The 243,793-nt window shown below is 46.8% G+C and overlaps 2 protein-coding genes, 2 long non-coding RNA genes, 2 other non-coding genes and 1 pseudogene across 9 annotated transcripts; 3 read left to right on the forward strand and 4 right to left on the reverse strand.

Moving 5' to 3' along the window:
* The first annotated feature begins 8,493 nt into the window (after positions 1–8,493).
* LOC141570837 (U6 spliceosomal RNA) lies at positions 8,494–8,597 on the forward strand. The gene has a single exon (XR_012495288.1). It is a non-coding gene; the product is annotated as a U6 spliceosomal RNA (small nuclear RNA).
* Positions 8,598–17,512: 8,915 nt separating this feature from the next.
* On the reverse strand, positions 17,513–18,586 carry LOC109444331 (replication factor C subunit 3; annotated as a pseudogene).
* Positions 18,587–29,559: 10,973 nt separating this feature from the next.
* On the reverse strand, positions 29,560–34,528 carry LOC109444332 (uncharacterized). Its single transcript, XR_002136839.2, has 4 exons — positions 34,188–34,528; positions 33,859–34,095; positions 30,941–31,417; positions 29,560–30,633 (listed from the first exon to the last, which is right to left on the reverse strand). It is a non-coding gene; the product is annotated as an uncharacterized LOC109444332 (long non-coding RNA).
* Positions 33,972–69,433, forward strand: ANP32A (acidic nuclear phosphoprotein 32 family member A). The gene is made up of 8 exons (XM_019725634.2): positions 33,972–34,056; positions 34,709–34,827; positions 61,127–61,276; positions 61,508–61,630; positions 63,958–64,156; positions 65,612–65,709; positions 67,884–67,947; positions 68,209–69,433. Exons 1-8 carry the CDS (start codon positions 33,972–33,974, stop codon positions 68,268–68,270), a joined length of 900 nt encoding a protein of 299 aa, XP_019581193.1. The 3' UTR covers positions 68,271–69,433.
* On the forward strand, positions 34,834–36,742 carry LOC141570564 (uncharacterized). Its single transcript, XR_012494688.1, has 2 exons — positions 34,834–35,473; positions 36,332–36,742. It is a non-coding gene; the product is annotated as an uncharacterized LOC141570564 (long non-coding RNA).
* Positions 69,434–80,899: 11,466 nt separating the features above from the next.
* LOC141570942 (small nucleolar RNA U13) lies at positions 80,900–81,003 on the reverse strand. The gene has a single exon (XR_012495382.1). It is a non-coding gene; the product is annotated as a small nucleolar RNA U13 (small nucleolar RNA).
* A 26,456-nt stretch (positions 81,004–107,459) lies between these two features.
* On the reverse strand, positions 107,460–241,651 carry CORO2B (coronin 2B). Of its 4 annotated transcripts, XM_019725631.2 has the most exons (12): positions 240,709–241,645; positions 177,120–177,320; positions 134,626–134,742; positions 121,107–121,256; positions 120,352–120,516; positions 117,787–117,903; positions 117,557–117,661; positions 116,901–116,997; positions 113,818–113,930; positions 113,369–113,459; positions 113,022–113,161; positions 107,460–109,462 (listed from the first exon to the last, which is right to left on the reverse strand). In XM_019725631.2, exons 1-12 carry the CDS (start codon positions 240,721–240,723, stop codon positions 109,331–109,333), a joined length of 1,443 nt encoding a protein of 480 aa, XP_019581190.1. In that variant the 5' UTR covers positions 240,724–241,645; the 3' UTR covers positions 107,460–109,330. The 4 variants fall into 4 exon arrangements, with proteins under 4 accessions (XP_019581190.1, XP_074183609.1, XP_074183610.1 ...); XM_074327508.1 differs by lacking the exon at positions 134,626–134,742 and having other exon boundaries at positions 240,709–241,651; XM_074327509.1 differs by lacking the exon at positions 177,120–177,320.
* Between the last annotated feature and the right edge of the window lie 2,142 nt (positions 241,652–243,793).

Genomic DNA, 243,793 nt, shown 5'->3' on the forward strand with positions numbered 1-243,793 from the left:
GGACGATAATCACAATAGTTCATTAAGAACTTACTAAGATTCAGGCCCTGCGCTAGAGATTTTATACGCATTAACTCATTTAATACTCCCGACAACTCTAAAACTAAGTCCTCCACTTATTCCCATTTTATAGAGAGGTAGCACCACTTGCCTGAGGTTACACAGTCAACGGACAAAGTGAGACTTGAACACAAGTCTGTGTAACATCAAATTCATACTCATAGTTACTCATCACCATAATGCATATTCCGCAAACATCAAAACAATATGTTCAAAAAATAAATATATAAAAAGTGCCCATACTTTAATATTAAGATTTTAAAAGTAAGATAGAAAACTCAATGTATAGTATCCTAAGAGGTTTTTTTAAAAATTGAATATGTATCTATTGATCTCTTATGTGATACTGGGTATGTCAAAACAAGCTATTTCTAGGAGGTGGAATGACGGATCATTTTAAATTTCTTCCATATGCACCTATTTTTCCCCATTTTTAAAAAATTAATTTTTTCATTTTTTATGAATTTTTCCCATTTTAAAAAAATGGACATGTGATCATGTACCAGTGAGAATTAGGCACAACACCTCCAAGACTTCAGGCTCATGCTCTGTTGTGGCTCCATCAGCCTTGGTGTGCCACCTCAGGGCCTTCCCTTTCTCATACCAGCAGCAGGAAAGAGGAAAGGAGCTCCCTTTCCTTTGAAAGAGACTTCCTGGAAATGCCATACTTTTGTTCCCATAGCATTGACCTTCTGGTTAGTCAGAGGGTCTCCCAGGCTACAAGGGAGGCAGTAAATGTTGCCATTTCTATACATATTCAATCGAGTGCCCATGTGGATCTGTTAGTAGAGAATGGATATGCAGGCAATTGGCATTCTCTTCTCCAGGACATTATAATCAGTATAAAACAAAAACAAATTATTTTGCTTTAATGTCTCTATTCTACTGCTTAGTATCTAACTAACTGGGTTCCATTTATATCCAAATAGAGATCTTTGATCTTTTGGCCTTTACAGAGAGTATATATAGGGGAATGACTTTTTAAAAAATAAACTTTTAATTTTTGAATAATTTTAAATTTCCAGAAAAGTTGCAAATATAATACAGACAACTCCTTGTTTACCCAGTTTGTTTCCCCAAATAGTATCTTCTTAAATTACCATGTTGTATTTGTTAGTAGTAAAAAGGCAACATTAATATGTTATCAATAACTAAACTCCAGCCTTTATCAGATCTCACCAGTTTTTCCATTAATGTCCTTTTTCTGTTCTAGAATCCAATCCAGGATCCACATTACATTTAGTTATCATGTCTTCTAAGTCTTCTCTGGTCTGTGACAGTTTCTCAAGTGTTTCCTTGTTTTGTGATGTTTTGCTAATGACCTTGACAGTTTCGAGGAGTATAGATCAGGTACTTGTAGAATGTCCCTCAATCTGGGTTTGTCAGATGTTTTCTCATGGTTAAACTGGGGTTACAGGTTTTGGGGAAGAATAATAAGAGAGCATGAAGAGTGAAAGGGGGTGGCAAAAGGAAAAAATACAAGGGTCCCTCCTACTGTGTTCTCCCCAAACACACACTCTTATCAGGAGACCCAGGGCAGGCAAAGGCACACACCTCCATTTCAGTGCGAGTCAAAACCACATTTACTGGCAGGAAGGAATTATGGATGCATGGAAATCAGTCTGCTCCCAATCTCGGAGCAAATAAGCTAACGTAGGATTTTTGAATAACTTCAAGTCTGTGCTGATGGATGATGTTGAGCATGACTTCTTTCTATTTCCTGAACTCTTATGGTAAGATCTCCATGCAAGATGAAAACCAAAGAAAGACGTCTTTTTCTTGACTTTGAAATGCTCAGGTATACATTATTTTCTGATTATGTGTTATATCTGTTCAACATAGAAATAAATAAAATTAAGAAACAAGTAGTAAAAATTACTTATAATCCCACCCCACAAAATAACTACAACTAAAAGCTTTATATATGAATACATACAAATATCTATCATAATATAATATATTTACACTGTGGAAAATTTAGAAATGATAGATAATTATATCTAACAAAGTCACCTATAGCCTCCTGGAGATTTCTTTATACTTCTGCTTGCATATCTTATTTTTTAACCAAAAAAATGGAATCATGCATATATTGTTTATGTTGTTCTATAACTCTCCTTAAAAAAATATGCTATCATTTATTGTCATTATTACCATCATGAGCATTATTATTTATTGAAATAGATACTGTTAGGGAGGTATTATTATCCCCATTGGACAGATAAAGAAATTGAGGATTACAGATGTTAAGTAATTTGTGATCTGGAGCAATTTTAACCAGTTCTGTAAACTCCAAACCTATGTACTTAATCTATGTCAATGAATACTCACTTAGAATATTGGTTTAAAATTAATTGTTCAATTTATTAATACAAAAACCTGGTTCAATTTATATTAATTATTTCCTTATTTTCCTTATAAATGCAGAAAATTTTAATAATCATTAATAAGGAGCCTTATTAATTTTGGTCCCCTTTGCAAATTTAATTAAATGTTTTAATCACTTCAAATTATATTTTTGAAATTTAATATAGTCAATTTCCTTTTTAAGTATTTCAATATCTGATTTACTGAAAGACCTCTCCAAGGTATTTCAGTAATATTTGTAAATTCAATAAGTTTAATATAAATATGATGAGTCTAAAATACCTTTAATTGTTCACATGCTGTTTATAAAATAAGTAATATTTAAACATTAAGTGACAAGTTTAAACCAATTATTCCATTACACATTATAAGTTAAAATCTCAAATTTAGCATGCTAAATTCTATTAAACATTACAAATACCTAAAGTATCAAACAGAAACAAATTAATTAAGACATAAATATTAAAAATGCTTGTTTGATTTACTTCATCTTTCTAGTGAATTCTAACTTTTTTTTTTTCACTCCTGTCCAATTCTTTGTTACCATAATTCTAAACATACATATCCAGTTCCAGTTTATGTAATGGAAGAATAGCCTGTATTAGATTAACTCTCTTGCCAATAACAATTATAAATCCTGGACAAAATATAAAAAATAACTGTATGAAGGCACTGGAGAACAACCCAAAGTAGGTAGAAATGGAAAGGATATTATCCTTGAAGAAGGGAAGCTCACTGGGTGAGGTCCACATTTAATCAGCTTTTCCCCTTAGGGCACTTCTTGGTTTACTTCAGTGCCTGGGAAATAGAGCTGAAGCAGAGAGCAGCAGTTTTACTAGGTTGATGAGACACAAGTTAGAGTTTTAGAAGTGATCCAGGCACTGAAAATCAAGAGGGGAAAATCCCAGAAAGGAAAAAGCCACAAAATAAGGAGATCCAAAATTTTCATATAAATTTCCCTTAATTCCTTGACTGACTCCTAAATTGTGTATGTACGGGACAGGACTCCAAAAGAGCTAAGGAACTAAGTTGAGATTTTAGCAGCTGCCTAGGACTCAGGAGTTTCAGTTTGGTGTTTAAGGCAACCAAAATAGAGGAGTTTGGTAAATAGCCTGGACTTTCTACTGATATTCCAGAAGGGCCTTGCCTTAGGAGTTAACACCACATCTGACAAACAACGGCAAAACTGAATATACCTAACAAAGGCTAAAATTAAACCCCTAAGGGTCAAGGTAATCTGACAGTAATTTAACTTCTGCCATAACAAAATGCAATACTCTTTAGAGGAAGACAACTTAACCCAGAGTTTCTACAACATAGTATTCATAATGACTAATATACAATAAAAAAAATTATTAGACATGCAAAGAAGCAAAACACATAACCTGTAATTAAAAGGTCAGTAGAAGCAGACCCACAAATGACTCATATGTTAGAATTAGCTGAAAATGACTTTAAAACAGGTATAATAAATTTGATAGAGAACCTATAGAAAAATATGGGCAAAGAGGGTCAACAGACAAGGAATCTTAATGGAGAGATGGGAAAGTTCTTTTTAAAGAGCAAGATAGAAATTCTAGAATTCTAGAAATTCTAGATGTATAACCTAAATCTAATCATGAGAAATTATTAGACAAACTCAAACTGACTGACATTCTATAAAATGCTTTCCCTGTAATCTTTAACAATGTCAAAGCCATGAAAGTCAAAGAAATATGAAAAACTGTTTTGTAATGCTCAGAATACAGATCCTGTATATTTTTGTTAGATTAATACTCATCATAGTCATTCATCACCATAATGGATATTGTACCGCAATCAAAACTATGTTTAAAAAAATGTAGAAAAGTGTTCGTGATATAATATTAATTTTTAAAAAGTAAGATGAAAAATCAATGTATAGGATTCTAAGAGTTTTATTTTTAATCGGACAGTTATCTGTCTCATAAATATACTAGATATGATGATGAAGAAAGCCTTTCTTCACACAAAAATGCCAGCTAACAAATGATTAAAAGTAATGATTGAAATTATCATTTTACTACAACAGAAAAAAATAATTAATTCAGGCAGGCTCATCAATGAATGACAAAGCCTTTGAGTGAAAGATTGGTGGGGAACAAGCTACTCACATGGTTCATGAGTCTCACACCACAGGTGTGATAATTACAAGAGGGAAAATGTTTACACTGGAGGAATCAGGTTGTCAACACATTGATTAATCTTATCCTTCATGGCAAGACATCATATGCTTCCTGATATGATGTATTATATCATATATATGATGTATTATATCATATAGAGCAAGATAGAAATTCTAGAATTCTTGCCCAAAAATGTTTAATCTGAGTTTAACTGATTATTTAGATCTAATTTTCATTTTGTGAGAAATCTGGGGATAGAGGAACAGGTTAAAGTGGCACCATGAGGAATCTACCAAACAAATCCAGAAGGTAGAACATACTACAGGATAGCTGCCCTAGTCTCCTGAATAAAACATGTCATGGTGAAAAAATGGAGGCTTCTGACTGTCCTAGATTTTAAAAGACTGAAAGACATGTAACCATGTTACATTGGTCCTTGGTTGGATTCTGATTTGAATAAAGTAAATTTTAAATATAGCTTTGAGATATTTGGAAAATTTTAAGTAGAGGCTGGGTAATAGATGATATTAAGGGATTATTGTTTGTTTTGTTATCAATGGGTTGTGATTAAGTAGGAAAATGTCCTTGTTTTTTGGATGTGCTTTAGTAATGCATTATTGTTCTCAATTATTTGAGCCTTCTTTCCTGGAGAAGAATTATACATCCTCCTCTCCCCTCACGTCTTGCCCTGCAATGTGCAGGAATTCCTTTGGAAGAAGTGTATTTCCCTATGCCATTGACATCATGCTGGTCTTTGGTCAGTGAAATGTGAGCAGAAGTGACATGGCTCTCTCACAAACTTTTTTCAAGTTCAAGCATTATGCATGTCTTTACACTTTCTAAATATCTCTAGACTGTGGCGAAGCCTTGGGAAGGCCGTTCTGCGAGTATCTACAAGTGCCTATTGTGGGCTCAGCCCTGTGTGGAACTCTGTGACCTGGCGCTGCTGGCTCACATGCAAGGTAAGATGCACATGGGGACGATCAGGAGACAGAGACAGGTGACTCAGCATGGGCAGAAGGAGGTGACAGTAGCCTGCTAACAGTGGGTACAGCAAAGCTTCCTTGAAAAAAATGAAATTTACACCAGGCAGGGGATAGGATTTAACTAGACAGACAGAGAGAGGGGAGAATGTCTTAGCTGAGGGAAATGACATAATAGGGGTGAGTCTGGGTTACTGAGGGAAGGTGGGTGGCATTCAAGGTGAAAGACAGCGTTAGGCCAGATAACAGAAACCTTCCCTGCAGGATGGCTGGGATGCAGTGAGGGGGAGGAGCTGCACCTACAGGAGGATCTGTGCAGCAGGGACGTGAAAAGGGAGGATGGATCTGGCGACACCTGTGAAGCGGGGCTAGGACAACTTCCTGAGCAGAGAAAACAGAGAGAAGCCTTCTCTACCAGCCCAGGTGCCTAGAAAAGAACTTGGGTTATGGTCTGGGCAGTGGGAACCTAAAAGAAAATATGCTAAGGCAGGTTTGAAGGCAGAATCGGCAGGATTTGTCCCTTGTGTTCAGACATTCATGGTAAGCAAACTGTAGTATAAGCTACTTCAGCATTTAATGATTTTGAATGCATATGTGTAAAACTGGAGGTTCTTTTCCTCCACCAACTGTTATCTCCACTCTTTTATTCTAAATACAAAAATGTTAGTCACTTGATAGGTAAACAGAATTTTTTAGCTTAGTTTTTCATCCCTGAAAAAAATCCTAGTACAAAAGCAAATCGAAAGTAAGTTCACTTTTGAAAATTTTGTATTTGCTACTGCTCATCTATGGCACTTAAAACCAATTTTATTTAGACTCAGTAGTTCAGTATTTATATTCTAGACCTGCACTGTCCAACATATAAGCCACTATTGAATATATGAAATGTCGCCAGTCCAAATTGAAATGTTCTGAGAGTGTAAATTATATACCAGATTTAAAAGACATAAAATAAAAGAATGTAAAATATGTCTTTAATAATTTTTATATTGATGATTTATTGAAATGTTGATCTTTTAACATATTTGGTTAAATAAAATACATTATTAAAATTATTTTTACCTATTTATTTTTACTTTTTAACATGACTATTAGAAAACATAAAATTACATATGGGCTCACATTTGTGGCTTGCATTATATTTTTGTGGGACATTTTGAAAACTTTATTTTGTCTAGAAATATTGTGTTATGAAGTGGCCCATACTTCAGTTAATTATAGTAACAGGTTTTTGCATGCCCAATGAAATGAAAAATTGTTCCATACATTTCTATTTTCTTCTGGGCTGAATCTGTGATTTAGTGATAATCATACAAATATCTTGAAGCACATGCTCTATTATCTGCTTTCAAGGACAGCCGTTAATATGATTATGATTTCTTTTCCCATAGAGGAGGTCATACGAAAGATATTCCAAGAAAAATTTCCATTCATTAAAAAGTGTTAACAATAAATATTTTAGATTATCACTGAAGCATGATAATGTGCCCGAATCATTTTAGCATCAATTTACAAAATCTTTATGCAGCCAGCAGGAGGCACTTACTGAACAGGTGTAATGTTTTGTTGTTGTTACTCTGTAATTAGGTCTCTCAAGTGTCTTTTAATCTACAGCAGTCCCTTTGCAGCCGCTGCTTCTTTTTTTGCATGGTACTGACTTTTTGAAGATTTTAGGTCAGTTGCCTTATAGAATACCCTACATGGTGTCCTTCAGCTTGTCAAACTATCCACTAAATTCCTGGGAAATGAAGTTCAGGTGTAGAGGAGCTTAATTACATTCAGGCCACATATTTTAGTACGAGTACTTAATTGATGTTTTCTGCATAATATTGCATCATATTAGGAAGCACATATATCAAGTTTTTCTATGATTGGTGATGTTGAATTTGATCCCTTGTTTAAAGTAGTGATTGCCAGGTCTTTCCATTGCAAAGGTTTATGTTTTCATTTGCAATTAATAAGTGATCTGGGGGATTGTGGGGACAGAGCTCCAGAGAGCAGTTTCCAGGCTCTCGGCCTCACATAGAAAGGTGCTGGCTCAGGTAGTAAATGGCCATCAACTGTGATGACATGGCCTTCAGCTGTAACCAGTGAGCCATTGGCCACTAATATAACTGCTGTGGCTACGCTAGCAGAAAATAGGGGCTAGCAAGAAGATGGTGCTGGGCCTGCAAGCGGCGGCGCAGTGAGGGTTGCGAACAGTGTGGCTCCTGCTTCCTGTGTCTCCAACCCAGCCGCCAGCAAGAATATAATAGTACGACTCCCCTACCTATGGCTCCGTGGGTGTTCCTTTTTGGCCTCACCATGTCCTGCGTTCTTATGTGGGGAGCAGGAGCAGAGATCCCACATGACACCCTGCATGACAAATGGTGCAGCAAGCAGGGTTCTCCACATGACAGGGATGATACCTTGTGAATATTTGGTTTCCTAATAATGGGTCACTTAATGGCTGTAGCATCTATTATCAATCCTTGTTTGAACCAATTACTTCATTAGGAGTTGCAAAATGGTGGTTTTTAAATTCTATCGTTCTTTTTATATCTATTCGCTAGCACTCATCTATAAAGAATTATTTTTCTCTCTCTTTTTGATTACCATGAATCCATGGGCTGTTATTTATGTAATATATTACAATCAATTAGAGTCATTATTCATTTTGATGCTCAAATTGTCCCCAATTTGGCAGTGTCCTTTAAACGTGCCCCATTATTGAGCACTTCCTTGCTTTCTGGCACAATGAAATGTCCCCAGGCTCACCTTGTATTTTCTCTGCCCCAGACTGGGTCTCCTTTAGTGAAGAAAAATCTGGACATTAAGTACACTCAGCGCTACCAGGGTCTCTCAATGAACAGTTTTTAAATTGAGATACAATTCACATTGTATAAAATTCACCCTTTAAAAGTAAACAATTCAAAATGCAAATCAAAACCACAATGAGTGCTTGTTTTGGCACACACAGACTAAAATTGGAATGATACAGAGAAAATTAGCATGACCTCTATGCAAGGATGACATGTAAATTTGTGAAGCAAAACAAACAAAAAACCCCCATCACAATGAGATACCATTTCATACCCATTAGGATGGCTACCATAAAAAAATAATAATTTTTTTAAGCAGAAAATAACAAGTGTTTGTGAGGATGTAGAGAAACTGGAACCCATGTGTATTGCTTGTGGGAATGTAAAATGGTGCAGCTACTATGGGAAACAACATGGCAGTTCTTCAAAAAATGAAAAATATGGAGTGGCCTGTTAGCTTAGTTGGTTAAAATGTGGTGCTAATAACACCACGGTTGTTGGTTCCATCCCCCATGGGCCACTGTGAGCTGCGTCCTCCTTAAAAAAAAAAAAAAAAGAAAGAAAGAAAGAAAAATAGAATGTCCATATTGCCCAGCAATTCCTAGGTATTATACCCAAAAGTATTGAAAGAAAGGTCTTGAAAAGATATTTGGACACATATATTCATAGCAACATTACTCACAATAGCCAAAAGGTGGAAGCAACCTGTGTCCAACAGATGAATGAATAAACCAAATGTGGTGTATACATACAATGGAGTATTACTTTGCCTTAAAAAGGAAGGAAATTCTGACACGTACTCCAGTATGGATGAAACTTGAGGACATTACGCTCAGTGAAGTAAGCCAGTCACAAAAAGACAAAGTATGATTCCACTTGCACGAGGTACCGGGAGTAGTGGAATTCATAGAAAGTAGAATGGTGGTTGCCAAGGGCTGGGGAGAGGAAGGAACAGGGAGTTATTGTTTAATGGGATTTTGAATTTTAGTTTTGCAAGACAAAAAGAGTCCTGGGGATGGATGGTGGCGATGACTGCATAACAATGTAAATTAAAGTACTTAATTTCACTGAGCCATACACTTAAAAATTGTTAAAATGATAAATTTTATGTATATTTTACTATTTTTTAAAAGTGCACAATTCAGTGATTTTTTTAGTGTGCTCACAGAGTTGTACAACCATCATCACTATCTAATTTTAGAACAGTTTTATCATCCCCAAAAGAAACAGGCGATAAGAACTGCCAGACTGTTTCCCACAGCGGCTGCACAGTTTTACATTCCTACGAGTGCATGAGGGTTTCAAGTGAATAGGTTTTAAATGTTGCCATTTTCTAAACTTTCTACAAAAGGTTCTATAACTTAGTTTAGCTCATATAGCTTTCTCTTTTGTTTTGCTTTGCAAATTTGTAATAAAATAAGCTGGGAATGCCACACATGTGAAAAATGAATTATTTTTCAAAAATCTATAATACAACCTCTGTTATCTATAATCCAAATTATTTTTATATTCAACCCTAATACCTGTGACCTCCTGACCACTTGCCTGACTCTGACAGTTAAGTACCGTATGGGTTAATTCTCAGTTCTGACACGTGGAGAGACTGTTTTAAGCGCTCAGCATCACTCCCACCCCTCCTCCGCAATGCAGCGCCGCGGGGAACTACATTTCCCAGAATTCCCCCCATTCCAGGTTGGAATTTGCTTGAAAGGAATTTGGGGGAAATTTGGAAGGCAGAAGGAAAAGGGAACCTATTATTCTCCAGAGGTGGTGACAGCCAGATGCTTCACAGATGTGAGAGTCACCGAGGCTGCCCAGCAAGCCCTCGGGAACACCCCGCTTCAGGTTGAGACCTCCAGCGTCCACTTCTACCTTCGCAGCTGCTGCTCTGAGCTCCGCTCCTTCCGCTCTTCCAACAATCATGTAAGCCCCTAATGCTGTGTTGAACCCTTTGTACCCACAAGATGCAGAGTGGCTTGAGTTTTCCTGAACAAAGCCTGAATAATACACATGTGTATGGGGCAGAGGTACCATTTAACATTTAATATGTTTGAAATACAATGAAGGGGGGATGGAAATGTGGTGTGTCTAGAGACTGTTTTTTCATCAACGGGGGAATTTGTTTGAGAGCCAAACTGGAGTCCAGCCTTACTATCCTTAATTTATTGTGAACATTTTAAAAAACATTTTTTTAAAAGACGTGTCGTTAAAAACTCATTGTAAACACCATTTAATGATAGAATAATCAAACAGCTATCCCAATGATTTAATTAGTCCCATCCTCTTGGCATTTAGGTTATTTTTATTATCTTGTCTATTATGAATAATCCTGAAAAGAGCGACTTTTCAAATTTCCTTTAGACAGATTCCAGAAAGTGATATTTCTGGTTCAAAGATTGTAGACATATTAAAGAGTATTATTGATACACATTGCTAGATTCGTTTTCAGAAATGTAGCAAATTTTACACTCCTACACATAGTAGTGGCCAAGAATTCGTCTTGCCACCCTATGACTGCCATTAAGTACTTGAACAAAGTTTGCTAATTTGATAGGTAAAACTTCATGTTTACTTTTTATTCACTTGTTGATTAGTCATTTTTGTCCCCTCCCTCCCTTTCATCCTTCCTAACTTTCCTCCATTCCCTTCCCTTTCCCTCCTCCCTTCCCTCTCCTTTCTCTCCTTTTTCCTCCCTTCTTGTTTTCCTCTCTCTCCCTTCTTCCTTCTCTCCATTCCTCCATTCTTTCTAGAATTCACATAATTAGCCTATACATCTGTCAATATTATGTTTTTATAAATTCCAACTTCCTGTTGCATTTAATTTTTATATTGTATTATGTATCTTAATATTTTTCTACAACAAAAATCTGTTCTTTTAGAGTCCTAACATTGTTTTTAGTATTAAAAAGTTTATTTGCTGTTCAGAAATCAGATAAATATTAACTTAGATTTTCTATTAGGTTGGTGCAAAAGTTATTGCGGTTTTTGCAATTATTTTCAACCTTTTAAACCGCAATTACTTTTGCACCAACCTATTATTATTTATGACGTGATTCAAAATTATGACTTGATTTTATATTTTATCTGTTACTCTTTGATATACCTGAAATATATATACATATATTTTTATATTATGAATGTTAAAAGGAGGAGACCTAACTTAATTTTCCCCTGAAATAACCAGCTGCTTGAGCACCCTTTGGAAAAATCCTATCTTTATATAATTATATTTTTAGATCTTAAATGTGGCTGTTTTTAATAATTAAGACATGCTTGTTGCAAAAAGTTCAAGCACCTCAGAAATACATTCATAATGTAGAAAATTAAAGAATCTACCGCCTAGAGAGAACCACTGCTGATGATTTAGTGAACTTTAAACATTTTAAAGCTTTTTAAATTGAGGTATAGTTTACAAGATAATATGCATAGATCTTAAGTGGATAGTTTGATGAGTTTTAACAAATATACTCACTCATATAACCATCACCTAATCAAGATATAAAATATTTCTGCACCCAGAAAGTTCCCTCTGGCCTCTTTCAAATCTCCATCCCCCCAAAGCAACAACTATTCTAATTTCTATAGTGTAGTTTTGATTGTCGTTGAACTTCATATAAATGGAATCATGAGCATAAACTCATCTGTGTCTGGCTTCTTTCACTCAACATATTTCTTTTGAGATGCATCCATGTTGTTCTGTGTCTTAGCAGTTTGTTCCTGTTTATTGCTGAATAGTATTCTATTGTATGGATAAACAATAATTTGTTTATCCATTCACTTATTGATGGATATTTGGGTTCTTTCTAGTTTGGGGGCTATGTCAAATGTGTATGCTAAGAACATTCCAGTAATAGCATTTTGTGAACATTTCTAGGAGTAGAATTACTGAGTCATAGGGTAGGTGTAACTAATTCTAGAAGAAATGGACACACATTTTTCCAAAGCAGTTTATCATTTAACCCCCACCAACAGTGTGGAACAGCTGCTCCACAGCCTCACAAGCACTTGGTATTATCTTTTGTGTGTGTTTGTGTGATTATAATTTAATAGTTTTTAAAAAAATTTTTTTTTGACAGAATCACAAAGTTGCAAGTACATTTTTTTCTGTCACCATTTTAGATTAAGTTGCCAACCTCATGTCCCATAATTCTTTAGTGTGTATTTCATACAAACAATAACACTCTCCTACATAACCATCAAAAATTAGGAAGTTAATATTGGTGCATTAAATCATTTTTAACCCTCAGACACTAGTCAAGCTTTAACAGTTGTCCCAATAATGTTCTTTCTAGTAAAAGAATCCAGTTCAAACAATATGTTACAGTTAGTTGTTAAATTTCTTTAGTCTCCATCAAACTGGAACTGTTCACAGGTTTCCTTTTTTTTTTTTCTTTTTTAAGTTTTGAAGTTTCTGAGCCAATTATATTGTAGAATGGCTCCAAGTTGGGGTTTGTCTAATATTTTTTCATAATTACATTCAGGTTATGCATCTTTGGCAAGATTATCATAAAGCACATGAATTTAATTTGTCCCCTTACTACTGGTATTCACTTTGATCATTTGAATAAGATGGTGTCTGCAAGTCTTCTTCACTGTAAAGTTAATCTTTTCCTTTTGTAATTAATACTTTTGTGGGGAGGTATTCTGAGATTAGGTAACTATCCCATTGCTTCCCAAACTTTTAATTTGTTTATATATTAATTGCTATCTGTGTGACCTCATGATTTCCCATGTTCTTCAGTAGGCAATGATCTACAAGCTAGCTTTTGGGTCCTTTTAACATGTCCCTAACATTCTTGGAACAATTATTTGCTTTCTGGCACCAAGATACCCAGGATCACCTTGTACTCTTCCTGCCCAGCCCAGGAATCAGCCATTTCTCCAAGGAGGCTGAGTTTCTTTTAATGAAGAATGGTGTTTAGAAACCCAGATGCAGGCATGTGGTGTGCACATTTTTATGAGCATATCACTGCTCCCAGTGCCTCTCTCAGGAGAGACCTAGGGAAGGTATGGATGGATACACACACACACCAAACACATACATTTACATCTATGTTTATTCTATACCTCTCTCCATGAATCTACACCAATACTTCAGATTCGAATCCAACTCACAGTGTTCACTTTAGTTTTTCCCCTTTCCAAATTTGTAGCTCCTTTCTCTGACATGTGTTATCCTTATTATATTTCCTTATTTGATCAACTGCTGAATGTATTCAATCTCCCGTGTCCACTGCCACCCCCTGCCCAATGTGCTCACCCTCTCGCTGTGCTTACTCTCTCGACACGCCACTTTAGATCACTCTCCTACCAACCAGGACACCCTCCTTTCCATGCTCACATTCTGAAATCTTGTTTTACGCCCCCCGTCCAAGTGGAAGCCCTCCTCAGTGCACTGAGGCTCTCTTTGCTGGGACACCTCACAGGGACACCCTTCTCACTCAGCTCAGGCCCTAACTCCCTATGGTGGGCTATCTCCCACATGGACTCTGTGCTCTTCCTGTCCAGGCTCACACATTTAACACTGGGCTCTCCTCACCCTGCACATGCTTAATATGCCATGTTGGACTGTCCCTGAACGTGGGTGCCCCCCCTCACTCTGCTAGAGCTCTGATAAGCTGTTCTAACCCAAATTTGCATCATGTGGAACCTACCTTGCTCTGCTCCACATAATGGCTCTAGGACTGAATCATTTGGGAAAGGAATAGAAGGGGAAAAGAAAGGAATGAGGAAAGGGTGTCAAACTATGGCCATTCCTTTACATTTTAGTTATTCTAAAGGGTATGACATGAGATCTCATTATATTTTTCATTTAGATATCTCTGATGACTAATGGTATAGAGCTTCTTTCACGTGCTGATTGGCCGTTTATACCTCTTGTCAAGTGTCTGTTTGAGGTTTTTGCCTATTTATAAAGTTGTTTTTCTTTCCCTTATTGATTTGTATTCTTTATATATTCGGGACCCAAGTCCTTTGTAAATGTATGCATTGAGAAATATATTCAATCCCTCTGTGGCTTGCCTTTTTATTTTCTTAGTGGTGTTCATGGTCAGAAATTTTTACTTTTTATGAAGTTCAAATTATGAGTTTTTAATTTTATGGCTAGTGTTTTTTATGTTCCATCTGAAATATTTGCCTACCCCAAATTCATGAAGATATTCTCCTGTGTTTTCTTTTAAAAGCTTTAAAGGTTTAGATTTTGTGTTTAGGTGCCTGATCCATTTCAAATTAACTTTTGTGTATGCTGTGCGACAAAGACCAAAGTTATTTTTTCCATACAGATATCCAGTTGTGCTAATACTTTTTGTTGAAAAAAGATCTTCATTCCTGATGACCTTGGTTTGTGTGTGTGTGTGTGTGAAAAAGCAATTGTGTATATTTGTGCATTTATTTCTGTACTTTCTGTTCTGTTCCATTGATCTGTAGTCTACCAATACAGTCTACCCTACTGTACTTGATTACTGTAGCATTATCATCAGATGGTGTAAATCCTCCACTTTTGTTCTTTTTCAAGATTGTTTTGCTAGATATTTGGATTTCTATATAAATTTTAAAATCAGCTTGTTGATTAGCTACAGAAATTGCTGCTTGGGATTTTGATTAGGATTGTGTTGAATCTGTAGGTCAAATTGGAGAAATAGCCACCTTAATAATATCAAGTTTTCTATTTTATGAACATTATGTATATCCATTCATTTGCTAAATTTTCTCATGATTTATAGTTGGCAGTATACATGTCTAACATATTTATCAAATTTATTCCCAAATATTTTGCTTTTGAATACCGTTGTAAATGTATTTTTTAAATTTCATTTTTTTCAATTGTTCTTTGGCAACATATACAAATACAGTTGATTTTTGTATATTGAACTTGTATCATGCAATGTTCTTAAATTCACTTTTCAGTCAGTATTTTTTTCATAGATTTAAAAATGTTTTTTCAATATAAACAATCATGTTGTCTGCAGTAAAGACAGTTTTACTTCAATCTTTTTCAATCGGTATACTTATTTCTTTCTCTTGTCTTATCACACTGGCTACAACTTCTAATACAATGTCACATAGAAGTGGCGATAGTGAAGATCTTTGCCTTTCCCTGATTTTAGGGCAATATTTTTCCTTATTTCACTGTAATCATGTAATGTTAGCTGTGGGATGTTCTTAGATGCCCTTTATCAGTTTGAGGAAGTTCCCTGCCATCCCAGCTTGAGATGTTTTAATTTTGATGTTCACTTTTATCAAATGCTTTTTCTGAAACTATTGAGAGGATGATATGGGCTTTCACCTTTACTTCATTATTGTAGCAAATTTCATCAATTGATTTTCTAAACTTAAATTACCCTTGCTACCCTGGAATATATCTCGTTTACTAAATTTTGTTTAGGATTACCTATGTTTATGAAAGATATTGGTCTGTAATATCCTTGTCAAGTTTTATATCCGGGGTATGCTGACATCAAAATGCATTAGGATATATTCTCTTATTTTCCATTTACTGAAATAATTTGTGTAAAATTAGTATCTTTTCTTCATTAAATATGCGATAGAATTCACCAGTGAAGCCATCTGTGCTTGGAGTTTACTTTGTGGAAAGGTTTGTTATAAGGGTTTCACTTTCTTTTATAGCTATATGACTATTCAGATTTTCTATTTCTTCTTTATTTTGGTAAATTGTGTTGTTCAAGGAATTGGTCCATTCATCTAAATATTCATATTTGTTGGCATAAAGTTATTCATAATATTTCATTATTGATATTGGTGTTTTATGTTTTCTTATTCAGTTTTGCTAGTTTTTTTTTTCCAATTTTATTAATTTCAAAAAATTTTTGGCTATTTGGATATACTCTATTATATGTGTGTATTCCATTTTATTGATTTCAGCTCTTATTATTATTTCCTTCCTTCTACTCCCTTTGGATTTTCTTTGAGGTTCTTTTGCTAATTTCTTGCTTTGGAAGCTTAGATCATTGATTTACAACCATTCTTCTGTTTTAATGTATACATTTAGATCTATAAATTTATTTCCAAATACTGCTTTAGCTGCATCTCACAAATTTTAGGCTGCATGTTCATTAGACTCAGCTCAGAATATTTTATAATCTCCATTGTAATTCCTTCTTTGACCAATGGATTATTTTTGAAGTTTGTTCCTTCATTTCTAAATACTTTGAGATTTCTAAGTTATAGTCCTGGTAGTGAGCACTAATTTAATTCCATGGCAGTCAGAAAGAATACATTGTGTGATTTTTTACTTTTAATATTTGTTGAAACTTGCTTTATGGACTGAAGCATGTTTTATTTGATAAGTGTTACTTGTGTACTTGAAAAGAATGTATATTCTATACTCTTTGGCTGTAGTAATCCATAAATACTAATTAGATAAAATTGGCTGATAGTATTGTTTAGATATTTTATATTTTAATTTTCTGATTGTTGTATAAGTTACTGGGAAAGATGTGCTGAATGCTCCAAACATGATTGTAGATTTGTCTATTCTTTTATTCTGTCAATGGCTGCTTTATGCATTTTAGAGCTATGTTCTTAGGTGCATATTAATTTACCATTGTTGTTGCTTTCTGTTGAACTAATTCTTTCATGAACATGGAATTTCCCCCTTTACTTCAAGTAGTAGCTTCTTCCCTTAAAGTTTACTTTCTGATATTAATATAATAATATTCGCTTTCTTTGGTTAGCTGTTTAAATGACATATTTGACCTATCATTTCACACGAAACTTACTTGTATTTTCATGTTTTGGTGTATTTTGGTGTATCTCTTGTAAGCAGCATATAATTGGGTCTTTTAAACAATCTTCTAACAATCTATGTTTTTTAATTGGGAGTTTTGTTCCTTTATGTTCACTGTACTTATGAAATAAATAAGTTGCAGTTAAGGCTACTATCTTGCTAATTGTTTTCTATTTTTTTCTGTCTGTTGTTTTCTTCCTTCATGCCATGTTTTTATTAATCAAATATTTCAATATTCCATTTTATCTTTTTGTTTTCCATTTACTATCAGTGTTTTAGCAATTAGTCCAAGAATTCACAAAATGTATTTTTTATTAAGTAAAATTAGTTTATTTTACCTGCAGCTCTTCCAGTATAAGCTAAATGTAAATGCTGATACTGAGAAATATTAGGAAGAATTACTGATAGACATCAAAACATTATGCCTTCCAATCTATCCTCCATGAACTTCTTATAAAGTGCCATAAATTTGGCCAGAAATGCTTCCAAATAATAAACCACTTTGCTACCCAGCTGTAGATGGTGTTTATAGTAAGCTGCCATCTGGGCCACTTCTCCTTGCAGTTGTCCATCACTATTATGTGAAAGTTCTGAGAGAACTTTTGATTATTATTATTTCAGGAGAAATATAATGAGTTAAAATTTCATAGAGTCTTCCATGAACTTCAAGGAGCCTTTGTGGAGTCTGCTGACTGACAATAGCATTTGCAGTCTCCCTAAGATACACCTCCCAATCTATTCAGGGACTTCTTGATCTGCAGTAAAAGGATATTGTTGCACTCTGCAGGCTTCACACATAAGAACGGCTTTTCTGAGATTTCTGCAGGACTTCTCTGCATGTCTATGAGCCAGTTGTGAAGGAAGATTCAGACCTTCCTTCTTGCACACAGCAGATAACACATGGCAAATATCTTCAATGCTGGGAGAAGGCACATGAACTGCCAGGCACCTGCTACAAATAGGTGATATCACTTTAAGTGTATGTAGAATTGCAACACAAAATCAATCTGCAGGTGGACACATACTTTCCCTTGGTTCTGCGCAAGGCATGTTGAGCATCTTTAGTGAGTTTGCCAACTTCTGTCAATAAAACCCCTTTAAAATCTCTTTGAGTGTTTGTTTCAAGTTGCTGTGATTGTGTCACTGTTTTCAACATCTCTTAAATTACTACCCAGTCACTATTTCTAGCATCACTGAGATTAACTTTAAGGTGGTAATTGCTTGCAATAGTGCTAACTTCAATTTTATTTTTAGATGGAGTTGTGATAGTCTGATGTTCAATTCTCAATTTTCCCACTCCAACACCATAAAGTTCATGTAGAATACACATAATTCTGTCTTTTTACCAGCACCTGATGGTCCATACACTAACAGATGAGTAAAGTTACCACATTGCACCAGGTTGCACAGCTGGGCCACTTGATCCTTGTAATAATCCAGCTGTCCCAAGGAGCAGGGCTGGCATTTGTCCACCCAGAGGCTCATGTCAGTCAAGTTCCTGGGGTTTGATGCTTGAAAGTCCTGCACACGCTCACGCATGTCCCAAAATGTATTCTTAACTTAATTACAGTGTACTTGTCATTGTCAAAAATAATGCAAGCATCTTACAACAGTTTACCTCCATTTACCCCCGCACACATATTTTTATTGATTTTATATATTTTATTCCCGATGTTATAAACCTTACATATATTTGTTATGATTGCTGTTTTAATATTAATAGCCAATAGTGTCTCATTTATTCAGTGTGATAATGTGAGATCATTTACCTTCAACCTGAATAAATTCCTTTAGGATTTATTAACATGTTAGCCTGTTAGAGATGCAATTTTACAGCTCTTATTTGACTGAGAACTTTTTTCTTTTCTTTTTCTTTTTTGTACGGAAATCTAGGCTGGCAAGTTTTTTATTTTTTTCTTTCAGCTATTTGAAGGTGTTATCCCATTGCCTTCCAGCTTCCATTAATTTTTGTATAAGATATCAACTATTATCTTTATTGTCATTTTCCCAGGAGATATTGTGTCTTTTCTTTTTTTCTGGCTGCTTTAAATATTTCCTTTTTATCTTAAGTTTTCAGAAGTTTGACTATGGTGTCCTTAGTCACCACTTTCATTATCCTGCTTGGTGTTTGTGAAGATTTTTGAATCTGTGAACTTCATCATTCATTAGAGTAGGAAAATTCTCAGCCATCATTCGTTAAATATTGCTGATGCCTGTCTATTTTTTCTCTCCTTCTGTGACTCAAATTGACTGTACATTAGACCTTTTGCCTATGCCCCACAAATCTCTCACACTTTGTTCTTTTGCATTAAGGGTCTTGTTTTCTTATCCATTCAGCCACCATATCTTTTGATTGGAGCACTTAATCCATTTACATTTAAAGTAATTGTTCATAAATCTGTAGTTGCCATTTTTTTATTCATATTTTTATCTTTTTTTCCTTCTTCTTCTTAAAGAAGTCCCTTTAATATTTCTTGTAATACTGGTTTGGTGGTGATGAATTCCTTTAGCTTTTTCTTGTCTAGAAAGCTCTTTATCTCTCCTTGGATTCTAAGTGATAGCCTTGCTGGGTAGAGTAATCATGGCTGTAGGTCCTCGCTTTTCATCACTTTGAATATTTCATGCCAGTCCCTTCTGGCCTGCAAAGTTTTGGTTGATAAATCAATTGACAGTCTTATGGGAATTCCCTTGTAAATAACTAACTGCTTTTCTCTTGCTGCTTTCAGGATTCTCTCTTTTTCTTTAACCTGTGCCATTTTAATTATGATGGTCTTGGTGTGGGCCTCTTCGGGTTCATCTTGTTTGTTACTGTCTGTGCTTCTTGGTCTTGTATATCTATTTCCTTCACCAGGTTAAGGAAGTTTTGTGTCATTATTTCTTCAAGTATGTTTTCAATTCTGTGTTCTCTCTCTTCTCCTTCTGGTACCGCTATGATACGAATGTTGGTACACTTGATGTTGTCCCAGAGGTCCCTTAAACTATCTTCATTTTTTGGCTTCTTTTTTCTTTTTGCTCTTCTGATAGAGTGTTTTCTGCTACTTTATATCTTCCAAATCCCTGATTTGATCCTCTGCTTCATCTAATCTAGTGTGTTTTTTTAATCTAATCTGTTGAGTCCCTGTATATATTCTTCATTTCTGTTATTGCAGTCTTCATTTCTGACTGGTTCTTTTTCATGTTTCCTATCTCCATTTTTATGTTTCCTGTTTCTTCGTTGAAGTTCCCATTGAGATCATTGAGCATCCCTATAACTAGTATTTTGAACTCTGCATCTGGTAGATTGCATGTCTTGATTTTGTTTAGTTATTTTTCTGGAGCTTTATTCTGTTCTTTCATTTGGGACACGTTTCTTTGTCTCCCCATTTTGGCTGCCTCCCTGTGTTTGTTTCTATGTATTAGGTAGGGCTGCTATGTCTCCCAGTCTTAGTAGAGTGGTCTTATGTAGTGGGTATCCTGTGGGACCCAGTGGCTCAGTCTCCCTGGTCACCAGAGTCAGGTGCTTCAGGTGTGTCCCTTGTGTGGATTGTGTGTGCCCTTCTGTTGGAGTTGAGCCTTGGTTACTGTTTGCACATCAATGGGAGGGATTGACTCTCAGGTTGATTGGTTATGGCACTAGCTGTGGCTACAGTGGAGGAGCTGTTGTGCAGGGGCTGACCCTACAGAGCAGGATTTGCTTTAGCAGGGCTCTGGTGCCTGCCCAGTCTGCCCTTTGGGTGTGTCTTTGTAGAGATGGTGCCCTGGTGGAGTCTGAAGCTAGCCACCAGGTATGTTAATTCTGGGGCTTCCTGGGAAGAACTCTGCTGCAGGTCAAAGTCAGCCACTGCCTGTGCCTTGCCCAGGGCCATTTGGTATCAGCTACAAAGTGATCCTCAGATGATTACCACTTGCACTGGGTTTGCAAGTGCCTGCGAGAGGCTAAACTATGAACTGAGGCCAGCTACCACTAGTACCAATTTTGGGGCTTTAAGCAAGATGTACGGGGTATGCCAAGGCCAGAGGCTGCTTGTTTGGGATTTGCAGACCTTTGAGAGATTTTAGGAAAGTCTGCAGCATGATCCAAGACAGCCCATTTGTATGGAAAAACCACTAGAAGTGGCTTAGGTGTGCCTACAAGTTGGATGGGGCAGTACCTTAGAGAATCACCAAGGTGGGGCCAAAGGTGTTAGCCAAGTTGATGGAGACTCAGATATGGCAGCTGCCTGCATCTGCCTGTTGGGTGAGGGGAGGGTTAGACAAAAGAACAATGGCTTGTGCCAACACTTCTGTCCGGAGAAAGCTTCCCCTACAGCCCTCGTCCTGAAGCCAGACAATTCAGTTCCTCTCCGTATGTCCCTGGCACCTTTAGCGCTGCTTCCCCAGCACAGGAGCTCAGAGTAAGTGAGTCTATAAGCAAATAAGTCTATGTGCATGGGCCCTTTAAGAGGAGTGCCTGGGACTCCAGCCACCCTCTGTCTCACTCAGCCACAATCTCCTCTGGTTTTCACAACCAGAAGTTGTGGGGACTTCTCTTCTCAGCACTGGATTCCTGGGCTGAGGAGCCTTGTTCAGGACCAGCACCACTCGCTCCTCAAGGGTACCTCTGCAGCCAAGATATCCCTCCTGATTTTTACTTGCCACATGTGAGTATGGTACCACATCTTTGCCCCCCACCCCCCCACCAGTCTTAATGTGGTTTCTTCTGTATACCCTTATAGGACTTTGTTCAGCTAGATTTCAGGCAATTCTCAATGATGGTTGTTTTGTAGTTTCATTGTAATTTTGATTTGTTCATGAGAGGGAGGTGAGCACAGTGTTTACCTACTCTGCCATCTTGACCAGAACCACAAATAGTTCTTAAATTTAGATATTTCAATTTGCATTTCTAGAATGTCCGTTTGATTCCTAGTCACATACTCAAATTCTCTGCGGAAGTACTGTCTTTTCATCCATTTTGTCCACATTTCTTCCAATTTCTTTAACACACTATAGTTATTTTGACATTTAAAAAAAATAAATTTCATTGGGGAATACTGGAGGACAGTGTGTTTCTCCAGGGTCCATCAGCTCCAAGTCATTGTCCTTCAATCTAGTTGTGGAGGGCGCAGCTCAGCTCCAAGTCCAGTCTCCATTTTCAATCTTTAGTTGTAGGGGGCGAAGCCCACCATCCCATGCGGGAATTGAACCTGCAACCTTGTTGTTGAGAGCTCGTGCTCTAACCAACTGAGTCATCTGGCCCCTCCGGAAGCTCAGCGGCAGCTTGTTCTCTTCAATCTAGTTGTGGAGGGCGCAGCTCACTGGCCCATGTGGGAATTGAATCAGCAACCTTGTTGTTCAGAGCTCATGCTCTAACCAACTGAGCCATCCAGCCGCCCCTATTTTGACATTTTTATCAGGTAATTCTAACATATGAATCATCTCTGGGTCTTCTTTTACTATTTTATTTCATGGTGATTTGGTTGTTTTTTTCTTTCCATAGCAAGTGGAGTTTTTGTTTTTTCTTTTGTTTTGTTTGTCTGCTAGTTATTATAGTGGTTAACACAGTGAAGAGACTCTAGATTATATTGCCTTCCTCTGAGTATTGAATCTAGTTCGGGCAGCAAGTGTCTAAGTGTAGCCCTTACTCCTATTGCATAACACTGCTGGTTCATAGACCTTAATCCTAGGTTGTGGCCTTTCTGGTCTCCATTAAGTGCCTAGGTATTCATGAAAGTTTATACGTTCTACATTAGGCTAGGCCTAACCTCTCATGTCTTACCATTAATGGACAACCTCTGAAATCTCTGTTCAGCTCTCAGCCTCCCAGGCACTATTCTCTGCTAGGTCTCCTGGAGTCTTGTCCTGCTCGTACATTTCTTAACAGTGGGGCCAAGTATCTGAGGAAAATTTTTATGCAATTTTGGAGGGCTCCTTCTCTGTAGCTTCCTCCTCTAAGGGACCTGCCCTCCAAACCCAGCTGTGTTAGTAGGCCTGAACTCTGATCTCCATTTCCTCTGCCCACAGACACTGTTGTTCTCTGCTTGGGCTCTATATCCCTTTGCTGGGACAAATGTAAGGCTGACCTCATGTACTTCCCTTTTCTGAAGGGTAATAATACAGTCTTGGTTGCTGTCCCATGCCTGCAATTGTTGTTTTACACCGTTGTCTAGATTTTATTGTTGTTTACCACAGGAAGGTGAGTCCAGTGTCAGGTTTCAATCACAAATATAGCTGAAAGTCAAGAGATTCATATTTTAAAAGGGATGAATTTAAGGAACTATTATGTTTTTCTCATTTCAAGCTGTCGTGCCAGGTTGAACATAAAGAGCCTCTTACCACATGCACCCACTCAAATTCAAATTCCAAATCTAAAGTCCAATGTTTTTATAGGGTTCTGTCTTTTATTTTCATGCCTTTGTAAAAGTTAATAGCTTAATAAAATATATTCATCCTAATCTTTGCTAAATTTTCTATTCATACAGTTGGAGTAAAACTAAAACATTTACATATTGATTTTCATATGTCATAGACCTTTCAGAGAAAAATATTAGCTTTCTTTGGTCAGAGATAGAAAATGGAAGTACTAGTGTTCAGATTTCCTTCAATTGTTAAATAAGAGTAAAATAGATGAGCTTTGTCATCTCATTCCTTCAAATTAAAAAAAATCTTTACAGCTTTCTTGAGATATAATTTACATATAACACTGTATTAGTTTTAGGTGCACAACATAATGATTTCATATATGTATACATTGCAAAAGGATTATGATAACTTTAGTTAATCTCCATTACCTCACATCGTTACAAATTCTTTATTCTTGTGAGGAGAAATTATTTGGCCACCTTCACCCATTTCGCCCACCCCCTGCCTCTGACAACCACCAATCAGTTCTCTATGAGTTTGGTTTTTTTTTAGATTTCACATATGAGAGGGTTTATACAATATTTTTATTTCTCTGTCTGACTTATTTCATTTACATAATGCCATCAGTGTCCATCCATGCTGTCACATAGGGCAGGATTTCCTCCTTTTTTTTATTGCTGAGATAAAGATACAGATATCTTATATTTTCCTTATCCATTCATCCATCAGTGGACATTTAGGTTATTTTCATCTCTTGGCTACTGTAAATAAGGCTGCAGTGAACATGGGGGTGCATGTATATTTTCAAGATAGTGATTTCATTTCCTTCAGATATATGCCCCAAAGTGGAGTTTCTGGATTATATGGTAGTTCTATTTTTAATTTTTTGAGGAATCACCATACTGTTTTCCACAGTGGCTGTACCAATTTCTATTCCAATCAACAGTGCACAAGGTTCCCTTTTCTTCACATCCTTGCCAGCACTTATTATTTCTTGTCTTTTTGATAATAACCACTCTAACATGTAGGCAGTGATATCTCATCGTGGTTTTGATTTGCATTTCCCTGATGATTAGTGATGTTGAGCCCCTTTTCATGTATATGTTGGCCGTTTGTATGTCTTCTTTGAAAAAAAATTTCTATCCAGTTTCTCTCATTTTTAAATTGATTTTTTTTTTTGCTATTGAATTGTATGAGTTCTTTATATATATTGGATATTAACCCCTCATCTGATTTGCAAATACATAATTTGCAAATATTTTCTCCCATACGTTGCCTTTTCATTTTGTTGATGGTTTCCTTTGCTGTACAGCAGCTTTTTAGTTTGATTTGGCCCCACTCATTTATTTTTGCTTTTGTTGCCCTTGTTTTTGGTGTCAAATCCAAAAAAAATATCATCAAGACCAATGTCAAGGAGTTTACCCCCTGTGTTTTCTTCTAGAAGTTTTATGGTATTGGGTCTTTGAGTTTTGTCATCTCATTCCTTCCTGCTTTTTGATGAATGTAAAACCCAAAGGAATAACTATTATGTACCTTCACTAAAATTGGTGTAGACACAAAATTAGTTAGGAAGCTCTATACTTCCCATATCTCCCACAAATTGCCTTTTAAGACAATTGCCTTCTAATCTCTGGGTAGGAGCCTAAACTAAAAATTTTGTAGTAGAAAAGCTCTGTGTCATGATCATAGAAGAATTTATTTTGTGTCCCTCATGTTGGAAAGAATAAAGAAGTTACTTAGCAATACGTTTCCCAATATCCTATTGCTGTTTACTTGACATTAAAGATTAAAGTTATTAAATACTTCAAGGGGACTTTTTAAAATAGGGTGCCCATTAGGTTCAAAGCATTTATTTAATCATTAAAAAATATATTGAATATTTAATGCAGGAGTGGGTAACAAAAATATGTCAGACATTATTCTTATCTTCAAGGATTTATTGTGGGAAGGGTAAATAAACAGTACATGGAAGTAAGTGGCCCTATTGCTACCCTTTATAGTGTTATGAAAATTTAAGGATAGGAAAGATCTTTGGGTGGATCAAAAAAGGGTTCATGAAGGCAGTGGTATCAAATTTAGTCTTAAATTTTGTAGGATTTTGACTGGTGGGGGAAAAGGTGTATAAGCTGGGAGAATCACATAGTCAAAGATAGTAAAAAGGGAATAGCAGAAGGTCCAATTTGTCTGGAAATTAGAAGTAACAGTGGGAAGGTAGTGTGGGGTCTCCTTGTTAGGAGTGTAAACACCAGGTTGGGGGAGGGTGGGTAGGCCACTGGGAACCAGAGAAGCTGTTGTTGATGTAAAGAGCATTGTGACTGGAGAATTCTTTTGGCCCTGGAAGGGTATCAGGCCCTCAGGGCTAGTGCTGGTCCACAGAAGTTTCCAAGTACCTGAGTAGAAAATCTTAGATAATATAGTGAGTTTGTATAAAATTAATTTAATGTAAAGGACTCTCCTATATTCTGATGTTGAGTCCTCCCTACATTACTTTTAAAAATAGTCAATAGAAAAATAAATGATAAATGCCCATGTTCATTACAGCATTATTCACAATAGCCAAGACATGGAAAGAATCTAAGTGTCCATTAATGGATAAATGGATAATGTGTACGCGCGCGCACACACACACACACACACACACACACACACACAGGAATATTACCCAGCCAGAAAGAATAAGTTTTTTAAAGAATAATTTTTTGTCTTGCAAAATTAAAAGTTGGCAATCCTGTTAGTCCTTACAACTTTTTTTTTTTGAAATGTTATTGGTGAGAAAACCAGAAGCCTGGAAACTACTGGCATATTGTGGTCAATATAGACATGAGGGAAACTGGAGCTGGTTTGAGCACTCTTGGATATAGTGGAGAAAGTGGACTTAAAATTGGACTTAAAAGCAGAAAGATATTTGGGAAATAAAACTTAAAAGATGAGGCAACCATTTGGCAATGTGAGTCAACAGTGGAAAATTCCGAGGGTACCCCCCAAATCGGGTATGCCTATATTTTCCACTAAAAATAACTTATTGCAAAAAGTATTTATCAACTGAAAAACTTAGAAAATACAGACAAAACAAAAAACACTGTTAACTCCATCACCCATAGAGAACCTTCATAAAAACAAATAAACAACGACAAAAACTTAAAACATTTTATGGTGCATATTCTCCCAGACTTTTTTCCTGGGCATGTGAATATATTCTCTCCTTTCACTTTTCTAAAAAGTGCTACCACATTGTGATCAACATGCTTATTATTTGCCTGCTATTCTGCCTCATCCTATAGCATCGCTTCTCCACATGAACTTGAACAGGCATAAGGAGTTGGTCCAGCCTAGTGAAAAGTATTTGTCACACTTATTCGAGTTGAGTTTGAATAAGTGTACGAGTACACAGAAGTGATAAAATTCTCATACACAGAAGGCATATAAAATGATTTCAGGCAAATTCTGGGGACAAAAAACCAATCCAGCAGAGTCAAGCATGTGTTCCTCTGCTGGATAACTCTCCAAACACCTCATGTGACTATCTCATTTGGTCAATCAAGTGCAAATTAATGAATAATTTTTATATTCAAGTTGCTAGGATTTAGAATTTCCAGAGAAAGTTTAGGGTATACGTATACTATCCTGAGGACCTACTATTTCAACTAGAGATACATTTAAAATTTTCTAATTTCTCAGAATGCATTAAATTGATCAAGAAGAGTTGTAGAATTATATTTGAAAATACACAATTACTTCTAGGTAAAAATAAGGACTATTTCAAAGTAGATAATGTAAGAATAATTTTACCACGTATGTTTAAAATTACAATACTATTTGCAAATGATAAATATATTAGAAGTTCTTAGAAAGTCTGTTCTCTCATTTCTTAATAAACTTTAGTATACTCTTCTTCATAGAGGTAAACCTCAACCCCAGGTGGACTACAACAAATTAGTGGATTCTAAATTAATTGCATTTCTATTTTTTCAACCTAGATTGCCTTTAGCAAGTCTTGTTACAGGGCTCCTCATTCCATTATTTGCCTTTAAGTCGTCTATTTTTTTCTTTTATAGCCATATTTTAATAGTAAAAATAAGAGCTTATGGGTGTGGTTTTCTTCCTGGTGAAAGGTAAACCTCGAAATTTTCTTTAGTAAATATATTTAAGAAATGGATTCACAGAATTTCCAGTGATTTCCAAACAACTATGCAGGTGATAGCTATTTTTTTCCAAAATACTTTTTTTTTTCACTTTTCAAAATAAACCATCTTTAAGCTACTTTTGAGATTTTTACTATTAATTTTTAAATCACATGATTATTTTCACCTAACAATGCTTTTTCTCTATGACCAGCCCATTGATAAGGTAGTTTCAATAATTTAAAATAAAACTATTGAATGCCTTATTAACCAAATGACAAGAATAGTTAACTTTTTAGCTCCTGGGCCTCAACATTCCTTTGCTATTCAAATAAAAATGCAGCAGTAGTCTCACATTTCTTACCATGGATCTCAAAAGAAGAATCTACATTTCTAAAACCTATTTAGATAGGACAAAAGGAACATAATTAAGCTGAGTCTTTCCATATCATTGTCTTCAGGATCCAGGCAGCAGAACCGTGATGTAGGTGAGAATGTAGTATATCCAGGTCCCAGTGTACGTGATTCATGTGGAAGAACAAAAAGTTGAACTGTGACTACATTAGCTCGACTCAGGAAACAGATGCTAACCAGAGTGTCTCCATCTTCAGAGACCAAACAAGGGCAAATGAGCTAAAATGGCAGTTTATAAAACAGTAGTTTCCAATGGGTATCAAGAGGCTAAGTATATGCACTGCTCATACCTCCTAGAGAACAAGATAGGCTGCTCATTGCTTCAAATGGTTCTTAATGGAAAATAATTCTGGAAGGCAGGAAGATATCTTTCCATACTTGAAGTCCATCTTTCTCCCTAAGGGCTCAAACCTTTGAATTATATCTCATTTATTCTTCTCAGTGTGAATCAAATCCAGCTCCAGAGGTTACAGACTCTTCCCATCTTTCATAACCTGACTCCCATTGCAGAATCACACAACAGTTAGAAACTCATCCTGTTCCCACTCCACATCAAAAGTCAGCCACGTTTCCTTGTTCCTTGACAGGGAGCTTCTTTATCTTCTGATATGCAGAGCCATTCAGAGCACTGATTTACTATTACATGCATGGAAATGTAATTTAAGAAACAACTCTGTAAAATAAGGAATATGAGGGGTTTTATTGTTTGTTTGGTCAAGTAGTGTGGAGTAGATGGCTGAGCTTTAGCCGAGCTAGGTTCCTATTTCCTTTTTATAATTAAAAAAAAACATAATTAAAATTTTCTTAAAAGTAAACTACAAATAAATCTCTGTAAAAATGAGAGGAAATCTCCTCTTTCAAAGTATGCTGCAAAGATGGGACATTAAGTATTCAATTGGTTATATCCAGTTTTTGGATATTTCAATCTTTGTAATGATTGACATCTGGCAAAGACTTCTTTCAATTTTCTAACACCAATACAAAAGCTGTTAGAAAAACTAATAAAGGTGCTTCTAAAACAACTGTTAAATATTTTGATTTAGTGATCAAGCCATAACTTTTTTAATCCTAATTTTACCTGTCCACTCTCTAATGGGAGTTTGGGCTTCCAAGTGATCCCCTTCAGTTTTGTACGGTAAGTGAGCTATTTGCTTCTGTTTAGCAGAATGGGATGAGGAACATCCCTGCATATGACTGGTTGGTTTTTAAGGGATTACTCCTCTGGAAAGGCATTGTCCCCTATTACGTTGCTAGAGATGTGGACTTAATTGAGGCTAAATATTTAAATTGAAAATGAGCATTTACCAGCAGAGATCATAAACTTCAGGACTCCTGTTACATAGCTTCTACACATCATATTGACTTAACGTGCTTATGATGTGCTGTTTTGAAACAACCTTAAAATACCATACCCAGAAATAACAATTGACTGGGGCAGAGAGATAATTTGGGGTCCTTGTGTGTTTATAACGAAGCCAATACAACTTTAAAAATAATAAATTCCAATTACACAAATTGACTTCAATAAGATTAACAAAACTGAGGAAGACAAATATGTCAGCTAAGTCAACAAGTCAAATAAACTATACTATTTATACCCATATGAAATAAAACAATGACTTCCCATTTTTATTATCCATTTCCCAGCTACTCAAAGAATAAACATCATCACTTCCCAAATTCCACTTATTTTATCTGAATTTACTGGGTAAAATGATTAGTTGCAGGATTTTATGTTTGCAATTCATCCGGTTACAATACTTAAGTTCCTACAGTTTCTTCCTCAGTGTAAGCATTCTGTATGTGTGTTTTATTTACATTCTGTCACTTTTTCTCTTCTAAATTTTATATGTTCAAGAAACTGTATTGGTGTTATGTAACATTTCAAATTTGCAACATACATATTGGTTTTTCTGTCTCTTGAACCCACTTCCCTGAAAAATAAATACATTTATCCAAAAGCAAAAACCACCTTAGAGTGTATGGCGTGTAGATGTGTAGAAGTAAAATCACTAAAAAAACAGTTGTATAGAAAGGTAAAGATGTATCTATCCTTAACAACAATCCCCATGATTTATTAACAGCCACAGGCAGCCAACTTAGTACCCGACAAAGTCCTAGGCCTTCCCACAGAAGTTGGTAACCCAGTGGGAATTAAGGCTTTAAGGTCTCTTTACAACTGTGATTCGAAAAACCCAAAGTAAGCAAACCGAAAAACCTGGAGAAAGTACTGAAAATAGTCTCTTTGGCAATCCAAATCGAAACATATGACTCAGAAGGACGATTAGAATAAACTCTGCGCCGTTTTCTTTTCACTAGGTCTATGAAGCCCATAAATTACGTTTGGTCCAGAAAACCAGGAGTTATTAGCACCTTCCTTTTCACACTTTTTAATTAATATTCAATACATTTAGCAACATATCTTAATTCATGGTCTTCATTCATTTATTGACTAAACAAGTTCCCCGGGTGCCTCTTGGTGATCTCTCCTTCCAAGCTGACCTCATGTGACAGCAAACTGAAATGCCTCTCCGTGGAGAGGGTAGAGCCCGCGAGGTAAGTCATCCAAAGGTGGACGCATCTTGCTTTTATTTACTTATTTATTAGAGGGGCGGCGATGGTCGCGGCTGGACTAGGACAAGGCGGGAGGCGAAGGGGCGCGCGGGTTGTGAGCCGCAGCTGGGGGTGGGAGCAAAAGGAAGAGGTGGGGGGCATCAGCCACAAACCACCAGCTCGGCCCGCCGGACCCAGAAAAATGACCCGCCCCTCCCCCCACTGCACCCCTGACCCCTCCCCCCCTTCCCAGGCCTTTCATCCGCCTGCCGCCGGGCCGCCCGCGGCCCCCCCAGACCTCGCATCGCCCGCCTCCTTCCGCAACCCCGTTGGGCAGTGCACACAGGCCTAGGGCGGCCCAACACAACCCTCTGACCCGCCAGGACCCCGACCCGACCCCTCCGGCCGCACCCCTCCCCCATGTATAACGCACCTGCGGCCCCGCCCCCGGCCAAACGCTGAGGCCGCGGCGGGCTGGCAAGGCCGGGCGGCTCGGCCCTCGAGGCACAGTCACCTTCCCTTCCCCCGCCATTCCTCCCACCCCCCTCGCTCAGCCAAGGAGCAGCCACCGCGCTCCTCAGCCGCCCCGAAATCTAAAGGGGTCCGTCTCCGGCACCACAACCAAATGGCTGAGCCTCCCTGACCGGCTGCGCAGCCCGCCCATTGGTCCCTTCCCCCTCCGCCGCCGCCGCCACTGGCTGTTGCCCGGAGACCCTCTGTGGTGATTGGCTTAAGCTGCTGCCACTCATCTGCGGGGCCGCAGATCCCGCCTCCAGGCTGATCAGGTTTGTGTGCGCCGCGGGTGCTGGGGGCTCGAGAACCGAGCGGAGCTGGTTGATCCTTCAAAGTCCTAAAACGCGCGGCCGTGGGTTCGGGGTTTATTGATTGAATTCCGCCGGCGCGGGAGCCTCTGCAGAGAGAGAGCGCGAGAGATGGACATGGACAAACGGATTCATTTAGAGCTGCGGAACAGGACGCCCTCTGATGTGAGCATTTGCCAAAAATATCTCTATCGGTCCATTCTCCTACTTTGTGTGTGTGTGTGCGTTGGGGGGAGGCACTTTTTTTTGAGGGGGGAGCCGGGGAGGTGTGGGTTTGGGGGTCGGACTGCAATTGAATTGCAAGGTTGGGGGGTTGCAATGCCATCCGAGCATGTTCCGGCTGCTGCTGCCGCCGCTGCCCTTGGTGTGTGACTACCTGTGCGTGTGCTCCCGCGTGTGCGATTGTGGGTGCGAGAGTGTGCGTGCGAGTGTGCACCCATCGGAGGCCAGCGGGCGCACGCGTTTGGGTCGGAGAGAATGAGGCAAAAAATCACCATCTGAGCTCGCAGCTCCCATGACTCCGACTGGGGGAAAGATTAACGAGGGAGGAGGAGGAGAGGGGCTGCCTCCCGGATTTAACAACAAAAAAAAGGGGCTTATATTTTATAAATGAATCCCCCCTTCCGCCCCCCTCCCGCGCCTTTCCCCTCCCGTTCTCTCTCGCTCGCGCACACACAATAAGTTTTGGGCTTCGCGAGTCCGGTTTAGTTTCTGATAAATGTGGGCCGAGGCCCCCGGGGAGAGCGCGTGGGGAGGGGGCTGCAGTGGAGTTGGGAATGGCTCGAGTTTAAAGTGCGTCTTCATTTCTTTGCAGTGATGAGGCGAGAGACGGGGGAGCCATATTTGTAACTTTGTAGTGTTCGTGAACGCGCCCTTTCTCTCCCTCCCTCCCTTTCTCTGCCTCCCTTCCTCTCCTCTTTCTCCCTCACTCTTTCCACCCCACCTTCGGGCCAGATGCTGATGTTTCTTCCTTTCCTTCCGAAGGGAGGATAAATTGGAAGGAGGGGGGAGGGATTTTCGAACGTGCAAAGGCTCAGATAATCCCCGCGCCTCCCCACCTCGAGCGATCGCTATTGCAAGTTACCCAAAGGCAACGTCCCGGTCCCCCCTCGCCCCTGTTCCTTCCGGCCTCCCCAAGATGCCATCCTTCGAGCTCTGGAGCCGCCCCCGGCCGGTCTTTCTCTAGGGTGGGCTCCTCGGTAGCCATTCGGCGCCTGGCTAATAAATGGGCACGGGAAACTTTGTCAGGACGCGAGATGCCCGGAGCTGGTGCCCGTGGTGGGTATTGGCTGGGTCCAGATTGATGCGGGCATAGCGAACACGCAGCTCCGGGATGGGAGTTTGCCTTCCTGTCGCCGTTATTGATTGGGCAGCGGCGGGAGTAGGGCCGGAGGAAACTTACACGGCTGGGAACTGGGAGGCTGGGCGAAAGCCCACCCCCGAGGAGGGGGTTAGGCCAGGGTGGGTTACTTGAACGCTAGTTTTTATTTCTGGCACCCTGTCGCTTTCAAACTGTTTTATGCGAGTTGGCGGCTCAGCGGAGCAGACCCCGGGTCTGGGGCGGAGACGCTGGCTGACTCCCCTAGTGGCCCCTTGGAGGACCAGGAGAGCGCGGGCGCGAGGGCCGCCGCTCCAGCCTCTGTGGCCAGGGTTCCAGAGTTGGGAGTTGGGGGAGCACTGTGCGCTGACCTGTCGCCCCTCCAGCGGGTGAAAACCCGAATCCTTGGCGAAGACAGGCCTTGCTTCCTCTTTTCTCTAGTTCCTCCCCCAAACCTGAGTGATACTTTTGAAAACAAGATCCTTTTTGTGTCTCCCCCCATCATAACGCAGCTGTGGACTGTAGACGTGCAGTGCCTGATGGCGCGCAGGGCGGGGAGGGGGTGGTGGAGGGTGGGGAGGGGTGCCCGACGCGGAGCAGGCAGGAGTTGCCGCGAACAATTTGCCGGCGGCTTGCTTTTCTCTGGTCGGTTTCATCCCGGCTCCGACGCGGAGCGGGAGGATTTGGGGGCTGGGTGTGGTGATGGGGGAGGGGGCCCGATCCGCGGTCTTCCCGCGTACTTTCCGGAAGCCCCCTGTGCGGAGGGGGAAGGGCGCCAAGCTGGGGGCCGGGGTCGCGATGGGTGGGTGGGTGGGTGTGGAGACGAGGATCGCGGGGCCAACCCTATCCACACTGCTGGCCAACTGGGAGCGAGCTCAAAAGCGGGTCGAACCGGCTCTTTAAACTTCCCCGAGTGTGTGCTGGGGGAGGGGAGCGCGCCGCGCCGTGCTGGGAGCGATTTCTCACGCTTCGCCCCCTCGCCGCCCAGGCTCCCTGCCCACACGCCTGCCCCCGGCCTCGAGGCGGGGTGCGGCGCAGGGAGTGGAGGGGGCACTTTCTGCACGTTTGGGGAGAAAGCTAGCTAATGAGGGACAAAAGGGGTGGGGGAGGAGGAACTATTTTTTTTTAACGTTTTTAAGACAAATAGCTCCCGCAGAGTGTCCCCTACGATCCTGCCCGCCGCGCTGGCCCCCTGGGTCCCCACACACCCACCTTCCAAGCCTCTCCCAACTCAGATCCCAGGGCTGGTGGCCACAGCGCGACGCTGAAACAGGACGAGCAGCCATGTTTCTCGGGTCTCGCGCGGCCCGCCCCGCCCCTCCCCCATGGCGCGGCCGGCGCCGGGCGCGGGTCCCCGAATGCGGGCTCAGGGCTTCATGCGGGGAGCCGGCGCCGGGGAGGCCAAGCCTGGTGCGTGCGGGCCGGGGTGCGGGCGTGCTAGGATGGCCCCTGGGCGGACCTTTGGGCGTCTCGAGCTGGTTTAGAGCTGAAGGTGTTTTATTTATTATTTTTTTAACGGTCGGGCCCTCCTGAGGCCGAGCCCGAGAGGTGCCGAGGCATTATTGGCCGAGCCCGAAGGGGCGGCCGCCGGGCCCTGCTCGCCTGTGGCACGACTGCCTGCCGGGTGCCGGGCTGCCATTTTGTCACCGCGGCTGTTGTCGCTGTGGGGGGTGGGGGGAGCAGAGTCTTGCGCCATCACCCAGACGGCCCCGGACGTGGAGGCAGCAGGGAGAGCCGGCTCCGGATACCTGCAGTCGTGCTCTAGGCCCCGATGGGGGTTCCCTCCCGGTGCCAACGGCCTGAGGCTTTGCTGGAGCGTACAGGCAGCCGTTGCACTGGGAGGCCGATGATCCTCCGTGCGAGTGCTCCCCCCAACCCCCATCGCGCTCCCTCCCTCCCTCCCCCGCCCCTCTTCTCTCCAGTATTTTGCCCTTCTTCCTGCAGGCATTTTAGTTAAATGTGGCCCTGAGGACGAACCGATCGCCCCGTTGTTTATTCTTTTGGCAGAACTGATAGGACGGTGGGGGGGGGGGAATTGAACGGAAGGTTTCTTTTTTGGGAGGGGGCGAGCACGCGACTCTAGCGGCCCTGACTGAAGCCAAGGACAGCAGCAGCTTACCCGGGAGGGACGAGTTGTCGAGGTGTTGGGGAAACGCCCTCGGGGCTGGGCTCTCCGGGCAGGTAGGTTTGGCTCCGTGTTTCAGGTGGGTGTTGCAGTGCCCTGCTGGCTGCTAGGGGAGCCCACCTCGCGCTTCTCTACCCCTTTTCCTTTTTAATTTTTTTTACCAAGGGAAGGCAGCTACAGTAGTAAATGTAACCCTAAACCGAAAAGAAAAAGGAATAAGGTTTGCTTTTTAAAAAGTAAGTGATGCCTTTCCCTGGTTATTGACTGCAGATGCAGGCAAGGCGTCACCTCGCTGCCATCTCTGGGACTTTTTGAAGCGCTACGGTGCTGGTTGGGCACCTCCTCACGGTTAAACTGATGTCTCCTTGGAGACTAGCTTTCATGGCAGTGCCCGGCAAAGGCTGCCCAGGAAGCCAGGTTTAACTTTGACCTTTGGAATACATCGCATGATGTTTTCCAGTCTGACTTACTGCCTAATTGGGTTCAAGTAGCCTGATATTAACTCCGGTTTATGCAAGCCAACCAGGAATCCACAGGCAGAAAATTGAGCGTGAGCTCTGGATAGTCACGGTCAGTTATGTGTTGTTGCTGGATTGCTGCTGCTGGTGGTAGTTTTGAGTTTGGGGGTTGGGTCCACAGTGAATCTGGGTTCTGGAACCACACAGATCTGAGTTTGAATCCCCCCTGCCACAAAGAAGTAAGGTAAGTTGATCTGCCCCTGTGATTTCAGGCAGATTAACCTAACCTACCTTTTTGAACGTTGGTTTCCTTACCTGGAAAATGGGAATAAGCATCCCATTGAATGAGTAAGTGACAACTGGCTTGGTCTGACCCTCAGGTTCTCAATCTACGATAGTGTTATTCCCTGAGACAGACATGCAATTTTAAGCCTCTCTTCGTTTTAAAATAATAACGATAACTAATGCTTACATCGCACCCATGCTGTGCCTGGCACAGTTCTAAGTGGAATATACATATCAATTTAGTCCCCACAACAGCACTGTGAGGTAGGTACAGTTATTCTATGCTCCACATAAATTGAAGACAGGTTATTACGGTCAGTCTATACTTAACCTCTATTCACTACTCCTCCCCTGAAGTACCCTTTTTTGTAAGATAACCTTGGGGAAGAGCTTTGTATTTCTCTGGCATTGAAATGGGACCACCTTATGCGAGTTAGTTTCCTGGGGGTGCTCAGGACCAGAAGCTCTGTGGATTGTCATTTTAAGGGAGAAGACAAATACTTTCGGAGTTTGGTTTAGCCTGTCACCTCTTGTTAGGCTGAAACAACTCGGGCCTTTTAGGTTTTGGGAGATGTGTTTTGGGTAATGAGAAGACAAACAGGAGACACCGTCAGACAGTGATTTGTATGGGATCTTGCATGTAATGCATTTTCCAATTTTATTAGTCTCCATCTGTAGCCAAAAATACTGAACAGAATTGGCATGTCACTGGTATCTAGGGGTTCAAGTAGCCTGTTAGTACACCAGTGTATACGAATAATACCTTGAATAATACCTCATGTGTCATCTCACTTAATCCTCCCAACAACTCCTTCAGGGTAGGCCAAGCCATGTGACATCCTCCCTGTTGTGAGAGTGAATCATTGAGGATGGGAGAAGGTTGAGCAACTGAACAGCCAGCATGCAGCAGAAATGGGTTCTCTTCCGACTGTAAAACCAGAAGTCCTTCAGTTGGACTGTGAGGACTTTGAAAATTGTATAATCCATTGGGTCCCATATGTGGCCCATCACCAGAATAACTTGGGGAGCCTCTTGTACAGCCCATGAGCTAAGAATAATTTGTACATATAAACATTGCAATCAATTTGATGATATGGAAGACAACTTTGAATCGCAATTAAGTGAAATGTTACTCAAAAAAAAAAAAAATTCCACTTGTCTTGTTAGACCTGTGTAACCTCCCCAAAATTATTGTATATTTTTATCAATAAAAGAATCATGGAAATTTGTTTTCTCTCATTATAAAAGTTCCTGTGTAAGTACTGTCAATTTACTCTCTGGCGATTTACAGAAAAAGTTTGGTAATCCCTGGTTTAATAGATTACAGGGAGGGACCCTGGGACCTGGGTTTTTTAATTTTCAAAAATTTTTATTAAGCATGTAGCAAGCCATTCATTTGGGTGGTGCTTTAGGGGTATTTCTAAGACCCTCTGTGTGTGCCCTTTAACTAGCTGATACCTAGTACAAATTGGCCTCAATCCAAGAACCTGCATCAGAAGAGAAATTGTCTTTATTTCCAGTTTAAAGTTGAACATCCTTTCCATCCAGAGGCTCTTTGTAACCAACTGAAATTCTTTATCTTGCGAAGGTTTTTGCATATCATGCAGTTAAATAGTTACTCTTAAATTTTACATGGCTTCTCAGAGCTAGAGGGAAGAAGCTTTGAACTGCAACAGTTTGAGCTTTGAGGTCTGTGGAAGGTGCAGCAGCTGTGTGCCCAGTGGCCGACAGCAGACCCTCAGAGCTCAGATCATTGAAAACCGCAGATAATCCTGGAATCTCACTCAGGCCTGCTGCTCTTCCACCATGCATGTTTCCTGGGGAACAAACTAGCAGCAGAGTGGCTTTAAGTTTCAGAGCCCTTCTTTCTACCTCTAGCCCCTTGTTCCTGAGCGAATGAGTGTAAGGAATGGATATAAAGTTGGCCGGGGGGGGAGGGGGGGGGGAGAAATCAAAGGGGACGAATCCCAGTCCGAATAACTAGTCTGCTTTAAGGACAGCAAACCACAGTTCCCAGTTCCCTGTCTTGGTCCCAGTCTTTCAAGGTGACTTACTCCAGACTTTACACAATCCTTGTTTGTAACACAGGCACCTAATTGAGCTTTGAGGGCTGGTCATCCCAGAGCTTCAGTCCAAATTAATCATACCACATTGGAATAGAAAACTTGGGTCTGTTGGTTTTGATCCTTTTTGGAGAGTGTATGGGCTTCTCATCAGATGTCTTCTTACGGCTGTTCCTGCCCTCTCTGCCTTGGTGTATGTAGTCACTTAGGAAAGGAACAGGCTTGATGCTGAGTGGTAATGAGGCCTGGTTGAATGAACTTATTATTAGCCCAGTTGTTTGGCCTGAATTCTTACTTGGTAAAGAGGAGGAGGCTCATTACTGTAGTGTCTGAGGGGGCACTCCCTTACAGATGTTTGCTGCCATGCCCTCCCATGCCTGACCCCCCTGCCCCCACACACATACACACCATTTTGACCCACCCACCTCCTGTTCTAGTTAATTCTCTGGTCTAGAAAGTACCCTCCACTAGTCCCCCATCACCACTGCCTTCCTCCCACAAACAAGTAGAAAAACATGGACCTGACTGTGGATCTTATTATACAACAAATGATAAATACCCAACAATGATGTTTTCATTAAAGAAATGGAGTCTGGCAGGGATGGAGAATTGTGAAGGCATCTGTTGTTCAGAACTTCTCATTTAATAAAATTTGTTGAAATGAGATGAGCAAAGCATCCATGGCCCTGGGCCACCTGCCCAGACATGGAGGCAACCTCCTTGTATAGAACCAGTTGTCCTGATGATATTAATACAAAGTCTGTACACAAGATAAAATGTCTTTGTTCTACCACACCAGGCCCTGTCCTGTGCCTACTGGGCCACACCCTGTAACCCCCATGTTATTTTGTTTTAGCCCCACGGCCAACCTGGTATACTCACCTGTTGTCTCCTTTCCCAGACTTGCTCCAGGCAGCAGATGTAAAAGATCAGCTTACTCCACTGTCACTAATGTAGATTCAAGTCAGGACTGTCTTTCCCAGAGGTATTTGCATTTGGAGATTCCGGTTTGGTGAGGAAATTACCAGAGAACTATTAGAGACTTGAGTGCTGTTCTCAGCTTTGCTATTAACTAACTTGGGCATGTTCAGCTGCTTTGAGCCTCCGCTCTAAAAAGGGGGTGTTGAATTAGATCAGTGGCATTCAAACTTTTGATCCTAACAGTAAGAACTGTCTTTTGCACTATTACCCAATATGTGTGTGTGTGTGTGTGTGTGTGTACATATACATATACATGTGTTGCATGAAAAACTGACAGTGAGCTCCCTGACTACATGTAAAACACTTTTCATTAAAAAGGTGCTGGCTTTGACCCATACATTGATTTCATTACTTGTTAGTGTTTCAAAGATATTTAAAACATGAATATTAAGGTTCCTTCACACACAAATATTTTGTGGTTTGACTTGGGGGAATGAGGAGGAATGCCTTTTGTAGCTTTGTGAAATCTGTCCCCTGGGGGTCAATAGTGATTTCTCCTGCTTTTTAAGCCAGCTTATCTCTGGGTCCCATGTTCTCAAGCTCCTAGCTCTTTCCCAACCCAAACTTCCTCATGGCATTAGGGAATCATTATGCTAAATTCCAGCCCGCTATGGATGCCTTCCAGGGTTCCTAGTTGTGCCAGTGGCCTTCATCCAAGCATATTCTGCCCCCCCCCACCTTCTCTGTGCCCTCAACAGCCATTGCCCTCCATCCTTCAGTGTGCTGCGTCCTATGCAGGTTCCCTGGGGGCTCCCACATTTACCAGCGTGGAGGAGAGATGGTTGCAGAGACAGGTGTGTGCAGTGTACCTGGCTGCTGCTCCCACCCAGACTGCCTGGGTGTTCATCCCGTTGTCATCACCCACCGCCCGCCCGCCCACAGCTGTGGCACTTGGGGGCAGGTTCACCTCGCCACTGCCTTCCTTTCTTAGCTTTAAAATGACCACGTGATAGTACCTATCAATAGGCTGGCACACAGCGCTGACAGACTTACATGTTATTGTTGTTATGGTCTGAACACCACAGTTTGTAGTGGTGTAGTGGTATGTAGTTAAATCAACAGACACATTATATAAAAAAGAAACATTTGTTTCAATGGGAAAAGAGGTTAGAAGCTAGAGATTCAAACTTGCCAGAAGTTATTTTTTCTCCATAAGCACTTCAACAGTAAATGTGTTGCTTCTAGGTGTGAGTGTAGCTATAGCATCTAAACATCCCTGGAGCGGCCCCTGCAGTGCTTTGCCAAGTTTCTGCTAAGGATAAACAACTCCTTTTGTTATTGCCCTCAGCAACTATTTCAGGCTGGTCTTAAATTGCCCACCCACCCTTCTAAACCCTTTCCCTCCTAGCCTACAACACCCCCTGGTAGAGAAAATTGAAATCTGGTTTCCTAAGAAATTCCTAAACCAAACCCCTGCCCAGCTCAGCTGTCCTTTGGGTCTCATCCCTGCCAGCCCTCTGGTCCCCTTCTTCCCAGGCACCTAGCCACTCTTGTTTAGACGCTTCTCCAGCTTGGGGTGTTTTTTCCCTCTTAAAGCAAATAGAAAACCTTCCTTGATTCTTCTATCTCATTGTAGCTATTGCCCATCTCGTCTCTTTTACATGCAGCTTGGTAAATTGTCTGTAACCACCTCCATCCCCTCACTGCTCTCACACCTCAACCTCTTCAGTCTGGTTTTTGCTTCCTGAACAGTTCCAAAAATCCCAACAGCCTTCACCGTCTTCTCTTCAGTGATTCCTCAGCTGCAGTATTTACACCCTGACCTTCCTGAGATATGTTCCCCTTGCCCCTCCCTTTCTCTGGTCTTCCTCCTACAGCTCTGGTTGCTCCTCCTTTTCTGGTGGCTGTTTGCCCCCCTTGATGCAGCCGTGAAGTATTGGCCTGGGTCAGGCTGGGGCCTTGGGCCCCGGTGTGTATTCCCTCCCCACGAAGTCCTGTCCTCCCTCACCTACAGCTGTGAACACTGTGCTGTCTGGCATCCTGTGTTTGCATTTCCAGCCCTGACCCCTTGGCTAAGCTCAGGACCTATCCAATGTCTACACCTGAGTGTCCCCAAAATACCCTACATTCAACATGTTCAAAGGGAACCCATGACTTATGTAACGTCCTGCATCCCGCTAACATGAACACATAGGGTCTTTCTATCCATCAGAAGTTTTTTCAACTCAGTATCCTCTGCTGCTTTCCAGTTAATCTCCCTGCATCACAGTCCCCTTGAAACCATGCTTCAGACATCAGCCAGAATGCTGTTAGCAAAACACAGGTGAAATCGTGTCACCCCATACTTAAAGTACACCATTGTTCTTAGGGTAAAGTCCAGACTCCTTTGTAAGACCAACAGGGTCCTGCATGAACTGGCTGCTGCTGGCCTCTCAGCTTTTCCCCTGCCCCCATCCCACTGCACTGGCCTTAGTCGCCACCACCTTTTATTCACTCAAGTCTGCTCCACTGCTGTAACTGTCCCCGTCACCTACTTAGCATCTAATCATCTTCACTGTTGCCTTCATTCTCCGCTCCTCAGCTCTAGGTCTGGTGCTTTTGTCATAAAACTCCTATAGAAATTTCCTTCAAAGTGCTTCAGTTTGTAATTACACATTCCTGAATGTGAGTGCTTTAATTAGCGACTCCCTTCCTGCTCAGCTGGTAAGCTGCTTGATTTAAAGGACCTGTTTCTGCTCATCACTGCGCGTCCTTGGGGCTCAGCACTGCACTTGGCGCTTGGTGGGCATTCTGCGAGTGTGGGTTGGATGAAGGAACTGTGGTACTTGTCATTTTCATCACCCTCTCTGCCTGGTAAGTTAAGCACAAAGCCACTGAAATAGCATCAGAAACGACTAGCGGTTTGGTGCCCTCAGCTTTCCCCTGGTGGGTGTGAGCTTTTGTCTCTGGGTGGGTGATTCACACTTTCTCAGTCCAGCGCTCTGAATTCAGCCTTTTCTGGTTTTTATATCCCATATCAGTAAAAAATTTGAACCTGAGCGCCAGTATGTTTACCTTTTAGTTATGGATTATTCACATACACTACATATAAATATATGTATATTATAAAACATAACACTAAAAATTAAGAAGGTTAAGGTAAAAGGTATCGTAAATCCTAACATTTTTCTTCCTGCTTCGCAGTGTGGCAATCCATTTAGAAGACCACTGCTCTAGTGAGTTGCTTCCTTTTAATTCAGTTATGAAAGTTGATGCTATACAAGAAATGCTGTGCCTTACCAAGCCCTCCTTACGTACTAAGATCTTCCCAGCCCTGGTGTGTTATGGGTAGGAGTGGAGAGCATTCTTAACCCTTCTTTGATAAACGAGGAAAATCCAGTGGTCTGCCTGAGGTCCCCAGCAAATCAAGTGTCTGTTTCTGCGTGTCATCTTGGTGCTGTCTGGTGACCCACTAAAACTCCCTCAGGTCATCCCTTTGGATCCAGGAAAGGCCAACCCCTGGTCTGTTCCTGCAGCTGTCTGGAGAGGCCCAGAAGTGTCTGAGGTAAGAGGATTCCATCAGTAGACCTAGGCCAGTCAATGGAGCGAGGCGGCCTTCTGCTTGTTATCCTCAGGCTGGACATAAGTTAAAGGCAGGATGAGCGGCAGCTGGAAGAGCAGGGATGGAGGGGCAGGGTAAAGCTGGAGGAGAGAGAGGCCTGTGGTGTTTCTGTGTGAGGCACTTAAGCAAAGTTGTGCTGGGACCTGTCAGTCACGTGTGTCTAGAAGGTCTGGATCACCGGATTCCCCTGCCTCCTGCAGAAGTCATGAAAGAGAGAGAGAGAGATCCTGTAATGGTAAATTTAAAGGGATTACTTTCAAGGGCATGCATCTTGGGGAGGGACCACAGTATGGAACCACCTTTTTTTCACCTTAGCCACTGGTTTCACCAGCAGGCCCAGATGATGTGACCGGAGGGAGGGCTGAAGGGCACCTGCTTTGACTGACGTGGCCTGTGTGTCCAGGGTCCAGAGTGATGTGGGGAGTTATGTGCATGCTACTTGAGTATCTGTGTAGCAGATTGAATTTGTTGAATCCAGTTCCTGTGTCCTGGGCTGTGGGGAGTGGGTCACAGAAAGGTGGTGGTGTGGGTTTCTTGGGGGGAGGGGGGTGCAGAGCACAGTACACAGGAGGAAAAAACAGGTGTGTGGTTAGGGAGGCAGATTGCAACCCCAGCTGTGTGTCAGAACCACCAGGGGAGCATTTTAAGAAATTCCCAGGCTCTCCCCTCCTAAGGAATCCTCTCCGAGGGTGGTGCCCAGTCTGTGTATTTTTAGAAGGCTCTGAAAGGGGCTCTGAAGCACAGTTGGGAGCTGCCTCCCTGAGGCAGGTGCAGAACTTCACAGCAGGTAGGAAGAAGTAAACTAAGTGGAGGTAAAAAGAGAGGAAAATGGAGCAAGGAAAACAGGAAATAGGAAAGAAGGGTGTGAGACTTAACCTGCTGGGGGGCAGGGATGCAGGCTTTGGCCTGGCTCTCACACCCCCACGGCCACACAATTCGCACACACCCACATTCCTGCTCGTCACTTTGTGATTTTTCGTTTACCTGTATCAAGAGGCTGCTGAGGGAGTGTTGGATGGACTGATTGAGCAAGGCTGGGCCTGGCCTGGCCTCGATCTCCAGAGGACCGAGAGGAAGGCTGGCGGGCGTTTTGTAAGAAGGAGGGACCTCAAAGTGAAGGGGTCAGGTGTAGTGGCCAGTGCCCAGGACTAGGAGCTCTACTCCTTGAAGATACCTGGCAGGTGCCCTCTTTGAGCCTCAGTTGCCTCATCTGTAAAATGGTGATGAACAAACCTGCTTCTCCCCGGTTGTTGTCAGGACTAGAAGAAATAAGGTTTGTGCCAGGAGTGTATTGTGGACAGCCCCTGACAGTTAGTAGGTTCTAACCAGCCTGGGCTTGAACAAGCTGTTTGAATGGGAGGTGGGGAGCCAGCCTGTCTGAAGGAGGCCCCTTGCTTGGTGTCTGAGCTTGAGTATGGTGGGGCAGTTCTTGGGAGAGCTGTCTTTGCCTGCCCCAGAAAGAAGCCTTACTCAGCCTCTAGAGTAGGTAGAAAAAGTCAGGAGGGGCCCCAAGCCGGGTACATAGCCCCCATATTTTGTTGATGTGGGGCTGGAGCAATATCAGCCGCGCCGTGACTTCCCTGCCCCAGGGCCTGCCTTTCCCCTGTGTGGTAGGGTTAGGATCGGTGGGCCTGGGAGCCTGTTCTGGAGCCTGCTCTGTGCCAGTAGCCCCTCCTGCCTCTCAGCTCACCTCCCGGCTGCAGAACTCAGTCTGCCCCTCCCAGGCCTTTATCTCGCATTCCAACAGCTCCTGCAAAGTCTTCTCCAGAAAATCTTTCTCTACTCACTGGAAGACAGGGAGCAAAATCGTGCCCTTCCCGGGTGATGTAGAGATGTAGAAGTCACCAGAACTTCTAGGTTATGCCACAATGTTCTGTCAGCCAATTCTGGTGGCCCCTCACGGGAGTGCATTGTGGCTCTCCTCCCCATTGGGTTGGTCAGTGTCTCTTTATTCCCCCCTCCAGAGGGCAGCCGGGAGGGCTTGCAGAACCCATCATAACTCCCCTGCAGCTGGGTGTATCAGGAAGGCTTTGTGATGACATCATGTGGTCTCCAGCCTCCCCTCTGGCTGCCTGTGAGAAGGATCTGTCTGTTCTGGCACAGAGGCCTGTTCCACATGGAGGACCAGGAACTGGCCATCACAGTCACCCAGGACGTTCCTTCCACTTCTGCATGTCTCCCCTTCCCCCGTGGAGATTTGGGTGTACTACCCTGGGTGTGGCCTGAGAAGAGTGGGCAAGCATGTACTTTAGCGGAGCTCCCCAGCTGTCTCTGGTAGGCCTGAAGAGGCCTGTCTGCAGAGGATGGCCTGCTGCCATAATGAGTGGTTCTCCTTTTAGCCCCCATCCAGTTTGCCGCTCTGCTGCAGACTTGCCTTTGTGTGTCTTGGTTAAGAGAGCTGGTGTGTCTGCTTGTGTAGGTGTGGTCTGTGAGTCTGGGGAGGCTTGTAGAGGAGGGCCCTCCAGGCAGAGGGAGGGGAACCGGCCTGGGAGCTGAAGTGGAATGCCGTTCTCTTAAAAGCGAAGGGTTTCAGGGCAGGCAGCCGCCCTCTGTACTCTGGAGCCTTCCAGTGGCCAGTGAAGTCATTGTCGGGAGCTGTCGCAGGGGAGGGTCAGATATGGAAGTGAAAACATACCTCTGAGTTTGGCCAGTGGTCATGAGTCCACAAGGTCTGGCTCTGGTCTGAAAGGCGTGCACTGCGCAGGAAACCAGACTTGTGTGGGCAAATGCCGTGCCAGCCCCAGGAGGCTTTTTATGGCCACAGGTGATGATGAGCAGCATGGCTGGCTAGTGTCTGATGTTAACGGGAGTTAGGAGGGTGATTTCTGCAAATAAAAAATACCCTGGAGGGGCCATTCATTTTTATATAAGGCATACCTCACTTGATTGCGCTTTGCAGATACTGCGCTTCTTACAAATTGAAGGTTTGTGGCAACCCTACGTAGAACAATTTTATCGGTGCCATTTTTCCAACAGGCTCAGATGAAGGTTAGTATTTTTTAGCAATAGGGGATGGTTAGCATTTTTTAGCAAGAGTATATTTTAATTAAGGTATGTACATTTTTCTGAGACATAATGGTATTGCACACTTAATAGACTACCGTATAGTGTAAACATAACTTTTATACACACTGGGAAACCAAAAGATTCGTGTGACTCACTTGATTGCATTATCTGCTTTATTGTGGTGGTGTGGAATCAAACCCATGATATCTCCGAGATATGCCTGTATTGATTGAATGCCTGCTGTGTGCCGGGTTCTGTTCTCTGCACTCTGCACATAGCATTCCACTAGATGAGCACGTCATCTGTACTGCCCACATCAGGCTACCATTTCATTGAGGGAGATGGTCAGTAAGCCAAGCAGAGACGTGACTACTGGTGTGATAGGCCCCATGAAGACAAATAAAGCTGTGTTAAAAGGGGTGGGTAATCCAGGAAGGCCTCTCTGAGGAGGTGGCATTTGAGCAGAAACTCAAGTAACGTACACTGGACTTCTGGCCCCCATAAGCCCGAACCTTAGATAGCTGTCTGGAAGTACCTAGGAATCATCTGCTGATGAACAAGCAGAGGCCCAGCAAGATTAAGATGCAAATTCATGAGGGAATTAGTAGGAAAGATGAAATGATAGAAAGGAGGGACAAAATATAATTGGCCATTGCTCCGCTCACAACCTTAGGCATTTCCCCTGGCCAGATGATCCTCTGCCTTTTCATCCCGGAATGTCTTTTATTATCCTCTTGAGACTCATGCTTTGAAAAATTTATACTTCCAGATTGCATTTATTAATAATAGATTTATTTTTCTCGTTTATGGCTAGGTGTGTTGGGGGTAGGGGGCAGAAATGTTAAACACATCTGTAACTGCCAGTCAGCCCTCCGGGCAAGAGCTAACCACCTAGAGTCGGTCTTCTTCCTGCCTAGGCAGAGATATGGCCCAATTTTGGTAACCACAGCTCTTCTTGCCGTCTGTCACAGTGGGATTTCCATTGGTCTTTCTGAAATGGCAGTTTCTTGGAGGGCCCCCAGTACAGCTTTGGTTTCCATCTGGACCTTTCAGGGCCTCCCACCTAGTTTGAGGGTCCAGGGGCCTTGATGTGGGCTAGGGAGCCCTACTGATGCCTGTGACCAAAGATGGTGAATCAGGATCAGAGGGCCCCCAGGGCTTACTTGAAGGGGAGAAGCCCACAGTTAAGTCAGGTAGAATCCAATCCTGACATAACTCTCCAAGGACAAGAATGAGACGTAATTGGCTGATAGTTTTCATCTAGAAGCAAACATCCTGCATGAATTTGAAAGGAGATTCTGGTGAAGTAAGAGTTTATTAATTAGCCTGTTAGGGAACTGGCTTTTCAGTATTACGGGGGCTGGATAATTTGATGCCTACTCTTCTACTTTGAGCTTCTGAAGGGAAGGCACTAGATTTTCATCAAATATTGAGAAAAAGTATCTTTTCTATGTTTTGTTTATTTTTAACGGTTGAGTGTCTATGTGCCCGACACCCTATTCTTATTCAGTCCATACAGAAATACTACAAAATGAATGGGGTTATTCCCACTTTAACAGATAGGGGAACTGAGGCTCAGAAAGCTAGTTAAGTAATTAGCTCAAGGTCACATATTACTGAGAAGCTGTGCGTGGGTGCAAAGCCGTGTCATTGACTTCAGAGCTACCCTGTTTCCCCGAAAATAAGACCTAACCGGACCATCAGCTCTAATGCGTCTTTTGGAGCAAACATTAACATAAGACCCAGTATTACATTATATTACATTATATTATATATTATATATTATGTAAGACCGGGTCTTATAGTAAAATAAGACCGGGTCTTATATTAATGTTTGCTCCAAAAGACGCATTAGAGCTGATGGTCCGGCTAGGTCTTATTTTCAGGGAAACACGGTATGCACAGAACCTCGAATCTTTGACCTTCTGCCTCCTTCCAGCCACTTTGGGACTGCTGATAATATGGAAATACTCTAGACTCCTGACTTTCATTTCTTTTCTCTATCATAAAATCTGCTGCGCTTGTTTCCCTAGGAAAGTGATACAGATGATGCCAAAATTTCTGATTTTTTAAAAATGTTTTATTGTAAAGTAGAAAACATTAAAGTAAACAAAATAGTGAGGTTCATTGATTTTTCTCCTTTAGATTTTTTTTTTTTTCCTTTAAATGATCATTTTACACTGTCAGAAATCCCAGTGAAATCAACTTTCCTGTGCCTGCCCTTGCCTTTCTGTGCCAGAGTCTTAATGAATGTGTCTGGGTTTCCTTTTCGGCTCTGACACGCTTCGTACACAAAGGCTTGTGCACGCAGACGAGCATGCCCACGGTGACTCAGGGACACTAAAGAGGGTCTGGGGGTGGGAGAAGGCCACATTGTTTTCCCATAAAAGTAAGCTAAGACATATTTAGGGGTTTGGGTGCTGCCGCAAAACCAGCAGCAGTGTATTCTAACCTTGTGTGAGAAAAGACTAGTGGCTGTTGAGGAGCAGACAGGGCGATGCTGTGTGTTTTCCCTGGAACGCCTCGCTGCCCTTGCCACCAGCAAGACCCCTTATGGGACAGGAGTCAGACTTACCCCTTAGTGACCATCTGCTATGAGCCTTGCATCAAGCTAGGTGCTTGGCAAACATTACTATTTGATCTTTGAGAACTCCCTAAGGTGCAGGTATGGTCGGTCACCCATTTCCAGACAGGGAGTCAGATGATATTCGAGGCAAACTGAACTGCCCCCTGTGTGTTGTCGTGGTCCCTTCTGCTTGTCCCTCCCAGACTGTACACTGGGGGCAGGAGGCAAGGATACTTTTTTCACTGGGTCCCCAGCACCTGGTGCCCTGGGTGGGTTCGGAGTAGCATTTATTGAATGAATGGAGGTGAAGTAACTTGCCCAAATGGGTAGAGTAGTGAGCCCATTAGATTGTAGGACTCCAAGGCTCTATGACTGCTGCCCTTACAGATCAGAAGTGGGATCTGATTCTAGCTCTTTGGTTAGTACGCTGAGTGAATGCAAAGAGACATAAGCACTAGCTTATCTATATTGCAGAATTATTACAGGAAAATATTGGAAGCAACCCAACTAACCCATAAGGAACTGGTTGAGAAACATGATGGCACATCCACACAATGGAACCCAATTCAAATGAGAAACAAGTTAGTTTTTGTGTACTATATTACACGGACTCCCGGAAAAAGAGGCAAGGCAAACATCAGTATATAATATGTTAGTTTGGATAAAAAGGAGAAAAATAAGATTCTGAATTTGTTTTTATACGTGTGAACAAACCCTAGTGGAATGGTTAACAAGACAGGATGGGAAGGGGAATTAACTGTTTATCTTATACTTTCTAGTTTTGAAACCATGAGAATAAATGTGTTAACTTTTTAAAACATTTTTTTTTTTTCTAAATAACAGAAGTGGCTTTGGCCCAGCTGTTGTACTTATCTGAGCTTCATTCTCCCTGCCTGTGCATTGAGGCAACTGTTTTATTCACGGCCCTTCACCTGAAGTGGGAAGTTGTACATATTGTGTATCTCTGGCTTTTGTAGGCTTTTCCAGGAGACCCTGACCTGTACTAGGATGGTCTGTAGTCCCTTCCATTGGTGACCTGGGCCTGGGTCAGCTCAGGCTGCTGGAGAAAGGCTGGGGTGGCACAGGAGCAGGGGGCCCTCTGCAGAGGTGTCGGGCCTTGTTCCTGTCCTCATTCCTGGGAGTTTATCCTCTGAACACCCTGCCCTGACGTGACTCAGTTGGTTCTTCCCCCACAGTGAAGGATTACAATGAAGAGAGTCTGTTCTGGAGCATTCTGACAAAGTGCTGCAATTTCATAGGAGGAAAAAAAAATGGCAGATTGTTTTCCCGGGTTATTTTTAATGCTTTTCAGTTCAGCAAACATTTATTGAGAGCTATGTGCAAGTTAGTGTGAGGGAGTCAGAGCTGCCATAACGCCTCGTCTCTGTTCTCTGGGGTACAAAGTCTTGGGTAAGAAACTTGCTTGTAAAATTAATCCCTCATCTCCTCTAGGACAGCACTTTACCTCCTCTGGTCCCATGGAGACTGGGCTCGATAGGGATTCTTCTCCCCATTTTGCGGACGAGGAAGCTGAGTCTCAGTGAAGCCTTAACCAAGGCCATACATACAGTTCCTAAGTGGTAAAGCCCAGAACAAAACCAGATTTTCTGATTACTTCTCATGCACCCAAAGTCTCATAATCAACATATTCTGCCATAGAATAGCATGTTTCTACCTGGAAACATTGGGTGAGCACAGTCCTGAATAAATCTCTTCTCTTTTTCCTTTAAGGAAGGGCAAGGGAAATCTCAGGCTTATGGGCAGGTCTTGGATCTTACCCCCTTTGCTGTGGTCCAAACAATGCTGATTCCACTGCCTGTGCAACCCATCACCATACCAGCAGTTAGGCTTGACAGACAGCTGCCTTCTCCCCACCGAATTCTCATGCTACCACTTCTTTTCTTCCCTTCTTCCACAAACTGTTGCCACCACCTGTCGCCCTGGCTAGTCCCCAAAAGGGCTAAGTACACTCCCTACTCAGGGTCTTTGCCCTGGTCGTTCCCTCTGCCTGGAAGATTCTTCCTTCGGTCTTCACTTGGCTTCAAGTACCCACTGAAAGCTCAGGTTGGATAGGCCTTCCCTGGCCACCCTTTCTAAAATAGTGTCCTTTGTTGAGATTGCCATTTGTTCTCCCTCCTCCTTTTTCTGTGTAGTATTTATATGTATTATATGCATGTATATACACTTATTGGTTTGTTATCTCACCCCCCCACTAGAATGTAAACCCGTGAGGCCAGGCACCCAGTGTTTACTGCTGTATGTTTAATGCCTAGCATGGGTGTCCAGCATCTAACAGATACTCTAAATATTGTTGAATGATAGATCAAGCCTGTGGCCTAAGTAAATAACGCTCCTTTAAAGAGGAAAGAATCAAACCATGGCACGGTAAGAGAAAAAAAGACTCAAGGTTCGTTCATCTCTTTGCTGAAGTATTATTCATTTAATAATCGTCCAGCAGTGTTTGTGTGTAAAGTTCTTTGCAAATAGTCACTTAGCAGCCTCCAATTTGTGTGCTTACAGGGACAGGGAGGGAGCTCACTGGTTTGTTTTTTGGGGGGGTGTTTTTTTCCAGAGCAACCTGTTCTTTTGTGAGATAGCCATAATGATTTAAACACCCTCTTATGTTTTATATTGGGCCGAAAACTGCCTCTGTAATTCCTGCACACTGATCTTACTTCTTGAACCACCAGAGAACACAGAATAAATGTACTTCTATTTGCACCTGGCACTCCTTCAGATAGTTGGAGAAAGGTAGCTGTCATGAGTCTCCCCACTCTCCGGCCCAAACATCTCTAGTCCTTCAGTTGTTGTTCTAGCGTCACAGTTTTCAGAAGCCTTCCCATCCTGGTTGCCTTTCTCAAGTTTGTTCTGCTTCGAGGCTTGGAATTTGAGGTTTGGTCCTTTGGAACAGAGTGTTTTGGGAGGCTGACCAAGGAACCTTGGTCCATCCCACTTGTTTTCTGTCCACACAGCCCAGCGTGGGCTTGTCTGCTGCCCCCCTTGGCAGGGAGCTCCTTCACAAGCTTTTGTGAAGACTGACATCATTAGGTTCTTTCTCAGGTCCTCTGGTTGTCTAGCCCCTCCCTGACTCGGCAAGAATTAGAGACGTTGTAGGGTTTTTGTTTTTTAGCATGTTGAGATTAAAGCAGCTGCAGATCTGTGGACGACAATGAACTTAACCTCTATTTAAAAACACAAAACAAAACAGAAAATATACATAGGTAAAGTTCTCTCACCAAAATACAGGTGAAGAGGGTGGAATTCTGGAAGTAAAGCAAAACGTACGCGTATAAACCCTGTAAGTTCCTCCTTTCTCCTCTCTTTTTGACTTCCTGTGTCTTTTTCTCAGGTCTGCCTGTCTCTCCCTCTGCCTTCAGTATTCCATCCTTCTCTCCTCCCTTCCAGCAGCCCCTTGGTTCCCCATTCCTTCCTTTCTCTCATTGCTCCCTGTTTTTCCCCCTTACACGTAGCAGACTTATGGAACTAACATTTACTTAGCATTTCATGTACTCCCATCGCCAGTACTTTTACCATAAGCATTTAATTTACAGACTTAGGCAAGTTGTATGTGTTGAATTTCTCTGAGGGAGAAAGAACATGTTAAGTTGCTTCTTATGTGTGACCCTTGGCTGCTTTGTGTAGTGGCCTTGGGTAGAAGAAACTTTTAGCCCCCAGCATTAGGTTCTTCTGTATGATTGGTTCCTATTTCTGCCCAAATTGGTTTCTGATTGGTGGTTGGACAGACACTAGGGCTTCAGTGCAGTGGTGTTTACTCTGCTTCTGTCACTGCCAATGCTGCTGTCATTTTGGGTAGAGATGGCAGAGAAGGAGGCCAAGGTTGAGAGTTTTGTCCCCGAGACCACTTAGCCTTTCCTGCCACTTGTGCACTCTAGCCCTCCTGGCTGGTGTGAGTGCGGAGGCAGGGAGGGAGGGAGATGGGCCAGGTTCAGGCCAGGGGCTCTTTTCCTAACAGCTGTTTTCTTTTTCCTCCTCTCCTTCCTCTGGCTTCAAGAAGTTCCTTAGAGAGGACTGTGACTTTGGGATGTGGGCCCTAAGTTAGGCGAATTGAGACTAGCCAAAGGTTTGATTCCATGATGGGCTAATAACTATGTGACCTTGGGTGAGTCACTGGGTTGGTTCAGTTGCCCAAGAAGCTGGATTGGATCCACTGGTTCCCCGGAGGTGGCAATGATGGGGTAATTCTCCAAAGCATTTTTAAAAAGCCAACTGGAGGTTTGGTAGTGGCCCGTCCTAGGGCCGTAGAAAGTTTCTCGGCTTCTTAGTATGAATTGTGTAGTCTTAGATGGGCTTTGCTGGTGGGTTGGGCAGAGGCTTTGAATTGCTAGTTCATGGATCTCTGAGTAGTAAAACTGAGGAAGGGAATTAACTTTCTGTTTTGCAGGGTGTTCTACTCAGGGACCAACAGAGAGTGGGTAGCTGTCAAGGTCCACATCACACCCACAGCAGAGACCCTGGGCTGTGTCCCCTTTTCAGACCCTGCTGACCCAAGGACTCTGGTGGGGTTTCCACAGCAGACAGCCCCAGCTGTCCAAAAGTGGTCCCAGCCCACCCAGGATTAAATCCTTGAATCTGATTTTAGGAGCCAATATCGACTGTGTCAGTCACCTGGGACGAGAGCCCAGGAAGCCATTTTTGTATATTTTTGTTGATCTGCCCAAGAGTGGAGTTAGTGGGGCACTTTATTTCAGAAAATGAATAAATAAGGGGTTAGCCTTTTAGAATGTAGATGATACTGCAGAGCTTGAGTGACCCGTGTTTATGGAAAGCCAGCCCCTCTGGGCAGAGCACCGGGGGGACACTGAGACCTCAGACCAGACCTTAGCAAGGCTGTTTGGAGGAGAGACAGCAGAAGGAAAGACTGCAGATGTCCTGTGGCCGCGCCGCAGCTCTCACAGGGCCCTGGTAGACAGGGATAGATTCCCTGGGAGGGATAGAATGGATAGAATTCCAGCTGTCTGCAGGCGGAGTCAGTTGAGGTGTAGGTATGGCCTGGGGAAGCGCTTTGTAAACTGTAACATGGGGAAGAAATGCCAGGTGTTTCCTGCAGACCAGGGAGGCTGGCAGAGGGGTGAGGTGGGGACAGGCTGCCTTGGGAGGAGTCACAGGGTTTGGTCAGGGAGCACTGATGCTTGGGGGCTGGAAATCCTTCTCTGGATTTGTACTTGATCCTCGTGGCCATTAAAGGCTTTGGGACAGGGAGCGATGGGACATGACGTGATATGATCAAAGGAGCATTTTAGAAAGATTGACCAGGATTTACCCACCCCCACCCCCCCCCCCCCGCTCTCTAGGCCTTCCTCTTCAGTTTCCTCATGACTTTTCTGTTGCGTGGGGCCAGTGCTGTGCCTCTTTAATGAGATCATGGTGGATGGTGCGAGTTTTTGAGGAATTGCAGGGTTGTTGAGCAGGGAATAGGACCCTGTGAGTTGAGGTGCCGGCCCCCATGCCACCCTGTGAGAAGGCAGGCATCACGTGGGACAATACCAGACTCCCACATTCGGAACCCAACACCCCAGACCTCTGGGGGCTGTTTTCATGATCCTGCTTTATTTTAAGAGACTACATGATTGATTTTCACATTTAGTAATTATTGGGATAATTGCCTGGTACTCTGGATTTCCTTTCTGGGATCCCTCATTGATGAATCCTGGAATTCTTTGGCCCATGAACTCTCCGACGTACTTTGGGGAACAGTGACTGAGTTTGGGTGGAATTAACAGTGTGTGGACCACAGAATTTTGGAACTAGAAGGAATCGCATCTCTGTGCCCAGGCTACATTGTCCAGTGTATGGATCAGGGGGCTGACAGACGCCCAGGAGAGTGGACATGACTTCCCTCAGGACACACAGCAAGTTAGTGGCGGAGTGGTTACTAGTGTCCAGGTCATCAGACTTCCTGACAAGCATCCTTTGCTCTGCACCTCTGCTTCTCCCCCTTTCCTTCTCCTGGTCACTATTCACACACCACCTACTGGGACCAGTGTCTTCACTGGACTCTGCTCCAACTCCTGTGTCTTCAGACCTCCCAGCATCTACTGAGGGTAGAAAAGGACAACCATTTAGAAGTTGCAGCCTGCTAGATTTTTCACTTGATCGTGTCAACCACCAGTTCCAAAAGCCTCATCTCTTCCTCTCTGAACTGTTCCCCATTTCCTGACTCCCAGACAGCCCTCTGAGCCTATTATCTGCTACTCAGAGAATACTTTTCCTTCACATGCTCTTAAACTAGGCAAGGCTGTGCAGTCGGGGAAGGCTTCCTGTAGGAGGTGGAATTGACAAGTCCTTGAAGTGAAATAGACTGGCTGGAAGGAAGGAATGAAGTTTAAGGGGAGTAAAGCAAAGGCATAACAGCAGGGAGGGGCCCCAGCCTTGCTAGGGTTCACTATCAAAACAGGCCATTGGACAATCCCAAAGCCCAGGTCCTACACCCAGAATGGAGGAAGCATCTGCAGTGGAATCAGCTCCCCTGTCTTAGGCAAAAAGCAAGTTCTCCCCGCTCCGGCGGAAGGAGGTGGGAAGCTGGTTACAGGCAGCGCAGGAACCAGTCACAGCGTTTATGTTAATGTGGGCCCTCCCCCAGCGGGCGCGTAGCCTATTACCCAGGCCTGCCGACAGCTTAATTACCGCTGCTGCAGCCCGCCGCGTTCCATGATTCCCTAAAATAATAAGGATGGCGTCACCGACTTCCCGTGGCCATGTGCTCGCACCCGAGCCTCCAGAGCTCTATTGTAGGAAATAAACAAAATCCAGACACTCAGATGCTTTTTTCTTGGAGGGATTTTTTTTTTTTTTAAGTAATGTGGGACTCTGACCCTTAGTTAAGATTTTAAAAGATCTTTGAAAGGTCTGGAGACCTGAGTCGTAGCTACTACCATTGAGTCTGCAGAATAGCCTCCTGTTAGCAGAAACTGAAAGCTACATGGATGACTCCACGTCTTCCACTGGGGACTGATTTTGGATCAGAGCAGCAGTGTGGAGTAAACAGTGTGGCAGAAGAATCCCCCCGGCTCCCGGTTCCTGGGCTCTAGGCCAACTCTGGACCTTGGGTCTTCCTCTGGAAAAAGGGCTAAATTAGACTAGCATTTTGCAAACTGTAGATCATGTTTAAAAATTTTTTTCTACTGTAATAGAAAATAATTGTGACAGGGTAAATTTTGTTGCAGTGTATATGCCTATACGTACACAAAAACCTGTGTGCCCTGATGTAGGGTGTAAATGTATTTTCTGCTGTGGGTTGTGGTCAGGCAGCCACTGACCTACATGATCCTGAAGGTCTTCCTAGCTTTCGAAATGTCCGGCTTTTCTCCCAGAGCCTGACTTTTCCCCATGGAACTTCACTGATTTTTGCAGGTTTTGCCACACTGTTAAGCAAAACTAGATTTTATGGTTAAAATGACAAAATCACAAGCATTTATCACTCTAATTGAACACCTTTAGGAAGAAGTCCATTTCCCCCCTGCCTTGGTGTCTCAAACAGTCTGGCCTTCTAGCTAGAAATCTGCAACAGGGGATGGCCCATTTAAAAGCTGACCTATTTAAAATCCATGAGCACCAAAAAAAAACAACACGGGGTCAATTTGATTTGAGTCTTTTCTGTGCAAGGCTAGAACCTGAAAACTGAATTGATCAGGGACTGACAAGGTTAAAACCAAAACTACAAATATTTGTTGAATTCTTGCTTAGTGAGAAAAAGAAAATCAAGGCTCAAGGTTAGCGTTTTATCCAAAACAAGGTATGGATGTAAAATCAAGAGGACTGTATTTCGAGCACACCATCTGAGTTCTCCAAAATGTGGCGAAGCCTCGTATGTTCCACGAGGAAGCCTTGCACACAGCTCAGGTGACTCAGATTGATGTCCTGCCTTTGTTCCCACTGTGCCGTGACAGTGGACACAGCAGTAAAGCTGACTATGGATCAAGGAGAAGGCAAGTGGCTTTCCAAGCTGGGAACATTCTTTCATTTAATCCAACACTAGGTAATGGGCACTGTTGTTATTGGAGGAAACAGAAGCTCAAGAGACGTGAGATGAACCAGCAAGTGGAGAACATGGACTTGAGCCAGGTCTGTCTGACTCCAGAGCCTGCCTTCTGTCCGCCTCTCCACGTTGCCTCAGGAAGTGCTGGAAAAATGACGAGCAGTTCTCACTCAGGCTTCCTTTTCTCTGGTTCTGGCCTTCGGAGGGCTCTGTTTGAGGCCCAACTGTCCATTGAAATTAGGACCAGCTTCACAGGCGTGTGACCTGTGCCCCGTGGTTAGAAGGGCTCTGCTCTTGGATTTAATGTGCTCCTGTCACTGTCTTAGAATTCTTAATAATGTCTGAACAAGGGTATATCACATTTTCATTTTGTACTGCGCTCTACAAATTATACGGCTAGTTGTAGCTTTGATATAGTGTGTCCCCTTTCTTGGTCTTTCTGGGTCCCTCTTGCCTGCCTTTAGTATGCCCATCTTCTTTGGAGTGGAGGCATTTGAAAAATGTACTCTGTCCCAAACTCAGGCCTACTGTCTGGCACACTGGACTGTAGTTGTTTACCAGCCGTCTATCTCCTAGCCGGCCACCACACCTCCTGCTCGCCATCCCCTCCGTGTCCCCTCAGCGTTTGCCTCGGTGAGCAATGTCACAAGAGCTCCCTGTGGGGAGAGAGGGTTTTCTTCCGGACAGACCACTAGGTCAGGGCAAGAGGAGTGTGCACGGTTGGCCTGACTCCTTGGTGCTCATGCTCGTCTCTGGGACACAAGACACACTGAAAAACGTTGCTGTTATTGTTTGTAAAATATAGGGTTCATTCAACTTGTATCGGACCCGTTACACTGTAATTTTGACTCACTCTGTATGCCCGGCACCTAGTGTTATGCCTGGCACGATAAACAGGACATTTGTTAAGCAGTTGCTCTGGTGTCTGCTCCCTGCTAGGCTGATTATGGCGAAGGACAGTCCCTGACCTCTAGGAGGATCGGATGCTTATTACACGATTAAATGATTCATGCAGCAGCTGCCCTTGGTGCCCTGGGATGTCAGAGCTGGGTGTGCGGAAGGCCTCCTGGGGAGGGGGGCTTGAACTGGATTTGTAGTGCAAGGCTGAGAGGTAGGGAGCGATGAGATTGAAGAGAATGGAGGCCCCTTCAGTTCACTTTAGGAACTTGAATTCTCCCTCCCCCTGCCCCCCCTTGCAGGAAGCCAGGAATGTTTTCTAGGCTGCAGGTTGCACTTTATAGGTTAAACAGATATCATCATCCCCTTTCTGCAGAGGCAGAGCTAAGACCTCGGGGAGAGAGTCAGGGTCATTTAGCCAGCAGCTCGAGGCCTATTCCCAGTGGTCCACAGTCCCACTGTCACAGAGATCCCCGTGGGAGTCAGAAGCAGGTTTAGAGTGACTTCATCCTGTGACCAGGACTGCCATGTTGGGGATAGAGAGGAATAGTCAAATTGGAGCGATCTGTAAGGACACGATTTCACAATTTTGAAACAAGCAACGGGTTGTTCCTTAGAGTAATGTGTTTGTGTGTATCTTAGACATTTCAGCTCCCATTCGTGAGAAATGACTGCTACAACTTTGCTTTGGGGACAAGTTTTTAAGGAAATGCCAGAGCAGGGCAGTCTGATTTCTAGGGAACTTCTCAGTGCTGCCCCACACACTTTTCTTTGGGGCCAAGTATGAATATTCAGGCTTCTCTGGGTATCGACACTCGACACATGAAGTGCACGATCCTGTTGGGGTGTTTGAAGAGCTCCTCATACAAGAGTGTCGTCCCAATTGTTGTTGGACTAGAGGGAAACCACATTCGGATATTTTTAAATAGCCAGTGGGATTGGGAGAGAGTCTAAACCCAAAGTACAAATTTTCAGTTTAATTTTAACTTTACGCTTAGCTCACACCCAGGATTTGGCTTTGGGAAATGGGCCTTAAATTTCTTTTTCTTTTTTTTTAAGTAGAACACACCAGGAATGCCAAAGGGATGTTCTCTTCACATGGAAGGATTTAGAGTATGGCCACTGAGTAGAGGTGCGAAGAAGTGGGTTGGAATTGCTGCAGTTCAGAAGTGATTTAAGGAACACTGGGGCATGGTAGAGGTTTTGAAACACCGGAGCCTGTCCTGGAGCTTGCAGAAAGTATGGCCCTTGGTGGAGGCAGGCGGGGGGGCAGAAGGAGTTCTGCAGGTTGGCTGTTGGGCTGATGTTTTTATTTTTTCCTGTTTGGTGTGTTTCAGACACTTCACAAGCAGCCTACCTGCCATCCCCAAAGTGCCACATCACCCCACAAAGAAGCAGTAGGTTTCCCCCATTGTGGTTTTGGCTTTTTAGTGACATCAGCAAACTTGGGAGCTAAGCCTGGGCCTCTCCAATCCTCTTTGATCTCACCCCAGACTGTGCTGAAACCCCCACCAGGAGGGAAATGCAGAAACACTGGAGGTCCCCCAGACCGGCCCTATAACCCACCATCGCCCTCCAGATACCACAGGCTTCCCTTTCCAGTGATTTGGAAGCAGCCTCTTGCTCCGTGGGGAGAGCGGGGTCCCAGGCCCCCAGCCCCTCTCCAGATCTGTGTTCCCTGAGTGTGAGCTGGGTTGGCTTTTGTGTTTTGGTGAGCGAGGAAGTATAACCAGGGTGGTCCCTGCACTACTGGGGGAGCAGTTAGAAGGGGGCTAAAAGGGAACGGGAGCCATCAGGGCAGCTTGTTGGATTGAGCTGGGGGTCTGGAGAGCCTGTGCCCTACATTGGGGAACATCAGAGAACCATCGGGAGCCAACATGGGCCCAGTAGACACCCCCATGACCGTCCGGCACTTTCGGATGGGTGGGTGTTTCTGCTGTGGCTGTAAGATGGGACGATGCCCCACGGAGCGACTTGGAGGGTTGCACGAGCCAGTGCTGGTGACGCACGTGTACCTGCTGAGGGCTCAGGAAAGATCCCACGACTGTTCATGAAAACAGTAGTGACAGTGACTGGCACAGTGCCCCCGAGAGGAATGGCCACCAGCCTGGTGTGCTGCTGGGACTGGAATCCGTAGGGTTCCTGGGCAGCACTGCGCCTCTCCGGGAAAGAGGCCGAGGAATTCCCTTGACTCCCCAGCACTGCCTCCCCCCATCTGTGGGGCCTTCTCCTTGGCTAATGGCATAGGAGGAGAAGCCCTTGACCCAGCTAGAAAAACCGCATGTCTGAATTTATTGAGGGTGGATTGGAATCCCTTATATTTATCTTTCTTTGGTGGAGCTTAAAGAATTCCCAGGACCTTCCAAGGAAATGAGTAACTAAAGAAGACTGTGGGCCTTGTGACTCTTGGCGTTTACTGCGACAAAGGAGGTGGTCCCCTCTCCCCCAGTACAGCTGATCTCCCTCGGTCTGCTCTGCTCCCCTGAGGCCTGGCTTCCTGGCTCTACACTGATTTCCTGCCCGAGGGCAGGAGGCCTCTCAGGATTTATTCCCAGGCACTCTTGCCACTGACCTTGAGAAGGTGACTTGACCTGGACATCTGGCCTCTCCTGGGGACTGAGAGAGTAGGAAAGGCCCAAGGAAAGGTGGGCCTTGGCGCCAGTGCCCAGGCCCAGAACTTCCTAGCCCTGAGAGAGAGCTGCTCCGCCTGGCTTTGCCCCTCCTTGCAAATTGCCAGTGTCCTGGTCTGAGCTGTGTGCCTCTCTCCACTAGGAAGGAAGAAAGCAGGGCAGCTACGCGATGCAGATGCTGCGTCCCAGATGTGCTCCAGACTCCCTGGTCTGTCCACTGGTAAGGGTGGACTGAAGGGCACAGCAGGCCTGCTGTGGGTTCTGTTCCACCAGGCTGGCATTTGGCCCAGAGATGCCCAAGCAGGAGGGGCACCTGGAGGACTGTGGCAAGCTGCTCACCCTGGGCCCTGCAGGAAGAAGTGAGGCAAATTGGCGGAGGGGCTGGACTGGGACTGGTTAGAAGGCCCATCTGCTTATCCCTGAGAAGAAAAGGCTATGAGGGGCGGGAATGACCCTTCGGGCAATGTGGGACTGCAGCGGAGAAGGACAAGCCTGTACCATGTGACCCACGGATGAGACATCAGAACCTGTGGGTGGAAGTCCCAGGGATCAGCATATCCAGGCAACAGTAGTACGTGTTTCCTGGAGGCTGCAGGGAGCAGGCAGGGGATGCTGTGTCAGGCACCTGGTGCAGCCAGGAGGGATCACCTTGTAGGTGCCTGCCAGCCCTGGGAGGCCAGGAAGCAGCCAGACCGTGTGGGGACAGTAACTGTGGGCATCTGTCTGGAGGAGCACGCACCGTGGCCTCCCTGGCTGACTTTCTGGGACATTGCAGGCCCGAGATGTGATGACTCTCTGTCTCCCTACTATCTGTACTGGAAGCCTGGCATCTCACCTTCTAACAACCTAACGAGAGGGTAGCTTTTTATCACTTTTTTCTACTTCATTAGAAATAAAGGATTTGGGCCCCAAATTTGGGTAAAAAGAAGAGAATCTAAGGACTCTTAACAGGATGAAACTGCCTCTATGTAGTTGGGCGAGGGACAGACAGGCCCACAGAGGTGTCTCCAAAGACCAACTTTTGGACTTTGCTGAGCTCAGTATTTCATTATGGCTGGATCCTGGGTTGTGGCTTTCCATTCTCTCCTTCCGCATCTACTCAAGACCCTGAAGGGCAAAGTCTGGAGCCGTGAGATATGTGATACGGTAGCTCACGTGTGTGTCTCTTTACACTTATATTAAGACTAAATAGAACTTAAAACTCAGTCGTCTGCCCCCCCCCCCCCTTGGACAGTGCAGAGGTTCTCATCGTTGCAGGAAGCTCTGTGGGACAGTGCTGGTCTAGCGAATAGAGTTGGAGGAGCCCCTGGTTGGCTGTCCCTACCGTGTGGCTGGCCGAGCAGTGACCATGGTGACAAATTCCAGGCCCAGTGGGCAGGCTCTGACTGTGGTGCCAAGGGCAAGAGCGGGTGAGAGCAAGCAGGAAGAGAGAGGGTCACAGATCGTGGAGGTGAAGGGAGCTCGGGACTGAGCATGGGAAGTAGGGAGCTAGCCTTCGTTGGGGGGGTCAGGCTGGGGCGATAATGAGCATGGGATGAGGCTCAGAGGTCCCCTAACAATGTTAGAGTTGGGAGCTGGGGTGTTTTAGTTTTTAATGGAGTTTGGAAAAATGGCAGCAGGGTTGGAATGAGACCACCAATCTTGCCAACGGCAGTGGGACTTATTAAATTTGTCTTCTCCAGTTCAGCCACGGCTCCTATCCAGAGTGGCCCCTGGTTCTGCAGCTCTGCTCCCCCCACCCCCTCACACACACAGGAGGACCAGGGTGGGCGTGTGCAGTACGACGCCCCAGAAGTGCTGGAATAAGTGCTTTTTTTAGTGTATGATGGACAGCTCCCTGGGTCCGTCGCCCTGTCCTCCAAGGAAGCCTGACAGCCTTCCCCTGCCTCCGCCCCGTTCTTTGCCTCCATTTATGCAGCCCTTCCTTTCCAGGTGAAAGAGCTCGTCCTGGACAACTGCCGGTCAAATGAAGGCAAAATCGAAGGCCTCACAGATGAATTTGAAGAACTGGAGTTCTTAAGTACAATCAACGTAGGCCTCACCTCAGTCGCAGACTTACCAAAGTTAAACAAACTTAAGAAGGTAAACAGAGTGTAGGAGCGTGTGGGGAGGCGGGGATGGGGGCGGGGAAGGGTCCTTACTTTGTGTTTAGGGAGCGTAACTGAAGGGGAAGCCAGACACCTGTACCAACACGCCCAAAGATTCCAAGATGACTTTCTCTTCCCCACCTGTCTGTGGAGAGCCAGGCGGCGCTGAGCCCAGAGACTTCATTTTAAGAGCTATTTCTACTTTTTCTCTTCCTGCCTTGTTTAGCTTGAACTAAGCGATAACAGAATCTCAGGGGGCCTGGAAGTATTGGCAGAAAAGTGTCCGAACCTCACACATCTAAATTTAAGTGGCAACAAAATTAAAGACCTCAGCACAATGGAGCCACTGGTGAGTCATTTGGGTCCTCCTCTCTTTCCACAGGGTGGGAGGGGGGAGGGATTGATATCAGGGAATACTACTTTTGCATTTGTATAACGTCCTTTTTTTCCCCACTGATCTTACTTTTTCGACTTTATTTAATTCTCATTATGTGCTATGAGATAGAGTCTGAGCAACTATTTCTGCTTTGTCCATAGAGAAACTGAGGCCTAGAGAAGTTAAGTAACTTGGCCAAGGTCACACAGCCAGACTGGGCAGTTGGGAGAGGGGTGGGGGTTGGACCCTGGTCTCAGTTTCTGCTCTAGTGCTTTTCCTCATGCAGTTTCTGTTCCACTTTGGAAACCAGAGCTGTCATTTCTTCAGGCTTACGTCCTGGCTCCTTGTCCCTCTTTGGGCAGGGAGGAGCCATGCAGGAATTAAGCTGACTCTGGAGGAAGCCACCATGTTTTCTGCTTGGGTCCCTCTCCTGAGTTGGTGCTCACAAGGGTGGGAGATGGGTTGGCTCTGACACGGGACCCCTGGGATGGCAGAGAGCTGTGTGGTTCAGGAACCTCGGGCAGGCCTTCCTCTGCTTTCCTCCTGGAGCTGAACACAACCCCAGACTTCATAGATTTCCTAGCCAGAAAGGGGCAAGTCATGGTCAGACTAACAATTTCTACATACTCGTAAGCAGGATCTGAATGACTGTATTGTCTTGATTTTTAAGGAGATAAACTGTAAGTTGTGTCATTGATTCAGTAACAGCTTTTTTGAAATATAGAAATACTAGCACACAAAATAAACACACTTACTATAAATATACATATAGGAATCACTTCATAAGCCATGCATCTTAGAATCAGGGAAAGGCCCTGAGGATATTTTGCCAAGTTTGTCACGTTTCCCTTTTCTGGGTCTATAGGGTGGAGGTTGGGGCATCATCCCTCAGTTTGTGTTTGTAGGGTTCTTGTGTAAAAATCACTCTTTGCCTTCCATGGACGCTTGAGGAGGGCCTGGTTGATGGGCCAGTGTAACAGAAGAGGAAGCTGGTGTTTGTTTCTCAAGCTCGAACTTTACTAAAATATGCTTCCCAGGAACTTCTTTTCAAGTCTTTCACTTATCTTCTAAGGGGAAAACAAAAACTGTTTTGATATACCTAAAAGTCTTGATTTCATAATTTCATTGCAAAAGGAAAAATCTTTGATGTGTGTGTTTTGGGAGGCAAGGTATGGGGACTGAGTATATAAAACATGGTGATTCAGTCACCATTAGAGATCAGATATAGACACACACGCACCCTGCTCCTCACACGACACACGGTTTTTTAGCTTCCTCTTCCCTTATTATCAGAGTGATTGATGCGTTACACTTGCCCACCCAGACCCCTCCTCTGCCCCTAACCCTCTGCAGAGAATGACCAGGTCTCCATCACAAGCTCTTGCGAGAGAACCTAATTCCTGACGCTGACCTTGAGGGACAGTGGCAGTAGTCACCAGTTAGGCCGGCCCCATTGGAACGGGCCCGGCCTGGGACAGGGTGGTCTTGTGCCTGCGCCTTGAAGACATGTCAGGTGGGAAATCCAGGTGCAGCTGTGTTTCTTGCTAGCTTTCCTCAGCCACCAACCACCATACGGGCATAACATAGCTAGAACCTGTCTGGGATAAAGCTTTGGCAAAGCAGATGTGTTAAGGACCATGGACAAAGTCTGGGTCCTCCGTTAGTTTGTTTTCTCTTGTCCTTTTTGACAGGCAGCTTTGCAGAGTAAGCGCACAGTTCTGAATTTGGGCTGCCTGATCAAACCCCAATTCTCTGTCCTCTACTTCCTCGTCTGTAATTATTATTCCTACCTTATCGGGGTTCTTAGGACAAACTGAGTTAATACACAAAGTGCTATGTTAACTCCCATTATCATCATCATCATTATCATCATCATCATCATCATCATTATAATACACAGGACTTAGTTTGTTGGCTCTTGGTGCCATTTTAGTTCCCCACTGGCCCCCATTCACAGGGCCAGGCAGCAAAGCTTTGCTTTCGTGCACCAAGAGAGCTCCAGCTTAATTTCAAGCTGGTCACTGTTGAGACAAAAGCTGTAATTGCACAATAGAAGTGTTGGCATTCGATGAGGCTTTAGTGATGAGACCATTTTCCAGATGAAGAAACTGAGCCCCCCCTCCCAGCCAGGGGTGATAGATTTGGGTGGACATGGTGGCTGAGCAGAGCCAAATCGGAGTTTCTTTACCACCTGTGGCCTTGAGCTCTTCGCGCTGTCTCACTTCATCCCCACCTGTTTCCTGGGTTGTTTCCCACCTCCGGCAAATCGCTCACTGTTGGCTTCATTTTTCTGCTTGCAGAAAAAGTTAGAAAACCTCAAGAGCTTAGACCTTTTCAATTGTGAGGTAACCAACCTGAATGACTACCGAGAAAACGTGTTCAAGCTCCTCCCGCAACTCACATATCTTGATGGCTACGACCGGGATGACAAGGAGGCCCCTGACTCGGACGCCGAGGGCTATGTAGAGGGCCTGGACGAGGACGAGGAGGACGAGGATGGTGGGTGGCGGAGGGCGGGCCAGCGCAGGGCCGGGTCCTCACTGTTATGTGGGGGGGATGAGGTCGAGGATGGTGGGTGGCGGAGGGTGGGCCAGCGCAGGGCCGACTCCTCCCTGTTCTGAGGGGGGGGTGGGGAGGACGAGGACGAGGAGGAGGAGGACGAGGATGGTGGGTGGCGGAGGGCGAGGCCAGCGCAGGGCCGAGTCCTCCCCGCTCTATGGGGGTGGGCCTGGGTGTCGGGAGGCTTCCCCCAGCCGCTGCGGGCTAGCGGGCTAGCTGGCTATCAGCCGCGCTCCAAAGTTATGGAGGAGAGGGGGGCTGTCTGCTCTGTTTACCGTTGTCCCTAATCTGTCTCATTGGTTGACTGCCCTGAAAGAAAAGTGTGTGAGCCCAAGAGAAACATCCTGACTCTCCAACTACATAGTAACTCCTTAGAAACCATCTAGCTGAATCCTCACTTCAGTTGTTTTCCATTTCCAAAGTCCCCCCGGAATGAGATTCTACAGTGTCTCTCTGGTGTGACCCTAGACTCAGACACTCTCCCAGGAAGGGGATGAGCGGATAGAGGAAAGTGGGGTATAGCCTGAAGGGCCCTCTTTCCCCATTTAGGTGTTCAGTCAGGGAGCTGGAGAGGTTGTGGGGCCCCCTGGTGGTTGTAGCCCATGGACCACAGGCCAGGACTTGGGGGGATGTGGACTCAGGAGCTCCATTGGGCTCCCTGGCAGTGCGGTGTGCAGGTGAGCAGCCTGGGCTGCAGGAAGGGAAGAGGAAAAACAAAGGGGCACCGTCTCCTATCCCCTTCCCACCTTCCCACACCGCCAGCACAGTATGGCTTTTCTGCCAGTGTTCATGGCCAGAGTAAAGTTGGGAATGGAGACACTTGGTCAATTAATTTGGACATAAGATTTTGTGTTTCCTTGTTAGATGGAAGTATTTTGCAAGATAGTCAGATACCTTGTTTGCCTTACCTTGTCACATCTTATGATGCGACACAGGGCCTAGGCCTAGAGTATGAGACAAGGTTTCTAGGCCCAGACTAATTTGATGTGTGACCTTGAACAAGTCACTTCTCCACTTCGTGCCTCAGATTTCTCCCCTTTAAAGTGAGGAATTTGACTAGATGCTCTTTCTAAATAAATTGACTTCAGCTTTCCTGGGCCCTGTAACTTGTTCCTTTGATCCAACAATTTCTCTGTGGTCTCAGCCTTCACAAAAGAGCTTTCATTTTTGTAAAACTTGGGGAGAAGGGTTTGTCTTTCAGACCACTTCGGGGAGCTTATGTTTTAGGTCACTTTAGGATGTCTTCAGTCACATTAGAGCATCCAGGTTGGGGGCTTGAGCGGGGGTGGGAGACTCATGGGCTCCACACTGTGGACCACAGCGTGGGCCTGTGCTCTGTGAGGGAGGAGTCAGCTCACCAGCAGCTCCATTCTTGTCCCCATTTTCACTGCGCAGAGGAAGAGTATGATGAGGATGCTCAGATAGTGGAAGATGAAGAGGACGAGGAAGAGGAGGAGGAAGGTGAAGAAGAGGATGTGAGCGGAGAGGAAGAGGTAAGCAGCTGGGCTGGGGGAGGGTACCATCTCCCTGTGTCCTCCTTACCAGCTGCTCTGAGCCAGTCCCGCTAAATGTCGCAGTGACTAGCCTTTGGCAGCCCGGGAGCCCTGGTTATGGAAATGAGTCCATTTCAGGGCCTATTATTGGGCTGCTTTTGGAGAAGCCAGACTTCCAGTGAGCCCTGGGAGGTTGTATTAGGAATGAGTAAGAGGGGATTCTGGCAGCAGGTAAGGAGGGGGCTCGCCTTCTGGGGTAAGCCTGGCCTTCATTTCTGGGTGAAAATTAGTTCTTACTGCAGCCACATCCCCATTTTCTGCCTTTTTGCATTCATATGTTAATTCAGATACTCACTGAGCACTTACAGTATAGTAGGGGAAAATCAAAGACTGTTTTAAACTGAGGGTAGTAGAAGACACTGCTGGATCTCAAGTCAGAGTGACAAGGGTCTCCTGCACACAGTGGGGTAGTGCCATTTTCCTATCACCTTGGCTGGTTCCTGGCTTTTTTAGCAAGCTCTGTATAATATATAGCACAAAGATTTAGCTGTGTGTCCCTGGACAAAGTCCTTGGCCTTCCTGATCCTATTTCTTTGTCTGTGAAATAAGCATATTTTACAACTGGGTTATAAATAGGGATCAACTCACTGGATTGTGAACAGGATAAACTAGTTTGTAAGTAAAATGCTTCAGGACAGTATCTGACAAAGGGTGTTTGACGATTTACTATTTCAGGCTTTCATGCCCTTCTCCAAGGTGCTCGGTCAGTGTGCTGGGTTTTGTATTTGGGTGTTCTGAGTCTCTCTTCAGCAGTCATTTTCCATGGTTTGTTCAGAATTCTAAATCCACTCTCGATAATTGCAAAAGTTAGACCTGGAGAGGTTTCAAATGACAATAGCATGGACAAAGCACCTGCCTTCTCCCCATTTCCTGTCTCTTGATCATGAGGGTAGATTCCTGCCAGCCTCGCAGACCCGCTTGGGCAGAATCTCCCAGCCAGGCCAGCCCAGGCTTGGGAGAGACAGGTCCAGTTGAGGAGAAGAAGCTGGTGAGACCAGGTTCCTGCCTGGTCTGCAGTAGTTTCTCTTCTCCATAGGTGTAGGCTGCTAGGCTCACCTCAAGAATATTGTAAGTACTTTCAAAGTAAAGACTTAGGAAAACAGATCCCCCTAGGACAGAGCAGTAAGTTGTGTGAGCTAGGATTTTTTTTGTCTTGTTTTTCCTGTCGTAGGAGCTGCAGTGTGCAGGATTGGGTTTTTTGTGCAGGGTTGGGGGTGTTTTTGTTTTTGTATTTGCTTTTTTTTTTTTTTTTTTGATAATCCCATTGACCATCTACAGATTTCCAGCTTCCAGTAAAGGCAAGCTTACACACACACACCAGGATCTCAGCAAACGGACTGATTAAGGAACTATTTGGTGACATTTTAAAAGTGTATTTCCCTTGAAAAATAGAAGTCTGCCACCAAGTTCTTTTTAAGCAATGGGCTTGCCCGATGCTTTAGGAATAGTGTTCAAAATACAGAGATTTAACTAGCCTGTGACTTCAGGAGCAGCGTAAAGCAAAGGTCCTGTGTTGAGAGTGAAGTCACATGCCTTGCTGGATCTCAAGGAACTGGGACGATGTCCGTACAGGGCCTTGAATGTATCCACCCTTCCCCTCCCCTCCAAGCGATCCAAGTTTGAAGGTGGTGAAGGGTTGGGTAGGGTGAGGTTGGACTTGACTGCAGAATCTGGATTTACCGAAACTGGGGTCTTCTCTTGAAGCCAAAACTAGGTTGAGGGCAGATGAAAGGATGGCCTACTTTACCTGACAGAGTTGGCTTAGAAACTTGTTCTCCTAAGAGAACAGCAGATTGGAAAGCTGCCTGAGTTATAGAGACTTCAGATCAGGAGTCCTTAACCTGGGGGTAGAACGCATAACCCTCCTGACATTGTTTGCATATATTATCTGTGATGGGGGTATTTTCTAGGGAAGGGGATCAAAGCTTTCTGCAGATTCTTAAATCTAAACCTCTGCTTTAGATTTATCCTGAGATAGTAGGTACTTGTGTAGGGCTCTGAGAGGCTGGGGACAACCCCTACCTTTTTGAGGTCAATGTCAGGGAAAGTGGCTTCCTCAGCAGGTCCCTAGCCTGGGGGCATTCCTAATGTCTGTTGTGCATCTTCTCTCCTAGGAGGATGAAGAAGGTTATAATGATGGGGAAGTAGACGAGGAAGAAGATGAAGAAGATCTTGGAGGTATGGCGGCCTTTTTTATTCTCAGCTGCTGGCAGGCTGGCCCCTGCAGTTGACAGGTTTTGTAGGCCCTGAGGACCTGGCAGTGGGCAGACCACGCCCATCTGATGCCTCAGGTGCCTCCCGGGCTTTGCAGATCTCCTGCCTCAGTTTGTCAGGATGGCAAAGCTCCCTAGATATATGGTCCCCTGGTTTTCCAGTGGGTGGGCTGAGTTAGAGGTGGGATCAATGTTTAATCTAAAGGCCTTATCTTTACTCTTTCAGAAGAAGAAAGGGGTCAGAAGCGAAAACGAGAACCTGAAGATGAGGGAGAAGACGATGACTAAGTGGAATAACCTATTTTGAAAAATTCCTATTGTGATTTGACTGTTTTTACCCATACCCCCCCAAATCCCGCCCCCCGAAACTTATTTTTTTCTGATTGTAACGTTGCCGTGGGAACGAGAAGGGAAAAGTGTACTGGGGGTTGTGGGGGAGGAAGGGTGGGAGGGGGTGGAATAAAATACTATTTTTACTGCCACTCTTTATTTTTTTTCCCCTACTTTTTTTTTTGTGTCTGTTTTTGTCCCTGTAAATGCAATAGCTGAGTACACACCAAGTGAGCATTTGTTCCTCACTCTCAAAGAGGATGCTTTAGAGGTCTCTTACATTTCCTGGTATTTCCCGAGTGTCTTGAGTTGGTTGGAAGGCCGTGGCTGGGCTCAGTTTGGATTCCCAAAGCCCAGGAGGGGCTGGGAACCAGCCACATCTTACCTCTTGTTCTGGTTCACGTGAGTCCTGCATTTCTTGGGCCTGCTCGAGGTTTTAAACGCCCTGGTTTTAAATAGCAACCTCAAGGCGTATTTTGGCACTGGTTGGGGGACAGTCCCCGTCTCTCATTCCCTTCCCCTCTTCACAGATAATGGTGGGCTTCCCTCTACAGAGAAGACTCTGATGTCACTCTTACAAGCTATGACCCAGAGAACTGAAAATAGCAGGCTTACAAGTTACGAGTAAAACAGATTTGGTGATTGTAATTAAAAGAGAAGAAGCAAACACTTAAACGTCAACCTCTTTAAAAGATTTTTTAAAAACTGCCCTATCTTGTTCTGTAAGATATTAGAACGCTTTGTTTTACAAAATGACAAGAGAATTCTTCCACGTGTACTTCTGTGCTTAGACCATTTTTACAAACCTAAGCACAGGACACATTGCTGCATGTCGGCTGGGTTTTTTTTTCATACACCCGAGCACGGAAAAACTAACACAAAATGTATTTTCTTACCTAGTGGAAATCTGAAATGACTGCAAATTCCTAGTGAATGTACAGGTTTGCTTTCATGTCCCTCTTCTGGATTGCTTTAGAAGTGCCGTGTTGTTTCCTAACCCGTGTTTCATCTGTACAAAAGACCATGTGCACCGGTTTTTCTCCTCCCCCTCAGAAGAGCCAAACTTTCAGTTTTATGTCTGTTTGTCATTGATAAATTTCAATAAATCTTTTTATACAATTTTTTGGGGGATGGCTTCTTTGAATCCAATAGACCATCGATCTTTCTAAGATGCATTCCAGATAACCTGGTAGCTGACATGGGCTTACCTGATAAAATAGCTTTTTCCTTGTCAGAGATTTAACTTGATAGTATGTTTGGATACTGCAGGTCTCAAGCAAGACTCACTGGTGTGCTATCTTCATTAAAAGCTTCATTTTGGAGGGCGGGAAACCCAAAAGATGTAAAGAGATAAAGATACAAAGTTATTTAAAAACCAACAGTCACTAAAACATTACGCCAACCTTGGGACCTTATTCTGAATATATTGCTTTGTTCAGACTAAAAAGAATACTCGCACATGCCTGAAAACCTCAGGAATGTGTAAAACAAGTTCCTTCTTTATTTACTATTACTATGATAATTTCTCTCTACCTCTAAAGGGTTTTCAAAAACATGTATCTTGGGCCGGCCCGGTGGCTCAGGCAGTTAGAACTCCATGCTCCTAACTCCGAAGGCTGCCGGTTCGATTCCCACATGGGCCAGTGGGCTCTCAACCACAAGGTTGCCGGTTCGATTCCTTGACTCCCGCAAGGGATGGTGGGCTCGGCCCCCTGCAACTAAGATTGAACACGGCACCTTGAGCTGAGCTGCCGATGATTTCCCGGATGGCTCAGTTGGTTGGAGTGCATCCTCTCAACCACAAGTTGCCGGTTTGATTCCTTGACTCCCACAAGGGATGGTGGGCTGTGCCCCCTGCAACTAGTAACAGCAACTGGACCTGGAGCTGAGCTGAGCTGCGCCCTCCACAACTAAGACTGAAAGGACAATTTGAAGTTGAATGGCACCCTCCACAACTAAGATTGAAAGGACAACAACTTGACTTGGAAAAAAGTCCTGGAAGTACACACTGTTCCCCAATAAAGTCCTGTTCCCCTTCCCCAATAAAATCTAAAAAAAAAAAAAAAAAAGTATCTTAAATGGCTATGTAGTAGTCCATTAACTATTCTGATGCTTAATCCTAACCAAGTGATTAGACGTCTGAGTTTATTTCCAACTTACCAAAACAGTGGACTTTCTGTTACACTTTTTGTGGGTTTCTTAGTACAGATGCTTAAAAGTATCATTGTTGGACCAGAAGGCTCATGTGCAAAGTTCCATATTTTCCAGAAGGGTTATGCCAATGTACTGTGGTAGTTTATACATACGCACATCTAGTCTCGGCCTGGTAGTCTTGAGCCCCACAGTAAAGTAAGCCCTAGTTCTTGTGCAATTCCAGCAGACGAGGTGCTTCTCAGGAGAGACGGACCACCCACCCTCCGGCTGGTGCCCTGGCACTCACTGCTCTTTGGTCGTCTGCTGACTCCATGTGTAGCATGGAGACGTGGTCTCCCGAGGCCAGTGGCTGCGTTAAGCACGGGAGTGAGCAGGAACTAGACAAGTGTGCTTCCCAGAGCCGGTGAAACCATAAAAGTCGGGGGAAATCAAGAGCTACTCGGGCCTGGCCTCCGGTTTTCTGATCCTGACTCCCTTTATGGAGGCTTTAAGGATCAGTTGCCTTACATAGATATGAAAATAAATGCTATAAAATATAAGGTAAAATGGATACTGATGAGACTAGGAGAAAACCCTGTCTATCAATCATACCAAACATTCACATCAATCCTCGAGGAAAGACCTTACTTGTACCCATTTTAGAGGTGAGGAAAACAGGTCTAGTGACTGGGAGGAAAGGAGGTGGAGCCAGGGTGAAACCCAGGTCTGTTTGGACTATTCATTTCATTGAACCGAGTCGTGAATGGCAAGGAGGAAGCAGAAGCTCAGCCAGAGGGGGAGAGGCAGTAAGAACTGACCTTTATTGAGCTCTTGCTATGTGCCAGGTACTGCGCTTTACATGCATCATCTCATTCATAGTGAATCTTCACAGCTGCTATAGGCAGGTGCCGTTCATTATCCTCTGTACAGGTGGCCCAGGGGTGTGTGGTTCCAGAGCCAGCCCTCTTACCTTACACTACCAAGCTCCCAGCCTCTCGCTAGCCTCCTGCTCGCCTGAGTTGCAGCCACCTGTTTGAGCCAGCTGTGTTGAAGTAGTTGTTCACCCTTGCTCATCACACCTCCGGTGATCAAGGTTTCCCCACTGAGTGCTAGCAAATGCCACAGGACAGACCCTTGAGAGGGAAAGGCCCTGAGAAATCACCCACTCATCAATCAACCCTCATCTGATGAAAGGAAACCAAAACCCAGGGAGGGTGAGTGATGTGCCCACAGTCACACTGCAAGGCGGTGGCGGAGCCCAGCCTGGACCCTAGGACTCCCATTCCTGGGCTTTATAGGGCATCTCACGTGGCTCACTGTGTAGTCGCAGGGAGGCCAGCTGTTGTGAGAAGCACAAGATACACAATCTAGTCTTCCCAGAAGAACAGCCAAGTCTTAGGTGGACAGGATGTAGCAAGCGCCATGGCGCATGGGTGTGTTTTACGTGGCTTTGGAGCACATCCTGTATTTAAATATTCACAATGGGTTTGGCTTTTCAGTCGTGTCAGGTTGCTCATCCCTGAAAAAGGTGTCCGTTTCTTGATGCAGACCAGTGCCTGGAGAAGTTATGCTGATGATTCTATGTTAGAATGAGCTTATGAGCTCCTATTGTCATAATTTATATCCATTGCCTCTGTTAATCCTCACACAGATTTCATAGACGAAACTGAGACTAGATAGACAAGACAACTAGCCCAGCTAGTGAGTGGCAGTTATGCCTCACTCAACCTGTATCTTGCTGACACTGGAGACCTTGTTCTTATTCTCTATGTTAAAACAGCCAGGCAGGCAAGGGAAGGGAATGAGCAATTCAGTTTGTCTCATTTGCTGACTTGCAAAGGCTGTTTTTATCCTGGTTCGGAAACTCATTGTTCGTGGTTGGAAGAATTCCCACAGTGAGTCCCTAATAAGCAGCTTTGGACAATGGCAAGCCTGAGTCCCTGGACCAGCCCTTGGACAGGCCCTGGTGGCAGGCTGGACCCAGGGGTGAGCAGGGGCAAGGAGAGGGCTGGAGATGGTTGGACAGATGAGGGCAGGTCTGAGGCTGAATCAGCCTGACTGAGGCCTCAGGGCGGGTCCCCAAATGTGCCAGCAGGGGAGAGACTGGAGAAAGATTCAAACCTGATGGGGCATCCCCAGCCTGCTAACTGACTTAGGGAGCTGATGCAGGGGGCATTTGTGGAGTTGCCTGTCAAGCATCAGTTCCTCTTGTTCGGACAACAACACAACAGGAAACCACTGCAAGGACTCACATGAATATGGTCCACCCCATTCTTAAAGTTCAGATCGGGCTGACCCTCACCTCTCTGGTTCCGGGGTGAGCAAGTGACCCAGTCCTTCTCAATCAGCATATTCCAAACTTTGACCATAGTGACTGGTACAAGGAAGGGCCTGGAACACAAATTGGTTAAATGAGACTTGGCCCCGGGAATTTGGAAATGAGAAACTTCCTGTTTGGAGGCACTTGGCTGGAAGGATGGAATTCCCGAGTTGTGGAGTCCCGTCCTTTGGAGACAGCCTCTGGATGATCCCATTTCAGCCTTAAAGAGTCCTGACTGATACAATGAAGTGAAGACACAAACATAGATTTAGAACTTACTGTTTGCTGGTCGTTGCACATTACTTTGCTTGGTTATCATAATAACCTTAACTGGCAGTCATTATTATCCCCATTTCAAAGATTGAACACACGTAGGTGTTCGATAAATATTCGCTGCTTAGTGCCAGACATACAATAAATGCTTTATAGAAATCAACCTAGTTAGTGTTTCCCAGATTTTCCTGATACGAATCATTGGGGTTTGTCAGATTGCTAGACCTCACCCCTAGGAATTCTGATTCTGTAGCTCTGTATTGGGGCTCGGGAATCTGTGTTTTAACAAGTACATAGAGATGTGCTCGCTTCGGCAGCACATATACTAAAAACAAGTACCTAGAGGATTCTCACCATCAGGGACATTTGGGAAATGCTGCATTAAAAACAATATCTACAACAGTCCAGTGAGGAAAGTATTATGGCCATGCTCACTTAAAGATGAGGAAAGTGAGGCTCAGAGAGGTTAAGTAACCTGACCAAGCTAACACAGGTGGTGAGCAACAGCTGGGATTTGAACCTGGGTCTACATGATTTTCACACTTCTTATAGAAAGGGAATGATATTAACTACCTGTATGTCTCACAAGTTGTGAGACTATGGAAAATATGGGAGAGAACATTGCAAAGTGGAAACAAAAACTGCTTATTTAGGGAAAGAGAGAGAGAGAGAGAGACCAGTTTTATGAAAAGAAGCCTAAGCAACCCAAATATTTTCTGTAAGGAGGAGAAAACAGAGTCCTAAAAAACACCTGGTAATTAAGATAATCTACATGAAAGTTTTTTTTTCAACCCTTTTAAAATTTACATATAATAAAATTTACTCTGCGTATCAACCATCATGATACATTGGCGCTAAATCTTGCTGATGGCCTTCTGAGGTGTTAAAAGTCTTGGCCAAGGCTCAGGAATCAGGAGACCTGGATTCTCATCGTGGCTCTGAGACTAACTACTAGCTGGGTGATTGCAGACAACTCACCTTTATGTCCTCATGCAGACTAAATGACTTCTGACAGCCTTAGTTGATAGTTTGTTGTTACAGTTTTTCCTTCATTGCCCCCGAGGACTCCAGTTATGTCTATATTGAACATGAAGTTTAGTAAGGTGTTCCTTGCCAAAAGTCCATGGTGGCAGTAGGAAGGGTCAATGTGGAAGAAATAGCCTTTTTGCAGAGGCTAGAGCACTCTGAAGAGAAACCGTGTTTCCCTGAAAATAAGACCTAGCTGGACAATCAGCTCTAATGCATCTTTTGGAGCAAAAATTAATATAAGACCCGGTATTATATTATATTATGTTATATTATATTATATTATATTTATTATATATTATATATTTATAATATATATTATATTATATTATATTATATTATAATATTATATTACATTATATTATATTAAAGACCCAGTCTTACAGTAAAATATGACTGGGTCTTAAATTAATTTTTGCTCCAAAAGATGCTTTAGAGCTGATTGTCCAGCTAGGTCTTATTTTCGGGGAAACACGGAATTAGCAAAATGACTTTTTGAGGTCTCAACGTGTAGACAGCCTGGTTCTTATATTCCCACAACTGCCTGGGGAATCCAGCTGGGCCAATAAGGAAGCTGAGAGAAAACTAATCTGTATTGAGTGCTCACAGTATGCCCAGAGCTCGACGTGTGTGATCTCATTTTATTCTCACAGCAAAATTCTCTTTGAGGTAGTTATTAGGCTCCCCACTTTCAGGTGAAGAAACTGAGGTTCAGAGACATGTAACTGGCTGAAGATCAGACAGCTGAGAAGGCTATCAGCACCCATAGCTTCCTGGCCTGAAATATGGCGGTGTTTCCTCAGTTCTCAAGTCCTGTGCAGCCTACAGCTAACTGCAGCAAGATTCTCCTCCAAATCTTGGTTTGACTAATTTCACACCTTTCCTCAAGAATCTAGCTCTCTGGCCCAGCACACTCCTCCCACTCATCTCTGCAGTTCTCCAGACTGTGACAAAACCAGTCTCCCCATAGTCCCTGGGAACAGATGTCTTGCAACAGAAATGACTTAAACCTCAGGAACAAGAACTTATTTCTACCTCTGGAGAGAGGGACATTAGATTTGCTGAAGGATCAACAGCAGTTTCTTCCAATGCTTGAAATATAGGAAAAGGCAGCGCAGATGGTGGTATCATCCTAGGCTAGAGCCAGAAAAACTCTGTGACCTGGGACAAGCCACCACCCTGTAGTGTCTGCCTCACAGAAATGTCAGGAGATAGAGACTATGTTTGTGTGCTGATAGAAACGATCCAGTCAAGATAGAAGCATTGATGGTGTAGAAGGGATGGAAAGAAACTTGGAGAAAATCAGCAGCCTGGGATCCTGTCACTAAATAGAAGTTAAGCCTTTGGTAGAAGTAAAAGGACACTTCATCCTTTGTAATAGGAGAGAAGTGAGAGAAAGGCTGTAGATCCAGGCAAGTAGGTAGATTTGGTGAAGGGAGGGTGACAGAGTTCCTATCTGCTTTTGAAGGAAATAAAAGGTAAGGCCATCAGGAGGGGGTGGGGGCAGAGAGGAGCAGAATGGGAGCAGGGGTTTGAAGAGAGATGAGAAGGAGGCACCTGAGACAGTTCTGGAGGGTGGGAAAACAACCACCCCCAGGAAGCCTGGGAGGGGCAAATCCCCATTTATTAAAGTCCTTGGTGACAAGGACTTTAAAGAGGGACCAGTGAGCATGCCTTGGCTGCTTGTATGCAGGCATAGCAGAGGTGATAGACACTTGGGTTTAACCAGCCAGACTATTATAATGCATAAAGTGGGGGGAATGGAAGATGGGGTGTTTAGAAGATTGTAAAGATGGACATGAATTCTAAGTTGGCTAAGAGAGGAGCAAGTCATGATGGACAGTGAGAAAGGGGGAGAAGGTCATTAGAGTGGAGAACTGCTGGAGTTGATAGATTGTTGGGGTGGGAGCACCAAGGTAGGTGAGCTGCAAGGAGAGGAGGGAGCAGTCAGAGAGTGGAGTTGTCTAAGGTGATGCATTAACTGGCGAGAAGGTCAAGGATATGACCATGGGGCGGGTGTCTGAGGTGGGAAAGAGGAGCAGATCTTCACTGGAGGGGAGGAATTTGCCGAACTGAGAGGCCAAGGTATTGGATGGTTCCTACTCAAGGTCATTGAAATTGCTGAGAATAACAGGAATAAAAATAAGAAAAATGACAATAATCCTCACTAATAAGGAGGCAGATAACAGCAACCCAGAGGCAGTCATGCCTCTTTAAAGGAGGAGGGAGGAGAAATGGAAGCAGTGATGAGAGGCAAGAACACTTCTCCAGTTCCAGGCTTTGAGACACAAGAAAGGAGGGGGACAGCCTCCCTGTGCCCTCCTCTTGAGTAGACTACAGGGAAAGTGGGGCCATCAGGTTAGGACCAGGTTTGAGTTAGCACAAGACAGGAGGTCCATCAGCAGCTTACCTATGGACTATACACGGTTCCAAAAGGTCTGAGATGAAAAGGGTGGAAAATAGCCTTTCTTCTTTCTAATACAGCTTCCAGGTATTTTCAGGATGGTGGTGGGGCAGGGGTGGAGAAGGTGAAAGGGCCAAGTTTTTTCCAGTCTGGTGCCTGTGGATGTCCGCGGAGGAGCTGTTTCTCTTGTGTTCTGTTTGTCGTCTCAGGTCTTTGGCGCTTGCTGGCTTCTCCTCTTGGGCTGCTGACTCCCTGCAACCCCACAGCCCTGGCTTCTCTGTCCTAGCCAGGCAGAGGTGGTAGTGTGCGTGCTGGCTCAGGGCCACCCACCCTGAGAACGGCTCTGGCAAGAAGTTCACTGATTGAGCATCCATTTATCCGTCTGGCCAACTATCTAAGCCAGCTGTCCTCTCTCACTCTCACACCTTCGGCCAGTGCTCCAGACTTCATCGCTGGGATTCAGAGCCCAGGGCGGAAAGCTGTAAATGCCCCCACAGCCTAGCCCCTCTGGGTCCCAGGCCCTCACAGACTGTACAACAGAGATTTTGGAGAATTGCAGCAAAGGCTCCTTTGCCCTCAGATATAATGGCAGCTCTAGGACCTCAGCCATTCAGTGGACTCTGCTGCTCTCTGCGCGTCCCACCTTCCCTTCCCCAGGCAAACATGAGGTGACTGAGCTGGTTAGTCACCAGCAATAGGGAGCCCCTGTCGGTCAGGTTCTGGCTTGGACACCAATACCTGCTTCAGTCATCTGGCCGCCAACTCCAACTTGAACTTATGAGCTCTATTAACTGTGCAGAGGAGCTGCCTCGGCACCCTTTCCCAGAAGAGGCTGTGGGCATGCTAAGCACTTGAAGCATCAGGATTTTCTGCAGAATCCGAGTTTCCAAACTTTGGTGCCCACACTTCGTGCACTCTAGATCCCTTGAGTGTTCTTGCCTGTCTTGATTGGCCTCCGGAAGTCTCTTTGACCTCCATAATTTAGGTTCCTGACACAATCCTTCCCCTCCTCACCAGCTCCAAGCTGTTGCCATTCAATTCCTAAGAAGGCAAAGGGGAGCAGAAATATAAAGACCTCACAGTGAGGAGACTTCAATGGGAGTACAAACTGATAGTTCCATTGACACTATGGAGTCAAATTCTCCCCAAAAGATCAATGTTTAGTGAAATGTACCACGCTACAGAAAATATTAAACAAGCAGTTATTGACTACTATGCCGGCCACAGTAGGCGGGTTTGGGTCGGACTACAAAGTTTAAGGAAATTTATCTTCTACTTTATTTCAAGATGGCAGACAGAAGCACAATTTGGACTTGCGGTGTCCCTTGAGATTTTATAGTAACAAATTAAATTTTGCCAAATTTCATCAGTGGCCTCCCAAACTGCTAATTCTTAAAACTGTATCAGAATGGAAAAAGGCTTATTTATGACACTTTAAAATGGACCAAGTTTCCAGGAGGAAAAAAAAAGGGGGAAATATTATGATACGGTATTTATTGAAAAGAACAGAAAACAAATTAATATGCATTCAAATAAGAACAACATGTAGTTTATTGTCGTATGAAAAGATAAAATGCTCGACAATTCAATAAGAACAAAAACTCCAATGAAAAAATGAACAAAATATACGTATTTACAGACCACGTCACAGAGGAAGACATAAATGGCCAATAAGCACGTGAAAAAGTGCTCCACATTGTTAGCCATCACGGAAATGCCAGTTAAACCCTCAGTGAGTTATCACACCCACGAGAATGGCTAAAATTAAAAAGGCTGACAACACCAAAGGCAGGTTGAGGATGTGGAGCGACCAGAACTCTCATGCATGTTTGGTGGGTGCACAAAATGGTACAACCACTTTGGAAAAAGTGCTTGCAGTTTCTTTTAATTTTATCATTGTTTACGTACTGTCACGTGGGGTCTCTGGTCCCGCTCCCTGCATAAGAACGCAGAATATGGTGAGGCCAAAAAGGAACACCCATGGAGCCATAGGTGGGGGAGTCATACCACTATAGTCTCACTGGTGGCTGGGTTGGAGACACAGGAGGCAGGAGCCACACTATCCGCAACCACTTCTGTCTGCCAACCAACCTCACTTGCTAGCTGCAATCCACCATCCTAACTGCAATCTGCTCTTGCTAGCTCAGCCACCATCTTCTTGCTAGCCCCCATTTTCTGCTAGTGTAGCCACAGCAGTTATATTAGTGGCCAATGACTCACTGGTTACAGCTGATGGCCAACTATCCACAGCTGATGGCCATCCAATCACAGTTGATGGCCATTTACTACCCGAGCCAGCACCTTTCCACATGAGGCTGAGAACCTGGAAACTGCACTCCTGGCTCTGTCCCCACACCTACCTTCTGACCCAAAAATTCCACGCCTAGATATTTACCCAACGGAAATGAAACATACTCACAAAAAGATTTGTGTGAGAATGTTTACAGCCTCTTTGTAATAGCCAAAAATCGGAAACAATTCAAATGTCCAAGAAACAAACTGCAGTATATCTGTATAATGGAATACTCCCCACCAATAAAAATAAATGAATTACTGATAAAAACAATATGTGGGGACAGAGCCAGGAGAGCAGTTTCCAGGCTCTCGACCTCACGTGGAAAGGTGCTGGCTCAGGTAGTAGATGGCCATCAGCATCAGCTGTGACTAGTTGGCCATCGGCTGTTACCAGTTAGCCATTAGCCACTAATATAACTGCCATGGCTACAGCGGGTTGGTTGGTTGGTTGGCAGAGAAGCGGACTGCAGATTGCAGATCGTGTGGATCCTACTTCCTGTGTCTCCCCAGACCACCAGCGAGACTGGGTGCAGGAAGACCCCTCCTTGGGGTACTGGCGGATGTTTGCTTCCTGTGTCTCCAACTCAGCCGCCAGCGAGAATATAGTGGTATGACTCCTCTATCTATGGCTCCGTGGGTGTTCCTTTTTGGCCTCACCATATCCTGTGCTCTTGTGCACGGAGTGGGAGCTGAGACCCTGCATGAGACAATAATAACTTGGAAGAATATGAAAACCATTATGCTGAGCAAAACCATGCCAGACACAAAAGAGTACATACTGTATGATTCCACTTCCATAAAATTTAGTAACAAGCAAAACTAATCTGTAAGTGATAGAAGTCAAACATACTAGTTTACCTCTGGGGGTGTGGGGTTGGGAATTGATTGGAAAGGGGCATGAGGGAACTCTCTGGGGTGATGAAATTATTCTGTATCTTGATTAGGGTGTGGGTTACACATGTGTATACGTTTGCCAAAATTAATCAAACATAAGATTGGTGCATTTCACTGTGTATAAAATTTAACTAAAAATTAAGAACCATAAACAAATATTAAATTTTAGCTAATGATATACATGCTGAAGTATTTAGAGGTGAAGGGCACTGATTTCTGGAACTTATTTTTAAATGGACAAAAAACTAAGATAGATTGATGGATATGTGATAAAGCAAATATAACAAAATGTTAATTATAGAAGCTGTGTGGTAAATATATGAGTGTTTAATGTACTTTTTAAAAATTTTCTGTAGGTATGAAAAATTTCAGGATGAAATAATGATAACATGCAAAACAAAGATATAGTATAGAATTAAGATTATGGATGATTTTTTAAAATTGCCTAAAACATTAACTTTGTATTTCATATTTAACTAAAATACTTTAACATCATCCTGGTAATATCAAGCTAAAAAAATAAAGCCTATTATAGAAATTTTGGAATATTCAGAGAAGTAGAAAAAAACGATTTTAATCTGTAATTTCATGACTCACAGAAAATCACTTAATGACATATTAGTATTTTTTCACTTATATCTTGATGACTTCCTTGTCATTAAATATTCTTAAAGACATGATTTATTTTTATTTATTTGTTTGTTTGTTTGTTTTTTATTGTGGAACAGTGTGTTTTTCCAGGACCCAACAGCTCCAAGTCAAGTAGTTGTTTCAATCTAGTTGTGGAGGGCGCAGCTCACTGGCCCATGTGGGAATTGAACCTGTGACCTTGGTGTTATGAGCACTGCGCTCCAACCAACTGAGCCAACTGGCCACCCAAAGACATGATTTTTAGATAGTAGTATATTCCATTGTCTACATGTACTATATATAAATTGTTAATCACTCCCTATTGTTAAATATTGGCTTCTTTCCCAGCTTTTCTATTGCAAACAAAGCTGGTGTAAACATTACTATGCATATATCTTTGACTACATTTTGATTTTTCCTTCAGATGGATTCCTTGAAGTTGGGTTACTAGGTCAAAAGTTAAAAACATTTTTTACATTTAATACTAGCAAATTGCTTTCCAGAATAGTCATACCAATTTATACACCTCAAGTAGTGTACAAGAGTGCTTTTTCTATGCAACTTAGTCTCCTTTGGATCTGTTTTTTGTTTTGTTTTGTTTTGTTTTTCTCATGTCAGACAGGTAATGTGCCGATGTCGTAACAAGTTTTGTGGGAGGCACATCTCACGCAGGAGCGTGAACACCCAATCATCACACTTATGAACTACAAAAGGATCAGATCTGTTTTTTTTTAATTTGGGTTTTTTTTTACAATTTCATAGGAGGAAGATTGTATCTTATTATAGTTTAAATTTGTATTCCTTTGAATATTATTAAAATTAAACATTTATTTTTCCAAATTCTTATTAGTGGTTTGTATTTCTTCTCTGGGTTATCTGTCCACATTCTTTTCCTGATCTTTCTTGGGGGACGTTTACTATTTTTAGATTGATTTATTCAAGCTTTAAAAATATTGATTAAAGCTTTTTGTAAAATGAGTTTATTAATCCCATACCTTATGTGTTTTCTATAGATCTTTCCCAGTTTATTGCTTACTTTTTAATTGAACTTTATATTTTGAGATAATTGTAGATTAACACCAAGTTGTAACAAATAATGCAGAAAAACATTGCACACCCTTCACCCAGTTTCCCCCAATAGTAAGATCTTGCAAAATTATAGTACAATGCCATAAGCAAGATATTAACATTGATACAGTCAATATACAGAACATTTACATCACAAAGTTCCCTTGTGTTGCCTTTTTTAATAGTCATACCCTCTTCCCTCCTGCCCCTTGTAACCACTATCTTCTTCTCTGCTTCTATAATTTTGTCATTTGAGAAATGTTATATAAGTGGAATCATATTATATGTAACTTACATTTTGGGATTATCTGTTTTCAGTGTAATCCATTGGCAATTCACCTCAGCTGTTGCATGGATCAATAGCTTGCTCCCTTTTTTTGGTGAGTAGTAGTCCATGGTATGGATGTACCATCGTTTAACCATTCAACCCATTCTAGGTCATCTGGATTGTTTCCAGTTTGGCACTATTACGAATAAAGCTGCTATAAACATTCATGTACAGGTTTCTATGTAAACATAAATCTTAATTTATCTGGGATAAATGCCCAGGAATGCAATAATTGGAAGGATGGTAGTAGTTGCATGTTTAGTTTTCAAAGAAACTGCTGAACTCTTTTCCAGAGAGGCCATACCATTTTATGTTCTTACCAGGAAGGTATAAATGATTCAGTTTCTCCTTATTCCTGCCAGCATTTGGTGTTGTCACTATTTTTTATTTTAGAAATTCTGATAAGTGTGTAGTGACAGCTTATGGTGGATTAATTTACATTTCTCTAATGATTGATGATGTTACACATCTTTTCCTGTGCTTATTTGTCATCACTATATCCTCTGGTGAAATGTCTCTTCATTTTTTGCCTATTTTTAAATTGGATTGCTTCTTTCTTCTTTTTAACTGTTGAATTTTGAGAGTTCTTTATGTATACTAATTACTAATTTTTTGTTGAATATGCGGTTTGCAACTGAGCCATCCGGGAGGCAGCTCAGCTCAAGGTGCAGCGTCCAATCCCAGCCTCAGGGGGTGGAGCCCACTCCCCCACCCCCCACCCCCCACTGCTATCATTTTTCTTTTTATTGGGGAATATTGGAGAACAGTGTGTTCTTCCAGGGCCCATCAGCTCCAAGTCGTCGTCCTTCAATCTAGTTGTGGAGGGCGCAGCCCAGCTCCAAGTGCAGTTGCTGTTTTCAATCTTTAGTTGCTCTAACCAACTGAGCCATCCGGCCACCCCACATTGCTATCTTTTTGTTATTGATATCTAGTCTGATTCCATTGTGTTCAAAGAACAAACTCTGTATGATTTTTTATCTGATATTAATTTAGACACTCCTGCTTTCTTTTGATTGATATTTGCATGGGACCTATATTTTCTAAAATGCTTCTTTAAAATGGAAAACTGATACTGAGAATTCTAGTTAAGTACTTTTAAAAATATAGAAAACTCTTAATTATCCATAAGGAAAAAAACATAAAAGTTCAAAGACCTAGTAGCATTGCTGAATTCACTTATTTGTTCCTTGCGTGCCTTCTTGTAGGTGAACAAATTAATAAAATAATAGCAATGACTCCCAGTAACTTTGATATGCCTGACTCCAAGCTGGCTTATATCAATCCTTGCAGAAATTTATGCCAAAGAGCAAAACTACAGTTAGAAGTCTTCTCCTAATTTCTATTTTGTAAGAACAATTCTCCCCAGACTCTAGAATTTTGCTAGATTGTCCCAGGCCTCACATTCACAGAACATCTTAAATATAAAATTTTTATCTTATTTCCAAATGAAATTATACATATAACCAAAGAGACATGCCAACTGAAAGATGTTTATCTGGGAACTTTAAACTTGTGGCCCGTTACTGGACCACACTGCTGATTATACGCTGTGCATTAATATTTTTATGAATTCCTTAATTATCTTCTGATTAGCACAAATATAGTAAATTTTGTTATTTCTGTTTTTTGTGGGGTTTTCTTTGGGGGGGGGTTGTGGGGTTTTTTTGTATTAAAAGGGCCAATTTAAAAAAATGTAGATATTTAAAATATGTTGTAATTTTTGTGTTCCAACTGGGACATTTTTTCATTTTTTAATTTACCAGGAATCCAAAAAAAATGGTATTACCTAGGTCTTTTTTGATGGCTCAGGGACTCTTCAGTGAGCCCTGAGTCCTTTGAGTACACTCTTCCCTGAACTAGGATGACTGGATTTCTATTAGCTGATTATTTGAGCCTTTATCTAGAAAGAAACAGAACCCAGATACTTTCTCCTGGTGCTGAAACAGCACCTTGGCAGAAGGAACTCTAGAAGGACGGTTGCTTTCTACCCACCCCCTGAAGCGTCAGGCTGGGATGCTCATTTGCCAACTCAAATATGCCTTTTAACAAAACCAAAATGTATCACATCATGTCCTTCATGTAAGTAATAACAAGGGAGCTTCCCAAATTAAATACAAATAAAAAATAGACATTTTAGCATCTCTTCTGGAAAGCCAAAAGCTTACTCAAAACTCCCTTGAAAGCTGAAGCCACAACTGTCATGTAAATGCAGGTGAGCCAAGTCCTGGCCTTTCAAGACAGGATTTTTAGGAAAAGTCTAGATATTCAAGAGATTTAGATCCCTCAAATTGTGATGGAGGAAAATGTCGAGCGAGTCAATGGCCTTACTAAATCGAACAATATAGTGAGTTAAAAGACCTAAAAAATCAATATACAGCACAACTGATGTTCATGCTAGTCTGCAGTTCACTCACTGGAGGCAGCGGCCTGAGACAGCACAGTGAGCAAAGAAAAGGGCGGAATTACGCATGGGTTGTATGTTACCCGCCTACTGGCATGGTCGGACAGATTTGTATATAAGGTGTTATGGTGGGATTCAAGCCTTGAAATCATGGTATTTGTGATCAGGATTAATAGAAGGCTTTCATCTGTTATCCATTGCTACTTTAAAAACAATAAAACAAAATCTTTCTGAGGCTTAAAAGAAATACTAAAACAGCAAATGGGTACAGAAATCTCATTAACCGTATACTTGGGACCACTTCTCTCATACCACTGGTATGTTAATTGAAAGCAAAGTTAAAATTGTTGTTTTGTTTTAGTTCAAATAGGTAATACACTCACTAGGTCAAAAATCAAATACCATAAAAAGGTGTACAATAAAGTTTCATTCCCACCTCATCTCCCAGTTACTCAGTACCTACCCGCTACTTACTGATGCACTTACATTGCTGTTGGTTTTTCTTTTTTTGGCATTGCTTTATTTATTCCAAAATTGCATTTTTAAAAGATGACTATATTATTATAACTCCATCCTCTTCTTTTTTTACACAAAGGTGACTAACATTCAGAGCATTAAGAGCATGGTCTCTGAAGCCAGACTGCCAATGTTCTAACCCCAGTTCTTCCACTAATTAGCTGTATGTCTTTAAACAATTTTCATAACCTTGTAGTACCTCAGTTAGCTCATGTGTATAGTGAGGGTAATAATAGCCTCTGTCTCATATGGTTATTTGAGGATTAGATGCACTCACATATGTATGAAGTACTTTAGGACAGGACCTGGCACACAGTGAGCCCTCCACAGGTGATATGTGGGGTTGTTATCCCAGGTGGGGTGTCGAGAGTGTGAGAGCATGGGCCCTGCAGCAGGAATACCCAAGGTCAAATCTCATTTCTTTACCTGTAAAATGTACAAAATAATAGTACTTACTCTTACAGTTGTTGTGAGATTGAAATGGACAGTGCCTCGCTCTTGGTAAGCACTGTTGTATTTCATCAAATCCAAGATGCCATGGATTGTAAAACACATCATTATTTTGTAGACTAAGAAAGAAAAACCATTCCAATTAAATTATGACATGCCTTCGACTGTGACACATCCTCATTTCAAAAATGTTACAAAGTGAAAAAACGCAAATCTTAGAATTGAAGAAATATGGGATAAAAATGTTAGCTAGTACATTCTTATTTTCACTTAAAAATACATCTTGGATATTGTTCTGTATTGGCACACAGAGAGCTTCTCCTTTTCTTTTTTAAAAAATGGCTATATAGTAATCCATTGTGTGGAAGAGCCATAAATTATTTAACGATTCTCCTATTAGTTTCCAGTCTATTGCTATTACAACTAATACCACAATGAATAACCTTGTAGACATGTCATTTTCTACAAGTCTGCTACAAGTCATTTATACAAGTCTGCTAGTGTATCTGTAGCATAAATTGCCAGAATTGGAATCGCTAGCTCAAAGAGTATACTTTTTTGAAAATTTGGCAGGTATTCTAAGCCCAAGTGTAAGTTGCCAGGCTACTTCAAACTAAGGAAATCATGAATCAAGACTGTTTGAAAAGTATTGACCTAATAAAGAGGAGAACAGAATTAGAAAAATCCCACCACAAAGGGGTGGGAGAAAGAACATTCTCATGGCCATATAAATTGGTGATACTTTTTCAAAGGTACTTTGGCATATTTCTTATACTCTGCTTCTTTCTAGAAAGCTATTTGACAGAAATATCACAAGTTACAAAGATGTGTGTAATAAGAATGACAAGCACTGGAGGTGTGGCAGGCACAGTGCAAAGTGCTTTACAGACATAAACTCATCTAGTTGTCACAATGCTACGAAGCAGGGACCACTATCCCTGTTTCACAGATATGGATGCTAGAAACTCAGGGAGAGTAAAGCTAATCAGCTGCAGAGATAGAGCTGGACCCAAGCAGCCTGGTACAAGCCTGGGCTCTTAAACATGATACAAATATGCAATTTTGAAAGAATAAAAAAAAATTTGAGAAGGCTTAATGTCCCCAAGTGAGTTAGTTAATATTATTATGAACCCACACTGTGGAAAACAATGCAACCATCATAGGATGAAGTAAATCTTTATATACCAATCTCAATGTACCCATAAGTCCGTAATATATTGTTTTTGTTAAAAAAATTAAAGGGAGGCTGCCGGGCAGTTTGCACAGCATGCGGAGTACATTTCAGTATATCTGAGTGTGTGATGTATCAATCAGATAGATAGATTGATGATAGATAGATAGATATTAAAAGGTCTAGAAGGATAATAAACAATTAAGGATATTCACTCCAAATACTTTTGGATGCGAGAAAGTGGTAGGGAAGAGGGATGTCATTTTGTATACTTCCAAATTATTTGAATCTTTTTAATGATGAACGTGTTCTTGTATGAGCTTGTTATTGTTAAGAGGGCATTTAATTACAGACTACTAAAATTGTATTTCATCCCTGCACCAACACCATCAGAAACACCAAAAGGGCACTATGGACCATATGAGTTAAGAAACAAAAAAAGAAGAAACAACTCCTGTATTCAGAGATAATAGCATTGACCTGTACTACTGAATTACTTGGAAAATGATTCAGCATTTCCCATTACTTGGCAAATGATTGTCTACTAAAGTCTCTTGTCAAATACTAATACTCTTGACATGGTTAAAAGATAATTTAGTTTTCTGTAGTGCTTTTAGTTTGTTTCTTCCATTTCTAAGTTCTTTTCACTCCCTAGAATCTTCCCTAGCTGACTTGAATCTCTCTCTAATCTAAAATGTAAGATATTTTACACCATGATGAGCAAGGGGTCTATGAATGATCCTAAAAGGAATCCATTTGTTTTGAAAATACAGTCTAGGCTGAGGTGGCAGACTAGGCCTGGGCACGCTGGTGAGAGGAAAGTCACTGGTGATTTCAGGAGCACAAGGAGCCACTGCCTGAAGAGGGGGACACTTCGGCACCAAGACAGGGAAGGAATCCGGTCCAGCCCATCTGCACCTCATTAACAGCAGTGCTCTCTAGGAAGGAAGAGAATCACTAAAAAATGATGGTTTGATCTTTGGAGAAAGTCATTTGAAATTATACAAAGGGAATTTTTAAAGAATCAGTTTGAACTCTACCAGGCGAGCTGAGAAGACAAGGACTAAAGTTTCTTCTCATAAAGAACTTCTGTGCTACTAAGGTTCTTAGCAGGTAGCATCTATTTCAGTCCGCCTGACCCGCTAAGGATAAAGTTGTTGCACTCAGCTTCAGGTTCTGGATAAGGTTTCCAACAGGCGTTCCTAATTTTTCAAGCCTCTTCTCCCTTTTATTACCCATTTCATACTTCTTGAGGGAGTCAGACTACCTTCCTCCTTCACCTTAGTAAATTTTTTGGCTCCCATTCTTCTACTGAGAGTTTTCTAGAGTGTGGGGCATTTGGAAACCTTTTTTTTTTGGAGAAAGTTTCTTGGTTCTGCCTTCTTCTTTCCTGTTTATCTTAAAATGCGGTGTTTGCTGTATCTTGGGGACCCTGTTGAACTGTGCTGTGACTCATCTTTCCATTTATTATTCTTTCCTGGTATCTTGGAGGTGACTGGAAGTTTCTTGAACTGATATGGTTCCTGAACTTGTAAAACCCTCTTTGTGTCCAGAAGCCAGAGGAATCTGCAGTCTCTGGCCCTGGTCAGTGGAGTCCCTAAGCTGGAAGTCAGATCCAGGGCTTTATGGCAAAAAGGGACTGAATTTGCCATCTTCTTTGAGATCTTTCTCATCACTGCTTATCCTCACTGATGGATATTTGCTCCTGGTGCTTTGGTTGTTTGTGCTTTGTTTCTTTTTCCTTCCCCTTTTCTTTATTTTCCTCATTTAACTAAAACACTGCCTTGATTTTCCTCTGCTTCGTGGAAGTATTCAAAACATCTATTCTTTTTAGCTTTTTTTCCCTCACAATGAAAGGGGGCAAATATGAAACCTGGAAGAAACCTGCTTCCTGTTCCCGTGTCATCTCAAGAACATCTTGTTGATGGAGGGCCCTTCCTCAGGGCTCCCCACCTGTCCGTGCGGTGTTGCATCCAGCCCTGCCTTTCTTCTTTCTCCACAGCCCTCACATCTCCTGCAGAGCTCTGCATGCTACCCCAAGCCCTTTGCTTTGGAAGTTCCCTGTGATGTCTGCCTCCCGCGTTTTCAACAGAACGAAAGCGCTGCTTCCTGGATTGCGTCTTTATGTGAAATATATAACTTCCTGGATTATGTTACTTCCTGGAGTCCAGCATCTCACTGGGCCCCAGGAACCAACTTCCCTATTCAATTTTGTGCTTGTCACTAACAGGTTACTTGGAAATCACCTTCTGACTTTCGTCCCTGATTATGGTATTGTTCATTTCAAAATTTAAGAGGGTGTTAAGTGTTTTTATTACAAACAGAGAAACAGAAAAAAGGGACATGAGGAAACTGGGAGGTGATGGATATGTTCATTAACTTGTTTGTAGCGAAGGTATCATGAATGTGTGTATATGTCCAAACTCATAAAACTGTACACATTAAATATGTGTAATTCTTTATATATCAATTATGCCTCAATAGAGTTATTTTAAAATAAATAAACCCAATTTTTTATAATGTTCTGCAAACAAATATGCCTAACCATTGCTTTAAAGGGACAAATATAAATGACATTTTTTCTCCCTAGGATATTATTCTTTCTAGGTTTTCTTTTATTTTTTTGATTTCTCATTCTTTTTGAATATTGCATGTACACACACACACTCAAGTGGGCAAAATAACTTATCCCCATATCAGTGCATTCTTTTTTAATCACTTAGAACTTTAAAAATTTTGCCCTGTCTCATAGTTCAACATTCTTTCCTCCATATTGTAGTTTCTCCTAGGTTGGAGGAAGGAGCCATGGTTTGTTTGTCACTGATATATTGGGTGACTGTGGAAGTTTTCCCATTTGTCATTCTTCTTTTCTGACCATCTCAATCTATATTGATCTTTCTTTTTTTCTTCTGAATTTTTACAACATCCATCCATTCATTCTGAACTCAATATACTTATTAAATGTCTCCAACACAGTAGGCACTACACCAGGTGGTGGATATGATGGGGAACAAGACAGACACGGTCCATCCATCACTGAGCTTAGAGTTACCTCTGTTCTTGGAGAAGACAGTTATATAAGGAACAGTGAAGTGTGATGAGTGTCAGGATGGTGAAGTCAAAGATGCTATGGAAGTGGCAGCGTGTAGATTCTAACTTATTCTAGTGATGGGAAGCACCTCTCTTGGGAGGCGGCATTGAAGTGAAGCCCTGAAGGATAAGATGAAATTAGCGAAACCAGGAGACTGGGCAGGAGGAGTAATGCAAGCAGAAGGCACAAAGTGTATAAAGGCCAGGAGGAAGGAGAGTACCTGGAAAGAGCTCAGGAAATCAGAAAAACAAAGCAAAACAAACAGTATCTATCTGGGATATTTTCTGACACCAATCAGTTCTCCGAGTAGTGTTTAACAATTCAACTCTGAAACTAACTGTGCAGAGTCAGTGCAGACCCCAAAGCTTAAGGGCTCAGTCCCACAAGACTGTCCCCACTTCAGATGCCAATTGCAAGTCTCAGGCCACCATACTGCTGACTGGCTATAAGTTGGGGGTTCCCATTGCTCCCTCCTTGGGTTTGGTAATTTGTTAGATCAGCTCACAGAACTCAGGAAGGCACTTTATTTACATCTATTAGTTTATTTTAAAGAATACAAATCAATAACCAGGTACATAGGGAGAGGTCAGGAATGGTCCTGAGCACAGGAATTCTATCTCCATAAAGCTGGGGTGCATCACCCTCCCAGCACATGGATGTAGTCACTAGCTGCAAAGCTCTCAGGATCTTGTTGTTCAAGGGTTTTTATAGACCTTAACCTCCAGCCTTCCCTCCCCAACTTCCAGGAGGTCAGTGGGTGGAACTGGAAGTCCCCACCCTCTAATCACTTGGTCTTCCTGGTGACTTCCCCATCCTGAAGCTATCTAGCACCCCCCACCCCCATCCCCCTACACCCCCCCATCACCTCATTAGCATAAACTCGGGTGTGATAGAAAGAGACAGACTCCTTACGAATAACAAAAGACACTCCTACCACTCAGAAAATCCCAAGGTTTTTAGGAGTTCTGTTCCAGGATAAGAAACAAAGACTAAATATTTATTTTGTTATACAGCTGTCTACAAGGAATAGAGAGTTTCAGGTAACAAATGGCAAGAAAGGAGGCCTGAGAGATAAGAAACAAAAAAGACTTGTAGATTCAGTTAAAGAATTTCTACCTTAGATTAGGGCAGTGGGGAGCCACTAAGGGTGTAAGTAAGGGAGTGACTGGGATGAGATTTGCATGTTATAAAGATCACTCTATTCAAAGAACTGATTGGAGGGTGAAGTCTGGAGTCAGAGGGACTGGTAAGGAAGCTACTGTGGTCATCCTGGTGGAGACAATGATGGCCCTGGGAGATCTTGAAGAGGGGAAAGAAGTGGGTGGAGGCATGAGGTTGAGCTGGTTCAGGCTTTAATTTGGGATGCATTGTGATCTGTCATTCTTCTAGCAATTAATTGTGCTCTTCCTTAAAACGTTTATTTTTATATTTATTCCTACTTATTTTTTTTAACTTTTATTTATTTAAGTGGGTTCTTCCAGGACCCATCATCTCCAAATCAAGTAGTTGTTTCAATCTAGTTGTGGAAGGTACAACTCACAGTGGCCCATGTGGGGATCGAACCAGCAACCTTGTTGTTAAGAGCACCGTGCTCTAACCAACTGAGCTAACCGGCCACCCTTATTCCTACTTCTTTAATGTTGTTATTTGACTTTTATATCTTATTTCTCCAACATTCCTTCATATCTGAGATTATCTCTCATATTCAATCCAAATTTAATTTTTTGATTCTTTAGGCCTTAGTTTCGTCTTTGTTAATGTGGAGTTGATAATCCATGGTGTCCCTGCTTCACAGGGTTTTTTTTGAAGATCCAGTGTTTGATGAGATAAGCTGGTGAAGAAGCTTTTAAATATCATGCAAATTCAATAGATAATTATCATAAAGGAATTACCGTGTTTCCCCGAAAATAAGACCTAGCCAGACCATCAGCTCTAATGCGTCTTTTGGAGCAAAAATTAATATAAGACCCGGTTTTTATTATATAGCATTATATTATATTATATTATATTATATTATATTATATTATATTATATTATACCCGGTCTTATATTAAAATAAGACCGGGTCTTATTTTATACTAATTTTTGCTCCAAAAGATGCATTAGAGTTGATGGTCTGGCTAGGTCTTATTTTCAGTGAAACATGGTACCTAACAGCATTAGATTAATACTGCCCAAAGCGTATGTTGGTCAGGATAATCAGAAAAGAGAAGAAAAAAGGTGGTGTACTCTCTCTTATGTGGTTGATTCTTAAATTGTGACTGAAGTTCAATCAATAGCCAAATAATATTGACTTCAGCCAAAGAGAAGCCTGAAAAAATGTTTATCATGATAAAAGACAAGAATTAGATAGCTAATGGTTTCAGATATCTACTGGGGTAATCTAACACCTCAACTATATATGTGATTGGTATTGTTAAAAAAACAAAATTCAATAGAGTAAATTTGAAGATCTAATTGTCTTTATTGAGCTATTCACGAGTCAGGTGGCATCCCATCTAGCGACTAGAGGGGAGCTCTGAGAGGTTGTACAAAATGGAAGGTTTTTATAGGAAGAAGGGTGGGGCAAGGGAGCTATTCACAAAAGAAAAGAAAGGATTATTCTTGGGCCAAGACATCTTGTCTTTGGAGGGAGAGTTTTTGTCATGCAGGTTGCCTCTTCTTTCTATAGAGGATGGAGATGGCCCACTTAACACCATGGGACAGAATACCTTACTAGTGCTTTACCAGAAAATTCCAGACTGGCTGATTAAGACAATGTTTCTGGGTGCCGGCCTAGTGGTTCAGGTGGTTGGGGCTCAATGCTCCCAACGCCGAAGGCTGCCGGGCAAGTGGACTCTCAACCACAAGGTTGCCAGTTCGACTCCCACAAGGGATGGTGGGCTCTGCCCCCTGCAACTAAGATTGAACACGGCACCTTGAGCTGAGCTGCCACTGAGCTCCTGGATGGCTCAGTTGGTTGGAGCGCATCCTCTCAACCACAAGGTTGCCAGTTCGACTCCCGCAGGGATGGTGGGCTGTGCCCCCTGCAACTAGCAATGGCAACTAGCAACTGAGCTGCGCCCTCCACAACTAAGACTAAAAGGACAACAACTTGAAGCTGAACGGCACCCTCCACAACTAGGATTGAAAGGACAACAACTTGACTTGGAAAAAAGTCCTGGAAGTACACATTGTTCCCCAGTAAAGTCCTGTTCCCCTTCCACAATAAAATCTTTAAAAAAAAAAAAAAAAAAAGATTATGTTTCTGGGAGGCATAGAAATTACAATTAGATTTGGTGTTAAATTGAGATTTGGTATCATGGACTTGTAGCACAAGTGACACCATTTTGGGCCTGTGGTTTTCTCTTTAACAGTTTGAAACCCATCTTGATGTAGGGATATTTTTCTGTGAGTCCCCAAATGATGTAGGGGAATTTTGAGTGAGTGTCAGGATCCTGTCTCATGAGACCGAAGAATGGACCCAGGAGAGGTAAAGAGTTTTAAAAAGAGGATAGTTTATTGAAAGCGAAGTGTCAGAGCTCCCGAGTGGGAAGGGGTCCTGAATGGGGGTACCCCATGACTGAGGCAAATGCTCTTACTTTTATACCTTCCCTTGCCTGTTTGGGGAAGGGGAGCTAGCACCTAATGAAATTCATCTACCAGGTTTGTTCTGTTTGCCCATCCTGAAGGAATTAGCAAAGTAACCCACTCTTATCTATCAGATCTGTTCCGTTTGTCAGGCCAAAAGGAATTTTATGATTAACTTCAAGGCACTGTTACATTTTGTCCTGGAGTGAAGGAGTGATTTCAAAACCTGGAGTTTTAGGATATGGCTGTCTTTGTTTATTCCACCAGGGACCTCCCTGTCTACCTGTCTAAACTGTCTCAATCCCCCCTCTGAAGATGAAACCCTAACTGCTGTTAGGGGGTAGGGAAGATGATCTTTCTGGATACTTCAGGCTGAGGAGGGGTGTAGTAGTGAGAGACCGGCAGCTAGGGCTTGTCCAGAGGTCTATCTAAGGGTCCCCGGTGGATGAACAAATCCAGGTGAGGATGTTGTTGCCTTGTAGGCCATCACAGTCAACCAATGGGGTAGTCTGTAAACTGAGACGCATTGTAGGCAACAACATGAGGTAATACCTATAATAATGAATAAAAGAGAAATGAGAAAAGTTTCTTTAAGTCCTGCTAAACTGGGAAGCTAGGAAGTAAGGAAGAAAAAAATCTAGGCTGAAGAATCTTGTTTTTAGTTTAATATTGGAAACTGTATTATGAATTTGTTGAACTTTCTCTTTAATTAACTGTGAATTATCAGAGCATAACTCTTTAATATTCTCACATCCTTGATTGTGTTTGAGAGGGAGATAATCTATGGCACCTCTGTTCTCCAGAACTGCTTCTCAGAACTGTCCTAACTCTTGTCCCATGGCATGGAGTGCCTGTGAGGTGGCAGTTAGAGCTTTTGTCATTGAGCAAGCTATTTGACAAATCTTTACATTTAAAATAATGCTTATACAGTACTACAAAGAGATAAGGATACATACTCAGCGGGGCTGAATAAATGTATATCGCTGTTATAGCTGGAGTCCAAAGGAAGTTTATTGTGATATTTAACCTGATGAGGCTTTTGGGGTAAAAGGGCAGTTAATTTCCCGAGAGAGTAGGGTCCCCCAGTTTTGTACGTTGGGACTATAAGAATAGGCAATCTCTCCACAAAGGAGAAACCATCTATCCTGTAATTTGACATGTGTATTAGCATAACTCATAGAAGTGGTTAGAGCTACAGTTTAAATTGTTACCGCCTGAAAGATTAAAGCATTGGTTGGAGCAGCCAGTGAAACTAACACATTCATTAGCTGGAGTTATGGCTTTTTTTTCTTTACTCAGTTTTAGTATTTGGGTGAGAGCTATTAGCTCAGCCAGTTGTGTGTTGACCTTAGAGGGAAGGCTTGTATTTTCTAAGATATTACATAGAGTAACTACAGCATATCTAGACTTTTGTATGTTATTTTCTATAAAAGAGCTCTCATCAGTGAAGAGCGTCCAATCTGGGTTGTCTAGGGGTGTTTCTTGTAAATCTGTTCTAATAGCATAGGTTTGTATTAAAACTTGTTGGCACTCATGGGTTAATTTTTATTCCGTCTCAGAGAGGAAGGTGGCAGGATTAAGGGTGGAGCAGGTCTGTATTTGGGTTTCAGGACCTTTAAACTAGAGGGCCTGATGCCAAGCCACAGGAGGTGGCCATCAGTGAGCCAGTGACTCTTATTAGCATTTAAAAGCCCTTGAAAGTGGTGTGGGGTGAAAACAGTTCAGTCTTGCCCCACCGTGAGCTTGGTGGCTTTGAGAACTAGGAGGGCAGCTGTAGCTATAGCCTGGAGGCAAGCTGGCCAGCCAGTGCTACGAGGTCTAGTTCCTCACTTAAAGAGTTCTAGAGTCCTTTTTAAGTTTAATTTGTTTATTTTACATTTTCTTTAAGGTATAGATAAGAAACAGGCTGAGTAAAATGAACCCAAATCTGGGGGCTGTCTTTATCTTTATAACCAAGCAGTTTTCAGAGGAAAAAGGTCCAGAGTGAGCAGTTGAGACAGAATAAATGGCTTCTATATCAATTAGGAAATTAATAGGCTTACCTGCCACGTGAAGGTCACCCGTAGTTTTACCCCCTGTGAGAGAATAGCTTGGGAGCTGCTGGGAACTTCAGGCCCAACCATGACGAAAGCCATTTTTGGGGAGGGAGTTAGTCCTTGTGAGACAGGTTAGTTAGCATGTTGCTACGCAAGACTGGGGGGGCCTGGTGGAATAAACAAAAAAGCAGCCCTATCCTGAAACTCCAGGTTCTAGAATGTCTCCTTCACTCCAGGACAGACACATGAGAATACGCCTTGAGGTTAATAAATAATCTCAAATCCCTTCTGGCAGGACAAAGGAGATCTGACAGATAGGAATGGGGTTCGTTAATCCCTTCAGGATGAGCAAACAGGAAAAACCTAATAGATAATTCAATTAGGAGTCTCCAGCCCCCTTCCCCAAGTAGGCACGGGAAGGTATAAAAGTAAGAACTTTTGCCTTAGTCACTGGGCACCCCCATTCGGGACCCCCTCCCACTCGGGAGCTCTGACTCTTTGCTTTCAATAACTATCTTCCTTTACAACTTTTTGCCTCTCCCAGGTCCGTGTGTCCATTCTTCGGCTTCATGAGAGATGACCCCGGCCTACACCCAGAAACTGTAGAGAGATCAGTGACATCATTTGGGGACTCACAGAAAAATATTCTTACTTCACCTACTCCCTTCAGAGCAAGGGGTACTGCCTCCTGTGGTGCCCTTTATTCTGTACAGGGGGCACGGCTCTTTTGGAGGATGAGGACTCCAGTGATCTGGTCTTGCACATCCAGAGTAGGTGCCTTTTATCTGGCGTTTCCTCTTCTGGGGTTTTTGGGGTGCCTTGAGGTGGCTTCAGCCCTGGGTTGTCTATAACTGTGGCCAAAAGTCTGGCACGTCTCTGGTCTCCTCCTCTGGTCTCACTGTTCCTTTATTCCTTGTTTTTTCTGCCTTGGTTGTTAGAGACATTTGAACAAATTCCTGGCCTTCTCTAGGATCTGAGCCTCTTAATCAGGGATGTAGCAGTGGGTCAGAACCAGTAGAATTCCCTGCCAGTTAGGGGAAAACATCAGGCTAAGCTTCCTTATGTTGGCCTATAGCTGATACCGAGGAGGGCACATGAACTCGAGCAGTTCTAGAATATGAAAGTTTACTTAACTGTTAGCAAAACTCAGTTATAGATTTAATTTTTGAGTAACCAAGGACCTGATTGAGAACATATAAAACATAGACAATTATTTTGGTGACACATGCAACCTTTATTTTTTTAGGCAGAAAACTTTTTCATAATGTCAGTAGCAGACCAATAGCATAACAAACTTTATCTTCTAAGCTATTTTCTTGACAAATTTAACAGAGATAATAAGACTTTAAAAGTAGGCTTATTTAGAATATTAGTATTCTGGGACTCCACTCTAAAGGCGATTTCCCTTATAATGAATCCCACTGCGAGTGGTCCCTGCAGGACTTAGAATTAGAGCAGCGAGTAAGGGGTGGGGGGCAGGTCTGGCTTGAGAATTAGCTGTTTGGTTTTTAAAGTGCCACCTTTTCCTTCAGTCACCCCAGCCTGAGGCATTCCTGTTTATAGGTGGATTAGGAGATGGGTGTTTGTTGAAGGGTCCTCCTCAGGAGAGGAGGATCCCGCTGGAGCTTCCTTTGGAGGAATCCCCTTAGGAGGAGTTCCCTTAGAAGGGGTCTCCTTAGGAGGAAGGAGGCAAGAGATCATGGCCAAAAGAGCCGGGTCAACACTACATTTCTTACAGAGATCTGGGTTGTCCCTCAGGGTGAAAAAAACCTGAACATATGGAACTTCTGACCATTTGCCCTCCTGTCTGCAAAACAGGTCTAGCTGCATGACAGTATTGCAATTAATACTTCCCTCAGAAGGCCAAGTCTCCCCATCTTCCAACGTGTATTTAGGCCAAACCTCGGAACAAAAAAAAACCACGTACCACTTCTTTAAAGTCTGAGGGTCAAATTTGTCCCTATGTTTCAGGATGCAATTCAGGGGGGTGAAGGTGTCTGAGGGCTGATTGCCCATCTGAAAGGGAGGAAGAACAGAAAGGCGTCCCTTTGCAATTCATCTCCCACAACTTGGTTTAGGATGTATCCTAGAAACGTGGGCCACTGCGCGACTGATTCTGAGGCGAGTGGGGAGACACGGCGCGCCAGGATTTATTCGCACTTACCTGGGCAGCCGGGCCTGTGCTTCCAGTGGGCGCCTAACCCAAATCTGTGTGTGTGTGTCCCCACCTGTTGTCTGGTGCTGGCCCACAGGCTGATAAAGGCTGTGGCCAATAATGAGGTGCTTTAAGGTAGCGGGGTGTATGCCCCGACTCTGGGCATCACAAAAAATTGATGGCACGATTAATATAATAGTGGCCTTCTAAATAAAGATGGTTAAGGAGGGAGTACATACTTAAAGGTTGTAGGGAAGACATATGGCCTAGGCAAGAGGGCGTGGAAGGAGACCCTGAAGCCCAATATGTGAGAGGGGACAAAAAAAAATATCTGAAGCCCCAAAAGGCTTTGGACCAGGCTGTTTCCTTAAGGAAAAGCGAGTCTGGAATATGTCGGTCCTCCTTAAAAACTTTGCCTGGCGGTGGCTGAGGTGGCTGGGCTGGCGGTAGGCTCTTGCGGGGCCCCTCTCACTCCCGGCTGTTGCAGCAGCCACTGAGCTGGGAGTGGAGCCAGGCAGCAGAGAAGCTGTGCAGGGTCCCCAGAGCAGTACAGTGAGATCGCGGAAGAACAGAGGGAATGATGAGCGGGAATGTTCAACGCCAGTAAATCTTATCCTGAGTGACAAGAGATGTCCTATAGAGGCAGAGGTTCATGTTCTTACTGTAAGACGTCTTGAGGTCATCAGGGAGTGTTATGGAGGTCTTGCAGGGAAGAGAACCCAGACCAGCATCTCAAAAGCTGAGGAGAGACAGTGACAGGATGAAAGAACAGCAGAGACAAAGGAGTCATCCTGCTGGCAACCTTATGGAGCAGTTGGGCTGGGAAGGGACCAGAGGGACCTTTGGGACCTACTATAGAGTAGCCATGACCAGGATCCCACAGTTGTCTGCAAAGGCCCACAGTCCTGGCCACGCGCCAGTGTTCAGTCTCCTCGTGGAGAATAAGAGAAAGTAATAGGGAGGGGGAGGGAGCCTCCTCCTCACAAGAGAAAGATGGTTGGACCAGGGACAACATTCTCCCAGCTCAACCCTGGAGGGGATGGATCCCAGCTTTTCCGCAAAGACTTACCTCTGAGGGTTAAGAGTGGCTGCCAGCGCTATTCGCATTTAAGTGGCCTAGGAGGCCCACTATTTGTGTAACAGGAGAAAGAAACAAAAATTATGAAGGCCCATAGGGTGGGCAAGTAGAAAATCACAGGTAATATTTACCTCTCCTTCAATCCCGGATGAGCCCCCAAATGATGGAGGAATATTTTTCTGTGAGGCCCCAAATGATGCAGGGGAATTTTGAGTGAGTGAGTGCCAGTATCATGTCTCGTGAGACTGAAGAATGGAAACACGGACCCAGGAGAGGCAAAGAGTTTTAAAAAGAGGATAGTTTATTGAAAGCAAAGTGTCAGAGCTCCCGAGTGGAAGGGGGTCCCGAATGGGGGTACCCCATGACTGAGGCAAACGCTCTTACTTTTATACCTTCCCTTGCCTATTTGGGGAAGGGGAGCTGGTGCCTTCTAATGAAATTCATCTACCAGGTTTGTTCTGTTTGCCCATCCTGAAAGAATTAGCAAAATAACCCACTCTTGTCTATCAGATCTGTTCGGTTTGTCAGGCCAAAATAAATTTTATAATTAATCTCAAGGCCTTGTTACATTATGTCCTGGAGCGAAGGAGTGATTTCAAAACCTGGAGTTTTAGGATATGGCTGTCTTTGTTTATTCCACTAGGGACCTCCCTATCTACCTAGCAACATACTAACTAACCTGTCTCAATCTCACAATGTAGGGAAAACCCAGGCCTTTTCCAAGATTTCTGTGAATTCCCTTGGACTTATATTTCTGTGTCACTTCTGACTCTAAATTTCTTTCTTTGCTGTCTTGATCTTTATCTCTACCCCAGAATTACCCTCAAAGTTGAACACAGCCCTTCTTTTGATGCCCACTAACCCTGCTCCCACAAGGTAGCTTTGTGTAATAGCGGTTTACTGGAGATTTTGGGGGAATGAATTGCATTGCAAAGAAGGCTGGATTGCAGAATTGCAGTCCAGAGATCTCTCTGTTATTAAAAAGCTTCCCCAATTTTCCACCCACTAGGGCTTTTAGTCTTTGGCCAAATGGCTTAGTTTTCCTTTTCCTCTCTCCTTTGTTCTTCCTCTCCCTAAATTCTTGTTCACTTCTTAGGTGGAGCAATTTAGCTATCTTTGTTTTTTCCTCCCAACTGAAGTCCTCAGAGCCTCACCTTCTACCCCCAAGGGGCCTATCAAGGTATTTTCCTAAACAATGAGACTTCCTTTCCTAAAAGGAACTCTGGTGCCAGCTGATAAAACAATAACTTCTCTTATCTGCTTATAACAATGACAAGGTGGCCAAATCACATTTATTCTTTGGGAGCTCCGACTGTAGTTGGGCCTTCTGGCCAATGGGAAAAGTAATCAATCCCAATTCCTGGTAATTTAGATTTGTGTCCATTATGTCATTTGATTTGATGCTCAAGTCTGGGAGAAAAGCTGGGTAGTTCTGATTAGCCTGTTTTATGAGGGACAAAAGTGGGATTTAGAAATGCTCAGTGACTATATACATGAACTTCTGAGCTAGAACTTGAACCCAGATCTCTCAGCTCATTCAATTCTCTTTCCCTTGAGACTTTTCGTGAAAACAAAAAAATGTCCCTTGTTTGTTAGTTAAGTGAGCTGTTTTGAGAATGAACTTGGTGCCTCTGTCTAGAAGGTCAAAAGAGACATGGGTTATTTGGCAGACAGGTTTTACATAAGTGCTGGAGGAAAAGATAAGCTGTCAGCAGATGCTTTTCTGTGTTGAGACTGAAATGTTATCCCCCCAAGATAACCATCTTGAGGCTGTTAGGAATGACTAAGGCGAAGGAGGAATCCGGCAGGACTGCTGACCCACCTCTCAAGGCCTTGTCTCTGCCAGGGATGTCTTTCCCTGTCCTCTCCCATCCATACCCTATCCTCCTTCAGGGCCCACTTTCCAGTCCTGAACATCCTCTGGAAAACCATCCCTGACAGCCACACACAGATTGTACTATCTCTCTCTCCTGGGAATCCCATTGGCAATTATTACTCTTTGCACTATTAGTACATTCTAGATCAGTGACTTTCAAAACTGGTTGATTGCGACCCACAGTGAAAAACATACTTTACCTTCTATCTCAGTACACCACCCTTTCCCTCTCCCCCCTTCAGATGCACAGAGCAATACATACATGTATACTACTGAACAAAGTTTCATGCACAGATATTTACCCTTATTTTCTGTGATACACACTAATATATATTTTTTCTATTCTACTTTATCTTATTAAAAACTGCTGGTTGCGACACACTAAATTGATTTCATGACGAACTGAGAATAATTATTCCTTTAAACTCTTTGCAACTCAGTGTGTGGTATTTTATTATATACTGCAACCCACCTCCCTTATCTCCCTCCCTATTGCTCCTGATTTTTGAGTTCAGTTCCCTTCATATCTTACTGGATACTCCCAGAAGCTTCTCATCAGCCTCCTTGCCCTTAGTCTTTCTCTCTTTTCTATCCTCCCCATTGATTTTTCTCAAATGCAAATTTCATCTGGTCATTCTGATACTTAAAAACCTCCTGAGGTTTTCCATTGCTTAAAAGTGCATTTCAAGTAAATAGTCTGAGCATCAGATCCTTTGCAGACTGCCCACTCACCACCTTCTCCTTGGTTTCAGCAACTCAAGGCCTTTGTAATTTCCTCCCCCTCCCCACCATCACAATACCAGCTGTCCTTCAGTCCTTCAGTGCAAAGTGTCCTTCACTTTGCACATGCTGTTCCCTACTGGAATGTCTCTCTCTCTCTCTCTTCTCTGGTGGAAAATTGCTTTCACTTCAGGAACCCAGATTACTAGAAAAAGGGAATCCTGCCTTCGCTCCATGGATGGAGTTTTATGCTTAGTGACATAAGCCAGACACAGACGAATATTGTATGATAACACTTCTATGTGGAATCTAAAAAAGCCAAACTTGTAGAAACAATGAATAGAATCGTGGTTACCAGATGCTGGCAGGTAGGAGAATTGGGGAGTTGTTGGTCAAAGGGTACACACTTGCAATAAATAAGTTCTAAAGATCTAATGCACAGCATAATTAATATAGTCAAAAACACTGTATTATATATTTTAAAGTTGCTAAGACTAGATCTTAAATGTTCTCACTGCAAAAAGGAAATAATTATGTGACGTGATAGAGGTGTTAGCTAATACTATGATAGTCATATCACAATATATAAATGTATCAAATCAACATGTTATACACCTTAAACTTACAGTGTTATATGTTAATTATGTCTCAATAAATGAAAACTAGAACTCAGATAACCTATCACCAGACAGAGGTCTTCCTCTCTCTTCTGGTTGTGCCCATATATGGCTCTGATATAATACTTATTACACTGAATTCTAATTACTCATTTGTATACCTGCATCCCACAGTAAACCCAGGGCCTGACTTATGTATCTCAATCTGTTTTATATCACTGGCACCTAATGTAATGTCATTGTCTAACAGATGTTAATTGAAAATTAGCAAAAAACATTGTACTTCAGTTCCATATCATTAATTAAATTTCTCCCATTCTATATGATCTTCATGTCTCTGGCCATTTTAATGATCCAGTGATGTGTGTGTGTACGCACGTGTGCATGCATGCATGTTGAGGGGAGTGGAGAGGATGGATTTTGGAAATAAGTTGTCCATCTGTAGTCCCTGATGTAACTTCTCCCCTCCCCAGCCAGAGGTATTTATTGCCTGAGGGGTGATCAGGATTCTGATAGCAGGAATTTTTAAAAAGTCATGGCAAAGAGAGTGGTCTTGAAAACCAAGAGTTTTGATTTGAAGAGGAAAAATGGCTCAATGTCAGAGAAAGCTGGTCAGTGGGTTTATGCCACAAACAGTAGATTGGGACGAGGATGGGTGAAGAAACAGTACACCCTGCTCCTCCTTAGGGAAGATTAGGAATTGGGGCCACTTGGGATGGAGAGGGAGGCCAGTGGGTGGGACTGCTGTGGGAGTTTTGGTTTTTCTTGCCAGACACAGTGACGAATCAAAGGTCAACAAGCTGATTAGTATGCAAGCTGGGCTTATTAGTGATACGTTCTTACGGAAGAGGACAGGGCCTTATGAGATGGGAGAGAGAGGCATAGGCTCCGGGTCCCTTTGTCCAGAGGACTCAGTTTGCTGGGTGGGGTGAGGGAGTTACATATTGATTTGGCGGGAAAAGGTGGTACATGCTTTTCCAGGGGAGGGTGTGACCTCCTAAGATGGGTGGAGGTCTGTTGACTCAGATCCTTATCTTGCTCCAGACCACCTCTTGTCAACTGTTGTTGTAAAAACAGATGTGTGGTTGTAGGCAGTTAATCAAAGCTATTTATGAGCTTTTTCTGTAGGCACCATGGACCTCCTCCTATCCCTCCTCCTTCTACATTTTCTAACATACCTAACAGGACCAGACCTAGAGGGACCAGGGAAGGCCAAGTCAGCATCAGGTGGATCCAGGGAAGGCTGAGCCAAGGCCCAGTGAAAATCTGTTGCCACCTTTGCTTGTGCAGAGATTCATGTGAGCTGTGCATCTCAGTGGTGGGGAGCTGGAGTCCTCCTGTCAGGACCTGGCCTGTCAAGTGTCCATCAGAAGTGACACCTGGCCAGAATCTGCTCACCCCATCCAACTAACCCCATGGGTGATCTCCTCTTCTGGTCCATAGGGGCTATTGGTGATGTGGGAGGAAAAGCCCAGTATCCTGGTGAACTGAACAGAGCAAGCCTGAGGTTCTATCCCAAGGGGAACAGTTGGTGGCAAATCCTAAGCTTGTACATGCGTTTAAAATGTCTTTAAAACTAAAAATACCTTCCTTTCTTATTGAAAAATATTGTTTATTATAGAAAAATGCAGATATTCAAAAAGAATAGAATTAATGTTATCCCTTCCCACCCCCCACTCCGAGATAATCACTGTTAATCATCTCAGTCCTTTCAGACATTTTTCTCTGCACTGAATACAATTTTAATTATAGAGTGGAAACTCATTGAGAGCAAGAAACGCGTCTTGTTCATTTCCTTAGTCCCAGCACCTAGGACAATACTTGATGCAGAAAAGGCACTTGATAAAATAGTTTTGAATGAAAACTGTCTCAAATCTCCCAGTAGGCAAAGAGAGAAAAGAAAAATAACCTATTTTCATATCATTACAAATGACTGAGCCGAAGGATAAAAAATTGTGTGAATTTCAGGCATCCTAGGAGGCTGATGGAGGACAGGTTAGAATGGGAGACCTTAGGCTTGATGGAAAACCTTCACATGACAGTGCCAAGCAGCCCCCAAAAGGGCAGCCAGTTCTTTCAGTGATAAAAGAACCCCAATAAGTTTTCTAGGAACGCCCTTCCTCTGTTAGCTAGTCCGAAGGACACTAGCTAAGAAGGGTGCAGCCAGCACTGTCCGAGGTCCCCTGTTGGGGTGGTGCTGGTTTAAGAGAGGTATAAAGCTCTGTGCCTACCTCTGCGGAGGGCCCCATCTGTTGGCAGAAGGTGGCTCATCTCCCACCTCTGGTTCCATTTCTGGGAGGTCACCCTCTCCCTCTTATCCCCTACTTCTTTCTTCCTTCCCCTCCTCCTGCCCCCACACCTCTGACCAAAGACGTCCATTCTGAAGTCGCCCCAGCCATTGCTCCGCTCCCCCCCCCCCATCTCCCCCGGACCACTGCCCCAACAGCCCGGACCCGGCTCCCAGCCTCAGTGCTGCACTCAAATCCGTTCCCCTCGCAGCAGCCAGAGGGAGGTAGCCATTCCTGCTTCAAGCCCTTCTTTGGTTTCTCGTCGCAGCGAGTAGAGTCCAGTCTCCCCGGGCTACGACTCAGGGCTCTCGCGGCCTGACCGCGGGCGACCCCTCTTCCTCTGGGCCCGGGCTCTATCCGTGCCTGGACGCCGCTCCGGTTTCTCTCATCAGGAACTTCTGGAGACTGAACCGGCTGGAGCTGCTGAACCCCAGCTCCTCCCTCCCCAACTTTTCTTCCCTCTCCTTCAAGTTCCCACTCTTCCTTCTGCCACCTCCCCACGCCTCAACGAATTGCACACTCTCCAGGACCCTCCCTGTCATTGTCTCGGGGAAGGTGGGGCCACTCAAGGTCAAAGAGCAGGTCAGTGTCTGGGTTGGGATAGGAACCCAGAACCAGCCTCTTTCCAAGTATTCAGGCGCTGCAGCCTCGGAGGAAGACGGTGAGGTGAGCGCCCTCCTCTGGCCTCTCCTAGGAGACAGCTGACCTGGGGTAGCGGGAAGGTCGACTGACGCCTTTTGAGCCTTCCTTCTCCGATACGTGGGACTTTCAGATCCCGGCTATCCTGTGTGCCTGCTTTGCCACGAGGCCCTGGTGTGTTGGGTCGTTAGTTCTGGGCTGGGCTGGCCAGTAACCGAAGGGACCCAGTTTAGGAAAAATGGGTTTAGTGGGAAGGCCATAATCTGCCACCTGCTGGCTGGATTCAAGCTCCTGGTAAACTCTTTCTGGTCTTTGAATCTTGCCTTAATCACTGTGACCTTGAAATCCAAGGTCTCTGTCCTCAGCATCCTCACCTCCCTCCTCCTATTTGGGCTTGTCCTTTTTCATTGTCCCTGTGTGTCCTTCATGAGCACCCCAATCCCGAGGTATCTGAGTATGAAGAAGGCTTTGGCAAGTGCAATGCTTAATCCAAAGGGACTCTGCGTTAATGGGGGGATTCCAGCGTGACAGGCCAGGTGTAAGGGAGAAACTGTGGAACAGGAGCTTCCTAAAACTCCTCAGACCTGATCTTGTAGATGTTCACCTTGTCTCTCTAAGAAAGGCTGACCAAGTGTGTTTGTCACCAAATTAAAATTCCAAGGAAAGTCAAGCTGCAGGTTGTTCCCAAATAGAAGCACACATGCACAGACTACAAGGAGCTTCTGCTAACATCCCAGACAGGGCCCTCTTCCCACAAGCCCTCAGTTCCCAGATTGGCCAACGCAAGGAGAAGAGAGAGGGATGTGGTAATGCTTCCTGTGGTCAAGGTAAGTATCTGTTCCTGCTCCATGCAGCAAGGCTGAAGGGTGGAGGCCTAGTGTGTAGGGAGGGGTTTTCAATATGAAGTCATTTCCCACAGTGAAGAAGCAACCACGTTCTGCATGGTCCATTGTCAGTCTGAGATATTTTCCCCGCACCCGGAAGGAGTTTAATAATGCCCAAGTCCATCTTGGGATCTCAAGATGCTAGCTGGAAGAGAACCCAGGAGTTAGCAAATCTCACAAGTGCCTACTCCGTGCTCAACCCAGCAGAGGGTGAAGCTCATTCCCACCTCCAGGGACTCCACATCCCACTGGGTGACATGGTGCCCATGGAATGACCACTGCCCTCAAGGGCAGGCCTGATTCTTTTTTGTCACTGGGTTCCCAGTAGCCAGTACTGAGTAGGATCCAGCTTCTCAGTGTGTGTTAGACTGAGTTGAAAATCCAAGTAGATGTCAGGGGACAGATCAAGGAGTTCTAGGCATGCCCAGGAGGGACCTCTCCATAGAGGAGAAGGGTCTGGAGTTTAGCCTAAGATGTCCCCACTGGAGAAAAGAAGGGAACAAGCACTTATAGGGAACCTGGCAGTGGGAATGGGTTCAAAGAGCTGGGGGTCAGGGTGGCAGGTGGGGCTTGCTCTCTCCCGTTGTTACACTAATCAAAGCAATGTGGTGGGCCGGGTCATCCATAACTGGCAGCAGGATCAGCGTAACAGACTAGGCATAGAATATATTCTCGTGTACGAAGAACTAAAGGACACACAGACAGCCAATGATGAATTGATAGGTTACTTAACAAATGCAGTTGGGAAAATGGGCTATCTGGGGAGAAATCACATTTGACCCTGAACTTGCACAATTTGACATAATTAGTAATGATTATAGAGCTTCCTGGGTACGCTCAGAACTTGTGGGACAGAGCACACCTGAAACAAATCACCTGCTCCATTCACCTACTCTCTGGGCCCAGGCAGGAGGAAGCCTCAGTAAAGGAACCAGCTCCATCTTCAGCATCCCCGGGAGAAGAAGCTTATGAAAAGGCCAGACTCTCAATGACTGTAGCAATTTTTTTTCAAGTGTAGGTCTTTGTGAACTGATCTAGAGCAGAAACCCCAGGGGTGTCTTTGTTCAAATATAAGTTTAGCAGAAGTATTTTTCTGCACCTGTAGGAAGCCATCTTGCTGCTTCCTTTCTCCTGATATACTTCTCCTTTGCACCACTCCTGCTAGACAGTGGGTGGTCTTGGGGATTTGTCTCATTCTCCCAACTGCTGGTATAATAGAAACTTAAGTGTTAGACCAGGAAGGGACACTAAAATTATCTTATCCCATCGTTTTAGAGATGGAGAAAGTGAGGCTCAGAGAGGAGAAGTGAATTATTCAATGTCACACCCACTCAGAGGCAGAGCTGGGCCTGGAGCAACCCCTCCCAGTTTCCGGTGTCCCTTCCACTGCTACTCTGCACCCCTTTGGGCACTTCTTCTCCAGCCGTCTTTGCTAAAACTTTCATTGCTTTCCTCTGGCTCTTCTGAGTTTCCTGTGCTGTCCACACTGCTCCATGCAGCCTGACAACTCTGTTCCATGTCAACCCTGGCTTGGTGAGAGATGAGGGTGTCCCAGTGGCTGGCAGCCCCTGCCCAACATCCCGTGTCCATGATGGGCCCAGCCTTCCTCCCAGGACAGACTTGGCCTAATGCTGAGACTGACTAGGGATTGGGAGCATGTGCCTTCTCTGGCTCTGGGCTCATGAGATCCACGTCCCTACACCAGCTGAGCAACCTTGAGCATGTCACCGCTCTGGACCTGGCTGCTTTTCTTCAAAATGGGAATAACGTTAGAACATATTACCTAGAGCTTCTGTGAATGAAGATCAAGAGTCAAGTGTATATAATAGTGCTTTGTAAACTGCTAAGTATCATTCCAGTATAAAATGTTGGGTGTCCCCCAGACCCCAGCACAGAACTGGATACAGAGCAGATTGCCATCGAATGACTGTAGAACAACTGGGAGCTATTTTGACACTCCAAGGAATATTGCGTGATATCTGGAGACATTTTTGTTTATCACAACTGTGTGGGAGTTGCTATGGCATCTGATCGGTGGAGGCCAGAGATGCTGCTAAACATCATACAGCACACAGGACAACCCTCACAGCAAAGAATTATCTAGCCCCAAATATCAGTAGTGCTAAGCCTTGCTGAGGTGAATGAAAGTGTGAAATTATACCTGTAGATACAGGTGTGTTTTGTTGTTCCAGAAAGGCAAAGGAGCTACGGCTGGGGAACTGACAATCACGATACCATGGTAACCAAAAGCAGGAACCACCTAAATGAGATGGCCTTGCCCAGGTTTGATAAGTTGAAAACATTTTATTTCAGTTCTATCCTTGGGAGGCAGCATAAATAATCAGAGAAGATCACAAAGGTCAATGGGGAAGAAAAAAAAAGCTCAAGAAGTGTGGGGAGGGGGAGATGAGAGCTGACACTGTCTAGCTGCAGGAGGTGGGGGGTAAGGAGACCCTGCTATAGCTGGCCAAGAGGGTGGAAGGTTCTTGGAGGAAAAGCCCAAGGGACCAGGGGGTTTTCCCTGCCCTGGTCACCTGGAGGGCCTTAGGGAGCCCTGGCCTCTGGGGATGTCCTGCAGGGTGGCCATGGGAAAAGCAGGTGTGAAGCATAGTGTGTCTAGTAGATCCTAGTGAACGCGAGAGAAGGGTGGACACCCATTTCTTAATTCCCAGGCCATAGCTCATCCCCAAATTGTGACGATTCTGAGAACAGCGTCTATGGACACTGTGGGTAGTGGGATATGAAGGGAGAAAAGAAGGAGAAACAAAAGAAAACATGTAGAATGAAATGTGGCGTCTCAGAGAGTCCTGTGACCTCAGGCCACTTCTCAGCTTCCTCATCTGCAAAATGGAGAGAACGCTCCCTACCTCCTGGAGCAGACATGAGACTCAAATGAGATCCTATGTGTAAAGAACTGTGTAAACTTTAAAGTGCTATACCGACGTGAGGGGCTGTGGTCATTCTACAAGTGTAAGGCTGAAAGTGGCTGAGATCATAGTGGCGGGAGACACACACAGCGCTTCATCCACCCCTCGAAGCCATCAGACCTCTGCTCTGCCTTCCCCAGGGCTGGACTCCACCCTCCTCAGACTCAGCTTCCAGGAAGAAGAGGCCTCATCTCAGAGGGAGTCCCCTTGGGGGAGAGAGCAGAGGTGGAGGCCAGCGGGAGGAAGGGGCACTGAGTGTGAGGGGCCTCAGCTGGGCAGTGTGACACATTGGCACTACTGGTGTTGGGCAGACGGTAGAAGTGGCTTCCAGTTCTCATTCTCCACAGATACGTGGGCACTAGTGACGCTCCCACAGGATTGGCATTTTGATGCAGTGGGAAGGGCTCTGGCTGGCCTGGGGTCTGGACACTATCCGTCCTGGTCCTGGGTCCACTGTTGACCTGCTGGGTGACTTAGTAAGTCACTTCCCCAGTGCAACCCTTAGTTCTGTCATTTGTAAAATGGGGACACTATTCCCTACCCTGCCTACCTCACAAATTAAATGGGAAAAGGGTATTGCAAGAGCTTTGAAGAGAATCATGGGAAGGCAAGGGGTCATTATGGCCTTGGCGAGCAATCCTCTTCATTCCCTGAAGACAAGCGAGAAGGGGGAAGAGACAGGAAGGAGCCGGGCTGCTTGCAACCCTTGTCAGGTAAACCTGGCTTCCAGGGCTGTCGAGGGTGGTGGGGGGAGAGGAGGGAGAACAGGTGATGCCTGCCATCCAGCCCTTACAGTGTGGTCCATCATTGATGCTAAGAGCCCCAGCAGGGGTTGCTGAGATGTCCTGGCAGCAGGCCCCTTTGTAGGGGAAAAGTTCCAGTTCTAATCTACTGAGGCTCTCGTCTCCTCCTCTGCTCCCTGGTCCATTGAGGGCACCCCTGAGGGAGTCCGAGGTCTTTGCCCAGCAGAGGGGAAGCCGAGGTTCCTGCGGTGCCAGGGAAAGGGGCTGCCAGCAGTGGGTCTCCAGGAAAGGCTGGGACTTTTATTAGCATGAGGTCAAGAGGTCAAAGGTCAGCTTCCAGTTCTTGAGGTGGTAGGTGGGGTCCTCAGGCTGTCCCCCAGCTCCCGTCGTCCTGGCTCTGTCTCTGGGGTCACGGGACAAGGGAAAGTTAAGGGACAAGTAGAAACGACGGAGAGATTGGCTTAGAACGCAGCCCCACCAGGGAGCTAACAGTTCTTCGGGCTGTTGCGCAAGTTCTTCAGTTCTAGCTGTAGCTGCCGAATCCTGATGTCCTTCTGGGCCAGCTCCTCTTTCAACCTCCGAATCTCATCCTGCTGCCGAAAGAACATTCGGAGGAGCTGGGTGGAGGAAGAGAGGGGGCCACGGAGGGCCGGGCCAGGAGAGAGCAGGTGAGAAGGTGATTTTCTGAGTGGATACTCCAACCCCCGCTCTCCCCATAGTAGCCTGTGGCCTCCTCCCCCAGACTTCCCACTGCTCCCCTCACTTCAGTGTCCCAGGTGACTGAGGTCACCACAGCTCTCCCTTCTCCAGACACCGCTCATGGTTCCTACTTTCCCCTATGAGAGGAAAAAGAGACAGATTTGTCCCAGGTCTGATTCAGGGTCACTGACGAAGGGGAGAATCCACACAGGCCAGTTTTCCAAACATTCTAAGCGTACCCCTGTAGAGGTCCAAACCTAATACTTTTGGTTACCATTCTGGATGGAAACCTTTCTAAAATGTTTTGTATCCTCTTTTTAAGGAGGCTCAGGATACAGAATGGAATCCAGCTTTTTGTTTGGACCTGGGCAGCGATTCATATGCTGGTGTGGCCACAGGCAAAGCACAGGTATCTGACGGACCCTCACTTAGCTGACCCCCTGGATTAACCAGTCTCTCCATTGCTTCTGTAAAACACAAATACCCACAGAACGCTGAGCCCTGGAAGGCAGTGGCTCCTGGAGGACCAACCGCACACACCTGAGTTGAATGTTACCAACAAGCAGTTGGGTTTGACCTCCAACTTCCTGGTGAGTTGCATTTGCTCTTATAATTGCATAATTTAATTAAATATGATATAAACTGATGAAATACGAGTACAAAAGATCAGTTGTTTCTATAAAAACTAAGTTGAATGCTTTAGAAAAAGCTTGATAAAGGTGATGCTATCGATGTTGCTGCTGACTGATACGGGGGTGATAGAACCACACAAGATTGGGGAATATTCTACATCTTGATTGTGTGATAGTGGTTACATGACTATGAAAACGTTTACACATTTGTCAAAACTTACAGAGCTGTACACCACAAAAAAACCCAAAAAACAAAAAAAACTGGGGAAAACTCTGAAAAAAACCAGGGTTTTGTTTTTAGTTGATGTCAAGTTCTTGTTCCATGTAAAAGAAACTGGAAATTGGAGTTAAAGTGTGATTTATTTGGGAAAGACATAGCAGATCGCAACCAGGGAGTTCCTCAAAGAAATGGTCTTGATCTTACATCAAAATATTTTGAATGAATGTATATGTTTTAAGTGAAAATTATAAATGGTTTAAAGAATGTATATATCATTTTTATGATTCCCTGCTTTAAATGACATTAAAAAAAATTATCCAGCAAACCAGTCCTGGTTTTTTCTGAGGAAGATATGCTATTTGTTCTTACATACGCATATGATTTCCAAATTATCAAAATTTTTTTGCATAATTTTTTTGTCAGCTTTGTTTTAAAAAAGGCGTTATTGAAGTGGAATTCACATACCATAAATTTCACTCATTTTAAGTGTACAGTTCAGTAATTTTTGGCAAAGTTACAGAGTTGTGCAGCCATATGTCTCTTTTCCTGTGTCAAGTTACCGGTCGCCTCTCCACACGTAGACCAATGTGTCTACTATTTACATCCCCGTTTTCTAATTGGCTGCTTCCAAGCTGCTGTGAAGATTAAAATTGTGGGTACAACCAGCGTTAGCAGGCTCTGAGTGAATATATTCCCAATGAGGATAGTGCACAAGCTTTAGTGTAGGGAGATTGTGACATTTGTTTTGTCTCCTTAGAGAACCTTTAAAAATTTCCTCCAGGTCTTCAGTTCTGATTCATATAGACAAGTCTGTAGCTAAATGTTATGTGACTTAACTACTATTTAACTCTGCCTTCTCCATACCTGGTACTAGCACCGAGTTCAGGATCTTGTTATGGCCTATCTGGGTTAGCACAGAAACTCAGGTACCTTTACTTTCTCAGGGTATGCAAACCAATTTTTTTTATGGAAAACGCCAAATGTATACAAAAGTAGAAAGAAAAGCACCATGAACCTCCAGATATTTATCAACCAGCTTCAACAAATAACATGGGTCACTGCTTCTCTTTGATATCTATTCTTGGTGTCTACTCCTGCCCACTTCTCCTGCACCACCTTCCTCAAGGATTATTTTGAAGCAAATTCCATTTATCACATGATTTCATTCAGTCCTAAAAATTTGACATTCCTCTATAATGGCACATAAATATATTTTGTCACAGTTATCAGTTTACCTGTTAATTTCCCCTTTAAGACTGTATTTACAGTCTTAATTTTATGAATAATAGTGGTAATTGTAAGTTGATGAGACAAGAAGCCTCTGAGATTGCCCTTATGTTATCCCCTCCCTTCAAGAGTGGACTGGACCTAGTAATTTGCTTCAAATGACTAGAACATGGCAGAAGTGATGGAATGTGATTTCAAAGGTTAGGTTACAAAAAGACTGTGGCATCCATCCTGGACACCCTCTCTTCCCCACTCACTCTGAGGGAAGCCAGTTGCCATGTTGTAAGTTGCCCTCTGGAGAGGTCCATATGGCAAGGACCTAAAGGGGTGGGGGGCCTCTGGCCTATAGTCCATGAGGAACTGAGACTCTCACTCCAGCAACCTGTGAGGAAATGAGTTCTGCCAGCAACCACGTGTGTGAACTTGGAAGTAGATAAGCCTTCAGATGTGACTGCAATCCTGGCTGACTGTTTACACCTTCATGCGAGGCCTTGAGTCATAGGTACCCACAGAAACTATGAGATAATAAATGTCTGTGGGTTTAAGTCACTAAGTTTTGGAGTATGTTGTTACATGGCAATGGATAGTTAATACAGTTAGCCTCTTCGAGCACTTTCTGTGAGCCAGGAAGAGTGCTAGACACTTCAGGATTATCTCTTTAATGCTCACAGCATTTCACATCCCCATTTTTGCCATGAGGAAATGGACTTCAAAAGGTCAGGAAACTTGTTCAGGCACAGCCAGGAAGTAGGAGAGCCAGGATTCAAATGCAGGTGTGTCCACGCAGCCATCTCTACTTCAGCTGTGTCAAGCCAAGTGCCTGGCACACGGTAGGCTTTCTGTGAGTCCCAGCTGAGCTGAACTGTATGGGCACCAGATACTGAGGGTGTGATTGGAAGGAGAAGCCTTCGGGGGCATGGACAAAGCCCAGCCATGGTGGCCCCTGAATGAGCTGCACCCATTCCAAATGGTACAAAGAGTATTTCCATAAAGACTCAACCTCTTCCACAGAAACAGGAAATTGTCAGACCCTGTCACTGCAACGCCAGGGAGGAAGGCAGTGCTGTATTGCACGAGGCTGGCTTTTCCCTGTGAGTCAGGAGTTTATAGCTCCTGTAGCACCAAATGACAGCGACATTCTGGAATGGATTCATGAGGCATGTAACTGTGTGTGTTAGTCAATTTGAGGGTTGGGGGAGGGGCATCAATATCCCTATGATATCCCAGCCTCTATTAGAATCAGAAGCAACAGAAGCCAACAGCAGGCTACTTATGGTATTTGTCATAGAAAGAAAAAGGCCTCAGAATGGAGCTGGCTTAAAGGCCTGAAGCCCATCATTGAAATGTAAAGGTCTCGCTCTTCCAGGGCCTGTCAAGGTAGTAACTTATATTCCTTACCTCATTCTCTGTCCTGGGTGGAACATTTTCTAATAAATCTATTCCATTGACCACAACACTCTTCTTTTCTTTGATGGGAGCCTTAAATACCATTTTCGATGACTTCTTATAGCCTTCTTTCAAAGACATCAGCACAGGATCTAAGAAAGGCAAGGGACATGGTCTCATGGACAATCAATGGACTGTCAAGTGATGGTCTTTCATTTACACCATGCTTGACAGTTGGCTGAGTGTGAGGGGAAGTTCCAACAGGAGGATATGCAAGAGAAAAGGGGTGGGCCAGATGGAAGGCAAAGCTTGCAGACTTACAGCCTCTTTCTGTGAGGCCCACCCCTTCCTCTACCTACCTCGATTGATGCCTCCCAGCCATTCATCAGGGGTCAGAGCTGGCTCCGTGCCTGGTGTCATTGGGTAAATGTCTTCCTGGTAGGAATCTGACTGCAGTGGGGGGAGCAGAAGAGGGGACAGATGGTGTGGGGGGGTGGGGGCTGCTGAGAAAAACCCCTGCTCTCCAGTCAGACTTTTCGCCTTGCCGACCTCCATCCATGCTACCTGCTTTCCTGCCTCCACGCCTTTGCACTCACAGTGTCTCCCACTTGGAATTCCCACCCTGACTTCTTTAGCAAGCTAAACTGTCCCATCTTGGAATATCCCCCCCACCCCAAATGGAGCCTGAAGGCCCCAGTCCACAGGAAAAGGGCTCCTTCTTCTGAGTTCCTCCAGGCTTACAGTCAGTGGCAAGCAAGCTAGGATTCAAGGCAGGGGGCCCTTGGGAGCCCCGCCCAGCCCCACTCACCCTCCGGGGCACGATCATGGAGATGGGCTCGATCAGGCCCTTGAGAGTCACCAGCTTGTAGAAGCGGAACACCTCGCAGGCCGACACGTCCAGCCCATGCTTGGGCATGACCCCTGTGGACAGGCACATGCGGCTCCGTGGGGTCCCGGGGGTCCCCTCCTCAGTGTCCCTCCTCCCTGATGTCCTCGGCCAGGGGAAAGGCCCAGGTGAGGGGCACTAGGTTTGGAGGCAATGACTGATGCAGAGGGCAGCGGGAAGGCGGGGGCTTCTTGAGTCAGTTCTGTGTCTGGGGGGTGAGTTCTCAAATAAGCCCCATGGGCCAGACGTGCCTCACCATGTCTCATGCTTTAGAACTAGCGCCTTTTAGAACTGGAAGGGGCTGCAGAAATATTGGGATCTAATCCATTCTTTGTATAGATGAGACTCCTTGGGGTCAGAAGAGAAGGGGCTTGCCCAAGGTCACAGAGTATTGTCACAGTATAAACCACAGAGCCCATCACCTTCTGAAATGAACTGGCTTCCCAAAGCTTCTGTATCCCTGGTCCTCAGAGAGAAAGAAGGAGGAAGAAACCTTTCCCCATGCACCCCCAAAGTTTAAATGCAGCCTGAATGCTGTTCTGTAGTAAATCTTCCGGGACCGAGAGCCTGTGTATTGTATCGTGTGTGTGCACTAGCCACTGAGTCCCTAACGGCTACATCTACTGAACACCTACTGATCGAGCAGTGCAATGTGGTGTTTGGGGTCCAACAGACCCAGGACACAAGTTTTGGGGTCCAACAGACCTGGGTTTGAATCCTGGCTTTGCCCCTGTTTCTGGCTGGGAGTCCTTAGGCAATTCACTACCTGTCTGATCTTCAGGTTCCTTGGTTGGTTAGAGGAGGACAGTAGCGGCCCCTCATGAGATGGTCAGGGGATTGAAGGCAAAGATGCTCATTAACTGCCCAGCACGGTGATGAGCACAAATATTAGGTGGGTGCAAAAGTAATTGCGGTTTAAAAGGTTAAAAATAATTGCAAAAGCCGCAATTACTTTTGCACCAACCTAATAACATTAGTTTCTTTATGATGTGACTATGAGTTAAGTTTCTACTTCTCTTCAACTGGAATGAAAGGCCACTCTTCCAGATAAGGGAATTCCAGGAGCTGGAGGGAAGTGGTGTAATGACACTCAAGTGGGATTGGGAGCCAGCACACTTAGGTTTGAGTTCCAGCTCTGCCACTTAGCTGCTGCGTGATCTGCCTGGGGCGAGTTACTTGGCCACTCTGAAACTTTGAAAGTGCTCAGCTCCTGGTAAATGCTCAGTAGTGGCCACAGGTGAGGAGGACGAGGAGAAAGGTTACCCTTGGTTCCTCCCTCTGCCTCCCCTCCTCCCCAAGTCCTGCTGACCCTGCTTACTACACATCTCCTGGATTCACCCTCTTCTCCCCATCACCTTGCCATCCCCTAGTTACCATCCTCTCTTGCCTAGAGGTCCACAATGGCTTCCTAACTGGTCTTTCTGCCTCCCTCCTGCCCTTTCAAAATCCATTTTCCCCAAATCTGCTCTCCCTACAGAAGCCTGGCATGTTCCTAAAACATGCCAGGCTCATTCTTACCACAGGGCCTTTGCACTAACTGTTCTTCCCACTGGCATTACTCTTCCCTTTTCCTGCTTTTCAGATCTTAGCTTAAAATGTCACCTCCACAGAGAGGCTTGTCCTAACCACCTGATCTAAAATTGCCCCCAGTCACTGCCTGTTCTAGCACTCTGTTTGATTCTCTGCTTAGAACTTACTACTATCTGATATCTTCTTAGTTATTAGTTTATTGTCTGTCTTCCCCTCAGTGGAATGTGAGTGAAGCCATGTTGTGTTTTATTTATCACTGTACCCTGGACCTAGTCCGAGGTCTGACACACAGCTGGTGCCCAATAAATGTTTGTTGGACAACAACATGAAGGAGCAGGACGAACCAGGTGCTCTGACAGATGCTTTATACTCTTGGTCTCTAAGCTTCACAATAGCCCTGCAAGGTAGCTTTGATTATCCCCATTTTACAGATGAAGAAACTGAGATCAGAGGAGTTAAGTACACAGTTGAATCGGAATACAACCTAGGTTGGACTCCAAAGTCCAGGATGCTTTTTATAATGTCTGATGAAGTGATGAGAGTGAGCGAGGTGGGGGTGGCAGAGAGTTGGAGAAGGTGAAGTCAATGAAATGATCGTTAGGACCTCAGGCACAGCTCTGGGCCTCCATTTTGCTGTTGTTCACTGAGATGGGCTCTTGGGCCCTCTAATCCTGATGTCTCTGAGGCTGGCCTGCAGGTCCTGGCCATGATACCTGATCCTCAGAGAGAATAAGCCAGACTCAAATTCTAAGGAGAGGTGGGAATGGAGCCCCTGAAGAGACTCCTTCCACTGGGTGATTCAGACCCCAAAGGGGGGAACTGCTAAATTGTATGCACTGCCAGTGTTAGTTAATAGGAATGAAAATTTTTTGTAAGACGTTAGCGGTAGGAGGGTGTGGGGGGTGAAGAACTTCTCACCCCCACTCTGACTCACTGCACTCCGTCAATGCTGGAATTCTCTCTTGGATTTGCCTGAGAAACTAGGAGCCTTGGGATGCAGTGATGGGGCACCTTGGAACTTCCTCCTGTCCTCTCAGGCAAGGATAGAGCTGCTGCTGAAGACTGGGGGTCTTGGCTTCTCAGAGGCTTCAGGAAGGGGCCTGGGTCTACATCCTGCTCTGACATTTAGTTACTAAACCACCTCCCACTGATGTCAGAATATTGGGCTTCAGCCTACCCATCTGCAAACAGGAATTAAGACACCGTGTATATCCTCGTGGGCTGCTGATGACCAGAGATGGCGGAGGATGCAAACACCATGGAATGATGAGCCGCTCAAGTGCGCTGTGACAGGAGGCTGAAGACCGGCAGGCTGACCTTCACAGGAGCAGCCCCTGGAGGCTCTATTCTGACTTGTCCATGAGCTGTGACCTTCTGAGTCTGAGTTTTCATTTGGGGGCGCGGTGACCCATGAGCCAAATGTCCAGTCTCTCGTTCTACAGCCTAACTGTCACAGCAGCCTCTGGACCCCTTACCTAGGCCTTTCTGCGGGGCTGGGGATCGGAACTCCATGAGGTAACTCAAGTAGGGCTTCTCAGTGCTGATCTCATAGTACCGGATGTTTCCATCTCCCTGGGGGCAAGGAGAGAGAGAAGTGAGGAAGGTAGAGGGAGAAGGGAGGGCTGAGCAAGCCCTGGTCCAGGGATTTGCTGAAGACAGCCTCTGCTGTGCCTCGGCAGCTGTCAAAGACCAAGGAGACCTGGCCCCTAGCTCCCCCGGCGTGCCTGCCACAGGGGATTGCTGTGGGTGGTAGTGGTGGTGGTGGTGGTGGTGGTGGTGTGTGTGTGTAGACAGCTTTTCTGATAAACAAGGCCATATTTGTCAGAGATCTGGCAGGTGCCTCAAATTTCATTATTAATCACTGTCCTCTGCACTTCCAGCTTTGATCCCTATTCCATTGTAAAACCCTCCAATCCTCCTCTGAAGGAATTCTCAGTCATTGACACTTCAGTAAGAATAAGCGTCAGGTTGAGGGTTGGTTTCAAGGGAGGAAGGTGAGGCCCAGGTTGGGTCAGGTGGAGGCCCTAGAGGTTAGGCCAGCTCTTCTTAGCAGGGAAGGGCAGGAGCAGGGGCCCCATGGGGACAGGGGTCTCCCACAGGCTTCCCCAGTCCCTCCTCCACCCTCTGCTACCTTTCCAGCCAGGTAGAGCATGTGGGTGTCAGCGTCGTAGAAGGGGAACAGGAGGCCGGAGAGCCCATCAATTTCCTCCTCGATCAGAGGCATGGATAGGTCCTCCTGCAGGGAAGGGGCCAGTATCAGCCTATGTCCAGGCAGGACGGCACCTCACTGTCCCAAATCCTAGCAAAGCCCCCCAGAGCTACCACCCACTTATGTAACCCCTCAGCCTCCCTGCAGCTGACCTGGTCCCAGAGGGCGATCTGTCTCGTGTTCCACCTGGATACCCCTGTTGTGAGAAGCCTCTTCATGTTCCCCAGGAACACCACCCGGTTCACTCTGTGGTTTTTGCAGCTTGCCTCCTGGTGAGGACAGAGACAGCTGGTGAGCCAGGGCCCCGGACACCAGGGCCTATAGTGGGCTGAATGGTGGCCCCCGGAAGATACATCTGTGTCTTAATCCCTGGAACCTGTGAATGGTTTTTTTCCCCCCTTTCTTCTACCTTCCCCCCCACCCCGCCACTCTGGTTCAAGCCATTGTTTCCCAGTCTAGTTGTGTAGGACACAGCTCCCTGGCCCATGCTGGTATTATGAGCCTTGCACTCCCCCGGGCTGAGGCAGTCAGTCGCCGGTCGGTCAGCTGCTCACAGCAGCTCACGGCAGCTCTCGCCAGCTGCCGGCCACTCACGCTGGTTGCCGGCCACTTATGCTGGCCACCAGCCACTCATGGTGGCATACGGTAGCCCACGGCAGCACACAGCAGCCCACGGCAGCTCACGCCAACCTCTGGCTGCTCACAGCAGCCCAGCTCCAGAGAGAGCTGTTGTTCACAATCTTAGCTGTAGAGGGCACAGCTCACTGGCCCATGTGGGAATCAAACCGGCGACCTAGGTGTTAGGAGCACTGCGCTCCAACCACCTGAGCCACCAGGTCAGCCCTGAATGTTTTTTTAATTTGGAAAAATGGACTTTGCAGCTGTAATTTTAAGTTAAGGGCCTTGAGATAGGGGGATCCCCTGGATATACAAGTGCGCCCTAAATGCCATCACTAGAGTACTTATGAGAGACAGGCAGAGGGGTATTCCACAGACACAGAGAGGAGAAGGTGATGTGACTGTGGGGGCCGAGACTGGAGTGATGTGCCCAGAAGCTCAGGAAGCCAGCAGCCACCAGCAGCCAGAGGAGGCAAGGAAGGATCCTCCCCTAGAGCCTCTGGAGGGAGCGCGGCCCTGCCGGCACCTTGACGTCAGGCTTCTGGCTTCCAGAACTGGGAGAGAAGACATTTCTCTTGTTGAACCAGCCATGTGTGGTAATGTGTTATAGCACTCCGCAGGAAAGGATACAGGTGCTGAGGAGCAGTGGAGCCGTGGGCCCAGAAACCAGGCCTCTCTGCCATGTCCCGGAGTGGGTGGGGGACAGGGTAGGGGAGATAATGTCGACCAGGCCCGGGCAGGGCCTGCACTGTGCCGGTGCTCTCAGCAGGGCATGTCGTTTAACCCGCACAACAATACCTGCTGGCAGGAATCACTGAGGGTCAGGAGGACAGGGGACTCATGCTGGGTTACTGATGACGCACTTCACCAGGGGCTCCTACCAACGGGGCTGTCCTCTGCCTCCTCTCCTGAGTTCTGGCTTGTGACACTTCATTTTCCTCCTGACACACAAGGGCCTTCTGCCAGGATGAGTCAGCATCAGGTAGAAACCAGAGGCTGCTGGAGCAGCGCAAAGACCCAGGCTGGTATTACTTGCTCTAGATTTTAGTTCCAAGTTTTGCAAAAAAGTGTAACCTGAGAAGAACCCATCACCCTCACTGGGCTCGTGTCCACAGCTGTGAGGTGGAGGCTGGGTTCTCTGCTCTCTAACACTTTTTCTGCTCAGCATGGGCTCTGGGGGTCCATCTGGCTGGGTTTGAGTTCTAGTTCTATGACTAGGAGATTCAAGTCTCTGACCCACTCCATGGCTCAGTCTTCCCATGTGTGAAATGGGAAGAGTAACGGTACCAACCTCAGAGAACTGTCAAGGATTAAATGAGGTAACGATGTGGAGCCCATGGCCTAGTGCATGCCACCCAATGAGCTCTAAGTAAATGTCGGTTAATACTAATGGTGCTAATAACTAGGGTAAGTATTATTATTTGTAGTAGCAGTAGTAGATGACTTTCTGGCCTCACAATATTGGACTCTGCCTAGATAAACACTACAAGGTCACCACCAATCCTTTCTTATGTAGGAAGTAAATCTCAAATTTCATCCAAAATTTCCATTCCCATCTAGTGACTGGCACGCAGTAGGTGCTCAAAAAATGTTAACTTTTTTTTTACTCTCAAATGACATCTAATTCCTTTTTCACAGTCAAGACCCAGGAGACTCAAAGACAAAACTGGAGCTAAGCTCGCCATCAGCCTCCCCACATGGAGCTGTCCCTGAGGCTGGTACCCTGAGCCATTTCTGCCAGTCTTGTCTCATGCAGGGGGCTGGGCAGTGAGTCCAAATCCCTTCCTTCTGTGCCCAGTCAACTCTCAGGGGTTCATGTGCTGAAGGATGTCACCAGCTCTGTCCCCAGCGCAGGCCAGAAGAATCCCATCTGGGGAAGAGGCGCAGTAGATGAGAAAGGGTGCGAAAGCCCCTCTCCACCAAGAACAAGGCAGGGTTCCTATGAGCTGAGAAGGGCCCAGAACAGGTGGGCTGCTCAACAGAAGTGCAGGCCAGATGCATGAGAGAGGGGAGTTGGCACAGGCTTTCCACAGGCCTGGCTGAAAGCTGAGTCCCAAGCCCCTATACCTCCCCTCCCCCTCAGAAAAGTGGAGCTTCACCTGCAGAACGCGGCCAGAGCGGGGCTCGATCACACGCAGCTTCTTGTCCTTGCACGTGGTGGTAAGCAGGCTGCCGTCAGTGTTGAAGGACATGCAGAGGATCACGTCCGAGTGGCAGTCGATCATCTTTACGGGCTCACCCACGTCCAGGTTCCAGATGAGGATCTGAGAGGACAGACATGCAGGAGGTGGGGTCAGCCCTACTGCTGCTGTCATGGGGCATCTGTCCCCGGTCCACACCTGCTGGTCCTGGGAGAGATGTCCGGGGCAGGTTTGGGATGTACTGGGATGTAGGATGGTTTTGTTGAGTTCTATATCAACAGCTGATGTGTCCCTGTCACACAAATCCACTACTGTCCTTGGGCAGACCCCAGTCCCAGCCTGGGTTCAGTTTCTGCTACTAATAAGAAAGATACGTGTTCTTTGCCAGGTTCCAGTGGCTGGCACACCTCTTTTTAGGTCATGCCTTGGGGAGGGGTTGGGACTCTTCCTCCAGCAGCTTTGGTTGCTCCTTTTTCTGTGTGGGCACAGAGTGGGCATTCACCTCCAGTCCATCAGTGCCAGAAAAAGTAGTACAGATGCCTCTAGCCTCTGTGGACCTCAGGAATGATGGGGTACGAAGAAGATGCTCAGTTGTATGGAATGAATGAATGAATGAGATGATATTGGTTAACATGCTCAGGAAATTAACAGTGTTTTCCCAAAGATACCCTTCTCTCTCCCTCTCTGCTTCCACTGCCCACCGGGCTACCCACCTTGTAGTCATAGCCGGCACTGAACAGGATGTTGTTGGTGGTGGGGTGCCACTCGACCAGCCCTACGCGCCGGCTGTGCCCATGCAGCTCCAGGAGCGCCTCCATCATGTTCCGCTTCAGCCCACCCTCAGGGATCTCCCAGATCCGCACCTGCAGAGGGGATGGGGGCCTCGGCTGGGTGTGCAGGGCCGGGAGAAGGCTCTGATGGCCTCTTCCTCAGACACCAGGCTTTCTGAGACTTGCTTGGTGAGGAGCCTCCTGGCTAGGCAGGTGGGCAGAGCCCGACTGAGGTCGAGGGGAGGTTCCAGGGTTTTTAGAGAGGAAAGTGGCCGTCTCCTCTCTGCCTTTGGCACGGTTTTCTCTAAGAAGTCTCTGCAAACTTTGGCAACTATTATACTATTACTGGCATGCTCATATTGTTACGGTCTAGTCAGACCCAGAGGTCCACTCATTGATCTGCTTTGAGACAGTGTTGTATTAAAAAGCCTATCTCTGCTTACCGTCCCACACCCTTCTAAGACATCTGCCTTCAGCCTCAGCTCCTCTGTTTGTATCATATGGCCTTGTCCTCAACTCTGTCTCCCACCCAGGATGGAAACCCATGTGGGAGGCTGGGAGGCCCAGTCTCTCCTGAGAGATGATGAACTAAGGGGCAGAGACTGATTAAATGTTGGAGTCTGAGCTGAAAGGATGGGCAGAGCCTGGATGCAGCTGCCATTTCCTGGATGCTGACAGAGAAGCAGACAAAAAGGATCCGCAGAGAGGAGGATGGGACTCCCAGAGAAGCAGAGAAGAGACCATGTGGCCCCAGAGAGAGAGAGCAACTGGGCAATTTTTCTGAAATTTTTGAATAATCCCCTTGATTATTTACATCAGCCCTGGTGCACTTGTTTCTCAAGACAACAGTCTCTGCAGAGTTTGAACTGTTTCATCTGTAGATGGGGAAAAAAATCTTTGCCTGGACTTGCCTACTGGCAGAATAAAAGGAGATACGGCTTGTAAAAGTTGGTAAACTGTAAAGGGCTCTAAAAACCTAAGGAATTCTAATTCTTGTCTAATTTGTTGTTATTATCATCATTAATGCTATTTATTATGATCCAACTGGTAGAGAGGAAAGAGCACATGTGACTATAACTTGGGACACCTTTAAACAAACTTTTTGAAAATCTGAATTCCACCCTTGCTAGTAAGGAGACAAACAGGAAAAACAGCTTTGGGATACCATTTATAATCTTCTAAAGTAGCCAACTGGAAAAAAAAAAAGCCAATGCTGGCAAGGTTATACTGGAACTTGTAGGTTCAATTGGTGTTGGTAGTATTATAAATCAGAGTCATTCTTTTGGAGCAATTTGGCCACCTTTAGTAGAAACCATAAAGACATTTATATTCTATTCTTTGCCTCAGTAATTTCACCTTAAAATTCAATACAAACAAAAATCTCTATGCATGAAGATGATCATGATAACATCATCTATACAGAAAATTTAGAAACATTCTAAATGACCAGCACAAGGGGAACAATTTAATATACCGTATCAGTGTGGAATATTGGCCATTCCATTATAATTCTGAAGGTTATGAATAAACACAGAAAGCATGTTAAAGAAAGCCAATTACAGGCAGTCTCAAGGAGAGGGGAGCAAAGCTTGGAGTTGGGGTTGCTCCAAAGGGAATTCCCTTGGCAGGTTTCTCTTCTTGGTGACTTAGAATGAGTATTTCCCATACATGTGTTCCCCAGCAGACACAGCTCGGCACATACAGACACAGGGACTTCCTGGTGAGAAGGGCAGGTTCAATCAAGGATTAGGTCACCCTTATGTACAACATTCTCAGTTTCAAAAACACATTCGAGAAAAAGTTTATAATTAGGGGGCAGTTGAATGTTGTCCCCCCCCCGCCTTCTTCCGCCTCCCACCCCCACTCCAGTTCAAGCCGTTGTTTCTCAGTCTAGTTGTGTAGGACACAGCTCTCCGGCTGTGGGGACAGAGTCCCAGGAGAGCAGTTTCCAGGCTCTCTGCCTCACATGGAAAGGTGCTGGCTCGGGTAATAGTTGGCCATCAGCTGTAAACAGTTATCCAATTAGCCACTGATATAACTGCCATGGCTGCGTTGGTTGGTTGGTTGGTTGGTTGGCAGGCAAAGAAGTAGACGGCAGATTGCGGATCGTGTGGATCCTACTTCGTGTGTCTCGCCAGGCCACCAGAGAGAACATAGTGGCATGACTCCCCTATCTATGGCTCCATGGGTGTTCTTTTTTGGCCTCACCATATCCTACATTCTTATATGGGGAGCAGGACCAGAGACCCCGCATGACACCCTGCGTGACACTGGCCCATGCTGGTATTATGAGCCTTGCGCTGCCCCTGGCTGAGGCAGTCGGTTGCCAGTTGTAGGTTGGTTGCTCACAGTAGCTCACAGCGGCTCTCACTGGCTCCTGGTCACTCACACTGGCCACTAGCCACTCATGGCAGCACATGGTAGCCCACAGCAGCCCACGGCAGCTCACAGCAACTCACACCAACCTCCAGCTGCTCACGGCAGCCCAGCTCCAGGGAGAGCTGTTGTTCACGATCTTAGCTGTAGTGGACGCAGCTCACTGGTCCATGTGGGAATCAAACTGGCAACCTCGGCATTAGGAGCACGGCGCTCCAACCACCTGAGCCACCGGGCTGGCCCTGAATGTTTGTTTTTTGTTTTTTAACTTTTTTATTGGGGAATACTGGGGAACAGTGTGCCTCTCCAGGGCCCATCAGCTCCAAGTCGTTGTCCTTCAATCTAGCTGTGGAGGGCACAGCTCAGCTCCAACTCCAATCGCAGTTTTCAATCCCTAGTTGCAGGGGGCGCAGCCCACCATCCTATGCGGGAATTGAACCGGCAACCTTGTTGTTGAGAGCTTGCACTCCAACCAACTGAGCTATCCGGCTGTGCCTCCGGAAGCTCAACAGCAGCTTGTTGTCTTCAATCTAGTTGTGGAGGGCGCAGCTCACTGGCCCATGCGGGAATCGAACCGGCAACCCTGCTATTCAGCACTCTCACTCTAACCAACTGAGCCATCTGGCCGCCCCTGAATGCTTTTTTATCCTCATTATCATCTCCTTTGTTTGCTGCAGCTCTCCAGCAAAGCCTCGTACTCCTACATAGCTCTGCACGGTGGTGGGCCTGGCAGAGGGAGGTGACATAAATGGCGCCCAGCAGGCCCTATGGTCCTTTCTCCACAGGCCCTGTGAGAAGGCCTTCTGGGATGAGGTCTGATCTGGAGATGGTGGGAGGGTACAGTGTGGACCTGTAGGTAGATGACTCAGTAGTCATGAATAGGTACAATTCCTCTTGTCCCCAAATGTACGACAGGAAGGTGACCCTTGATGAGAGGAGACTGACGCTTGGGTTACACACACACATCACCACACCACGCACACACACCATACTCCCCTACACCACCACCCCCAACACCACCAACCCTCACCCCCCACTCTTCACACACACACGTTTCCTGCTTTTTCACTCAGAGGGATGCTATTACACACGTACTTCTACAACTTGCTTTTCCCATGTAACAACTGATAGTGGCCATCTTTCCACACCTACATATGGGTTACCTTTTCTTTTTAAGTGGCTAGAGAGACATCTGCTGTATGACTGTGCCATGATGGATTTAATCAACTTTTATTAATGGCCATCTGGGCTCTGCCCGTTTTTTTTTCCTATAACAATCCATTCTCCTATAATACAAGTTTGTGCATGGGCGTGAGTATTCCTGTAGGACACATGCCTAGAAGTGTTTCATTTTAGTTACGGTAAAGTTATCCACCAAAGCTGTTTCGGTTTTCACCAATAGTCTGCGTCTTCACCTATGTCTCTAAAACTATACCTTCAAAAATGGAGTTTTGCTCATCGGATCAAAAAATGCCATCTCGTTGTTTAGATTGGCATTTCTTTGATTCTTGGAAATACTGGGCATCTTTTTCTGTGATTGTTGGCCACCTTTGTTTGCCTTTGGGTAGGAAGCTTAAGAAGCTTTCAGACTCGAAGGGATGAGACTGTAAGGGGCAGAATGATGGGCCAGTGCAGAGGCATTTGGGAGCAGAGGATCCCGTCTATAGATAACTCAGACTGTCTCTTGAGAACTGTGGACAAGCATGTACACACATGAATACCAAGTCATTCAGCACCTAAGTGTCACCTGAGGCAGGACAGTGGCCTCTGACCTTTGAGGACAATCTTTGAAACAGAGAGTTGAGTGTCATTCCTGCCATATACACCTCTTGTGAGCCAGACCCTTGCTGGCCAACGGGACGGCACAGAGCTCACCTCATGCCTGCCCTTCACCAGCACAGGGGGCCCACAGAGCAGAGCACCCATTGGAGCACAGAGCTGGGGAGCTTCAAATCCAGTCTTGGGGGTGATGGGGTGAGAGGGCCTGGGAGAAGCAGGGTTAAAAGAGGGGATGTTAACCCATGTTTGAAAAGATAGGGTGGGGATGTGGGGAGACAGAAAAGTGACCAGCATCTGTGGTTCTGGACACAGTGGGTAGGGAAATTGCAGGTGGGTCAGCCTGGCTGGTGTGGAGCAGGCTGGCAGGTGGCAGAGGAGGCCAGAGGCTGTGTGGGTCACTGAGGTCCAAAAAGCACTGCTTGGGTAGAATCTCAGAAAAAACTCTTTCCCAGAACAGCTTAACTACTGAGCAGCCAGCTAACTGAGGCATCCCTGGGTTGCATGACACGAGGGTAGCGAGATGGGGGAAGCTGTGAAGTGAGGGTCCACCCAGGCTCTAATCCCACTGACTAGTAGGAAGACCTTGGACAAGCCAGTTAACGTCTCTGAGGCTCACGCCTCTCGTCCAAATGATGAATTGAGATGTGTCTACCTTTCAGAGGTGTGTGGGTTAAACTAAACTGGGCTTCAGAGCTGTTGTGAATCTGAGGCTTTCTAGCCACATGAGTTGATTTGTTGGGGTGACAGTTCTGCCTAGTAACTTAGGGGCTAAGCTAAGGGGGTGGGGAGGGCAGGTCATGTCTGTGCTCAGGCTCAGCCTCTGGACTGGATCTGCGTCCTGTGGGGTGAAGGGCTGCAAGGGAGAAGCTAAGAGCTTTTTCACCAATAACTGCTGGAGCAGGGTCCCAGGCAAGGCTTGGGGGACCTGGATGAAAAATGTCCCACAGAGAGGGAGAGAGGCTTTCTGCCTTATCCCCATTTGGTGCCAGCCACTTCCCTCCCTGGGCCCTGGATTTCTCACATGCACATCACACCGAGACAGCACAAGTTAATCTTCCAAACTTCTCTGCTGTTGACATCATTGAACGTATCCCTGGAGGAAGACACTAACTCTGTTTGATCCACCGCTACAGCTAACAGTTGGCACCATATGCTGCAGGAGCTCAGAGGAGGAGCTGGAGTTCACAGTGGGCCCAAGTTACTGGAATAGGAATTCCAATCCCTTTGTATTCAAAGGCTTTGTTAGAGGCAAAGAGTGGATGGGCGTGGGAGGAGCACTGTGGCTCTGCCCAGAGGTTGCTCTAGGAGGTTACTTCAATTCAACAGGAAACTCAATAGGGTCTGCCAAACCGGATTTCTGGAAGGAAGGGGAGGGGAAAGTGGCAAAAGCACTCTCTCCAGCAAGCCCCCTGTGCCTAGGACTGTCTCCTACATAGGTCCCTGGGTCAGACCTCTGTTTATCTCAGCTACATTCATCCAACAAAATATGCTCAGCCCCACCCTGTGTCACAGACGTTAAACACTGGGGGATGGTCCTTGGTTTCAAGTAGCTCAGTCCTGTGGGGGAAACAGTAGACATGTGCAGACAAGGCTAAGGCAAGGCAGCTGATAAAGACGGTTAATGAAGTTACAAAACCAGTGTCTCTATGCATGGGGGAGGGAGCAGCTGGACAACAAAGGGAGAGCTTTAGTGGTCTGACAGGCTCCATTCAAATCCAGGCTCTGAACTTAACTGGCTGTGAGACTTCGGCCAAGTTACTTAACCTCTCTGAGTCTTAGTCTTTTCATCTGTAAGAATAATGGCACCTAGAATTATAATTGCTATAAAGATTAAATAAAGATAAAATATAGGTCCTACCAAACAGATTACTAAGCACTTAATATAAACAATGCTTGCTTATTATTAAGGATTATATACAAGTTTTATATAGGTCAAATTTAAGACGTGATTTATATTTTTTATGTGTACTTTGTTACTCTTGTGTAGGTGGTATAAAGTTTGTCTCCATTTTGTAGAATGCAGTATACATTTCCTGTGTAAAATTATTATGTGGTTATGAAGGTATCTGGTTGAGTTTCTGCTTTTGACACATTGAGAGTATGGCTGCTGGTGAGTTAGGGCCGGGGCCTAGTGAGGACAGACTCAGCTCCTCTCACAACGCTGTTCCTAAGAGAAAGAATGCTCCATTTAGGGAATCTGCTTGTTAAACAGCTACAGCAAATGGACAGTACTTATTATCTATATCTGGGGTATAGAAGCTCAGAGGAAGAGCTGGAGTTCACAGTGGTCCTAAGTAGCTGGGAGAAGATACAGATTCCAAGTACTTAGTGTTTACTTAAAAAACAACTCTGTTTGGAGTAGTGTCAGGAGGAAAAGTCAAGTACAAGATATGGTTTCAGCCTTCAGGAAGCATCCAATTTAGCTGAGCGACAACACAGGCCTTGGTGCCAGGATTTCCATCCAACCACTCACAGTGCCTGAGCCCAGGTCACAACAACTCGCAAGTCTTCTGCAGTGAAAAAAGAGAAGCAGTGAGGGTCTTGCTCAGAGCCAGGGGGCTCCTGGAACTCCCCCCACCCGAATCCCCGTTTCTTACCAATTATTTTGTTTACTACTACTTGAAACTGGGTTTACTGTCATTCATCTAAACAAGAGGTAGAATCTCAAAGTCTACCTGAATGTCGATATCTTCTGACCCCCTAACTGTTTCCCAATGTGAGGAACAAATCACTTCAAACCCAGGGAGGTGAGGGAGGCCATCTGAGGGGGCAGAAGGAAGCATGCTTGAGCATCTACCGCTGAGAGTCCTGTGAAGTGGTTGCTAGAGGATTAAATAAAATGGTAAATGTGGAGCTGGACACACGGAAGGATATATGCTAATTATTATTATTATTATTAATGACTCTTCTTTAAAAAATAAGGAAATGAGGCACAGAGAAGTTAGGAAACTTGCCCAGGTTGCACAGCTAGGAAGGGAAAAACTGGGATTCAAACTCAGGCTTGGAACCAGGCAACCTAAGCTCCCTGTTCCTCTCTTCTGCACGCCTGCCCCTGCCCAATCCCTTCCTTTTCCCCTGGCTGGAATCTGACAGCCTGGACAGGACATGGTCTGTCCTTCTGCTCATCTATTCCAGGAAACTAATACAGCCCTCTGGCCCCACGTATCTAGAAATCACCCTTCTCTGGGCACAGACACCCTGCCAGGCCTCCCACTGGATGGTCAGCTCCTCCATATAGGGGTGGTCTTTTGGTGAGAAACAGTGCCTGGCACATCATAGGCATCTGAGACATATTTGTTGAATGAGTGAATCACTGGAAGAACCTGAGAAGCCCAGAGCCTTCCTGCCAGCAGCAGGTTCAGCAGTGAATCACCCCTGAGCTGAGGTGAGTGGGCTCACCCTTACTCTGGCTGGTGGTGAGCTGGATAGATGGGAAAGCGTCCCTTTTGTCCTGATTTGGAAGGGGGACCTGGTGGAGGATTTCTTTCCTGACTGTTGATGCTTAGCATTCAGCTTAGTCCTTTTTGGAAACCAGTGATACAAGGCCTATTTTGGGGTGCTCAACGAGCAAAGAATGAGATGTAATAGAAAGAGTGCACGTTGGGGGACTGACTCCCAGCCCTCTAGCCACCCTGCACGAGAGCAAGGTATTTAAACTCTTTGGTCCCCACTTAAGGCTAAGATAGTAGCAGTTAATGTTTACGGAGTTCTTAGTAGCCAAGAAACACTTTTACATTCATTTAGTTCTCATGGTGAACCCAGTATGGTCTCCATTTTACAGCAGGGCAACCGGTACCCAGAGAGGTAAAGAAACAGGTCCAAGGTCACACATCTGGGAAGTGACAGAGTCAGGATTTGAACCTAGGCCTATGGCCTCCTGAGCCTGGCTGCTTAACAAGTGAATCACACTGTCAATTTGACCACAGCTACCAGGTATGTTGGTGAGGCCTCTTGGGGCTACTGTACTTCCATCTCTAAAATGAGTGTGTTGTTTCCTTCCAACTTCAAGATGTAATGGCTCTCGAGTGTGTAGGAGGGCAGGGTGGTGGGTGGCTTCTGGCTGCTTCCAGCAAGGCTGACATCCTGCCCCATCCCACCTCTAGATCCTCCGGGCAGGTCATCATCTCTGAGGAGGGTGGGGTGGATGAGGGCAGCCACTGGATAGAAGAACAAAAGACTAGAAGGCAAAGGAAAGATGCTGTGCTCGGCCCAGCATGGAGAGGGGCCTGCCTCCCTCTCCCTTCTCCCTCTCTCTCCTGGGATCACTCTCTCCTCTCCTTGAGATATCACAAACCTCTCTCTCTATGGCTGCTGGAGAAGGGCTGAGAGCAGGAGGAAACTCATAGCGCCCTTCCCTGCCGCCTGCCAGCCGCCCTCCCTAGCTGCCGCAGAAGCTATAAAAAGCACAGCCCTTCAACAATAGGTGACATCACCCAGTGGCAGAAAGAACCGGATTCTGCCAGATGCCAGGAGAGTTACAGCCCCCACCCCTTCCTCAGCACTGGAGCCCTTGGGAAAGGGCTTTGGGTATGTTCTGTTGGATCCCTGGAGGGATGGGTTAGACTTCTGGGGACCTCCTCACACTCTGGGGGACATGGGGGATGGATATCACTGGAGACTTTTCAAGGGCTGAGGGATATGGGAAAGGACCTGGGAGTGGGGGTGGAGTCTCGCTAGATCCTTTCAGTGTTGTCTGAATGTTCTGAGACTAGAAGAGGGGTGGGAGTGGATGCACAGGCACTTCCAGGAGATGGGCCAGATCCATTGCGAGCAGCTTCTCTGGGCTCCATCGGGTTGGTTCCCTCCCCAGGCCCAGTGTGTAGCACAGTGCCTGGCACACAGTAGGTTTGCTGACCTCCTAACCTTGGTTCTGGATGTTGTGTGTGATGCACAGTAAGTTGACCATTTGGCCCTGAGTGGATCGAGGGAGGGTGTCTCAGTGGCCTGCCCTCAAGGTGCTTTGATGGAAGCAGGAGGGTGGGTCAGAACAACCTGGCAGGCTGACAGGCCGCCTCACCCACCTCGGGAGCTACAGGCTCCACTGCCTGTACATCCCACCCTCCCAGGACCTGCTTCAGGTGCCACCTGGGCTTTGCACAGAGAGGACACTGAGATGTAATATTAAGTGTTTGATCTGAGCCATTCATGGCTCTGAGCTTCAGTGTCCTCACCTGTAAAGCTACAGCTGTCGGTATGTCGCTCAGAGCACTGGCTGGGAGTCAGGAGACCTGGCTTTCCACCCTGCCTGTGACTTGGACTCCCTGTGTGACCTGGGCAAGGCGCTGCCCTTCGGGCCTCAGTGTGCCTTTCTCCAGGAGGGACTAGGCCCTGGATGGCTCCCTGGCCAGATCGTTGGCCCTGAGGCTGGGGAGGAGTGGAGACCTGCGGGGCAAAGTAGGGCTCTGAGCTGTTGCTTCTGAGGCGGCTGGACTGGCAGCCAGAGCAAGAGCGTAGGTCCTCACTGGTCTGGAGACTTAATCTCCTTCTCTCTGGATCAGCAGCCTGAGCTGGCCCCTCCTTCCCTGTGCCCCCAAGCCTGGCGCCCTTTCTCTTCACACCCCTCCCCTGGGTGCTCCCCTTCTCTCTGAGGAACCACATTCCAGCACTTATCCAGCTGGCTGGGGCCCCGCCTCCTCCACAAAGCTGGCTCTGACCCTTTGGCCTCACTGATTCCCCTCCCTCGCTCCCCCGGGGCATGTGGCATCTCACACAGTGTGCCTGGTGTCTCAGCGTATGTTCAGATGGCTTGAAAAGCACAGGCCTCAGTTCAAAGTGCAGCTGCTCACCCTGGCATCTCAAGCTTTCTCTCTCTGCTCCCAACCTCCCTCCGCAGGCCCTCTCCTGCCACCTCCCCTCCCTGACCACAAACCCAGGCTCCAGCCACATCAGACATCTCCACTTTCCAAGCACAACATATGAACTGTGCTATGGCCTTAATGTTCGTGTTGCCCCAAAATTCCTATGTTGAAACCCTAACCCCCACAGGTGATGGTATTAGGAGGTGGGCCTTTGGGAGGTGATTAGGTCGTGAGGGTGGGGTACTTATGATGGGATTGGTGCTTTATGCCAGGGACTCTAGAGAGACCCTCACCCCTTCCACTGCGTGAGGACACAGTGAGACACCCAGCTGTGCGGGTACCCGGATCTGACTTTCCCTGATCTCAGCAATACATCTCTGTTGTTTCTAAGCCACCCGGCCTGTGGTATGTTGTTACAGTGGCCCGAGCTGAGACAGACGCCGTCCACACCTGTGCCTTTACCCTCATCCTGGACCCCTGCTCTTCTGTCAAAGTCCTGCTTCTCCGGGGTCCAGCTGTCTCTAACCCCCTCTGCCCCGCGTGCACCTTGGTCAAAATTAATCCTGCTTTCTTCCCTGGGCACACAGCCCTGTTTGACCTTCTGTGGTTGCAGTGACTTCACTCTGCATTGCATTTTGGTGGGTGGGGCGTGATGGCCGCCCCGCCCCTGTACTGGTGGTGTTTCCAGGGAAGGGCTGAGAGTAGCAGGCATCCTGCTGGGCACAGACCTCCTTTCATCCTCGTAGCAACTGCCAAAGGGATGGGTCATCATTATTATTGTTATAAAGCTGAGCAAAACTGAGGCTCCGAGAGGGTGAGTAACACGTGCTTGGTCACCCAGTCGGTCCATGGTGAAGCTGAGATCAGCTCCAGGTTACCCAGATTCCGCCGTGGAGCTCACTTCGAAGCGCCGCACCCAGGAGCGTGGCGGGCACCTGTCGGCTGTTAGCCCGCGCGGGCGAAACTCAAAGGCGCGCTGGCTTGTGTGGCCAGGGCTGGGGCCTTGTGCTTTTCTTGCACACACAGCATGGATGTCTGGTTTATTAGTTGGGGTCCTGGAGCATGTGGCCCCTGACTCCGAGGTGAAATAAGGTGCTGAGCTAGAACTGGGCGGGGCTATCAGGGCCAGTGACCCCGCCCACCCTCGTCCTGACTCAGGCAGAAGTGTCCGCCTGAGGTGGAGCGGGGACAGCCTGTGACCCCGAGAGCCCTGGCCTACCCTGTCCCTCTCCGCAGCAAGCTGGACACTGCTCTTCTCTTTCCCAGATGGCTCCCCAGGCCCGAGGCACCGGGAGGGACCTGAGGCTGCCCACAGGACTCTGTGGATTCGTGTCATGATGAGACTTCATAAAGCAGGAAGAGTGTGGACCTGGGGCCGTAGCCCTTCTCGACTTCCTAGTTGTGTGACCTGCCCCCAACCATCAGTTTGGGGGTGGCAGTGCCTGGCACACAGGGTAGCCGTGAGGGCTAACTGTGTGTAAAGTGTCCAGCCCTGACTGGCTGGAGGAGTTCCGTGTAAGGCAGCCCCGAGTTTCAGGGGTGTTCGCTCCCTGATGGCTGGTGACAGTTACTCAACCCCTTACCAGGCAGCGACGGGGCCAGCTGTGGTCTCTGGCACTCCTTCTTGGGCTCCCTGCACCCAGTAGACAAGGATGGGCAGTGCCTCCACCTGTTCTCTCTCCCACTGAGCCCAGGCATTACCCACACTGAGGTCTCTAGCCTCCACCGGCTCCAGCTGCCTCCTTCCAAGGCTAGGAAGCAACCAGTGACCTTGTTCTTCCTGAGCTTCCACACCTGTCCTGGGCTCCATCATCTCATGCCCATCCTCTGGTCCTGCCTGTGCTCTGACCCCTGGCCACTGTCCTCATTTTGCTAAAGAAATTAACCAAACATGATGGCCTATGTCACTACCAATTCTTGATCTGTCTGCTCACATGGGCCCTGCCCTTGCTGCTGCTCTCAGGAATCCTCTTGGGTTGACCTAGGACTTTGATCTTCAGGAGCTGGTCAAGCCCATTCCATTCTTTCAGCCCCTTCCTCGCTACTCGCATTTACTAGGTACTGTGCCAGCTGACCTCCCCCAACCCCAACTTTATTAACCAGTGGAAACTATTTACTGTGACTCTCTCTTTCTTTGGATAATTGATTAGTTGGGCTATATTCATTCACTCATGCATTCATCTTTCCATTTATCCACCTATCCATTCACTTGTATCCAGTCATGCTTCCATCCTTCCATTCATCTATCTGTCCATTACCCATCCATTCAGTCATCTTTCTGTCCATCAAAGTAGTCATCCATCCAACAATCTCTTCATCTATCCACCTATTTATCCATCTTCTATCCAACCCTCCATCTGTCATCCATCCGTCCATCCATCAATCCATCCATCCATGCAACCATCCATCCTATCCAATTGCTACTAAGCATTTACTAGGTAGAAGGTTCTGTGCTGGATGCTTGGGATTAAGAAACAAATAGGCCAAGGCCTCAGCTCTCAGGAGTTCACAGTCCAGTCTGGAAAGACAGGAGACATGAGTTTTGAAGTTCCTTCTAGTTCCAATATTCTGGGAGCCTAGGACCTGTACCAAGGCGATGCCAGTGAGTGCTAGGTGGATGCTTGCGGCCTGAATGAAAGGCTGGTCTTCCTTCACCTGGGAACACCAGGGACTCGGGCAGCCCCTCCTCACAGCTCAGCTGAGGCTCTAAAACCCCCTCTTGCTTCCAAGCCGGTGCTCTGACGTTGTTCAAGGGCAGTGTGGGGAAAGACATGGGGTCCCTCTCTAGAGACACTGAGGCTACTGCTAACACCTGACCCTCACTCCACCTGTGGAAATCACCAGAGGCCAGGGAAAGACTGGCTAGACAGCAACTTCAAATTTTACTCTCCCTAGATTCTTTATTTCTCCTCTCCAAGTTCTCTCTATCCCCTTTCTTCCTTCCTTCTCCACCTCTCCTATCTGTTCTCTCTTTCTCTCCCCTCTATCTCCTCCCAGCTCCCTCCTCCTCATTTCTCTTATTTCTTCTCTCTTCCCATCAAGTGGTGGGACACACGGAGTTCAAATTCTGGGCCACCACTGTAGGTCCTTGGACAAATCACAACAATTCTCAGCCCAGAGTCCTTCCCTAAAACCATGGCTCACGTGCAACAATAGAGGGTGCATTTGCCATGCCCAGTCTGCAGGAACAGGGGCTCTTTTCTTCGTGGCTCATCCATTCCCTTCCTTGTTCCCTTTCTCCTTGTCCATATTTCCCCTCCTACCCTTCTTTTGAGACCACATTTGAGTTCTGATCATACACTTAGTATTTTTGTTCTAATTCTCACCTATAAAATCAACACTTCCAAATGAAATCATGCTAAAGGCACAAGATCTGCTGAACACTCCAGGGATTTGCTCACTCAGTCCTTTTCCTAACTCCCCATCCTGGGCAAAGAAGGGAGAAGGAGGGGAGTTTAATAAGGGAGGCCTCCATGAGGAAGCAGGGAGGGGACACCCCTCTGGCTCACCGATGTGTCCTCCGAGCATGAGGCAATGATGTTGTCAATGAAGGGGTTCCACTTGATGTCCAGCACATTCCCCTGGTGACCACAGACCTTGGGGTAGTTAGGTTCAATCCTGCCCGTCTGCCGAGGGGAGAGAGAGAGAGAAGGGGATTAGTTTGATGGCCCTGGGGTGGCCCTGAAAGGAGAGCCTTTATTCTGGGCTTCTAAACTGGACTGGAAGGTCCTTGAGGACCCACCAATGTCTTATTTGTCTTTTGGTCCCTGCATCAGCGTGGGCTGAATTGCTCTGTGGCTGCATCCTTCCCAACACTGAATGGTGATGGGGGGGCAGGGTATGCATTCTTCCCAGTGCCCGTAGTCCCCACTGCCCCCAGCAGAAGTGCCACAGCCAGCTGTGGATCAGGAGGAGGCTCTTTAATGATGCTCCAGCAGTCAATGGAGAGGTCTGAGGCTGTGTCCACATAAACACTGCCATATAAATAAGTTAGTCTGCCTATGATGTGAACAGTGCTGCCCCCAGAGGTGGCAGGCTTGTTCAGTGTGCATCTTAAACACCTGTACACAGATTCCTGCGGTTCAAAGCATAGTCTTTGAAGTCACAGAGGACTGTGTTTGAATCTACCACCTTTTAGCTATGTGGCCTTGGGAAAGTCAATGAATTTCTCTGAGCCTTGGTTTCTTCATTTCTGAAATGAGGATAGCAACACCTACCTCTTGGCATTGCTGTGAAATTGAATGACCTAATGTACGTAGCGAAGTGTTTAGTGTGGAGAATATCATCATAAAGACTGTTCAGTATATGATAGGAGTTATTATTGTCATACAGGTTAGATGACACCTCCTCCAGGAAGTCTTCCCTGATCTCTCAATGGGTTAAGAACTCTTCTTCTGTGCACTCAGAGCATCCTGGGCTTCCCTCTAATATAGCATTGTCATGTGGAGTTGTAATCTGTTTTTATTTGTGAGCAACTGAGGATACAGTCTGTGTCTTCCTTGTCTGAATCTGCAGTCCTAACAAGCCTGGCACATAGGAGACACTTAGTACATGACCTAAAAGACATCCTGTGAGGGAGATGGAGTCCACAAAAGATGGAACATGCATGTGGGCGTCGGGGGTAGGGAAGGGTAGGTCCATGCTTACTGGCTGTAAAGGTGGCAGGGAAGGGAAGGAAAACTGTAGGCAGAAGCTGTGTCTCCATCTTTTTAATAAGAGTTTTTTGGGGGCTTGGAGGAAATAGGGAGGGTGTTTTTTAATACTGATTTTTTGGGGGTTTGGAGGAAAGAGGGAGAGTTTTTCCAGTCACTGCCCACCTACTAATAGTGGTTAGGTGGTCAGAGGGACCTCAGGCAGGTCATAGCCTACCCTCCTTCAAGTTCCTTGACCGAAAGATGAGGAAGACAACCAATTTCTGCCAAGCCCCTGCTACACGTGCCTCATACTTCACTAGTGTGATGAGATGAGGAGAGTGGTTTCAGGGTGTCGTCCTGCCATGACCTCTCCCCACCCACTTCCTGCCAGAATCTCTATCAGCTCATTTCCAGGTCCTTTGATTTTTTTGTGTGTGTGTGTGTGTGTGACACAGCAATGGTGGTATGGTTTGAGAAAAAACAGACCTAAGAGAAAATGGCAGTGGGACGGAGGGTGAGGAATGAGGCAGAGAAAGAGAGAGAGGAAAAAAGCCTCAGAGGTTGTGCTCCAGAGAACTTTACCGAGACACTGCATATCATGGGAGAATTAGAGAATGGAGGAAAAGGATTTGGGGAGCAGTGCTATCAGTTAGGAATGGGATCCCCTTTGACATTCCACGAGGGATATATTTTGGATTGGAATATGTTTTTCAATTACTTTCAGGAGGTAGCACTATGTTTCTTCAAATGAGACTTTGAGCAGAGACGGAGCCACATATGGCCCTGGGATTTACTAGGGTTACACATCACCTTCTTTATCTCTCGCGACAACCCTGTGGATTCTGCATGAGGAAGTGAAGGCTCAGCAAGGTTTAGCAACAAGCCCAAGGTTACGCAGCTGAACGTGAAACTAGGATTCCCACACAGGGGTGACCCTTCAGGCTGAGCTTTTTGAACTCCACGGCCTGTTGTTGGCCAGCTCCTTTCCTCCAGCTCTGACTTCCACGGGCAGACAGGCCCTGCATTGTCTGCTTCCACAGCTCACTTACTCTCCGACAGAGCCATTCCTTAAATCGGATCTCAGAGGCTGCACTGGAATGATCCCTGAGCAAAGCCGTTTGCACCAAGCTTTTGGCACCCAGCCCAGCCCAGGCAAACCTGAGGGGCGCTGAATAAGTCATAGGTGGCCATCAGCTAACAGCAGCTCTGGCCAGCAGCTTGTGGGTGATACCCTAGAGGGACCGTGAAGCAACATCACTGGAACCTGTTTAGAATGGGGAGTGGTCAGAGCCCTGCCTTGGGGAAGGAATACGTCTTTTTAAAGCAGAGAATGATCCTGAGGTAATGGATACATCCAAGTGGACCTCCCTTTACAGAATGGATGCGAAGCCCAGTGAGCTGGGTAATTATAATTATCATGACTGGATCACATTGTTGTTTATTTGAATGGTGACCCAAGAGTCGTGCAGTACACAACCTGCTTGGCTATGTGTGGCAGCCCTAAAGGGAAGGCTTTCAACCTGGCAGCTCAGGATTTCCTGTATCCTATAGGAGGGTTCCACATAAAATTTTGTTTGAAAGACAAGTTCCATTGCTAAGAAGAAAAGTTTGAATACCACTGCTTTATAGAGAAATCCAGCAAATTAAAACTACAATTATTAACTCCAGGAAAATAAATTGTATTAGAAAACTAATGCAATCATAATGCATAATGACTGATATATAATATTTACATAGTTATAGTTGTAATAATGTGAATCCAAAATATTTATTTAAATAAGAGTTTTGCTATACTATGCTGGGACAACAGAGGTAGGGAAACTGTGTGTGTGTGTGTGTGTGTGTGTGTGTGTGTGCACGCGCAGTAAGAGGGGAGATACAGCTGGAAGAAAGCCAAATCCCCATCTTCCATAATAGGAAGTCAATAGACAATGCTTAGGATTTAAAAAATCAAGATGTGGCAGTAAAAACATGTAATTAAGAACTATGGGGATAAGTGCAAAAAGAAACGGCTAAAAGCAGTGAAAATAGCCACCTTTAGGGGGTGGGAAATGAGGGGAGCAGCAAAGTGGGACAGGGATGGAGGGTAAAGGCCATGTTGTGCAGGGGAAAAAGGCCCTGGTTTGTAGCATTTGCCCATTTGAGTGGTGTAAATATTCCCACCATGGCTAATTTCAAGTTGCGGGATGGTATCACCCAAAGGCAGAGTGAGAAGAGATTCACAGTAGCACATATTATGTAACATTTCTACCATATAGACAGAGTCATCCCTCAATATATGGGGGGAATTGGGTCCAGGACCCCTGAGTTTACCAAATTTGCAGATGCTCAAGTCCCTCATGTAAAGTGGCCTGGTATTTGCACATAACCTACGCACATCCTCCCGTATATTTTTAATCATCTCTGGATTACTTATAATCCCTAATACAATGTAAATACTATGTAAATGGTTGCTATGCTTTATTGTTGAGGGAATTATGACAAGAAAGTCTATACATGTTCAGTACAGACACAACCTTTGTCAGCCTAACTACATAATACATGTCAGCAACAATGTGACTTTTTTTCAAATATTTTCAATCCGTGGTTGGGTGAACCCTGAGTATGGGAGGCCAACTGTATAATAGACATAAATAACTTCAAGAATGCAGATTCTGGTGAAATAATTAGGAAGCATAAATTTTTAATATTTAATACCTCTGTTTTTAAAATAAATAAATTGAATGTTTGCATAATTTAATTTTAAATAATGGCCTTGCAAAACTCCTAACAGTTTGACAGACTCTCACAAAACTGACTCCATCACATAACTGTGGGGCTATAGGCCTCGTCGTACTGTTAGGCTTTATGAACTCTACAATTATTACTTTGCTAGATAGAAATATTAAAGAGTGAACAAATAAAATGTATGTACCAGATGTTCTAAAGGAAGCTTGTTCTGAATTTTTTTAAAAAATGGGAATAATCCTCTCCCCAGACCCCCAAAACGCCTTTGTTTTCTGTTCCAATTTCTTTATGGGTTGTGAGTAGAGACCAAATCTGGACCTGGTTCCTCACTGCCACACGGTGCTACCTTCTCATACGCGTACACATGCTAATACTCATACCAACACTAGTAGCTCTTATTAATATGCCATATTAATGTAATAAAATGTAATCCTCATAATCCCATCTTACAGTGAGAAAACAGGTTTAACGAGCTCCTAAGGAGTGGAATCAAGGTTTTACAGTGTTTCGTAACTTGGAATCACTGTGTAGAGGGTCCGCTCACAGCTCTGTTCCAGTGGTAGGGTTCTCAGGGGTCCTGGGTCTCACCTACCACCTGATCCTTGAACCTCAAAGAGAGCGTCAGGCTCACCAGAGCTGGGACAGAGACCTTGCTGCACGGGGTAGGGTGGGGAAGCCTGTGACTTGGTGTCTCTCCCAAGTAACAGGCTGTTGGTGGGTCATGTCCTTTGCCTCAAAGGACAAATGCAGCCCCCACTGGCTGGGACAGACCTTCATCAAATGTTGGATAGCAACTGTGGCATACCTGAGCCTTCTCAAGAAGGAGCCTCGTGCTAGGGGTAAGGCTGTATCTCAAATACACCCTATCTGCCAAAGACAGAGCTGAAAGGGGCTGAACACAGGCCTTCTACAGGGCGGGAGGAAGTGTGAAATAGGGAGACTTTCTTGCAGGTCCATTTGATAGGGTCTCAAAGACTTTTAAAAGATTCATAGCCTTTGACCAATAATTCCACTTTGGGAATTTATCCCAGGGAAATTAACGGAGAAGCACCCTAAGATGTTCACTGCTGTGTTATTTATAATAGGGAACCATATAATAAATGCCCAACAATGGGGCATTGCCAAAATGAATTATAGTACAGCAGTATAATGGAATATTATGAGCTCATTTAAAATCTTATTGTTAAAGAATATGTAATGACACGGAAATTACTCAAGATCTAATGTTTAGTGAAACAGTCAGAATCAAATTATATACATAAAATGATCCCTACCTATCAAAAAACTACACAGTCTATAAGAAAATACATCAGAATTTTAATAGTAGCAATCTCTGGATATTAGTGATTTCCAATTTTTCCACAACACTTAAAACTTATTAAAAAGATAGATGTTATTTAACACACACACACCCTATAGCTTTGATTGAGACATATTCCTCTCTGGTTTTGGTCAAACAAGTTTTAAAGAAATGAGATGCAGGCTGGAGTATATCAGATTTACATGGTCAGAAGCTTTTGTGGGACATAAGTATGTTTGGTCATACAGGCTTCTCTATTCCTTTGTTACCACAAGAATGGTTTGGGAGAAAAGATCCTTGAAATTGAAGAAAATTACATAACTAATTGAAAGTGGGTTTCACTGTGTGTGTGTGTCTGTGTGTGTGTGTCTGTGTGTGTGGTGTTTGTGTGTCTGTGTGTGTGTGTGTGTGTATGTGTGTGTGTGTGTGGTGTGCATGGGGGCAGCTGAGGCCAGGTCCTCCCTTGGAAAGGCTGGCAGGTGAGGCTCACCCAGCAGGCCTCCCAGGGAAGTGGCAGGTGCCGTGGGCCTCAGTCCAGGCTTTATCTGAACCCAGTGAACTGACTGAAGATGAGATATTTTCAAAACAACCTGCATTGCAGCTTCAGCTTCCTAGAATCTCGCGTCGTTGCAAAGCTGAATTTTGTACACAGAAGCAAAATGTTTTCTTACCTAGGGAATCAGCTTAGCGAGGCAGAAAGAACAGACTCTGAGCAGGAGGTAGGGTTTCCAGGCCCAGTTCCAGCACCCACCCCGCCAGCTGAGTGACCTTGAACATGGATGACCCTGGCCTCTCTGGGCTTTCCAGATTCCTAGACCCTGGGCTAATGCGCTTTCTGCTTCTTCATGGCTGCTCTTCTTATTGTACAAAGCAAGGCACACCGGCAACCAGAGGGCTTGCTTCTGGTGTACCAGGGCAGAATGGAGAGATCCACATCAAATGTGCTGTCAGAAAGACGCAGGATGGCAATACTAATGATAACAATGAAAAAGAATCATGGTAATAAGAGACCATTTGACAAGTGCTTATAAAGAGCTAGGCCTTTGTGTTAAGCAATGTATATACATTATTTTAATTAATTCTTGTAAAACCCTATACAGTTTTATGAAATCCTTATAACCCTCCTGTAACAATCCATTTTATGGATGAGAAAACTGAGTCCTAAGACGTGACTTGCCAAAGGTGACAGCTGGGAATCAAGGAGCTGCAATTTGCAGTCGGTGCGGTCTGGCTCAGAGCCACCTCAGCTATGCTGCCTCCTTTATCGGAATATACGTGAGACATTTGATAAATGAGGAGGGAAAGTGGTCAGAAATCTGAAATAGGACCCCTCTAGTGGGGGTTCTAAGAAATGGCTGGCTGGCAACTCGGTGTGCCCCCGTCATGTAGGGTGTCAGGCGGGGTCTCTGGTCCCGCTCCCCACATAAGAATGCTGAACACGGTGAGGCCAAAAAGGAACACCCACGGAGCCATAGATAGGGGAGTCACACCATTATAGTCTCGCTGGTGGCTGGGTTGGAGACACAGGAAGCAGGAGCCACACGATCTGCAATCCACACTCCGCCCCTTGCTAGCTCAGCCACCATCTTCTTGCCAGCCCCCATTTTCTGCTAGCGTAGCCAGAGTTATTATATTAGTGGCCAATGGCTCACTGGTTACAGCTGATGGCCATCCAATCACAGTTGATGGCCATTTACTACCTGAGCCAGCACCTTTGCACATGAGGCCGAGAGCCTGGAAACTGCACTCCTGGCTCTGTCCCCACAGCCCCTTAACCTTCTCTTGGGAAACTGTTCCTTCCTTCCTCCTTTCTCACTCAGGCTCACCCCTCTCCCTAGTGGTTCCCAGACTTTGTTACACTTTAGAATCACCTGGGAAGTTTTAAAAATCCCCGTGCCCAGGTGTGGGGGCAGAGCCCCAGAAAGTAGTTTCCAGGCTCTCGGCCTCACATAGACAGGTGCTGGCTCAGGTAGTAAATGGCCAACTGTGATTGCATGGCCATCAGCTGTGGCTAGTTGGCCGTCAGCTGTAACCAGTGAGCCATTGGCCACAATATAACTGCTGTGGCTACGCTAGGAGGAGAGTGGAGGAGAGTGAAAGAGAGTCGTCGGTGGGTTGCAGACAAAACGGACAGCAGGTCGCACGTCCAGTGAACCCAGCCTCCAGTGAGACTGTAGTGGTATGACTCCCCTACCTATGACTCCGTGGGTGTTCCTTTTTGGCCTCACCATATCCTGCGTTCTTGTATGGGGAGCGGGAGCAGAGACCCCGCAGGCCTCCCCGCTGGACGCCTTGCACGACAAATGGCGCAGCGAGCAGGGTATGGTGTCGGCTGAAACTCTCCGGAATGTACTGGAGCAGTTTACACGTATAAAAGCTCAGCTTCGCGAGCAGGGTATGGTGCCGGCCAAAGCTCCCCGAAGGGCGGTGGAGCAGTTTGTGCATATGAACACTCAGTGTCAGGAAGACCAGGAGGAGCAGCTGCCGGAGAGCTGGACCCCCGTGGAGGGGTGGGAGGATGTGGACGGTTCTCCCACCAGCACAGGAAAAGCCATGCAGCTGCTGCAGAGATGGAGCCCCGTGGAGAGGTGGAAAGATGTGGACGGTTCCCCAACCAGCACAGGCCGGAGAAAGCGAAGGTCGTTGCAGCCCTGTGGGCCGGGGAAGTTCCTGCTCAGGCAGCCCGGATGCAGGACTTATAGTCCCAGGAGGTAACGCTTGCTGAGTCCTCCGTGGGAGATGAGGGTGAGGTCAAGGTCATCCCTCACCCCCAGGACAGCCCTGGTGAATGACTATGGACTATGGGGAATTGCCTTCCATCCCTAATTTAATGGACCGCTTGACTGTTTGTTAGTGGAACTGGGGGATATTTGCTTTTGTGTCTTGACTGGCCACCATTGAGAATATGTGAGCACCTTGATTGTGAGTCGCTGTTGTTCCAGCAGGGTACCCTGAGAGGCCCAGAGAGAGGGGCAGTGCCCTGAGAGCCCTGGCTGAGTCCAGGAAGTCTGGCTGAGCCCTGAAGATGCCCTGGCTGTACCCAGGAAGTCGGGCTGTTCCCAGAGAGAGTGGCAGTGCCCTGAGAAATCCTAGCTGTGCCCGGGGAAACTAGTGGTACCCTAAGAAGTCCAGGAAGTCTGGCCGTGCCCAGAAGCACTGGTGGTGCCCTGAGAAACCCTGGCTGTGCCCAGAGAGCCTGGCTGTGTCCAGGATATTGCATTCACCTTCAGGCTCCTCGCACAGGGCCCCTCGCGGAAGATGCTTGTCGCGTAGATTGTGAGGCGAGAGCCTGTAGGGGTGGAGTGTGGGGGCAGAGCCCCAGAAAGTAGTTTCCAGGCTCTCGGCCTCACATAGACAGGTGCTGGCTCAGGTAGTAAATGGCCAACTGTGATTGCATGGCCATCAGCTGTGGCTAGTTGGCCGTCAGCTGTAACCAGTGAGCCATTGGCCACAATATAACTGCTGTGGCTACGCTAGGAGAGAGAGGGAGAGAGAGAGAATGGGGGCTAGCAAGAAGATGGCGGCTGGGCTGGCAAGCGTGGATGGCGGTTTGCGGACAGTGCGGATCCAGCCTCCAGTGAGAGTATAGTGCCGCCAGAGAGAATATAGTGGTATGACTCCCCTACCTATGGCTCCGTGGGAGTTCCTTTTTGGCCTCACCATATCCTGCGTTCTTGTATGGGGAGCGGGAGCAGAGACCCCGCAGGCCGTCCCGCATGACAAATGGCGCTGTGAGCAGGGTCTCCCGCATGACACCAGGTTATACTTCATATCAATTGAATCACAGCGTCTGGGAGCAGGGAGCCAGGCACTGGTATTTTTTAACATTCCTCCAGTGATTCCAATGGGCAGCAAAGTTTGGGAACCACTACCTTAGAGGCTCCCTGTTCTGCTGAGGCCCAGGGAAGCCCCTGCAACACTTGTGCATTTTAAGACAGGCTCAGAGGCTGCCTGCCTGTCAGTGTTACCAACGTGGGTGTGGAGGGTGGGGTGAGAAATCAAAGAACATTATTGCTCGTTTAATAGAGGCTCATTTACAGAAACCACAGATAAAGCAAATAGCAAGATAACAGCCACATCAGGAAGACCCAGGGTGAGGGATATTGCTGAACCCAGGCGATGGGGGATCTAATGATGGAACTCGAAGCTTCCACGAGGGAGACAGTTTTGGACAGGCCACTCCAGTCATCACATTCCCTCCTCTGTGTGCCACCCCATGCAGCCCAGATCATTTGATTAGGCTGCTCGCAGTCTTCCTTACACGCTCTCCTCTGGATGGAAGTTGATATTAAAGGAGAGACAGCCATTATAAAACGGGCAACGTAATCCTTCTCCCCAAAGCCCTGGGCATAGGTCAGGCCCCTTGTGTGTCAGCCTCCTGGGGCTGAAGAAGGCCTTGACACTTCAAAAAGCACACACACATACATGATCTTAATTTATATTGCCCAGGGAAGGTGTGACTCGATAAACAAGGAAATTTGCCCTTGGTCACCCCACCTGGAAGTGACAGCCAGAATTTATGCAGGTCCAGAGCTCTGGGTACCACCGTGGCCTTCTCAGCAGGGATAAGAGGGGTGTCTGTGTTCCTAAATTTTGTGTGCCCTTCATTCAAAGTGTGGGTGCTCCCATTCCAGGGTGTACCCAATTTGCCAGTCACTGTCCCCAGTCACACACACACACACACACACACACACACACACACACGCCCATATAAGCTCCTCTCCACAGCCATTTCCACCCAGGCCTCTGACTCTGCTCTTTTCCTCCCTCCATCCCAATCAGAATGTGCTGGTCTCATGTTCCATACTTCAGGGCCCTGTTCTCTTTGGCCAGCTAATCCAATACACAAAAGCTTTCTGAGGGGACCCTGGGGGATAACGGGTCAGTCCATTTCTTCTTGCAGGTTGTCTATGAGCACACTGACAGAGCCTTTTAGAGAAAGCCATTTGGCCAGAGGTGGAGTCTGCTGGGCTCTGCCTCTCAGGCAGTGTGCTAAGAGATCTGTTTTGGGTGGAGAGCTGTATTCATGCTAGAGCTCGAAGGATTGTCCTGGGGATTTCTGAAATGGGTCCACTGCTTTGTCTCCCTGCCTCTAGTGTCTGCCCTCTTCCATTCTCTCTCTAGTGCATCTTACTTACTGTTGTCTAATTTTCTTAGAGTACAGCTCTGCTGCAGTAACTCTTCTGCTCCAAAACTTCCAATGGCTCCCAATTACTAGACTTTAAAAGCCAAACACCTTACCCAGACATCAGAGCTATTGTGGTCCCAGCTTGATCCTGCTTTGACACAGTCTGTCACCTGGGCCATACACATGCCGTATACACACACCTCCACATCCTGCCTCCAATGCCCCACCACCTGGCTGATGCCACCTTTGGTTCTTAGTTCATCCCTGTCCTCAGGGGTGCACACCATGAGGACAGCGTGCTTGACAACATGTCGCCAGGGCCACATTCAGTGCCTAGCTCAAAGCAAGGGCTCAAGCTGGGTGAATGAATGTCATCCCGTTTCCCACGTCTGCATCTTAGCTCCTGCTGTTCCCTCAGCCTTGACTCCCCTTCCCTTCTCTGTGCATGCCCACCCTTGGCACCCAGAAAATATCACCTAGGGAACAGACAAATGCTCCCCCTTCCCCATGCTGGGAGATAATTCCGGATCCTACTCACGATCTTGAGAAAGTCTCAATCTGGGGCTGAGTTTGGGGGGAAATTCAGAGTCAAAGGCACAGTGTATGATAAAGGTCGTGAAAGCTATAAAGTTAGTCACCCGTTAGACAGAAATTCACAGTGATACTTCAAAGAGCCTCCTGATTTCATGACTTCCTGTTTTGATTTTTCCTCTCATTCTTTTATCTCTGTGTTTTTAGAAATGAAAGGGTTTGCTGATTTCTCCAGTTAAAATCCTGGTGTGTGTGTGTGTGTGTGTGTGTGTGTGTGCGTGCGTGTGCTGGCAGATGGGGTGGGAAAGGGCCCCTTGGGGGGACGGGTGGGTTTATTTGGAGAAGACCAGTAAAGAATTGTGTTTCTCCTGATATTTCTGCTCTTGGAGACACAATTGGTTCTCCAAGGGTCCAGGAGATGATGGGGGGCCCCCTTTGTCCTGGTCTTCGGAAGTATCCTTTTTTCAGATTCCCGGAGAAGAGCTAAAAGGCCCCCTGAACTTGGGATAGGAAGATGTTGAGTAATAGTCAACGGGTGAGTGTGTGTGTTAGGGAGGGGCAGCCTGGGACCTCAGAGCTCATGCTGTCCCTGTGGTTTCCTGACTACTGCCCTCTTTTATAGAACCCTGGGCTAAAACACGTGAAGAAGATACGAAAATTCTACTGCGCCTGACAAATCTCCATGGGGTGGTTTCGATAGGGTGTCCTGGGCTGTGGGTTTCTGCCTCCAGTTGCTCACAGTCTATTGAGGAGATAGAGAGCTGGACAGTTGCAGGTTGGGCTGGGCTTTGGTGGGGAAATGGTGGGTCCCCATTGGGAGCACGGACAAGGGGCAAGAATGGGAGACTTTGAAATCTGGAAATCTTCCTAGAGGCGGTGCCATACACCCAAAGAATTGATAGCACATAGGTAGGGATGGCATGGGTAATGCTTAAGAGACAGAAGGACCAGCACCGGCAGAGGCCCTGGGTGTATTTCGGAAAGCCAAATAAGTGGAGAGAGGCCACAGAGGACGGTGCAGACCAGACAGTTCAGGAACTCGCTGGCCTCGTGAAGGAGTCTGAACTTTACTCCATAGGCACTGAAGAGCCACTGATGGTTTAATGCAGGAGAATGGACTGCAGGGGGCCCAGATGTGCAATTACTGCAGAGTGCTATGCTATGCCTGGGGAGCCCAGAGACCTCAGATAGGGCATGCGGGGGCCCTAGGCCAGGGAGCATGTATCCTGGCATTCAAGGTCTTAACTGTGATGGGGCAGGGGACTGCGCAGAGAAGGAGAGTCTCCCAACGTCCCAGTCCCCAGATCATGTCCCTGTGTCCCAGAGTGGGGAAGGTGGGGGATGGGCAAAAATCTATGACTTGGAAATGTGAAACAGTTGGCAAAAAATACATGACATGTTTTGCAAATTGTGGGGAAAGCCTTAGTTTTGGTTTATAATGAGCAGAATAGCAAATTTCTGGTTCAGGCAGAAACTCCAAGGAAAAAGAGAGCACCCATGCTATCTTAAGGCTGTCAACACTAGCACTGGCCTTCTCTCCCTGCCACGAAGCCGAGTTCTTCTAGAAGGTGGGGAGCACTAGGAACACGGGGGCTGGACCGCTGTGGGGTTCAGCTACAGGCTCTTCAATGTCTCCCCATTCTTGGCCCCAAATAGGCCTCATCCTTCATGCTCCTCCCAGAGGCCCTGGCACGGACAGCACCCTAGTGGACACCCACCCCAAACTGGGAGGTACGGAAGCACGGATGGCCCTGAGATAGAAGCCAGTCAAGGTCAGGAGCAGTTCCCAGGTCAGCCCTCTGCTTTTTGGCCCAGAGTCCTGGATGTCTGCTGTACCAGAGGCCATCTCAGTAGAGGCCCCAGCAGACCTTGTGTTTTTCAGAGGCTGCCAAGAGTATAAAAATCCCCTCTTCCATCTGCCGTCTGGCCCAGGAAAGATGGGAAAGGGGGACCCTCTCACCTGAAGCCTCTTCTGCAACCTCTCCGCATACATCTCCTGCATTGTGAAGGAAACTCATTCAGGGTTATTCTTTTTGCCCAGCCCACCTGGGGTTTGGGGAACATCACTAAATGGATGTTTCCCCTTCAGGAGTTAGGGCACTGGGGCTCATCTCAGCCCTGCTGCTCACTGGCTGTGTGGCCAGGGACAAGTGTCTGCCTCTCTGGGTCTCAGTCTCTCCCTCTGAAAAGTGGAGACATTCTGGAGGGGCAGAGATGACAAATACATGGTCCATGTGTCACCCCAGGCTCCCGTCTCTACAGCAGGCATTGCTAATGGCTCACGGGGGCCTGCCTGAACCCTGCAATCCTTCTCGGGGATCAGACTGGGCAAACGAGACGAAGTCTGCGTGTCTGCCTGGGGCCATGTGACCCCCTAGAGCTCTGACAGCTGTTCACATGTGAGCGCCTCACTAAGCCTCTGTGACTTGGGGACCTCTCTGCCTTCAGAGAGGATTCCCAGGGGCCTCTGGTAAGTTAATCCCCATAAATGCCTTCATATCTGCCCCTTCCATTCCAGCCCACCCTACCCACAGCCTCCTCGAGGTGCCCCAGCTGTCTTCCAGCTGGTCTCCTTGGTGCTTTTTCTTCTCAAACCCCGGTGTGAGATTGGCATTTTCTATCTCTTGCATCCTGTAACTCCTCCAGAATTTTCCTTGGTTGTAATCATTTGTAGGAACTTTGGCAGTTGGGCATCCAAGCCCCCTTCCTAATTTGGGGGACTCTCCCACTGTGTGATGTACCGATGGGATGCAGTGCCTCATCTTCCACCATGAGAGCTTAAGTGGGGCTCCTCTTACCCAGGGTCCTCTGCTAGCCACTGAGGGGACACATGACCAGGATGGCCAATCACATCCTCCTACCCAGGACGGCCAAGGACTGGTTTAAGTCTCTGCTCTGGGCCCTCAGGAGCTGCTTGGTGCTCACCTGTGTTCCAAGTCTGGTTCTCCACTGCCCTCAGCCCCTTGAATTTGTGAATGCCCCAAATCCGTGTCTGCTTAATAGGGATAGGGTGACTTCCGTTGCTAGCAACCAGGAATCCTGACTGAGTCAGCTCCCTTGTCTCTACCTCATCAGATCCAGCGCATTTGCTTGGCCTCTGAGGGGCCCACACACTTTATTTCCACTCCACCCTCCCCCAACCTCACCAGTCAGTTTGCTCACTCCTAATGGGGCACATGTCTCAGACTGTCAAGAGACAGACCCAATTTTAAATATTAGGTCTTAGGTACCAATAAAATACTGAAATCTCTTTAAATTCTGATATTTTGAGGACCACACCTTTTTTCAGACTGTTTCTCACATCTGGAAGAAACGTCTTTGCCAGATCACGTGTGTCCTAATCCCTGGTTTGGAAAACACGGTCCCCAAATCAGGTGCTCACTACAGCCTCATTCTCCCCTCCCCCACTTTTCTCAGGGGCCCATCTTCAGAAGGACCTGCTCCTCTGGGCCTCTGCAGTTCTTAACCATTCACTCCTGCTCCTGCTAAGACGAGACGTCTCCGCTGACTCCTCCACATCTGTGATCTCCCTTATCCCTTGATTTCCCCAAACCTTTCTCCCCATAACCCACTATTTGTGATAATACTGGCTATCATTTACTGAGTGCCTTCCATGTGTCAGACCTGAAACCAACTGGTATTTCAATTATTTACCACAGTCACTTTATGAAGTACATCTCATTGTGCCCATTTTACAGATGAAGAAACTGAAGCTTAGTGAGATTAATTGATATAAAGCCAGGACTCAAGCCTCAGTCTGTCTGACTTCTGAACTAGAGTGTCAGCTACATGAGAGGTAGAGCTTGATTTTGTTCTCTGCTGTAACCCCAGTGTCTGGAATGGTGCCTAACAGATGGTAGGCTCTCAATAAGTTTGTGTCGAATTAATAATGCCATAAACTGTGGATCTAATCAGGATCTGCTGTACAGTTAAAAGGGTTGTGCACTGCACAACTCAAAGTGGTACCAGTCACCTGGTATACAGCCTTATTTGGTGCTCTGGGCCTAAGCATGATGCTGCCCTGTTTCTCGATTTTGCACTGCTTTGTATTGTTTGCTTTATTTCATGAATGTTGGTTGCCTTTCCCAAAAGGTTATTATCACTTTCATCTTAAATAAGATAATCACGGAGGGTTCCCAGCAGAGTGTGGGATACAAGTGAAACCTAAGAAGCATAAGACATGCTTCTTCTGCCTGCTGGTCCCAAACACATTGTCAGTCTATATTCAGAATCAAATGATCCCGCAGCCACATGCTGCCAGTTGCACAGATGCTGCTTTTGTTGGCAGTGGGAGTGGATCACGGAGTGCCATCCACACTCCCCTGAGATGAGCCACGCCTCTGCCTTGTCTCTTTGGGATTATCCACTGAGAAAACCCACCATCTACCAGGAGCATGCAGACCCAGCATGGGCCCAATGCCTGTCATCTTCCATGCAGAGACACCACCAAGACTGAGCCCTGGGCCATCACTGCCCACAGAGGAGCTGTGGGATCTGTTGGCGGAGCAGGGGACCTCTGGCTCAGACCCCCAGCCTTGCTCTATCAGGGGCACCTAAGAGGCCACAGAAGGGGCTGCACCACCTCTAAGGCAATGACCCTGGGACCTCACTGGCCTTGAAAATGTCCTTTAAATGGAAAGTGAGCTTCCCAAATTTTAGGTGCCCCACCCCATCCCAAGCCGTCTCCTTGCTGCGTCTGCTGAGGTTGGGTGATCCTAAGGGGCTGAGTGGTGGGAGAAGGGACAGACTGCCCTCCTAGCTCCTAGGAACCGGGTCTAGTTTCACTGCTCACACTAATGAGTGATGAGCAAGTTCCTTCCTCCTGGAGCTGCAGTTTCTCCTGGGACAATAAACACAAGCTCACCCAGCACAGTGCTTGGCACAAAACAAGCACTCAATAAATACTAGATATCAGTATCATCTGCAAGATGAGGGTTTGTGTCGCCCCTCTGCCCTTGTTCTCTGCACCGCCCCCCCCCACGACCTCCCCTCCCCTGTACTGTGCTCAGTGTCTCATGGCTCTGTCTCTCTGTGAGGTCTCTGAGGGTGGGGGTGTGTCTCACCCGTCCTTGTACCCCCAGACCTAGCGTAGCCCCTGCCACACACAGGCTCAGAAGTGTCTGCTGAAACATCGGCCCTTTCAGCACTGACAGTCTACGGCTAGAAACTGAGCCTCCACTCATCTGCTCATCAAACATAGACAAGGACCCTCCCTGGGTTTGGCACTGGCCACCTAGAGTTGAATCCTCTTGAATGCCAGCTCCATGACAATCTGTGTTTTGGTCACTGCTGTATCTCAAAAATGTAACCGAGTCCCTGGCTACTAGTAAAATCTCAATAAATATTTATTGAATGCATATGCGAGTGAGAAGCAGGTGACATTTCCAGAAAGGCCCATACTCTCCGTCGCTAGCCCAGAGAGCCAAGGCAGGGACCGGCTCCTATTGTCAAACAGAGCTGGGCTGCCAGAGGAGCCAGGAGGGGAACACATCCCTTTTACGCCTGCCACCTGGCCTGTAGCCAGATCCATTATCTTTTCCAGTCACTTGAGGCTACTCTAATTCTCAAATGATAAAGGGGACAGAGGCCTGTCCTGTGTTCGGCGCTGGGGGATGAAGCCACAAAGGGTGGGGGTTGGGTGCGCAGCGCCTGCATATCCAGGGGCCCCCCATGGGAGAAGGTGCGGCAGCTCCTTTGAGTTTGGCCCAGGCTGTCCCACCTGCCAATCCCTGGGACATTCTCAGTGGCTGCTGCCTTTTTCATTATTGCCCAATGGCCTTGTGGCTCCCTTCTGGGAGCTCTGTGTGAGGAGGGCAGAGAGGGCTCCCATCTGCACAGAAATTGAGGCTTCCTATTTCCCCAGAGCCCGCAGTCTGCCATGGAGCCCCGGGCCATTCTGTCTGAGGCCCCCCTGGGGCCATCTCTGGCTCAGTGGTCTCCCCAGACTGGGTGGGGAGGGCTCTAACCCACCCAGGGTAGCAGGGAGAGCTAGTAGCCAGCAGTATGGGTGCTGAGTAACTCTCCTGGGGATGTCAAGTGCATGTCAGGCCTTAGGAAGGGACAGTGACACTTGGATTGCAAAGGGGGCGCTTGTCAATTAGAGAAGGGCAGGGTAGCTTCCTGGGCCAAAGTGATGGGCCGCAGTAGGTCCCAGGAGGCAGGAGATTTTCACTGAAGCCTGCTCGCTGCTTGGGAAGGGGAGAAAGCCCCAGCCTCACCAGCCTCATGTCTTTCTGCTGTTGTAGAGAACCTGTGGCCTGTTGAGCTAGGGAATCAGGACCTGTTCCTGACATGGCAGTGGAGGGGACCCAGTCACCCAGCTATGGGTGCAGGAAATAGGCAAGGCAGAGGGAAAGAGGAGGTATCAGTAGAGAGGAGGAGGAGACACACAGAAGGGGGATGGGCAGTGGGAGAGTAGCCCCTCTGACCTAGCAGGGCTGTTTCACTAGCAAGGGGGAAAGGGTGGCCCAGGGCGGCCAGTCTCCCAACACATAGTCACCAAGGCCTGTGGCAAGAACTGTTATTTCCTTTCTGCTTACAGAGGCCTTGTGTTCATCTGCCAAATAACCTCTGCCTCTCCAAGCAAATCCTTGAAACCCTCCCCCTCCACCCCCACTCTGTCGCAGCTCCGTCATCCCTCCTTGCCTGGCATTTCCCAGAAAAGCCACTTCCTGGTTGCCCAAGGAAATTCATTAGAAAGGGGCCCTTGCTCCTCAGCCATGCCTGGTAAAGGGAGGGTCTCAGTGCCACCAACTGCTGTGTGGCCTTGAATTGCTCTGTCCCTGTCTAGGCCTCACTTATATCACCTGTACCATGGGGCTTTGTGCTGGGTGATCTCTGAGGTTCTGGAATTTTCTGCTTTGTGGAATCTGCTCAGGCTCAATGGGGTGAGCATCGAGAAGCATTCAACTGGAAGTGAGGAGAGATGCGAAGGAAGGGCTGAGGAGCAAGCAGGGGACAGATGGTCCAGAAGAGCTGGAGGGTGGACACGCAGGGCTCCAGGCCTTGCGGGGATTATAATCCCCGAGGTGCCATTAAAATCACAGATCTTGGGCTGCGTCCAGATTCACTGAATGAGTTCCTGAAGAATAAGCATTTTCAACACGCTCCCCAAGTGGTTCCAATGTGCCCAGACCAGCACAGAGGTAGCAGCAGACCCCTGGGACCCACTGCTGCAGCAGCCCCAGCACCAGCTTAGAGTCTCATGGACCTGGGTTCAAATCTTCCTCTGTGGCTTTCTGGGAATCATAGCCCCACCACACAGGGGAATAGAGACAGTGTGTGGATGTGGCTGGCACTAGGTGGGTTTAGTCAGTGGAGGCTGTTCTTGCTATTCAAACAGCCCCCTCAATCTCTGTCATTTCAGTCCTGACAGTTGAGAAAAACGACCTTCAGTAGATTGGTCTTAGGAAGGCAAAGGCCTGGGTGGGCCAGAAGGAGGTTCTGCTTGAATGTGAGGTCCCCTCTTGGAGTATCGGTGCAGCTCACAATGTCTCCCTAACTATGGCCCTTACCCACAGATGCCGAGGTTTGCAGTCATGTTAGCCATCCCAATGCCACCCACACACCAAGCTGATTGGATCAGAATGAACATCGAATGCAACCATGAGCCAATTAAATTCCCTGACCACTCTATTTAAAGTTGTAACTACTTTCCACCCTCCCACCCGTCCCCTTTCTTAATTTATTTCTCTTCCTAACATTAATTATCTTTTATTATAGTCTATGATTTACTTAATTGTCCCCCCCCCCACTAGAATGTAGGTCCTACAAAGGCCAGGATTTCTGTTTATTTTGTTCTCTGCTGGGTCCCCAGTGCTTTCAAAAGTGCCTGGCACATAGTAGGTGCTCAGTAAAAATCAGTTAAGTTAATAAATTCTCTCCCAGGTGATGCATTAATTGCTGACATTTACTGAGTACCTACTATGCGTGTTTTCTAAGCATGTTAAATATGTATTAACTTATTATCTCCATTTAACAGATGAGCTGTCCAAGGTCACATAGGGGGAGGGGCAGAATTCAAAGCTGTCTCACAGGGGCTGGGCGTGTTATGTGTGTGTATTATTCTATTAATGATTTTGGTTGTGTGGTTTACAAACATGTTTATAAACATGTTACTTGAGTCTCACCACTGCCCTAGGGGAGGTATTATTTCTCTAATTTTAGAGATGAGAGAACTGAGGCTCAAAAGGTACTTTACTTCTCAAGGTTGTGCAGCAAAACAGTGACAGAACTGGAACTAGAACCCAGGACTTCACACCCACCCCCCAAGCCCCCAGTTCTTTCCAGAGACGAGGGCACCCTTCCTATATCTAGCCGATGCTGTTCCTGCCCTCAGCAGCTTACATTGTCCTTGGGGAGACAAGCTAGAGGAAGGGATAGATAGGCAGACTCAAGCAGAGGCTGACCTGACTGAGGAAGGGGGATGAATACAAGCTTGTTTTCCCTCAGTTACTGTGAAACCCTCACAAAGGACGGACAGCAAAGCAGAAGGCAGACACTGGGAGTGGCTCTCTGGAGCACACTGAAGGGAGTACAAATACTCTAATTCATACTGGATTAGAAGTATTTTTGCCATCATGGCTTCCTTCTTCAGATTACCTTCTGCTCTATTTCCCAATTAAAGTATGGTTCATAGAGCTGAGAACAATACTGTATTTCCCGCCTGTGGTGTGACCAGCACAAAAGGGAGGGGGATTTCTTCCTTCTTTCTTGACTCTAAGATCTAGCTGCCTGATAAAAGAATCTCTGACTCTCTAGTTGACTCATATCTGAAATTCCACCATTAGTGATTCATTCCTTTGGTGCCACAACTTGCTGCTTTTAACTTACAGACACTACTGAGGAAGACGTGGGAGATGTTGGTCTTTCTGAATGAGCTTTGGGAAATTTCCCAGAGGCAGATTTGAGGGAAATGGGCATAAAGGCACTGGTGGAGAGGGGGGGATAAGAGAGAAAGAATAAGGTGCCGGGGGCCAATGCAAACTCTTAACCTCAGACCTTACCTGGTGAATCATTGGGCATCACTGAGTCTGGTGCTCTTCTGTGTCTCCAGGGGAGCATCGACCCATGAACCTCTCTGGTGGTCAGAGCCGCTGCCCCTCATCCCAGAGAAGGGAGGGCATTTGTTCTAGGTCACACAGTGAGTAAATAGGTGATGGATATGTGCAGGGCCACACCCAGGTTTTCAGATGCCCAGTCCCAACCTTGTCAAGTCTGGAGGCCTTACTCTCAGGAAGGGAGCTTCAGGAAGGTCACACTGAGAAGACAGGGCACATACCAGTTACCTGAGAACAGTTTACATGTTACATGTTACAGCCATGGATGGGGCAGTCCACTGATCTCACCTGCCTTTTACATCAGTGCAGGGCATGTCCTCACTCCCTCTCCTAAAGTCCGCAGCGGGGAGCTCTCAGACCCCAAAGTGTTGCTTCCTATCTGGAAATCCTTGTCTGGCCAGAGGGCAACACAGTGGCCAAACAGGGGAAGCTGTGCTACTGACATTCTACCAGCAGAGGGCGGTGGCTGCACTGCTCTCAGCCGCATCCAGAAATGTGGACAGGGAGGAAACCAGGCCAACCAGCTCTTCCTAAAAGTCAACCATTTTTTTCTTAGCCTGCTCTCGGAAGTCAGAGTCCATTTTCTAGTTGCATCCACAGGGCTATGGGACTTTGGGCAAGACCACTTCCTTCTCTGCGTCTTTATTTCTTACCTATAAGACAATGAGATGGACCCTGATCAATTCTAAGGCTCCTTCCAATTCTGACATTTCAAATGACATCTGTTTTACAGTGATCTCTTAAGGCAGGAGACAGGACATTCTATACCCCCCACTCTTGACTTGGGTTTCCAGTACTCACAGTGGCTCCCGGGTACTCCTTTCCCCACCATTCAAGCTCTAGCTTGTTCTTAGACCTTTTCCCTTGGAGTTTGGGTTCTCCTGGCTGCTATGTACTCACACTCACCTCCACCTGAGCTCATCTTCAGCCCAGGCCACTCCTGACACTTTCCACCAAGTGCATATGACCCAACTGCCAGGTAAGGGCTGCAGCAGGTCACTGAGCTCACACCCTGGCTCTCAGTTCCACCTGTGGGCCTATGATGCCTGGCTACTTGGTGGGGGGAGGGGAGGACAGGTTCATGGGGGGTAGATCCCCACCTCATCACCTGGAGGCACCTTGATTTATCTCATTCCCTTTCCACTTCTTCCCAAACCTCTCCATCCTGGATGGGATTCTTCCTGGTTTTCGTGGTACTTTTTCTTCTCACTTCCCAAATGGGGGCCACTGCATTACTTGTGGTTTCTTTTCAGTCAGATAAACACACTGTCCTTAGACATTTTTGGTTTAGCTTCAAAAGTTATACCTACTCAAAGAAGACAACTTGAAAAAACCCCACAAAGCTTGCATGGGCTGGTGCGCGCGCACACGCGTGCACACACACACACCTCCACATGACCAATATGTTCTACTATCACCTGGGATAATCTCTATTATTTTTGATGTATGTCTTCTCCAAGTTACACTCAGTGAACAAGCGGAGTAGTGTCCTTCCACTCCTGTTCATTACCCCTGTGGGCCCCCATAACACTCTCCAGGGCTTCCAGAAAATGTCGGTCATAGTTAGAATTTTGTGACCTGACACGTAGCCCCCCACGGCTCTTCCTGTAAAGCACTTTAACCCTGGGATGTGGTGGGAGGCAGCCTCCGAGACGGCCCCTGCAATCCCCGCCTTCTGGTGTACAGGTCCTTGCGCAGTCTCCTCCCACGTTGTACCAGGGTGGGTTTGTGAGGCGAACAGAATCTGGCCACAGCTATAAAAGCTCCTGGTTTCTGCCCTGACCTTTTCCTGTCTTGGATCCTCACTTCGGGGAGGCCAGATACCACGAGAGAGGCACAGCCTATGGAGAGGCCCAGGTGGTGAGGAGCTAAGGCCGTCTGCCCACAGCCATGTGAGTGAGCTTGGAAACATAAGTTCCCCCAGTCCAGCCTTCAGATGACTGGCAGCTCATCTGCAACCTCCTGAGGATTCTGAGCCAGAACTTACCAGCTAAGTTTTGGGGTAATTTATTACGTAAAAGTTTTTTGATTTAAAAAGTTTTTTGTTATGAAAACAAAAACAGATATATTTTCCATTTGTTGTGAGGCAGGCAGGCAGACAGGCATTATCATGTCAGATTTTGATATAGTAAACTGAGGCACAGAGCAGGTAAGCCATGTGGGTGAGGCTTTCACCTACATGTGGGTCCACAGCCAATGAGGAGTGGACCTGATGTGTGAACTGTCTTGGGTCCCCAGTGTGCGCTCCAACCCTGACATTTCAGAGGCTCTCTCCTTACTTTTTAAAAAGGGAGTTTGAGAAAAAGGTACACAAGTTGGGAACTACAGAGGAGGAATGACTGCTATTATGTCCTGGTGACTGTCAGCTCCATTTCATACCTTGCTGCTGAGAGGTTTGTTTTGTTTTTTTCCTGTGCCATGAAATATTCTTGACATCACCATTTTCAAAGGCAGCATTGTATTTCATAGTGTGGCTGTACCACAGTACATGAAGTCATCTCCTACTTTGGGGGCTGTAAGTGACTTATAATTTCCAGTACTTTACAAAGGCTATAGTAAATATAGCTGAATCTTTGCACACATATGTGAATGTTTTAAAGGATAAATTCCTGTCAATGAAAATGCTGGGTTAACAGGTCTGCACTTTAAAATATGCTTTTGTTAAAAAGTTTTAATGCCCTTCCAAAGGGTTGTACTAATTTGTACTCCCATCAGCAACCCAAGAGAATGACCATTTCCCCACACCCCTGACAGCACAGGATATTATAATATCTTTAATTTGCTTATTTTCAGATGAAAAATAAGATCTCACTGCCTTCATCTGCAAGTCTTGGCTGTCTACTAAGGTTGATTATGTCTTCATTTGCTTAGTGGACATTTGCATTTCTTGGTAGCGAATTAGTTCATTATATGAGGCATTCAATTTTTTTTTCTAATGGGATGTTTATCTTTTTCTTAATGATTGATAAGAGCTCTTTGTGTAGTAGAAATGTTAACTTTGCATTAATTCTTCATCACATTTATTGTCCCTTTTCATTTTTGATCCATCTACAAAAAAAATAATGATTCTAAATATTTCTACTTTGCCTCTTGGTGCCTATCCACTTCCCCATCCTAGTCGGTTATCTACAAACAACCTTTTTTATTAGCAGAAAACTGTCAGAGATTTCTTTGTTGAGACCAAAAACCATGCTTGGAATGATCTCTCCAGTAAGTTCAGACTTATTTCTGGAGCCCAGGGGCATAAAATCAGAGCTACTAGCTCAGACATAGCCTCATTCATTGCTCTCAGAGAAAGTGGTGCCACCCAGTCCTACAACAAAAGTCAGGGGCAGTCCCGGGAATGGGTTCCTTTTGTTATTAGCTCTACTGGCCCCTACCCACCCACTCCAGTATTTATGCAAAGCACTGCGATTTCTTTCAGAGAACTCGTCCTACCCACGGGGCCAGAAAAATCTACCATACTCTTCACACACACACCCAATTTGCCCTGGCCAGAGAGAAGCCCTATTAGGATTCCCATATGGGAGCCTGTCCATTTGTGAGTTGACAAAGATGTCCGTGTACATTTCAAACACCCAGATGCAAATAAGATGAACGAGGTACCCTGCTTCTCAAGGTCAAGTCCTATCTCAGTCTTTCTAAAGAATGTATTTTGTGTATTTCTTTGCTTAGCTCAAGTAAGGGGCAATCTGGAGTTTGAAATCCTCCAATGATTTCCCACTGCACAGAGGTGAAAATCCAAATTCCTTGGTGTGATCTCCAGGGTTCTGGGTAATCTAGCCCTGCCTGTCTCTCCAACTGCGTCTCTCACTACTCTCCTACTCACCCATGATCCTCCCCTCTGTCGGCCTTTTTCTGCCTTGAGCCTTAGCACATGCTGTTCCTTCTTGCTAAGACACTCTTCACGTGACTGGCTTCTTCCCATCCAAGTTTTCTTCACCATCTTATCTAATATATCCTTCCCAAGTTTCTAGCACATTACCGAGTTGAGTGTTTTCACAGCTCTCACTGTCTGATATAATCTTAATGACTGGTTTGTTTTCTTGTTTATTGTTTGCCCCCTTGACCGGCCCATACAGCTCCTGAGAACAGGGACCTTGTCTGCACACATTGTCTGTATTGTTCACATGATCCAGAAGATTCTGTCATCTCCTGTTGCTCCCTTTGCTACTCTCCCTTTCATGCCCGCACTCCCCAAGGTGTGCCTGCAATTGCCAAGTCTGGCTACTTGGGGGACAGATGACCCAGGCCATCTTGCTGACTGACACTTGCTATGAGCCAGGTCCTGCTAACCTCTGGGCCAGAATCATCCTGTTTTCTTTCGGTTCTATCACTTCCCAGCTGTGTGACTTTGAGTAAGTTACCTAACTTTCCTGTGCCTCAGTTTCCTCATTTGTAAAATGGGGCAACCTCTGTTTCATAGGGTTACTGTGAGCATTCAGTGAGACAAGGAACAGTGCCTGGTCCATTGTACGTGCCTAAAAGCTATGAGTGATTCTTATTCTCATAACAACCCTGCCAGGTAAGATTTATTACCTCTCATTTATAAATGAGAAAGCCAAGGTTTTAGGGTCTACTAGCTCAGTTAAGAAGTAGCTGAGTCAGAATTCTAAGTCCTGAAGTCCATGACTTCATGGCCACATGTTCAATTCTCTTTTAGAGATGGAGCTAACTGGTCTGAAGTCTCTCCTCTTTCCAGCAATTCCCTCCCCACACATACAGAACTAGCCCTTTCTGCAGTCCTGCAGAATGAGGCAACGCCTACATTACCCCAGTCTTCAGTACACTCTCCCCTCTCACAGACGGGGCAAACTGAGGCTGAAAAGAGGCATATGGGCGAGCAGAGAAGCCCAGTGCAAGCCTGGTTCACTGGGTAGTCTCCCAGACACCCAAGCAGGTGGCTTGTTCATGTGGGGGAATGGCTGCAGGCTGCTGGGCTGGGATCTGCCGGAAGCTTTTGTCTTGTTCGTAGGGTCTCACCCATTACACCCTCACCCAGGGTCTTAAATTTAAAGCTCTGTAGTTTGGAAGACTTGGGCTTTGGCCCACACTTGTCACCACCCTGAACCTCAAAAGGTTTCCACATCTGAAACGATCCTGGTCCAGTATCCTGGCGGAACCTTGGCTGTTGGGAAGAGAAGGATGAGTGGGCATTGTGCCCAGCCTCAAGAATCCCAGGGGGCAGTAGGAGGAAACAGATTGAGACCCCCCCACATGGCAGGGACGAGTATAGTGAGAACCTGGTGACAGGCCAGAGGAAGAAGCATGCTGGTTGGGGGTGGGGGTGGGGCTTCCCTGAGGTGAGATGGTGGCCTGTAGCTGTGAGGGGAGGATATGCAGGAATCACCCACGTGAATGAGGAGGGAGGAGGGCATGGAGGTGAGAAGGACCAGGACAGACTCAAGGTTGGAGTAGAAGGCAGGTGAGCCCCGAAGCTGGGAGAGTCACTGGAGCCAGGGTAGGGATAGACTTAATCTTGAAAAGGAGAAGAGGCCTTGGGAGCTTTCCCGGTAGGGGAGGGCCCATGAGAGTGAGGGCAGATTCGGGAGAGGGGAGGCTGGGAGAGGACCCTCAAGGCTCATTTGCCAAGGACCTTCCTTAGACAAGTGCAGACTGGCGCTGCCATTGCCACCGCAGATGCTCTCACCACCCAGAGATGCTGAGAACTGTAACGCACCCAAGGTCACACAGCTCATTTCTGGCAGTGCCAAGATTTGAACCCAAATCTACTTGACTAAAAAACCATGTACTCTCTTTTATATGTTCTTTTTTCAAGCTCAAGGAGGTGATTACCATGGTATAAATAAAAAATAACAATGCAGAGGAGCCCTGTCCACCACAGGGTTGAAAGAGACACAAAGCTCCCTTGGCCCCATCCTTACCCATCCTCCAATTTCCAGCCCCCACACCTCCACCTTGCTGCCCTCTCCAGCTGTCCAGGAAGAGCTCATTCAGAGGAGGAGGGAAACACCTTCTTAGACCACTTCCTTTCCTTTGTCTGGGACTCTGCCAGGAGGGGTCAGCTAAGCAAGAGGAGGGGACAGAAAAAAAAAGACGGAAAGGAACTCCCACCAGCTGTCAGGAAGGAGACTGTCTCTTGGAAATGTTCGGAACACTCGGGGTTGGGGAGGCTGTTATGCTTTGCCTCCTTTCACCTGAGCATCACCCCACACGTGTCATGTCCTAAAATCTCAGCTTCCCTCTACTTCTGACACCCATGTGACACTTTGAGCAGAGCACTAAGCTGCCCTGGGGCCTCACTTTCAGTATTTGTACAGCTGAGCATCATCTAATGACTTAGCATGTTGCTGTCAGGTCCTTGCCAGCTACACAGAAGGTCCCCAAGGAATTCTCTATCTGAAGCCCCTTCCTCACCTCAAACAAACAAGGCACCCAGCATTGATTGGCAAGTGTAGTCAACTCTTATGGTAGAATCTAGGTGGTGTTCACTGCAAAACTGTCTAAACTTTGAAGTATGTTTGAAAAGTTTCATAATAAAATGTTGGGGAAAAAGCTATCTCAACCCAAAGTATTTAAAGGGTAACATCTGATGTATTGCCATCAAAGTTAGGAAAAAGACACAACTGTTATCTAACACTTTTCTGGAGGTACTATCCAATGCAATTATAAAAGAAAAAGATACCAGAGGTATAAAAATTATAAAGAGGTGAAATTATCACTACTTGCAAATGATAAGTTAGTATCCCTAGAAAACCTAAGAGAAAACATCAAAAAACTGCTATAAACAATTAGCGAATTTAGTAATGTGGCAGCATAAAAATTGACATGTAGAAACCAATGGCTTTCAAATATACAATCACCAAATAGAAGATATAATGGAAAATGGGCCCTATATATAATATCAACAAAAAGAGGTAAATATGTGTAACAAGAAATGTATAAGATCTATATAAAGAAAAATTTTAACACACTACAATGGGCACAAAAGACTAGAGCAAGTAACCTATGTTCATGGATAATTAGACTCAATATCATAAGATTGTCCACTCTCTTTAATTTATTCTATGAATTTAATATAATCCCAATAAAAGTAAGAGTTTTTTCTAAAGTTAAATATTAGAATAAACAAGCATGAGGCAGCTAACCTTTGAGAAATAACAGTAATGAGTGATGAGTCTCCTTATGGATGTTAAAACATCTTATAAAATCTCATTAACGTGACCAGAGAGGAGGACCAATAGAAAAGAATGGACAGTCCATAAATAAACCCAAATACATATAGAAATGTAGAATGTAGCAAAGACTGCACCTCAAATGAGTACAGGAAAGATGAATTACTCACTAAGTGGTATTAAGATAACTGGATAGCCAACTGGAAAAAAACTAAACTGAATCCATACTTCATACCTTATGCAAGGATAAATTTCAAAGGTATCAAAGATTTAAATATAAAAATGAAATTATAAAAGTACTGGAAGTCCTGTTAGAAAAGTACTTTATAATCATGAGGAAGAGAAGGCTTTTTCTAACCATGGTCCAAAATCCAGAATCCATAAAAGAAAAGACTGGTAAATTAGACTTCTTGAAATTTAAAAGAAGAAATCTGCATTACAAAAAGCACCCTTTGAAAGGTATATTGGCAACTCCTATCCGAAACAAAGGCCTAATTTCCCTAATATATAAAGAACTTATGAAATAAAAAAGAATCAATGACCCTATAGAAAAATGGATAAAGGATATGAACAGACAATTCACACAAAAAGGAAATGCAAATAGATTTTAAAGATATTTTAACAAAAATGTTATTTGAACCTACGCTGAGAAAGTTTCCCATACATCATCTTAGCAAAATTTAAAAAGTATGGTAACACTCCATTTTTAAGAGGATAAGGAAACAGCACACATATACTTTGCTGGTGAGAATGTAAATTGTTACAACCTCAGTGGAAGACAATTTTGTCAATATCCATCAAAATTTCAAAAGCATGTATTACTTCCCTCAGTTTGAAATTAACTAAAGTATATTTATCTCTAATAAAATATAGAGCTCTTGGCTGTATAGCTCATCACATTTTTACAGATGTATACACTCATGTAAATATCATCACAATCAAGATACAGAATATTTCCCTCACTTTGAAAGTGTCCCAACACAAAATGCAACAATTATCCTGATTTCCATCACCACAGGTCAATTTTTGGGTCTGTTCTTGAACTTTGAATAAGTGCAATCATACAATATGCATAATACTATTTTGTGTCTGGCTTCCATTCAATATGTTTTAAAGATTCCATGCTGCTGTGGGTGTGTACAATTATTCTTTTTCACTGCTGTGTACTATTCCATTTTATGAATCTCCCACAATTTGTTTATCCTGTTGAGGGAGGTTTAGATTGTTTCTAGTTAGGGACTATTATGAATAAAGCTGCTATGAACATTCTTATACAAACCTTTTTTTGTGTGGATAGATGTACTCATTTTTCTTGGGTATAAACCTATGTGTGGGATTGCTTAGTCCTAGGGTAGGCATTTGTTTAACCTTATTAGACATTGCAGAAGTTTTCCAAAATGGCTGTAACATTTTACACCCCACCAGCAAAGTGTGAGAGTTCCAGTTGCTCTCTATCTTCATCAATACTTGATATTGTCAGTTTTTCAAATTCAGGCCATTCTGGTGGTAGGTACTCACAGTTTTAATTTGCATTTTCCTAATGAGTAATGATGGGCACAGCAGGTAGGTAAACAATTCACACACAAAAAGAAATGCAAATAGGTCTTAAACATATAAAGAGATTTTCAGCCTCAGTCTTAAAAATGCTAACTGAAACTACTTTGATGAGGTGGCACCTCTTCAGAGATCTCTAGACCATGTGGACGTCTGCTTTTATATAATCCATTTAAGTTTTGCCTTGAAAAAAAATTCTTTTTTGCCCATTTGAAAACTCATATATAATGGATACCAGTCCTTTTTCAGATACATGCATTGCAAATAGTGCTCCCATGTTTGTGGTTTGCCTTTTCACTTTCTTAATGGTATCCTTTCATGAGCAAAAGTTGTTAATTTTGATGAAGTTCCATTTGTCAGTTGTTTTTGTAATTATTGCTATCTGTGTCCTGTTAAACAATCTTTGCCTACTACAATGTCAGGAAGAAATCCTCTGGGTGAGTGTGTGTTGTTTCCTGGGAGGAAGCACATACCTCTTGAACCTCTTGAAGCACATACCTCTTCAACGTCTAGGAATTTATTCTACAGATACGTGAAACAAGGCCTGTCCACAATTATTCTGTGCAGCACTGTGACAGTGAAAGTTTAGAAACACTCTAGATGCCCATCAGTAGGCAATATATGACTCAACAAAAGATGATACGTCCCAACGGTGGAATACTGTGTAACATAAAAGTGGATGAGGAAACTGTCTGTATTTAATGTGGAAAGATCTCCAAGGTGTATAATTACACGGAAAAAGGCAAGATACATAGAGAACAAGGTAAACAGTGTGCTATCTTTGTGTAAAAAGGGGTAACTTTGGGAAAGACACTTGAGAAACTGTTAGCACTGGCTGCCTCCTGGTAGAGGAACAGAGTAACCGGAAGCTAGGTGTGAGAGGCAGACTTTTCATAGCGTGTCCTTTGATTGCTTTGGAAATTTAAACTACCTGCAGGTTTTACTATCTGAAAATTAATACTTATTTATAAATAGATGTCATGCTAAATGGGTGAGGTTTTCTGTATGTGGATATTGGTGAGTAAGGGCAATCCAGAGGGAGAAGAGCTGGAGCAAAGGTGTGGAGCAGGGAAAGTGGGCTGCAAAGTCCCATGTGCCTGGGGGCAGTGAGAACATTCTACAGATCTTTGTCCAGGACCTCATCATGGCCTCAGTGTCACATTCCCGGGCTTTCACTGTCCCAGGCCTCAGCCCTCTTGGTTGACAGAGAGTGATAAGCAGGGAAGTGCTTATCACTCACTGTCAGCACTGCGTTGACACTTCATCTGCCCCCATTCGGATCCCAAAGGGCAGCCTTAGGAATGATGTCTATTGGATGAAGGAGGAAAGCGAAGCTCAGAGAGGCTAAGCAACTTTCCTGAAGTGACAGTAGCCTAACTGATCCCAGGGCTGTGTATCCTCCCCTCTCCAGAACTCGATGAAGACCAGAGTGGGAAAAGGGAGGGTGGAAAGAGTTAAGCACCCAAGACTAAGCAACCAGGCTCTTCACTGGCTTTTTTGGGGGTAGCCCTCCCCCACCCACCCAGGTTGCTATCTGGCCTTGGGCCCCATCTGCACCCCCACCCGCCCCCCGCTGGCCGACTGCGGGAAGGAGGCGCAGATGGCAGGCGAGGATGAGGCCCCCAGCCAGGCTCACCCAGCTGTCACGTTGGAGAGCACCATGCATCGCCTCCTCCTCCTGCCTTGAACAATTGGGAGGCAGCCAGCCTGGCCCCAGCTGTTCCCTCTCCCTGGTCCAGGGCTCCTGCAGGCCCATTTGCTGGGGCCTTTGTCTCCAGTGGAGGAGAAACACACACTCTCAGCACATCAGAGCTGGACAGGACCTCAGAGGACTTCGCTCCAACATGTCCTTTTGCAGATGGGAAAACTGAGCCCAGAAAGGCCAGGGAACCTGCCCAAGGTCACAAAGAATCAGGCAGAGAAGTCAGGCTTCCTCGCTGCCAGCAAAGCTTAGGATTTGGGGGTGCTCAGGCAGGTTCCACTGCCCTTTCCCACCAAGCCTCAGCCAGGGCAGTTCTGTTTGTCCTGATTTTATACAATGATAGTCCTTCTGCAGTTTTATTTCAGAGGTCTGTCTTTAATCTGGTCCTATGGACCCTTTAGGAGGTCTGTGAGCTGGGATAAGAGAAAAACTGCATTTATATTTTTACCAGCCTCTCACTGAAACATAATTTTTCTTTTGTTTATAAGTGTAGGCAATAAACCCCAGGAGGAATAGCTGACTTCCTAACTTGTTCATCAATAGACAACACAGATATTTTCAGATCACATCACCCTGTTGCCGCTATCTCAAAAATTGTTTACACTCATCACTTTTGAAAGTGCAGGACTTATTAGGTCCTACACTTGATCGTGTTATTTAATGCATTAATAGAGAAGCACATAGACCACTATATCCCAATTCTGGTACATTTTGATAACTGTATTTCAATATAATTGGTTTCTTTTGTAATCCTATTTATTTTATTTTTTCTGGGAAGGAGTCCATGGGCTTTTCCAGACAGCCAAAGGGTCCTATGCCCCCTCTCCAAAGTTAAGAATCTGTTTTATTTGGACAAAATGTACCGGTGTTAAACACTAAAGTTTGAAGAGTTCTGTACTATATCTGTAACCTGAGAAGATGGATAAGAGTGAGGCTGAATTCCCTCGACATCAAAGGAGTAACAGGGGTGAGTACGGGGGTAGGTAGGGCACACTGGTGCCTTATGTGGGGATCCCGTGTGCATGTCCTCTGCCAGGCACCCTCCCGGGCTTTATTTAACACCTTACTAAACCCCAGAATGGTTCTAGGGTTGGGACTAGCATGTCTCTGATCTTGCTGCTCAGGAAACTGGGCACAGAACAGTTAGGTAATTTGCCCAAAGTCCATGGCTATTAAGTGGTGGAGCTGGGACTTGAATCCAGGTTGACTGATGACACCAGAGGCTTTGTGCCTCATCACTGGGCATCCTGCCTCCCTGTCTGGGTAGATGGAACCCTCTCATGCAAAGTCCCTAAGAGGTTGCTGCTGCTTGGGTGCTTCTCTTGGTGAGGGTGGGGTAGGGGAAATGGGATTCTGAAAGGTTTGCTGCCCCAACTGATTATTTGACACATGGGACACAAATTCACTGTGCAACCTTGACCAAGTTCCTTGCCCTCTCTGAGCCTCAGTGTCTCCATCTATAAAATACAGTGTTCTAAGCAGTGCCACCCTTACCTTCCCCCTCCGGTGTTCATCTGAGGGACAACCCACTTGGAGACTTAGGCATAGGTTGCTTAGCAACTAAAATCAAGGTCTTGGCTGAGTGGAATGGAAAAGGAGGAGGACAGGCTAGCACTATGCCATGCTGATGCCAAAGAGCCCTCTCTTGTTTTAAGAGGCTGTGAGTGCAGTGACCTAACCACCTCCCCCATCAAGGCGACCTGGCCCTTTAAGAGCCTTGGGGTGGGGGTGAGGTCGGGGACTGACGAAGGCCATCCTGAAAAAGAAACTGCCCTTCGGATTAAATCATGCCTGGAGTTTCTCAGGCAAGGCAAACACACACTCATTGTTCTGGAAGCTGCCATGGGAAGGGCCATTTAGTCGGGGTCTCGGCCAAGGCCTCAGGGCCCCACTGACCCCCAGAGAGACACTGTGTTTTGAGCTAGTGGCCATAGTTCCACTCCCCACAACCCCGTATACCATATACCACTTTTGCTTCCTGCAGTGTTAGGAGTCCATGGACACAGAAGGAGGAGCTTCTGAAGCTGCAGCCTTAGGCCTGAGATACTAGGCAAGTCTCTCTTGAGGGCGTGGGGATGGCTGCCCGGTGTGGACACATCTATCTCCCTGCAGCCTGGAATTCCACTATTAGCAACACAGTCCTTTGGATCTCAAGAGTTTGGGCTCCTTAAATCTCACCCTAACCTTAACCTCATGCAAATCCCATGGTAAAGGGGATTTGTCATTGCCAACACCTTAGCAGATCTGATTTTGGACTCTGAGAAGTGGCCAAGTGCAAGGATTCCTGGACAAGGGCACAGAGGGCGTCCAGGCATGCTGTGCAATCTTGGATAAACACTTCTCTCTGGGGTACAACATGGGAATATGTGATTGCGGGAGTCTCCTGAGGCTGGCATTGTGTCAGTGTATGGCTGGAAATGAGGCACTGGGGAGGGGGCATGGACTTGGGGGTTGTCCGGCTTCAGGCCGGCTCAGAGCACAGAATCTCAAACTCATGCCTCCCCAACAGCCTGTGCCTTGGATCTGAGCCAACCAGATTCCAGAGAGCCCCAGGGAGCCCGTGCCCCCAATTTCCAGCACCCTTTGCCCCCTCACTAACCTGGAGCTTGTTCTAGTAGTTATAATAATAGAAGCAGTATAGCTTGGGTTTACTGAGCACTTGCTGTATACCAGACAAATGGTAAACCTTTTACTGTCTTTTCTCATTTAACCCCGGCAGACAGGTGGACTCTGGATTAGCTGACTTCAGAGGTGCGTGACCTGGCACTAAAGCAGGCCCAGCGCCCCCTCCTCCAAATTCCCTCCCTCCAGGCACTCAGCCTCATATAGTCCCATGAGTCATGTCCCTCTGGAAACCCTGATCAACATCCCTGCTCCCTTTCAGGCACAAATGGCTGGGCTGTGGTGTCTTCCCCTCTAGGCAGGGTGGGGCTCACTGCTGGGAAGCTCAGGGATTGGACAATGGAGCCAGTAGCCAGAGGCCAAAGACAAGCCTCCGTCCTGCTTGGGTGCAGGCTGGGGAGCTCACAGCTATTTCTGGGTGGACAAGGAAGGGGTGGGGATGGAGAAAGCCCTTGGCATCCCACAGTTCCTACTGACTGAGCACACACTAAGTGCTTTACCCAGTACCTTTAATCATCACTTCACCTGAGAAACAAGTACCACTGTTATTTCACAAACAGAGAAAGTAAGGCACAGAGAGGTAACATGCCCAGGGGTTCACAGCTAAGGAATGGAACTATGATTTCTACAGGTGTGGGAGGCTCCTTGGCCTTAGAAGGAAATGGGAAGCAGATCAAGCTAGCTGGCAAACTGGTTTGGGTCCAGGCCGGTGCCCCTGGGCAGAGTTAGGGCCCACAGTCCCGAATTCACAGTCCTAGTGAAGCAGCCCTGTTCTTTCCAGCCTCCCTGGCTCTGTTAGGAACCAGAGTAATGGAGCTTAGGAGCACCTATCTAGTGGAGGCCCTGGCCCAAGGGATGGATTCTCTCACCTTCCAGCAGATCCACCAGCCAGGCTGCATCCTTGGCCCCCTTCCTGTACCTCAAATCCAGAGAACGCCCCATCCCATAACTGCGAAATAAAGGAAAGGAGCCACACTTCCACTTCTGCTGAAGGGCTCGCCTTCACTTTTCTCAAAAATAGGCAGTCATTCTTCCAAAAAAGGGAAAAACACAAAGCAACGCTGTCAATCTCCAGCCCCAGACAAATGGAATGAAGTTGCCACTTCTCTCTCCCTCAGAGTGCCTTCTCCACCTTTCCCAAAGTCACTTACTGTACATTCAGGCTGTCACACGCTTTGAGATGCAAATTGCAGCAAGCAGAACTCAGCTTGAAGAACAAAGAATGATTGAGGAAAGATCGAAAAAATTGATTTGGAAAAGGCTCTTTGAATTGCCCCCCGGTGAGAAAGGGAGACCTCTCCACAGAGGGGAGCAGTGACGGAAATTTTGGGTTTTCTTTATGGAGACAGAAGGACTGAGGAGTTCAGTGCTGGTTGTGGGAAGTGATGGAGAGGGGCAGTTACAGAAATCTGGAATGGGGCATAGGCTTTGGGTGAGCAAAAACATCTGATTTTATTACAGTCTTCGGCACTGAGCTGGGCACTTTCCCCCAATTTTTTAATATTAGGCCTCAAACATACTGTGAGTCATAGAGCTAACTAATTGGTCTGCCAATGGCGGGGTTCGATTCCAGAGTGAGAGCAGCTGGATTGGGCAATACTGTTTTAAGGGCTTGAAGGGGAGGATGCAGCCCCCATTCAGTGTGGGAAGCCCCTGCAGGGTTCCACATTGTCCCTGGGACCTGGAGAGGAGGGGGAACCTAGGACCCTTAAAGGGAAAACCCAGCTGGGGATATAGGACACAGAAGACCTGGCCTTAGGTCAGCCCAAGGCCTCCTGCTGAGCACCTGTTGTGTGCAGGCCCTGTACAAATCAGACATGTTCCCCACCCTCTGGGACTCTTAGTCCAATCGAGGCAGCTAACTGAACTGCAAACTCCATGCGGACAGGGACTTGGTCTTGTTTATTGCTGCATCCCTGGTTCTGGAACTGTAACTAGAACATAGTAGGTGCTCAATAAACATTTGTTGGATGGATGATGGATGGATGGATGGATGGATGGGAGGGTAGGAAGGTGGGTGGGTGGATGGATGGATGGATGGATGGATGGATGGATAGACTAACCACCTAAGAAACTAAGGAAGTATATAAGAGTACTCTAACAATGACAGACACAAAATGCCTCTGAATAGGTACTGTGATGGGGAAAGCCCATTTGGCCCTTTTGAGTTGGGCCTTGAGGGATGAGAAGAAGCCATTCTTGTATTCTTCACAGTACCTACCAGCACCGAATTGGTGAGGCCATATTTGACTAAAATGGTGTTAGAAGGGAACAGAATGTGAGAGCTAAAGTGAACTCTAGAGATCATATGGCCCAACCCCATCATTTTGCAGAAGGGAAAACTAGGGCATAGGAAAGTTAAATGACTCACCTAAGGTTACACAGCAACTACATGGCAAGGCAGAGATTCAAGGAAGTTCTGTTTGCTTTGAGAGCCTGATCTCTTAGCCCCTGTCCTGTGCTTCTCTCCTGCTCCAAGGCTCTGCTTTCTCCACTCAGATGCCTGTGGATTTTTACTACCATTCCTTCCCCAGCCGACCTCTACCATCCGCGTCTGCAGAGCCAGAGATAGTGGCAATGACGGCCTAGCCCTGGTCAGGCCTCCCACCCTTGAACAACAGAGACAGAAGAAGAAGCAAAGAGGAGGCCACTGAGTGGATTGGGGGAGAGGAATGCAGCACTCCAGCCCTCAGACCAAGGGCGAAATGTTCTGCCACCGGGTCATTGAGACTGAACAGACATTGGGACATTTGCGCAAGGAGGTACAAGTGACCCCCACCCCCCACCTGGAGACCAAGCCTAACACCCCCAACCCTAAATCCGGTTATTTTCATTACATACAGCTACATCGGAACATAAATTAATCAGGGATTCAAGTTTCCGCAGAATGCAATAGATAGTGCCAGTCATTTTGAATTGCTGGCAGGAGCAGTTAAGATGGACACAATCAATATCTCCCTCCATGAACCATCGAGTTGGTTCCTTGAGCAAAACATGGGCAGGACCTTCTCAGAGAACTCCCATCGGTCTGGCCCGCCAATGGGATGCGCCCCGGGCCTTTCAGAGACCAGGCCTGGTGCTACTTGGGTCCCCAGTGCCTGGCACAGGGCTGGGAGCCCAGCCCGTGTCCCAGGACTGAAGGAATGATGCTATCTTGTGTGGTCCTGCTCCAGGACACCTCTTTCCACCTCTCCTTGCCGACTGAAATTGTTGCTTTAGTCCTTCAGAGAAGAAGCTTCCCCATAGTCTAGAAAATGCTTGCTCTCCTGGCTTCCAGAAGAGGTGGACATGTGTGGTGTTGGCACATCAGAGGAGCTCATATAGTACTGGTTGAATTAATGTCCAAGGAAGTCCTTGGAGACATTCAATGACAGTAATAATAAGGCACATCTATAGACATGCCTCTCCATAACCCTCTGTAAAGTGGGAAGGCATGCGGCTGGGAGAGCCCTGGGTTTACATTTCTGCCACTTGTGTGCTGTGCAGTCTTGAAGGAGTCACTTGAATTCTCTGAACCTGTTTCTTCATCTTCAAAATGGGGAAATAGCTGTACTTGCATCACGGGACTTGAGGTAAGATTCAAAAAGAGCAGGTATGTTAGACCCTCCAAAGTTCCCTAGGTGATTCTACACTACAGCCAGGGCTAAGACCCTCTGAGTTAGGAGGAGAACCCAGACCCTGATGTCCAGGCCAGGCTTCAGTCCTTTCTACCAGCTGCCAGTTGGGGTACCAGGTAGTTGATTAAAGCTTAGACATGCAAGGCTGCTTCCAGCTTTGGCCTTCTTGGGCCTGGATCTGGAGGCAATGGGCAGCCCTGGTGGAGTACAGCAGAAAAGGGTGGTGGTGGGGGGCACTTGGGGAGGCCCAAGTGGTTAATCAGACCTGGGCGCCCTGCCTGGTCTCTGGAATATTCATAAGGCCCCTCCAGCTGTGCCAGGCAATCAGGGTGATGATTGCTCTCCCATCTGCAGCTTAACATTCCACTCCAGAAAGGAGAGAGCTGGCTGTTGAATGTTAACTAGGGAACAAACAGGAGCTGGCCTTCACAACAGCAGCCTGAATTAGAGCCTTGGGGAAGACAAATCCACTCACTTGAGGTTTGCAGCCAGCCATCCTGGGCTGTGGAAAGAGTCATGGATTCAGAAGTAAGTGAGCTGGTTTCAGGTCCAGCCCCTGCACTGACCAACTGCATACCTGCCTCTGCAGCCTCAATTTCCCCAACTGTAAAATGGGGATGGCTCTATGTACCCCTGCGAGGATTGACTAAGACAGAGTTTGTCAGACCGGAGTGCTGGGCAAAGGCAAGGCATCATCATGAATGTTTGGAGTTGCTGTGACATGGTTTCCTACCCTGGAGAAAAGTTTTTACTCACAAATATGGAAATCTCAGCCACACTGGCTTTGTGGGAGACGGAACAAAGGGAGAGATGCCCCCTGGAAGAGTGGGAGCCTCTCTCAGAAGGCTCAGGAATTTGGGGGTCCTGGGCTCGTGCTGGTCTCATCGGGCCCCAACCTCTCAGAGTAGCAAGCAAGGAACGGGAAGGACCCCTGACAGCAGATGGAACACAATTCAGAAAAGAACAGAAACAGACAAGCTGCTGTGGCGTTCTGGTTGCTCAGGAGAACAGCATGGGGCCATCACAGGGGACAATGGGACAAGTGTGCCCCGTGTGTTCACAGCTCATAATTAATGCTCAAAGCAATGATTAGGATTCACCAGGAAACACCCAAAATCTTTTCTGTGTTTGTATTGAATTACACAGGAGACTGTTTTCGGAAAGATTTCTATCAAACTGAAGGAGAAAACCTGGAGCTTAAATTATATAAACTTCTTCCCAGAAAATCGACCAGCATGGAGCAGCTCATCTCCGCTGAGATAATGTGGGGGTTCTGAACGCAGCAGTACTGTTATTATTTATCAGCCCTGCCTCTCCGCCTCCACCAGGCCCTTGACAGCAGGCCCAGCCCAGATCACAGGGGCAGGAGACCAACAGCCTTGGCCCAGGCAGCGGGGGAGGAGGGGAACTGGCCCTGATTCCCAGGCAGCCCCTCTTTGGGGGCGGGACCCTGCTCTGTAGAATCCAGGGTCCTGCCTCAAACTAAATGAACTACTCCGATCTAGGAGTTGCCCCATTCTCCCAGCCACCCGGAACCACCACCCCCTTTCCACCCCCACCACCTCCACTACCACCCTATGCCCTCACAATGGATACCTCCATTAACTTTGCATTTTCTCTCTGGGAGAAAACATTTGCAACATACATAAGGAGTGTTGAACTGCACCTCTGAAACCTCAGGGGGGCTCCCTCTTCATGTCAGCAAACTACATTTATTAGATTTTTTTCCCCCCTAAAGAACAAAACATTAAATGTTCATCTATAGAAAATATACCTAAGGAAAAAGAAGAAAATGAAAGCACACCCATGATCCCAGTATTCAAAGATAACCACTTTTTTTTCCTTATTAAAGTTTATTGGGGCGACAATTGTTAGTAAAGTTACATAGATTTCAGGTGTACAATTCTGTAATACATTATCTATATCTCACATTGTGTGTTCACCACCCAGAGTCAGTTCTTGTTCCATCACCATATATTAGACCCCATTTACAAAAGTTTAGGGGTTACTAGAGGTTAAGGGTTGAGGGGGGAGCGGGGCTCTAGAAGAGGGTAAATGGGGTCTAAGATAACCACTTTTAACATTAGGTATATAGTCTCTCAGTCTTTTCCAGACAGGTAGACGGATACATAGATTTTTTTTAATGGGATATTTAAAATATTTTACTTTTTTTTTTTTTTTCACTTGATAGCATTTCATAAACAGTTTTCTCTCATTAAATATTCTTAAAGTATGGTCTGGGACCTTTGGGGATCCCCAAGATTCTTTCAGGGAATCTGTTAGGTTAAAACTATTTCATAATAATCTGAAGACATTATTTGTCTTTTCACTCTCATTCTCTCCATAGTGCACAGTGGAGTCTTCCAGAGGCTGCACGATGTGTGATGTTGCAACAGGCTAAATGCAGACGCAGATACGCAAATTCTGCCATCTTCTATTAAGCCAGACAAATGTAAAGAGATTTGCAAAAGTAGTGTAAAACAATGCCATTCATCCCATCAATTTTTTTTGTTTTGTTTTGGAAAATATAGGTGTTTTTTTTGGTAAAAATATGGTTTTTGGGGAGAACATAAAATGGGTTTATTATTGTTATTTTAAGTGAATTAACAAATACATATTTTTGAAATTCCTTCGTTTTTTAGTTTGAATATGCTCTGTATTGGTAAGAGTGTCAAGTGATTCTCAGGCTAAACACTTGAGAACTACCACTCTACACCATCAATATTGATGACTGCATGGTGTCCCTTTGTGTGGTGTCCCCTAAGCTGTTCACCCATTTCCTAACTGATAGATCTGCAGGTTGTTTCCTATTAATAATTTATAATTAATAATTTCCCAATAATTTTCACTATTATAGAAGTGTTGCACAAATCATCAAGTGCTTATATAAAGTGAAAACTTTGTGAAATGAGAGAAAACAACAGAATCCAGCTGGCAGTGTGAGCCATCGTGATCAGTCCATTATTATTTTAGTACATGTGCTGCCAAAGCCAGCACCATCAGCCCTTTATTAATCAAATTAAACAAAATGTATCAGAGAATGTGAACAAATAAAGTTGAAAAGTCATGTATACATTGACAGTACATGCATATGTACAGATACACTGTATATTTCAATAGAGAGAACTTTGTACTCAAGAGTACTTTCTTTCCTGCTGTCCATGAAATGTTTACAAAACCTGATCATACTGTAGACCAGTACTACTGATAGTGTAAAACTCTTTGGTATTGTTATAGAAATTGAGAGGAAGAGCTTAGAAAGTTTTATGCAATTTCAGAGAGAAATTTTATTTCTATTGGAAATAATAAAAAATTGATGTTTGTAAAAAAAAATCAAGTACTAAAAAATGCTGCAAACATTACTTGAGAATATTTCTCTAGGATGGATTCCTAGGGGTAGAATGCAAGGCCAGTGGACATGCGTCTTTAAATGTTAACACATATTGCCAAATTGCTTCCATTTACATCTCACCAGGTGAGATGTCATACATCAAATGTACCGAGTGTATTTGAGTGCCTGCTATTTTACAACTTTGGCAATACCAAAGATATTGCTCTTTTAAATATTTTCCTATTTAATAGGTTAAAAGATATATTTTTGTCTTCTGTGAATTGCTTGTTCATATCCTTAGCCCATTATCTATTAGGTTCTTTTCCTTATTGATTTCTCCAGAATGCATATATATTCTGGACACGAATCTTTTGTTGTTATATATTGTAACTATTGCCCTCAGTTATGTAGTTTGCCTTTAATTTTGCTTACATGTCTCACTGTAGTACAGAAACTTTACCTTTTTAAAAAAATTATTCTATTAATCATTTCCTTTATGGCTTGGGGATTCTTATCTTGCTTAGAAAGCCTTTCCTCATTGCATAATTTTAAAAATGCTCTCCATTGTGTATATGTACCACAACTTCTTTACCCAATCATTTATCAAAGGGCACTTTGGTTGTTTCCATGTCTTGGTCACCGTAAACAAAGCTGCAGTGAACATCGGAGCACATATATCTTTATGGACAAATGTTTTCAGATTTTTTTGGTAGATACCCAAGAGAGGAATACTATCCCGCCATAAGAAAAGATGAAATAGTGCCATTTGCGACAACATGGATGGATCTTGAGATTATAATGCTAAGAGAAATAAGTCAGACAGAAAAAGTAGAGAACCATATGATTTCACTGATATGTGGTATATAAAACTGAAAACAACAAAAGAACAAGACAAACAAATGAAGAAACAAAGACTCATAGACACAGACAATAGTTTAGTGGTTACCAGAGGGTAAGGGGGGAGGGGGATGGTAGAAGAAGGACAAGGGGGTCAAATATATGGTGATGGAAGGAGAACTGACTCTGGGTGGTGAACACACAATGGGATTTATAGAGGATGTATTATAGAATTATACACCTGAATTCTACGTAACTTTGCTGACAATTATCAGCCCAATAAACTTTAATTTAAAAAAATTCTCCCCATTTTCCTCTAATATACTTGCAGCTTTTCTTTTTCTTTTCATTTCTTTTAATGTTTACGTCCTTGATCCATCTGGAATTAACTTCTGTTATGAGGCATTGACTGTTGACCTTAGCAAGCCATGAAGTAGAGTATGGCAGGGGGTGGCAATGGGCTTGAGACCTAGTAAGAACTTTGTTGGGGACCTACAGCCTTGCTGTGGCTGGAGCTGAACTAGTCCCCGAGGTAGACAGATATCTGAACCCATCTGGTTCGGGAGAGAAGGCAAGCTACGTTTCAGAATCCTTCCCAATGTGTTAGAGCCACTGAGGGCATCTGCAAAGTCAAGGAGCAGAGCTGACGACTCTCCCAAGAAAGTAGCAAAACATCTTAAACACGTCATGCAGCTCACAGGGAGTTTTCATGTCCATTACCCACTCAATGCCAACGTCTCGGATGTAGATGGATTTAGGATCATTATACCATTCCAGGAAAATAAAGTACCGAGAGGGTAAGTGACATGCCTGAGGTCAAATGGCTGGCAAGTGGCAGAGCCCAATTAGAACCCAGACCTCCTACCACTAAGTGCATTGCCCCTTGGACCTCTCTGTGCCTGAGGCTCTGTCCTCAGTGTCACTGTAGCTGCTTCTTTGGTGGAAGGGAGGATCTGACCCAGTCTCTCCCAATTCTGAGCTCTCTCACTGTAGGCAGGAGAGACTGGAAAAATCCATCCCCCACTACCAGCTGATGGTTTCAATAACCAAGGCTCCCTTCCCATGCACCTCCTCCTCCCCCTGAGTAGTTGGTGGAGGCTGGGTGTGGAGATGAGTCAGGCCAGGGAGGGAGAGCTCAGCGATAAACAAGCGGGACTGACAGCAAGCACTTTTCCTGGGGCGCATGACCTCCCACAGGCCTTTGGGGACTCTGCCTGAACAGCAGGGCTTCAAAATTTCATGATCTAGGTTTTGCAGATTTAATTTGCTATATTCACAAATGCAGCCACAGAGGAGGGGAAACGTTTAGATAGAAGGTGGGGGATGAGGGAGAAGGTAAATGATTCCTAGTCTCTCAGTAGAGAGCTTGCAGTAGCGTTTTTTTGTGTGTGTTTTTTTCAAGTGAGTGGTCATTTTTGCAGATGTCCAATGTGCCCAATGGCTGGGTCTTCACCCCTTCCAGCTCCAAATCAAAAGGACATTGGGACACAGAATGGTAGAGCCGGACCTGGCCTTGGAGATCAGATGTCCAGCCCCTCAGGTTAATGGGAACCCCATGTACCCTGAGGGAAGTGACTTGTCCAAGTACACACCTATGGGGAAGTTTTGGTAACGGATCTCAGGTCTCCTGGAACTCAGTCTGCACTTGTTCTGGTTAATCTCAGGAAAACCTGGGAAAGCATAGCCACTGGACACATGATGAGGAAGCAAAAGGTGTGGGGGGGACGACAGAGAGAAATAGGGGCAACAGGCCCCACAGTGACCACGGAGGGCTTCTCTCTGCCCTGGAGCTGCAGCCGGGGCCAGGGAGGTGCTGGAGGCCTACCTGCTCCAGGGGGATGACTAGGAAGGACCCTCCTCCTGCGCTCTCGGTGACGATGGCCAGGAAGCGGGCATTGACAGCACAAAAGTGGTTATCGTGCACATTCTTGGTGATGGGGATCCCATCGAAGCAGTGCTCCCGGTTGGCCACCTTCCCATACACGTTCCGGAACTTGGAGCTGCGGTATTGCGGTCGCCAGGACATCTGTGAGGGGCCAGGAGAGACAAGGGTCAGGCTGGTCACTGCTTCCGTAAGGGCCTGGGCTGGACCCTGGGAGAGGGTCGCTGCTCCCCAGGGAGGCAGGAAGTGAGCCAGCCCTGGTGCCGCCCTCAGGACACAGGGAGAGGGGAAGGAGTCTCCCAGAATTGTGTGCCCGCCCTGTGCTAGCGGACTTACTCGTTTAATGAAGTCCTACAGGAGCAAGACTGGCATGAGTTTCCTGCCTTTGGTGCACATGCCCATCCTGCCTCCCAGAAAGGATGCAGGGACCCTTCACTTCCAAGGGACATGCCATGTGATAGGGCAGACCATCCACCCCACAACCGGTATAGGCTGCCTACTGTGTGCCAGAAACTGCTCAGTTCAGGACAGGAGGTGTGGACAGAGGAGGCTGGGTGTTCACAGAGAGCACATCGCTGAGGGTGACGTGTGAGAGGAAGATGTCCCTTCTATGTTCAAGGAGGCAAACGACCACCCATTATCATCCCTTCCTCTGATTCTAGGCCTTCTAATCCACAGGCGCACCCTCAGAAATCGCTTTGTCCTATGTGCCATCATCATCTTCAGCACCAGGCACAGAGAGGTGAAGTGACTTATCCAAGATCACACAGCGAATGAGTAGGGTCATGAACACAGGTTCCTGACTGGAAATCTGAGACATATTCCTATGCCAGACTACCTTTTGGAGCAAGGCTTCTTAATGTATGGCCCACAGATCAACTGAATCAAAGACCATCTGGTGTAGGGGAGGTTTCTGAGCCTCATTTGTTAGAAATGTTGATTCCTGGGCCCCAATCCAGACCTACTGAATTCAATAATTGGGGGATGGAGCCCAGAAATTAGTGTTTTAATCCAGCTCACATCCCCCACAGTGAGACAGAAGCACACTGAAGGTTGAGCCCCTTTCTGGAGAATGGAGTGGTGTCCCTCCCCACCCCTCTCTGCCCACCACCCATGACACAGGCTCCAACCAACCAACCAACCAACTGGCTCCTACTGTATACCTGTCCCATGTATGCACAGGGGAGAACACAGATGTGCACAAGTGGGTGAGTGAGGACGGGGTGGGCAGCCCACAGTGGAGTCCAGCTTCACTGTCGGATGGTGCCTCCCATGGGGAACCCTACAAATGGACGCCATCACAGGTGGAGCCCAGGTAGGCGCTGTCCTGGCAGACACGCATCTAATGAGCCACAAGCAAGAACCCAGCCTGGGGCCTGACATACAGCAGGAGCTCAATAAATGCTGCGTGAAATGAACATGGTTCTGGCCTGACTTTGCCATTATTTGTCCCCTCCCCGTCCTCCCAAATCTCCTGATGTGCCTTGAGGCTCTTACCCCATCTCAGGACAGAAAGGAGAAGGCTCAGTTCTTCATATGAAGTTTCCAAGGGGAGGGAAACAAAAGGAAACAGTCACAGAATCAGGAAACCAACTCTGGGAATTTGACTGAAAGCAAAACTTGGCATTTGATTTAAATAAAGTCAGGAGCTCAGTTACCCAGGATTCTTTACTGAAGGAGAAGAAGCTCAGATCCAATGAGGTGAATCCAGGGAAGGCTCCTCACCCTCAGGCAAACCCTCTCCACACCCCCCACCTCTTCTCCACTCCCCCAGGTCACCTCCACCCTGCAGGGTCAGTCTCCCTCCTCTCCACTCCTCTGACTTCCCAGCCTCAGCCCATGCTGTACCCCCTGCCGCCCGCCTTCTCCTCTCTCCGCTGACTTCTGTCCAAGACCGTTCAGGACAACGTCCTGCTGGAAAGGCCAGCACACTGGGCAGGAGCCTGGCTGGTCACTCCTGGCTGTGTAACCTCAAGCAAGCCCCTTCCCCTCTCTGGGCACCTGACTCCCGCTCAGGATTACGCGAGCCAATCCCAGAGTGGAGTCCCAGGTGGTCGGACCCTCAGTGCTTTTCCATGGTACAGAGATGAAGTTTTTAATTTTAGTGGTTATGTTGTTATTTTAACTTGAAAAAAAATAACTTGCATGTCAAATGCATGGTTTCATAGACAGTATTGCTAATAAGGTTAAGTTAAAAAATAATGAATCAATTCAAAGAAAAATAGTATGAAAAATATAGCATGGATAGTACATGCACCTGGCAAAAAAAATCAATCTGATATGGAAGTGCTGGAAATCACTCTGTCTCTTCCAGGTAGAACATTCTAGATTTTACAGTTACCATGGAAGAGAAAGGAGGTGGTGGTGAGCTTGCGCTTTCCAACCTCCTCTTCCTTCGCCCCTCTTCTCTGCCCAGCCCGACCTTAGCCTTCAGGGCCCCATGCAACCCTGACTCCAGAGCTCATAGCAGCCCCTTCAGAATCCCTGGACAGCCAGCACCTCTGCCTCGGCTCCTAGTCTAGACCTTGTCACAGGCTCTCTCTGTGATGGCAGGCAGTGACCCCAGGAACTGAGTGGGACTGAAGACTAGTCTGTGCTCGTCCTGGGCAGCTCAGATGGGTCCTGGATGCCTTGGGGAGACCAGCCCATGACAGGCCCAGGCCCTCCCTGAGGGGAGCTCAGCCAGGCGGGGAGAAAGTCGGGTACAATTCAGCCTCCAGCAGAAGGCAAGGCTCAGGGAGCCACTTCCTAGCCCAAGCCTGGTGAGCAGGACTACGGTTCCCTGTCCACCCCCAGCACAGCCCACGGCCAGGCACCTGGGACGGGCTGAACGAGGCCTGTTTATCATGGCTCAGGGCTGTATACTTGCTCAGTGCGGACTTCACTGTCGGTCTCATGGGTGGCTGTGAGGGATTGGGAGCCATGCAGATCTAGAAGCAAGTGCTGCCTCTGCTGGCGTCTAGCTGTGTGCCTTGGGCAAGCCACTTAAACTCTCTGTGCCACCTCCAGCTGCTCTTATATAAAGGAGGCGAATAATCTCCAAGCATGTGGAGGAGTCAGTGCCAAGTGGCTGTGACGTGCCCAGCGCAGGCCTGGCACCCCTCTGGATGCTCACTTAATAGGGCAGAATATGAGGCCACAGAGGAAGGGCTGGTCCTTCCCAAATACCCCAGAGCCCTGCAGGCTGAGGCGTGGGGTCTGAGCTCAAGCCCTCAGGACCCCCAACCTGTGTCTATCATGGCTGGGGATCAACATGGGTTTCTGGGAAATGTGTTGGCCCAGAGCTCCTGGGACATCCGGGCAAACTGACCTGATGGACTCTACACCACATGCGTATTTCCTGGGTGAAGCCATATTGTTGGCTGTTTCTGGGTCTGCTGTCCCATCTGACTTTACCTCTTCCTCCTCCACTTTTCCACCACCCTTCTCCTTCCTCTCTCTCTCTCTCTCTCTCTCTCTCTCTCTCTCTCTCTTTCTGTGTTGTCCTATTTCCTGATCTTTCTTCCCTCTCTCCGCCATCTCCCCTGCTCCCCATTCCTCAGGGTGTGGATGCAGCAAAGAGGCATTTGTGGCCAAGGCTCCTCGTGGACATGCTTGCATGCATTCTTGAACACATCTCATGTTGCCCCTCACAGCCCAAGTGGCATTTCTGAGCTGGATGCTGTGTTCTGGGGGCCCAGAGCACTCAGGTTGGGGGTGTGCACTCAGCAGGCATGTTCTTCCAGTGAGCATGTCTCCCGGGATTGGGCTCCCGGCAGGCTCTAGAATGATGCAGGCCTGCTTCCTGGGAAAACATGGAGAGTGTCTGTCCAAGAGCTTTGTTCTCAGCAAGCCAGGCACTGGCCTGTCCCTATTGGCTGGCAGACTGGGGCTGGATCACCATAGAGATTCTCTGTGCAAGGCTTTTTCAGGACTAGCAGAAGGAGGCTGGGGCTCTTGCTGCTCAATGCTGCCTCCTCACTGAGCCTGCAGCTTCACCCCACACGGACCCACAGCAGGTGTGCATGGCAGAGCACTGAACTCGGACTCTGCAGTTCTGTGTTTCCACTCCCCATCTGACTCCTCCTAACTTTGGGGATGACACTTGGCATCTTTGAGCATCAGGTACTGCATTTCTAAGATGAGATCCAGAATTTCTGACATTGTGTGGTTGTTTGAAGAATCAAAATGAGATAACGTAGGTGCAAGGTCCTATTTGAGATCTGATATCACTTTTGCTCCCATGGCCCCAGTCTACAGAGAGGTGCCCTGAAAAGCACCAGACACAGAGCCTACTCTCAAATATCCTACAAGCTAGTGGAGGAGATGAGACCGATGCCTGACAAGTTTACAGTAATCCAACAGATAGCTGGTAGCAAAGAGACTATACAAACGGTAAGTGCTACAGGAATGGGAGGTCAGAGAAGGAGAGAGGGAATCAGGGCGGGCTGCGTGGAGGCCATCCAGCCTGCACTGGGCACTGAGAGCACCAGGCACTGTGCTTACACACACTGGTTAGTCTCATAACTCGCCATAAGGTGGGAACTACAGGGTGGGAGTACAGGGTGAGAAACAGTCAGCCCAAGTTCAGACAGTTAGCAAGCACAGGGTTTATTTGAATCTGTTCTTTCTGACTCTGTAGTCCATATTACATTTTCTCTAACATTTTATTATGAAATATTTCAACATACAAAAATAGTTGGGAAAACGGTACAATAATCACCCACTATCTAGTTTAATTATCGTTAACATTTTGCCATACTTGTTTGTGAGTGAGTGTGTGTGTGTGTGTGTGTGTGTGTGTGTGTGTGTGTACTTCTTTCTTTTTTGTTTTCTTTTGTGGAATCATTTGAAAGGAAGTTGCAAACGTCATGATTCCTTTATTGCATAGCGTGCATTTCCTACAAAGGAGGACAATTTCCTACATTGGCACATCACATCTAAGAAAATTAACAATCCCTTGATACTATCTGATAGCCAGCTCATAGTCAAAATTCTCCAAAATGCCTCTTTCAGCTATTTCGCATTTTGAACCAGGGTGGGGAGCCGCAGTGCTCCCGTGTGTTTCATTTGGTGTTTCATTTCATCTCTCTTTTGCCTCCTCTAAATCTAGAACACTCCCATCACTTAAAATTTTTTTTTTTTTTTTAAGTAACATTGACTTTGAAGACCCCAAGTCAGTTTCTTATAAATTGTTCCATCGATTTGTCTCGTGTTGCTCTGTGGTATCTTCAAAGTCAGTCCTATATTCCCTAGAAACTTTAGGAGCCGGGCGTAAAGCCTTGATTTGATGCAGGTTAAATGTTAGTAATTGGCTTGGCTGGGGGTGAGGATGGGAAGGAGAGGGCATAGAGAACGTGTGAGCATACACCTGGCCAGGCTGGTGGCAGTGAGGCGGCCAGCTGGCTAGTGCCAAGGGTTTGTTCTGGAGGGTGGTGGACAGAAAGCTGGAAGACCCAGGAGGCCAGATCAGGTCCCAGCACACACTGTGGCCAAAGAGGGGTGTCTGTAGGCCTGGAAAGCCTGACCATTCCACTTGTGGTTACTAAGCCGCTGACTTCATTCTGAGTTCAGAGGGATGGGTGTGCAGGTAGGGAAGAGAAAAGGCTCCTCTCTACTCTGCCAGAAGGAGGAGGCCACACTGAAGCTAGGCCTGGAGGAGGGGCTAGACCTCACAAGGAAATTAGTGGGGGTGGTCAAGTGGTGACCCAAAAACCTGGTCCTTTGCCCTTTGCCCCCAAACCCAGCCCGGATCCTGGTGGATTCCCCCAGCTAGTCCTAGCGAGGGCAGAACACACTCTCTGAACCTTTCAGGACCAGACTGAGATACATTTGAGCACCCCCAAAGGAAAGACTTTCTTAATGGTTAGATGCTTGAGATGGAAAAGGAAGCAGCCTTGATAAGTAATGAGCTTCCTGTCCCTGGAGGGGATCAAGATTCAGGTAGATGATCTCTCATCAAGGGCAACGTGGAACAAAGGATGGCACTAGATGGCCTTCCAGCCCAGAGATAATAGCACTCACTCCTCTACTTTATGAAAGACATTGTGTTGTGACAGAGAGGAGCGTTGGAGACAGAGTGCCCAGCGGGAACTCTGGTTCTGCCACCTGGGCCGGGGACCTGCTTCCTCTGTAAACAGGGACTGTAATGCCTCCCTAGCTGGGCTGCTGTGACTCTGAATGACAACGGCTGTCCTGGCAATTGCCATCTCCCACTAGGGCATCCCGCAGAGCTGATTAATTCTTGGCCACTTCTTTTTAGCTGTAGGTATGCATGTTTTCTCACTCTGTTACTAGATTGTAAGTTATCTGATCATCCATCTCCTCCCGGCCCCTGCACAGCTCCCCCCCACCCCAGGCCTGGCCCAGGGCTCCCTTCTGGCAGGAGCTCCTAGTGGCTCTGGTTGAATAATCGTTCAGGATGGTGGGAGGGCAAGAGCCAAGGTCAGGCACAAGTGCCCGGGTCCTTGGCTGCTACGAGGTGCAGTCTCCTCAGAACCTCACCCCATGTCTGTGACTTCAGCTGCTGAGGTTTTGAGTTTCATTTTCAGGCTGACGCCATCCCCCTGCCCACAGGATGAGGATATGGTCATTACCCTCCACCCATTAGCATTTCTGGGTCCAAGTCCTTCCTCTGTAATGTTTGTCCATCTGGTCATGCAGCCCCATCTCCTCTTGGCTCCTTGTTACCAGGACACCAAGGCCTCTGAACTCAGTACAGCTCTGAGGCTGGAGCTTAGTGGGTCCCTTGCTGCTGACAGCACAGTATCAGCAAGGGGACCAGTCCCTGCAGAACGCCTTAAAAACCACCCACAGCCACAGCCATGACCCTCTCTAGACACCACCTCATTCACTATCACTCCCAGCTGACCAGTGGGTAGAGCTGGGCATATACTACAATCCCATTGAAAACATATCGTATAGACATGACTAATTTGAGGCTCACAGGGGTTAAAAGACTAGCCCAAAGTCACAAGCTATGAAAGTGGCAGAGCCAAGACTTCAGTCAAGAACTTCTGACTCTTAGTCTACTGTTCTCCTCCTTCAGCCTCCGCACCCAAACCCATAATCCCCCACATTGCTCCATATATACACAAAATACACAGAAGTGTACAGAAACTGTACAGCAGGTGGGGTTTTGAGAGTCAGAGAGAATCCAAAGGTTTCTGTCTTGGCTCTGCCATTTGTTAACTGTGTGACTTTAGACTAGTTACTCAACCTCTCTGAGCATCAGTTTCTTTATCTGTATAATGGGAATGCTGTCGCCCAGCACATTGGATGCAATGAAGTGACCAAATGCAAAGTGCCTGGCAAGGAGTCTGGCACAGGGTGGGTGCTTGCCAAATACATATTCTACCCTCTCTTTTCTCCTGTGACAGGAGAGGCTCTGACCTCAATTAAGTGTTCACTTGGGGAAGCCAGGCTCTGCCAGGAGAAGGAGTGGGTTGGGCTGAAGGTCAGGAGGAGAGTGGGAGAGGCTCTAGCCTCCAGATGTGTGCAGCAGCTGGGCCAGCTCCCTGGTGGCCTTTCCCTGGGCCCAGGGCCATCCTGGTCTCCCTCTGAGAGGGGAATGGCCCGGAAGGAAGAAGTATTCATTTCACTGCTGAATGGCCCTTATAGCCTCTTAAGAAATGGAGGCTGACTTTTTTCTCCTCTGAGATAATCACTATGTACACACCACACACAAGAAAACTGTATCCTTTCCTCTGATGTTGAAAATGAATTATTGTGGCCGGCGGATGTATTTTTCTAGATGGTGATGGCTAAAATCCAGTCCTTCAGCTGGAACACAAAAATATCTGAGGGCAGTTTTTCTCTTGTCTCTGGCTCAGGTAAACGGGGAGCTCATAACTACATCCTTAGAGAGCTGTCAGCAGGGGAAGCCCAGGAGACCCCCGGGATGTGCCCTGGTGGCTGCTGGGCACTCGTTCCCATGGGCAGCCCGTCAGGACCGGTGGGACAGCCCCTCCCTGTTCATGTGCTGTCAGAGAAAGGCTGGCGTTTTCAGCCCTGCTTGAGTCACTAGCGGTGTGGCGTGGGACAAAGTCACCTTCCTTCTCCAGGCTCAGTGTCCTCTTCCATGAAGTGTGGGTATCAGCCACACTTACACGCCAGAATCCTTATGAGGATGAAGACCTGGGAACAGAGGACAGGGGCTTTGCAAATGGCGTGCCACTCTAATGAGCATCGGGTACTAGTATTATCAATGTGCCTGTTTATTCGGCCGTAACATTCTAGGTCCACGAGCAATAGCTGATCACATGACCCTCCTCCATCTCAAAGCCAGCTCTGCTTTGCCGATCCTAGGGCTGGGCACACAGGGGGGACACAGTGTTCCTCAACGAGGGAGCAGAAGTGAATCAGCCTGTGGTCCTGAGAAGCTCGCCAGGCTTGGCAGTAATTACTGATGGACTCTACCTGTCAGTTTTCTCCTCTGTAAAATGAATGGCTAGGATCTTTTCCTTTTAGCAGGAGAACACTTTCTCCTAATAAACTATTACTCAGAACTCCAAAATGTAGAATGGGCAAAGCCCGAGGTGTCTGCATTCACGTTGAGAAGGAAGCTGGGAGCACCTTCAAGCCATGGTTCTGGAACTGCACTGCAGAACCCTGGCCCACGTAGAACCCAATCTGAGAACCTGTGGTGCGAGGAAAGATGCCAGAAATCTGTGTTCTGGCCATCTCAGCCACTAACTCAGTGGGGGCCCTCAGGCAGATCCTTCCTTTTTCTCCTATAGGAGGTGTTTGGGCCAGGAGACCCACCATGTCACTCTGCCATTTCATGGTCTAGCCCAGGACCCTGGGTTCTCACTGGCTTCCAAGATTTCCGAAAAGATGTTGTAGCCATTCAAGAAATCTCCAGCACAAAGAAGCTGGACCACACATCTTCTCTCTTAGATGCTCTCTGTTTGCTGAATCCACTGGGTTTTGGGTCCCCAGCGACCCGGGATTTCCTTGCGGGTCTGTCTCTGAATTCCGTGTCCCCTACGGCACAGCCAACTGCAGCAGGGGTGCGGGACGGAGGAGGCTAACTCACTACCCAAGGTCCACCTCCAGCCAGAGCTCACACTCACAGCGGGGGGAGGAGGGAGCGCTCTGCAGCCAGGTGACCTGCCTTTGAATCCTGGCTCCGCTTCACTCAGGCTGACCTGAGACTCAGGTCCCTTTGTCTGTGACATGACTCTGTGAGGATGCTGTTCCCCCTTTACACTTCCTTTAGGTCTTTTCTTCAAAAGTGACCTCTCACAGAGACTGTCCCCAAGCACACGCCGTTATCCACCACACCATCCATGTAGCTTATCTGGTTTGTATCTTCTCCTCCACTAGACTGTCAGCTCCACGAGGGCAGAGACCTGTCTCCCTCCTGTTCACTGCAGTATCAGCAATGCCTGAAAAAGTGCTTGGCACATGGGAAACACTTGTACCTGCCAGGGCGTCTAGGGCAGCAGTGTGCTGGCAAATGCTTAACAACCAGCTCTCTGAGCCCTGGTTTATAATGTCTGCCAGTTTCCGGGATGGAAATACTCGCACCATGGCTGATTTCAACATTCCAGTGTGGCATCACTGAACGTGCAGTTGGGCTGGAGTTAAACTGCAATGGAAATAAGATGACAGAAAAAGAGGTAGAGGCCACCGAGACAGACAGATGGACAATGGGAAGCTACGTGAACTGTGTGGTTTTTACGAGTCCCCTCAGCATAGCATCACCCAGACCCCTGGTCTGGTGATTCCCTCGCCTGGTTACGCAGCGGAATCATCTGAGGAGCAAGTTATGAAGGCATGTGTCTGTGGACACATGGCACGTACCTGTGTTTGAGAATATTTGCTCTAGCTTATGTGCCTAAGAGTAAGCCAAAGCTGCAGAGTTCAGTACGGTAGCTACTAGCCAAAGTGACTTTTTACATTCCGATTAATTAAAATTAAATCATACAAAATTCAGTTCTGCAGACTAACTGCATTTCGAGTGTTCACTAGCCACGTGGGGCTCGTGGCTACCATAATGAACCACACATATTACAGATCGTTTCCATCACTGCAAACAAGTTCTATTGGACAGTGCTGGGAGAATATCCATTAGCCCCAAAAGTTACATCCCAGAAGAAAAGAATCAGACTGAACCCCCACATCTGGGAGTTGCTGGCTGGAAGGCACAGGAACCACTGAAAGTCATGATCTAGAGTCACCCAATGACTTTCTCGCCACCTGAGCACACGTGGGATGCCTGGGTTTCGGGCCAGCTCTCCTGTCAGCTCACATAGCCTCTTAGGCAAGCCCCCGAGTCTTTTCAACTATGAAATGGTGATTCCCCCCCTCTGCCCAGCTCTGTCCTGCCTCCTGCATGCTAGCAGGGAGCAGATCAAACTTAGTGGGAAAGAACATGTTGGGATGGTGCCTTCTCAACAGTCTGCAGATGGGAAGCTACAGATGCAGCACCCATGGATGCTGCACTCTGCCCATCACCCAACGCAAGTCCCGCCAGGCACGAAGTCTATTCCTGGAGTAGGCTTCCGCCCTGAATCCCCACAGCTTTCCTGTTCTGCTGAGCAGGACCAGACACGTGAGGGGAAAGCTGCCGGCCTCCTCTGCTCCGAACGCTTCAGGAGAGCTTCCCACTTCCCCCACAATGGCCCCTGCGCTGGGAAGTCTTTCCTGAAGCCCTCAGATTTTATCCTGTCTCATCATCCCATCTCCCCTCTTCCTGGCTCATCATACTAATAGCAATAGCCAACATTTATTAAGTGCTTATTATGAGCCAAGCATTTTACATTCATTACATCCTGTAATCCTTATAATAACCCCAAGGAATAGATACAACTATCATCCTCATTTACAGATGCAACTGGGCTTGTCCAAGGGCACTTAAGTAGAAGAACTGGGATTGAACTCAGATCTGACATCAGGGTCTCTGCTTTGCATTTATTGCCCATGTTCTTGAGGGCAGGGACCGTGTCTCATTCTTCTTGATTTTTCCAGGGCTTCCTGTTAGGCTTAATACAGTATTGATAAATGTTTACTAGATACATGAATGAGTGAAGGAATAAGAGGACAGGAATAAGGAAGAGTGACTGTCATTTCCCCTCAAAGCCTCCAAAAGCCCCCCTTGCTGCTCCCAGATCACAAACCTTGTCCACTCTCTTACGGGATCTGCAAGGCCAGTTCCCAACTTGTCAGATCTGACCTGGGCAGAAAGCCGGGGAAGGAAATGTCTGCCTCCCTGCCGGCCCAACTTTTCCTACATTCGGTCCTGACACAAAAAAGGCTTTCATGGAACCATAGCCTGCCAGGGCAGAAAAGGACCCTTGGGTCCACTAAAATCCAGCCTTTCATTTTACAGACTGAGGCCCAGAATGGGGAAATGACTTGTCCAAATTCACACAGTAAGGTCATCCTGGATGACCAATCCATACTGTAAGCCTCCTGCCTGGAAGTGGGGGTGGGGGTGAAGAGGTGGACGGATAGGACAGGATGGGGCCCCCTCTCTCAGCAGAGAGACCCAGTGGGAGTGTCTGGGGTAGGCAGGCCTTGCCCAGGGAAGTGCCCACCCTCCACCCAGGTTCTGAGTTCTGTATTCCTCTACTCAGCGAGGGAGGGGTGGTGGAACTCAGAGCATAGGCCCAACAGATGGTTTCTATTTGCAGCCACGGAGCCTGGTCTTGCCAGACTCCTGACCTATTTTGAGGAACTGAGGGCCCTGCTTTCTAAAGGATGGCCTCCCACTCACACCCCTTAATCTATGGTTTGGCAGGAGAGCAGATAGATGGTTCAGGGCCAGGGGAGGGGGAGTAGAGGAGAAAATGGGGCTGGGGTGGATGTCTGCGAGCTTGAACCCAGAGAAGGGATCCTCTAAGTGTGAACCTCAGGCTACTTGTTTCAGAGTCTCCCGGAGTGTTTGTAGAAATTCAGGTTCCTGGGCCCACGTCAGGCATCCAGAATCACATGGGAATGGGCCAGGGAATCTGCATTTCCACCAAGCTCCCCAGTGTATTGTCTGTGGACTGAAAGCACTGGCATCATCCATGAGCGGATTAGAAACATAGAATCCTGGGCCCCACCCCGGATGGAAGCAGAATCCACAGTTTAACAAGACCCCCCAGTGATTTGCAGATATGTCCAACTTGAGAAACACTGCTCTCCTTTAGTGCCTCCCAAACTTGAGCGAGCATCAAAATCACCTGGGAGCCTGTTAAAACACAGAACACCGGGCCCCACCCCAAGTTTCTGATCCAGGAAGTCTAGGGTGGGCCCTGAGAATGTGCACTTCTAACAAGTTGCCAGGTGATGGTGAAGCCACTTCAGTCCCTGAGCTACAGTACAAGGAGCACTGTGCACTCTGAAGCCCTAGCTCTGTGACCTTTGCTAAGTCCCTTTACCTCTCTGAGTCTCAGTTTCTCCACCTGTAAAATGGATATAATTCATACCTTTTTCTTAGGATAGTTGAGAGGCTCCAGTGAAATAATAATGTGTGTGAAAGTGCTTTGTGGACTACTATAAAAAATTTATTATACAAATCAATTTGATTAATTAATTAATCAATTACATTAATCAATTGAAAAGGATTTTAGATGATCTCATTTGCCCTTGACAGTCTCCTTGCCATATAACAAGTCACTCAAGGAGCTGGGCCTAATGCGTCCCTCAAGGGCTTTATTTCGCCTTCCTACACTGCAGCGCACAAGACCAGGCATGCAGTAAGTGCTCAATAAGGGCTGGTGGAATTCAACCCAAGACTTCTGGTTCTCAACCCATTTCTCTTTACACTGCAGTCTCTACTCACACACTCCTTCATGGCCCTCTGGTCTCTTGGTAAGGTAAGTTTAAACAATTTGTTTTTAAAAGGTTGTTTGATAGTTGAGGCAAAAGGCTGAAGTAGGGAGATGCCCCTTATCAAATGAGGAGTGTCACTTGGCTGACTGATCGCAGAGAGGTCCTGGTCTGACACCAGAGGAAGGGGAGAGTCCACTCCTCGAGTATAGAAAGAGTGAGAATGACAAGCAAAGCAGAAGGTGAAGTGCATGTTCAGATATGTGTCCTGATTTTCCATACTTTTGACCCAAATCACAGGGGGAAATGTGCTTGGTAGGTTGAGGGTGGTGCTGATGGCAGAGGGTAGAGGGGTTTCTTTCCAACTTCTTGGTTGGAATTCTAAAAAGAGACAGACCACTGTTCAGGATGGCCCTGGGCCAAATAAGAGGTGTCCTTACAGAATTAAGATGCCCAAGGGAAATGGCCAGATAGAGAGGGCCAGGCATATACTCTTGAGCCTCCTTCAGCTCTTGGCTGGTGGAGAGAACCCAGCTTCTCTTGCTCAGCCCGGAGAGAGGCCATGGGAGAGCTAAGAGCCACAGGCCGCCAAGAGGTTGCCATGATGAGAGGCAAGCCAGCTGCATCAGAGGTTGTGGGGAAGACAGTCTAGGTCTGGGGCAGGATGGCTAGTAAGACAAAGATCCAGCTGGGGATAGACTTTGCCATCAGGGGCAAGAAAAAATGGACCATGAGTTTGTCAGCTGTAAATTTCAGTGGCAGATGCCCAGAGAACACCCCGGGATGGGATGGGCCAGCCATACCGCAGTGGATGTCAGCCAGGACATGTCTACGGAGCAGCACAGAGCCAGGGGTCCCTCTTCCTGATACCTGAGGTCACATAAGCCCCAGCCATTTATACCCCCAGATGCCATTTTGAAAAAAAGCGAGAAGAGGAGGAGCTCTGAGAGATGAGGCCATCAGAGTCATTCAAGCAGACACCAAATCACCCCAGAGGCTGAGCCTTCACATCACAGGACTGCTTAAATTACTGAATCAGACTGATGCCACTGGATGATGCCACCTCACCGTGACCCTGTGAGGTGGAGCCCCTGAGTGAGACCAGAGTAGCTTCAGAGAAAATAAAGAATCTGTATCTTTGTTGCACACTGAAGTTGTCAGGGCTGCCACACAGGCCATGAAGGCAGGGCACTGCACAGCTTGACCATGTGACTAGCGCCCCCTGGAGTTATGCAATGCTGGGGGAGGGGAGGGGGTGCCCTGCAAGTCCTTTCAGAATGAAGTGGCAGCAGAAGTCAGAGAGCTACATCACCATCCCAGAGGCCAGGCTTGAGCAGACGTAACCAGGGGGATCCCACACACTGGTAGCTCTGAAACGTCATTCCAGGCTTCTGATTCCTGGTTGTGTGGGGCTACCCCTGGGAGTCTGTGAGGCCTGCCTACTGGTCACTCTCTTGCCTCCCATTACTAACAGCCAACAGAGAGAGTCTGTTTCTAGCAACCAAAAGGACCCATTTGAGCCATGGGGAGAAACAACATGTGGCCTTCCCTGGGCAGCTCCCCGAGCCTTTCCAGCAGCCAGTCTACACTGGCAAGTGGAAGTGACTCATCCCTGACAGCTCAGAAGAAGGGGCTCCCCTTGTGTAGGTGTGTCAGAACTTTCTCTAGTATGTTTGCTGGTGTCAACAGGCTAATGAATTGGCCCCAGTGCATCTCTGACCATCCTGTCCCTGGGGACTCACCCTTCCTGAACACCTGCAGCGTTTCCTGGCTGTAGCTCCCAGTGGGCACTTGGTATATACTTGATAGTCTGATTAGTTCTCTTTACATGTAACAAGAAGGCTCTGGAAGGCTGTAAGCTCGGCCCACATGTCAGCTTTGAAGACTGGAAAGAGCAGGAACTTCAAAATCAGACAGAACTGGGTCTAAATTCTAGTACCACTGGCTATGTACCCTACATACTTTGGACAAGTTCATCCATTTTTTTGGAACTTGCATTCTCATCTGTAAAAATGAAGAATAACAATGCCTACTCCTCAGGGTAGTTTCCAGCCTGTTAATCTCTCTTAAAGTGTCCTGCACACACAGTTAACAACCAATTGTTGGGTAAGTGACTGGCTTTTTGGGGTGGGGGTGGTCAAACACCACTTCAGAATTGTTCCGTGACTCTGCCATATGGGTGTTTCCTGGGAGCATTGGGACAAGTGCCTGGATAAGGGAGGTGTGGCAGATGCTGCTGACAGGCTACACGCCAGCCTTTCTCACTTTTTCCACCCACTTCTACTACAGGAAGGGTACTCACTGTCCCAACATCTCTTACTCTTAGGAGTGGCCCCATGGCCCAGTTCTGTGCTGGGGACTTCTGGGAAAGTTTTTCTTGTATTAATAAAAGAAGAGAGACCTGTAATAAAAGCTCTTTCTTGATATACTGGCTGATGCACTGCTTCCTGCCTTTGTTTGCATTTAAGAATATAAAGCCTGTAGCTGTGGCAGCCATCTTGAGCCCATGAGGTGACAAACCCATGATGAAAAGCAACATGATGAAAAGGCAGACCAGAAGGATAGGAAAAGCCTCCATCCTTAATGACACTGTTGAGCCACAAAACCAACCCTAGGACCTCTCCCCACCAGGCCTCTTGCTCAATAAACCATAAATATGCCTACAGCTTGAGTTATTCTTGGTTGACTTTTTTTGTTACTTGTAGCCAGAGCATTCCACCTGATAGAGACAAAGACGAAAGAGCAGGGGGTAACAGATGTCTGAGTCTTTGGACACTGCAGTGACCTGTGTCCTTGAGGTCTGTCTGTCTCAGAGGCACTTCTCCCACAGCCAAGCACCTCGACATTATGAGGAGGTGCAGACACCACACAGCCTCACCCATACCCAGCAGGCTTGCCCCTGACAGATGGCAAAGAGCACCTAGGGCCGTCCATTCGCTTTCCAGGTTTTCGCTCATCTCTCAGCAGAGTTTCTTGGGGTAGGCTAATGCAGCTGCCTCTGCCTCCTGTGCAGTTGCTGGAAAAGTTGCACAGCTCTGGGGGTAACAGTGATGACCACTGGGAGAAAAAAGCAGTAATCGGATTCATATTGTCGTTGCTACAAAACCACCCACATGGGGCACTGCCCAGGTCCAGCAACACTGTTGAGACTTGGAAGGAGATTCCCCTCTGCCTCCGCATTTTCTTTATTCCTCTGAACGCTGTCATCATGACAGAAACCATGAGAAAGAAGGGTGAAGATGAAAATGAGGTCAGATACTCATATGCAAAACATCTGGCATAGGGCTGGGTGGGCAATGAGCTATCACCAACACCCTTCCCTTTCCCTTCCAACATAATGGCAATGCAGGTGACAAAACAAGGCCTCAGGCAGCTCTGAAAGGGTGGTGGTGCCTCTGTCCTTTTGGGAGTGCTGCTTTTTGAAGTACTCTTTTTTCTCCTTTCCCTCATGGCGCATGCATGCACACACACACACACACACACACACACACACACACACAGCTGGCTCAAGAGCCCAACCTCCCTGACTCCACAGTGAATTGGGGTCACCGTCACAGGGTCAGGGTTCTCAATTAGTATCTTCTTCAGCCCCATCCAAATCTTCCTGATGTGGTCCCCACAGAGGCTGTTTCTGGCACAGACCCTTTTGTCGGGCCCCCATCCACTTCCTAAGCACATTACAAAGCCCTTGAAGTTGCTCAGCGCTCAGCCTTTCCACACACATCATTTCCTCCCAGTCCTGGTTCCAGGCTGTGTTCTTGCTTCAGGCCCTCCTGGTCACTATGAAAATCAAAGCCGCAGTTCCCTGAGTGCCAACCCATTGGCATCATCTGGCCTCTGCAGACTCACCTCTGCATATAAAGTCTCTCTACTCACTTTTCCTGTGGAGTTAGGACTCCCCCAGTCTGTAGGGCACTTTTATGGAAATACGAAAAGGTGCCCTTCGTCTGGGCAGACATAGCTCTGGGCCAGAGCCCACAGCTCAGTGAGAGGAACACGGGCTGATTTCAGCCTCCACTTGCTGCTCTGTCATGTGCCCTTGTGCAGGGCACAACTCATACAAGTGTACATGGCGGCGACGCATGGAGACTTTTCCAATTACCTTCCAACGTTTCTGACCTAAATGCTATTCTCAGACACTGACTACTCAGTGGACCAGCCCAGCTCAGGAGACAACAACTTTACAAAACCCCGAGACCTCCTTAGTACTCCCCGGCACAATCCCATGGCTCGCCCACACCTCCTTGCAGGTCTCACTTCCCAAGCTCTTCTCCACTGAAGTCATAGCACCTCTGCCACCCGATTCCAGTTCATTCCTCCCTGTCTTGTCTGGAGGTGAAGCATACAGCTGTCCCCAGAGACACAGGGGTCCCTTTCTCCCAGGTTCTCATCCTGCCCTGTTTGGAGACCTTAATTCTCATAGCAACCCAATAAGGCATGCTATTATCTTCCCCTAATTACAAGGGAGAAACTGAGGCACAGAGGTTAGGTAACTTGCCCAAGGCCACCTCGGGAAAAGGCAGAGGGATTTGAACCCAGGACGTCCAGCTCCACTGGGTGTGTGTTTAACAAGCAGGCTATGGGGCATCGTGCTGGCTACTGTGGGAATTAAATGAGATAAAGCAAAGTGCTTGACACACAGAAGGCACTCAATATACGGTCATTATGTTAATGTATCATTACTGTTGAATGTTTATCATCATTATTACTAATTGTGCAAAGTACCCACCAAAATGAAGCTGCCCCTCCTTTCCCTCTCTCCCTCTCTCCAGCACTGATGTGGCTGTGTTTTGGTGGTGGATGGGACTCTTTATAGAAGGTTTCCTCCTGTATTTCCAGTTGGGGGACAGGGAGAGGAGACTTTGGGTACAGAGGAGAGGGCAAATCAACCCCTTCAGCACAGAGTCTCATCAAACTGGTGGTACATCAGACACACAGCAAATCGAGTTGGCTAATCGGGGGGAAGCTGGGAGATGTGGGCAAGTGGGGGGTGGGGGTGGGCAGAAAGGAAGTCATACCCATGACTTCTTTGGGGTGGGAAAGCAGACAGAAGGACACCAGGCTGCCCCTACAAGATTCAGCTCAGCAAATGATAACTGAACTACCTGATACAATCCCTGAGGCCCAGTGCAAGTGCCACTTCCTCCAGGAAGCCTTTCTAGATGTCTCAATAGGATCAACTCCTTCCATCCCTCTGCTCTCAGAACACTTCATATTTCAAGCCCAGCCCTGCCCGTATTATGCCAATTTCATTTCAGATTCACAGCACAAGGAGGCCAAATGTCTTTTTGACTAGTCTTCTGGAGAGTAGGGGCCAGGTCTGTAACATCTGTATCCCCTGTAGGGCCTTATGTACAGCAGAGGCGTAATGAATGCTTGTTGTGTGAATAGTGGATGAATGAGACACAGCTCCCACCCGCTTTGGGCCTCTCTTTTCTGTCACCTGATCATTGCAGAGCAACTATGTGGTTGGTGAGACCCCAGAGCTAGCCTAAGAGATAAAAAAAAAAAAATAAATGAGGGTCCAGCTGAAAGTGGAGGGACAATAGGAAGGACTGACGCATCATCCCACTAAAGACAAGGCTCTGCCTCACCAAGAGGAGGGCGGCACCACTCCCCAGGCCACCTTTCCTTCCCTGGTCCTGACTCCGGCCAGCACCCAAGTCAGCCCTCAGGCAGGTCTCAGCCCAGGGCTGTCCAGGTCCCTCTGCGACTTGCACACTTCCTGCTCATGTCACCCATCCTGCCTGGCAGATAAAGACCAGACCTGTCACAGCGCCTCCCACCAAACCATCATCGTGGGTCTCCTCCCCACGCACTTGTTGTGCTGCAGCCAGACTCATCTCACCGTCCCAGGCACATAGTTACCTCCCCCTCAGATAAGTTCTAGATCACGACTGGTGGTGCTTATACAACTGTATGCAGTTGTGGAAACACACAGAACTGTACATTCCAAAGGATGGCTTTTACTGCATGTAAACTATACAATAAGCCTGACTCTAAAAAACATTCCCTGAAGAAATGTTTGTCCTGGTCCTTGATAAAAAAAGTTTTATCAAAGAAACTGTGGGAAACTCCTAGAGACCCCTAAGCTCCATTTGGTGGCCCCCAGAGAGCCGGGTCTCTTTACCCGTGCAGGGGCACGCTCTGGACACCCACTGAGAGGAGCCTTAGTCAAGCACAGAGGGAGGGTTCCCGGACAGGCTGCCACTTATCCTGTAGTGTCCTCACTCTGGGCAGGTGTGGCCTTCAGCCACCAGCATCGAAGTTAAAAAACAGAGACCACTCCCAGCCCCACTCCAGATCCACTGATTAGAATCTTGGTGGGGGCACCCCAGAAACCTGCTGGTCTGATGTTTAAAAAGCCCCTCAGGTGATTTCAATGCACAACCAATATTTGAGATACATCATATATTGGTTTTAGGTCCTAGAGACAGTAGTTTCTAATATGAGCTCCAGGCTGGGGAACACACTAAAGAGTACCTTCCAGAGACTTTGATGATGTGTACATCACCTTATTATTTGTGCTAGTAATTGTGTTCACTGTACATTCTGTTATCTTAACTTGGTAGGATGCCTCAAGTTTACAGAACATCATCTAAGCCAGGCAGCTGGCTTTTTTCATCCCCATTTATTGAAGGAAGAAACAGAGTCGAGAGAGAGGTTAGGTCACCTGCCAAGATGGGGTAGGGGCAGCACCTGTGACCCGGGTTCTCTGAGTCCATCTCGTCTCTCCTCCATCACCCTGCCCCTAGGGTTCGAAATCCTCCTTCCCGCTAGTCGCTGAACTGAGGAGGGCTGGGCAGAGAGGGAGGAATCAGAAGGGGTTTCCTCTCAAGCCAGCTGTCAAGAAACCTGTTTGTGCTCCCTGAGACCAGTGGCAGAGGGGCTGCTGAGATCTGTGATGTAGGCTGTGAGGGGAGGGGCTGCTCAAGGGGCCCGCCCTCCAAGCTCATTCTCAGCAAATAGCACAAACTGGGCTTGTCCCAAGCCGTGATCCAGCATGCAGTCGCCACTCCCAGCCCCACCCACCTGCCTCTGCCACTCCCAGGGAGCGTCAGACTCCTGGGTGTGGGGATGGGAAGCCCAGCACGCTTTCCAGAGCAAAGGAGCCTGCAGGCTGCCCTTCCCGATGGGAGTCTGCCCTACTGCCTGAGACGACTCCTGAACGTCGTCTAGGATGGCCTCACCCACTTCTGTCCCTTTGGGGGGGGGGGGACAAAGTAGAGCTGAGGAGGAGGGCTGTGGGTGGGGAGGGCTGGAGGTCACTCATCTCACGTCAGTTTGCACATGTTGGATACTCCCAGGGTTCCCACATGACCTTTCAACAATGTGCAAAGGGCCCACAGTCTCAGTCCATTGGCTTCAGTTCTGGCCCCAGCTCTGCTGCTCTGGCAAGTCTTAGGGTCTCAATTCTAGAAACAGTACAGGGTGGAGGTGAAAAGAGCTGGACCACTTCCTTGCTGTGTGACCCTGAGCAAGTAACATCACTTCTCTGAGCCTCAGTTTCCTCATCTATCAAATGGGAATAATATTAATAGTGCTGACTGCATAGGGTTCATGTGAAAATTAGATTCCATAAAGTATACAAAGCATTCTTGGCCTTTATATATTTTAGCTGACATCATCACCACCACTATCCTCAGTTTCCCAGTCTGTTAAATAGGAATAATGCTAATCCCTGCCCTACCTACCTCACAAGGGTGTTGTGGGACATGGTAAACAAAACTGCAAACTCCATGAGGTCAGTGCCTGTGTCTGCCTTATTCCCCTGATGCATCCCCAATATTTAGAATAGTGCCTATCAATAGTAGGTGCTCAGCAAATATGAATGAATGCATGAATGAATGAATGAATGAAGTGTGGGCATATATTTTCTGATTCTGGGCACTCCATAGGGGTGAGCTGCTTGTTTCTAACGAGTAGTTGGTGACGTCCAACAGCAGAATGGACTATGTTGGCAAGTGGCAAGTGGTCCAGGCGTCAGAGAGGGGACTCACATATCAGGTTCAGGTTGAACCGGATGATGCCTTGAGAGTGCTTTCCTACTTAGGGCGAATGACAGGCTCACTCATCCCATCCCACATCCTTCCAGCCACCAACGGCCCTCAGTTAAGTCTTGTCTAGTGAACTCATGCTTGAGTGAATATAAATCAACTGTCACATCCTCACACTGTGTTCACATACTCCACCCAGATGGATGGTCTCAAAAACACACTCGTGTCCATACACACTTACCCCACTTCACACACACAGCCTCTCACCGAGCTGGAGCCACCTCGTCGTCACTAACAACAGAGCAACTAACATACTGAGCTCTCACCACAAACCAGGCTGTGGGCAAAGTCCGCCTCCCACTTGGTCTCTGAATTCTCATTCCTAAGAGGAAGGGCCCATTATTCCCATTTTCCCAAACTTTATTTTTTAATTTTATTTTTGAAGGAGGGTGCAGCTCACAGTGGCCCATGCAGGGATTGAACCAGCAACCTAGTTGTTAAGAGCACCGCGCTCTAACCAACTGAGCTAACCGCTCACCCCTACCATTATCCCAATTTTAAAGAAGGGAAAGCAAGGCTCAGGAGGGGAAATGACTTGCTCAGGGTCACATGGCTGGCAGGAGCAAGCTGGGCTTTGAACCCAGCTTTGTCTCACTCCAAAGCCTGTCCTCTTGAGCCACACTTCCTCCCTAACACAAACCAACAACCAAACCAAAGCGAGCTCAACTGGTTCTCACAAGGCTGCATCCAGCCCAGCCATCATCCCAACCTTGATGGTGGAGTCAGTTGGGCAGCCCACCCATCAGGAAAGGTAGAGTTGTGAAGCCAAAGTCACATCCTCACCTCAGGTGTGTGTACCCTGGTTTCCAGTTCATGGAAGGGTGGCATCCTGGCCAGCAGTGGACTCCTGCTTGCGAATCATTCCAACCCACCTTTGCAGCTCGTGCCTGCTGCTGCCTCCCTCAGCCCTATAGCCCAGCCAAAGTGGATCCTTCCTGGTCACCTCTGGGCCTTTGCTGACCCCTTATCAGGAATGCCTTCTCCTCGTCTCCCAGCAAATCCTATTCAATGGCACAAGTACAGTTCAGATGTCTCCTGCTCTGCGAAGCCTCTCTGATCCCTGGGAGGGAGAACTCGTTGCTCCCTCCTCTGTGCTTCCTCCCTAACACTCAGTCCATTGCTCCATCCCAGCACTTATTGCGCTTGTCTCTAACTAGTTGTTTATGTGTCTTCCTCCCTCGCCAGACGGGGTCCCTTGGGGCCAGAACAGTGTCTGATTCAGTGTGAGAGTCCACCTGTGAGCACGGGGCCTGGCATTGCAGGTGCCCAATAAATGCTGTGGTTTCATTACCTATGGCCAGGAAGGCCCCCACACAGGGCGCTGGCAGGGTCTGCGGTGGCCACATAGTTGAGAATGTTCACTCCTGGTATCATCCGTCACTGAGCTGAGTAACGAACAACAAGCCCATTAGTGAGCATGCGAGGAGAACATCTGGAGCTCCTTCGGAAAGTCGTAGCTTCCCAGAAATGGAGTGGTGAGGACTCGGCGTGGACTGGCCCTACGGCTCCCGAGTGGAGTCTGCTAGCAGATGGCCTCGCTTTCTCCCAGCCGACTTCCTACATGTGTTGGGGGATTTCATCACAGAAACTGGCTCCCCTCCCAACCCTGCCTGACACACACAGTGGGAACGCCTGGTCCCCCCATGGCAGGCTGGGTGATGGCAAGGCCCACCCCCTCTTTGGGCTTCAGTTTGTTCACCCAGAAAACAGGAGAAACAGGAACCTCTGCTATGTCTGCCTTGTAGGGCTGGGGAAAAGGGGAATGAGTGAGTAAAAGACAAAACGCATTTAGAAATATAAAAATGACTCAAAAGCAGGATGCCTGGCCAGATGAGGTTGGAAAGGGAAGGCATGTTTCACTCCTGTGGCTTAAAATAACTTACAAGACCCACAGACAAGGGTCTTTTTGGGCCTTGGTTTCATCTTCTGTCAGATGAGGTGTTGAACTGAATCAATGTTTTCCAAACGTCATAATTTGTATACCACTGCCAACATGCTTTTGCCATCTCGACAAATCATTTGAACCATATTTATTAAAGAATTTTGTTTAAATGGACTCCTTTTAAAATGTAAGTATCTGCCTGAGCCTCATTCTGAGCAATGTTATCCGTGACATCATTGGTTTGATGTGTTAGCTACATATTTTTCTAATACACATTAAATAAATATGTGACAATTAAACTAAACCATGTTCATCTAGGTCCCACTGAAAGTGCCTTGCACAGCACTGGTGGTCCACATTGTGGTCCACGTTCTTCAAGAAACACAGAGAGATAGGATCCTTAGGGCCCTTTCCAGTTCCAACAGTGCAAGATTTACAGCTACATCATGCACTCACCTGGCACTCGGCCCTGGGACAGAAGCCCCAGGAGATGGTAAGACAATCTCCACCCTCCAGGAGTTTCCAATCTTGTCTATGGAAAAGAAAAGTGCTCTCCAGTTGCTTCAGTGTGTTTGACTTGTATTTTATTTAAAACCTGCTCTAAGGCATTCTACCAAAATGCATATATTACAGTGGGAGGAAAAATTTAGCAGATGATGAAATTCAGATTAAAGAAAAGTGAGGGTAGGAGAACTAAGGCAAGAAAAAAATGAGTACATAAAAAGCTTACTGGAGCTCTCAAATGCTGGCCAGAAGAGTACCACATATTGAAGCTCTGGGCTTCCTAGCAGCCAAAGTAAAAAAGAGAAACATGACCTATTCTCCTTTCATTTTCATCAGCATGCAATATATGAGGAATGTCTCAACCACATCCCTAAGATAAATATGATATAATGGTCTCTGGTGCTGCTGTCCCAGGCAGAGAGATGCTACTCCCGGCCCTTGACAGGTGTCCCTGTTTCTCCTTGAGCCCATCTCCCATGCAGACACCACTGTGATCTTCATCAAATAAACCTATGAGCATGTCACTTCCCTTTCTCAAAAATGTAGAATGTTTTTCTCTTACCTCCAGAAAAAAATTAAATATTTCCAGGTTATATTCATGCATCCCCATGAACTAGTCCCACAATATTTTTAAGGTCACATCTCTAGGAACCTAATATTTAGATTTCCGTGGAACTGCCTGAATTCAAACCTTGGCTCTACCACTTAGTAACTATGTGACCCTGGGCAAGTTACATAACTCCTCTGAGTCGCCATTTTTTCATCCGTAACATGAAGAGTTCATGTCGGATAGGACTGTGAGGAGCACTGACTGTGGTAACCCAGGAAAAGTACTGCTCACGTGCCAGGCAGCCAACGTCAGCTCTTCTTCAGTCCATGCACTCTCCTATCTCCTGGCTGTGCTCACGTGGTTGCTTCCGTCTGGCTGCTTTTCCCCTTTCTCTGTTCACTGCAATCCTATCATTCTTCCCAACCCAGCTCAAGTGACACTCAGACTGGGTGCCTTCCCTGATTTTCCCAATCAAAAGAACCCATTCCTTGGTCTCTCTTTCCACATCACATAATTTATAGGCAATACAATAAATGCAATACATGCAACATTCAACCAGTGTTTCTCACACTAGAGGGTCACCTCCTACTAGCAGGTTATGAAATCCAAGTGATAGGTGGCTACTAGCATAAAAAAAAGTGAAACAGAGTAGAAAAGATTAGAAAATGTCAGAGTACATGGCATGACTTTTGGTTTTGCATATATAACATACGTGTGCATGTGTGTGTGCGCATGTGCATTGGTCATGACATAAAATAGTGTCTTACTAGGAGTCGCAGCCAAAAAAACATCTGAAAGCCAAAGCACTAACTGTGGGCTCCTGGAGGGCAGGGACTAAGTCAGGTTTACCTCTGTATCGCCAGCACTTAGCACTGAGCCTGGCACATAGTACATATTCAATAAACACTCATGGATGTGAACTGAAAATCCAGTGATCCAGAATAGTTTGTCTACTAGGGTATTCCCGGTATCTGAGATTCAGCTGTAAACACCCAGGTGCAGCCACATTGTCCAAGGGCCCCATTTAGGCACAGGACCCACCCAGGAGGATGGTGGCCCAGTGGGGACTTCAAGATCAAGTTGTTGGGTGTGGGTGGAAAAGAACAGTATGGCTTAGTCCAGGCTTATCCAGGACCCCCTCTCAAGACTCCACTTTCATCTTCTATAAAATGGGAGTGACGATGCTAACGTCACCTATCCCACAAAGGAGAGAACATGGTGAGGAAAGCCTAGAGTTGATCTGGTTCTCCTCTTCACATCAAGTTTGCTGAGAACAAACACATAGGGGCACACATGTACACACATACATGCACAAACACATGCACGCACACACAAATATATTCACAGACACACACACGTGCATGCTACTTGCCATTTCATAGGTGGGAATGTGGAGGCTCAGTGCAGGCAAGTGGTTGCTCAAGGTCACACAGCCTGTTACAGGAATCCTAGAGCTGGGACTAGAACCAAGTCCCTTGGTTCTCAGGCCAACAGTGAGGAGAGGACAAATGAGGCATTAAGTAGAAAAGTGCTTAGAAAACCACAGACAGTCCATTTCTAGAGTAAGAGGTGGTATCAATGCCCTGGTGTAGGATCTGCTGGGACAAAAAGCCACCATGGCTGTCATGCCTCTCTCCTCCTGCGCTGCCTCTGGGTTTCGGCACACCCCCAGCTGCCAGTCCCCGCAGACCACCTGTGCCAGGATAGCACCCTGTTTAGCTTTGTAGAGCTGGAGGGAGCTGATGTCATGAGAAAGCATAGGCTTAGAGGCAGACAGACCAGTTGTAACTTAGTCCCAACAACCCATGAGCCATTTTCTTAACCCCTCAGAACCCTGGACCCTAATCTGGTAACCAAGGTTACTGTTCTCTACTTCCATGGTTCTCGGGAGGATTAAATAAGACCAGGTATATTAAGTACCTGGTAAGTATGTGTAAATGTTAGTTCCTTCCCTTCTCCCTCTCCCTTGAAACCCTTTATTTCATCCTCAGAAATTTCTTCCAAATAAACACTAAATGCCTATGACCATCTTCTGCTTTAACACCTTCAATATCCCTACAGTGAAAAAATAAAGTCCATACAGATGATGTAATACAGAATTGCACACCTGAAATCTATGTAATTTTACTAACAATTGTCACTCCAATAAATTTAAAAATAAATAAATAAATAAATAAATAAATAAATAAATAAATAAAGTTCAAACTCCCTGGCCCAACACTCATAAGCCTTCATGGATTGGGTCCTATTGCTTTATCTCTTTAGCCTTTTTGTCCATCAGTGGGATGGACCGGTCACCTGGCATCACAGAGTTTGCTGAGAAGGAACACGCGCGCGCACACACACACACACACACACACACACAAACACACACACACCCCACTCTCCCCTCAGACTTGCCTGCCCATACCCTCCTTTCAAAATCCCAATTCTGAAGTAGATCCACGTGGTTGGGATGAGTCTGCCTGTAAGAGTTTGGTTCCAGAACCAAATGCACTCAGTGCACTGTGTAATCACGCCTCGTGTGCCTGCCTGACTTTCCCATGAGACCGTGAGCAACTGGGAGGCAAGTTGCACCTCTTGGGCCCCTGAGCAAGGCCAGGCCCTGGCACACGGGGATCTCACAGATGACTGCAGGATGGGATTCCCGTGTGTGTCGTGGTCCACGAGCCGACAGCCGCACTCCCGGCCTGTCAGAATCATGCGAGCTCTGGCCTGAAAGACTTGCACAATTGCCCGGGACATCCAGCAGGCGGTCTGAATCTGGATCTAGGGTGGCCATCTGCTTTTAAGGCAGTGCAGGAGAGCAGCAAGGCCAGCGGGCCAGGCAGCCGGAGGCCCTGGCGGGGGCTGGGTGACCTCATGCAAAGCTTCCCCCTTCTGTTGGAATCACAGTAAAATTCTGAAATCTATAAATAACACTAAAAATGTGGCTAACTACCTATCTGAGAAGGAACTAGGACAACTGCAGAGCTTTTTCAAGCTACATGAATCCTGCCCAAGATTCTTAACCCTCCTCCCGCTTAAAGTGTACGTCAGAACCTGGGGTGGTAGAGAAGAGGCATGACTGTTATTTTGAAACGGCTCCTGAGATAACTCTGATTAGTCGTGGCCCCAACAGCAACCCAATTATGCCCCTCATTATGCAGTTCACAACCAAATCACAGAGCAAAGGGCAGTAGATAAAGGGTTCTTCCAGCACAGATCGAGGAAGGGCTCCTGGGACAGGGCTGCTGGGAGGAGGGAATGAGCCCTGCGTGTCAACTATCCAGCCGGCCTGGCACACAGTAAGAGCTCTATAATGGCAGCCTTCTCTACCGTCCTTGTCTGGGTGAAGTTTAGTCTTCCATCGGGCAGCAAGCATCTAAGAGGGAGGGCTATGCATCTTCCTTCTGCTTCTCCTCTGAGCCTGAGCCACAGCCTCTGGCTCAGGACTGGGACCGTCACAAAGGCTTGGAAACCCTTTCTCATTCCAAACATCTACTGTGTGGTCACCCTGCACCAGGTCTCCGAGTTAGGGCTCCAGAGAAGGGCAAGACCCTCCCACACTCCTCAAGAGACTCCCCGTCAGAAGCCACGACTGATTCTCTGTCCTTCCCGATTAGGAAGGTCAGCATTAGTCCTGCCTCCTGGGTGCCTAAGACCCGCAGGCCTCACCATAGATGCACCAGAGAATTCCTGGCTGATTGGGGCCAGGTTTAGCCAGAGAGGCTCTATTGATGAGCAAACACTGCACTCTGAGCTGGCCTGGGAGTCCTGAGAGGTGGAGGGACTGTTTCCCTGGCTGCTTTGAACTTGAAGTAAGCCATTACTCCCACTTCAGCCCGGAAGGCCTGCAATGGCACCCATGATGCCTCACCTCTCTCCTCTCAGAGGCCCCACTGCAAAGCCCATCGCCTGTACACAGCACCCCCACCATCCCACCCTCTGGGCATCCAGTGCCTGGTAAATAGGACTCTGTTGGGGGCCAAGCCCCCACTCCGCCCAGCTCCCACACACAGAAGCTTTGTCTGACTGCTGATGCATAATACATGGGCACAGGCCTGGACCAGCCGCACGCCCATCCTGGACAACAGGCCCGTCACTAAGAGGCCGTGAGGGGCGCAGCCAGGACACAATGTGCTCCAGTCAGAGTTGAGGGCAGTGGATAAAGGGCTCTCTGGGGCCCTGGAACTGGCCCTTCCCCCAGTGCACAGTGCAGGGGTGGAGAGGAAGGCAGTCCCCAGAGGACCCCAGGAGGCCTGAGTGGGGCTGCTGAAGCCTCCCACCCACTTTCCAGGGCAGCCTCAGCCACATCCTTGACTCAGGCTTAGCAGCTTCTGCCTTGCGGCCTGTGGAGAATCATCCAGGACCTCCTCCTCGTCTCGATCCCCATGTCCCTTCTCTGAAAGAGTTTTTCCAATAGGTGTTTCCACCCACCAGGGCCTAGTATGCTCCTTGGGGTCTTGGGCTCCTTGATCTTGAGTGGATTCACGCCCACACTCAGTGGGAAAACAACGTGGGGATAACAGAATAAAAGAGAGGTGCTATGAATCACCTTCTACCTACATCCTAAAATAAGCTATGCACAATTTTATGTGATAGAACAGCGCCCTTTCTCTTGAAGGATATTGAAGTGGAATAAATCCACATGCAACCCATCTCTATATAAGCAGAATTGGGGAATTATGTGTACAGTTGCTTCAGCAATAAGGGTTTGGGCGATTATTAAAAATTATTTATCTCTTCTTTTAGTTACAGTTGACATTCAATATTATTTTGGGGCGATTTGTTTTTCAACCACCATGCAAACACACTAAAGATATGTTCAGAGGTTCTTGCTGGCACAGAGATGCTTATTCTGGGGCCCACTCCCAGAGCTTTTAATTCAGGAGGTCTAAGTGAGCCCAGGAATCTGCATTTTAACAAGCACCTAAGAGATTCCAATGTAGGTGGCCCACAGATACTTTAAGACACAGTTATTAATGAGAAAGTACAGGTTTCAAATATGCAAATAAGACCACACACTGGTGGTTCACCAAACAACCCACAACAAACTGAATCAATAATGATGGAGCTAAACCCACAGCAATTTATAATTAAAAAGCAGTAATAGCAGCAGTTGGATATTAGAGCCAACTCAAGATGACGCTGAAGGCAAAGTTTCCTTACTGAGAATTTCGGGAGTTCCAGCAATCTATACAGGGGCACACAGTAGGAGCTTTACCAAGGAATATAAAAGGCACTACCCATCTTCATAAAATAATGGTTTCAAGGCCCCAATAAATTCTAGGCACATATTAATTTGGGTTTACAAATACCATATTTTGATAATCCTTGTTTGATGCAGGAGAATATTTGTAAGCAGCTTTTGGTGGTATATAAAAATAAAAACTGTGGAACTGTGCTTCATTGGCTCTTAAAAATCCAAAGAAGGGCTTGCAATTCCAAATCTATTCTTAATCCTTTAGGGACAGCCTCGCCATTCTAAGACTGGTCCTTTAAGATTTGCTGCATAGAGAGAAAGGAGGGAAGGCATGAAAAGGTTGAGCAGGGGAAGGAGTCAGATTCAGTTTATTTTGATAATTTGGTAATAAGCTGCTGCTGTCATGGGCTTTAAGGTTTTTTTTTCTTTTTACAGAGATTGCTTATTTTACCCCAAATTCTTTCCTTCTATTCTCAGAGTAATAGCATCTCAGTTTTAGCAGGAAGGAAAGGCTACATTTCCCAGCCACCTTTGCAGCTGAGTACGTGGACAAGTGAAGAAGTTGTGGCCAGTAGGGTGTGAGCAGTAATATCAGGTAGCAGCTCCAGGTCATCTACAGCAAAGGAAGGGGGTGCCCTCCACTTCCCTTCCCCCATCCCACATGTACAAACATGGACAAGGGGGGGAGACTCTTAGAAGACAGAGCAGCAAGAGAGGAGGAACCTGGGCCGTTAACCACTTTGAAAAGAAAAGCCACATTAACACTCCAGACGCATATCTCGCCTGGGATGTGAGACACAAATAAACTTTAATTTCCTTTATGCCACTTGTGGTCTTTATTAGAGCAATCCAAACTATGTCCTAACCAAAACACTGTTTCTAACTCCTTTTTTTCACTTTCATGACCTTGGGGGGTGGGAGGAAGGGGTCTGACCTGATTTTGAGAGGCCAGTTAAGACAAGGCACACAAACTGGACTTAAGTCTTCTGTCACCTGCCTCTTCTGGAACTCCTGGGGAACAACCCGGGTTTCTCTAAAGGGTTGCCAGGAGTTTTGGTGAAGTTAAGGAGGGGAATCTCATGTCATGCTAACCCTGGCTATACCAATCCCCTGCGTACTCCCTGGGGGCCTTAATGGCTCTGACATTCTACCTGGTAAGGGATGCCAAGAAAGCTGTTCCAGGGCCCAACGAACCAGGGGTGAGGGAGGCTCCAGTCAGTTATAAACCAGATACTACCATCTGTCTTTCCCCAAATGCTGGGAACTCCCAAGCTATAGATCTTCAGAGCTGGAAGAATCCTAAAGATCATCCAATCCCACTCCCCCATTGACAGAGAAGAAAACTGAGTGTGAGGCAGGAAAGTCTTATGTTCAAGGTCAGTTAGAGAGCAAGTTATCAGAAGGCCAAGGCTTGAGTGCAGGTCTCCTGGTCCCATCCAGTTCAGTGCTCTTTCTAGACTTTGTGCTCCAACTGCTAGAATTTAGGGGTATGCAAAAATCTTACCAAACACCATTCCCTTACCCCAACAGCTCTCCTGCCCACCCCAGACCTCATTACATGCACTTCTATGCCACCCATTCCAATATTTGAGGGTTCCCTGCAGTACTGGGCAGTTCTCATTCCCATAGTCTCTCCAATTCTCTCTCTCTCTCTCTCTCACACACACACACACACACACACACACACACACACTGATAAATAAAGTTACCCACTGCTGATTTGTCCTTATTATCATCATTTCAAAGTGTATACACAAAGAACTTCACAGGAAATAAGAACTTGGTAAGTCCAATGCCATCTATATCCCTCTATAGTCACTTTTGATCCTTGTCAACACGTACATGTGTCTGCGTCAAGAGTCCTTAAGACCTTCGTTCATTTTGTCTCATTTTAACTCTTCCTGGGAATCCATCCCAATGAACAATGAGCAATGTGGACACATTTCACATGTACCGATGTTTCCTAAAAGTAGAAAGTTGGGCCCACGTAAATGTCCAATTATAAGAGGCTGATAAAATCAAGTATGTTTATGTTCTTATGATAGACTATTAAACAAGCATAAAAATCATGCTTTTGGGGGCGGCCAGATGGCTAAGTTGGTTAGAGTGTGAGCTCTTAACAACAAGGTTGCCGGTTCGAGTCCCACATTGGACAGTGAGCTGTGCCCTCCACAACTAGATTGAAAAACAACAACAACTTGACTTGGAGCTGAGCTGTGCCCCCCACAACTAGATTGAAAAACAATGACTTGACATCCTGGAAAAACATACTGTTTCCCAATATTCTCCAATTTTTAAAAAAAAGGTGGATACCCCCTGTCGCCATAGAAAATTAAAACTACAATATAATTTTTTTTAAAAATCATGCTTTTGAAGCATATCCACATTTCATCAAATCTAATTCAATCAATTGCAGGACTGACCTTTATTTTATGTTCTTCTGAGAAAAAAAAAGTAATTAACTATGACATCAATTAACTATGCTATCAACTGAAAATATATCTTAATTTCAGAGATCACAAAACATGAAATATTAGAATCAATGAAATGTAGCATAAATAACACCATGGGGAAAAGCTGCTGATATAATGTTCTAATAGCAAATGCAAAAGGTATGACATACTCATATATACTCAGGAAAAAAACAAAGCACCAAAATGCAGAATGTGGGCTCTTGGGAGGGTGGGATAAAGGGTGCTATTTTATTTCCATCTTTACCTTTTTTTTATTTTCCACATTTCCAGAAGGATCATATATCATTTTTATAATGTGAAAAAGATATTACTTTACAAATAAATGTAAGATGAATACCATGGAATAGGTAAAATCAGGGGAACACGAGTATGTCCACGGCGGGAGCTGGTGCCCACAAGCCATGCGCAGGGGCTGGGGTGCATTCCCTCACGCTGAAGAACCGCAGTTGGCATCGTTAGCTGTTGTTCAGGACACGGAATGTTTCTCAATTTTCTGCTAACACAAATGAAGCTTTGTACAAAATGCTTCTTTCAGTTTCCCTTTCGGGTTATTTCCTTGGCCACTTCTAGGGTGTGGAATGAATGGAAGGTGCTACCTGACATCTCTGGGTGTTAGTTGGTGTCTCTGTGAGTTGGAGTCAAGGGACAGGTTAGTGTCCGAGGTCTATTTTCACTTTGATGCTCTGTGTCTATAGGTGAACATGCTGGTCTAGCCTGACGCCGTACTGGCTTCCCAGACCCGCCTCACAGAACCTGAAATTCTTCAACGGGAGAGCAGAGTATCATACTCTACAACGGGAGAAGCCATTTTGTAAATGAAATGAAGACCTCAGGTCTTTGAGAGATGGGACCCTGGGAGAGATGTACCCTCAGGTATGGAAGATGGGAGCAGGATCTAGTCTGAGACCAGGTTTCCACAAACAGAACTTAAAGGCACAGTGTGCTTGAGGCGCAGGGGAGCAGGAGCAATGGCAGAGTAGGAGGGGATGTCTGAGTAGAGGGGACATAAGGGAAATGCAGAAGTGACCAGACACCAAAGGAAACGGCACAAGAGAGGAGACCTGGGGCATGAGAGACAACCTTCTCCAGAGAAAGCAGCAAGCTAGAGTCAAGGACTGTCTCCCTGCCAAGCCAGGGAAATGCCCATCTCTACCATCTTTGGCTGCCATAGCAAACTCCCTAGAGGCATTTGGATCAGTAGAAAGAAAGCTGGGGGTGGGGGGGAGATAAGCAGAGGGAGTGTGAAGATGGAGGATTCTCACAAACCATCCCCTTCACACCCGTGCCCAGCAGTCCCAAGGGACCAGCCAACATTTCAGAAATTGCCAAAACACTGGACTAGGACCAGCAGACTAAGGTTTGAATTGTGACTCTTTCAAGTGACCTTGGGTACATCATGTGTCCGGCAGTGTTCAGTTTCAGGAAATATAAAACGAAGGGCATAAACCAAGCCATCTGTAAAGTCCTTTCTGATAGGGACATTTTAGAGGTCGAGAATAGATCACAGTCAAGTCACTCATTTTTGAAAAATTTATTTGGAATAATAATTATATACATTTAAGGTATAGAACATTATTTGATATACACGTACACAGTAAAATGATTACTCCAGTCAAGCTAATTAACATATATATCATCTCCTCACATAATTACTTTGTGTGTGTGTGTGGTGAGAGCACCTAAAATCTACTCTTCAGGCAAATTTCCAATATTCGACACAATATATTAACTGGAGTCATCACGCTCTGCGTTAGATCTGGAGGCTTATTCATTCTACGTAACTGCAACTTTGTACCCTTTGACCAACACCTCCCTACTTTCCCCTCCTCCCTGCCCCTGCTTCTATGTATTTAGCTTTTTAAGATTCCACATATAGAAAATTAGTTGACTGTATATGCTTAGGTTTATTTCAGAGCTCAAGTCACTCATTTTATTCATCAAACAATTACTGACCATATAATCTGTGCAAGACAAAGCATTAGGACCACAGGAGCCTCACAGAGGACTGGGAGAAGGGAACCACACGTATGGAACATTTGATACTTGTCAGGCATAGAGCTACGCGATCATTAGTGACAATCCTAGGAGGCAGGTATTATTTTTCCCATCCTACAGGCAATAAAACTGGGGCTCAGGCCTGTTAGGTCATCTGCCCAAGATCACAGAATGGTAAGTGGTTGAGTTGAGAGCCTAACCTAGTTAATCTATCGTGCCTCATTTTCCCTCTGAGAAAAACAGCACCACTTTTGCCTTTAAAGAACTCGCAATCCCGTGAGTGCCTGAGTTAGACAACTAAGAGCGATGCTGAGCAAGAGGCAGAACAATGCCTGATTGACCCATCAGAGAGATGGGGAAGGAATGGAGGAAAATCTGGCTTGAAAGTCTGCCTGAAGTTTGACTCAGATTCCGCATTCGGACCGCAGAACCGGGGGCGAGGGAGGGGAGGAAACAGCACAAACAAAGGCATGAATGGAGAGAGGGTAAAGTTCAAGGGCCATTTAGGAAAGAGCAAGGAGCCTGTTGTTGCTAGAACAAGGGACTCTGGAGATCAGCGCAGGAGACAAGCCCTAGAAGATTGGGTGGGGCCAGGCAGCGAGGGGTCTTGGATGTCAAATGAAGAGCAGGCAGTGAAGGGGTGCACCCAGGACCTAAGCCAGCCCCCAGCCCATCCTCCATGGGGTCATGAGGAAAACACAGAATTTCAGGGCAGTCAGTGGCTCACCACTTGCTTTGTAAAACAGGCAATGGAGACCCCATGCCATCCTGCGAAGCCCTATCTCCTCTTACAGGCTGTATCCCTCCACCTTAACTGAGAGTTGCTGGCACTGGGGCCAGAGGACTGCAGGCTCCCCGGGGAAAGCACCCAGTTCCAACAGATATTCAGTATCTACCCTATAAGAGGTGCTCAATAAATGTTCACCTAGTTAATTTTGAATAACAACGGAATTGTCACCACATCCGTTTTCTCTCTGTGCCTGAATCTCTGGCTTGGCTTCTACCAAGAAAACTGGGGATGGAGGGGTGGAGGGGAGAGGCTGGTTGCACAATCACAGGGCCCCCGGGGATGGGCTAACAGGCCAATCTGGATGACTCATGTAGATTCCAGGTCCAGCCAGTGCACTGAACAGGACTTCTTCACACTCCCCCGCCCCATTCCATCCTGTCTGCCATCATTGCCAGTGATAAGGCCCAAAAGGCCCGTCCACATGGTGTGCAGTGAAAAGCAGCTCTTCAATCCCACGTCCTCACCAGCTGACCCCAGCTCACCCCTGGGCAGCCAGAGCAGCAGCCTTCCATCAGTAGCTTTTATACCTTTGGTTAAGTCACACAGGATGCCCTGGAAAAAGAACAGTAGTGAGGAAGCGAAAGGACTGAACAGCGGGCTCAGGCCTGGCATCAAAAGGAGCTGGGAGACCACAGCTAAGAGAAGATGGAGATCCCAGGTACTCCCCCAACACCACATCTAGTCCCCCAACTCCCAACAAATCTTCTGTTAAAGACAGTTCAGCACCGCTTGTGTCAGGCAGGAAGCAAGGCCCAGCTAGCCCCGGACTTCAGTGATTTCCCCTCCTTTGCTTCTCTGTTGACCCTACTCTGGTTCCGGCTCCCGTCACTCATGCCCAGACGCCTGATGTGTGCCACACACTGATCCCCTGTCCCAAAGCTCACACAGCCAGGGCCCTCTTTTTAAATAGAGACCCTATGGGAGAAGGAAGGAACACCGTTCCTAAGGGCCTGGTGTGCCCCAGTTCACCAGCTCCTTTCTCCCCTCACAGGGAGAAAGGACTCAAGACAGGGAACGCTGGAGGATGAGGACAAGTTCTCCTGACGGAGCAAATGTGCCCTGCAGGGCAGCTGCACCTGGGCCTGACAAGGCCCACACTCAGGTTGTTCCTTTCCCCTCTCCCTGCGCCTCTGCGGGGGCCCGATCCCAGCCATCCGAGGCCCAGTTCAAATGCTGCTTCTCCCTAAAGCCTGTCCTGCTTCCCTGGTGCGTGGTGCTCGCACTCTGGGGCTGGCACTTCCTGCTGGGCATGGCTGGTATTGCAAGTCCTCTCTGCTGCCCTTGAGGACAGGGCCCGAGGTTGAGTTCTCTCTCTGCTCCTGGCACTGAGCAGGACTTTGAGTAAATACGTGTAATGCTTGTTGAATGGGTGGATGGAGGGCTGGGATGGTGGACATGGGAATTGGATGATGATGGGGATGATGAGGATGAAGAACTCTAAGGCCCCTCGTGGAGCCCCATCACTCCAGCTACGGGAAGTCTGGGAAAAGGCATTTGCGAGTCTGGACAAAGCCTTGGGCTCCAACCACTCAGCATTCAGGAATTCTGGTTCCTGGGGGTGTTCCCTCCCTAGGAGAGGAGGAACTGGGAAGAAGAGGGGAGATGTTCCCTGACCCTCTATTCTCATCTCCTTCTTCAAACAATTCCTTCACTGCACAAAGAGCCAAATCCTTGAAAAATAGAAATGCACCCCCAGCAACACACACACATGCGCACGTGCGCGCGCGCGCGCACACACACACACACACACACACACACCATGCACAAACTGGCCTGACCAGGGGAGTTGTCCCCAAGGCTGCAGTCTTCCAGGAACCAGACCATGCAGGCGGGAAAACCTGCCATGCTGGCCCTGTTCCCAGGAGGCCTGGAAACTATAACCACTACCCCTTGGGTCTGGCCATGGGCAGCCAGCCACATGCCAGACCTTGATCACTTCCCCTTTGGGCACTGCCCAGCCTCTGAGTTCCGGCTCTGGGTCTGAAGTGGCCATGATGAGGCCATGAGGTCTGCTTCTGGTTGCCTCAGTCCAAAGGAAAGGAAATACTGGCCCAGACGTAGGTTGTAGGAAAAGTGTGATAAGTCCTCTCCCAAGGGCAGCAATGCAGTCTACACTGCTATTTCCCAGGTGTAGGTGAGTAGTTGCAGCTGAGCCCAAGGGCAGCCACTGGGCACACAAGGTCTTTCACCCCCAAGCCCCGCCTTCAAGAGATGTTAGCCTGGAGAGCATCTGGTTTAGGCTGAGAGATGGTAAAAACCTGAAGCCTCAGGAAAGGAAAGGACATGACATGGGGTCTGTTCCTGGAGACCGAGTCAGACCCATGTCAGAGAAAGGCTGGAAATGACAGCTAGGGATGCGCTTTTTGAAGAGGACTCTGAGATGGGTTCCATGTCCCCTCCACTTGGATTTGGTGTGGAAGTGACGCTGGGATTCTGGGACTAGGTCCTAAGAGGTCATGCTTCTTCTGCCTTGTCCGCTGGAACCCTTGCTCCTGGAGCCCTGAGTCATCAGGTAAAACATCTGAGTGCTCCAAGGCCGCCGTGCCATGAGGAATGGCACACAGACATTCCGGCCACAGTCCCAGCCGGGCCCAGCCTTCGCGCCATCTCAGCCCAGGCACCAGACATGAGTGAAGAAACTCCCAGGTGAGTCCAGTCTCTCAGATGTTCAAGCCATGCCCTAGCCATTTGCGTTTTCCTAGCTGAGACCCCAGACTCGCTCTCCCCTGTGTGCCCTATCTGAACGCCTGACCCACAGAAGCCATGCAGCCCCTTGCCTACCCCGCCATCTAGTCCAAAGGCCCAATGTCTGTCTCCAGCCTGTCTCCAGGGAGAAAGCCAGGACAGACTTGGGATGTTTGGGGAAGGCTCTTTTCTTAGAGCCCTTTCTGCAGCTCTGTATTCATCCAAGTTAATGGAGGACAGATGTACTGAGCACCTACAAAATGCTTGCCCCATGCCAGCAGCTCCAGGGATGCCAAAATCTTCTTCCCTGCCCACCCCTCTGTGCTCCAGAAACTTATCCTCTATGTGGAACCCTCAGAGGCTGACCAGAGATACTGGGGAAAATGTTCAGTTATGCTCTGGATTTTTCGGTGTGTGTCCCAGTTTCAAATATTCTGCCTCATTGTACCCATGAGCTATCAAAACATCCTTGTCATTTCGCTGTTTCTGTATTCAGACTGCATTTTCCACATGGCCTCTTCTACACAGAAGCAACATAAAAATCTTGCAGACCAGGTGTCAGAATTTGGGGTATGGAAAATGTTTACTTTAAGGAAAGAGACTGACCAACAACTCTTGTTCAGTTCAATAGAATGGACGCTTCCAGCCTGCCGCCTGCATGTAATGCCTTGTCCTGGGCGCTGCGGGCTCATCAATACAGTTCTAGATTCATGGAATCCCAGCACTAGGAGGGCCTCATCCACACTGAGTCCAGAGGCCAAGGCCTCATGCTTGCCCTTGGACAGCGTTGGTGCAGAAGACCACTCCCTCCTCCTGGACCTTCCCTTGGCCACACCTGCTCAGTCACCTGGGAAGGCTTTCCCCCTCCTCAGTCTCAGTTACGGAGAGTTGAAACTCAGCCACTCCTCTGTCACTTTAACACCCACTGCATGGGGCCAATCCCCACCCCAGAGACTCTGATTCATTTGCCTGGAGGGATCTAGGAGACCCTAGTAGTGTCTAAGGATGAGACCCGCTGCCCCAAACTCTTCCCTACCTGAGGTCATCTACATTCAGGGATTTAAACACCACCTATAAGCTGATGGCTCTGAAATTTCTGGGCCTCTTTCCTGAGCTTCGGATGCATCCATTTGGATTCTCCCCGATATCTCTGACCAAACGTGTCAGGAACTACTGATCTTCTCACACCAATCTGCTCCTCTTCTGCCACCATGACTCCTAGTAAATGGGACTTTCATCCACCCACAAACCTGAGAGTCATCTGTCAAGCCCCGCTTTTCCTTTCCCCATCCCTCTTCTAGGTCCTATCAAGTCTCCCTTCACTTTTAAATCTTAAAGCATCTGTATTTTCCTAAGAATTTTTTACACAGTTATAATCACGATGTACATACAATTTTGTAAGCCACTTTTTTGACTTAGCCTCATCAATTTTCCACACTGACGTTGCATTTTGGTATTATAAGTCTTAATGGCTGCAGAATGTTCCATTGAATGAATGCTGCCTAATTTACTTAGCCAGTCCCATGTTGTGAGGCCTTTATTTTGCTTCCACATTTCAGTTGTGACAAATAATGCTGTGATGAGTATCTTGATGCATAGAACCTTTCCCGCCTTTGGGTTATTTCCTTTGGATGCTTTCCCAGATGTGGGATTACTAGGTCACAGGATACGGACATTTTTATAGCTTGTGAGGCACGTTGCCAAATTGCTCTCCAAAAGGGTGATATTCCTTTACTTTTATGTGTCTTTGATAATGGCTTATATAAGGTAGAAATATGACACCTAGGACAGTCCTAGGCACCTGGGAGTTTGGAGTTTTTCTTTCTTTCTTTCTTTTTCTTATGACTTCTTAAAAGTTTGCTTAGTTGTCTCCTAATTATCAAAGTAATAAATGCACAATATAGAAAGGCAAGCAGAAACGGGTAACCAAATAAAACAAAAGCACCTATTATCCCACCTTTCCAAAGGTTCTTAGAAAACGTGTCTGCGTATTGGAATGCTACGATAAGGAACTCAGGCTGAATTTGAGGTTATTGTTCTTAATCACAACCTCTTCCCTATCTGAGGTCATCCATCCTCAGGGATTTAAACACCATCTATATATAAGCTGATGGCTCCGAAAGAAGACCCTGGACTCTCCCTAGATGTCCCCTGGAAAGGACACGCACATATTCTAGCCACACTGTTAAGATCAAATTCCTCCCCTCTTCTTCACCATGTTTTTAAAAATAAATTTTATACTCCTGGTATGACATCCTGCTTAGGACTGGCAAGATATTCTTAGGAATATCCTCAGTGAGGGCCTATCTTTGCCCTTCATTAATGGGGTTCCTCTCCTTCGCCACAATCTGGACGGAGTCCTTCAGGCACAGCTTTGTCCTTTCAGAATGGGGGAGACGGTGTGGGGGGTAAGGGAGGCTGGCCATGAAGTGTCAAATTGCTTTCTTGACTTTAGAAGCTGGTACTGAAAGCTGCTCTTCAGGTGGTCCCAAAATGTTCTGAACCATGGCTGGAGCCCCTAGAGTGCATGTTGGGAGAAGGGAGTGCCCAGGATGACAGCTCTGATGAGAAAACACTGCAAGGATGACGAGGGACAGCTCGGGCGGGTTTCCTGAGGAGTTACATGTGCCTGGCTCTGTGCTGAGTGCATTACATACGTAAAAGAAATTTAATGCTCACCATGCTACTTGTACCTCAAGAAGTCATCATAGTAACTACTCTTATTATCCCACTTGGAAATAATGAAACTGAGGGTTTAAAAGCTGTCCAGGCCCTCACAACTAGAGAGTGGAAAGGGCCAGGATTTGGGCCCCGGCAGGCTGTCTCCTCAGCCCAGGTTCTTATTCTGAACCTCCTGGGTATCTGAGCACATGTCTCCCCACGTTCTGTCCACCTTGACCTCCCAGCTAGGATCCAGGGGTCCCCAGTCTGCTAGGACTGCCATAATAGAAGGCCACACCTCGGATGGCTTAAACTATCTCACAGGTCTAGAGGCTGGAAGCCCAAGATCCAGGTGCCAGCAGGTTGGTTTCTGGGGAGGCCTCTCTTCCTGGCTTGCAGACAGCCACCTTCTCACTGGGTGCTACACAGCCTTTGCTCTGTGTGTCACATACTCCTGCTGTCTCTTTCTCTTCTTATAAGGACGTTAGTCCTATGTGATTAGGGGCCCATCCTTACGACCTGGGTTTAATCTTAATCATCTGCTTCAAGTCGCCTCTCTCTAAATGTAGTCACACGGGGGTTAGGGCTTCAACATAGGCCTTTGGGGAGACATAATTCAGTCCGCCTAACTGCTGTGAGAAATGCCGCCTCGTGCATTAGCCAGATGACCCTGCCCCGTCCCTGCAGCTCCTCCTCCATAAAGGCTCTTCGGTCATCAGGCCTCATGTTAGCATTATCAAGAAGGATGCTTTTTCTTACCAGATTATGATTATTTGGAGGTTACAGGCCAACTTTCACCCATCTGTGTGTACCCTCCCATTCATTCATTCAACTCATTCGTTCATTGGATGGGCCACTCAGACATCCAGCAACTAGTCTGGTAAACACCTCCTAGGAGCCAGGCTCTGTGTTAGCCCTGGGACTGTGATGGTGCACAAGACATAGCAACAACTCTACATCCTAACTCGGCCAACCTGCCTACTGCTGTCTCCCTGTTGTGCCACCCAACAGGCCACCCAACAGCTCTTACCTCCTATCCTAACAGACCTCGACAAGCCCATAGTGGGCAGGGGGCTCTTGAATATCTCCCTGGTGCTATTAGTCCAGGGGGGCAGCTATTTCTAGGCAAGGGACTGCAAAGCCGTGTGTCCCTCTTCTGGGCAGTAAAATTATACATGTCCCAACAAGGGACATAGATGTGTGCTTGCAAGCTGTGTACAAGCAGTCCCTGTTTGCTCAGGATGCAGGCATGCTCCCATGAAATATTTCTATTAGAAAACAGAAAGAAATCGCCTCTCGGTGTTCTCAGGTTGCTTGTCTCACTGAATCTCCCTTCATTGATGTAGAGAACCATGAAACTCACACTTACCATCCTTTCCCCAGGGGGGCAATAAAAGGAGAAACCCCATAGCAGGCAAAACCACGGGACCCCTTCCAACCAGGGCCATCAGAGCCCTGGCAACTATGGAGATGCTAGCTGGATCCTGTTTAACTTGGTAAACGATAGGGATAGATAAGACTTAAAGACACACATTAGAAAGGGCAGTGAGAGCCCTTTTGGCTCATTTCTCTCTTAGTGGCCTGACATTTCTATATCAAGGTGAATTAAAACATCTAGGTAAAATGTGTGTGTGTGTCCAGGGTCGGACCCTAACTTGGGCCAAATGTCCCAATCACTGCAAACCCTCCTTGCCTCTCACTTGTTCCCTCCGCAACACTGAGAGTGACCTTAAATGAAAAACTGAGAATATTGTTATTTTTTAATCATAAAAAATACATGCCAAAATGATCTGTTTAGAACATGCCACTCCCCTGCATAAAGCCAGTAAGCAGTTCTCTCCCCGCCTGCAGGATCAAACTCATGGACCCCACAAATTGGATTATGATGGCCCTCCTTAGCCTGCGCGCCAGGGCCCGTCTGTGCTCCCACTGCGCGCAACTTCCCCCTGCCCCTCAAAGCCTTTGCTTCTCTTCTCCAGGCCTTGGCACCTGCCGCTGTTCTGTCTACTTTAATCACTGTTCCTAGCTGTTCAGTTGGCCAAATCCTCTTCTTCCTCGGGGCCTCTTCCTCAGGCTGGCCTTCTGATCCCCCTAGCTGCTCGTCCTCTGGCCCCCACAACGTGCTTCCCTCATCCTAGCATTTATCACATTGTTGAAACAGTTGCCAGCTCAGACCCTGGGCTCCGTACCTCCAGAGTGCCCCTGACTATATGCTTCATGCAGGCCGGGACCTCTGCCGTATTCACCCCTTTATCCTTGGGGCACACAGGAGTGCTCAGGGGATGAGAGCTGAATGAGGGACCAGTGACAAGCAGGCCCCTCGACCTCTCAGCACCAGCCTTCTCCCCAGTCCTGCAGGCCAGGGCCATATCTCATCCCTCTCTGCTTCTCCAGGGCCTGGTGCAGGGCTTGGCACACACCGAGTGCTCAAGACATGTTTGCTGCATGAAGGGGAGGGGCTATGGAGAAGCAAGTAGAACACTCAGTTTTCTGGATAGATTTTCAATCTCCACTTCTGTCTGTTAGCCCTTCACACGCCCACACACCTGCACACCACCCGTCTCCCTCGTTGGTGACACACACATACCACAGGGAATGCCACTGCCTTAAAGGTCAGCTGGGAGGTGTCCTGTCCCTTTTAATTAAAAGTCAGACAGGCGGCTTCCTCCCCACTCATTCCTCTCTCTGCAGGTCATTTCTGGAGCGGAGACTCAACAGGACAGCTGAGAGGGAGGTATGGTGGACGCGGAGAAATCGCTGGGTTTGCATCCTTCCCTTCTGCCCCAGCTCCCACACTAGTTTTCCTGTGAGTGGCCAGGCCGAAGGGCTGAAGGGCCAGGGGCCTGGGGCCCCAGCAACCAGGAGGCTGGGGTTTCGGCCAGCGCTATACCCAGCTTTACTGTTTTTACTTCCTCAAGTCTCCATTTCTTTTCCACTTCTTCCCCCAAGCCCGATTTTAGGGCATCCCCTTCTTCCTCAGGGAGGGAAGGCAAAGCACCTGCCCCCTGGCATCATCCACAGTCCTAGGAGGCAGGAGAGTCTCTGAAGGCCCCTGGCAGCCACATCAACAGAGAAGCTCCTAGGCCTGGACCCTCAGGTGGAACTGAGGTCACAGAGAGGCTGCCAGCAAAGACACCTTTCTCTTCACTGAGCCTCATGGAGGTCCAGGTCTGGGGCTCCAGAGAAGAAGGTAGAGGGTTACCTATGGTAGGAGCTTGTCACCCTGTGCAAAGCAAGCCTGATGTGTACTCAGTGAAGTCCACTCCTGAGAAGAGTGTGCTGAAAAACATACCTGAGGCACAAACCAAGTGTAGTAGCAGAATGGGGCTGAGAGAGATAGACATTCCAGGAAAGCTTCCTGGATGAGGTGGCATTTGAGCCAGGCTTCCAAACAGGAGTGCAATTTCCACATTTTAGAAAGATTTACAAAACAAATGGCATACAAAACAAAAAACCACTGGAATTCAGTGTGTGTGTGTGTGTGTGTGTATTTTAGATGAAGTACTGTTTGTTTGGGAAGGGAAACTCTGGATAGCAATCAGGCTGTGGGATCATCTGTGAGTATCTTTTATCCCTGTAATGCTGGGAGGGATTGTGGCTACACCACAAAGGTCTTGGTGGCTACACTGGCTGCCTCCCTCCCCTCTCCCTAGCCCTAAGTAGCCTCTGGAGGGGGCCTCCGCCAAGCAGCAGGGACAGCAGCAGCAGTCCACAGAGAAGGGGGGCGCTGAGCCAGTCTCCAAGGACGCAGTTCATTAGGACGCATCCTCCATTGCCATGGAAACTCCAGGCCCACAGAGCCTGGCTAATAGTTCTAGTTCCTGAATTCACTCAGGCCTCAAGCACAATTAGACAAGATGAATTTTTGAGTTGGAGCTTAATGAGACCCGGACATCCGGAAAGCATATGGCAGCCTCCCAGGGGAGGGCAGAGCCCTCAGAAAGCACACTGCTGTCGCAAGGTCACCAGGCCGCTGCCTAGCTTGGGCAGGAGGTCTGGGCTGGACTGGGGAGCACTTCCCTCCTTTAGAATTCTTCAAGGGCAGCGTAGCCTCTGTGTGAGCAGCGCTGGGGCGATGGGAAAAAGGAAGAATAAACTCCCTATATCAGTCCCAGGCCCGTCGGGAGCCTTTCTTCTGCATCCTCTGATGGATTTGCCAACAAATGCATCTCACACGGTTGAAGCTGCACTGCTCACACGGAATAGAGTCTTCTACTTATGCAAAAAATATAAACATGTCCCTCAAAAATCTCTACTGGGACATCTATGGGCCAGACACGAAGGAACATGCCATGGGATCTATGGCGTTGCATGCTCCCTCCCACGCAGGACATGGGCCTTGCCCTCTGGCTGGAAAGACAGGGCATGTGCAGCTACAACCATTTCAATACCCCAGCGACATGAGAAGCCTGGAGTTTAGAGTGAGGAGACATCACAGAAGGCTCCGTGGTGGAGGTAGCATTTTGATTGAGCCTTGAAAGCAGGAATCAGGAGGCCTTTCCAGTGGAGAGTGAGCAGAAAAACAGAAGTTGAGTTTGGAGGCAGCAAGCAGACTCATGTAGCTGGAGGGCAGGCTTTGGGCTGGCGCCAAGGAGATAAATAGTAGGAAGCCAGGGGAAGGGGTGGGGGGGTGGGGGGAGAAGCACGAGGAAGGCTTTGAACACCCGGTGTGTGGGCTGGCAGTGGAAAGCCAAAGAATACTGCCAACCAGGTGGGCAACGGGCTCTAGGAGCAGAGGCTGATAGGTCCCCACCCCCACAGTCCTCAAATCCAGGGCAGCCCCAGGCCCAGGACAGAATCAAAGCATGGATGCTCCAGTTCCTGCCGCCACCAGCTTCCTTCAAGCAGTGTCACTCTTCCAGAAGTTCTGATCAGAGTAGAAATTTTCTTCTGGCAAGGCTGCTGCACAAACCCTGCAGTGCTCCAAATGCAGATCAATTTATAGATTGGCCCCTTGGTGCCCAGCAAAGAGCCCAGTAAAGAGAGGGGTGGGAAGGAGGAGAGTTAGGTCAGCTTTAGAGTTAAAAGTAGGAAGTAAGGAGCTGGGGAGAGAAGGCTGCTCCCCAGGGACTACTGGGGGGGGGGCGGGGGGGGGGCTCTGGGGAGGAAGCTGCTGGCAGGGACTTGCTCTGTAGGGCACTAACTCCTCTATACACCCCCCACACCCACTTATCTAAGGTCCAGGTGTTTTTCAGAAAGCAGGCCTACTCTGTCCTTGGATCAATTTATTTCCAGGAGGTTGCTATTAGCAAAAATTATTGACCCTGCATGATAGAAGATCTGAGATGGCAAAACTTCCTGTTTGTTCTCTCTCTCTCTCTCTCTCTCTCTCTCTCTCTCTCTCTCTTCAGTTCCCCAGGAGGAGCACACCCCAATTCTAGCTGACTGCCACCCCTCTTTGGGAACTGCCTACAGAGCCTGAGGCACTGAGCATCAGCCTACGCGGGATCTGATTTTCTAAAACTGAAAACGCTCCAAGAGCCAAGTCTGTGGAACACGGTAGATGGTCCAGCTGTGGTGGCAGGGGCTGGATCTGGACCACAGGGCCACTGACCAGAGCTGCTTCCTCCTCCTGGGTTTCCCAACCCCTCAACAGCAAGGCCAGGAGCCCTGGTCATCCACGGATTTCTACCTCATACACCTCCACGACTCATTAACCTCCAAAACATCACGCTACTTCCCGCTTCCTCTCCAGCCCTTGCTGCCTCCACCCAGCTGGCTTAGGCCTCTCACCTGGACCACCACAATGGCTCCCTACCTGGTCTGCCAGCCCCAGGCTTTCCAAGAGCAATGGGGCTAACTGTACAGACCCCGGGAGAGAGGCAGCAACGGAGCCACAGCACAGGCAGCAGCCGGGATGTTACCTGTGCCCCCTTTCTACCCTGGTTCACCTCAGAAACGCCAGTGAAGCCTCTGCGTCCACAGCAGCAAAGCCTTTTTGTTTATTTGGTCCTTTCTTTTTTGAAGGGAGGAAAATGCAAATTAGGGAGAAGCTATTGGCTAAACACAATGCTTGTGATGGACAAAACAGCCAGGCAGTTAAAGGCGTGTGCTCTGAGGACGTCAGGAATAGGATAGCACCCTGGCTCCGTCTCAATTTACTAGCTATGAGACCTTAGGCATGTTGCTCAACCCCTCTCAGCCTCAGTTTCCTCATCCACAAAATGGACATAACAGTAGCAGCCCCATCTCTGTGCCTCACAGGCTGTTGAAAGGGTGATGAGATGCATGTAAAACAATACTGTCCCTGGAACACGGTTAGCAACTAAATAAACACTAATCCTTAGTATTTTGTTACTAAATACAAATGTGAATGCAAATCTTACAGCACCTCCCTCCTTGCCTCTCCAAACCCAGGCCAGCCCAGAACAGATGTGCCCAGCAGCCAGCACTGCCGCTTCCCTCTGTCACTTCTCCTTGACCCAAGAAGGCTGTGCCTCTTAATTGCTCTTTGGTTTTACTCAATTTGAAATGAGCAGGGCACCAATTCCCTGCAGGAAAAAATAAATATGCTTCTGCTCAAAATACTAATGAGGTTGGACGTGAGGTGAGGCTGGCAGGGGAGGGCAGCCCCTGAGGACTTCCCTGAGCCCTGCTGGCCCTGCAGGCAGACGTGGCCCAGTTTGGCCCAGTTTGGAGAATCCTCAAGAAGGCAGGTGGGAGGTGAGGCTCCGGCCTGCCCACAGGCCCAGGTCAGAGGCTGGGCAGGCTCCGGTGCCCCATGGGAGTGGGGATGGGAAGCCTGCTATGGTAATGCCCTATGGACGCGTGGATCCAGCTCTTTGCCGGGGAGTTCTAGGACCACCTGGCTGTTGTCTTTTCCTCCTCCCACCCAGTCATCAAGGCCTGCAGATTCCTCTTCTCTGTGCCACTGCCTTTGCCCTGACCCAGACCCTCATTAGCTCAAAGTGGCCACAGCATCCCGGCCTGCAGCCTTTCCCCACTCCTGTCCGTCTACCCCTGCGCAGCCACTCTCAGTCAGTCAACAAACATTAGTGAGCAGGAAGGAAGTGCCAGCCTGCGGGAGACAGGAGGACTCTGTGACCCAGATCCAGCTTGCCCCTCCTTTCTGACCCTCTCCCCTCCTAGTCCCCAGACAAGGGCCTCACGGCTGTGCTTTCAATAGCAGGGAGCCTCCTCCTCAGAGCGCGGGAGCAAGCTGTTCTCTCAGCCAGAAAGATCTTCCCAGATTCCACAAGGCTCCATGCCTCCCTCATTCCACTCTGGGCCTCAATGTCCCCTTTTCATAGCCACCCTCTCTAACTGTTCCATCGCTCTGCCCCCTGACCCTGCTGTAGTGTTCTTAATAGCTCTTAAAAATTTTTTTTTTTATTAATTTCAGGTGTACAAAACAACAAAATGATTAGACATTTACAACCCTCACAAAGTGAAAACCCCAACAAGTCTACTACCCCTCTGACACTGTACATAGCTATTACGTACCATTGACTGTATTCCCTATGCTGTACTTTACATCTTGTGATTATATATATATATATATATACACACACACACACACACACACACACACACACACACACACACCCCTATATATATATATATAATAGGTGACTTAATAGCTCTTCCCCCCACCTGACATCCTAACATATATGTATTTGTATTCTGTCCTATCTCCCCACCCTCCAGTGCCAGTCCTCTGAGGGCAGGGACTTTTTCTGTTTTGTTTACTGAAATTGATGTGTCCTGTCACCTAGAACAGTGGCTAGCATAGGACGTGCTTCATGAGTATTTATGGTCCTGGAATCTAATGACTCAATCATGTCTCTTTCCCATGACAACCTCTTTACTGACTTATGTGCTACTAGCCTCAGCCTTCACCTTCACCTCCCTTCTGGCTACTCCCCAAGGCCCTTCTCACCTTCCCAGCCTCTGACCCTTCACATTCAAAGCTGCCTGGACAACCTGGAAGCTCTGGAACACCCCAGGAACACCGCTGCCCTTGCCTTTACTCATGCTGCACCCCCGTCCACGCTTTCCCAAATCCTATTCACCCTTCAAAATCAGACTCAAAGCCCACCTCCTCTCTGAGGGCTTGCCTTCCACGCCTGTAGGACCTGCATTCAGCACGGCTCCCATCACTGCATCTGTATCTGTCTGCCTCCCAGGCAGAACTCAAGTTCCTGAAAGGTCGGGGAAATCGGTCCTCTCTGTGTCCCCTGAGCCAGCGCAGTGCCTGGCAGGGAGCAGATGCTTAGTGGATGGTAGGGTGTGTTAAGATTCAAATTGTCCTAATGCTAATAACTGTTATTAACTATACCTCTACCAAGGGCCGCCATGGGAGACAGGAAGAGCAAGCCCACCATAGAGCTTTGCACAGAACCCTGGCCCTTGGACAAGGCCCTGAAGCTTTGCACCAGGGGCAGAACTGAGGGCAAGGGTCCTGTCCCTTGAGTGTGGACAGCTGATGATCTGAGACTGGCCACAAGGATCGGGGCACAGAGCCACAGACTTTCACATCTGAAGACAAGGCCAGTCCCATTGTCAGGGGAAGTGCTGCCTTGCTCCTTGGTGCCTGCAATTCCCGGGTGATGTAAACCGGATACTGCATCCCCTTCCTGGTAGGAAATCCTGCCAGTGTTCTCAGGGACATGGGACAGCGGGGCTCAGGAGGAGGAAGGAGGAAAGGGGCCCCAGGGTGAGCCTGGATCCAGGGAGAACTCTCTCTGGCCTGACCCCACAGGCCACAGCTAAGACTGCCAGCTGGGCTGGCCACCACTCCTGCTCCTAGTCAGTTCTCTGGCCTTGAACACTGCATAGCAGAGACTTCTGCATGGCACCCTGTTCCCTACACACTCACCCCCTCCCCTACCCCTTCACTACCTCAGAGCAAAACTGCTCCACAGCTCATCGGACTCTCCAAAAACTATCAAAGGGTACACAGAACTGGATTTATACCTCCCTCTTTTTAGAGTTGGAAACAAAGACCAGAGAGGTTAAGCAACTTGTCCAAGATCACACAGCATGTTAGAGGCAGATCCCAGAATAGAAACTCAGCTGAGATTTCAGTTGTTATTATTTGGAGTCACCAGGGAAGCATGTGCTCAAAGCCCTTTCTGAGACTGGAGGCAGGAGGTTGAGAGGGCTTTCTGTCCTCTCCAGAAAACACACCCGCCTTCCTTCTGCAAGTACACAGGCTCTGTCTGGCTTTAAATTCAAAGAAATTCCATCTCTGCTCACTGGCTCTCAGACACGGGAAGCAGCCCCGTTCCCTGTGGCTTCTTCCCTGGAGGATGCGTTCAATAAACAGAGCCCCTTTCTCGTCTTCCTGCATAAATATTTCAGGAGACTAAGAAACAAACAGATCTGCGTTTGATCTGCTGCTGGCTACTCAGAAATGGGGGCTGCTTTATTCTAGGCAGGACCCTCACGCCCTCCCCAGGCACTGAAGTATCCACCAAGCTGTGAGAACTACAAGACGGCAGGGACAGCCACCTTCCAGCAGGGGCGGCTCACCTGCGTGGGGGGAACCTGGTGGAGGCTGGAGAGCAGAGCCCAGTTTTTTTCGGAAGTGCCCTGCCCCACTGCTTGCCATTCCTAGAAATGGGAGAACATGGTCCACTCAGCGTCTGTTGTTCTTGGGAACGCTTCAATCACCGCTGCCCAAGACCACAAGGGACGCTTGGTTTCTGCACAGATCGTCAATGCCTACAGGGAAGAGAGTGCAGAGCCTTCAAGAACAGGTGGGCCACAGTTCTAGCTGGAAACTTTGACGACTTAGCGGGTAGGTCCCCCCAAGTCTCCCCCAAACACTCCTTTTGTTTATTCATTCAAATGTTCATTCATGGAACACATTATTCTTGGACCCAGGACATTCAGCGGCTCCCCACTGCCAACAGGATTCTGACTTCTAGACTATCATTTCCTGTGCTTTCCAATCTCTCCCACCCCAGCTTCCCAACCACATCTCTCTGCTCAAGTCACACTCACACTCCAGGTAGCACAGCTCCCCCTGTCTCTCCCAAATGAGCCCCTTCCTTTTCTAAATGCTGTCCTGCCTTTGCCTTTTTCTCTCTCCTGTTCTTGTCTCTCATCCCTCTCAGGATGGTGCATGTGCCACCTCCTCCATGAAGCCTTCCTTGACCATCCCACCCCACAATGATCCCCTCTCCTTCCTGAGCTCCCTTATGGATCGCTGCCACTGCTGCCACTGGGGAACTGCTCCTGTGACATTCTCACATGTGAGGTCTTATCATTCCAACTCAGTTACAAGCGTCTAGAGAGCCAGGTTCCAGCTTCTGTTTCAGCCAAGTGTGTGAGAATGAGGGCTATACCTGGAAGGAAACGCAGCTTTGAAGAAATCCTGATGCCCAGGCCTCACCTCCCAGAGATTCTGATTCTATTGTTCTGGGGGAAGGAGGCAGGGAGGACCAACTACATAATCTGTAGGACCCTTTGATCAATAATTACAAAAAATTTCAAGACAGTGTCAGAACATTAAACCAGCTGTCGTGCAGGTCACACACCCATGAAGCTGGCCCTGGGGACATGTTCTTAAAGGTCCCCAAGTGATTTGCAGTCGACATTGAGGACCACTAATGGCAATGGGGAGCCACTGAAGGGTCTGCACCTGAGTCCCCATGACAATGCTCTCATCTGCATCTGCTTCACCTCTGCGAGACTGGGCTGCCTGGGGCACAAACGAATATTTGCACTGTGACTGAATATATGGATTGATGGAGAGAGGTGGAGCTTGCACCAGAAAGCTGGGAAGACCCTTGTGTTCAATTTTTTTAAAAATCAAATATAAATATATTAAATATTAACATTTTATTATAAGTAAATATAATAAAATAATAATAATTTTATGTAATAAGATAAACCATTAACATTCAGATATTAAAATATATCCAATATGCCCATAGGTGCACAAATCTTAAGTGTTCAGCTTGAAAAATTTTTACACATGCATATATTCATCTAATCACTGTCACTCCAGAAGGTTCTCTTGTGCCCTATCCTAGTTAATACTACACCCCACCCCCAACCCAGGTCACCACTGAAAAGTGGATAGAATTTTCATCCAAGAAGCGTCTCTGGGTGAAGGAGGCAGACTTAGCACAAATGGGGTGTATTAAAGAGACGTGGACGAGGCTGACACATAAAATTCCTTACGTGTGCAAAGGGCTGATGTTTACACCAAATGGGAGGTTCCCACAGGCTGAACGATTTGCTCAAAGTCACCGGGCTGATGGCAGAGCCGGCACTCAACTCTGGCCCTCAACTTCCGAGTTGCGTGAACTTTTCACAACCTTTGGCAATCTGGGTGAGTGCACGTGTGTATGCTGCACCGGAGAACACAACTCAGAAGGAGACTCTAGCTGCAGGGTCTGGGGAAGCTGGGGGAGGGAGGAGGGTGGGGCTGGGCCCTAGGCTGGGCAGCAACAGGGCATAAGATCTGGGTATAAGCATATCCATAAGCTCACTCCTGCACCCAGCCTCAAACTAGGCGATTCTATCCTAAGACAGTTAGGGAAACTGAGTCCCAACCAGAGGGGGAAGTATCTGACCCAAGATCATACAGCCACAGTGTCAGAGCTGGCGTCTAGGCAGGAGCCTCCAAAATCCCATTTCCGTGGTCTTCTCGCCATGCCATAACCACATCTTAGCAGGAGACTGTGGCCCTCTGCCCCCTTCTTCTGTCTTCTCAACTCCAGACCCAACCTCTTTGGCAGCCCCAGGTAGAGGGGAAAGGCCAGGACCACGGAGTGGTCCTCGGCTATCTTGATTGAGAAGGGCATGTGCAGTGCCCACTCCCAGGCACAGGGAGATGCCTGCAAGAAATCTAGGCTGGGGGCTGGAACCCAAGCCCCCAACTCATTACACACAGGCTTTGTGAATGACCATTCACCTCTCTGTCTCTGGGGCAACGTGGGCTGGGGCGGACCGCCAAAATCACAAGTAGGATCATGTCATTCCTCTGCTTAAAACCTTTCTAGGGCTCCCTGATACCCCAGGGTGACATGCAAGCCCCCTGGCTCCTACCTGCCTCTCCAGCCTGCTTCAGCGCGTGCTATCCATCTCCTTCCACCCCACAGCATCCAATTCTTGTCTCTCCTAGAATAAGCCACACCCTTGGCCCCTTCCATGCCTTCGTTCACACCACCCCCTCCACCTGGAATGCCTTTTCCTGCTTTTCATCTGCCTCTGCCTACTCCTCCTTAAAGACTGGGCTAAGATCTCTGCCTCCAGAAACCTTCCCTGGCTTCCCCATCTGGTCCCCAGGGTGTCAGAGTTTTAGACATACAGCTCTGTCACTGGCCTTCCACACCCCTGCTCCTTCCCCCCATATCCCTGTGTCCTTCCAAGTGGCCTGTCTCCCCCACTAGACGGGGATCCCCCTGAGAAGGGGACGGCTTGGGTTCACCCCTGTATGCTCCATGCCACATGCTTTGGGCCTGACACACAAGTGCTCAGCAAATGATTTTTAAAATGAATCTGGGGGACTCATTTTATTTGACTAAGGGTGAGAGGTGGGGAGGGAGGTCAGTGGTCAGACGAGCAGGGCAGCCACGGTGGAGAGGTACACCAAATAATGGCCATCCTCTCCACTCCCATTTAGCTGGCAAACTGGCTCATGGTAAACAGCTGTCTCCTCCTACCTCACTTTCCCCCTCAGGAACCATTCCTGACTCTCATTACTAGGGTCCTGCTATCTGTGAGCTGGGCCCAGTCAATGGCAGCCATTTAAGGCATGATGTTTCCCAGGAGAATTTACATTTTAATAACATCCATAAGGCCCAAAGGAACTGAATTTTGCAATAGTAGGCTCTGGGCAAGGTGACTGGAAGGGCATTCTTGAAAAAGCAAACACATCGCCCGATCAGTCATCCACTGCCAGGCCAGCCGGCTCTAAGTGTCTACAGGCTGCGCAATCGGACATACCAGGGTCAGGTCCACGGTCACCCTTCCCCACCGTGTGAGCCAAGGAGACTGCCACCCTCTCTGAGATTCAGTTTCATCTTCTGTAAAGGGGGGATACCAGCAGAGTTGCAGGGTTACACGAAATAACGGATGTGTCGTGCTTGTGTAATTCAGGAGAGCTAGCTGCATCATTCCTGCTGCTTTTCCAAAGTAAAGGCCACAGAGCTTGTGGCTCCCACGGCCAGCTCCAGCACTAGTTCTCTAGGGGACAGGGGAGGGCGGCTTTGTTTGTGACTCCTGAGCCTCCCTCTCCTTTCCTCCACCCACTCTCCCTTCCTCCCTCCTTCCCTCCAAGCCAGAGTTCCAGGGGAAACTTTGCCTGGAGACTTCTCAAGCCCGTGATAAGGTCTGGCCAAAGGGAAGCTCTTAGCAACCCAGGCTCCCAACCCAGAGGCCCTTCTCATGGGTTCAGAGAAACAAAGGAGGGAACGATTGCCTGGAGTCCAGGGTGCCAGAGAGCCCACTTCCAGGAGGGAGAGCGGGGTCCACAGGCTGCGTTGGAGGCCAGGATGGTGGCCTGGCACGCAGGACATGTAGCTGCCAAATCTCAGTAATCACAGCCCCCACCCCCACTCCTGGCTGAACAGAAAGAACTTCAGAAGTCACTCCCCTTTCCTCTGCCACAGTCGTGTCCAGGCCCCAGGGCACTCCTGGCTGGTCACCTGGGGGGGTCAAGCCTCTCCATGCAGACCCCCCCTTGCCATCTAGGTTAAGTTCTCAAAGTCTCCTTCCTGGAACTCTCCCCATTCACCCACTTTTGAATCAGTCCTTGGCCTGATTTCTACTAAAAGTCTAGAAAAACCCACTGAACTGATACTCACCCAACCTGAGCCTGCCATTAACCTGAGGTCGCCCCAGGTCCTGGTCGGTCACTTTGCTACTTTAGGTAGACATTTTAGGGCCTCAATTTTCTCTTCTGCAAAATGGGGGATCCGATTATATCTCTTTAGAGTTTTTTCCAGCTCTAGCAGTCTAGATCTACAAGAGGAAGGATTTGGCCCAAGCCGCAACACCAGGGAATAGGTTAGTCCTGCTGCAAATCCTGCCCAGTCTTGTGTCTTTCTACCGGGTACCTCTGAGTCTGGCCCACACCACTGATGAATGCTGTGAAAGGCAAAATAGGATCAGACATAATCCTCGGCCTCAGCAAGCTCACATGAAGTTAAGGAGTCAAGGTCCGTGCTCCTAAAATCAGCAAACAACCTAAGACGTTAGGCCTTTACCTGTGGAGACTGGTTGCCACAGGAGCGCCAAGGCAGAGACATCTCCAGATCCTGAAACGGCCAGTTTAACAGGACAATTTCGGCCCTGAAATAGCCCCAGTCCACAAGAACTTGAATTTGTTCTCAGATATTTTAATGACTTTGGCAGGAAGGCAGATCCACGGCCTTTAGAGGACAGATTTGTGACAATAAAAAGTTATCAGTGGGATCCTCAGGTACTCAGAAATCCCCTTTCCCAGAATTCCGAAATTCTCGGAATCCCAAATTTCCCCTACATTCCTGCAAACTGACCTTTCACCTGGAAGTCGGCAGGGCAGACATAAGAGCATTTTCTTCCTGAAGCTGAACAAAAAACTCACAAACTAAATCTTTTTGTCCCCTTCCACCAATCTCTTTCCTTCCATCAGCTGTTCAATGTCCTGGAAATTCCCCGGATCCCAGATTATAAAGCTATTAGTTTTGAAATCACACTAGAGGTGTTTAAATGTTTGTTGCAAATGCCTCAAGCTAGTAGAGGATATTCCTTTCCATAAACTCAAAGGAAAAGTAGATCTGAGGCCCCGGGGTGTCTATGTGTCTGAAGCAAAGGTCAAGGTCATTTGCCAGTGGGGATTGGGTTTCTCTGTCCAGAGACCTGGACGAGACTGTGCCCTGGGACCCATTTTCCCTCACCTTCCATAGGAAGCCAGGATAATACAGATCAAGGTTTAGATGCTTTATTTGGCTCACTTTTCAAATAAAAGCAGGACACCCAATTTTTATAGCCAGATTATTTGTCCCAAGCATATTAAAACAGCCAAAATAGAATAGGAGGAGAGAAAAGCAACTTCATCGGCACCAAACTGGCCTAACAGTAAAAACACAGAAAGGCTCTTTAGAAGAGATGAACTGGTCTCTTCCAACAGAATATGAATCAATTCTGAAGTCAGAACTACAGAAGCGGAGAAGGGGGTTAGCTGTTGGATGGAACGGCCTAACGTTGAAGGTCATGGAACAATGGGGGTGGCAGGGGGAGGGAGGGTCCTTGAATTTGACGTTACAATAAACCACCCCCTTTCTACGACATCTACAAAGCACCTTACTTACATATTTCCGTATTACTTATATATTACAGCACCCTCGTGAGGTTGAGCACTAACTCCATTTTCACAAATGAGAAAACAGAGGCTCAGAGACGCTGAGGGACAGCCCAAGGTCACACATTAAGGAGCAGAGGCAAGAGCCTCCAGATCCCCAGCTCTGGCCACATGTTTCAAGGTCATTCCAGCCTGACAGAGGGGCAAGACAGAAGGCCTGGGAGGCAGGCTCAGCCGCTCACCAGCTTTGTGAAACCTTTGTAACTGTTACCTCCCTTCTCTCTGTAGGCCTCTGTTTCTGAAGTTAGAGATAATAGCACAGATCTCATAGGTTGTCATGAAGATGAAATGAGTAAATACGTATGAAACACTTTTTATGTGCCTGCCATAAACTAAGCAGTCTAGATAGGTTAGCTACTTCTGTTGTTATCGTTATTGTTTATTTCACTGTCAGTTTCTTAAAAGCAGGGACCTAGCACCTGATGAAAGTCTGGGAACTGCCTACTCATAAATTAGTATTTATTAAATGAATCTAAATTAAGATTAGGAGTCATTCTCTTGTTCCTAGAAAGTGTGGAATGCAATGGAGGCAGAGGGCTGGACCTGATGACCTCAGCTGGCTCTGAAGTTAAACCCTGAGCATGGGGGCTTCTTCCCAGGGATGAGTGTGATCACCCATCCAGTGTGAGCCTCCCCACACACCCCTCTCTGAGCAGCCAGAGCCTCCAAGCGTGTAATCCTCTGTCTCACACAGGGGCTAGTAAGTTTAAGCTTGTGACACGAACTCCATGTAAAATGTCTATCCTCCCTGAGCTCGGGCAGAGCAGAAGCCAAAATGCAGACACTTGATGGGCTTTTAACATTAAAAGTTTTGTAATTTATATATCTATATCTATATCATTGATATCTATATAGGTTTACTTTAAAGACCAAGTTCCAATCCAGATCATCAGAAAGATGTAAAGACTAAAAAAAAGTCGTAATTGGGCCCAGTAAAAATATAATGTGGAAATTTTCCTGCCAGAGCAAAGTTTCCTTTTGGAAAAATAAATGACCCCTCTTCGGAGTTGTTTTTGAGCCAGGAGGGCCTCTGCCCTCCCTTCCACAGCCCAGGGAGGCTCTGTGAGGGGTGGCAACGGGCTGGACAACCGAACGTGGCACTTGCACACCCCTCTTGCCCAGGTCAGTCTCAGTGGCCCAGCGAGCAGCCATCCTCCCTGTAATCATCAAACCACAGCAAGGCGGAAGGAGAGAGTGCCAGAGTCAGGAGCCTGGGGTCTGGACCAGCCTCTGTTCTGCCTCACTGGATGACCTTTTGCAGCTTACGTGGCTTCTCAATGCCTGTTTCCTCCTACATAAAGTGGAGACAGCAATAGTAACCTACGCCATGAAGTCGTTCTGAGGCTTAAATGAGCTCAAACATGTACGGAGCCATCACCAATGCTGGCATGTGAAGCAATCCTGGGTGTTGCTTTCAACTCCAGACATTTGCCCATGCTGTTCCCTCTGCCTCTTCTCTCCTCAGCTCCGTCCTTTCACCTGCTACCTCCTACTCCCCTTCATGATGCAACTTAAAAGTCATTTTCTGAACCCTCTGACTAGGTCAGGCCCGCTGCTGTTCGTCTCCCAAGTTCCCTGCATTTCTCATTTCATAAGCCCAGGACACTCATTGTCAGCATTTCTTTATGTTTCTGTCTTCCCAATATTAATAGCTAACACTAACTGCCAGGCATGTGGTAAGTGCTTCACGTAAATCAGCTCATTTAATCTGAATAATTCTTTTAAGTAGTGCTATTAATAATCCCATTTAATGGATGGGGAAACATGTTCAGAGAGGTTAGGCAACTTGCCCAAGAATACCCAGCAAGTAAATGATACAGTGCCACCTGTCTGATTCTAAAGCTGGCATTCTTTAGAGTCAGCACCCCCTGGGAATCAAGGGCCAGCTCGAGAGAAGGCCATTTCTCGTAAGGGCTGCAGGCCTGGACCATGGACCTGTGTTTCCTACACAAAGCCAGCTTCATGGAAATAGGCAAGGTGGCTCTGTCTCAGTCACACCTTGTTATGTCCCTGGGCTGGCTGCCCTGCTTCAGCAGCCCTATCTGATGTCAGCCACCATGTCTAAGATTCTCTCCTCACCCAGCACCCTTCCCCAAATTATTTACATGGTTCCCAGCTCCAATAAAGCCCACAGGGAAGTCTAAGCAGGACACATCCACGGGTGTCATCTTCAAGTCAAGCAGCATTTGTCAAGCATTCGTTGGTGCCAGGACCACAGACACACAGACAGAAGCTCTCCACCTTGGCAGAGCGGAGGAACGGAGTAGAGTGGGATACCAGCACACAAGAGACCTGGAAGTTAGAGGAACGTGTGCTCGGGGGTCAGACAGCCCAGGCACAGATCCCCGCTCCCCCATCCACTAAACCTGCCACCTTGAGCAACTCACCTACCCTCACTGAGCCTCAAGTACCTCCTCTGGAAAATGGGATCATCGCATCACAGACTGGACCTCGTGGTTGTACAGAGTAAGTGCGATCATGCAGGCTGAATGCCTGCTTAATAACTATTATTCTCCTGATAATGGTGATTAATCCTCACAGGACGTGGCTCATGATGTGATCTGATTGAGAAGGTTCTGGCTCAAAGTCAGAAGATGTAGGTGTGCATCCCAGATCTGACCCACATTTGCTCTGTGACCAGGGAAAGGCCATCTCTCCATTCAGAGACTCTGTTTATTCATTTGTAAATAGGGGGTACACCCCTCCATGGGACCATTGAAGGGATTCACTACAGTAACCCATGTTTGTAGTCTGTAAACAGGACAGTCCTGAGTAAACCTGGACACCTCCCATAGCTGTGTTAATTAATTGGAAGGAGGGTGCCAGCCAGAAACCAATTATGAAATCCCTCCAGGGGCCTCTGTGCGGAGCAAGAAGGAGGGGTCGAGGAATGGCTGGTGGCAGCTCCTCCCCTACTTACAACCTCCCCCCCACACTTGTGCCTCCTTCACAGCTGGTCCCACACTCCAGACCCACAAAGGAGAGGCTCATTCTAAACAGCTTCTTTTCATGTGGAAGCCACTGGATTTGCATCTGTCTTTCCCTGGCAGGGCTTGCTCCATGCCAGCTGCTCCAAACTCCCCAGGCTGCGGGCTTCTCTGAGCTGGGCCTGAACCTTCAGGGTCCACATGCAGAGAAAAAGGAAAGGGAAAAGAACAAGCTGATCAAGAGAAGAGGGAAGGAGAGGGGGCTGGGCACAGAGGAAATTTGCACATTCTCTCATCTCCAAGACACCAGACAAATTCTGTGGCCAGCATATCCAAATCAGAATCTGGGCTGCCCCGGTGCCAGGAGCCAGCGACAGCTGAGGCCATGTCTGCTCCAGGCTAGCCAACCCGGGAGAGAAGTGGAAAAACTCACTTCATCACTGAGCTGCCAGGGCCTGATGCTGCCAGGCCATTGGTCCAGCCAGTGTCCACACTCTCAAACTGGCCGAGCTCAAGTCTATGCTGATTCCATGGGGCGGGCCAACTGCAGGGTGATTCTGGGGCCCTGGGGAGCCTCATAATCCTTTCCAGATGCCTCTAAGTGCTGCCATAGGTGCCAAGGTGGCAATGCCCTCGGGCAAGAGAACACAATGAAATTCACTCACCAGAGCTCGTCCGGAGAGTGAATTTCGTTGCCTAGAGGGAGAGACAGTAAGGGAGGAAAGAGTCTGCATTTATTGAACACTTATAGTATACAGGCAAGACAGACCTTTTCTGGCTTGTGTCCCCTGGACCTGGAGACTCCTGACTCAGGACTTTGGCACATCTCCTTCCACATCCATCTTCTCAAAGGTCCTGGACAGCAGGGGTGGTGACTTATGCATTCTGTCATCCTAGTGCCTAACATAAGGCCTGGCCCAGACTAGGAGCTCTGAGGGTGCTGGCTGCATTCAGTGAATGTTAGCCTCATACCTTCTGCATGAGAATGCTACCGTATTTCCCCGAAAATAAGACCTAGCCGGACAATCAGCACTAATGCATCTTTTGGAGCAAAAAATTAATATAAGACCGGGTCTTATATTACATTATATAAGACCCGGTCTTTATTACAATAAAATAAGACCTGGTACTATATTATATTAATTATATCATATTATATATTATGTAATATGATGTAATATTATATAATACTATATTATATTATACCCAGTCTTACATTACAATAAAATAAGACCGGGTCTTATATTAATTTTTGCTCCAAATGACGCATTAGAGCTGATGTCCGGCTGGGACTTATTTTCGGGGAAACACGGTAGGAATCCCTACTGTGAGAGGAAGGAGGAGGTATAACGAGTGTGTGCAGCAGAGAAGGCAGAACCCCCATGTGTCGGGGAGCTGAGTGTTCCTTTTAACTGAGGCTCTGTGACATGCTGGCTCTCGCATCTCTTCTTCCAATAAGAGCCAGATAGGAAAGAGGTGCTGAGAAGCGGGATGTCTGGGGATGATGGGGTCCAGGCATCTTCTGCGTAGGCTCCATTCTGGATCAGGAATTGGAGGCAGAGTGGCCTTGCAATTGCCTCCTTCCCATCCTGACGCTGAGGACAGCTAGGCCTCCCGTACGCCTTGCACCTCCATGCTTTGTCTCTGAGGGAGCCAGACACCAGCAATGCAGCCGGTATAGTGGAGTAACAGGAGTGGGGCCAAAACACCTGTCCCTGGTTGGGCAGCTCAGTAGAAAGAGCACAGGGCAGCCATCAGGGGGACCCAGGTGCCAGCCCTGTCAGCCTCAAACTTACTGAGTGACTTTAGGCAGTGACGATTCTGCTCCCTGGGCCTCAGCTCCCTTGTCTTTGAAGGGAGAGGGTTGGCTGATCTGTCAGCACAAACATTCCATTCTCCTATGAAGCACGCTACAGGGGCCCTAGAGACACAGGATCTTCGTCAGACAATTACCTGTTATTAGTTACCTGGGAGAGCAACACTGTCCTCCATCCTATCACATTCAGCAGGGGCCAGGGGCTCCCAGCAGTGAGCTGAGCTCTGCCAGGACTGGGGCAGGAGAGAGAAGGCTGACATGCAGAAAGAAGGGCCAGGGGAGGGCTGGCTGATGCTTGTGGAGCTGGACTCCACTGTGTAGAGGGGGTGCTGGCATCCAGGGTCTCCTCTTTGCCCACATTCCTTTTCCTAAGTCCTTCTGAGGTGCAGTGGCATTCTTGCAGCTCAGGGTACTTTGTTCCTGGAACGCAGACCTGCTAAACTAGCCTTGTAGCACTGAGTTCATTGGCATCTGACCTAACAAGGCACACCTGGGAACAAGGAAGCCGTCACTATAAGCCACCACCTCTCATACCTAGAAGCCCTCTTCTGGTCACATCACAGACAAAAGCCGGGAAATCACACCAAAAGATCCCTGAGCAGCAAAAAGGAGATAGCAAAGTCCTGCATTACAGCTTGCAGGCTTTTCTTATAGCCCATTGACTTGTACTCTGCACACAATACTAATGTATTTTGTTCTGTTTTTCCAGTTGATGGCAGTTTAGAAACAGATATTTAGAACTGGAGAAGCACTGCTAGCCTAGCGTATGACTGACATGGAATAGAGATAGAAAAATATACAAAGCAGGCGCAAGAACTGAAGAATAAAATCATCTGGAGTAAAACTGTCTTGCTACTGGGAAAGCAGCCTTCAGTCCCTCGCACTTGACTTGCCGGATGGAAGGCCATTGGACTAAACCGGGAGGGGGTGAGGCCTTGACCTCCTGTGGATGACCAAGGTCTGGGAAACTCCATCTGCTCCTGCCCTCTACTCTTTCTTTTCTTTTCTTTTTTTAATTCCTTTTTTCTCCTCTTCATTACATAAAGGAATGAAGTTAGCTTTTTAAACACACATACACAACAGAGTTTAAAATGTCATAACCAGGAACAATGCCGTCAGGCTAGAAGGTCACAGCCCAGATCTATGTGCATGCCTCTGAATCTCTAGTGCTAATCAGGGCAGGAGTCCCTCTAGGAACCCTGCCCATCCCCCAAGGCTTTATATGCAGTGTCACCAGCTGTACCCCACAGTGAAGGGGACTAGGGGTATGTATGAGAGAGAAGGTGGTAAATGGAAAACAGAGGCCCACCTCCTCTAAGGAAGTGAAGATCGAGCTACTGAAGATCGAGCAACTTGCCATCTGGTTTCTTCTTCACTTTCCAGGCTCTCTGAGGTAAGATCACCAATCCACACCTAACCCTGGCTGGAAGACTCTCAGCGGGGCTGACACAGGCTCAGGGCATGGGTCCAAGGGGCAGGAAGCTGGGGCTCACCCGAGAGGGGTGACCCTGCATCTGGAGGAGGAGCAGTTAAGGGCTGTGGTCTCACCCCCTAAGCCATTCCCTCCCTGTCAACCACCCCCAGTGCGTAAGCAGTGATCCCACCTCCCAGATGCCCTTTAGGGTTCGTCTTCATCTCTGTCTTGTAAACAGACCACCTCCCAGAGAACAAAGAGCCCCCTGTTCTCCGTGAGAGCTGACTTCCTTGCTGAAGCTGACGATGTCCCGAGACCCAGCAGAAGCATCCTAGACACCATCGAAACTAACTCCTGCATTTCACTGGTGGGAAAACAGAGGCCTAGAGATGGAAGTGACTGGCCCGAGGCCATACAGCCTGTTGGTGGCTGATTTAGGACTAGAGGCCAGGCCTTCAGACCCCCAGAGCACTGTGGTTTCTTCTAGAACTTGTGGAGGTGCCCCTTCCAGCAGGCATTCAGGCAGAAGGACTGCACCCAGGCCCCTCCTACATCCCTGCTGCTCGTCCAGCCCTCCCCACAGGAACAGTGCTGGTCTGTAAAGGGCTGACAAGGGGAAAGGAGATAGGGTTAAGGAGGGGATTTTACTTAATCCTCTGAGCTGACTTAAACTGATGCCACATTGGTTACAGCAGGAGGAGAGAGACACAGAGGGGGTTGGTCGGGCATGGGGGAAGGGGGAGCATTAGTGAATACTCACTGGATACTAAGAGGCCAGGCCTGCCAGTGGGTTTAACAGACAAGTACCCAGCTTCAGGGACTCCGCACCCCAGGACTCAGGCCTCCAAGTACTGCCCCTCTACCATGGAAACAACCCAATCTCCAGGGTGCTCAACAGTGCATAGCAACGGAAACATCACAGGCCATAGGTTACAGTACACCTGAGAGCAAACCCCAACTCTGCTACTTATTCGCTGTGTGATCTTAAGCAATCTTTATATGTCTCTGAGCCTGTTTCTTTCTCTGTTAAGGGGGCTAAACACACCTTCCTTGTAAGCCTCCTGGGAAGGAAGGCAGCCTGAGCTCATGTACATAGCGAGACACAGGAGAGGCCCTGAGACTGATCTCAGCACTGTTACTACAAATCTCACATCCTTTCTCTCTCATCCAGGTCCATCCATTACTCTTCTGCTTCAACTGGCTTGCGTCTTTGACATTAATAACTTTAATGATAATAATCCTTCCCCACTGAACAATATTTGTGTCATTTCAAAACACTAAGCATCCGACCCCTTGTGGGTCACAGCAGTCAGTAGTAGTCAGAGCTGAGGCAGTTCCTTAGCCCCCAAGCTCATCTTCCCACAATGTTTCCAAGTCCCAATTTTGGAGTTGAGCCCAAAGACCCTGAATGAATATGCTCCTTGTGGCAGATCTCATGGGGGCATGGGCTTATCAGAAAGAGCCAGAACCACCCCTCCTGTTGTCTCCACGGCTGACCCTCCATCCGGTCCACTGCTCTGACCTTCCCACTTTAGCCTCCAACTCTCCAATTCTGAAAGCCAGCTGGGCAGCTGGTGGAATCTGGCCTTGGGCAGATGCAGGGCCAAAGCCAGGCTGTGAGCTCCTTACCCTGACAGAGCTCTGTCAAAAGTGTGGGTTCACACTCTTGATCTTATTGGTTCTGCAACTGCCCAGCATGATCCCAAGGGTCCATATTAATCACCCTCACTTTCCACAAGAGGAAAGTGAGGCCCAAAGAGGAAGGGCCCAGCCACCGTTATCCAGGGGCTCCATGTAGAGTGGGTCTCCCTGGTCTCCTAATCCGCAGCACCTTCCACTACCCCGTCTGCTTTCCTCATAACTCTTTCCTCCCCACAACAGGGAAGCCCCAAATTCTCTCCAATAAACTTGGGCCCCTATGGCAAGGTCCAAGAACCTTTCTCCAACATGAGGGCTTCCAGAATGCCCATTTTACCTCCCGTGTCATATTCCCTCCCCATATCTTCAAGCCAGTCACCTCAGAACCTTTCCTATCCCCAGTAGCAACTCCTGGGACTGGGAGAGCCTTCTCCACTGAGTGGCGTTGGCGCGGGGCCAGAGCCCCTGAGATGCGCGGCAGGGGCCAGCAGGTGTGGTGGGCTTTCCCCTCCGCGGGCCTCCTCAGGGCGCAGCCCATTCCCACACCACTGAACAGCACTAGTCCCCGCCAGGGACGCCCTCGGCGGCGCGCTCCAATGGTGGATACCAAGGAGCTGCCAACACTGCTCTCCAGGGGTTAAAAATGCAGCATCCTAAACAAGGGTTAAAAATGCAGTCCTGGGGTTGGGCCGTGCGGAGGGATGTTGTCCAAACCACAGCGGCTCCAAAGCAGCATCCTCCCCCTTCCCTCCGCAGTCCTTGGGGGCCGGAGCGACTCGAGCGACTGGGGGAGCAAATGAGGAGCGTGCTGCACCTTCCCAGCACCAGTGCCCCCTCCCACCTCCCACCGCCCCTCACGCCCCCCGCAGCTGAGGCCAGGGCTACAGGCGCTGGCGGGTCCCAGGCGCTTACCTTTGTGACAGTCATGCAGGAACTCCGGGGCGCTGCGGGGGCGCGGGCGCGGCGTGCAGGGGCGGCGGTCGGGGTCCGCTGGGGGCCTGGGCGGCAGCGGGAGGGAGTCCCGCGCGGCTTGGCGCGCTCGCGGCCCGGGAGGCTCTGGGCGCTCTCCCGCGCCCCGCGGAAGGCTCAGCTGAGCCTGGGGGCCGCGCTCCAGCCGGGCAGCGCGCAGGGACCGCTCGTCGGCGCTCGCCCGCCGCTGGTCGCTGATGTCAGCCCCGAATGTGCATTTATAATAGATGAGCCTCCTTCGCCGCAGGAAGGCGAGGCAGGAAGAAAGGGAGAGAGGGAGCGGGCCCAGGCTGCGGGGCGGGGGGAGGAAGAGGGGCCAGGAACTCGCTACAAAGGCGGAGGCGGAGGGAGGAGGAGGAGGAGGAAGCACGCTCCCGCCCGCTGCCTTGCCCTGCGCCGCCAGGCCCGATTGCCGGCCGCTGGGCACTGCTGCTCCCGGGGCCCGGGCCGGGCGCCCAGGCCCGCGGCCTTAACCCCTTCAGGCCCGCGGACGCCAGGCGGTTAGGCGAGGCAGGATACTGGCACCTGCCGGCTGGGGGAGTGGGCGGCGACCCGGGCTCCCGATGCCCCGCTGGCCCGGGGACGCTGGTGAAGTCACACGCTAGACTGCCGAGGCGCCGCGTGGGCCGAAAAGCCCGCGGGGCTCGCCCCCTGGAGGTTCACAAAGTCAGCCCGCGGGCGGTGAGTGCCTCGCCGCAGGCGAAGAGGGGCGTGGCAGCCGCCAGCCCCAGAGCTCTGCGGGCGCCCCTGCCTGGGGCAGACACTCAGCACAGGGTAACTGGAGGGAGTTCCGTAAGCAATCGTTGGAATCTAATTCCCGAAGCAGCTGGCCGAGAAGGGATCGTAGCCAGTTTCACGCAGGAGGAAATTGAGGACCAGAGTGGGAAGTGACTTAGACAAGCGCACGCTGCAGGACCAGGCGTTTCTCTGGGTGCCAGCGGCCGGCTCTCCACCGATCCCCTCGTGATAAAAGCTGTGCTCTAAAGACAGGACTGGCCCTGCACTTTAGAGGTGTGTCTACACTACTCTTGTCGCAGCGCTGATCTGGGGGACCACAGGTGCGTCCTGTGCGTGAGCTAATCCTGACATGGGTCACACCAAAGCCTGGAGCTGCTGCAGGGATTTGGGGGGACAAACACCTGAAGGTGACACCCCCCCCCCCCCCCCCGCCAGTCTTGAGCAGGGAGGCCCCTCTCGAGTACCTGAGCAGAACCTGTTTGGCAGATACTCAACCCCTGAGACTGAGTGGGGGAGGGGTTAGCCGAGATGTGGGGTGGAGGGGTAGGCCATTTGATGCATCGCCACCTCCCTGCAAGCCACGAAGTGCTGGCTTCCTGCTGCCCTAGCGATTTAACAACTTAATTTAACAGCAATGAAGGACAAAGCGTCGTCTACACGGTGGATGAACACCTCTGTGTGCCAGGGGAACGGAGAGAAAACCAGGTGCCTGCCTTCAAGGAGCACACTGCTTACACCACAGCGATAATAATAATCAGCATCTGGAGAGCGCTGTGTGGCTCATCACGCTCCTTTTATTTGCGTTTCCTCTTGTAATTCTAAATGCAACAGTATGAGGAAGAAATTCTCATTCTCCTTTTGTCGATGAGTGAACAGACAGAAAGGGGAGGGGAAGTGCCCAAGATCACACAGTGACTTGAACAGAACTCTCTTGTGCTTTGGATCTGTGAATTCCAGGGACTCGAGGGCCTGCTGCCTATTTGAGCTAAAATTTACACCTGTCTTGGGAGCTAGCTGGATGGTTACCAGTCCTGGTTTCACACCAGAGGACTTTGAGTGACTTTATTAAATCTCTTGGGTAGCAGATGTTGCCACAGGCCTCAGGCATCTCCTTTGTGCAGACGCTTCCTAGGTGTGCTCTCATGCTAGCCCTCATGGCTTTGACCAAATCGCTCACTCACCTGCCAAGAATGCCCTCTTCATTCATCTGCCCTAATCCAAACACTCCCCACCTCTCACTATCACCTCCTTGCTTCACCCTGACAACTCCATCCCCCCTGGCTCCACTTGTATTTCGGTCTGAGTGTCTGGTGCTGTTTTCAATGAGCTTCCTATGGGCACAGACCATGACCCGGAAGCATTCTGAGCACAAGGGCTTATTTTCTCTGGGCACACAGTAGTAGCTCAGTGAATATTTAATGCCACCTAGAACAAATCAAGCAAAATAAGCCTTCGGCTTGCAGCAGAAGAAACTTAGATTAGACTGACGAAAGCATTTCCCCTCAGCAAGCTGTGCAGACTTAGAAGTGGTTCCAGCGCCTATCTGGAGAATGCACCTCAGGACCTTTCCAGGACCCTCCAGCTCTGGGAAGCCATTAAAGTGCAACTCTAGAACACTAGTCACCCTTCCCCCATGGCTGTGACTTGTCCACTTTTATCTCTCATGGATATTTAAAATCCCAGATTGTCATCCTCAGCTACCCAGCATGCCTCTTGGCACCTTCCCTGCTATCCACTGGTATTGTAGGCTCCGGGAATGAGACAAATACTTAATATCAGCTTGAGCCACATGTAATTAGGAACATTAATCTGCTGCCCATAACCCACATGATGTGCTCCAAAGGCAGAAAAAAAAAAAAAATCTGTGATCCCTCACATATTGCTGGCTCACCCCTCTTGTCACATGTCCCCAATCAGAGCAGAGGTCTGGAAGAGGAAGGGCGCTCTCAAAGAATTCTGCATCCCGTTATCAAGTAAAAGGGCTTGGCTCGCAGAAGATACTCAGAAACATATGTGTTTTCTGTGGTGCCATGTCTATACCACAACATCTCCCTCTGAGTCTCCAGCAACGTGGCCCATCTTAGTTTGCATTCTCCCCAAAGCAATGCCTGAGAAAGGAGTTGGATGCTGGTAGTTTAATTGGGAATATAGACAATAATATTTTGGTAGCGTGGTGTGGTGTCAGATGGCTGCTGGACTTATCATGGCGATCCCTTCTTTAGGTATATGTTGAATAACTATGGCATGCACCTGAAACTAATATAATATTATATGTTAGCTACATTTTAAT

This window comes from Rhinolophus sinicus, linkage group LG03 (genome assembly GCF_036562045.2).
Source record: "Rhinolophus sinicus isolate RSC01 linkage group LG03, ASM3656204v1, whole genome shotgun sequence".
Classification (NCBI taxonomy): Eukaryota; Metazoa; Chordata; class Mammalia; order Chiroptera; family Rhinolophidae; genus Rhinolophus; species Rhinolophus sinicus.

Coding starts and splice junctions, on each gene's coding strand:
- CORO2B (XM_019725631.2), bottom strand. Junction 134,743..177,119: donor TAGTCATCCCCCTGGAGCAG/GTAGGCCTCCAG, acceptor TCCCCTCGGCAG/ACGGGCAGGATTGAACCTAA. Junction 113,931..116,900: donor AGCCCCGCAGAAAGGCCTAG/GTAAGGGGTCCA, acceptor GCCTGTCCACAG/GGGTCATGCCCAAGCATGGG.
- ANP32A (XM_019725634.2), top strand. CDS start 33,972: ATGGCGCGGCCGGCGCCGGGCGCGGGTCCCCGAATGCGGGCTCAGGGC. Junction 61,631..63,957: donor TCAGCACAATGGAGCCACTG/GTGAGTCATTTG, acceptor TTCTGCTTGCAG/AAAAAGTTAGAAAACCTCAA. Junction 67,948..68,208: donor AGATGAAGAAGATCTTGGAG/GTATGGCGGCCT, acceptor TTACTCTTTCAG/AAGAAGAAAGGGGTCAGAAG.